Genomic DNA, 274,380 nt, shown 5'->3' with positions numbered 1-274,380 from the left:
CTTAGCAAGATGACCAGCAACCAATTTTCCGGAGCCATTTCAATTGCTTATACCATGAGAATTACAGGTTGTGATCAAGAAAGGGTGAACACCGAAATAACCTTTGCTCATTTGTTCTGTTTTCTGCTGAGTGGCGCTGGCTGCAGCTTTCCAAGCATCGTATCTCATTTACAAGGTGACCCTGCACACAAAACCTTTTAATTAGCCTGAATGCTCAACCTGCTCCTCATACCCGGCTGTCAGGCCTCTGCCTTCTGCCGCCCCGTGTTTCCATGGCAGCGGCCGGCCCATCATGGGGGCTACGGGCAGCAAGAGGAGATGCAGCCTGGGCTGGTGCTGATCCCCGGCTCTGTTCTTCTGCTGTTGTTCGCCCTCCACTAGCAGCTGGAATAAACATTCCCTCATTACTATATCAACAAATCCCTGGGTAGACGGCACGTGTTTAATCACCTCACTCCCTCAGTGCCGCGTGAGGAGGCTGCAGTACAAAGGCAGGTGAGTGGGGTGCGTGAGCTCTGGGAATCCATCTGCTGAGAGCTGCAGGACCCCTCTAGTGTTCAGCTGGTGACAGTCTCTTATCCTGTGTCTTGTTATGCTGCCCATTTTATTCCTTTACCTCAAGACTGTCCAATGACCTTCACAATGCCCGAATACACTTTGCTGTATATTCCAGCACTACCAACTGGGAATGATTTTTAATAAGGCACAATTCTGAAATAATAATAATAATAGCAATAATAGTATTCTAGGATGATTCCAGCAGTGTTTTTGGAGCTAGTTAACATCTATGTTGACCCACAATTCATTTTAGCTCATAAATCTCATGAGCATCAAACATGATGCTGTGCCTTCAGTAGAACACTGATTACTGTAATACATCTTTCTGTCATGTACTGACAACTAGAGAGATACAGATCCAATAAAGAAAGGGGGATTGGAGTCATAGACATCAGCTTCAGGACTGGTGACATTAAGGCGTCTCAAGACAAGGAGAGAAACTGAGGAAAGAAGGCATGCAAATTTGGTACACAAATTTGGACTAAAAAATTCATATCTCTTAACTATTGTGTTATCAGTACAGCCGGAAAGAAGTACTGTGTCGCTATAAAGTATATTTTGATTCCCTCAAAATAACACAGAGTAGGCTGTAATCGATTCCTTAAATTACAAAATTTACTTAATCCTGAAATGAATAACTATTATCTAGTTGCTTAGCAACCCCGACAATGCCAACATCCTTGGCCAGGTTGTATCTAGTTCCTTTTCTAAATTTCTGAAAGTGTCTTTCATTTGTTTAAAGCTCTGTAACAGCTTCTCTTATGTTTTAAATCCAAGACTGTTCCATTGCTTTTCTCTGCACAAGAGATTAGCCTTGCTTCCAGGAATGTGGTTCCATACAATTGAAAGCTGTAATTTATTTGTTATACTTTTATGTCTCTATAGTCTCAAAGAGCCACTTATGGGAAGTACAGTTGAATTCTGTTTTCAAGAATTCATCCATGAATGCTGATTGAAGATTTACACTGTCTTTGTCCTGCATCAGATGTATTAGCAAAAGCCAGACATCAGAAGAGAAATTGCTGACCATAGCCCAATCTAGCTGTGGATATCCCTGCTAATTGCAAGAAGTTGGACTAGATGACCTTTAAAGGTGCCTTCCAGTGCTAAGGATGCTATGATTCCATAACAAATAGCAGTGTGAGCAGCTGACAAACATTGCAGAAAACACCATGAGAAATGACTGCATTTCACAGATTGTTATAGGGAGCTACTTGAGAGGATGACAGGGTACATAGGGATGTGGAGGGGAATAGTGGGGACATGCTGGGGAGAGCAGTCTTGAATAGAAAACAGTGCCTAACTTACAGTTTTCAGTAACATCATGTAAAGCCTAAATTACTTAGGTAACAGTACCAGAAATACCAAATATGGTTTACCAAAATTAGGACTGGTAGGGAAAAATTAGGTGGAGTGAGTTGTTTAAGAGAAGAAAGGGAGAAATTAAGATGGATGGGGGATTTGTAAGCTTGGGAAAACTGAGGGAAATGGGGATAAATCAGGGCAATCAGGTAATAGAAAGCTAGTGGTTTATAAACATCTGATTGAGCTCTTGCATGTACTACAGTCTTTCTTGTCTTCTTATTAAATCATGTTCTTAACTATTCTTATTTTTGGTGCAGTGTCACTTGCTGTCCTATGTGAGGAGAGGTCTATGTGTCAGCAGCTGCGTAGGGTCTCAGGTCATGGGCTCATAGAGCCAACTGGAGAGTCTGTGTGGACATTTTCTGAGCTCACTGCAATCCTCCATGTTTATGTGCGTGAGTAGTGTTTGCATTAGTGAACTTTAATCATGATAAATAGGAGAGAAGGAACAGGACCTTGCTACCTGTGTTTACCTTTATATGAGTGGTGTTGTGTTCATGCAGGTGCCAGCAACTCCCTTAGCAGTCCCCAATTTGGGTCATGCAGTAGCATCATACCTGCAGCTTAAGGTAAAAGAGAGACTGGTGATCAGGGCTGTGCCTCTAGCAAGGCACGCACCTTCCATTTCTGATGGAGTTTGTCTTTCTGATGTAGCTGTTTTGTGGCTTTGTTGGCTACATCTCATGTGAGGGAGTTCCAGGTTTTGGTGGGAAGCTCAGTCCTGCACAAGTAACTCAGATAACTGGCTCTGTGGTGAGGGAAACATGAGAAAGGCTTGGGGCTGCAATCTGCACATATGAAGTTGAGGACAATGTGAACCTGGTGCTGTGAGAAGCTTAATTAACCCATACCTGCTAATTACAATGCTCCCCTCTCAGTTCTTCTTTGTTCCAGATTGGATAGGATCAGACTAATGACTTTAGCAGGAACAGGACTTTCAAAGTTGTGAAGTGTTTTACACTGTTAGATTATGTGACTGTTTAACCTTGGCATTTTCTGATTCAGACACCATAGTATGTACTAATAGAGGGCTGGGGGAGAGAAGTATGCAGCAGTAAGTTATTTGCTTATTCTTTTCTAAATTGCTTAGCTACCATGGAGATAAGCATAGCACAGATACCAAGAGGAACTGATGTTATTCCCTCACATGCCATTCTACAGCACTGTGTACAGTTACGAAGCTTTAAAAATAAAATATTTTAGGAATGATTGAATTTAGGAATTCTAAACCTCAGACCAGTGAACAGGATTGACTTTCAAGAGGGAACAGTTAAAAAAGGCACTTGAGACTAGGGGCTACATCTTTGTATTTGAGCTTTTAAGGTGAAGACTGGAGAACAGGAATCTTGCCTTTGTGTTACTATTGTAATTTATTTTATTCTGTGCTGTTTGATTGTGGTTTTGCTCCATGTTTTATTTTGTTCTGCTTTAGTTGTGCTTAAACAGCTGAGCAGAAAAGGGAGGTAGTAGCAAATTAATAACAATTTTTTATGTATATATATACTGGATTCTTGGTTTTTCCATAGAGAACTTCCAGAAGGTGCATGTCAACACCTGGATTCTCTGGTCTGGTTTCACGTCTGTAAAGAGGATATCTGTATGTGCAGGCTGCTGCTCTTGATTGTTTTGGAGACTAGAGCTACTACTACTGATATATGTGCATGCTTACATAAGTGAAACTTAGGAAGAAACAAAACACTTTCCTCACCCATATGGTGATGTTTTCTCATGGTTGTTGATGGTTTTTAGTACCTGCATTTGATATGGATCTGGTTATGGGAACATATTACAATTACATTAGCTATCCACCAGCTTCTAGGCAAGTGCTCTGAAAATTAAGCTATCATTACTGTATATCTCTCACTCAGTTATTCCATTCAGAGTAGAACAGGTTGAGATGCCAAGGGGTTTCCAACCCAAAATGTCTTGTATCAAGACTGTTTCACCAATTCTTTATGGGATAAGACCTAGCAAACTAAAGGAGGGGGAACATGCATGGACAAAGAGTTGGACTGAGGGAGCAGGGCAAGGGGATTGGTACTCCTATTTTTATTATTCCTGCTGCAAAAAGCCAAAAATGATCTCTGTCCTCTCCCTCTTTCACCTGCATTTATCATGTCCTGTGAAGTGCCTGGTGCAGAGAAAGTCATCTGCTACCAGCAGGGTACTTGGTTGTTTTCAATCCAAATCAGCTGCAGCTTGAGAAACTGCCATATGATTTTATGATAATAACGTTTTAAAAGAGCTTTAAATTCAGATTTCCACAGGCAGGGGAACACCATCACTGCAGTGGCGTCCCTGATGTCAGCCTCAGGGTTCTTATATAAGAGTGGCAATGGCAGCACCTTCTCTACTCACTATGTTCTTCCTCTTGAGTTTCTGTCTACCCACCAGGTTGGACCGTCCTTCACAGATGTTTACAGAACATGAAGTGTTAGCCAATGTGTTCTGGGTTTAGGCAGCATGATGACCTCGGAAGGTCATCTAGCTATTCTAAGACCACATCCCACTTAAGAAATACAGCAAGAAGAGGGGCAGAGGTGGTACATTCATGTTTAACACACAGCTCCAACCCTATAATTCAGAATACAGAAGGAAATTGCTTTTATATTCCCTCTTTCTAATGAAATAACAAAATATTGGCTTCTGTGAATATGAAATTGGTGTTTCTCCAGATTGGAAAACAGCTGAGCAGCTTGCAGTTTGCTACAGTTTTGTTACTTGTGTTCACAGGAAGACAAACCAATGGCAAATTATTTAAAACAATTCATTTTGTTTCCTACTTTTACTGCATTATTTTCAACATCTGAGAAACCAAAGTTGTAAGAGTTTCCAGTTTTGAAGTGGAACTGTTTATTTTAACTCCTGACACAAACGATAGTGTCTGCCCTTTTCCTTTGAGAGTCATTGTGATTATGAAGTGGTAACTTTGTTTTCAAACATCCCACCCAAAGTGCCTGTAGAAAATGGAAATTCCACGCATCAAAAGATCCTGATCAAATTAAAGTGATTTTCATTCTCCTTTACAGTCCCTAAAAGCAGTGGTGGAAGATGTCAAGGATAATGGTGAATATGTTAATGGCACCTGGCAGAGCAGGTTCCTGGGGCGTCAGTATATCTCCATGCAGCTCCTGGAGACCTCCAGCTGTCCTCCAGGGACAGACTGCAATCTTCAGTCAAATGCTTCAAACCTGTAGAAGTGAAGATACTTACGATTCTAAAGATGTGTCTGGCTATTGTCAGGTTTAACGGGGGCTCAGAAAGTTTCTTCTGCAGCTACTGCTCTGATAGCTTCAGCTGCTTATCTTGTTCTTTAATTGTCTTGCCTCTCCTCACTTGTGGTGTCACTCCAGGAGCTGGGTGAGCCCCTCATTTGTTCCTGTACTGCAGAAAACATTCAGTTCGCTCAGAGATTTGTGTGGGTACCGTTGCCTCTTTTCAGGAGAAGGACTTTGCAACATAATGAAATCTGGTTATGTTGTTTTTGGGTTTTCTTGGGTGGAGCTGAAGACTGAAGATGAGACTGTCTTCCTTGTAGCTCTGAGCAGTCTGGTCTGGTAGTTGAGTCTGACCAATCTGTAGCTCCAGATCTAGTCAGATCTTCATTGTAACTTTTAGTACACTTAAGATCTCCCCTGGCAGCACTGTTGATGTCCATGTGGATAAGCAGCAGGGGCTTACAGCCTGAGAGCCTTGGCTGTTTCTCTGCTGTATCTTGGACCTGAGCCCTTGGTGAGCAATGAATCTTTCTAGACAGCAAGCCAAGTGGGCAGATGGGGACTGCTGTCCTCTACAAGCAGAAACCAACCACTACTGTCCCCTGCCACTTCCTCCTCTTGCTGATGCGTGGTTCACGCTTGGCATCACACTCTGATACTTCCCCAGATACAGCTTTCTGCCTCTCCTGCTACCAGGGCACTGTGTCTATTCTGCAACTGTGGGCCGGTAGGTGGAGAAAGAACTGCCATCCATGTGCCAGAAGTCATGTTGGGTGAGTCTATTTAAGTCAGTAAAGATTTTTCTTTTTTTAAAATTATTTTCCTTTTATGTTTTAAACTAGGAAAAAATGAACAGATGCATTTATACTACATTACTGCTTGTGACTAGACTTAATTCTTTAGTCAAATAATGACAAGAGAGTTAGTTTACAGTTTCCAAAAATGCATGCAAACCCTTGAATAGCTGTGTTTTACTGTATCCAGCATCAGTGTTGAGGAGGAGGAGGAAGACTATTTGATGATACAGGGTCTGAGCCTTACCATTACTTCTATCCTACAGTAGGAAGGCTCTGTGTACTTGTCAGATGAAGGGAGTCATCTTACAGGCTAATAAACCTGTAGTGCTAAGGGCACTGCATAACAGGCTTCAAATCTGGTTGCTCTCACAATGGTACATTTCTTTTACAATCAGTTAGGGAAGTTAGGGAATACTTTTTATTGCTTAATTGCTTATAGTTTAGTTGCTGTTGTGGTTTAACACAGCAGGTGGTTGAGCACCACACAGTTGTTCACTCATTCCTACCCTTCCCAGTGGGATGAGGGAGAGAATCAAGAAAAACAAAGTAGAACTTGTGGGTTGAGATAAAGCTATTTACTAAGACAGAGAAAAGGATAATAATTACAGCAAATATATCTATGTATATGAATGTATATAACAAGTGATGCACAAGCAATTGCTCACCACCCTCTGACCAATGCCCAGCTAGCCCCTGAGCAGTGGAAGAGAGCAAGATGAACTCCCACCCCTTCAGAACTCCTTCTGCATGATGTCATATCCCATGCACAACATCCAGTTCTGCTACTGGCCACGCAGTGGCAACGCATAGATGCAGTAGCTAGCACTGTAATTATGACAAAGGGAAGGAACAAAGTGGTTTTTGGAGGAACAAGCATGAGATAAATGGGGTGAGTGTATGGAAGCAGGCTGCTGCTCAGTGCATTTGCCTGGCTGTGCCCTGCGCCTCATGCTGTCTGTTCTGCCTTCTCAGTGAAGTCTGTATATAAACCTCTTCCCAGGTGAGGGGCTGCCTATGGTGGGCACACATATGTCTGTAAGGGAGTCTGCATGCAGCAATGGCAGTGTGACTGTTGGTGGCAGGGGATCATGTGTGTGTGAAACAGCAACCACAGTGAGTGAGGGTATGTGTTACCAAGGCTGTGAGGAATTCAGACATTACAGGAATGTTATGAGTAGCCGTCCTGAAAATCTAGGAATCACTCTCGAGCTTGTAATATTAGAGTAAACCTCATCCAACAATTAGAAAAAAAATGTATTATGATATTGTAGTGATTTCTCCTCTTCCTTCTATTCACTCTGCCTCCACCCAGGATATTATTCTGCCTTTAACTAACTGTGCTTTCTGTCTAGCCGTGAAGGAGCTGGATGAAACTAACCTATACATCTCTGTGTTTAAATCATTTTTTTAAATTGTTTTGTGGGATATGTAGAGCTATTGTCTTCTTGTTTAGCAAAATCCTTGTCTTGAGAATTTATGAGAATTCCAAGGCAGGAAAAAACTCTTCTTTTCTTTTCTTTTCTTTTCTTTTCTTTTCTTTTCTTTTCTTTTCTTTTCTTTTCTTTTCTTTTCTTTTCTTTTCTTTTCTTTTCTTTCCCTTCAATGATGAATGAAACTAGAAAATCTTGCTGATCACAATAGGAACTGATTCTTTTGAAGTATTCCTGGATAAATTCTTTTGTGGGTTTTCTTTCCAGTGGGTCTGTACATATTCAATNAGCGGAAAGAAAAGAAAGAAAGAACAAGAAAAGAAGATAAAAAGAAAAGAAAAGAAACGAAAGATACAAGAAAAGAAAAGAAAAGAATAAAGAAAGAAAAGAAACGAAAAGAAAAGAAAATGAAAGAAAAGAAAGAAGAGAAAGACACAGAAAAGAAAGAAAAGAAGAAGAAAAAGAAAGAAGAGTTTTTTCCTGCCTTGGAATTCTCACTAAATTTCTCACGACAAGGATTTTGCTAAACAAGACCAGACAATAGCTCTAACATATCCCTCCAATCAAAAACAATTTAAAAAAATGACTTTAAAGAACACAGAGATGTAATGAGGTTAGTTTCAGACATCCAGCTGCCTTCACGGTGCTAGACCAGAGAAGCATCAGTTGTTAAAGGCACAAACTATAATATCCTCGGGTGGAGGCAGAGTGAATAGCAGGAAGAGGAAGAAATCTACAGAATATCATAATACAGTTGTTTTTTCTAGTTGTTGGAGTGAGAGTTTAAGCTCTTAATACTATTTTAAAAAACAAGCTCGAAGAGGTGATTCCTAGATGTTCAGGTACGGCTTATCATAACAGTTCTGTAATGTTGTGATATATGCGGCTCACAGCGTGTAACCACACTTTTCGCTCAAGTCGGGAGTGATGCTGTTTTCACAATTCGTCATCACATGATCAGCGCTGCCAACCCAACAGTCACACGCATTGGCTGCATGCAGACTTCCGTTACAGACATATTGTGCCCACGCATGAGGGCAGCCGCCTCACCTGGCCGACACGACGTGCTGGAGATATTATCAGACGCTCAACTGAGAAGGGCAGAAGACGCATGAGGCGCAGGGCATCAGTCCAGGCAAATGCACTGGAAGCAGCAAGCTGCTCCATACAGCTGCACCCCATTTATCTGCATGCTTGTTCTCTCCAAAAACCACTTTGTCCTTCCCTTTGCTCCATAATTACAGTGCTAGCTATGATTCTATGGCGTTGCACTCGATGGCGTGTCCAGTAGCTTAGAACTGATGGTTAGTCCGGGCGAGCGGGTAGAGCGCTGGCACCCTAGGCATGCGGACAGGAAGATTCTTGAAGGGGTGGCAGTTCCTCTCTTGCCTCTGATATGCACTTCGTCAGTTGACGTATAGTGGGTTCATCTGCATCGGATCAGGTGGTGATCAATTGCTTGTGCAGCCACTTGTTATCATAATCATTCAATATAACTAGAGTATTATTTCTGCACATCGGTTAAGATTACTGATATTCCTTTCTTTTCTCTGTCTTGAGTATAATAGTAGGTTTTAACTCGAACCGGCCACAATCGCGTACTTGTGTTTTCTCTTGAATTCTCATCGCGATATGTCTCGGCCACTGGGAAGGTAGGCTAAGGTCGTTGGAACAACGTGTGTCTTTGTGCGGCTCTAGCCGCATCCACCTGCTGTGTTAAAGCACAACAGCAACTAAACTATATAGGCTAATCGTAAGCGGGGGCGTAAAAAGGTGAATTCCCTAGACTTCCCGCTAACTGCTTTTACCGTAGTGGAGAGAAAATGTAGCGCGCTCACCATTGTGAGAGGTAGTGCAAAACCACCCCCGTCATTCTGTGAAGCTGTATGCAGATGGTGCCCCTTCCTATGTCCATACGTGCGGCAGCTCAGTTTTTATTAGCGGCTGCGTAATGATGGTACTGCCAGCTTCATCATAGACACAGATGTTTGAGAAGAGAGAGGGAAGAAGTTGAAGAACATACACAGTGATTGAACGTTGATCCTATCAGCTGGAGCTGTGTTAAGGATGTAGGAAGTAGATAGCTTACGTCTGACACTCCTAGTACGCTTTGCTAGCTCATTAAACCTAGTTAACCTCTGCGAGTCGATGCGCTGCCTAAGGCAAACGACCTTGATTATGCTGTGTCGAGATGATAGCAGAGATAAGTACACAGCTCTATTCAAGACGCGATTTGCACTGACACATTAGGGAAACTGTTAGAGATTGCTAAACTCGCTCTTAGTCATTGGATGCTATGACTAAAGAACTTAAGAGCGACAGCAGATCTAATGTAAGTATATGGAATCTTGCAATCTAATTTCTAGTGTTGGCTTTCTCTCAGCATATATTGGATAACTATATAAATGGAACAATACGTTTTAAAAAGCAAAGAAAAATCTTCTACTGAGTCTTAAAATTAACGACTGCGGACCACAACAGGTACTTCTTGGACACAGTGCGATGGCAAGTTACTCTGTTCTCTCATCTTGTAATCTGGCCCACGTTTGTCGAGGCTAATAGGACACGAGTCCTGTGTAATTAAGAGCAGGTAAAGGAGAATGCTGTAGTTGGGCGAATGTATCTATAGTGTGATGCCAAGACGTGAACGCACGGCATCAGGCAATGAGATGGGAAGTGGAGCGAGACAGCTTAGATGAGTTCTGTGCGTTTCCTGCTTGTAGGAGGACAGCATGATCGCCATCTGCGCGGCACTTGGCTTGCTGTCTAAAAGAAATTGTATTCTAACCATTTTGCTCATTCACAGGGATGATCGAGAGAGGTAAAAGTATACAAGAAGAGAAGAAGCCAAAGGCATCAGACTGTATAAGGAGCCCCTGAGCCTTTGGCTTTGAGCCACAGTGGTACGAGTCAACAGTCAGGCTAGCGAGGGGAGATTCTTATTAAGTGTACTATAAAGTTACAATGAGAGATACTGTGACTAATAATCTGGAGCATAGCATAGACTTGAGGTCAGCAGTCACTACCAGTACCTAAGACTGCTCATGGAGCCACTAGCATAGGAAGTAGACATGAGTCCTCAGTACTTCATGCAGTCTACTGCACTTATACCAACCTGAGTGGAACACACGAGCATGTGCCAGAATCACCAACAACAACTTATGACCAAGTGTCAGTTATGTTGCAGTAAGCTCCTTGACTCGCATGATAGCAAGCAGGACGACGCGTACCCCGAGCAAAGTTCGTGAGCGAACGCTGATGTATCTGCAGCCGAGACGGAACAGACCTTCAGAATCGGTGCTCGAAGACAATACACAGCCATCGCAGGACTAGAAATCAAGAATACAGGCAACACAACATCCACACACGCTCACAGGTGAGAAGGAATAGAAGCATAAGTGCCACGCAGTGAAAAACTAAAAATCGCCGTGCAGCACCGGAATAGTATTCAGTTAACCGCTAAGCCACTTGTAATTATGACGGAAGGGAAGGACAAGCAAGTGGTTTTTTTGGGAGGAAGCAGAGCATTTGAGGATAAATAGGGGTGAGTGTAATTGAATGCAGGCTGGCTGTCTTCAGTGCAGTTTGTCCCTGGCTGTGCCTGCGCCCTCATGCTGTCTGTCTGCTTCTCAGTGACAGTCTGATATTAACACGCCTCTTCTCCCAGGTTCGAGGGATGCCGTATGGTGGCATCACATCTGTCTGAAGGGAGTTCTGCAATGCAGGCAAGTGGTCAGTGGGTGACTGGTATTGGGTGGCAGGGGATTAATGTGTGGGTGAAACCGCAACCAAGTGAGTTGAGGGTTTGTGTTTATACCAATGGCTGTAGGATTCAAACATTTACATGGATTATGTTTATGAAGTAGCCGTCCATCTGCAAGGATCTGCTGAGGAACTTCGATTTTCTCGAGAATTGTACTATTTGAGTAACCTGCATACAAACAATTAGTAAAAAAATGTTGTTATCTGATATTTGTAGTGATTATCTCCCTTGATCTTCTTATTCATCTTGTCCACGCAGATATATTCTGCCTTTAACTAACTGTTGCGCTTTACTGTCGTAGCCGTGAATGGGCTGGATGAACTAACCTATACTATTCTGTGTTTAAACTCATTTTTTTTAAATTGGTTTTGTGGGATATGATAGAGACTATTGTTCTTTCGTTGTTCCTAGCAAATCGTTGTCTGAGAATTATGAGAATTTCCAAGAGCAGGAAAAATCTTCTTTTCTTTTCTTTTTCTTTCTTTTCTTTTCCTTTTCTTTTCTTTTCTTTTCTTTCCTTTTCTTTTCTTTTTTTTTCTTTCTTTTCTTTTCTTTTCCTTTTTCTTTTCTTTTCTTCTTTTCTTCTTTTCTTTTTCCTTTTCTTTTCTTTTCTTTTCTTTTCTTTTCTTTTTTCCTTTCTTCCCTTATCCTTCCCTTTCCTTTCCCTTTCCTTTCCTTCCCTTTCCTTCCTTTCTTTTTTCCTTTCTCTCCTTATAGTTTTCATAAGATATGCTTGGTGATTGTGTTCTGCCACAGACCGGAACTGGGCAAGAGACTCAGTATCTTCATCTTTGCACTTTCAGAGAATATCATATGTAATAAGGTATAGGAAATATATACAATGCCATATATTAACAACTCAGTTTATATTAACAGAGAGTGGAATTATAGAGCTGCAGGCTGAGAAGATACATTCTAAATCCTACATAAATCATGATGATAATTGGCTCTCTCATTCGGTTCACTTTCTTCTGCTTTTCGCTGTATATCTCCTTCTGTTAACTGTGATTGGCAGGTTAGCATGGTTCCACCTTCAGAAATTCTCTAACTGTCCAGAAGTCCTCAGTTGTATGACCATAAATCACTGTTATGTATGTTCAATAATATCTGACAGAAGAATGGTTTTGCGACTTACTAGCTAAACGATACTAACAATGGAGATTGTAGGGAATTAGTCTTTTTCGAATCTAGTGATATGAGATTTATAACGAGGGGAAGGTGATGATCCTTGCAGTGAACATAAATCTAGATGGCCATAGATTTATAAGTGATCTCGGCTGACTTGAGTCGGTCTAGCGTTCATCCTTGCGCTATAGTCTATTAATTTCTTAAGCTGACTAACCACGATGACAGGCACATATGCAAACTTTACTTATGCATTATTTCTGAGACATGTGAAAGTGTGATAAGCTCAAGAATAATTAAATTCGAGGGTTTGAAATTAGAAAAACGTTAATCCTGACTAATCCAAGGGAGGTTACTGAAACACACACTAAAATGCAGCAAACCAATTGCGTCACGAATGAGCCCACAGAAATTTGCATGGAAATAGTGGGGGCGAGTGCTATGTCTGTGATGTGATGTGGAACGAGTTTGCTTCGAGTCGCGCGCATATCCGCCAAGTGCTTGCTGGTGCGGATCTTGAGGAAGCAGGAAACACAGTGCTGTGGAACCAGGGCGGTGAAAGTTCGCTCTGGTGCTGCGGTCGTAAGTCAGGTCAAGAGGTATGAGGGATGGGAGCACTAAAGGTAGCGGGGAGAAGATAATATGTGTGCTGGGTGCGAGGATGTTCGGATGTGCACCATATTATAGTAAAGGGAGGAGTGGGTGTTTGGGCTCAGGATAGCTACGGAGAAGAGGCAACTTGTGTAGACGAATGAATGCTCGTGGAGATAAATGGGCTACATTGAGCTTGACCGGGGGGCCGAAGATAGTGACGCTTTGATGCAATACTTGATAAATTCTATGCCATTTCTATATTTTGCTATTATTACTCCAGTAAATGGAATAACAATTAGTCACAGCTTTAAGAGAATGCAGCAGAGGCCTGTACTTCGATATTTCAATGATTGTTTTGTGTGGGTGCTCTTCAGAACTGCCAGATTCGTGGTAAGCGCTCAGTCTTCTTCTGTTGGCAGGTGATTTATCAAATAACGGAAAAGCTTTTGGCTTTGAGTCTTAAGAAGAGTGACTACTTTCTCCTGCCACGTCCTTTAGTTTCTTCTTTAAATGCCAATGTTGACATATCATATATGATGATGGATAATCACTGATGTGGAGAAGCAGTAGTGTGTTGTGTGACTCTTGCACATGGCTAGAGATGCGCCTTTGTGTGGGGGCGTGTGGTGTTACTCGGGGCTTCTGGTGAATATTATCTGTTTCCGTAATTGCCCGAAGTGAGCTTCTCATGCTATGAAAATCAAAGTCCATTGTGGTCTATCTGCTGCTTTTCAGTTCCTTACGTGGCGGGCGAGAGAAGAAAAGAGGATCGTGGGTGGCCGCGTCTAGGGTGGTTGGTAACCACCAGTGGGCTGGATGTATGGAGGCTAATAATTAGCTTTATGTTCTGTTACGTTTCTCTACACAAGAGCAGACAAGCAGACTACACTGCCCAACATGAGCTCTGGTGTACATTGGTGGCTACTTGTATTTTCCAGTTCCTACATTCTCTGTTTTGAAATTAGAGGCTCATATCTGCACACAGATGGGAGTCATCCATCATAACGCAAGTACAAGGAAGCTAATAACTTGCGTCCTGTGCCGCCTTGCTGTGATCGTGACTATGTAAGGACGTCCGGCACAGATTCGGCCCTTTATTTGCGAAATGACCGACGACCTGTGGTGGCTATGATTCTCGTTTTGGCCATATCGCTGTTATCTTCGGTCATGCAGGCAGGACCTGCTGTGTCGTGTGAGGGGCATAGTTTCTAGGTCTGTAGCGTGGAACATGTCCAGACCGTGACGTCAGTGGTGGGTGTTTGAATTAGTCCGCAGTGTTGGGTGAGGTGCGTGGATGATTTGCAAGGGGGTGCAGGCAGGAAAGATGTCTTTGACGAAAAAAATTAAATAGACGGAAAAAGTCTACCGTGCTGAGGGTGTAATATTTATTATATCTGCTTTTGATGCCGTGCACACATAACATTTTCATTTCTTGGGGTGCGGTATCGAAGACAAAGCTTTGCAGGGGCGGACGCTAAGGCTAGAAGAAGGGTGGCGTGTGGACTGGGGAAGTGGGCTGTTGGGGCTTGATAGATTAAATAAATAGACAACCCATTCAACTCTGCAGGGTAAATTCGTGAGCGTGTAGGCGCGAGAGTATACATTAGCATGGGTGGTTGCCTGGGATGGCGTAGCTGCAAAGGTTGGGTGGGGGGGTTCGGTGGCAGCGAGGAATGACATTCGGCAACTGTGGGTGAATTGGGTGGATGTGCGACGTGAACGAGGCAAGCGTGGGCTCGGGCTGTGGACCACTGCAAGAAGTCTCGACTTGGTGCATGTGGTCTTATCGCCCGGCTCCCTTAGAGACTAAAGGCTGACGGAGAGGTGTGGGGATTTTGGGATTATTCGTTGCCCGCAGACTAATTCAGCTGTATGATAGACTGAGCGATAGATCAGTGTTCCCGTGTGTGCTGTTGGGTGAAGGGCGAGGTGGGCGATGACTGGTTGTAGAGCTGTCCTAAATTGAAGGTAGTGCCACATAGGAAGGAACTCTGGTGTCGATGGCAGTATGGAAATCGGAGAAGGGTTTTTCATTTGGAATAGGGAAGAACACATGATCTTGATAGAGAGAGAAGTCGCACGCCAGTGATACGCAAAGAGGTGACTTGTCGTGCATAGGGAGTGCGAGTAGATGTGATGACGAAACGATGATGGATCGAAGTGGCCAGTACCTAGTCTGGCCGTTTAATGTTCGTTGCGAATATTTGGGTGGGTGCAAGCGCGTGATGGGGGGAAAGACATTTCCCACAGTCGTTAGATAGTGTTGCTAGCTGTTGACTGATGTTACTGTTTTGTATTTGGGCTTTTCCCTTTCCCTTTCCCTTTCCCTTTCCCTTTCCCTTTCCCTTTCCCTTTCCCTTTCCCTTTCCCTTTCTCTTCCCTTACTAAGTTTTCATAAGATTATGCTGGGTGATTGTCTGCAACAGACCAGGAGACTGGGCTAAGAGACTCAGTATCTTCATCTTTGCACTTCAAGAGAATATCATGATTCAAAAGTAAGGAGAAAATATAAATGCCATGAATATTAACAACTTCCAGTTTATAATAACAGAAGTGGAATAGAGGCTGCAGCTGAGAAGATTACATCTAAAATCATACAATAAAAATCATGAAGTATAAAATTGGCTTCTTCTCATTCGGTTCATTTTCTTGCTTTCCTGTATCTCCTTCTGTACTGTGATTGCAGGTTAGCATGGCTTCCACGCTTAAGAAATTCTCTAAGCTGTTCCAAGAAGTCACCTCCAATTGTATGACCAGTAAAACTGCTTATTCTGTTCAATAATATCCTACAGAAGAAGGTTTGCACTTCTAGAAAGCACTAATTCTGTAGGGAATTGATTCTTTTTGAATTACTATTCAGAGGAAATGACCTTGCAGTGACATAACTGACTGGCAAATTTATTGTCTGCGGCTACTGATGGTCTCAGCGTTCCATCCTTGCAGCTTGTCTTATATTTATTTACTTAGCTGATCATACACTAAGCAAACTTACTATGATTTTTACTAAAATTGTGAAGTGTGATAACCACAATAATCAAATTCAGGTTGAAATTAAAACGTAATCCCTATAATCAGAAGGGTAGGTTTATTGAACACCACACAAATGCAGCAAACAATTGACTCAACCAATGAGCCACAGAAATTGCATTGTGCCAGTCTTGTCTTGGATGGATGTGGACAGATTTCTTTCAGTCCCTATCCACAGTGCCTTGCTTGACTTAAACTAGGAAACAACAGTGCTAACCAGCTAAATTTCCTCTGCTCCTTAAATCATGGTAAGTATAGGACTGGAGCACTAAATAGCCAGAAATTATTCGTTTCTGCACACATAATGTAGGCATGATTGTCTCAGAAGCTACAGAAACAACTTTTAGACATAACTGCCTTTGACTCAATGGCTACATTGACTTTGAAACACCAGATTTACCTTTATCATATTGATAAATTCTATGCCATTTCTCTATTTCTATTTATTACCTCCAGTAAATGGAAAACACTTAGTCACAGCTTGTAAGAGAAGCAGCAAGGCCTGTCTTGAATTTCTGATTGTTGTGGTGGGTCTCTTCAGAACTCAAATCTTTAACCTCATCTTTCTTTGCATGATTTTCACAAGTAAGGAAAGCTTTGGCTTTGAGGTCTTCAAGAAAGAGTGAGCTACTTTTCTCCTGCAAGTCCTTAGTTTCTTCTTTAAATGCCAAGTTAAGAAATATCATATAGCACTGATGAGTATGCAAATGATGTTAGAAACATATGTTTTTACTTTTGCACTGCTAACATGCTTTTGTGCTGTGTTACCCTTCTGGTGAATATATCTTTTCCTAATGCCCAAGTTGAGCTTCTCATGCTATAAATCAAGTCCATTGTGTCTTCTGTCAGCTTCATCAGTTGCTACCAAAAAAAAAAAATGTGGCCCCTCAAGTTTGTAACCACCAGTTAGATAGCTATAGGCTAATATTAGATTATTTCTTTACTTTCTCTTCAAGAGACCAACAAAGGTCAGGTACTACAACCTCCCCCAACATGAGCTCTGTCCATTTTTGCTACTTGACTTTTTCCAGTTCCTACATCTCTTTTTTGAAATTAGAGGCCTATATCTGCACACAGATGGAGAGTCATCCATCAGTAACGGCAAGTACAGGAAGCTAATAACTTCCTTCAGCCTGCTTGATGTGATATTAAAATGACTCTGCACATGATTTGCCTTATTTGCAATGAGACCACACTGTTGGCTTATATTCTGTTTGCCATCCGCTGTTATCTCCAGGTCCTCTTCAGCAGGACTGCTGTTCGTGCAGTCATATTCTAGTCTGTACTGACACATTCCAAACCTGACTCAGTGTTTTTTGATTAGTCCAGTGTTGAGGTGCTCGATATTTGTCACAGTCAGCAAAAATCTCCTTTACAAAAAATATAATAAAAAATCTACCGTGCTGAATGTAATCAGTTTATTATATCTGCTTTTATGACGTGCACACAAACATTTTTCAGTTTCTTGGGTTTCTATCAACAAAGCTTGCAGGACGCTAATAAAAATTCGTTACTAATCCTTTGGGCTTGGATATAAATAAACTAGACAACCCCACTTCCATACTCTGTCAGGGTAATTCGTATGTACAATTACATTACAGTTTGCCTGGAGCTAGCTCAAATTTGTGTTCTTCACAGGACTGACTTCCATTGTTGATTTTATTCACGTGAAACACAACGTTCCTGTTCACCTCAAAATCTCACTTTCATTGTCTTACCCCTTTGAGAACTAAACACGGATAGTTATTTTTGGAGATTATTCTTCCAGCAACTATATATCATCCTTATGATAACCTACAAATATTTCCCATTCTGTTTAGCAGGTTGCTGTATGACTGTTGAAAGTGTCACTAAATTGAAGATGCCACATAAACAACTCTGTTCATCATAGTGAATCATGAAAGTTTTCATTTAATAGGGAAGAACTAACCATACTCTTTAAAAAAGTCCACCAGTGATACAAAATACTTGTTCATAGAAATAGATGTGAGTACAAACATATTATCAAATGCCAACCTGTCTCTTTAATTCCTTGCAAATATTTTGTGCAAGCGTATATGGAAGACAGGTGTTCCCCACATCTTAGACATCATTTGCTACTTTACTGATTTCTGTTTTATTTGCTTTATGGTGATTATAATTGCTGCCAACAACCACACCCACTTCAGCGTGCTAACCGTGACTCACATAAGTGCCTAATAAATTACATCAATGGGAAAGCAGATGAGCACATGAAGAGGTGGTGCAAAACTCATTAGTCACACAGTTTCCTTTTCTAGGGACTGAAATGCCTGACATCAAAGCATTGTGAATGGCTTGTGCATCTGTCAAGTCCACCAGATGTCAATCTTACTCTTGCGGGTTTTGTGAAAGCTATTAATCAATATGCATTATTCAGTATTTTAAAACAGGACCTTAATTAAGCAGCCAACTAAAGCAGAAGGAAAAAGGTAACCAGCCATTCAATGTACTGTGAGTTGTTTTCCAAGAGAATGACATAGGTTTTACCACTCAGAGCAATATTCAGATCACAACCCATTTATTTCTTTTTTTCATAACTTCTATCTTGCATAATGCAGTTGAGGAGAAGTATTTTGGAACAACAAAATGAAATAAAGTACTCTTTGTGTGCTGGATATTGATTTTGTTTGGTTTGCATGAAATGAAGGGCATCACTGTGCTAGATCAAAATTAGAAAAGGACACAGCATTGCACAGCTGTCCACATTGCTGGAGATGAGCCAACATTCTCATTATAATCTCTTTGATTTCAGGGCTTCGTACCAAATCTAGAGTAGTTCACCTAGGGCCTAAAAATTGTATAAAGTCTCTATACAGCCTTCCAGCATCTTTTCTTGGTTTATTTTCATAGAAGAGACCCTGGCACATTTACAGAGTATCTCAGCACATCAGAATTATAAGAGCCCCATTTTTCTAATACCAACAGCTGCAAAAATACTTTCTGTATGAAAGAGTCTCACTAAACTTGGGAGCAGAAAGGATTCCATCCACCACAGCCATCCTCATAAACTGATCTCTTGGTCAGATTCTGTGTTTCTTCATATTAAAAACCCTAACAAGCAACCGATTCCATTTTTAGTGCAAAAAGTTGCTGATCAGATGGTGGCTTAAATCATTCTTTGCTTGTTAGTAAAATAAAATAAAAACAAAACCTGAAAACTGTACAGATGCAACCAAGTCAGGAAGAAATATTACGCTCTTTCTTAACAAGGAAAAAGGAATGCAGCAGATCGCTTATGATAACTTGAACAGATTATCAACATGAGGGCTTTGAAGGAACATTAAGGAGAGGGAGAGGGGGAGAGGAAGAGGAGGATTTACATGAAGAGATGTGGAACATTGGAATTTGTCTTTCTTGAAGGCTGCAATGTGGTGCTGATTTCCAGCTCTCTGAACAGAAAGCAGTGAAGGCTTTTGACCCAGGGACAAGATAAAACTATACAACTTCTTCTTCATCAGTATGCATTGAGTCAGAACCATTGCTAATCTGCCCACTTGCTTTTTACTTGTATTACTTAACACCAATATGCCGTCTCTCTCTTCTCACTTGTCTTCACCCAGACCAAATGTAGATGTAAACCAGCAGCAGGCCCCTCACATAGTTGAAAGATTTTTCTGTACCAATTTATCCAGCTGTCTGGCATTACTTCCCAGCTGAATTGGCTTGTTTACAGCTAACATGGCTATGTTAGTATTTCTTGGCAGTACTGCAGACATACCCAGAAGGAAAAAGGCATTTGAGTCTACTTTTAAGCGTGTGTTGTTTTCCAGATTATTGCAGGAAGCTCAAAATAGCTTTCAGGGTCTGCAACATCTAGGCACAACAAGAGAAAGGGAAATAATCAGTGAGTGTTTTTCTTAATTGATTTTTCTTAGTTTTTGATTCTCCACAGTTTTCACTTAACTTTTCTTTTTATTATTATTATTTTGGTTAATGCACTCATAACTTTGTTTCTCTAATTCATGATCAGAATGTGCTTATTAAGTTTTGCGGATCAACGTGCTCCTGTGTAAGCCAGACCTTCCTTGCACTAGTTCTGTGATTATTTTATTGAGAGCAATAGAGCAAATTATCTTCAAAAAAAGTATCCTGTTATCCCTGTTTGTAAGAAATGTGATATAAAAAATTCAATGGCTGAATTCTACACGTTGACTGTATGATTAGGAATATTCTTCCCTGCTTTTGGATCTTGTCCTCTTGAAAGATGTCTTCAGGGCTCCAATCTTTGCCCTCTGCTGCTGTGCCTGGCTTTGGAAGGTGGCTTTATCCAGCTGCTTAGATGTGTTGCATTCTTCAATAGCTTCGCTAGAAGATTTCCTTCTTAAAGAAAAAGCTTGTTTATTTGGTTGATTGACTTTCCCACTCCTGAGGTTGTTCCTTCAGTGACCAGTAACTGAACACCAAGAAACTGGTTCTTCTAGGGGCATTCTTCTAGGAGCTTGTCCTTGTAGACTCTCTCCTCTTGAGAGTTGGGGCTGTTCATCCTGGAGAGGAGAAATTTCCAGTGAGACCTGAGAGCAGCCTTCCAGTACCGGAAGGGGAAGCTATAAGAAAGAAGGGGGCAGTGTCTGTGGTAACAGGACAAGGGGAAATGGTTTCAAACTAAAAGAGGGGAAGTTGATATTAGGTATGAAGCACTGGAACAGGTTGGAGATGGTGGAAGCCCCGTTCCTAGAGACACTCAAAGTCAGGCTGGATGGGGCTCTGAGCAACTTGATATAGCTGTAGGTGTTCCCATTCACTGCAAGGGAGTTGGCTGAGATGACATTTAAGGGTCCCTTCTAGCTCAAATGACTCTATGATTCTACTGCCTGCGCTGTTCATACTTAAAACTGTAACTCTGCATTCCTACAGCTCATTTTCTTTAACTAACTGTATTCACATTGCATCCGCATGTGTTATATAGAAAAAAAAATTATAAAACACTGTAAAAAAACAAGAATTTTATCGCAGCAAGTGGTCTAAACAATACTATGTTGGAGCAAAATGGTTTTTCCATTTTGAAAATGAAGAATGAAAATGTAAGAAAAATGTTCAGGTAAACACCAGTTGAAGATGGTAGATGGTATTTCACTGGTGAGTTTAAAAAATGTTTCCAGATACTTGTAGTGGTCCCAGCAAAGTTACATGAGGGAGAAAAAACTGATTGATTTGTACTCAGTGTACACAAGAACGAGTGTGATACTAAGTTTGAAGTATGATGTGACTTCAGTGATGTCTCTCTTTTTTTCCCACAGTTATTTTCATCTCATAATTTCTAACCACCTTGCATCCAGCATCACACCAGCTTGGTAAATATGTTCTCTCAGTTCAGGTCTCATTTACTGCAAAACTTTCACTGTTTCTACAATACTGAATTAAGGAAATATCATTCCAATATGATATAGGAGATGATAGATAGAAAAAAGAATCATGATACTAGGTAGCCTGCTCTGATATACCTAAGTCCAGAATCCCTGACTCTCCAAAACTCTTTGCCAAACTCTGAGATCTTTGTAGTGTTCTTGGAAGCCAGGAGGTTCATGCTTAGGTTGCTAAAACAAGAATGTAACTACAGCCCACAGAAATCCTGTCTCTACAGAGTCATAGGGTTAACCAAAACACCAACTGTTGTTTCTCATCTGTGTCCTGCCCTGGCTTTTAGCCACTGCTGTTCCTATTTGAATTCAAGTGTCTTCAAGGTTCACTTCACTCTACCGGTAGATGCAGCCCATATTTCAGATTCTAACATTTGAACAGTCATAGTTTATCTGTATCAAAACTGAGAAAAAAGTGATGGTTAATTTCTAGAGAATATTTTTTATTCTCTAGAGGAGGAAGAGTGAAGCTCTGAGAGATTAATAGCTTGTGACACATTAAGTTTATTGTGGTGATACAACCCAAATAAACCAACAGCTCTCTGTTTTGATAAGCTCAAACCAAACTGCTCATGTATGTTTAACAGTGGACCCATCTCAAAATCCTCATTTATTAAACCTTCTTCTTGGGATAATGCCAGCATTTATTCCCATTTGCTGTCAGGAAGAGCTTGGGGATCCTCATGGATAACATGCTGAGTCAGCAGTGCTCCCTGATGGGGAAAGATGAAAGCATACTGAAGATGCATAAGCAAGAGTGTAGCCAGCAGGTGATGAGAGGTGGTTTCCCCTCTACTTTTTAACACTGCTGAAATTGCATGTACCATGTTGTGCCCTGTTTTGTGATTCTGCTAGGAAAAAACCCACTGATATCAGCAGATGATGACCGAGATGGTTAGAGGGTTGCAGCACATCACATGCAAGAAGCAGCTCAGCAAATTACTTCCTCCAGTTTTTAGAAGAGAAGGATAAGGGAAGGATCTTGTTACATTTCCGTTTGCTGAAAGGGAAGGTTTAGAAAAGATGGAGCCAAGATGCTTCTAGAGGTGCAGTGTGACTGGATGAGAGGCAACAACAGAAGCTGCAATGTGAGGAAAAAACAAACAGTGAATCACTGAGATTGCTGAGAGACTTCACTGCATTGTAAACTCCAGGAATATTGAAAGCTCAGTTGGTCAAGGCCCTGAATAACTTTATCTGAGTTGGCCCTGCTTTGAGATGGAGTTACAGACTACTTAGAGACAAATTGTTTTAAGTGGTAGGTAAAACTCATCAGGATGCGTAAAGTAGTGAAATTGCACTGAATGTTCCTGATTTCTGTGTAGGTCGTGCACAAATATTCCCAGTGGATAAATATTGTTGTGGAAAGGTAACTGTGATATGGCACACATTCCCATTTAAAGACTGTGTTTAAGCCCTATGTGTACTTGCAGTTATTTTTGGACATCCGAGGTTTAAATATATGGGCATAGTTGTGTTTAATCTGCTTTCAAATATAGTTTTTAATGTAAGTTATTGCACTAATTCTGGATTGCGATGGCTCAGAAAATTCTTTCAGATTTCATAATGCACAGAAATCTAATCTTCAATTTAGCCTCAAGCTCAGAAACAATAACATGCACATTTTTATTGTAATTGTTCTTCCATAATTTATAATGAATGTAATTGAACTGAGACTTTCATAATAATGTGAACAGATGTCTTGACTTGTAATATGTTGTTCTATATTAGATGCTATTTTTATAATCATTGAAATATGCTTTTATTGTGTATCTCCTTCCCTTGAACTATGAAATGCTTTAGAAGTCCAGGAGCAGTCTGAATCCAGCAGCTCTATTCAAGATAAAACAGCCAAAATAACAAGGGTTAACACTGTCTACTGGGTATTTTCCATCAATGACTTTTGTCTTGACGAAGATCAAGTCATTTAAAATTTTTAGTAAGAATTGAACATTCACCGTTAAATGAAATCAATATTAGGAGCATCAAGAAGGGGAACACTTCAGTCTGTTATGGGTGGTGTTGGCTGAAGAGACTGGAAAGCAAATACTAATTGAACTTTTCCAATGACAGAACCACTGAGGTATTCTGTGTCCAGTAGAAGGAGATCTCTGAATGGGGATTGTCCCAAGAGAAGCACTGCATTTGTGCTCAGTAGTTGCCAGTAGCACTCTCCAGACCAACTCACCCTTCATGATTATGGGACATCACTTCATGCTGTTCCAGTGCATTTGTTTAATTCTTCTGCCTTGAAATACATTAGGAGAGAATGGAATTACTGACACTTAGTGAGCTGCTGCCAGAAGGGAAGTAGTAAAACCATTATTAGGATTTTCACAGGGAAACCCTCGGGATATTGTTTTCAGCGAGATAAGAAGTTCAATTTAATTACTGAAATAATTTGTCTGAAACATGTTATTATCTGTAGAACAGCAGAACCGGGTAAATACTTATCTCTTGCTGTGGCAGCTCAGTGAATCAGAACGGTCAAGCTCCCCTGCTCTCCATTGGTGAGCACAGTGTGTGTCCCCAAAGTTGTCACAGCAAATCAGCATTGAAGAGAATGGAGCAATTGCCCCATGTGGTCAAGCTGCCGGATACACTGATGAGAAAAGAAAGAAAAGGGGCTGGCCCTAAGACAGAACACTGTACTGTATGTGTGGAGTGCCTTCGGGAGAGCTCTGGACAGGCACAGCTCGTGCCTTGAGTGACAGACTCTGCATCACCTCACTTCACTTTGACCTAACATAGTAAGAGCACTTCCAGGTGTGGTGTCTTCAGTACAGGAGAGACACAGACCTGTTGGACTGCATCCAGAAGAGGGCCACAAAAGTGATCCAAGGGATGGAACACCACTCCCAAGAGGATAGGCTGAGAGAGCTGGGGCTGTTCAGCCTGGAGAAAAGAAGGCTGCAAGGTGCCCTGATAGCAGCCTTTCAGTATCTAAAGGGGAGCTGCAGGAAAGAAGGGGACAGACTCTTTAGCAGGGTCTGTGGTAACAGAACAAGGAGAAATGTTTTCGAGCTCAAAGAGGGCAGATTTAGGTTGGACATAAGGAAAAAATCTTTTTCAGTGAAGGTAGTGATGCACTGGAACAGGTTGCCCAGTGCTGTGGTTGATGCCCCATCCCTGGAGACTTTCAAAGTGTAGCTGATTCAGGCCCTGGACAACCTGATCTGGCTGTGGTGTCCCTGTTCACTGTAGGGCAGTTGGACTAGATGGCCTTCAGAGGTCCCTTTCAATGACAAAATACTGAAAACGTGAAAGAAAATTAGGTTGTTTTAGGTATTCTGCCTGTCATCTGATACAGTGTGAGCTGTAAGGTGCTCTCATTAACCACTGTACCCTATCAACTGCTCTTACCAATTTTTGGACTTATACCTTTAGATGTATTCTTAAGGAATGTTGCCTTATGAGCATGAAATGCTCATGTCAGTAAGTCTGGTCATCTAAGCTTTCATTTCTAAACTAATGTACATCAACATTAGCCTCTGGTGTGGACTGTCAGGACTGCAAACAACATTCTGTACTGTGTAGGATCTTTTATAGGATCTTTGGCCCTCCTGGGAAGCCATAAACAGTTCCTGTTTCAAAGAGCCCAGAAAGCAGAGCACTGCGATGTTCAAAAGGTGAAGAAGAAATACTGCCAACTCCAGTAGCCCTCCTGGGGTCACACAGTTTTGGGCTGGAGCTGATACAAGCTTTGTGTGGAAAAATTCAGTCTTTTCACAAAGCCTTTTACTGGCCATTGCTTTATTCATGGTATAAGGACTAACCAAGTTATTTTGTTCTAAGGCATGTATTTGAATCTTTGCGAGACAGAGGTGGGCTCGGGAGAGGGAAAATGAGGAGAACTAATGGATGAGTTAGGAGTCTTTCACAGCTGTACAGTGATTTGCAGTGCATGGTAATACCACAGTGGTTTGCAGTGCATGGTAATACCACAAATATTAAGTGCTTAAGCAGTGGTCTCTTGGTTCCTAAAGTGCACCTGCTGAATCAAATGGTGAATATATTCTAAAGAAATACAAGTGACAACTGTTTATATGCTTTATTTTCCAAATACATAAAAGTAAATCATTTGAAACATACATTTGATTTACTTCTTGTATTACTACATTTTGTTTCTTTGTTGCCTGCTTTTGTGTTGTCATTTACCAGAGCACTCATCTAAGAGTCTGATAGGTAAAAAATGTTTTACTATGTTTATGATGGCAAAGTTGTTCTTTGCATGAAGAACTGGAGAAGGAAGCCTATGTACAGTGTTCCCCTACCTAGGGGCGAGTCATAGTGTATGGATATAGACTCTTCTCAAAGTGCAGACAGAAAAATAATCAATCACAAAGTGCAATAGAGGAGGTTTGAGTGGACACAGGAAAAAAGTCTTCACAGGGAGTCCAAATAAGCCTGGTATGGGATTCTCCAGAGAGGAGGGAGAGTCTTCATCCTTAGATGAACAGCACAATGTGTGGCAGCTGTTCAGAAATTAATGCCTCTTCTTGAATGATACTGGTCTATGACAGCAGAGGCAGGTGTTGGTGGAATGGCAGTAGAGGCTGAACCTTGCCACCAGTATTCCCTGTGTGACAGATGGCAGCAGAGGGGTATAGAGTGATTTAACTTCTTTCCTACACTAGATTTGATTTGCCAAACTATTTTTAGTGCAATTCATCCAAGCAATTGATTGCTTCATTCTCAATATCCCATACCATTTTACAGAGGTCTGTTCAGACTCTTCTGCATCTGCAAAAATGACAGAATTACTTTTTAGGAAGAAAAATGCCTCAGCTTAGTAACACTCGGAGCGAAATAAATGCTTTATAATATAATATTTATTAAAAAGGGAAATATAGTCTGGTATTTCTGTGTCCATCAATGAATGGTGAAAGCCCTAAATGGAGGAAGGATGATTGATGATAGAATCATGCATCATATTCAGAGAAGTTACTGTATGCCTGTTAAAGTTGAACGACCGTGACCATAAGCATAAGTCAGAAATATTTTCTTTGGCAAGAAAGAAATTCTTATTATCTGCTTTATCCATCCCCAGTATTTTTGGAACATGTGGTTAACAGAATCACAGAATCACAGAATGACCCGGGTTGGAAGGGACCTCAAGGATCATGTAGTTCCAACTCCCCTGCCTGGCAGGGCCACCAAACATACACATTTACTAGATCAGGTTGCCCGGGGCCCCGTCCAACCTGGCCTTGAACACCTCCAAGGACGGGGCATCCACAACCTCCCTGGGCAGCCTGTTCCAGGGCCTAACCACTCTCCTAGTGAAGAACTTCCCCCTAACATTGAACCTAAATCTTTCCTCCTTCAACTTGCATCCATTTCCCCTAGTCCTGCTATTGTCAGCCCTTTTGAAGAGTTTACTTCCCTCCTGGGTGTAGGTTCCCTTCAGGTACTGAAAGGCTGCAATGAGGTCACCCCGCAACCTTCTCTTCTCCAGGCTGAACAAGCCCAACTCCCTCAGCCTGTCCTCATAGGGGAGGTGCTCCAGCCCCCTGATCATCTTCGTGGCCCTCCTCTGGACCCTTTCCAAAATCTCTATGTCTTTCTTGTACTGAGGGCTCCACACCTGGACACAGTACTCCAGATGGGGCCGAGTAGAGAGGGACAATCACCTCCCTTTCCCTGCTGACCACCCCTCTCCTGATGGAGCCCAGGATCCCATTAACAGTCCATATATTTTTATCATTTGGAGTGCAGGTGTATTAGATAAAGCTATACTGTGGGGTTTGTTTTGTTTTGTTTTGTTTTGTTCTTCCCCCCCCTGCCCCCCCCCAAATCAGCTTGAATGTTGTTATCTCTTATTTAAAACAGTCCAAAGTTTTTAACCTCCAGCCAACTACCCCAAACTTTAATGGGAGCCGGATGTAAATTTCCCAGCATCCAAACATATGGTCAAGTTACACATTTCTGATGGTGTGCCTCATTACATAAACAGATGGAAAACACTGCACGCTTTTAAGAATTATCAATAAATCTAATTTATACAATATATTGCTAATGTTGGAATACACACTATCTTGACTAGCTGATATCCTGTGGGAATAAAGAAAAACGTGTTTTTACCATGCACGGAGAATTTGCTTCTTATTTATTTCAAATGTTTCAGTCTTCCTGGCTCCCCAAGAGTCCGTGCTTCCTTAACAGAGCTATTGCATTAATCTGTACAACTTCTGCTAGAGCAAAAAAAAGCCACCAACAACAAAAACCCACCACTGAGCGATTCTTTTTCTAACACAGACTGTAACACAAACAAGCAAGGACACCATCAGCCTAGAAATATTTCCTGACAAGAATGTTAAGTAATGCAGTCTTAGGGTATGAATGATGTTCCAATGCGTGTGCACATATTCGAGTGTGATATGAATCTCCACAGGTTTATCTTAGAAATCTGCTTTGGGGAGTTTCACAGAATGGAAATTCAAACGCTCACACGGGTAGAAATTCATATTAAGGCCATAATCTAATTCAGCCATTAGGATATTGCTTTAGCTATAACAGCATTAATATCCTCTGCCACTATTAAATTAACACAAAAAGCAAGCTAAATGAAAACATAATTAACATCAACACAGTTGAGGCCCAACCCCCATTGCTGAATTACCCAGATCAGCTGTACTCCATTGATTATAACCATTAATCACAGCCTGACATGTTTTCATTTGGTTTTCACAGAATGATGTCCTTTTAATCTCATGAATTTTTATTCTGGGTATGTTTCTGCTGGCTCGGTCATAGAGTTCCTAACTTAAACGTTAGAGGAATTTTGTATTCCTCACTTGGGTTCATGGTAAAATTTCTCAATGGTACTCCCTATGGAAAGCTGAACCCAACACAGAAATAATAAAATGGTGATATGTAGTTTCTCTCCTGTTGTGTCATTTTTCTTTTTTTTTTCTATATATATTATGTATCCTTGTCATTTATTGCTTCTGTTGTTCTTTGTCTGCCTTCCAGCTCCTGAAGCATTCAAAAAGGAGTTAAGACTAGTTTTGATATCTTCTAAAAATAAATACTAATACCTGGTTTGGACAGACTTAGGATGCTTTTCACACTTAGTCTGCCAGCACTCATAGTCTTTCTTATTTTTCATGTTTCTGAAAGATCACAAGTGATGCTTGATTTTACTTCTTGCTTTTGCGCTGCTCTTCATCCATGCTGTCTTCTTTCTGGACCTTCTGAAATTTTATCCAGCAAGGATAAATTCTGATTTCCCAGTGTGACGTTCAGGACGCTCACCAAACTGCCTGCAATGATGGCTTATTTAACTGATAGCCTCTTTTGAAAGGAACATAGACTCCAAGAAGGATTTAGGTTGGAAGTTCATCCAAGAGCTAACTTGGATGAAAAAAGCTAGATCAGGTTGGCATAGGCTTTTTCCAGGACAGTTTTATAAACCTCCAAAGACATTCATCTTGCCACCTCTCTGGGCAGTTGTTAAGCCTTCTTTTAGCAAACATTCCTTTCAATATGTCCAATCAAAATGTCTCATACTACTGTAACCAATTGTCCTTTTGCCGCACTCTGAGAAGTTCTCTTCTGCTGATAGCATCCCTCTTGAAACGGAATGGATGTATTGGATTTCTTTGTTGTTCCTACGCTCTGCAAATGCTGCAACCACTTTGAAAAATGACTCTTCAACAGTAATATTCTGAATCAGGTCCTCATGCACTGCCTAGAATCAGGCCAACAGATGCTGATAGTGTCTAAGTATTAGTCATAATTCATGGCATTTAAGTAGACTATATAGTCTGGCAAGTTTCCTGAGGTTGCTGATGACGCTTATTGGACCTAGATAAAGTGTTTAGTTTGAACACAACCAACCCCCTTCCAACTAAGACAAGCACATAGCCTTTATTGAAAATACTGTCCTTTCACACACACACAAAAATGTAATTCCTTGAAAACAACTATCATCTCCCTTCTTTTTACAAATGCAAATGTATTTCTCCATTAGAGGTGGTAAAAGTGTCTCGAGACTCGAGGACAACAGACCATATTTTAAATATCCAGAAATAAATAAGCTGCATCAATATACTGCAACAGATTGTTTTGCTCATTAGAAGGTAAAAATAAAAAGGAAACTTGTCAATCTACCAAAACTGTAGCCTTTCAATAAGGATATAATTGGAACACACTGTCAAAAACATCTTTGAAATTAAATTCACAGCAGCTGGTACTCAATACACTTCATGACAGGTCATCAAAGATAAAAATTTATCTCTCCATATTACTTCTTTCGTCTTTGTCAGATATTTCAATATGTCCAGGCTTTTAAAAGTCATATTAACTCTTTCAGGTTAGAATAAAGCACCAATTGTGTTTTTATCTTCATTGGAGTCTTTTCCTTTGAAGAAAAAAACACATAAGGTCTACTTTAAGAGGAACGCCTCACTCTTGCATTTGCTACTGTGAATCACAAGCCTCTTCTAAACCAGCCCGTATAGCTTTCACTGGTCCATAAATTTGTTGTATCTTTCTGCTAACAAGTGCTTTCTTTAGTAATAGATGATTTGCTTCCTTTGCTATAAATACTATACAGCATTCAGCAATATTTTCTAGCAATCAACAGATTGTGAACACCATTTTATGTGGGTATGTTTCTTATAAAGAAAAACCTCCTGAATATATAGGTCTAGAGACATGAAGAAAGACAGAGGGTAGCATTAACAATTAGGTTGGATAAAGATCTATGCAATTCTGCTCTGCAGCTCCCTGATAAAAAGTAGCACCTTTTTCACAATACCCTCAGTCTAAAAGAGAAACTGTTGTTACTTTTCTGTGTGAAAAAGTCCCTTTGATATTTCCTACCACTCCATAAATTGAAAATAATCATATAAAATGCCTCAGGTGACTAGTCTCCTCATTCGAGATAACACACAATTTCAGATAAAATCATGTCCAAAGGGTGGGTTTCTCTGCACTGTACTGTAGCGGTATTGATCACAAAGGATAGAGTGACCTCTAAAAGTGACTACACATCACCAAACTATCACTAGAGACTGCATAACCTGCAACTAGAGAGAAAGTAAGTTCTGCCATGCGTAGGAGGCCAGCTGTTTTGGGAGGTTTTTATACGACTTCTATCTAACTTCTTCTAAGTTGTTGAATAATTAAGATTTGCCTGCTATGCATTTGATCTGCTTTTCCTTTTTTCTGTAATGTTTTGTATGCTCCTGTTTATTTTGTGCTGTGTTGTCTTTATTTATCCACTTTGGCATTTGAAAAGAAACATAGAGAGGTAGGGCGGAAATACATTGCAAGACTGATTAAGCATGAGAGCTGGCAACTGAGCTGGCTTGGCAGTTAGATGTGCTTGGAGAAGCTGACTGTACAAGACCTCCAGAGGTCTTTTGAAGCCTAACTCTTTGGGTGACCTTTAGAAAATGCAGAAAACATTCTCAAAGAACAAGCTCAGGCCAAGACTTCTGGCCTGTGTGAAAGACTGAGAAGTAATGGGTAGAGTAGCACTGAGAAAAAAAATTGCGACTGCATCCCTATTCTGTAGTCAGGTTTGAGAAATTCAAACCAGCCACAACACACGCCTTCTTCCAGAAAGCCAAGGGAGTGCAAAATGCATGATCTGATGGGTCTTGCTAGTGGGAAAGGCCAGTGAAATGGGTCTTTAAATAGGCTCAGAAGGGAGGGCATAATCTCAAACTTTAAATTTCTTCTGAAAACCGAAGTCCATATTAGTGAAGTGAGGTCTCACTTTTCTGCCTTCTTTTATGATCAGTTCAGCAAAACACAGTGCTTCTGGAAGTCTGAGGTCAGTACAGGAAATGTCATGTTGTAAAATCAGCACTTGGATTTGCTTATCATGACTAATTTCACTAATAAAAGATCCTGAATTAACTTATTTTAATTAGGATTTTAATTAATAAACATTTATATTTCATAATATAGAACACTCAAGGGCTAAGCAAGCCTTTTGTCCTTTTCTTACTGTGTTTTAAGATTAAGACTACTATACTATACAGTTCACTTACTAGTTGGATAACACTGTATGTTAAAGTCTACCAGTGTTGCTGGTAAGATACACTTTTTGGAGAACAAGTATGTTTAAAAATGGTTGGTTTCATTTTGTGAAATACATATGCCAAAGAATAAGACATCCTCTTCATTTTTCCCATAAATCCCTTTTCAGCTCTTTGTGGACTGACTTTGAATTACATGCGTTACTTAAATGCAGAACTGTATCCTTTTTGGCCTAAAAACTCTGACCTGTGAGATAAAGTGACATTGTTTCTGCTTGAGGATGGATTCGGCTAATTGCTAAGTGATGGCTGTGACACAGCTGGTACACGGTTTTGTTCCCAAGGTAACTCTCTCATAAGGAGTGATTCAGAATCAATCATTTGTTTTATTGAGATACAGCAGGTGTTATGTGCTGCACATGGGGAAAATAGACACTTTTACTGTGAGGGTCATCTTCTTATTAAAATATCCTTTCATTCCTCTTTGTGATGTGGAAAGAACATTGCCAGTATTTCAGCAGAAAGAAACATAATGGTTTCAATATGAAGGAGACTTAGGAATTTCTCCTTTGCTTAACATGAGTTCTCTGGCCTTCACATGAACCTAAAAAGCCATAATAAAACTGCAAAGAAATACCATTTTTTCTCTTTCGCCATCCACAAAATCATGTGGCCTGTCCCCACACCCATGAGCATTGGCTTACAATAATAGGCAAAGAGCTACATTATATTTACAATGAGCAGCAGAGACCACCTTATTGTATATGAATGTCAGGCAGTTAGGACAGAGTTCAGCTCCCACTGAAGTTTACTGAACTTCTAATCAGGAGAGCTGCATCTGCACCTATAAAGCTGAAGTTCTTGCTTGAGAAAGCAAACAATTGCATCTGCCTTTTTGTTCTTGAGTGACAACTATAAATAGGAGACAGCATTTGTTCCTTTTACGTGGATGAAGAAAGACTTTCATTTCACATGCAAAGAAGAAATTAAACACAAACTCTAGCTTACTGTTTTATCTAACCACAAGCATCAGAAGCATAAGATCGTACGAGACAGAGATGATCCTATCAGATTCATTTAACGCTATGGGAAATCCCTTCCAGATTTATCGCCATTTGACTGTTCAAAAAGTAATGATAATTTCTAGATGTTCCACTGCAGTCTAATATTTCTTATCATTTCAATTACTTTCTTGACATTACTCTTTTATCTTGAGGGGATGCCTTGGTTTCATAAAGGCTCATGTCAAAGAGTGTGTGGTGGGTAGGCCCCAATTGGCAGCCCAACTCCCTCTGGCACCTCATTACCAACCCTCACAGTGGGAGTGCAGACAAAATAGGAAGGAGAGGTATGAGAAAGCTCATGGGTGGGGATAAAAGGCAGGGAGGTTGCTTACTAATTGACTTAGTGGGCAAAACAGGCTTAACATGGGAAAAATTAGCTTAGCACATGGCTGATTAAAATAAAAATGTGATTACTGGTTTGGTAGTGAAAAATCAAAAGGCAAACATTAAAACAACTCTTTTCCTCTCCCCGACTCAACTCCACTCCTTCACCCCCGACTCCTCTACGTCTGCTCTTCACTGAGCAGTGCAGGGGGTGAGGGTCCTCCCCTCCTTCTTCACCAACCTTGGTATCTAAAGAACTACTTCTCACACTTTTTTTTCCTCACTCCTCTCTCCCACAGACTGCTGTCCAGCATTTCTGCCCTTTTTGACTATATTTCCCCCATGGTGCCCCACTTGTTATGGCTGGGCTCAGCTTTGGGCAGTGATAGGCCCTTGCAGAGGGCACCCCACCAACAACACCTTGCCACCCACCCGCAATACAGAATGTGGCCTATCTTTGCCATGTAGTCAGATCCCATCAGGGCAGGAATCCAACAGCAGAGCAAGATGAGATGTGCTGTTACCCAAAGACTGGTCTGGAGGAGAGAGCGGCAGAGGCTGGGGAAGAGCAGCACTGGTGCAGCTGCACAGACTGTAGAGGATTCTGCCTCCCCTGTGCCTCTCTTACAAAATAGAACTTGTGGTATGCTGGGATTTATTGAACGTGCCTAAAACATATCATGTCAGATGAATAGGATGACCTGCAGCCTGTTTTACAGAGTTTACTGGATCTTTTGGCTCACTAAGAAGCTAATATTAAAAGCTTTGATGTTACTGCCAGAACCTGGAGTCTGCAATTCAGAGATTCGATTCCTTTGATAAGTAGCTCAAGTTAGAGGCTCCATAGTTGTAATTCTACTCATGCATTTCTTATATTTCCTTATTTAGAATAACAGTTTATTAAATCTTCTTTTTTTTTGTTCATCAAAGTGATGGTTCTTTATATAAAGGCAAACAAAAAGGCATCAAAAGACTTCTGAAGATGAAACATCCTTCAAGATTAGGCTTGAAAAACTGTATTTTCAGTGTATTTTACAAAACAACCAAAATACGTGAAGAAAACCTCCTTGATGTAAGATGGGACTTGGTCGTGATTGGAGTTAAAGACTTCTAACTACCAATGATCATTTAAGTCAATAGATTAAAGTCAGTAGATTTAAGACTTGTATTGATATCAATTAGCACAATCTGAAGACTGATAACAGAAAAACTGAAACCCCCAAGAAGGCCTAAGTCACAACAGCTCACCCTGTCAGGGTCATGGACATGTCAGGGAACAACAAGACACAGCCTCCAGCAAGCAGGAGACCCAGTGTCTCAAGGAGAGCAATGAGATGCAATGTACTCCTATGCAGTCTGCTTTTAGGCTTCTGGCCATAACTGCCCACAATGTGTAAGGAGGCTCAATTCACATACATTTGAGGACTAAATCTTGAGCTGTTACTTGTCAAAAAAAAAAAAATAAAAATCAGAGCTTTTAAAATACTGTTTCTCAGCAAAATGAAGCAGCTCACACAGCCTTCACAGCAAAAAAACAGTCAGTTAATGTTAATATTCAGTCAGTGTTAATATTAATAGCTAGCCTATGGTTGAAATGAATTAGCCCTTACATATAAAAGTACATTGATTTTGTAATTAAAATCCTTCTGTAGTTACTTATCTTTCTGTAAGACTCCCGTATTTCTGTTATTCTATTGGCAAAGACATTATCACTTATTGCAAATGTCCTGGGCTTTTGCAAATAGCCTACATTAAAACAAAAGATTAAAGATTTTCATCCATTCCAGATGAATTTGTGTGTTTGATTCTTTTTTTGATCTCAGTCTTGCTCCAGTCACTTAAAGACTGTCTTGTGTTAGAATTAAATCATTATTTCCTAGGCTTTACATTTTTGATGCGCCGAAGAGATCTAAAGATGCATTGTATTTAACCTTTAAATTACAGCGTTAATACAGGAAAATCAAAGAGAGGTGAAATAAAATTAAGTATAGGAAGGTGCTTCTGATATAAGTCAAAAGAAAAAATAAACATCTTTATTTGACAGAAGGAAGAGCCAGCTGGGTTTTACCCTGCTTGCTCTCACAGGGTTTATAAAGTTAAGATTAAGCCTCTGATTCTGAAAAAAACAACAACCTTTTTAATTGAAGTGCATTGGTAATCAAATTAGAACTGCATTCTTCATTCTGATTATCAGCACTATTTCTTCCTTTCAGAGCAATCCCATCAGCAGAGACTGTGTGAAATATAAAGGGCTATGCACATTACAAATGGCTTAAATAACCCTGCAGAAATGTTATTACTTTAATGAATCCTGGTTAAAATAGGACTCCTATTGACTTAGGTTTACAGCAGTGGAAGTTAAATTCTGTAATGGCCACATTTCCCCCCCCCCCCCCAAAATGCACAAAGAAAACGAAGCTTACAAATAATTAACACACAACAACTTTGTGGGTATTTCTATAGATCCTTCTCCCCTTCTTAAAAACACTGAACGCTTTAGTACCACTTACAAGTTCTAGGATGTATTGACTCCTAAACACTTGCTTTTTGTATAGAGAAAAACAATTGTATCTGTACTGAATCACTGTCATAATGTTATAATCCTGTATTACTGATATACAGGACACATTTTCTCCGTATGCCACTCATGACGCATTGATCTCATAACTCTCTTAACAGTTTTAAATCACTTACCTTTATTTTGTGCTGCCTTTTGTGTTTTCAAATATGTATTATTACATGCAGGGCCCCATTATTCATTTCAGCCTATTTCCACATTCATTTCTTTCACTTCATTTGCCATTTGCTATCTTTTTCATTTTAGCTCAGAACCATCTTATTTTTTTTAACTCATTGTTACCAATGATCCTACGTTCAATGGAGTCTTAAAGCTCAACAATACCTTTTAGCATTGCCCAGCTGATGTGATCCAGCCAAGCAAATCAATGGATTGATTTTCTGCAGAAGACTGAGAACTGTAGTGCTTGATATTTTTTTCTTTTGCTTATCATGTATGTAGACCATTGTGTTCTATGATGGTCTAAAATGTAAATGAAAGCAAGCATGTCTTCACCTTACAATGAATTAGCCAGCATTAAAACCAGACTCAGAAGAACCCTATTGGGACAGCACAGTCACACAGATGAACAGTGGACTGGGAAACTGAGTCAGTTGCATTGGCAGATGTGTGGAATGGAGATGCTGCATAGCCAGACTGCAACTGAGAATACAGTCCAATTAATCTAGTATAGGAAATTAACTACAGAGAGTTAAACTCTGGCATCAATTTCTAGTGCAGCAATATAGTCCAGAGGTAAATCAACATCCTCCTTAAACCCCAACACTAGGAAAATTTCAGTATAAGAAAAGCACTTACATTTGGATACTTAAACAGGTGGATACAGACTAAGGAATTAAGAGCTGATATAAATGGTCAGTACAAAAGAAAAGGCCCGACGTGTTTTGAAATTACTGTAATAATGATGTTTTTCCATCTTTTTCAGTCTCCAGATACCAGGACTTTCAGGATACACTGAATACATGGGTCACTCTGAAAGTAATGCTTATTTATTTCCATAGAAACTACAACAGATACAAAGAGCACAGTAACACTGGTAGAGCAAATTATCAGCTACAAAACACTAGCATTAAACATAGTCACCACCATTAGTGATGATTTAGAAATAAACAAGAGCCTGCATGCTGCACTCATAAAAATCTGCACCAGTGGAGGTGACCCATTGTTTCACAGCTGCTGTGATGATGTTGTTACTAGGAAAATGGGGAATTTACATGTTGCTGCACCACTGTGATTCAAGAGGGGCTGGCAAATTTGCGTATGGTGTTCACTCTGTTCCACCATGAGCATTTGTGAGACACTCTTGAAGCAAAATGTGCCATATTCCAATGTTGTCGCCATCGTTTCCAATGCAGCAAAGCTGATATCCCATTCCATACACGATTCTCTGGCCATAACCCACTGATTTGTTCTTTGTTTTGTAGCGTGACAGCTGTGCATGGCAATCTAGAACATGACTCGTCTTATGCATCACTGTTGCCACTGCTGAAATGCACCACCTACCACCTTCCTGTTAAGCAAGCACTGACGGATGTCAACGTGTGCCATTTTTTGTCTCATGCAGGAGTGCTATGATACATCTTTGCTTCATCCACACTCCCAAATCAGACACCATTCTGTCAGACTGCCCCTCTGCTGCCATCTGTCACACGGCAACAAAATGTAACAGAATACTGGCGAGAAGGTTCAACCTTTACTGTCATATCATCAACATCCACCTCTGACATCATGGGCCAACATAATAAAATAGGAGGCAATGGTTTTAAAGCTTCCCTCATAGGCACAATCTTCAGGAAGATTAACAAAAGGTGTCTTTTTTTGCACGTAAGTTTTCTGGATGCGTTAATAAACCTGACAGTTAATTATCACTTGTGTATGTGCTATAAGATGTCCTTACATTTTCATTTTCATTGTGATGGTATAGTTAGTTAGTAAAAGTTACAGTGTTCATTCTCATGTGTTCCTGCTTATTTGACCTGAGTTCTGAGTTTGGCTGTAAGGCTTCTTAATGTTGCAAGAAAAAAGTCATGTCCCCAAGACACAAAGCCAAGTTCCACGTTAAAATCATTGTGCCAAATCCAATTAGCAAAGATTTTTTGATGAATTAACCTCATCATGGCAGGACATACACTGCACCTGCTCTTCTTTAGTGCCAGACTTTGTCCCTCCTGCAGTTAAATCCTATGTTGTTTTGCTGTTTCCTTTCAGCTCACTTTTCCCTCCTCGTGTGTAGAGGTCACTATCTGCAGATGCCTAAGAATTTACTTTCTTATTTATATGTGTGATTGGTCTCTTCAGTCTTTTCTTTCATCATTTTCAGTCCTCTACTTTTGCAGAACTCTGCAACAGATGTTTGATTCTTCCCTTGGACCTTGCTTTACCTCCAAGGAGCCTTGAAAATATTGCTACTCGAGACAGCAGAGACTGATCATGGGAGCCTGAGAGTGGCTGAAACAGAAGATTATTTATCAGTCTACCTTGGGGAAGAGCATTAACAGCTTTCACTTTCTTGCTTAGGGGACCTTGCTAATCACATGGTAGCAAAAATACCCCAGAGTACATATAAAAAGAAGTGATGGGCTTCAGGCAAGCTAGAGGTCTGGACTGCAGATATGGCAGAACTTGGCATGGTTGACCCTAGTCCGCTAATCTCACTGATAGGTTGGGATATTGTTCTGTGTCTTTGGGTACTGAGGGCCTACAATATCCCATACCCTCATCAGTCACTGTTCTCATCCCAGTCCTGGCCTCCAGTATCAAAGGCTGTCTCTTTTGGGGCCATTCCTGAGTAAGCTGCTGTCACAGCGTTCCTGCTCTCCCACCAGCACTAGCAGCCTCCACCTTAAGAACAGAGGCAAGTACAAGAAGTATCCTTTTCCCTCTTACTGATAGAGAAGAAAAAGAAAAAAACTTGGAGTCTGTTCTGGAATCAGATGCCTTATGATGCTGGGCAGCAGACACAGAGGTTTGAAGTGTGTACCATCTGTCATCTCTTCAGCTGACAGCCTGCCTCAAAAACAAAACATTAGTGGTTAGAGAGTTAGGTCTGCATGGCTAGCAGCCATGTCAGATGGACTGCTGTCTTCCAAGTACAAGGAACATGACACAGCAGGGTCCATATGTCTCTTGACCAAGATCAGCTCTGGATAAGCATTCCTCTGCTTTTCTCAGCTCCTTCCTTGCCCCACAACACAGGCTCAGCCCTCAAAACAAGCACTGTCCAAGCTGTGGAAGGTCTGCCCTTACAAAATGTAGACACTAAACTTTCTTTGAGTTAGAAAAGCCCAACTCTGGTGAAGCAGAGAGTGGGAAAGCTTCAAAATTCTCCCTATGCAAACTCAAATTTGCTCTGCCCTCCATGGCAATATCAAAGATAGGACTACACCTGTTCCCAATACTTCAATTCCCACATCTCTAACCACTCATTCTGGCTGTACTAGACCAACCTGAAGGGAGTCCTATGGGCCTCAGACATGCAGAGGAGGTATGTGTATGGGTTTCATGCCTGACTTTTAGGACATCTAGGAAGGGAGAATGAAATAAGACCCCATGGGACTGGGAGGAAAATTCTCTTTCAACAACAACTAGTAACAAAAGAAAATAGTTCTCCATGGTTATGGGCTTCTTTTTGTAGCTTGGCATAGTGTCCAGGTAGTCCACAGTGTGAAGAATGTTCCCCTGCAGGAGGAACTCTGTTGCTGGTGCCCTAGGAAGGGCAGACTGTGGTGAACACAGCAACCTTTGCTGACCCATTCCTGAGTCTATCTGGACAAAAGCATTACAGAAGCACTCACACAGCATGAATATAAGCCTAAAATATATCCCTTGTTCTCCAAGAAGCTACGCCCAAGTTATAAGCATACATTCCCTGCACACTAAGTAATATGTCTGGCAGCAGAGCCCTGAGCAAGATCCATCTGGTATCCCCCAGAATGATGGGGCAGCATGGCCTCCAAAGTGCGCTCAGTGACCACTGCCACTGAGAGGCAGCTGGAAAAGCAGCCTGCAGAAGAAATGAGGAGCATATGCTGGCAAGAGGAGGATGACTATGACAAACAAGGTATCAAGATGATAAGCACCCTGTCCTGATTTGCTGTATTACTGCTCTATGAGACGATCCCATAGAGCAGTCTGGCTGGCACAGTGACTGCCAGAGCTGTTTCTGTCACAGCAAATTAATGGACCCACCCTGGGCCCACATGTTACAGAGTGATAGGTGAACACCTATATGGACACAACTCCTGAGTTCCCCTAGAAGGAAAAGACTTGGGGTGATCTTGATGAGGTCTCCACTCTCCTGAGTTTGTCTCAGAACTGGGAATGAAGCCCTTCTGTATGACATAGCAGGTTGCTATGCAGCTGTATGCCTCTGACTGCTTGTACTGCTGCAGTTGCTATAGGAGACTATCAGATGAAGTAATGAAAGATTTCTCCCCTCACTCACTATGGCACATTGCCTGGCTTGGTGTATACTGCATACCAAGCATTTGATCTTAGTAAAAATCTTTCCCTGCTTTCTTCCTTCTGCGCTGCTGGAAACCATGGAAACCAAGCTGACTCGTTTTTGCTATGGACAAAGAATAAAGGGATGGCCAGCTACACTGAGCTAGCCATGCTCCTTGCAAGGAATACTCTCACAGCACAGCTTGTAGGAAAGAGTTAAGGCTTTATTTGCAATTTGATTGTACTGCTATCTTATTTTAAGTTACAATTCAAGAATATCCTAAGATAAATTACTTGTTTCTGTATACTCACTGCCAGGTCACTCAGATCTGTTGCTCTTCTTTAAGTTTTCAAGGCATGCTTGCTCTTTAAACACATGGGTATCAGTAGGAACTGCATATACACCTCCCATTTGGTCCATTTGTTGTCTAAAGGTTACAGGGCTAGTAATTTTCCAGCCAGGAAACAACTGTCGTGGTGAAATATTTTCAGGGCTGTAGACGTGCACACAAAATTAGTTTATCTGATAGAAATGGTGACCATCCACTGGGAAACAGGGTTACTAGAATAAACTGCCTTTGTGGCCTTACTGGCATTCTAGTGAATCACAGAATCATAGAATGGCCTGGGTTGAAAAGGACCTCAAAGATCATCTAGTTTCAACTCCCCTGCCATGGCTGCCAACCACCAGACCAGGCTGCCCAGAGCCACATCCAGCCTGGCCTTGAATGCCTTCAGAGATGGTGCATCAGTAGCACAACTGTCTCCTTTACATCCACTTGCTGTGGAGAAGATCACTGAGTAATCACAGCACTTTCTAGCATCCACAGACTGCTCTTTTCCATTCCAACAAATTGTGCCAGGAAGAAGAGGCCTAGCTGAAAAAGAGGACTCTTAATAAGAAGCCACTGTATTCCAGCCTAGGCTGCTGATGACCAGGGACTCTGTGTTATCATGCAGTCTAAGTATCTATTGTAGCTCATCACAGAATTGGGGATCCATGCTAGGCTACACCAGAATACAGGCTGCAATCTTTATCCTGTGTATACCTCATTCTAAAGATTCATGATTTATGATGGTTGTCCATCCACGTGCAGTTATATCCTTCCTGCTGCTAAACTAACTCTCCTTAAGTTGCAAAAAGAGCAACAGGTGCTGTTGTAAGAGATATAACATGTGGAATCCAAATTATTCCCTAAACCTCTTTCCCTATGCGAGATCTTCTCAAAGAGAGTAAATGATTATCACACTCTTGGTGCACATAGTCCTCTGTTGTCCTTTGACTATAGTGGGAACTAAGGAGCTGCACTCCCATGAGCTGAAAATTCAGGAAAGGAAGAAATAGAGCTGTTTTTCTAATAAAGTGGTAGAAGCATGTTTGATGTGTACTGGATGAAGTGTATACATGGAAGAAAGGATGCAGTGTCAAGGTCAGCTGGAATAGGGCAAAGAATGCCAGAGTGAACATGGCAGAGTGCATGGCATATTGCCACGTCCATACTGCCTACTGTGATTGTTCTTACATTCAGACCATCCCTAGGCACAGATGATGAGTGTTCAGGCTGGAGAAGTGAATGTAGAGATTAGGCAGAAAGTATGGTTACATCAGTCTGCAGAATCTTCCACAGTCCAAAAAAAAGTTTCAAAACAAGGAGAAAAAATTGCAGAAGAAATAGCCATGAGATTTCCCTGTGGAAAGCTGTCAAGAGACAAGAACTCCTTGGGAAAGGCACATTATTTTGAATCCCAAGTACTGCTGAATAAGAATTAAATGTGCCTCGCAACATTTCCAAGAACTGAGGCCAACTGACATGGGATGGGCTTTATTTGTGCATGTAAGATGTCTTGGCTTTTAAGTGTGAAATCATATCAAGCTTAGGAAATCCCTCAAGCAGAATATAGAAGGTGGGATAATGCACTGGGCATTTTTGGGGCTTTGGCTATCTGGCAGGGGGAGAGCTGCATTTCCTGTCCCAAAGTAGATGGCTGACAGGACACTATCCAGTAATGACATGAAGACACCCAAAACTCCTGACCTGGAGAACATTTGCCCACCAGAGTAATTCACTATTCTACATTTCAGAAGAAACTGGCCACATAATGAATTGTGTGTACATCTAGTGTCTTCTCTCACTATGCATGAGCTCTTCTCGCATGACCCTCCACAGGATATACATTAACAAGTCCTGAGCTATCATGACCTGCAGCTTACTACCTTCTGGGACACCCAGAGCCTCAATTTTCCTACTCTTCATGCTGACTCTTTGGACTACAGAGTGCTATACAGCAAGGCTAGGACTGCATTCTTGCCAGTGAAAGACCTTCAAGCATAAAAACAGCTTACAGGAAGCCACAGATTCAAAGCACACAGTAATGCTGTTTGACAGAGCAAGTTCTCAGCCATTCTGTCACACAGCAACAAAACAAAATGGGAAGGTCCAACCTCTGCTGCTACGGCACCAAGATTCACTACTGACACTGTGGGCCAACATCATAAAATAGGAGGCACTACTTTTGGAGCACCCCTTGTACATAAGCTATCAGGTTAGTTTCCTGCTCACTTTCCTGCAGCTCTGTGATTAGTAACACTGGAATTTCTCTGCCATTTTGTAATATGGTCATTTTACAAACTAAGATGTATATTTTTGTTTTTGCCATCAGTTATAGTTTTGACTATTGTGAATAATTTTGGCTTCTTCTTATTCAGCAACTTCCCTAGATCATTTAGGAATCTATTGAAGAGCATACATCCCATGGTACGTCCCTGTGTTGGACAGATGATTTTTTTTGAGAACTAACCATTTAGTCTTTCTAAAGATAAAAGTCTGCTCATCTACTTGTCGAGTTCCTCAGAGAAAAAGCTCTTTGGTATGTACAGAACTACTTTCTACAAAAACTGTGTTGACTTTTGCTTGTTTAATCATCTTTAATCCTAGATCTATTCATTCCCTCTTTCATTATATTTTCATCTAATTTTATTTTCTTGAAAACCAGACTTTTTGGCTTGCAACACCCAGGAGCAATTCTCAAAATTCAGCATGACATTTACCCCTTTATGTTTCTCTGGCAGCAACACAGATTTAAGCAATAGATTGCACACTGCAGTTAGCAGTTTGGCAATCTGTTTTACAATTTTGTCACAACCCGCTGATCTTGAATTTTCTTTACTATTTTCCATTCTTTTTTGTGTTTGTCTTTCTTCACCTTTTCAAGGGAAAAAGTATTTGGGTTCTCAGTTCCTAAAAGCCCTTTGTTGATGGTGAAAGTGGTGAAACATGAAGAATGATTGCGCTGCCTCAGAGTTCATAAAAACTTATTTGTATGAAGAGCTTTCCAGGAAAAAATTGACTCACCTCTTCCATTTAATTTTGTTTTGAGCCATGTTGTACGTAACCTTTCTACCAGCTATCAAAAGCAACCAAAAGGGTTGTTTCAATAAACTATGAAAGATGTTAGATTATCGGTACCTTTAATGCAGATTGTTTTTTAATGAATAAAAACATGTGAATTTTCTACTCCATCATGCTATTGCAAAGGTCACTTTTGGGCACAGAACGTGCATGCCTGCAGAGTGACTTACTCCTTGGTATTACAGCCACTCTTTGGAAAGTTTGAAATCGATTGTAGTGTCATAAGGGTTCAGTTTGTCTTTCAAGTGAACATAAGATTCTACAAAATACTCTTAAAAAAAACATTGCTATGAAAATTCAGTAGGGTTTGTAGGATAACTGTACAGACTCCTTTTTTTTTTCCTAGTAGAGACTTAAGGTTGGACTTCAAGGGACATGCAGAAGTTGCTCAAATAAGGCCCAACTTGTTATCTAGGGCCTGAGACATGACCTTTTTTTAATTACCTTTCAGAGAATTCTGAGGGATTTTTAATATTTACAGTCTGTGACTAGAGTTTTAGAATGCCTCTGAACTAACAGGTTGAGACAGACAGAAAAAGTGACCTTTAGTTCCAAAAAAAGTGTAGGAATTAAACAGAAAGATTACGTGAAGAGTAGGTGGGAGCAGGGAGAGAAAGAGGGTTGGGAGTAGTGTGTGCAGTAATGACTGACTCAATGAAAAGGATATTATTACAAGGTAGGAGTTAATGGTCCAGAGGCGATTTCAGATAAGAAGACTTGAGAGGTTGAGGAGTCCATGCATGCTTAGAATAGAGAAGGTTAAAGGATTTTGAGCCCTGATAGACAAAGGCAGAAATGAAAGTTCCCAAGTAGGAGTTTTAGGAACATCCTTGCACTTTTAGTGGATTCCTTATAATTCTTTTTGCTTCTGTTTAACACTGCAGGATTTTTTTTTTTAATAGTAAACCTTACTGATATATTTTTTTCCTTTTCTGATTCTGTGCAAATATTCTTCATTCTTCATCTTAATCTGTAGAAAGAAAGCAATCACTTATCTCAGGTGAGGTACAAGTAAATTACTCTTTTCAGTGCACTGGAAATACAAGAATAAAAAGTAATCAGAAAACAGGGTAATGAGAAAAACTTGAGCATCTGCTGTGAGCAGTTACACAGGTGTAACTCCCATCATAAGGGATTCACCTTCACTGTGAGAGGTAAGAAGATGCAAAAGCTCCAGGGCCCAGAGTCACTGGCAAGGTAGATGTGCACCACCCCATCGTGGTGCTGTTTTCCCAGCTGACATGTTTCAGCCTTGCAAAAATGTGAGTGAAGAATAAAAATGTGAGACAAAGTAAACAGCATTACATTTAGGGTAGCTACTTGTATGGGAAATTGGTAATCACAGCCTGAACCTCTGATTAATCAGCTGAGGCAAGTGTCGGGTCAGCTGTGGAAGGACAGGTGGGAGTAATTCAGCTGTGCTCCCAGAAGGGGTGGTGCCTGACTCCACCTCCTCTAGACCTCATTTAAGGGCTGACCACCACTAAGGCAGCATCCCTTGAAGATTGCTTCCTGGTGGAGATTGCCTCAGCATTTCCCAGTGAAGGCATCCATGTTGGTGAGTTTTTCCTTATAAATAGTCTTTTGAATATCTGTTACCATCTTTGTATTATTCCCATCTTTGTATTATTCCACCTTACACTACTCTGTTCTCTTATTTTCAAAGATCACAATAACCTTGCATATTAAAGGAAAATAAGAGATTTCTATTTTTGTTACAGTTGAATATATAGTTGTTCTTTTTCTGCTGGAAATGCTGTGCAGGCTAAGTTAAAATGTTAATGCAAACATTGTAACAAAGTAATAAGTGCTAATATGGACTTAATGATAATGATGTTGTTAATTAATTTTACTCAGCTTCTTAGCTAAGGGCTCAAGGAGAAAAAAGAGTACATCAACTTGAATCTTTTTTTGAATACAATGTGACTAACAGTGTTATCTTGTTTCCAGTAGGGCAAGTCAAGAAGCATCCCAATCATCCCCACTTCCCTCTTGTGGTGTTGTATGGGAGATTGGTAATCACAGCGTGAACCACTGATTAATCAGCTGAGGCAAGTGTGGGGTCAGCTGCGGGAGCACAGGTGAAAGTTATGTAGCTGTGCTCCCGGGAGGGGTGGAGCTCGACTCCACCTCCTCTGAGACCTCATTTAAGGGCTGACCCTCACTGAGGCAGCATCTCTTGGAAATCGCTTGCTAGTGAAGATTGCCTCAGCTCCTAGTGTCATCACTGGTGAGTTCCCCTTTTCCTTATACCTTCTATACTTCTATTACCACCCTTGTAAGTTACCATTCTTGTTAACATCTGTATAGTTACCACCAATACAGGGGTACATGCTATGGATTGGTGTCATGGAAAAGGACCAGATTCTTTCAGGGCGAAGCTAAATTATCAACCTATTTCAGCAACACACAAATGTACTCTAGCTGCCCATGACCATTCAGTTCATCAGACCAGAACAAAGTTCAATCAAACTAAAGGTCCCTGAAACATGCCTAGTCTTCACATTGGCTTCTTAGAGGTAGGTGTTTCACTCTACAGATCCATGCTATTCTCTAATATAGACAGAGCCAAAACATGTTCACTCTGCCTCTTGATATTTAAGTAAGCCTTTTACTCTGCAATAACTTTAGATCAGAAATGGACTCTAACAAGTTACACGTGCAAACCAATCCTACCTATATGTAGTAAAATCTGACGGTTCACATAACCATAAGAGTCCTTATTATCTCAACTATTTTTGACCTCCTAGTCTTAGTGCTCTTTTCTTTACATCTTTGAAGTCTGTTGTTGGAATCATAGCTTTATGAAGATTTTCCCATGGAAATCATCTGGTGCAAGAGTTGTGTGTTCAGTAAGAAAAAGTACATAACAAAAGGAGAAGTGAGAATGGTTAAAAAAAGGCCTTGTAGGGAGAAGAGAAATTGTTTAGTACATAAGAGAAGCTAACGCACAAAAAAAACCCAAATCAAATGATTGCTCCAGTGTAACTTGAGTGCAGTTTAGCCATGAATCTAAAAGCTTTTATGGGAATAAGATCTTGAAGTCTCCTACCTTTGACATATCAATGCTGCACCAAAATGATTCTGCTATATCTTAATTTATATTTGCTGAAGAAGCTCAAAAACAAACAAACAAAAACCTCCAGACCACTGAAAGATAACAAAAAACAGTAGTTTGATTAGGGGCATTGCTGTAGGAGTTAGTAGAACATTGGACTGATTGCTCATCATTTGATTGGTAATTATGGACTTTGGACAATACCTACAGCCAGGCTTTGGAGAACACAGCTGCTGTGATGCTGTGTAATCTGATGAATCACAGCTGCATATGAGCATTAAGTCCTTGCTGACTGAGACTGATTGTAGGATGCTGAATCCACAATTACTTTATAACTTAAAATCTTTACATTGGACAGTGCAAAGGAAAGCCTTTTTTTTTCCTATTCAGCTATTAAATTTTTACATGGGCATTTACATGGAATTTATTGATAGAATTTAAGGACTTGTTCAAAAACATCATTTATTCCTGATCTTGGGAAGACATTTAAGCCATAGTATTTCCTCTGCTATGAATGCAAATAGCATTTACTGAACCGATTATAATAAAATATTTACTGTGTTGGAGTGTAAGTTTTTCAGATGAAGAGCTCAAATCTCTTCATGTCCTCAAAAGAAACGCAGTAGGTAAAATAATCTTAATATCTAGGTTAATAATGTAAGTTTTGACATCTGCATTTCATTCCCATCCATCATCTTCTTTTAATCTGTTGTCTCATTTCTGAATTCAGCAGTTCACCCTCCATTTCTCGTCTCTTCTCATTAGTATTTACTCCCAGACTTCCCAACAGGTTGCTCATGTGGAGAAACTAGAAAGAACAAGGTTTTGTTGTGTCAATCTTTTCCCTTCCAGGTCTCATCTTAATTCTCACATTCTACTACCAACCAGTATTGGAACAAAGGTAGTACCCATATTTTTAAAGAAGCACACATTAACTTAGTGGTAGCTAGATTTAAGACACAAAAATGAAAATAAACCTTCCTTGTTCCTTTGTATGTTAGGCTACTATGACAGGAGACAAGAAGCAAAAAAGAAAAAGAGCACGAGTCTTAGAAGGAACTACAGAGATCACTTATTTCAGGATCTGGAAACTAAAGAACTGAGTAAAGCCTTAACAGTGTAACAATTAAGCAATTTCAATGCTACCCCAATTGCAGGTTGCATGTATGAGAAACTGCAAAGCATTAAAATGAATTATTTCTTTACAATGGAAACATAAATGCAGGGCCTGAAGTACAACAAATCTCTTTTTAAAAGACAAACTATTTTCTATCTTCTGTTAGATGGACAGCAAAGCGCTAACAGAAGAGTGAAACAGATTCAAGTTTCCAATATGAAACAGTCCATTACTGTGCCTAAATAAATAAAGTGGGAAAGAGAAATCATTAAAAATCTATACCAACAGTCAATAGCAAAAATATGATTCAGTGCTGCTTTAAAGTCTTGCAAGACCAAAAGACAGAAAGATGAGAATAGTGTACTTTATATTAAGTGAAGGCTAAACTGTACTGGTCTGGACTGGAGAGATGAGTCATGGTTTACAATGGCCCCTGAAAAAGAAGTGGGACAGCATATTTCTTTTCCAGATTCACCCTCCATAAAAACTTGCCTGAGGCTTTGTGCTCACTCCATCCCAGTTCCACCTCATGCTCATTTGGCTTTGAAGACCATGTAGAAAAATTGTGAAAGGTCAGGCTTAACCAAGTTGTGCATAACCTACCCTAGAAAGTTATTCTGGCCTCCTTCATCCACTCAGGTAGAAAATAAGAGAACAGACTTATAGGAGTTCTGGATGGCTACATGATGCTGAAATAACAAAACTTCATCAACGGTCTTAAAAATAAATATTTATGTTGAATTACCTGACTGAGAGGTAAAAATAATTTAATTCAAAGATTTAGTTTCCAGAGGAATAAGGCACCAAGGCTACAATGCAGAATATACGAGATCTTCACACTGACAGCAGGAGGATGGCAGCATGGTTACAGCATACAGGTTGCATCTTAGTGATCCCACAGGAGGACAGAATGCAGCCACAAAACACTTAAACTGAGGAAACAAAAATAAATGTGGCTACTATCTAATATTTACACAGGGTGAAGCAGGCAAAATTCAGAGATGAAAGATAATGCTTAGGAGTCAATATAGATAGGCTGCCCCAAAAGTAGTGCCTCTTACTTCCTTGCTTCAGTTTTCATTGCCGAGGCAAGCCCTCAGGAATCCCTCACCCAAGAGGCCAGAGAAAGTCTGAAGAAGCATTGGATGTTGCCTATCTAGACTTCAGGAAGGCTTTTGACAGTCTCCTGTGATAACCTCATAGGCAAACCTAGTCTCCAAATACACAAGTGAATTAGCAAAGCAAAATGTCCTTGACTGTGTTCTCCCTTCTTAAAACCCAGCATGCCTTGAACTGACCACATTCATGTCACAGACACATGAGGAAGAGATTTCTGCAGCCATAGGTTTGCTGCTGGAACAAAAACTCATACTGCTTCTCTTCTAGCTCTGTCCCTAGACTTCATGCTAAAGAGTTAGTCAATGGTATAAATGAGGGATTATGGAAAATATAACAACAGTACCAAAATCGTGTGAATACAGACTGAAAATTCAGAGTTTCTAACTAGCTAAGATTCTGCAAGCAGCTATCTAGTGGAAATAATAGTCTTGTTTCTTTTGTTTTTAACTGTGGACATGAGAAGTCTCACAGACATGTTCCTGGGCTTCTTGGGAGGAAGTTTCCAGTAGGAATGGCAACTTCAATGCTTTCTACATGGTGCTGCTGATCTCAGTCGAATAATAAGAATGTAAATCAGGGAAAGAAACCTTAGTACTTGTAACATTTTGAATACAAACTACATATTCATGATTCCACCAGCAGGCACATGAATATGTGATTCTGAGCTCATCTTGCTGACTGTAAGCTCTTCAGACCACTGCTTCAGTGAAGAAATTTCCTATTCAGCTGTTATGGATTAAGAAGTTACAACTCTGCCCAGGAAAATATAGGTAGCAGGCATATTAAGATAAGTTAGAGGGACAAGGAGGTCTTCACTGCAGAAGAACCTGAAGTCCATCTGCTTGAATGTTCATACTACAGTCAATAAATTCTGTTGAAATGCCGCACTGAAGTATGTCAACAGGGACAAAGTAGAGAAATATAGAAACCAAAGTGCTAGCCAGTCAAGACTACTCATGTCCATATCCTAGCTTTCAGCATGTGTTAAAGTAACCCTGTGAGTAAATACTTGGGGGCTTTCTGAAAGTAATGAACATCCAGAATATACAAGTTTTTTAATCACTCTACATGCTGAAGATAGGAGTTTCTAAAATGTTGTATTAGGTGTAAGCGGGCTTCGGGTTGTACTGCGTTAGGACCCTTCCCCTTGAGATAAGGACTAATGACGTGTGCAGTCCTGGTGGGTTTGCTTAATTGGGGTACCTGTGTGGGAAGATTCTTTTGGATTTCAGGGATTCCATTTTTCTGTAATGGTATTGAATTAATGCTGCAGGTGAGAGGGGGAAAAGTGTCAGTTGTATGCATAAAATTGCTAATTTTGGACATGATTTTCTGAGATCAGAGGAAGTAAAACAATCAGTCCTTAAAACTCTTTGAGAACTGCAACTGTGTGAGTCCTTTAAATGTTTTGTGGTACAATTACCAATGAAAAGAAAGAAGACCTATCAAACACTACAAACCTTATGTTGGTGATGCATAATTATTGTAATTGAAGTTAATCAGAAAATGTGATATTGAAATTCTGCACAGCCCAAACTAATTTTATTGTGAAGCACTAATGAAGACATCAGCTCACACACTGGCGATGAAGTGATGACAATTCATGCTAACAAAAGTGCAAAGATCACTAAGAAATAGCATATTAATATGAATGAGAAAAGAATATTTTGATTGCCTATACCATGTCTTCTGATACAAAAATAAAAGGACCCGCTTCACCATCATACATTACTTCTTGCTTTATACTTCTCGCTTTATAATGTCAGTACTAGCAATCTCATTCTAGAAATAAATCCACTTGGTGGGTTCTTGTTCTATATTTCCTCTATATCTAAAAGTAGGATTCTCTCACACTCTGTATGTTACACCTACTCCTCTCCTTCTGGTTAACTAAGGCATTTCTCAATACATAACTGCAGAAGATGTACTCACTAAGTAGTCACTTCAAATTACATATCAACTAAATTAGATGGGGCTTATGATGCAGATTTGGTACAAAATGATTCATGACCTGTTCAGACTCATTTATTGATTTTGCCATCGTCTTCTTCTTTCTCTCTTCTGATGTAACAGCCTACTCTTCTGATGTCTTTAGAAAGAGTCTCTGTGCTCGATTACCTATCTAAGCCAGCTAACCTCTGATTCTCTGATTGGCTTCTTATGTTATTACCTATTTTGCGGAACACGATGTGTGGGGATGAGAAGTGGGTTAACCTCAGCTGATCATCAGGTGTCCATCAAACCAATCTCTCACTCCACCTCCTTGGCAAGACGGAAGGAGAAAATATAACGGAAAAGCTCGTGGGTTCAGATAAGGACAGGGACATCACTTTCAGTGAAGCAATACTTACGTAATGAATTTATTTTGCAAATCTGTGCTTAAAATACGGGTTAAGTTGGTGTTTGCATTTGAGCAAATTCCTCTGTCATTCATAGGGATTTATTCCTTAAAGGAAGAACCAACATATCTGAATGGAAAGTGGTGATTACTTTATGTATGCAATGTAGAATGAAGCAAAAATTTAAAAATTAGTTTCCACTTTTATTTAAATTCACTCATAATCAAATAATCACAAAAAATGATTTGAGTCTGATATCAGTTTTTGACAATGTAGGGAAAGAAGAGTTATGAAAAGGTCTTCTGTATGTCACCTCAAGCTTGTTGTAGAGGTCAGAGTATTGCACAGCTTTTAATTCTCACTGAACAAAAGATGAAAGTACATGAAAATAATGAATGGGATGGAACAATGACTGAATAAACCATCCAATATATCTGTAATTTACAAAGTCACTTTCAGAATTGTGTTCTTCCCATTATAAGGTGAAATTAAAGCGCCAGGTAATATTTAGAAAGAAACTGTTTAACAGCTGGTGATTTGGGGCTGAAATGCACTTGTGCTTTTTGTCTCTTGGTGCACACACATCACTTTTTCCTAGTAATATTGGTCTGAAGTAATACTGGTCTGAAGTGACATTTTCTTAGGTTTCGTTCCATAGAAAAAGGAAGAATAAAGATTTCACACAGTGTACAGTACAAAAAGAAAAAAAAAAGGCCAATATATATCAAATCATGAAGCAGTATCTCAGACTTTTCCCCACCAATACTTAATTTGCTCAGAGCAACAGGTGGGAAAGCTTTGTTCAGAACTACAGTTGCCAAAATTGTAGTAGTCAAATTCCTGCTTACAGTCTGAAAGAGAGAGTAGGGATTGTCTTATGGGAATGAGTGTTGAAGCAGGAAACAACAGAGAATAAGTAGTCTCATTCTCAGTTCCTAAAATACAGAATATTCTGTCCCTGGTGCATACCTAATTTAATGCAAAAATGTTTTAACAATAGTTACACCATCTAAAAAATCTGGAACTCAAACAAAAAACAGTACAAATAATTTATAATTTATAATTGCTATAGCAGGTTGAAGACTAAAAACAGTAACAGTCATTCAAACCATATGGAGGAAGAGAAGACAACATTTAATTGCTACCATTTAGATGTGGCAAAAGGTGGTGAGGTCTTCAAGTAAAAAGGATGTATCAGACTAATCAAATTGCACCAGAAACTAACAGTAGCCACCTGCTAGTCCTCACTTTGATTGCATTTCACAGTTCGCTGCTCAATTAAAATGGAGTCAAAGAACAATACAAGAAAAGGCTTCTATTTATGACTAGACCAATGATCAAAGGATCAAAAGATCAACTGTCTTCTAGTGCTTTCTCCACCAAGCAACTTCATCTATGGTTATGAAGAACCTAGGTGGCTGTGATGTGCTGCTGAGGACTTGAAGAGCTCAATCCTTCATCAAGAAAAAGCATCTAGAGTTTTCTCTAACCACGCTGAGTGTTCCGAACAGCTGGATATAGCATACTGATAGCAACCAGCTCTAAATTGTATTTTGGAAGGTGGAGGCATAGGTTCAATTTCTGAACCAGTTCTTTCATGCTGAGTTGCATGAAATGAATTAATGGATGAATCCCAGTTGTGTTTCATCAATCTTACAGTTCAGCACAGCCAATATGGAAGTGATCCTGCACTTTCCTGCCAACAGACTATATCATGGAGTGAGGAGGCCCTGTGTTTTGAAGATCCGTTGCTTTTATATGAGTGCTTACTAAGGCCATCAGAGATACAAATCTTCCTAGTCGGTCTAGACTTGTTTTACTTACCAGAAATGTGCATTGAGAACACCTACAGTCTAGTGCTCTTCTTGTGAACTCAAGAGGATGAGATTTCACTGCAATGAAATGTACAAGTGTATTGGGCGTTAATTATCTCCAGTGCATTTGTTCCATTTGTTCCAACATGTTCCAGTATTCTGATGATTTAGTCTACTTAAGACTTAAGACTAAATCATTAGAACAGAGCATTCACTGAATATCTGACATCTTTCTGATACACTTAATTTGAGCAGGGGCTTCGTTGTGTAAGCTATTTTAATTAACACTTTAAGCTAAACCTTCACCACCTGCTCTCCTTTAAAATTATAAATGTAAAAGGAACTGTGTTCTCAGTAGTATCATTAAAATTCAAGATATTAAAGATGTAAATGTGTGCTTTTTATTCATTCCAAGAGCACTCGATTGCTGTTTTCCTTTCTAATGTTTTTGTCTCTTGTAGGACTCAAAAGACTGAGCATGCTAAATGGTGCCAAAATGCTTTATTGACTGAGCTCTTGGGACTGCATTTAAAATCATGGATGACTCACATGAGCTCCTGAATCACAGAAAAGAAATACATACCGTAGCAATATTTTTCTAGGCCAATAAAAATTTTCAGGAGAACATCATGGATTTTTTTCTGTATCTCATTCCCCAGCTTTATCTCTTGTGGAGGAAAAGAGTATTCATCAAGAACAGCAACAACAAAACAGAACTCATACCATCTAAAAACTAAAAAAATGAATAACAGAAGTAAAAAAAACCAAAACAACCCAAAACTTCTTGAAGTATTGTATTATTTACAGTTATTAATTTAATTCTCCGAGTGCTTGAAAACTTAGTTACAATTTCTTCTGTTCTGCATCGACCTCACAGTTTTCAGAGCAATACAATCATCCTTTCTATCAGCATGGTCAGCAGGGAGAATATTTTTAGTGAGCTATCTCAGAAATGTCCCAGCAATGTGCCTCCCACAGTACTGAGCAGCCACAAACACGTGTTATCAGATGTATGCCAAACACAAAGCTGAGATAGTAGACTGCCAGGGAAAAGTCCTTCCTTTCAAGCAGCACTAATCAAAAAGATTTTATACAGAAAACAAAACAAAAAAAAAAAAAAACCAAAAAAAAAAACAAAACCAACCTCACGGTAGTTCATTCCCAGTAAATCAGAATACAGGAAAGAAATTATTCTATCATCAGATTAGCTTGCTAATGGCAACATTATGCAGGATTGTGGCTATGTCTCTTGGATAGACAAAAATCAATCTGCAATACTCTATTCCAGGCTTCTATCATCAAAGAGAACTTCTAGAGATTTTCTTTGGAGGTGTTAAAAAACATGGACAGATATCTTGTTTGCATGGATATTTTGAATGAAGTGAATGCTAGTAATTAAATTACTACTATTTTTAGGTGTAAACAAAAAATACTACATTATAAAGTATTCAACAACTGTTAAACAGAGACATTAGGACTTACAGAGTCCTAATAGCTTGTCCAGAATTACTCTGATCTGTTCCCAAACACAAAGGAACAAGAAACCATGATTCTAAAATTAATTCAGAAGCAAATTATTCAATTAATATATTAATCTTATATTTACAGCTCATAATCTCAGCATTTTCTTAATTCTTTTAGTATTTCATATTTACACTGACTTCATTCTGCATTTCTTGTCAGTTAGTATTAAATACTCTTAATACATTAACGTTACTAGTGGATTCATAAAGTTATTTCAGCTTCTTTATTGGCCAGATTACCATTAGCATTGGTAATTCCTGATATAATTACATTCCATTAATCAAACTAAAAATGAGACATATCTAATGCCAGTAATAATTTCGATATGATTTATTACCTCTTCATTCACAGCAAGTGATTTCTAGTCTGCTAATCTTTTTTTTTTTTTTTTCAGTATGCCACACTGTGCAGCACAATATGTAATGTCAATTGAAACTTCCAAATGTCATTTCTAATTAAGAGGTAAAGACACTATTATTTCCAATTTTCTGCCTTGTGACTTGAGGATCTCCCTCACATGAATACAATATCTTGCCCATCACTGTCCTGTCCCCTCAGGTGATGATGGGAGAGAAGACTGAGAGAAGTTCATAAAATAATAACATGGTAGAAAGGACAACTGGATGTCATCTCCTCCACCACCAGAGTATTTGGGCTGGATCAATTCCAATCAAGTTACTCAAGATCTTGTCTAGTTGTGTGGAGATCCTTTTGTAGAGCTCCATTTTGTTATAAAACGCCTTTACAATGCCACAAATGGATGCAAATTCCATAAAATACAAGCTCTAATCTTTCATGCTTTGTCATATGTATCATCCTTATTCCTTCAAGTCAAGATAGGAACTGCACTGTCTACGTAATGGCAACAAGATTTACATGTCTACTCTGCATCTCAGTATAGCCATTTTCTTAGCTACTCTCCACAAATCAAATCCATTCTGATACATTAGAGACTATTTCTAATCAAGCCTTTAGGTCCATATCAAAAAGGACACAATTCTGAGTTAGTGTTACCATATGATTGAAGAGTATCTGAAAACCTGTACATTGTGAGTCACTACTCTAGGAATTTGGATTTAGATGCAGTAAAAATCCTGGATATATAAGCTATCAGGGTTATATACTTAAGATCACTGTATACTGCATGTGGACAATCAATCAGTTTATAAAGTATCTTCAAATCTAGCACTTTGATGAGGTAATAGCATTACGAATACAGAATCTTTCTCCATAAAATAACATATGACACCTGAGATGGTGCAAAGGTCCAACACATTTGTCCATTCTAAATCAAAGTTCTCATCTGAATACGTGCATCCAACAACTGTGAACAGGATTCATAATTCTTTTTTCTTTTCTTTTCTAAAGAGGGACTGCAAACGTTGCCAGAGTTGCTTCAGAACACCTTTTTCATAGCATAAGTTATACCATTTGCTCAGAATGGTTCTGAAACAAAGAAGGAAACACATGTCTGAATGCTTGGGTTTTACTAGCCTGATCCATTTGCCCAGTGGTGAGACTTTTGGATTCTGCTTTCTCCCAAATTTGCTGTTCCTGGGATTGTTGATTGGAGAGCTATCTAACATAAAACTGTTCTACAGATCTACAGAGGGCCATTCTTCCTTCTTGTCCTGTGGGCTCCATGAAATTGGCATTATATTCTGATAATTATATACATATAACTATACATATATTAGAATTAGAATATACCTCCACCCTGCAGTCATGAGACTTCCATGGAATAAACAAACCCTCTGAATTCCTAACAAAACTGCATGCTGCTGGCTTCATGAGAGGAAAATGGACACCAATATCACTATTTAAGGGAAAACTAGACATAGCATGGGTCCCTACTGCTGTTTTGGATAATTTCAGTAGCCTAATTCAGACAGGAGATATTTGAGCAGATGAAGAACCTTAGTTGTAGCATACAGAGAACCTGCAAGTTATCAGGGAGGTTACTAGTGAATTTCACCTAGTTCCAAGTTCAGTTAGCTACTGAGTAGATGCTTTCTCATTTGTAATTTAAAGACTGGCACCTGAGACTGATCTCTTTATTATACCTGGGTCTGACCACCTTTCCTGTATATTGTCATAACTCTAACTACCACTGAAGCTGAAGATAGTTGCCTTTTTCTTATGGACAAATTCAACTCCTGCTATAACCCCTTCTAGTAGTTCTGATGTTCAGTAGACCAAACATGAGATGAAGGCAGAAGTTTTTTTATGGTTTCATTTTACCCATGCTTACTCCTACTGAAAATTATGACTCAGTGGGAGAAGAGGAGGCCAATATGTAGCATTGAATGATTCATTACAAGTATTTCAGAACTCTTCAGTGGTTACCATAAAAAAATTTATAAATGTCTTTTCCTGGAGAGAATCTGATGGCTCAGCTCTTCCAAAGTAGGTTGACACAATGTCCCCCCATCCTCTCTCAAAAAAAGGTGGGTAACAGTAACTTCAAGCAAAGCTTTGTCTTCCACATTTCTACATCTCTGTGAGACAGTCTCAAGAATAACTGGATTTATGGCCATTCCCTAAGTTCTGAAGTGGCAAATAGAATATGTCTTCAAGGGGAACTGGGCAGTTGCTTATTATTCAAAGACCTGAAAAGTTCTTGAGAACTAAGAGAATTTAACACTTATTTTTTATTAGTCTAACTTGCATATACAAGCTTCTGTCTAAAAGTACACAGACAACTTCACATTCAGGGCTCTGTAACCCTTCAGGCAAGCTATCCTAGCAGTATTTTCCCTTATTTTTCTCATGCTACTGCTCTCCACCTTGTGATATTTTCACAAAGGCAGATCAGGTTTACAAGATAAGCTTCAGCTGTCAGAAATAGAAAATAAATCAACTGTAAAGAGTGGTAAAACATCAAAAGTTAAAAATAAAGCAAAATAAAGATTTCCTTTTGGCTTAGGGTGAAAGGATAACCAAGATTTTCAAAACCTGTGAAGGAAACATCCATGCCAGTCTCAATGTTTGTCTTCCATTTGCTATTTCTCCATATCTCTGAGGCACAGGTAAATAAACATGCAGCTCACTATGAAGTGAACCAAACCCTCTCCAACAGCTGCGCTTTCAAGACGGAGAGTGACAAAGGAAAAATCACCTTATGAATTAGTAAACTGATTATGGTAGTTCAATAAATCCGCTGCTAATCTACTGCCTTCAACCACTTGCTTGTGTTTATTCTTATGAATTCTGATGAAAAGCAGTTTTCAGAAAAGTACTCAGGGACAAGGAGCACTCGCAAGAAGAAGTCAGCAACTCTTTTAGTCTGCTCAAGATTGAGGACAGCTGTATGTCTTCAGCATGTTACAGCAAAAAACGGCACACAGATGCTGTTGGATGGAACTAGCACATGCTTCCAAAACTGCAAAGATGGGAAAAAGCCGGAAAGTCCCTGCCTTTCTTGAGAACAAGCCAGAACCTATTTTAATTAAAACTCTTCACACTGCACTGTAGGCCAAGCACTGCAATTGTCTAAGGCTCGCCATATCATAAAAGAGCCACACAAGCATTCAGGTAAACTGGCTTGTTCCTTGAGAACCCAATCAGTTTCAAAAACCCTAATTTGTGATGCACTGTGGTCATCCTCTGTGGCAGTCAGCACTGGTGCAGGTGCTTTTTTCAGCAGAGTAGGAGACTATGGTGTGAACACACTGAAACACGGTTATCACCTACCAAAATGGCTGGACTCAGGCTGAAACAGACCAGGGGGCCATGGAACTCCTGGGCAGAAGAATGCATCTAAACAGGGATCCTGCAGAGTTGGAGAGCTCCTCCAAGAAGGTAACATGGCTGACAGCCCAGCTGAAGTGCCTCTACACCAATGCACACAGCATGGGAGATAAGCTTTTTTTATTAGACAGACTTGGATATGTGACTTTCTGTCTGCAAATACAAAGACTGTTTTACATTCAGAGCTTTGTAAACCTTTACCCAAGCTGTCCAGGCAATACTTTCCCTTATTTTTTCTCATGTTCTTGCTCACGCTGTTATGCTCATGGCATTGCACCTGAAAACCCCAACGTTATTTTGTCTCACAGACAGTGGTAGCTGACTGAGAGAATTGTATGTTTTTCCTACCCCTGGATTGTGGCATTTTCTCACTCCAAAACGTAGACACTTATTCTTCTGTCCCACTAGCCCATATTGGTTGCATATTGAGAGAAGTCTGGCCAAGGTCTTACACCCGTATGAATTCTTATGCTAACTGCCTCATGGCTTCCGCTGGAACAATGAACTTGCAACATAATCAGACCCACTCCTGATGATGGGCACCTAGCCAAAATCTAAGTAGTTCTGGTAGCTCCTTCGCATGGTTTAGCTGTATAAAAGCAGCTAGAAGGGCTGCTGCAGAGGTACCACACCATGCTTCCCTCCCAGTAACTTTCAGTAAAGCTGTACTGTTCCACTTTGTCAGTGAGCAGCATGAAGACAAATGGTTCACAGTAACTGACTCAGGAGCAGGCAATCACTTTCTGGCATAAGCCCCAGTGACTACGTAGATTACTTTCTTAAAAAGAAATGCTTGTTCAAAACATTTGATAAGTTATTTAAATTTAAAGGGGAAAAATAAGCAGCAATGAATACTGACATGCTTTCATTCTCCTGACTATGTAAAAAAGACATTTTATAAAGAAGAGAAATACATTAATGGCTTAAGCTACCATGGGGAAAAGCAAAACAAACAAAACTCATGTATTGTAAATGAAGAGTTTGACTACGAAGGCTTTCAACTATAATTTTTCTGTAATATTTGCACTGAGATGAAATATGTCGATTAGCATATGAATAACTAATACTTTTGGTAAAAGAAAAACAAAGTGGAAATTATATACCTCTTTACCACACACGACGTCTGTGGCTGTGACTTCTAAAGCTGCAAGAAAACAGAAAAGAGACCTTTCTTAATCATCCCTTGATGTTAATGCAAAGGCAACAGGAGAAGCAGCTGAAACAAACCACTGAAGTTACTACACGCTTGTCAAACAAAGAGCAATGTGACAGCATGACTTCAATCACTCAGAGGAAAGAGATGTTTTTGTTCAGTGACTGTTGATATCCTGGTAAAATGCCCATCATAAAAGCAAAATGAAGTTAAACCATATAAACCTCTTCAGTTTGTCTCATCGTATTTATTTATTTATTTATTTTCCATGCATCAATAAACCATTACAATTAATGTTACAGGCATTTTCAGACAGAAAGGTAAATTGTTTCCTTTTCTTATCAACATACAATGGCTATTTTCATAGTTCTGTTACATAGTTCCTTGTTCTGTCATAGGTATAGTGGTCTTCTGTGCTACACCTGAAGGCTCTGGTTTACCAGAAGGAACAGGCTTAAGGAGCACCATTCAAAAGTGGAATGCTGGTCTTCAGCACTGTCACATAGATATAGCATACATGTCACAACAGTGACCTCCTGTGGTAATTTTACTGCTTCGTGTTCTTCAGAATACATAGCTTGTATAGGACTGTGTTTCAAATCTGTGGCAAATGTCCACCAGCGTTCCTGCTAGGCAGAAGCAAATCCCTCTCTATCCATATCCATAGCCAAAAAAAGTATCCTTCATGTCTATTGTTGCCGTATATGCAAAAGCATTATAATTAAGAGAATTGATTATTATCACACTGTGAGCCTCTTGGTGTCAGCACAGGGCTCTACAATCTACGGCTACTTTCAAAACTGCAAAGGCAGCCGGCATCTCTGTGCAGCTGTTTATGTGCAAAGCAAGGTCAGCAGGCCTTGATTCCTCCTGGCCTTGCTTGACAATGGGGCCCGTGTTTTGATTTGCAGGCGCTGCTATCGTTCATTCCAAGACTTCTCCCTCCTGGACTGGAAGTGGGAAAGTCTTTTGGCAGTCGTTGCTGGTGACACCTTATATGAGGGCTCCTGAGATTATTCTTGAGGTAAGAACACTGAGAAACGGGGGAAGAATGGTACGGGGTGGAGGAGACCAAAAGCCCTGCAGAGGATTGTCCTTACACTTGTCCTCACATCCCAGCTTGCCTTACCTATGGTCTTCTTGCAAGGCCCTAGTCCCCTCTTGTGTATCCCTGCTGAGAATTTCTTCTGCCAGACTGCCCCCAGTCCTCCTTGTGCAAGCTTCTGCCAGGCTGGCTTGCTTGTCTTCCCAGCCATTGTGGAACTGTCAGGCTGGCATTGAAGGGGAACCCGTAAGGTGCCACGGGAGATTTGGGGTGCGAGATCGCTGGGGCTCTCAGTGGACCCAGGTGGGCACAGAGGGCGTGCGCTGCAGGAGGGCCCCATGTTGTGTTTGCCAGCGTATCGTGTCACTGCTCCCAAGCTACCTAACAAATCGGAGCCCCGGCTGGTGCTGGTGCAAAGAGGTGGGAATTGATGAGGGGGAGCGATTGCTTCCCCTTGCAGGAAAGGCTTCTCCTTGTTTTTGGCAAGTTGCTCCGCAAAAGAAGGAGCCTGAGAGCTTCTGCGAGTTGTGCACCCAGCTCACTGTCGTGCACTTATGAATGTGCTTCGGAGCAGAGCTGATGGGCCAATACAACTCCAGAGCCTCTGATGCTGGAGCAGGAATTCCAGCCAGGACTCTCTTTCGCACGTGAACACTTCTCTTTTTAGCCTGACAATCATCCAGGAAACTGCTGGCCCTTCCCAGGAAGCCAAGGGCACGTTGTCATCAAGTTGCCCATGGCCATCTTTCCCACAGCAGTTACATTAAACCACGGAATTCCAGCAGCGGCGTACCGTGCAGACAGCATCTCCAGTGCTCCCAAGGACTTTGTTACATAAAGCTGCAAGTTCTGAGCAACTGGGGCCACCCAGAGGACACCTGTGTGTATCAATCAAAAAAATACGTCTAGCATCCCTGGCTGCCTGACACACCGCTGACTGATGCTCAACGTGCTGCCAAACAACACCCCCGAGCGGGGCCGCTCTCCGTCAGATAAAATGGCGGCCTGGGGGCGGCTGTGGGGTGGGATTGGGCCGTTGGTGCCCGCCTCTGCTGGGCGGTGCGTCGTTGGCTTTGGAGCCGCTACGTTGCTAAGGGGACGGGAAGCGGCGGCGGTGTCGCAGAGCGGTGACAGCTGAGAGCCCGGCCCGAGTGTTTCTTCTGCCCTGAGGCTATCAGCGCTTTAAACTGTAGGTGAGTCCCAGGATTTAGCCTGTTAAATTGGGATGGTTTTATCCACGTTACAGGAGTTTTTGAATCAGTTGTTGGCATTTCGCCCTATGAGTTTATCACTTTGAAGCGTGCCCTTAAGTTCAAGCACTTAGAAGTAGTAGAAAGTGAGGTGGGTGGCAGTCCAGAAGATTGAAAAGAATGAAGGTGCTTGACAGAATTAGGTGTAGAATCGTAGAATGGTCTGGGTTGAAAAGGACCTCAAAGATCATGTAGTTTCAACCTCCCTTGTTGTGTGCAGGGTCACCAGCCACCAGACCAGGCTGCCCAGAGCCACATCCAGCCTGGCCTTGAATGCCTCCAGGGATGGGGCATCCACAGCCTCCTTGGGCAACCTGTTCCAGTGCGTCACCACCCTCTGAGTGAAAAACTTCCTCCTAATATCTAACCTAAACCTCCCCTGTCTCAGTTTAAAACCCTTGTCCTATCACTGTCCACCCTCATAAACAGCCGTAGATAGCCATACGTGCAGCAGTTTCTGACAGACTGTCACCCATAATCTGGGGAGAAAACACTCTGACTGCAACATGATGTTAGAAAGTGGCATTCCTTTATTCCTCATGGTACTGGGTGACTTGAGCAGCAAGTATGCTCTTTCAGAGCTCAGGTTCTACATTTAAACAGTTAAAGACGTGTATGCATTACATAGGTATACCTATTCATCCTTTTGTCCAAGGATTCATTAATATATATGCTAATGTCCCTTTGGACATGCTCAGTAGAATCTAAAGTGGTCGAATGCCTACCTACTTCTTCCCCATTTTTCACCGTCAGCATCATCACTGAGGGCTTTGGGTAACTTTGAGCCACTCTTTGCCCCTGATAGGAAGAAAAATAAATTCTTAACAGGCATTTTTTTTTTTCCTAGGCATGTCAGCATGTTTATGATTATGTAATAGCACCTGAGGAGGATATCTGCCTTATGACAGTCTGATTACACTTAGGTAACTCTGTTTGGAGTCTTCTCAGTAAGTCTTCTGTGTGTCTTTCATAGCATAATTCCTTAGGTTGTCTTTTTCTTCCTTGTCTGCCACTCTGTTTTCCCCTCAAGGAATTGTGTGGTTTCTTTTCTGTTTTTGTGTAATTGCTTATTTGTTTTTGTGCACAGGAAGCTGAGAAAGGAATATATCTGGGAATGGCTTCATTTTTATTTTATTTTCTAAAGGTGGGAGGGATGGGGGATCGGGTTGGGTTATTTTACTAACAGAGACCTAAAGATGATTGAGTCAGAATACTTTCTTTACTTTTGTTGATGGGTTAGAAGGAAAGGTAGCAGAGGACTTAATTGCTTTCAGTTGTCATTTGTGCCTCTTGCTGCTCTTGGTTCCCTAGACCTGGTCTGCTGCACAAAGATGAGAAGTCCCCTGTTTTAATGGAAGAATTTGAATTATATTTCAAACGTTACATCAAGGCCTTCTCTTTTTCAATGTGGAACTCCTGAAATTTCCCGGGCTTTGTCCCCTGGAATATAGAATCCTCATCTTCTATCTTTGCAATGAAGTGCAGCATTTCACTTAATTTTAAGCTGGCTAGATTTGTTAGTTTCCTGACAAAGGGATACTAGGCAAATGAATTTTACCATCAACATTTTCCTTTCTGTTACTTCAGAATGATATTACCAAATGCCTGTGCAACAGCCAGAGAAATCAACGAACTCTGAAATCCCACAGTCTCCTACATCCCAGATTCCAGGTCTTGGTGATTGTGCAAATGCTCACAATGAAGGGATGTTTGGGTCCCGTAGGAAGTGGATCAGAGATACTGATTCAGCTTACGTAAGGCTAGCAAAGCAAGGAGGCCGACCTGGTATGTTAGCTTTTGTTTGCTTGTATTTTCTTAGTTTTTACATGAGTATGGGTGGTAGGAAAAGCTTGAGGTCCTGTCAGAAGAGTCCTCTGGGTTTTTGGAATTAAACTACGGAAAAAAACTTTTGATTGAAAATGTGACATAAAGGGATCAGCTTTCCATGGCATCCTTGCAATCTCCTGCACTTAGCTACCTGTTGGCAAAATTTGTACTTTTTAGTAGTAGATGTTTAGTGAATTAAAAAAAAAAAAGAAGTATCTTCCTGGTAAAACAGCAGCCTGAGATGATGATGAGCTTATAGGCAGAAAAAAAAGTCAGAAAAGTGGTGGCTTTTGTCTTTTCTTCTTAAGACTTGTTGAAGCACTATGCTCCTGTTACTCCTGTTACAAAGAAATCAACGCCAGTAGCATATGCTGCACCTGACTGGTACGTGCACCACTCCAGTCCTCCAGCAAACAAAGAGCCACGGTAGGTCTGCAGAGATCCTGAATAACTTCTCACGTTCTCTCTCTGTCTGTGTTTCAAAATAACGTTGTCATAACGTTATGTTATGTGATAGATTTCCATTGCAATTAACAGTTGTTAAATCTGTCTACAGGAAGGATGTTTCCTCTCTACCAGATTATATGATTCACAAAGAGTTTAATGTTGCTGACCATGCCAGTAGTAATTATGAGACAAGAAGAGGGCCTTTTGATTTTGATATGAAAAGTGTTTGGCAACGAGATGCTGAGGACAAGGAAAACACAGAGAAAAAAACGGTATGGTGTAGGTTTTTCTTTTTGCAGATCTTGTTAAGATGCTTCTAACTGAGCCTGTTAGTTCTTACTGAAAAGGAGTCCTAGTCCACCACAGTTTCCATATTTCAGAAGAAATTTTTATGTTGCAGCTAGAGAATGACAGTGAAACCATGCTGAAGTGCTACAGGTGTAACATAAGAACCAGAAATGTGAATTCCACTTGCATTTTAATGTGTGTATATTTAAGCGTGAATGAAAGGCAGGACTTAGTTTCTGACTTCATGTGTTTTGTTTCTCTGCATTTGATTCATGTTGAATGGAATTCTTGCTCAGTGGTCTTGGGAGGAAGAAGGAAGAAGGACAAAGAAGGAACAGAAAACTGATCTGAAAAAGCAATTGTTCAAGTTGAAGAGAGATTCCTGAAAGAGTCCCCACTAGCTGCCTAGAATATTTATCCTATGTAAAATATGTGTAGCACAGTATGCTTAGAGAAGCTTTTCTGTGCTGATCTTGGGGTTTTGTGCTGGAAATCTATCTCCCATCCTCCGTCTTTCACCCTCTCCCCTTGGCCATTTAGATGTTTAAGATTTAAGTTTTTATAAAATGATCTGTAGTTGTGGGCTCTTTGGTTACTATAACCCTTTGGAATATATGGAAAGACTTTTGACGTACGTGAACACCAGTAACTCCTACTTGAATACAAGTGCAGATGTTGAACATGTTACAAAAGTCTTTAACCTTTGCTGAGGTGAGTAATTAGTGCAACTTCAGAATGATGTGTACTCAAACTGTAATTTGCTGATGCCTCTTGGGAAAACTTATTTTCAGCCAGACTCAGAGCACTGAAAACAGGAACTCAAACTGCCATAGAAGCCTTGCAGAGGATCAGAACAGGAAAAATATTAAGTGCTCCCTTAAGAACCTATTATCTTCAGTGCTGTAGGAGTCAAATTTTATAACAGTGTGTGTAGTTCAGGTCCATGTGGGGACTGGTAGAACGTCTGTTTCTCTTGGTGGTGGGGTTTGAGCAAGAAAGGCTCAATTTGATTCTTATTCACGAGCGTCAGTATTCCCATGTTTTGTGTATCACTGAATACACAGTGAACAGATGTTACATATTCAGCTCAGATTCCAGATCCGCAAAGAACATGATTTATATTTTATACTGTTTCAGAAGCAGAAATTGAATTTTGTTTAGAGTACAAAATCCTGAACTTACGCTTTAAGGTTAGGTGCTCAAGATGTGAGATTTTTCAGTACTTGCCTTAGCTTTAGTTCCTCCTTCATACTACTGTCTCTGAAATGATTGTCCTGTTTCACAGGATCTTTTTTGTACCCTGATAAGAAATGAAATCCTATACTTTGAAACACCACTTGATTCTTCCTTTAAACTTACATCTCCTATTTCCTGTTTTTTACCACCGTCTTTACATTATTGTCACTGTACAGTCCCAGAAGACAGAGGACTGTGCATGGGTGGTAAACTAGTTGGAGATGGCATCAGAGTTAGTGTCAAGCAGTTGTAATGCAACACTAGCAAGATTAATGTCTTGTGTCTGAAGTCACAGCTTTCAGGCACTTTGCACTCATTAAGGGACTTTAAGTATTTCTTAAGGGATATGTTTTCTGTGGGTTGAAAGGAGTGACCCCTTTCAGTAGTTGCCCAAGTCATGCAAGTAAGAAACCATGCTTCTGATACAAGTAGGCTGAAAGTCATTGAGGAATTCATGCCTTCAGTACTGTTTTCACCTTCTTAACCATGCTCTTCCCTAAGCATCTGTTTTCACCTCTGTGTCTAGCTTGTTCCATGGCAGATTACCTTATGTGCTGTTCTTGTAAAATGGAGATAAGCCTATGGATCTCTTTTTGGATGCAGTCTTTGAGTACTGCTAGGCATACACAGGCATGTGCTCCTTATCTGTTAGTAAGAGCAAACAGTGCCAATAGGGCTTTCTGTTGCACTTCTGGTCTTTTTACTAGAGCTGTAATTAATACTTCCAGATCTGAAATAATGATCCAGATCAGTCTAATGATGAACAGAAAATGGCAGTAACTTTTCTTGGACAGTAGGATAGTTCTTCATCTCCAGTTTTTCACAGAGTTGGAGATGAAGACTCAATTCCATGTTTAGCACTCATTGTTGTTAGGTTCTGTTTAAGGCAGTTAAGTAAATCTTCCCCCTATACAACTGGGATTTGTACCCAATCCTTTGTGCGCACAATCTGGTTTCACATAAGTCTGAGCCCACAATCTTAGCAAGGGAAAACAGAGGTGCTGAATTCCTCTTCAATGTAAATGGAATGTAAAGCAGAAATGGCTTTTAAATGCAGTTGTAGGCAGATGATGCTTAATCTCCATGTTGAACAATAGACCCCAGTCTTCACCCATCGCTGTGCCTTTGACAAGCGTGCCTGTTCTTCATCTCTTTAAGTTTAAAAGTAATGTCAGTTTGTTTGGCTGAAATCTAGTAGTCCACCCACTAATTCTTTGCCAGATTTTGGAATTTCTCTTCTAGTAAAACTCCGGCTTGAATAAAGTCTGTAGAAAGTTCATCACTCACTGAACGTGTTGGTTTGTATTCACCTTCTGTTTAAAAATAAGTGGAACTGTCTGTCCTAAACTCCACTTGTTCCCAGAAAGGAAAAAAATCCACACTCGCCAAACATTCATGGCTGCTTTTTTAACTTGTTTTTTTATAATGGCTTGTTTGTGGATCAGTTGTACTCAAACAGTAAGTTTTGACCTTTCCTAGCTAAAGCTGCATGCGGTCTTTGAAACATTTGTGGTGTGTTTATATCTGTTTGGGATTTTTTTCCTCAAGTATGTTTTTATATGAGTTGCTTTGCAGTTGATCATTTTAAGGGTTTCCCCCCTACACTCTTTCTTTATGCAATGGAGGAAGCAGTGCAGTCTTTAAAAATGTTGGGGTTTCCCCCCCCCCTTTTTTTTCTCTTTAACCTCTGAATTTCTTAACCAGCTGTTAAGTGGAAAAATCCTAAGGAGTTGTTGGGGAAAGAGCATTAAATGCTTTTATTTGAGAAGGAAGTAAGTTGGCCCTTTGGCAGCTGGTAGTTTTGAATCCTGTTGAAATAAACAGCTTTGTGTGTTGCTAATGCTTTTCCACTCCTTTTTTGGTTCTACAGCACTGACACCTGGAGTTTGTGATGTCACTTTTTTTAGGTACCTTCTTATACTTCTACCTTGTTGAGATTCCCAGTGTAGTAAAATAAAAAGATGAAATGTATAGCTGGTAGACAACACTGAGTTTCTTTGCATGTCATTAAGGAATAAAGAATGGAAATAAAATATATTTTTCAGTTACAGGCTTTCCCCAGTACACCTAACATTAATATGCAATGACTTTCACACCCATTTAATTTAATAAAAGGTAGTAATTAAGCTGGACTGTGGTTTCTTGTCCCACTTGCCTCAGTAAGATTGGCATTTTGTCATACACTGCATACAGAGAACTGAGTCGAGATGACAGGCTGCAGATGCTAAGTTTGGTTTTGAAGTCTAACTTTGGGTGGAAGTGTACTGTGAGGGAAAAGGTGATGGATGAGTATGTTTCTCATTATTGACGTACTTGACAAAAGCTGATCTCATCTAGTATAACCAAATATGGTACTTTTTAGTTTTTTGCTTTTACTCCTCTACTCTTGCTTTTGGAAATAATATTCCTAAGATTGTACCGTTTTAAGATTGTTATGGCCTTTAATATAATTCTTATGACATCTCTTGGTTACTTTTATAATGTCTCCTTTTGTTAAATTAAGATTTCTCTAACGCAGGTAAAGCTCCCAGCAATTAATGCTAAATATCCAAGCAAAACAGCGAATGTTTCTATGAACAAGGAATTCAGTGGGAAAAATAAGATTTCCTTCCCACCAATGTAAGTAGCGTGCTTATGAAATTCATTCATCTCCTAATCCTGAAACCATTTCTGTGTGCAATTAACGTTACTCTGAACTTGCAGAGATTAGGGGCTTTGTGCATGGCCTTTGTGAATCCGTACTGCTACTAAACTTGCTGACATCTAGGACTTAAATGGTTTTACAAGCAACTAAAGTAATAGGAATTTAACTTCTATGGTAAAGCTATTGAAAACATCTTCAAAAAAAGTAGGCATCAAGTTGTGTGGTAAACTATATTCATGTAGTGCTCTTCTACTGCATTCAAGATGATCTGTTCTTTTGTTGTTGATACCAGTGAACAAATGCAAACTATAATGTGCTTCATTAATTCCCTGAGTGTAGGTTACAGGGATGTAGGTAGGACTACCATTTTCTGAAATCATGTCAGCTATGCACTAAGAGAAAGTCAGGCACAGCAAAAATTCTTATAGCTGAGAATTTGCTCTATCAAAGTGTTATTGTGCTCTGTGTATCTGTTGTGGTTTCCAAGGGAATATATCGTAAGCATTACTTTTGGAGCAACCCACTGATATTTACTCTTAGTTACCTATCAATTATGTAAGGCTATTCTGTGCAAAATAAATTTCCTGCCACCTAATGCCTGTTTTAGTTTACGCTTTTATTTTCTTTTAACATGTTTTGATTTACAGGCCAGCTCAGAGAAAAGGTGAACCAGTAAACTTTAGCAAATTAATTAGCAATGGCTATGGGACAGACTGGTTTCAGCAGCATACTAGATGTGGAAAAAAGATTCAAGATGCACCAAAAGATACCGAGCAGACCCAAGGTAAAATTATTGAAAGCCTGCTCTTCTGAAGTGAGTTGGGATTTGAAGGTAACATCCATAGGTAGCGAGAATAATTGCAGTCTCTCCCTTTAAATAAGGTGAAATTTATCAGGCTTGAATTAGAAAGGTACCCTATGGCCAGCTTAGGAAAAGTGCCCTCCTATTTGTAATCAGCAAAGGTGGAGGCTTTCAACTCTTACTGTCTTGAGATTCTGTGTAACGTTTTTGCACACTGACACTTTTCCTACTGAATTTTGCCATTAATTAAATGAAAGGACTTGGGATTTTTGAAACCTGCTAATTCATTCATTTTGTGACAAACGATTTGTTTCTTGTGGAGTGTGCCTTAAATTGAGCATCTGGGATATAAAGCAAACTGAAGAGTCTTGCAGTAATAATGATATTGGTTTGGTTATAATATTGACACACAGAGAACAAAATGACAGATATACAGTACAGACTGATGAAGTGCTATATACTTTGACATATAGATATTTTCAAAATGCTCTTTTTCCCTCCCAACCCCCCAACAAACTGAAAAAACACTGCCATGATTTTCCACTCCTTTTCTTATTTCAGTGTAAAGAGAGGATTCTAAATGCTTTTAACAATGTGGTTTCTTCCAGTCATGTATCTCAACTCAGTTTTGACATTATTCTCTTCATGCCTTCAGGTGTGCACTGAAGGAAGTGCTTTTAATTTCTTCACCCTTGAGTACTTTGTTCTGCTGATTCGAAGTAATCAACAGCATAAACATTTTGAAGTCTATATTTGAGGTGAAGCTTTTGCTGTTGTCTGCTTCATAGCATAAGTCCAAGACACATTGGACAGGAGAGATAAACCATTGCATATGGAAATCCATAACCTATTTGTATTGTTACAGTTTTGCATCCTATTGCAAACTTTGCATGTACCTTGTCTATGTTCTTAAACTAAAGTACAGAAATTTATGTGTATTTTGATGTGGGTGAGAGAGAAAGTGAATGTTAGTTGACCTTTTTATTCTTAAGGCTGAAGTACTTTAATCTGTTTTTATTGCAGATTCAGAGCCATCCCAGTCTGAATCAGCACCTGCAAGCGATGAATCGAAGCCATGATTTCAGGAATGTAAACAGTAATTAGAAAGGCTATTGGGGAAAGCAAGATATTATATAGCTGATGATAAAGTCCACTACTTACATCTTTGCTTGATTACTTTTATCTTATTTATAGTTGGACTCATCCCTGATTGTAGTTCAGCTGATTTATAACACGGATGAACACCATTGTGCTTGATTACAGCAAACTTTAAAGAAAAGCTGCCAGTACATATACCTAGGTTTTTTTTCTTCTTAATATACATAAAGAAAAACTGAAGTTCTCTTCTACACCAGACTTGTTGGCATTTCTCATTATAGACTAATCTTAAAGGAGATGCATCAGCAGGGTAACATTAGCTAAGGTACACATATTTATACATTCAGCCTTTAAATTAAAAAACATATATTCATCCTGAATTTCTGAATGCAACAGAAATATTATATGCTAAATACTTGTGTTTACTCAAAGCAATAAAACAATTTGTACTTTGAAAAAAACAACGTATCTAACTCATTTAAGGATTCTGAAATACACATACCCACATGTTAACACTTGTTCTTTTATCTGTTTGAACTAGGATGTAACTTTAAATTCTATGAAAAATTAAATGCTTTATAATAAAAAACATTAGAAAGGCGAACCAGTTTCAGTAAGATATTTTTGCTTATGCTATAAAAAAATAAAGTTTTTCATAAGTGAAATTGTACTTTTATGTTTTTGAGTGCACTCATTGTACACCTCTGAATCCAAGAGCTGAAGAATTTAAAATGTTTTACTGAAATTACATTTATCTGAACAGTGCATGGAATAGAGCAGTTTGGTTGGAAGGATGCTCCTGAGGGCATTGTCCAAATTGCTCTTGAGCACTAACAGGCATGGGCCATAAACCCTTGGGAAGCCTGTTTGTGTTTGATCACCTTCTCAGTAAAGATGTTTTTCCTCATGTTCAGTTGGATCCCCTCTGGCAAAACTTTGTGCTGTTCTGTGCCTCCTGCCATTGGTGACCAGTGAGGGTGGACTGGCACTTCCTCTTCCACTACCCCTCCTCATGAAGTTGTAGAAACCAGTGAGGTTATATCTCAGCTTTCTTTTCTCCAGGCTAGGTAAACCCAGTGTCCTAGTGCCCTCCTCATGGGATGAGGCTTCCAGCTTTTTCACAAGCATTGCACTGATCTGGATGATTCCACGGACCTTAACATTCTTTTTACATAGTGGAGCCCAGGAGCTACACACAATACTCAATGTGAAGCTGCACCAATATTAAGGAAAGAAAAGGAAAAACATGGAAAGGGCTTAATGCAGTTACTGACTAGCTGGCAAAATTTTCCAAATGTAAGAAAAAAGTTTAAGGTACATGAAGCTGTATCTAAGATTGAGAAATAAAAGAAATATAATTTTAAGTTAGTTTTAACTTAAAAAAAAAAAAAGATAATTGTTCTGTGGGTTATGTTCAGACATGCTGAAACCTTTAATTTTAGTTTTATAGCAGAGTTTTTAATGTACTTTTCTAGTCTGCAGTACCAGGGGATGTCAGAGCTGGAGCTTATTGTGTTGAAACCTTACCAGTGGAAAAACTCTCTTGTTATAGAAGGGCACTAAGGAATAAACCTGTGTGAAGAATCTGTGTATGCATAACAGGCAATTTATTAATACCCTTGGGATTTCAGCTACATCTGTATTTATTTTCTCACAAAAGGCAGTAGTCACCAGTAGTTGCTCAGTGTTCTGGGGAAAATAAGCACCATTTCATTATTTTTTTCTCTCCAGAATTATTGAGTTATATGAATATACTGACTCTGGCAATTCAGTTATGTTCACTTAATACAGCTATTGGTTAATATTCTTTATTTTTTATCGTCTATAAAATTGTATTATATAGTTGGGCTTCTTGTTCCCACCAATGATAAGCTGCAACATTGATAAGAATACAGCTTGAGAGTCTTTGTAGCATAATTAACCTTTGTGAACTATCAGCATTAGTTCTGCTTTTCAGTCTTACTTTGATATTCCAACTCCAGGAGAAACTCATTTTTACAAATACTGCTTTCAGTTAACTCATTAGAAATGCTTCACTGCTTAATAATGTAAAAGAAAGGAGAAATGGGGAGATGATTAAACTCTACTGTTAAACTGTTTAGTGGGGAGGCAGCAAAATCTTTTTTAACTCTCATCAGTTGAGTAAGAAATTCTGTTTCTTCTTTAAAATATATTGAATTCATGTCAATTTCATTTCTGTAGAAAGCTTTCTGTAAGGTGGTTGGTACACATTTACTTGAGGTTGGAGACCATAATGTCATGAGAAAATAAGAGTACAGGTGTTTAAAAGTATTCACAAATTTATAGATCTTCTGCTCGCATGGACTTAAAGGTACTTGATGAATAAAAGCCAGCAAAATCAATTCCATAAAGTAAGAATTCCTGTGAGAGTGTTTATACCTCTGGTACTGCTGACCTGAAGATGAGAATTCCAACCATCTTCTTTTTTGTTATGGTCTCCTTTTCTTGTTGGGTCTATACAAAGTTTCCTAAAGTAATTTTATTGCCTTGCATAGCTTGAAGTATAAGCCTTCTTCAGTAATCTTGAATGAGTTTCCTCTGTATTAGAGTTCTAGTCCAAAACTGTGTGTATTTGGTTGCCTATTAAGATGGTGAGGTGCTGGCGCAGCTGCCCATAGAAGCTGTGGCGCCCCATCCTGGTGGCACTCAAGGCCAGGTTGGATGGGGCCCTGGGCAGCTGAGCTGGTGGGAGGCAGCCCTGCCTGTGTCAGGAATTGGGGCTGGATGGTCTTCAAGGAACCACTCTATGGTTCCATGACTTTATTTTATTTTTTTTTTTTAAAAAAAAAAAGAACTTATTAGAGGCAGAACAGCCCAGATCCTGGCTTAGTAATTCAGCACTATTCAAGTGCTTTACTGTAGTTGTGTTCTTGGTAGTTTGTATATTGATGGTCTTTATTTTAAAAGTGTAAGCCATATCCTAATTTTAAAATGATCTTATCTTGCATGCCGAGAGGACATTCCTCAAATTCTCCTAAGTTTCCTTAGTGTGCCATTAATGTATACTGAGCTTTCCTTAGTCAGGCCAAGGAGGAGCTTGCTCTGCACTGTCAGCCAACTGAGTCTTCACGGATCAGTTTGAATACCATGAGTTAAAATATTAACAACCCGAAGTGCTGTTGGAGACTAAGATTTCTTCTTATAACAGCAGGTGGCAAGCCCTGGAATTTGTGATTGCAAGCTCAGAATAATGGAAAACTGCAGCAACAACAAAATTCATAAGTTCTTCAATAAGCATCAAATAAAAGTAGTGTAACAAATTAGAAAGTTCCAAATGAATTCACAGGCGGAGAAGTTTTCTCAAGTTCACCTTATTTCACTGATTATGTTATTTTGTTTGCTTTACAGTCAACACAGTCATGCAGTTAAGGTTAAGTTTTCAAAGTAATCAGCAGTTGCACTTAATAGCAATGGGAGTTATTAATTTTGGAAGGATTATCATAGAGCTGCTGAAGTAAAAAGCTGGGCACTCACTCACAAAAATCTAGCATTACTTGTTTTAAATGCTGGAACGTTTGCTTAGCTGTATTGTGCTTCATCTCTGAGCTGAATATCTTTAATAAGTGACATAATTTCATTTTTTTCCCATACTGATTGCTTTGTAAGCCCTAAAATAAAACAGAAGTGCAATTATGTTTCATGAATCACATCTAAGTGTACTGAATATGTGAATACTTATAATTCCAGATTGAAATTTGAAAATAGTTTGGCAGTTCAGATACATGAAGAATAACTTTCCTTTTACATGCAGCCACTTAACTGAAGGAACATCTAATGGCTATTCTCATTGTAATGTGACTGAATATGTACATCATTCTTATTTCTTCCATCCTTTCAGACTACTTTAAATATAAACCCATTTACTTTGTGCTGCAATGAAAATAAAGAAAAAACATTGAATTGGTTCATTCATTTCTTAAGCATCTGTGATGTCAATGACTGCAGCATATATGTTTCTTGAGAACTCGTGTCTGCATTGAATGTGCAGATTGCACATTGCAGATTGCAGTTGAAAAAGATGTGGAATTGATCCCGATTTTTTTTCCATGAACAAATAGCCTGTCCGCTATTCTGCTTTTGAGATTCTTTGCGTATTATTTTTCAGATTGTAGTTACATATCATGCAGTAACCTGGCTTTTATTTATTTATTTATTTTTCTCTTTATTTTCTCTAGAGAGTCCAGTCTTGTCACTTTTTGTACTATTAACAGTTTTAATAATGCTACAGTCCAGACTGACTGAACAAACAAATTGTGGTTGGTGACTGTATGAATAATTGGGCTTCGGAGGTTGATTATAAAAAATCTTTGTGGTGAGCAAGAAAATATTCATCTGATAATAATAGGACTGTCAGCCTTCTTTTCTATAGATGCCATTTCTAATCCATGGAGTATCAAGTACTGCATTCACAGCCCTCCAAATCAGGGCTCTAGGGATCCCACAGCCCATCATGGGTGTTAAAGAAAGAGGCAAAGAAGATTTTAAGCATCATGGAATTGTAGAATCACAAGGTTGGAATGGACCTACAGGATCATCTAGTCCAACTGTTTTTCCATTACTGTAGCTACAGCAAACCACTAAACCATATCTCAGAGCTCCTCCTTGCTCTGTTGCCTGTGTCCCTGTTTATGAGGTGACCACCCTTAGCAAGTAACAAACCAATATTATCTCCATTCCTCTGTTTACTGTTAACATAGTTTTTAGAACCTCTTTTAGTTGTCCCCTCACTGTACTGACCAGCTTCAACTCCAACATAGCTTAGTCTAGGCTGCACAGATTTTCTCCTTACAATGGCAGATGACATCTCCATAGTCTTCTGGTGTTGCCTGACCTTGCTTCCAGTGTCATACACTTTCTTTTTCCACCTAAGCTCTAGAAGAAGATCCCTGTTCAGCCAAGCCAGCCTTCTACCCTACCTGTTTGACTTCCAGCATTTTGGAATTGCCTGTTCCTGTGCTCTCAAGAGGTGGTACTTAAAAAGTGACCAGCACTGATGGATCCCAGTGCCTTCAAAAGCAGTTTCCCAGGGGACCTCACTAACTAGTTCCCTGAGCAGCCTGAAATCTGCTCTCCTCATATCCAGAGCTGAAGTTTTGGTGGCAGTTTTAACTATGCATTTTCACCATTGATAAACAAGAGCCTGCATGCTGCTCTTGTAAAAATCTGCACCAGTGGAAGTGACCTGCTGTTGCCACTGCTGAAATGCACCACCCACCGCCTCACTGTGCTCACATCCACTGTTTGTTCTCCATAAACATTCAGTAAGTGTCAGTGAATGTCAGTGGGTGCTACTCTTTCTGCATGGAGGAATTTGATGACACGCCTTTGCTTTATCTTGCTTGTCAGACACCAATCTATCAGACTGTCCCTCTGGTGCCATCTGTCACACAGCAATAAAATGCAATATAATATTGGCAGCCAAGTTCAACCTCTACTGCCATACCACCAACGTCCACCTCTGACATCATGGGGCAACACCATAGAATAGGAGGCATTGCTTTCAGAGCAGTCTCCATTAAGGACAAGGGTGGTTTGATCTAGAGGTCTTGCATAGTTCCTTAATAATTCATCAGTGTTGTCATCCTTGCTGGGCAATCTATAGTAGACTCCCACAGTGACATCTGCTTTATTTGCTTGTCCCTTAATCCTTACCCAGAGGCTCTCAACTGTGTCATCGCCAACTAACAGCTCTGTAACCAGCTCCTCCCTCACATATAGCACCAGTCTTTGCCTTGTCTATCCCTGCTGAAGGCCCAGAATGACACACAAGTCATCCATCATGACACAGGACTCTTCCCACCAGGTTTCACTTATGCCAGTGATGTTGTAGCTCTGGGACTGAGCCAAGGCTTCTAGCTCCTCTTGCTTGTTCCTCATGCTGTGTGCACTGGTGTAGAAACATTTCAAATGTGCTTCATTGTACCCAGCACCTTGTGGAGCAGACTGAAGGATCTCACTACCACACTCAAAGTTTGGCATGTTGTCCCATAGCTCATCACTGGCAAGCCTAGTTTTATCCTTTTCCCTCATCAAATTTGGTTTAAAGCCCAAGTAAGTTCTGTGCAAAAAATTCTTTCCCCCTTCTGAGAAAGGTACCTGCAGGCCTGGTGTTGTGTAGACCATCCTGTGAAGAAAAAAACTCAAATTCTGTTGGTTACACCAGTGTCAAAGCCACACTTGTATCTGGTCCAACGCCAGTCCAAAGGGTCTGCCTGTTCAGTGTTTTTCCCTTCTACCAAACGGGTAGAGGAAAACACTACCCGTGCCCCCAGTGCTTTAGACAGTTGCCCCAAGGCCCCCAAATCCCTTTGAATTGGCCTTGGAGTTCTTGCTACCTCATTTCCTGACATGGAAAACTACTAATAGTGGGAGGGCTGTACTAGGCTAGTGATGTCTGTTTCTAGTGATGTCTCTTACCTGTGCCCCAGGGAGGCAGCAAACATCCCTATGGGTTGGGTATAGTCAGCATATCAAACCTTCTGTTCTCCTCAGAAGGGAGACGCCTATGACAACAACCCTTCTTTTCCTTGTGACAGAGGTAGTTGTGATATAGGGGACAGGCTGACTTGCCCTGAGTGACCCTTCCAGCCTGACCGAACCTTCATCTACACCACTGTTTGTCTGTTCATTAAGTTCCAGAGCTTCATATCTGTGTCTAAGGGCATCTGGGAGGGTGGGGTAGGCAGAGAGGGGATTCACCTGCTGCCCTGAGCAGAAATCTATCTTTGGCTTCTGTCTTCTATCTGCTTCTGTCTCACCCTGTCTCTTGAGTTCCTTTCTTCTACCTTGTAGTAAGAGGCCAGGGGATCCCTTGTTTCTTGTGTTGTGGCTGACATATCAGACTCAGGGATGGGAGAGCATAATTCTACCAGTCCATCTCCTTCTCCAGGTCCCTGATGCCCCTCAGCCTTCCCATTTCTACTTGGAGCTCTGGTAGAGCAGGTTCTGCCTCCAAGGGAATTTTCCAAGCTCACACAGTGACCTTTGGATTAACACTGTTTTTCCATCTTACAGGCAGATCTGCATCTTCAGTGCTCTGCAGCTATTAGTTGGTGGACTGAATGTAATACCCACAGTGATAAAGGCCTTTGCTATGGTCCCACATCATGTCCTTATCTCTAAATTGAAAAGATAGATATTTGATGGGCGGATTATCCAGTGGATAAACAATTGGCTGCAGCCAGAACATTGTGGTCAGTGGTTCTTTATCTGAGTGGAGGCTGGTGATGAGTGGTGTCCCCTTGGGGTCCATCTTGAGTCTGGTGCTCATCTTTATTGATCTTTATTGATGCCACAGCAGGATTGAGTGCACCCTCAGCAAGTTTGCTGATGACATCAAGCTGAGTGGTGCAGCTGACACAACAGAAGGAAGGGATGCTATCCAGAGGGACCTGCACATGCTCAAAAGGTAGGCCCACATGAACCTAATGAGGCTCAACAAGACCAAGTGCAAGGTGTTGCACTTGGGTCCAGGCAATCCCAGATATGAGTACAGACTGGAAGAAGAACTCATTGAGAGCAGCCCTGTGGAGATAAACTTGGGTGTATGAAAAGCGAGACGTGAGCCCAGAGTGTGCACCTGCGGTCTGGAAGGCCAAGTGGGCTGTGCCAAAAGAGGGGCTGCCAACAGGGAGAGGGAGGTGATTGTCCCAACTATGCTCTGCCCTTGTGAGGTTACATCTGGAGCATCGCATACAGGTCTGTGGCCTCCGGAATACGATGTGGAACAGGTCGTGAGTGAGTGCAGAGGAGGGCCATAGGGATGGTCAGAAGGCTGGAGCACCTCTCTTATGAAGAAGGGCTGAGGGAGCTGTGCTGAACCCGCAGCCTCGAGGCAGAGAGCCGAGGAGCAGCTCGGCCACAGCCTCACAGCGCTCAGTCAGCTCCATCACCGCTCAGACGGCGCGCAAGGAGTTAACCGCTCCCGGTGCCGCTCTCCTTCGGGGCGGGGCGGCCCAGCCCGCTGCCGCAGACGGGAGGCAGAGGAGGGAGCTGCGGTTCGGTACGGCTGGAGCTGTGCGAGCGTTCCGCGTGGTGTTCGCTGTCCCCTGGCTCTCAGGTGAGACCGCGTCCCGAGGGGGAGGCACTGGAGGGCGCGGTGCTCCGCTGCGGCCACTCGCATCGCGCCTCCATAAGGATGCGGGGCTGGTACTGAGCGGGGCTGTGAGCGTTACCTCCCGTTCGGTGCGGAGATCTGTATGAACGAGTTTATTGTTCTAAATGAGGGAGGTTAATCATCCTTTATGAATTTTAATACATTTCCTTTATTCGGTGGCTATTAACGTGCAGCCTTCAGTTTGCTCTCACCCGGTTCTTTCTCGGCTCTGTCCAAATGCATCTCTTTGCAGAACGGGGTGCTTTCCGTTTCGTACTAGTACCTCCGTGCGGTCCGTCCCTTTGTAAGGAGGGGGAGAAGGAAGGTTTTGTCACTCGGGGCTACCTGGAAGGGCATCCCCGGATAGAGCTAGCCTTGCATCTAGTCACCGCTGAAAACGATAGCAGATGATTCATTCTATATGTACAATTCTGTCATTGTATTCGTACCACAGCCCCAGTGATACATTTACAGAGAGCGCAGAAGGGAGCATCGTGATCACTTAGGCATTTATTTCGCGTAGGTTAGGGCAATGGATTAGAAAAACGGATGAGGGAGGGACGGGAGCTCTGTTATTTCTGGGACTCTTTGGTCGCCTTCACGCTGCGGGAGGCGCAGATAGAAGTGCTCTTAGGGTTACGAGGAGGAGCTTCGGGAAGAGGAGATGATGAGTTAGAGGTTTCCTGGAACTCGTCTTTCGGGCGTATGACGGTTAGAGAGGAACTGCGGGGACCGGCCGGAGCCATCGCAAAGGAGAAGCGGCAGCGGTCTGAGAGGTCAGAGCCCCCAGAAGTGCCTCTCTCCGGCAGGAAGGCAGGTGCTGCTGGACGGCAGAAGCGGTGGTGAGGCGGGGGTTGTGTTAGGAGGAGGGCAGGGAGGATGCTCAGCCGTGAAAACAACGGGTGCTCATTTTGCCAGAGTTACAAAAGCTGTAGTGTGGCGGAATTGTTTGTTTGGTTTTTGTTTTAGTATTTGTGACTGTGTCATCCGTGTTGGGGGTTTCTAGCAATGTCAGCGATGCTGGCTTTACAGAAGATTGTTCTAATGCATTTATAGCAAATTATTTTAAACTATAATTGTAGGTCCAAGCCTACACATGGCTCCTGGTCTCTCAAATGAGAAGAAAACAGAAGATGGACAGTCTTCAAGGTGAGACAGAAATTTCCTTTCATGTCCAAGTTCACTCTTACCCCCCTTCCCAAATCCTAAAATTCATTACACGGCTGTTAAGATGAAGTGTAGTACAGAAGTATGGACAGTAACATCAAGTATCAACATAGATTGCTTTTCTGGAAAACCATTTTCATTTATAATGGCGATGAATTTTTCAGGCATAGACGATGCTGTGATGGCTTTGAATCCAATGCGCTGTCTAAATGCTGACTTTGGTCTACACCTCTGGCTTCACCTGCAGCCTGACGAGATAGAACACAAATTTCAATCTGTTTGTCTCATCCTTTAACTCATTTTAGTAAAGCCATATGTGTGCATTTAGCCCTCAGATATTCATGTTCTCATGAAACCCCCTATAAATACAGGTGCTTTGAGCGGCATGAGGGAATAAATTGTCTGCTCCACTGAGCCCAAGATTTTTATCAGGCAAACTTTGCCTCTACTGTAAATACAGGGCATTGGCTCCATGTGCAGATAGCAATATGCTTACTTTTATTGCCCATTACCCCAGGGTCCAAGTCTGCAATTAGATTTGGATGGGCAGATAACAAGCACAAATCAGTTACAGTGTTTAAATGCAATGAGACTGTGGGGTGAGGAGCACTGCTGAAGGATAGGAGATGAAGGAGGTGGAATGCAGACACAGCTGAGGAAGGAAGCTGTAGTTGGGCCGGGCAGGAAGACAGCAGTGCTGGCACGTACCAATTGAGTTTCACAGCCTTTTAATAGAGGCCTCGCCTTTTTCCAGTTTATTTCCTGGAGAGAAGGTTTTACTGCTTGTAAAGAAGGGAATATATTTTACATGTCTGAGAACAAACTGTGAAGTGATTTCAGGTCATATCCTCTATATGTCTAACAGCCGTTTCGATAAGGATCAGCCCAGCCAGCTATTTGTTCTGCATTAGCGGCCCATTAGGTGTTGGCAGAGAGTCCTATGAAACCGCTTGGAGAAGGTAGCCTGGGAATTGTGCTTGAGGGAGCTGGCAGTCTCCTGGGCGGTGTGCACTGTGCCGAAGTGCCATAACCTGCTCTTTGTTCCTCCTGGTCTCACTGTACCAAACTGCTTTCCTTAGGCAGGGGATGAGCTGGGTGGAAGGAGAGCTGTGTCAGATTGCTCTTTCAGTTACTGAGAGCATTAGGCAGTGGTGGACAGAGGCAAAGAGGATGGGCTGGGGTGCATTGTATTGGTTGTGGCAGCTGCTGATGAACTGATGGTGACACTAGAGAGAGACTTTCAAGAACAAGTGATAGAGCACTGGGTTTTTAATGACTTTCTTTGCTTTTTGAGGAACACAGACTCAGAATCACAGAATGGCCCAGGATGCGAGGGACCTCGAGGATCATGAATCTCCAATCCCCCTGCCACAGACAGGGCCACCAACCTACCCATTTAATACTAGACCAGGCTGCTCAGGGCTCTATCCAACCTGGCCATGAACACCTCCAGGGACAGGGCATCCACAACCTCTCTGCTGTTATCTACCCTTTCAAAGAGTTGACTCCACTCCTGTTTATAGGCTCCCTTTAGGTACTGAAAGGCTGCAATGAGGTCACCCTGCAGCCTTCTTTTCTTCAGGCTGAACAAGCCCAGCTCCCTCAGCCTGTCTTCACAGGGGAGGTGCTCAGGCCCTCTGGTCATCTTTGTGGCCCTCCTCTGGACCCTCAATTGGACAGTTCAGTGAACTCAGTATGAGCATGAGGGCAATTTTAGGCTTCTTAAGATAACAATAGATCCTGTGTAGAAGTGGTAGATAAAGATGTAGGACCAACAGGAAAGTACTGCCCTTCTGGAGAGGCATTAGAAGACAAACAGGATAATCTAAAACATCTAAATAACATGAACAGTTATGTTAAGGCTTCTGAGTTTTTCCTGGAAAGTTGTTTTTCATTGTTTTTTGTTTTTTTTTTCTTTCATAAACTTCAGAGAAACTCTTTCATTTGTCCCTTCTGACAAACTAGTTCAAATTTGCTGAGCCATGTTGTGACTGCAGTGAGCGTTCATTAAGCTATTAAGTCATTTTCTTTTGTCTGGAAGATACTTCGTTCTTTATTTCATCTCTCAAAAACTGCTTTGAAGTTTTGATTGGCATTTTACTTCAGCTTGCTATGACTGACTCATATTTCCTACCTGTTTCAGCTGAACGTTAAACATGGAATACAGAGAGAAGGAAGATGTTTTATGAGTCATTTAGTTTGCTTAGTTCACCACCAAATTTTCCATGAAGGCAGTCCCACATGCTAAATAGTTGAGTTTTCTCTCAATGCTTTGGCATTTCCTGGTTTTCAAAAAAGTTGTCTTTTTTAGGTGTATCACTTCCTTACAAGAAGCAGCTTAAGAGGAAATGAATTCTTTTTACTTTTTCCTCTCCTTCCCTTTCTTCTTGTATTGTAGTTCTCTTCCATTTTTTCCCCTCTTTCTTTGCTTCTTATTTTTCATTTGCTGCTTTCCTGGCCTTCTCTGCACTCTCTTTAGCGATTTCAGGACATAGGTTATTTTCTCCTGGCTGGGTGACAGAGTAAACAGTGAGGCAAATTGCCAGAAATTCTGTCTGGGCCTGTCTATGAAACTCAACTCTTTCCACCTGACCCAGGTAGCAAGGAGGATCTTTCAAAACACACAGGTCAAATTTGCTTGTCAGCTTGCTGTATATTGTCAGTGTATTAAGGTGGTCTATTGAATATCCCCTGGCCTTGCTCCCATTGCTCTGCTCACCTCAAAGCCCCACCCTAGGTCACAGCTTTGATATTGTTCAAGGTAAAGGTTGCACTGTTGTAAATTTTTGACTGTCTGGGCTTTTCTTCAGCACTTGCATCTTGTGCAATTAATGGAATGCTTAGTATCAGGTGTGATTCATTACATGATGGAAGTTTATAAAATTTAGGATTTCCCTAATGTAATTTGTGTGGAAACAAGATCAGGTAGTGTAGGCATGCTTAAATGTGGCATTTCATAAATTTTACTGCAAAGTTAGGGTCTGTTTGGTGTAAGTTTTTGTATGTATTCTGTATGTTCCACCATGCTGCTGTCCTGACAGAGAAAATTCTATCCATCTGTGCAACCCTCACCTGGAAAAAATGAAAGAAGACATCCTATACCATTTTGCTCTTGGGACCAGTACCCATGATTTTCCTGCACTGTTTGGAGATGTAAAGGTAAGAAACTGCATTTCATTCAGCAAGCTTAAAGCTTTTCTGCAGAAGGTAAAAGTAGAGCTGTCATCTAAATAAAATTAAACAAGGCAGCATATTGCCAGTTGAGGGAGGAATGGAAAGGGGATAAGACTTGCAGGTATGTTTTTTTTACTATCCATATAAGTTATAATAGTTCTTGGCTGTCTTTTTTCAGGAAGCAAAAAGACAAATACTGCAGTCTCTATTCAGTTAGAAGTCCATCTTTGCAGCCTTGAAGTAAAAATCTGTATTTTACTAGTTCAATCAGGTTGAAGGCCTTTGAGTGCTGTATTGAATTTTTTTTGTGTGTGTTTTTCTTAATGGCCTTTTAGAATGATTGAGAGAAGAACCACGTCTGTGAGTAGCTTTGTGTTAAGGTGACAGCGTACTCTTGTTTACCTTTACGTGAATCATCCAATCAATTTTTGTTTTCTTGAATGCCATCTGCACCAGTTTGTGTGTGTAGGAGGAAGTCCTTCACGGATGAAAGCTTTTATTGCCTACATAGCTGAAGAACTTGGTCTTGGGAGCCCTGGTGGTGACTACCCCAACATCTGTGCAGGAACTGACCGTTACGCCATGTACAAAGTGGGACCCGTTCTGTCAGTCAGTGTAAGTGATTTTTAGGAAACATAACGTAAAACTGTCCATCCAGATACTACACATACATCAGATTGAACATGATTCAGTGATGCTGTTCAAAGTAGAAAATATGAAGCATGTTTCTTTTAAACACTTTTGGTGGAGTCTGGTTTTTATGTGTTTTCATCCATATTCAGAATAGTCCTGTTGGCTAATTAAGAGTTTCTGTTTATCCCTTTCTTGTAAAAGGACTGGCCCCTAAAACATTGATTCTTTTCATGCCTTCTTGTCCCTCAGTGTAACCCTGAGGTGTTGTAAAGCCTTATATATGTTTTGAGCAGAATCACTGCTGCCTCATCCCTGCTTTTTATCCTGAATAATGGAGCCATCACTTGATATATGTGGGACACTGGAAAAAATGCATCTATTGCATATACCTACAGTGGCATTTTCAAATGTGCTAACATAGCTTATGATGGGCGTAACGTGAGACTTGTGCCACCAACCTGTGTATGTGCTCTAAAAATTCACACCTTTAATTTATAGATGCAGTTACACATTTGAATTGAGATAATGTAACCAATATCATTCTCCCCCTTTCCCTTGACATCATAATGCAAGCTGCAGTGGACTTGCATTTGAACTTTGTGACTAAATAAACAATGGTTGTGTTTTAAATAAATTTAGCTTAATTAGTCACTAGCATTTCAGGTTAGTAAAAAGAGTTTTTTTTCCCCATGTTTAAGAAGAGACCCATGGTGAAGTAAACTTATTGTAAACTTAAGAAAGGATGCTGATTATACTTTCAAGAGCATACATATTTTATAAGTCAAGATTAATAGAAATACCGAACTTCATTCATAGTCCACAGCTGCAATGGGAGTCCTTCTGTTTACTGTTCAAAAGTATTTCAGTAGGCCTGTGAGTGTTTTCTGATGGTGAGTTAAGTGACAATTGGAAAAAAGTACCAAGAAGGAGATAGTGCCTAACTCCTTCCATGTATATTTTTCATTGTCTATGTGAATGTCGAACATGAATTTCTGCTTTCATTTCAGCACGGTATGGGCATTCCTTCTATTTCAATCATGTTGCACGAGCTGATCAAACTGTTGTATCATGCCAAGTGTTCCAACATAACCATTATTCGCATTGGCACCTCGGGTGGAATAGGTATTTCCCCTCTTGATTTCCTTTTTTCATCAAACCAAAGCATCTCTGTTGGAGAGCAAAGTATTTCTCCCCGAGTGATTGATGTTCAGAACAGATTTCCACAGCAAATTGTCTGAGTACATTTAATCATACAATGGAATCACAGAGTGGCTTGGATTGGAAGGGACCTCAAAGCCCACCCATCCCCAACCCCATTCCAAGGGTAGAGCTGCCTGCCACCAGCTCAGCTGCCCAGGGCTCCATCCAGCCTGGCCTTGAACGCCTCCAGGGATGGGGCACCACAGCTTCTATGGGCAGCTGTGCCAGCACCTCACTGCCCACTGAGTGAAAGCTTTTCCCCTAACATCTCCCCTCTTTTAGTTTAAAACTGTGATATTTCTTTTACTTCTTGGGTCCTAATGTCCTTTCATTTCAAACAATAAATATTTTTACAAGAAAAGGTGGTATTTGGCTCTCTAGATAGATAAAATGCACTTAAGAGATCTGACAGAAGGAGAAGGACTGTATAAAATAGCAAAAATAAGAAAGAATATATGATGAATAAGTCAAAATTTCATTTTTGTTTCCAAATATATTTGCAATTATAAACTGACGTGGTGAGGCATACACAGACACACAAAAATTTCTTTGTGATTTCAGGGGTAAAATGATCACTTTTAAATGAAACAGGATTGGGTGAAGATGTGTGTTTTTTGTCTGTGGAAGCTAAGCATTATCTGTATTTGTTTCTGAAAATGCATCTGTTTCTTTCCACTGCAGGTCTGGAGCCAGGCTCAGTGGTTATAACCCGGCAGTCAGTAGATGCCACCTTCAAACCTCAGTTTGAACAGGTTGTTCTGGGAAAAACTATAATTCGCAGCACAAATCTAGACGAAGAGCTGGCTAAAGAGCTGTTACAGTGCAGTAAAGAAGTCAATCAGTTCAATACTGTCATTGGAAACACTATGTGCACATTGGATTTCTATGAAGGTATGGCTGCAGAAGACTAGCAGAAGTGTGGCTTGACATGCAGACATCAGGTGCTTCTCTGATGTCTCAAATCTGTTAACAAAATCTTCCAAATCTCATGAGAATGGGTTGAAGACAGCAACTAATGCTGCTTTCTCAAGCAGTTACTGGGTGTGAGAAAAAGGATGCAGTCTGCAGGGGGATGCGTGCTCTTCATAGTCTTCAAGGTGGGTCAGAAGCAGGCAGTGTCAGCTTGTGCACGTCTTCAGTCACCAATTGCAGAGCCAAGCTGCACTAAAAAAAGGAGTCAGGAATGTTTTCGATACAGACAGCAGGAGCTGAAAAGAGGCTTGAGGACATGAATTTCAGAATACACCTCCTGAAAAGAAATAGTAAAATACCATGTCATTTAATTATGCTGTATGTAATGTGCTGCCATTTTACCTGTAGGTGTTAATCTCAAACAATCTGAATAAATTGTTATTTCCAAAGAATGGTATTGCACAGTATTGAAAGGGTTGGAGCTCACCTAGTCTAACCGCCCTGACAAAGCAGGTTTCCTATAGGAAAATGTCCAGGTGGGTTTTCAGTATCTCGAACGAAGGAGACTCCACAGTCTCTCTGGGTAGATTGTTCCATGGCTCTGCCACCCTCACAGTAAATAAGTTCTTGATCATGTTCAGATGGAACTATCTGGGTTTGTGCCTGTTGTCCCTTGTTTGGTTGCTGGGCACTGCTAGAAAATGCAGGCTGAACAGTCCCAGCTCTCTCAGCTTTTCCTCATAAAGGAGATGCTCCAGGCCCCTCATCATCTTTGTAGCCCTCCACTGGACTCTCTCTAGAAGTTGCCTAAGAATTAGTATTAGCTATTTAGCAGAAGAGACTCCCAATCTCTAAACTTTTGAAGTTAGTATCAGGAAGGCATTTTCAGGCCTGCTGGTTTTTCCAAACAGTGATTAAATACAGGAAAAAGTGCTGCACTTCCATACAGCTTAAAGCAGATATAGTTTGCTGCCAAATTCTGACACGTGCCCCATGTGGGGAAAACCACTTGATATATTCTTCTGTTTATGAGTTTGAAAGTTTAAGCTGGAGAAGACCAGTAAAGTTATTGTGAGTCTCATGATAAAAAATGCAAGTAATACATAGAAGCTCCAGCAATAACTGAGTCATTTTGTCTTCTTTGTCTTTGGGGATGGGGGAAGATGATAGTAAAATCTAAACACTGTGTATGGGAAACTGCAATAAATGGGTACTTTAGGAATTTAATTTGGTTTATCGTCTTCATTGGTCTTCATTGGTATTTCTGCAAAATGGCTTTGCAGGACAGGGCAGGTTGGATGGTGCAATCTGCTTGTATAGCGAGGAAGAAAAACTGCAGTATTTGAAGGAAGCTTATGATTCCGGTGTCAGAAACATTGAGATGGAATCTTCTGTCTTTGCTGCAATGTGCAATCTCAGTGGTGTCAGAGGTAAACTAACATTAAAACTGCTTTATTCAAGGAGAATTCAGGTGAAAACTATCAATGGGGTACTGACATACCTTCTGCATAATATACATGCATGAAACAGGTCTGGTTGTAGAACTGTTACTACAATTGCTTGATTGGAGTCATATGTATTCAGAATTTATGCAAACATCTCATAGTTCTTGTGTACTTCAGTTCTGGTCAATTGCTATTCCAGCCGTTGGCAAGCACATAAGTCATAAAAGAACCTCATTACCCTGTAGCACTGATTTGTTTTCCTCAGCTAGGCTTTGAAGTTTGCTGGAAGCAACTGATTAATTTAATCAGCCAGATGGTTTTAAAATGTATTGTGCTAAAATCACCGTCTACCCTTTTGTTGATTTGAAAGCAGATTTTGTGCAGACTTATGGCTGTAATTCTTAATCAGTTACAGACCTTTGGCAGCATCATAAATCTTACCTAATCAATAAAGTGAGATATTAATTTTTTTTTTTTTACACAAGCTAACTATTTTTCAGTAAATTACAGGAAAAAAGAATAAGCAATGATAGTGTTCTTACACTTGTTCAAATGTTTATGGCTTTAGACTGAGTACCAGAGCACCATACCTAACTAATATGTCTTTTCATTTCCAGCTGCTGTAGTGTGTGTCACTCTCCTGAATCGGCTTGAAGGGGACCAGATCAGCAGCTCACATGATATACTTGTGGAGTATCAGCAGAGACCGCAGAAATTAGTGGGATATTTCATTAAGAAAAGTCTTGGGAAAGTATGACATGTCTGTCTTTGGTTTTTAGAAGCAGAAGGATTTGCACAGCAGAAGTTGTGGTCACAACCTCTGTGCATTAAAAATTCTTTTGCCTCAGAATAGCTTTCAGCATTCCATGTATATGTGGAAGTTAATCATTTATGTCAGTGTGCTTTGGGAACTGAATGTGCCGAATGCACTTCAGTTAAGATTAGTTATTGTTGCTAGGATTTAAGATTCCCTTTTCTGAGTGGAAAGTGGATCTGTTGTGAAGGACAAGCTTGCTGTGATGTATGAAAAAGCTTTATTTATCCCTGCTGCTGAAGGAAAAGTAGGAAGAAAACAAAGTACTTCTTTTGGAAAGTACTTGAGAACCACCAAATTAAAATTAACTTAAGAATGGTAATACCTTCCTTGTTGTTTGTAAAGAATATATAAAGTTGTATAAATTACAACCTCTGCCTTTGTTGTTTCACTTTGTGAAGAAAACTGAGTGAATGCAGTTTGTTTTTTTCAGACTTTGGCAAATAAACAGTATTATTTTCATATGGTAATATTTCATTGAATTGCAAAGTGTGAGAATGGATTTCCTCAGCATTAAGGATTTGACACTGAGCTGTTGAATGTCTGTACTTCCTACATACTGATCCATCAAGGTCATTTGTAGCCTGTTTAAACTACGTCATTGGTTCAGTACCCAGGGAACACTTTTGCTGCAGACACTTTGCATGGAAGAGCATTAAATCTTTTGCTAATCGTTGCTTCTGCTGCCTGAAGGCAAAGCCAGAGGAGTTCAGGAGATGCAGAGCATCTTCTCAGGACTGCATGATGCAGTTCATTTTCTTCCTCCCACTTTGTTTATTTTTATATTTGTTTTCATCTCCATGTCTGCAGGATGTAGCACTCCCTCTTGTAGTGGTTTCCAGTTCTGCCAAACTGGAGAATACCTACTGAGTACACCTGACACTGAAAATGCCTGCATTTTTCTTTCTGCTGTCATTAACCTGGATTGTTTTAGTGCAGGTTGTTTTTGGTTTTTATTTTTAAAATTGCTTTGCTGCTGTAGTTAAAGGTATGTGATCAACTAAAGAAGAATGTGTTTCTCTCTCTCTCCCTCCTGCAATGAATAGTCCCATTCTAGTAGGAGTCACAGATCAAGAGACTCGGACTCAGAACAGTTGTCCCTGTCAGCATGAGACTGATAGCCAACAGGTACCATAAGGGAAAGCTGAAAAGAACTGAGATGGTAGGTTTAGGTTAGATATTAGGAGGAAGTTTTGGTGATGCACTGAAACAGGTTGCCCGAGGAGGCTGTGGATGCCCCATCCCTGGAGGCATTCAAGACCAGGCTGGATGTGGCTCTGGGCAGCGTGGCGTGGTGGTTGGCAACTCTGCACATAGAAAAGGGGTTGAAACTTCATGATCCTTGTGGTCCTTTTCAACCCAGGCCATTCTGTGATTCTATGATTTAGCTAATGTAGGCTTTATTTTGATGACAGTAGTCTGCAACCCTTTGAGAGCTCAAGAACTCGATCAGAAAGGGAGTGACGCAGCAGTAGGCTTGATCACTGAGAATAGACAGAACCTGGAAGAGTTTGTTGAATTCATTAAAAATGGAAGGGAGGGATATTGCGGATGGGAAACTGTTAACAATGACTCATGTTCTTACTTTTTTAAACATATAAACTGGTAACACAGTGGGAACGGATAATGGAAAAGATGAAGACGGTGTTCTTGTTGCTTTCTTTTAAATCCAGACATCATTGAAATATCTTCAGACTTATTTATTCTCCTGATTTAAAAAAAAACATGCTTTCTCATTTTATGTTCAGGATAAGCAATGAAGGTAAGATTTTCAGAAAAATGTTTTTTTTTTTCCCTCCAATTTGAGGAAATGTGTTGGGTGAGATGGAGCCTCCGCATTTTCTTTGAACTTTTTCTGTCTTACTTAAAAAAAATCTTTGTGTAGCTCTACCCGGTACTCGCCTGCACTTTGCAGGAAGTGAGATCCCTGGGAACTATGCGACAAAGAGCAGCCTTACTCTTTAACCTCCAGTTCCCAGAGCAGTAGGAAGTAAATAAAAAAGACTGCTTTAAGAAGCATCGTGCTGCACTCTAGGCTGAAGCAGCGGTGCCTATGCAGAGTTGGATGCTGTGGGCTTGGAAGAGAGAACTCCTGGCAAACTTCAGCCGTGTCCTTCTCCTTCCCTCCATTCCTCAGGGCATCATACTTCTCGTCCTCTTCAAATAATTTTCTTCTTCCTAATAGGTGATATAAAGGATAGTGTCATTACAAAAAAAAATTAGAAATCTAAGGAGACAAAATATGCTGTATCGTTTGTTTTTTTTTTCCCCCACTGGTCAACGTCCTGCAATACTGAATTCCTAATACAAGAGGGTGCTGTACTAACACATCCTGCTTAACAAAAAATTCTCTCAGCTTCAGAGGAAACTTGCCAGAAAGTCGCCCTGATAAGAACAATTGAATTACCCCTTGTGACTGTATCTGGACAGAAAGATAAGGAAATGAATCAGCTGAGTGCATCCAGCAGTGAAGCTACTTTCCAGTAGATTTTAGAGAGGTCCATAAACAAATGCAACCAAAGTCTCACTTGTGCTGTCTAGTCACCGTATACTTAACAATATGCTACAGAAACAGTTTACTCCAGAGATCAGAAGGGATAACAACAAAGGAGGAAGGCAGATGTGATGAGGATGGAAGCATGAAGCGAGAAAACAGTTTTTCTACCAATGGTTTGTGTCTTGATTTCTGGTGTTCAGGCCTGATCCAATCTTTGTGTGAAAGAAGTGGTTGAGAGCACAGTGTAAGATAGGTTAAAACATCTTGATGTACTTCAGAGACTGATTTTCTGTGGCAGAAGTTCTGAGAAATCCTAAAGGGAAGTGTGGTGGAATGACCTATGGCCAAAAATGCTTACAGTATAAAAGCTTTTATTCCTTTAAAACAAGTAAGATAATCCATATCAGAGGGATTTTTGGAGATTTCCTGGAATATAATTACACACATTTAATAAAATAATAAAACTATATAATAAAAAAATAAAAAAATAATAAAATAATAAAAACATAACATCTTTTTAAAGATTCTTCCTGTGTCCTTTTAAGAGATTTCTGTTGCATTGTGCAGCAGAGCTGGATTTCCCTCTCAAGTCCTCATGGATCTGAGAATGTTCTGAAACAAAATGCATAAAGAACTGCAGCTAACACAGTCGAATTGGAGATGTGTTTCATTACTACTGGCAAGCTGGGGGGAAGAAACCAAAGACAGACATGTGAATGTGCCCATCAGCACTCCCTTCCTGGTGCTGGGAGCAGCTGAGGTTTGGGATCAGATCTCTGAGCAATGAGTGACTGCAGGAAAGCACAGTGGTGATAATATTGCAGCTGTTTTATGTGAGATATTAAGTTTTCCTTTCCCAGAAAGTTATTTGGTCATTAAGTTGGAGTGACTTAAATACATGGTTTCTTTTTCTGAAATAATTACCACGTTGTATTTTACTCCCAATTAAGAATTAAATTACAGCTAAAAAAAGGTCCTCTGCCTGCGGTGTAATGGAGAGAAAACAGGTTAGTGAGAAAAACAGCACTAAACAAGAAACTCTGCCACTGTAATAGCAGGAGTTGTGCTGACAGGGGCAATGGTTCTGCGCAGGCTACAGGAAAATGCTGGAGTGGGAAAAGACAGACAAAGCTGGTTTCACATGACACAGAAACCTGATTCCAGATGCTTCTCATCAGCTTGTAACTGTGAGAAAATTTCCCATGGTTTGCCATCAGTTCGCCCCATTACAAGAACAGAATTCCTATTGCTGCCCAGAAACACAGCCCCACCAGCAGCCTACTTGCCCAGTTTGGACTGTTGTCTTCATTCACTGCATGTCTCTGTTTTAATCAAACCTTTTACTGGACCTTGCCCACAACCAACATCTTTTGTTGTCTCCTAACTTTGCCCATGGGAAGCGTCTCCCAGGAAGATGAACTGTGTTGAATTGATGTCATTCTGCTTTGTCTGCGGTGAAGGGCTGTGCTGTGTCAATATTCACAAGCAGTGCTCCTCACTGGTTCAAAGGGAAGCCTTGTGATCACACAGTGAGCTTTGTGCGACGAGTTGTGGGTGGTGGTAAGAAAACAGGCCAATCTACCTGATTCCCAGCCATGCTCTCACACAATTAGTCTGCATTCCTGTCTACCAAACAGCATGTGTAGCTCCTGGCCTGCAATATATTTAACATATAAAACTAAGTTTCTTTGAATGTGTTTGCCAGCTGAGCTGTAACTAGCATACACTAAAGCTGTAGGCCAGATATGAAGTATCAGTGGTACCATAAAGCAGTCAGGTTTTGAAGCTGAAGCTGAATGCTGGTGGAGAGTTTGCTGCCTTTTCTGCCCCTGTGGTACCAGATATCCCGTGCACTCAAACAAGAGATGTCCAGTTCAGCACTTGTGACAGCCTGCTCAATCTTAGCAGAAATCAAAGAACACACTATTTTGTCCAGCTGATTCTGAGCATGTATATATTTCCTTTTCCATAAAGAATGAGTGGAGCACATAATAAAAGGTATTACCTTCTAATTTGCACTGTAATGTTTAAGACTGCCTGACACTGTGCTGATGAAACACAGACCACACAAGAACATCCAGGTTGGCAGCAAAACAGTTGATGTGTTCTCAAAAACTATTTAGAATTGATCTGCTTTTCCTGCACGTCTACTTAATTTTTAATAGTTATCTCTTCGGTGCAAAGGGTTTATCAGGAAGGGCTTGACCTCCTGTTTCTCATCATTCTAGAACATAGCAAATAATGCAATGAAGCCTGTTTTGGACCACTAAAGGGATTGTTCCTGGATGAATGTTTATGAGGTTATCTTTGGATTTCATCTGCTTTGTTCTAGAAAAAGAAGTGTGCTACTAGAGAACACCTTACAGGCAGGAATGAATTTCTTTAGGAAGGGGTGATGATACTCGAGGGCAAATGAAGTTAATATTGAGGAAGAACTTCCTGACTGTGAGGGTGTCAGAGCAGTGGGTCAGGCTGCTCAGAGTGGGTGTGGAGTCTCCTTCTGTGGTGATATTCAAAGCTTGCCTGGACACTCTCCTGGGCAACACACTACAGGGAACCTGCTTTAGCAGGGATGTGGACTAGGTGGTCTTCAGAGCTCTCTTTCAACCCCTATTGGTCTGTGATTCTCTGATCTCACTGGTGAAAAATGTTTATTATGGGATGTTTTATACAGTAAAATGAGAAGTTGGTAGCTAATTAGTGCCAACTATCAATTGCATACAAACCAGTTGTTTCCTATATTCATGAAGAGCTGTTCAGCATTAAAAATCAGAATGCATTTGTGAGTATGTAATTATATAGAGCATATCAAATTATGTACATCATACGGTCAGATGAGCAGAGATTTTGCGGAATTACTTGTTCAGAATAATTTGGCAGATGGTTTGCATACTGTTGGGAACCATATCAGTTACTTTGATAATAACTGCTTGAATTTCATTATACTGACTTATTAGTTTATCATTTCCTTCAAATCATTCAATATAGATTCTGGCCTCCAGCCTTCCAAAATTGCTGCATGAGCCCATACGTATATTCACAGCATTCAAGTATTGACAAATAAATGTGTAAAAATGCATACTTGGACTGTACACAGAATTTTCACCTCACCTCTCTTTGATTTTCATCTTTGCTCCAGAGGAACAAGTTTACTGCGCATACTCTGAAATAAAGGGATTTTAATGTTGCTTGACTAGAATGAAAACCATCCCTCAGGTGAGGGAAAGTTGTAAAGTGGAGCTTGTTTGTGAAGTACCTTCTTCCTTTTGGGCTTCCACTCAGATGCTCTCTGCCACCGGGGAACATGCCATGAGCAGGGCCCAGAATGGAGAGAGGTGGAGGCACATCAGGAATCCTGGAGATATCTACATTTCTATTGGAAGTTAAGTGATTATTTCAGTAAGCAGTAACTTTTCATCCTCAAAGGAAAGAAAAAGCTCACCTTATTTAATGAAAAAGCATTCAGTTAGTCCTGTTCTGCCTGTTACTGCAGCTGTGATTTCTGCTTTCAGGGAGTACATTTTTACCAGTATATAATATTCTTGACAACTATGTAATCTGCATTTTATTAGTAGTACTACTCCTTGAACCCAAAGAAAATTGAAAAAGAGCAATTTGCACCATTTCAAATGCAAAGATTTTATCAGGTTAATTGGTCAGTTTAAGATGAAGCTGAGTAACTAAGCTTTGCAGACTGCTCTGTAGAATTAGAGCTGGGGAAGGAAAGCTGAGGCACTGATTGTAAAACTTTATCATGCCAAGAAAAGTGGCAAAACTCAGTGGACTTACAGATGATTAGGACAGTGATAGGACAAGGAGGAATGGTTTTATATTGAGACAGGGGAGGTTTAGGTTGGATACTAGGAGGAAATTTTTCACTCAGAGGGTGGTGACGCACTGGAACAGGTTGCCCAAGGAGGTTGTGGATGCCCCATCCCTGGAGGCATTCAAGGCCAGGCTGGATGTGGCTCTGGGCAGCCTGGTTTGGTGGTTGGTGACCCTGCACATAGCAGGGGGGTTGAAACTACGTGATCTTTGTGGTCCTTTTCAACCCAGGCCATTCTATGATTCTATGATGAATGGCTGCTTGCCACAGAAATATCAGACTTCTTAATTTTTTCTGACTGCCTTCTTAGCTTAAATCTAGATTAAGTCAAATTCCTCACTGAAGTCTTTTGTAACTAAAAGGTTTTTAAGTGTTTGTGGTCTCTAAGAAGAAAAACAGCCATGCATGTTAAGATGCCTCTTTCATTCAACTGTATACAATTTGCAGAAAGTGCAATGATTTCATTTATTCAGCAGTAACAAAAGATAAAGAATGCTTGTTTATGCATAGCACTGTCTTAGTGTGTACTTGTGATTCTGGCTCTCCAGAATATACAATTTTTATGTAGGTAATGTTTAGTGAAAAAGGAAAAATAAATGTCAAACCAACACCCACTGTAAGTTAAAATTACATATACATATATATATATATATATATAATGTATACGTTATATACATATGATGATGTGACAAGATCACCACATCACATGTTAGATGTGTCCTTATTAGGCAAATAGCAAACTTACTTTCTCACTTTTTTTTTTTTCAAAAGGCTACAAATATGCATTTGAAATGACATTAACACTACAGATACAGAAAGACACTGAACTCTGAAAAAAAACAGAAGCGTTGTCCATTTTCCCCCTGTTATTTGCATTCATTTTTTATGGCAGAAAAATAAAAACAAGTGCAGAATATATGCGGGAGAGTAAAGGACCCTGAAGGCATTCGTATAAACCCATCCCCTCACTGTTCATTGCACTGAGAAGCAAGAGGAAAGATGAGATTCCTCCATGAAAGCAAAACAAGAGGCAGAAACATAATCTCATTTGTTCTCAACGAGCAGGCAAACCTCTTGCACCTTTCCTCACTGCTGGAATCACTTAGCTACTGAACAATATGTTTGGACCTCTTGGTGAGATGATCCTTGGCTAGAAAGTCGTGAAGAAGCCACTCTCCAAGTAGATGAAGAAAAGAGGATAATGGGGCACGCACTATGCCAGTTCAAGGCACTGTTTTGGAAGAATTGGCTTTGCCGTGTGAGGCAACCGGTGAGTTTTTGGAAATGATAAAATAGAATAATTATTTCAAATCTTATTTTGCTAGGAAGAGTATATTCTGAGTTCTCTGTTGGAAACAGCGTATCTATCAGTCTGTCTTGATTTTCCCTTTTCACTGCACACTGTTAAAGGATCGGCTGACTGCTAGTGGTTCTTGTTTTGCTTTTTGTCTCTTCATTGTTGAAAATGCAAATGTAGAACAGTGTGATTTAATTCTAAAATGGCTGAAGTCAGTATTGCTTCACAGTTAGAAACTAAGATAGGAAATCTCATAAAAGTGTTTGAAAAGCCACAGATTATCTTTTAATTATCATTCAATACTACCAGTGCCTGTAGAAGTAACAAGGATTAAAATCATTTACATTAGAAGTAAACATTAGTGATATGAGTGATCGGTGTAATGCAAGTGAAATTAGTATTAAGATTTTAATTGTTTTATAAGATAGAAAGGAGAGAATTCTGTCAAGTGAAATAACATTTTTGCAGGAAAAAGGTGTCACTACAGTTAATATTTTCTCATTGATTTCCCTTGTCTGTGTCAATGTAGGGATTTGCATTGAGGCATGATGGCTACTTCAGATTCAATTACTTCAATTAAATAAAGATACAGCTTTTCATTTCAGAAATATTTTACTTAATAAAGTTGTAAAATATTATTGATACATGTTTGGGAGGGATACTGTTGGCTATCTTCTTCATTGTTCCCAGTTCTTCATACTTCAGCCTGTGTGTCTTAAATGGCTTAATACCTCCTGCTGTCCTCCATGCTGATCATCTTCTCATCCTGCTCCTCCTCATATATTTTTTGAAGGAAAAAGTCTTAATTCTTTTAAGTTTCAAGCTTCTCTTACTGGTTCGTTTCCTGAATAAAGAACTTAGGGAGATGCAAAATTCCCCATACCAGGAATTATAATGAATGACCCAAATAAAACTTAATTCTGCATGTCCAGAGCCAGGAACTGCCCTGAGAAATTTCTGAAAACCTCCCTATATGCTAATGTGTGAAAGCCGAGCCATGAATGTGCCCTGTTTACACTTATTCAAGAGTATTCGAGGTGGATCACAAAGGACAGATTTTTAGCTTCTAAACTACATATTTTGGAAGCTCAGGAGATACATACTACCAGCAGTTGTATTATTATTGTTATAACTATATTAAGTCTTCAGCCAAGAAGGGCATGGAGCTGTTGGAGTGAGTCCAGATGAAAGCTATGAGGATGATCAGAGGTTGGAACACCTCTCCTGTGAAGAAAGAGTTGGGGTCATTCTGGAGAAGGATCCAGGTAGACCTCCTTACAGCATTTCAGTACCTAAGGGGGCCTAGAAGAAAGCTGGAGTGGGACTCCTTCTAAGGGAGTGTAGTGACAGGACAAGAGACAACAGTTTTAAACTAAAAGAAGGGTTATTCAGGCTAGATGTTAAAAGGAAATTCTTTACTCAGAAGGCGGTGAGGAACATGTTGCTCAGAGAAGCTATAGGTTCCCCATCCCTTGAGGGGCTCAATACCAGTTTGGATGGGGCCCTGGGCAGCCTGAGCTGGTGGGTAGCAGCCCAAGCAGGTGAGTAGTAGCCCTGCCTATAGCAGGGGGCTGGAACTGAATAATTTGTAAGGTCCCTTCCAGCCCATACCATTCTATGGTTCACAATTCCTCATAGCTGCTACTGTTTATAGAAAGATGAGTGAAAGCAAAGAAAGATGACTAAAGCAAAACAAACAAACAAACAAAAAACCACAACCCTCTGCCCTATGTAAAGGATATTATAAATTCCTAGATGCTCAAAAAGTTCTTAATCACACACACAGGAATCAAGGATACTAAGAGCACGGATGGGTCTTAATCAGCCCAATCAGCCTCACCTGGGCCTCCACCCACTCAGCCAGCCAAGTTCTGTCTTTCAGAGTTGCCCAGAAATGTAAAAGCACCTGGCCTGGTGTTCTTTCATTTGATCCTATTTGATTTTGAGTGGGTTTAGCAGGCTTTTTCCACAGGCCTGACTTCACTTCTGTCTTTTGTTCTTACATTATTCTCAGCTGTCTTTGTAACGCACCTCAGGTTAGAAATTGCTTTCTCAGTAAAATTTTGATCAACAAAACTATGTTTTGAAGTAAAAATCCTCAATAATTTTCAGAGAAGCTAAAAGCTTCTTTTAGTATCTCCAGTGGGAGATATTTGTCTTTTCCACTGCATTCTTGTTACCAAAGTTGGACTTCACAATTCCCTAACTCTCTTATTTTCTCTACTTTCACTGCCCTCACAGCAGTGATTTCTTTTTGAAGTTTTGCCAAAGACCAGGTTTTGTCTTTTTTTCTTTTTCAGCTGGAAACTGCGGCACGTGTGGAGGATTCATGGAATCCTTCTGGGGAGGGCTGCATCTTCTCCCTGGAGGTGCAAGCAGGTGCAGTGCACCTGGAGGCAGAAACAGATGCTTTTTGCTCATATGAAATGTGCTTGATTTCTATACATCTCATACTGCACCAGCTTGGGTGTGTTTCCATTGTGGCCCTGGAAATGGGAAGGTGGGAAAACATGAGGTGGCTGTGGTTAGCCTGAGACCTGCTAATTAGCCTCAGAGCACCTCATTGCTGGGGTGATGAAGGCAGTTTTTAAAGAGTGGTAACTGCAGTTGAAAGTAAGGATGCAGTGCCTCAGTTGAGGAGGCTGAGGGAATGTGCCAGTCACGGTTCAGGACAGTAGGCAACCAGGAAGCATCAAGATACAGCGCAATACTGGATTCTCAAGAGGATCAGCCATAGGAAAGCTGTAATTGTGTTGCACTGGGCTTATTTTGTATTGATCAGAGAGCATTACACAAGAACATTATCAGCAGAAGAGCTGAAAATTACATTTGTACTCTAAAAGCGGCACATTTGATAAAGTCATAAGGATTTTGAAATAAACTCTAAACTGTTATTTTGTTGTTATTTTCTTTTGTTGTAAGCAGTTGTAGGTGTTTTTTTTTTAATTTTATTTTATTTAAGAGATATTCAAACTTAAGTAATTTGCTACCAATTTTTTTTTCTGTAACGCTGAGATTGTTTTCATTTCCCTTTTCAGGTCTTGTCCCTCTCTGAAATACTTTGGCCATGCATGCTCTTCCTGATTTTGGCTGCAGTCCGCGTCCAAGAGCCCCCCAAATACAAGGAAAACTGTATGTTTTGTTTCACTCGTGTTCTTTTTTTCTTTGGACTCTCCTTTAAGAAGCATTCAGGAAATATTTAAGATAAACCGGGGGGGATGACTTACATGTAGTGAAGTCAAGGGATAGAAACCTAGGGTGTGATTCAGTCTTACCCAGCTGTAGCCCTGAGCAAGTCATTTTTAGAAAGGATAAAAAATAGAGTTTTAGGTACCATCTGTCAGACTAGTTTTAGATATTTACTCCTAAGTTTGATACAATGGTTGCCTAAGAAGGTTATGTTGAGGAAAACAGAATGATCTTTCAATGATGCTTTTAATTTTAGCTATTTTAGATTGAGAAATTAAGTTAAATAGGAACCCTATAGCTCTCTCTCCTCTTGCAAAATAAAAAGTATTATTTTGGGGCTTAAATTCTTCAGAATATGAAGAAAGTTCATTTTAGTCAGTCTTGAATCTAAATGTAAAAAATGTAACAGCACTAGTTTCTTCATCTCATGCCAGTGTCAAAGAAAATAGGAAATGGTATTTACTGAGGAACTACATATTCTGATCTGGCTTGCAAGTCATTTTGGTCTTACAGGTTAGCAAGGTTTTGGTGAAGCAATGGCATTACTGCCACAAGAGTGAACTCTTCAGAAAGTGCTCTCTCACTTTATCTTGTCATAGTCTGATGTGGGAATTATCTGTTTTCTCTGGTGAATTAGTTGTGCTTAGATGGAACACTTGATACTAATACAACATCATTGCTCACAGGTGACAGAGCAGTTTTCTAGAAGGGTGAGTAACATTGTTGTACAAGTTTTATAACTGCAGCATTGCTGATATTAATTGTGTTGCTGCTTGATTTTAGGTTATTTAGAAGCTCGGGATTTGCCAAGTCGGGGCCTTTATCCTTTTGTGCGGAGTCTTTTCTGTAATGTTGGCTCAAGGTGCAGGAATACCAGTTACTCAAAGCAGAAAAATAACCGCTTACAGTAAGTTGTACAAGTTTATACAGCGCTATAAGTGTCACGGTTTGTCTTTTATTACAGCAAATATTTTGGTCTAGTTGAAAGGAAGAACAAGAATTTTGTAACTACATGAAGTTCCTTTTAGTATTATAATGAATTCAGAAGACATAGAGACTTAATAGAGCCTGTTCCAGTTTTCAGTGCCCTTCACGGACATTTCATACTGTTCTCAGACACTAAAAGCTCTTTTAGGGAAAGTTTGGAGAATTTTTTGCTATTCTTGCACTTCAACGAGAGCATACTTCTACACCTCACTGAAAGACTACTGTTCTGCAAAGGTGAGTGTGGCTTTACGGGAAACTATTGATCATAGCCTGAACCTCTGATTAACCACCTGAGGCAAGCGATGAGTCAGTGGTGGGAGCACAGGTAAAGGTAATTCAGCTGTGCTCCCAGAAGGGGTGGAGCTCGGCTCCACCTCTCCTACATCCCATTTAACGGCTGACCACCCCTAAGGTAGCAGTTCTTTCTAGAGATTGCTCCTCTGTGGAGTTCTTGTAGCAAGTACCCACCTTAACTGAAAGCCTCAGCACTGCTGAGTCTTTTCATAGATACCCTCTGGCTATCCATTTACTCTGTAATTACAACTATACAGTGGCCAACAGGAAATGTACCATACATGAATTTATACTTTGAGATCATATATGGTGGGAAGTGTAAATGGATAAAAACAAAACAAAGGTAGCTCTTAAGTAAGATTTACAAAGAGTCAAAAAGGAGTAGCAGAACCTCTAAATAGAGGCATGTGAAAAGTTTTACTGTAGGAAGGCCTACATATTTTTTTTCTTGATACTGTCATGAAATTACCATTGTCCAGCAATGGTTCTGCACTTGGACCACTAGTGAGTTACATGTTATCATGGGCTTTCCAGGGCCAGCATGTGCCCAGTCTTTTATCAGTCCATACCTGTACTCCAGTACTGTGAATCCTGAGTCTCCACTTCCTGAGGACTTTGAAGAAGGCCTCTTTACTGAGGTCATGTTGATCTGTGCTGATTTCCTGTGTTAGTCATAAATATATTATTATGCTTTGAATGATCATATTTAAAGTCTATGGATCTAAAACGATAGATGTGTGAGTGTAAAATGAAAAACCTTAACCATTTACCCAGAAAAAAGCAAAACTGTAGACATGTTTCAGGTTTAGACAAAGAGAAGGTAACAAGCCTCTATGCTGTGGTCTTGTGACCTCTGTGTTGCTTGCAGTACTAATTTCATATTATTGGGCTACAGTGTTAAAATAGCTCCTAGTCTTTAAAAAAAATATATTTACTAAATGGATATGTTTTGTTTTTTGTTTTTTGTTTTTGTTTTTTTTTTTTTTTGCATCACCACTCCAGTTGCTATTTTAAGCGTGTCAAGCCTAAGAAGCAATGGATTGTATTGACTGCCTTGCTTGATTATTTACTTTGACTGAACCGCCCAAATTATATTTCAGCTCAAAAGAAAATCAGGAAGGAACTTCCTGGAGGCAGTCTTAGACCTACTTAAGAACGAGGGAAATTATTCAGTTGCTTTTTATTTTTATTATTTTTTTTTAATTGAAAAATATAGTGCTTCTATATATGCATGCTTGTATCCTCAGAAGGCTACTCTAAATATCATAATGTTGGAAAAGGATAAAAGCTAACATGAGGTTCATCCTGAGGTCAGTCTATTCCAGCTGATCTATCAGCATAAATTAAATCAGCCTAAATGTTGCTCTGGCTTATGCTGTCTGCCAAAGGCCCTAGGAATTCTGGTTGTCAGCTTGATCAGCCAAATACCACTGAACTCTACAATGTCCCTGTGTTGACTAGAGAGAAGGGATGGTGTAGAAATAGCAGTATCAGATATCTTCCCTTTGAGGATTTATGTCAAGCCATAGCAGGTTCTTTGTAGCCCTTTTAAGGGATACTTTTCATAAACAATGTTGTATTTTATCTATAAATTGGACCATATCGTTTGTATGGATATGTGTCATTTCTTTTCACAGTGTGTACCACATTGACAGTTTAAGATATAGCTGTTCTTTGGAAAAAAATAAAAATAAAAATCTTTTGTCTTTTATTGGAACCTCCATTATGAAAACCATAAAGCACCCAAATAGCTGTCCAGGCTATCAGGCTCCATCAACAGCAGATGAGTCGAGTGGAAGATATGATTAACTTAGTAAGTTTTCAGCAGTATAATTCACTTAATATTCTTCGTAGAGTCTCATATGGTGCTGTGTTGTTTTTTCTTCTTTTTAAATTTGGAAATAGTGGTGATAAGGTGTTGTTGTTGTTGCAGAGCAGTGCTTGCACACAATCAAGGTCTTTTCTGTTCCTTGTGCTACCCTGCCAATTGGAGGCTTGAGGGGCACAAGAAAGTGGGGAGGAACACAGACAGGACAGCTAACCCAAACTGGTCAAACATTTTGTTCCTTACTCATTTCTTCAGTCACTCCAAAAGGTTCTGGCTTGTAGCTATTTGGTGTGATTCCCTAGTTTATCAAACATAGCAGTAGCTCAGATCTCCTTAGCATTCTAAGTATACGTAGGAGCTCCCAAAGCGATATTTTTTCCCTTCTATTTCCCACGTTCTCCACACTCCAACCTATCTTTCTGGAGCACAGAGTAAAACTGAGAGCATGCAAATAATGTAAAAACCATCCATCACAGTGTCCTTCTGTAGCCTTACACTCCCATGTGCATGTAGATATGTATTATATTCCTGATGCTTTTAATTCCATTGCAGATATTGCAGAATGAATTGCCAGGTCAAATTTCAACTCAGACTCCTAGAGCTATGATTGTTAGACTTTTTGATGCCACAAAATAAATTAAGCTTAGGTTTTCCTGTACTTGGAATACTTAAGATGATTTAAAAACTAAGACTTAGGAGTGTTATTTCTAAGAAAGTTGATGTATTTATTCAAATTCACAGAATTAAATAAATGTAGGGGTTGGAAGGGACTTCTGGAGATCATCAATTCCAACCCCCTTGCATACAGTGTTTAAACAGTTGCAGTTGGTAGTATCAACATCAAGAGCCGATAGTATTTGCTAAACTTGCAAAACCTTGAAACTAAATCTAATGTGGCCCAGGGGTAGACTTGATTCTGATATTGGTGTGAAAGACTGAGCTATCATCTTACAGCTCTGTGTGCTGTAACCACATTTTGCTTGTGCCATATCATAGACTTTCTCTGGATGACACATATGAGAAAAGCAGGGAGGTTGCATAGGGAGTGCATGGAATCAAGCATCAAGTCAAAGGGAAAAGTGGGTGGGAGATTTGTAAGAAGTTAATAGCCAACTCTGGGCATCATCTATGCTGAAATAGGCACGTGGTAAGCAAAGTCAAGTGAGTCAAAGTCATGTGGAAAGTTATTTTCTGTTTTCCACATGCTGCTTTGGACACAGCGGTACAAGATGCTGGGATGTTGGTGGGATTATAGCTTAAGACTGGAACAAGTGTAGATGTCATGTCTGCTGTGTCAGGGCCTCAAGAGCTCTGAGAAGCCTGTAGATGGCTTGGAGCCTGGTGCCTGTTTCTGCCTCATTCTTTCAGGTGGTCTCCTTGGGCCTGTGGTGTATCTTTTTCTTTTTATCCTACTGTGTTGGTGTTGTCAATAGAGCAAGTCACCCACTTCAGTCTCTTGTTGGCAGCTTGGACCATGGGAGGTGGCCCCCTGTCAGCAAGGGCACTGCCTGTACTGGTGTTACGTTGGGCCCTTGCTCAGCCTCTCTTGTGTTTCTGCCTTTCTTGTTACTGGTTTTATTGATACCTGGGCCTCTGCGGTTCTGTAATGGTGGTGTATCAAAAGAGCTCCTGCTTGTAGGTTATTAAAGACTCAGAGAGGAAAGGAATTATAAAGACTTTTCATTTCACAGATAATTCAGAGCGATGCTTTTTTGGTTCTTTATATTTTTGTGGTCCATTGCATTTTGGTAAGGCTGTAATGCTGCACAGCATGAGAAAAATCCCATCTTTATGTGTCATGCAGTAAGCTCTTGTCCATTATGCACATTGGTATTGATAGCAATGTCTTGCCTCTAGGCCATCCTGAGATCATGCAGAATGGGAGCCAACACAGCTGAAGCTTTGCTATTTTAGAGGGATTTTTAATGCAGGGGCAATGGTCAGTTAGAGATAAGAGTCTGCTGAGGAGAAAATAACTGAGCTAAATGGCATTGCATGTCACAGCTGAGATCTCAGATGAGCCCTGAAATGTTCTTATTGTCATTCTGAGTAACTGTGTAATCTGGACAAAATTAGTGTTTCTTTGTCATGCTTTTAGGTCATGCCAGTTACTTACAGAGGCTCAATGATACAAAGGCTTTTTACAGTGTTTAAATGTGGGCAAAATTATAATAAATACAGAATGTATTTGTTTTGTTCAAGCAAGTATTTCTGAAAAGTCACAAATAAGAGAAGAGTGAGAATGAAATGACATGTATACCTCCTGATTCCCCAGATCTAACTATTCATTTCCTCTCCTACAAATTTCCAGCTTCCTTCTTTTTGTCACTCCTTTTTCTCTTCGTTGTTCTGAGCAGCTGACGCTGTTAACTCAGGTGTAAAGAAATTTGATACCTTTCTTCTATCCCAGAAAACGTATGTTTGGATTTTAGTTTTTTATTTTTATGGCAAACATCTTCCTGCAATGTTGTCTACTGTGCATTGAATTTAGAAACTAGGCTAATCTCATAGTATAGTTATTAGGAGATAAATAGGTCCCCCTAATACTACATAAAAATAAAATACTTCAGAACTTTGCACAGATATTCAATGTGTAGAACTGCTGTGGCATGTTTTAAAGGATTGAGTCTGATAACTATTACTATGCCTGTTGCTATTTCCCCTTCTAAAGAAGGTTGAGCTCAACTTTCTATGTCAGCTCCGAGAATGATGAGCCAGAGGAATGGCTATAGCAATGAGAACAAGAAGGGCAAAAGAAGCTGGCTATCATTCCTCCCTGGAAATCCCCTGTGAAGTTAATAGCTCAGAAACAGTTTGCCTAGACAACTGTTAGCATCCTGATGAGAGACTTGTGTTTTGGTGGAAAGGTGTTCATGAGTTTTTTCAGGTTACACTGCCTGCCTTCTCTGCTGTTACAGCTAGACCTTAACCCACTAAACTCGCTGCCAGTTTTTGCCAATGTGGAAAATTGAACGAGGGAATTGTGCTGGAACTAGTACTAGCTTTCAAAGGCTATAGTGAGAGTGCAGCTATTAATCACTCTAAACACTGCCATGTGAACCACAGAAATGTGATTTCTTTTAAAAAGAAAATAATGTGAGAAGTTGTTTTGTCTTTAATCCGTGAAAGTTTGAAGTTGGTGAAAGATTTTCATGAAATCTGCTTGGCTGGCAGCTAAGCTGGGATCAAAATAAGCTGCTCTGAAACAATAAAGAACTTGTTGGTAGTTCTAAGCTGAAATTTTCTCATCAACCCTTAATCTAAAGTTGCAGAAGACTCTGAACAAATGGGTGTCTGAACAAATAAGAATCAGAGAGAAAGGTGCTTCCTTCATCTGCTTGCTATTTGGTGGCTGTATTTTAGCAGAGCTTTTGAACTGTAGTGTATTAGGTGGTAGGCGGGGTCACGGGATGTGACAGGACAGGTCCCTCCTCCTTAGTTAATATTCATGATGGGCGGGATTAGCCCCGCCCACTTTCTAGCATGTTCTATACCAAAAGTTATATAAGGGTCTGTTTGTTTTAATAAAATGCCTTTTGCCACGCACTCCCTTGTTGTGTTGGCATCTGGTCCAGCCGCGGATACCCGGGCACGAACAGGACGCACGGCACCGTGTAACAGATCCAGACAGATATCAGATCTAGTTATGTGCATTGTTGTTACTTTATGACTTATAGTATCTAATTTGAATAATTGGGAGGAAAACAGTAATATAGATTCAACAAAGGATCACAGATGAAATAAAAATTATTCTAGTTAAGTAGTTCTGACAGTGCTTAATATTAATTCTTAACTATAACCTGATGGACAATCAAGTTACTTTGAGTTTTTAAAAGGACGCAAAGGCCATGTATATGTGAATGGTCTCAAGTTATCTGTCTCTTAGGGCTTTGGGTCCTTGGTAATTTCCTTCCTCTAGCAGAATGAAGCTCTTGATGCTCTGGCAGTGGGCTATGTACATTGCCTTCACAGTAACTCAGTTTAAAAATAACCCAAATTTTGTTATTTGGTTCCTTGAGTTTCAACACTGGATTTCACTTTCCATGACCAAGTACACAGCTTAAGTCAAGATTAGGATTCTGCCATGACTTCTTCTTTCATGCATTTTCTTTTCCAGTCTAGCTGGTAGTACCCTTAGGATTTCTGTGGCCTAATAGAGAATTGATAATAATTACAGAGGAACCATTTGTCTAACCAGGGTGCGTTCCTTTTGGCATGCTTGTTCATGAGACTTGCTGTAATGAAGTTCGGCTCTGTGATGTTCATGGTGATGTTTGCAGGAATCAAGTAGAAGAAATAAGACAAGATAAACTGAATCAACTGAATTAGTTTGCAAATTAATTGCAAATCTCTATCTCATGTGCCACATCTTTCTTTACCAACATGTAGCAATCATGCTGAAAACTAATAGTCATGTACAAGTCTGACAAGAAAGGAATGTAACTATTCAGATATATATTATAATATTTAAATAGTGCTTATGCAATAGGTAATTATTCTTCTGATGAAAATTAAATGTTTTTGCTACATGAATTCACCCTTACATCATTTGAACTTTCTCTAAGATAATTTAAGCTTCCTGGCAACATGTTAAAGGTAACTGTTCTATTGCTTAGGGTGCCTTGGGGTAGTCTAAGTAATGTCCTGTAGAGGCACGTAAAGAGATTGCTGAGCTTATTTCACAGTGGAAGAATTATTGTTCGACAACTGTTGTGTTACTGAACAGCCACTAGATGGTAGCATTGGAGAGGGTTTAGCTGTAAATTATAACAGGGAAAGCCAGTACTGACAATATTTTTGTAAGATTTTTTTTTTTGACATTTTGGTTAAGTTGTTGCATGTATTTGAAAAAACAAACAAACTTGCATACTATCTTTTGCATAAATGGTATAGGTTTTCTTAGCAGACACTTTCAAAATGTAAGTCGGTTTAAGTAAAAATATTTAGTCAGTGACACAATTCTTGTCACTGTAGAAAGGTACCTTGAGAAGCGCGTCACTTGGAATCAGTGCACAGGTGTTGGTGGTGTTGCTTTTTGTTAACATACTGTAATTGTTATCACAGCTCTTTTGTCTAGTAAATTGAAGGGAAGCACCAACTTTTGTCAGGGCCTCAAAAGAACTCTTATCCCTATTCTGTCTGATGATGTTGTCTTCCCTGTGCTGGACACTGGTGTTGGCTTAGATGCAATTTGAACATGTGAACCTCAGGGTACAGGCTGTGAAAGAATCATCATCACCTGGAATCTTGATACACAAGGGAACAAACCTGAGTGCATTTGGAAATGTTAATGACTTCATTGAATGGTTCCATCTGCTGTCAGATTTGTATTACTTGGGCAGGTGAGCTGCTTCAGCTCAGCAAATTGAGTGCCCTCTTTCCTGAGCTTTTGACCTGGTTATGCATCTTTCACGCTAATGAACTGAACAAAATAAAGAACATGTTAGTGTATAATAGCTCTGAAAACAAAACCAAAGAAAAGTGAGAATGTTGCTAGAAGGCAACATTGTTCTCAACTACTTGCTTCCAGGTAGTAATTCCCTATCCTGTCCTCTTGTTTCTCTATGGAAAAGTACTTCAGCTGTTGAAAGTGGTTCAGAGAGTTTCACAGGACCTGACGTAGCCCTCATGAAAGAGATACAAGAACTTGCAAAAGGATTTATTGAGACCACAGAAAAAACCTTGGCTTTAGAAAAACTGTGGGAAGAAAGCTCAAAGTTCTCAGGTAAGTTGTGATCTTTCTAGTAATGAATGACCCTTAGTTCAAGACTAATTTATTTGCCTAAAAGAGTGAGACTGGAAACACCATGCTCTGACTTCCCCCACTCTGCTCCCACTTGTACTGCTCAGTCTTGCTGTGTAGCAGGCAGCTGAGATTTGGAGCAGAACGATTGAGGTGAAGCAGTTGTTTTCGTACCTGGCTCTGTGGGGGCTAATACACTCATCTAGTAGTTGATGTGATGATTTTGTCTTACTGAAAAGTGAATGATAATGCGTTTGTTTCTGTGATAACTGTAAAAAATCTGGAAAGCATAGAAAATTGGTGGCTCACTTTCTACAGTATTACTTGTTTCACACCTGTTTTCTCCCTTAGAAGTAAACTTCATTTACTACTTGCTATTAGTTATAAAATGGGTCTTCTGAAGTTAATAATGCCTCTTTGTAAAGAGAAAATATCTGATTTTACAGGGCTTCATAACAGCACCGCTTTTCTTACTGTAAGTACTTTTATATGTTATTTCTAAATATTTCTCTTTTATAAAGCATCTTTATTGTAACAGTTAGAAATTTCTATCCTGTCAGGTTTTAGTAAACTACCTTTAAGAAAAAATGTTATATTGCTGAAGGAAAAAGTATCTTGGATGTTTCAGTTGTTTCTTGTGTACCGATTTAAACAACTCTAAGTTGTTAGCAACCAAAATCCACAGCTTTTGAGGGCTAGATATTTATTTGGAGCAATTTAAAACTCTGCCAAACTTTGAGTAGTTCTATAAAATCATATCTGAAAACATATTAGAAACAACTCTTAAAGTGTTCTCATTATTTAAAAACAAAACAACCCCCCAGCACCTCACCACCTTCAGAGTAAAAAGTTGCTTCCTTACATCTAATCCAGATCTCCCCTCTTTTGGTTTAAAGCCATTCCCCATGTTCTGTTACTATTAGACCGTGTAAAAAGTTGGTCCCACTCTTGCTTGTAAGTTCCCTTTGAATACTGGAAGGCTGCAATGAAGTCTCCCTGGAACCTTCTCCAAGCTAAGCCCAACTCCCTCAACCTTTCTTCATAGGAGAGGCATTTCAGCCCTCTGATCCTCATGGCCTTCATCTGGACCCTTTCTAACAGCTCCACATCCTTCATGTGCTGGGGGCCACAGGCTTTGGGCACAGTACTCCAGAAGGGGCCTCATAAGGGTAGAGCAGAGGGGGACAATCTGAAAGAAGCGTATCATTATTATCAGCTTGCATATGCAAGGATCTTTTAGTAGAATGTCTCTCACCTTTTCATTATCCAGAAGAGCTCTACTGAAACATTAAACTAGATAAGGGCTAGATAATGAACAGCTACGATAAATCCTGTGCTTTGCTTGGGCATCTGATAGTTTGTTCCTACAAAAGATGTGTTTTGTGTTCTTTTACCCCAGTTAGTTAATCTTTCAAAAGCTATTTTCACCAACCAGTATCTGACATCTATTCCAGCTCTGTGGGAGGAGCTGTGAGGAGAGGATGACATGTCCCTGGCAGGATGCTGCCCTTTATCCTTTGGCGTAAAGTTCATTGCCAGGATCAAGAGCTCTTTGTGTCTGAGATATAATAGGCAACCCTACTCTTTAGGAGAGTATAATGTGTCTCCTTGCACTTCTGAGCAGAAAGATTACTCACATTTTCTCCCAATTCCATTTACCACCAGAATAGACAAAGTCATGTGCAAGGTAACTCTTAGTTCAAAGTATCACCAAAATGATGTCATGAATTAATGAAGTTAGTGGGTACACTTCATACTTGAAAAAATACTTGAAATAATTTTAAGTTCAACAGGATTGGGGAAGTAGCAGATGCCTTCTGGTTTTCTTTGCTAATGCAAGTGTCATGTGTAAATGTGTTTTCCTCACATGAAGATGGATTTGAATGAAGCAGAAGAAATCATTTCTAAAATAGAAAACCTGTACAAACAGCCATCTTTCTGGAACCTTCTACATTCTCTCCCTCGCCTTGAGTCAAAGAACGTATATACAGAAGATGGATTAGCTGCCATAGCACAATTTCTAGAAATTATTAAAAAGTAAGTACTTCTAAATACTCTTTTAATAATTTACCTGAAGTTCTTGCTCTACTTAATCAGTATTCTTAACATGCAAGGAAGGTGATTTTTTCTGTTGACCACATGCTGCTTTTATAGAGACATTTTGAGTGCTTCTCTGTCCAGCTCAGCAGTAATTCGCTAAGAAAAAAGTAGCTTCATGTTAGAAATGGCTTTAAACTTCGTCATGTGTTTTGGGATTCTTCAAAAGATTATTTACATGTGAATGTGAGGAAAATCAAGATTTGGATTGTTATCAGCTCAATATGTATGGTAGCATTTGGACAATACCAAAAAATGACTCCATTGCATTTCTCAAGACTCTTGTTTCTATTACAAGAAAAGAAGTAAGCAAAAAAGCTAAAGGACTATTCTAGGTATGACAGTTTCTGTCTCAGGTAAAGAACATTCATTCTGCAAGGTAAAAGGGTTCAGAGAGAGAGAGACCTATGGTATCAAAAGAACAGAGTATAAAAAGCAGCTACAGGAACTTTCATTGAACTAAGGAAACCTTAAAGTCAGAAATACGTTTGCCAGAGTAGGTAATCGTAATAGCTGATAAGTCTGTTCACTGAATTCAGTAACAATTTCTTATAAGGCTTTGGGAGGTCAATCAAACCTGTCTGCCTTTGCAAGTCTGGCCACAGACTTCACCAGCCTTACTCTGTGGGCAGCTGAGGCCAACAGATTTCTGTAGAATACAGAATGCCAACTGTTGCTACTTACCCGCTAACATCTCATTATCTTTTTTTGTAGTAAAAAAGGCATGAAGTATATAATACCATAAGATATTTTTTGAAACTGTGGAGTAAAGATGTCTGGGCTCATGGAGTGGTGGTAAACTGAAATCTCATCTTGCTGGCAACTGGCCATGAGTGGTGTACCCCAGGGGTTGGTAATGGGGCCTGCCCTATTTGTTATCTTTATTGATGACCTGGATGAGGGCACTGAGTGCACCCTCAGTAAGACTGCAGATGACGCCAAGTTGGGAAGAAATGTCAATCTGCCTGGGGGTTGGAAGACCCTACAGAGGGATCTGGGCATGCTGGATAGCTGGGCTCAAGTCAATACCCCCCCCCAAAGCAAAAGGCTTTTGAACATGTTCAGAGCTCGAGCGTTCCTAAGACAGAAACTTGACCATAAGCTTGTGGTTATAATTTTAATCTTCTTCAGCAACAATGGTCAAAGATGAGAGTAACCACTAGCTGCTGTGCTGGGTCAAGCCACTAACCTGATAGTATGATCTCAGCAGTGCTTTCTTGTACACTGTGTTCATAGGGAGGTCAGAGTGAGAGGTGGGGAGAAGGGTGTGAGCTGATGTGTGGGCATTTGCTGACAGCTGGGTCAGTTCACAAGGGATTAATGGCAGGAGACTCAGCTTATGTTTTTTATTTTCATTTATTATTTTATGGCTTTTTTACAGTGCTGGTGCCCTTGAATGACAGAATTTTCCTTAAATAATAACATTTGGAAGGAAAACAAAAAAACCCCCAATGCTTGCCTTGCTACTGTCCTCATATTTCTAACTTACATTTCTAGACAGAGGTCCTAGTTCAAGCAGAATTTAGTTAGCAGAGAGGATTTTAAATTTACAGTTTCTCCTGCTTCCTTGTCCTATACCATCCTTCTTATGTTCTCAAAGGAATTTAGCAGACAGTAGCCCACTAGACAAAAAGAGACCACTAACAGCCAACCCGAGAGCTTACCAGAAAAGAAAAAAGAGAAAAATTTATTTCTCCTTGTCCTGTGTTTTCTGTGAGGGGACAGTAAACTGTCTGATTGAGATGTGTTCTGGTCCAGCACTTTTCGCACCTATTCGGGTAACTTAGTGTTGCTGTTTATTCTCACTTCTTAAAGAAGTGTTTCTTCAGCTGTTGATCCAATCTAAAAAAAGCAGATTTCTTTATTTGATTAGTAACAGAGGAATACATCATGGGAAATAACTGGAAAGTTTAACATAAAGTTTAAGTGGTAAATTACAGCTACATTAACATAAACAAAAGTTAACAGCTAAGGGGACTGAAGCTGGTAGTCCTAAAAAAATTCAACAAGTGCATTTTATTTGCTCTGTTTAATTTGCTGTGAGAATAACTGTGCTGTTGTTTGAAATGTGTGTTTTTTATTTTTTATTTTTTTTTTGTTTATTCCTCAGCAGTTTTAGTGGAAATAAAATAAGCACTCTATATCCACCCTGCTGTTCTGCTGCAGGGTAGACTGGGAGAATATCTGTGATGTTTTTGCACTCTTTTGGTTCTCATTTTTTAACTCATATTTCCCTTATTTTTCTGTCCCTTGTTCCTGAGAACATTTATATATCTCTTTGATTTTATTATTGAAAAGTGGGCGAAAATCTAATTGTAATATCACCATGTGATGTTTTGATTTAAAAATGTAATTTAACAGAAATTTATTTTTTCAGCAATAACTATACATTTTACTATTCAGCTGCTTGAGCTTCATCTTTTTCCATTAAGCCCCTTCAGTTTTGTGTGTATGGAGAGCTTGAAATTTCTTTTTTGTTTTATGTTTGCTTTCAGTATCTTAGCATCATTGAAGGATTTAGCTGTGATGCCACTGGGACAGACTTTCCATGAAGTGTTGAAAATTGCTCTGAATTTAACTGCTGCATCAGTACAGGAGAGGAGCTTGGAGGGTAAGGAATTCGTTTCAGATGTTTTTTTCTGTTTTTGAAAGTAGCTCATGAACACTGGGAATCTGTGATAACTGCTGAGATGGATGCTGCTAAGATCCTAACATGAAAAGTCTAAGTATTGAGTTAGCACTAGGGCAACATAGTTCATTTATTTATTTGTTGACCTCGTGCTAATAACTACATTTCATCTGACCATGACAACTTTTATGACCTAATGTGTTGTGCTTATAATGATCATCCAGTGCTGAGTTTTGGAGAAAAGATATGTCACTACAAAGAGCAACCTCTTCCATTTGATAGAAGGATAGCATCCTGCTTTAGAAATGCATGTTAAACACTATGGCTGTTTTACTTTTCATTCTTTGGTTGGTATCATAAATTCTGATCTTAGCTGAGAGGCATACTGATAGCAAAGAAGGCAGAGATTAGTTTGCTACCTGTCTAGCTCTTATTGCAGTGGTATTCTGCAGTGCCATGCTTCTCTGTGGGCTAGACAAGACTGAGAGCTGAGTACAAATTACATCATTGGCCCCACTTACTAGGACTGTTTCAAGGCTAGCTAAAATGAAAGCAATGAAAAATGACTTGCTTTTTTGCATGCCTCTTAGTGTGTGATACAGCCTTCCTGCAAATCCTTGGTGATCTCTGTGTCACTAGGTTCAGAAATGGAAGACCTGTTTCAACTACTGTTCTCCTAGTACCCTCTCTATCAGAAATAGTTCATTTTAAGCCCATAAGCTTTGTGCTTAAAGGCATACCATTGCACAGCTACATGTATCTGAGCATCTAGTTCTGAATGGCAAACTGCTGGATCTGCTGTTAGTTGCTGTGCAAGGTCATCTTGTCATGATACTATCAACAGCTGGTTGATATAATCAAATTAGCTGCCCTTTCCATGGTTCTAATGCAATTGGGACTTTATCCAGTGAAACAGGTGTTAAGTTGCTTGTGTTTGTGCTCTTCCCTCCAGAAGCTGGAAACATCATCCATAGACCTCATGAAGCTTGGTTTATCGAGAAACAGCATGAACATAAGTTCATATATTAACAAGGGTTTATCTTTCTTTCAGGTTTTCAGTATAACCTTTCTCTAGAGGATATTTTGTGGAATCCACATGCTGTCAGAGCAGAACTTGAGTCCAGATTTGGTTTTGATGATCTTCATGTTAAGAAACTTCTAAGTTATACAGCACAATTAAAAGAGGTAAACAACTTGAAAAATGTTGAAAGAAGATAAAGAACTTAGTTGAATGTTACCAGCCAAGCTTTAAATTTGAATCCAATTGCAAGCTTTATTCAGCAGGTATTTGCAACATTATATGTGGTTAGCTAACAGCATGACTAATCACTTGATGCCATCTATGACTAAGGGATTACATTTCCTATGAACAATCAAATGATTGAATCAAAAGACTTTGTTGAATAATGATGTTAAATTTTGAGTTGACCCTCTGAATTGTGTTGTCTTATAGAAGTTGCAGTGATGAATTTATTTCCAAGACAATCAGATAACAATCACTTGTAGTGGCAAATCACTTGTTCTGAAATAAATCTATAGGTTGTAAGAAATGAAACAATGTGTAAAGAACAATTCATTTTTTTTTAATTGAAATTACAGAGCAAGTGATACTGAGAAGGTGTGAAGCAGCTTTGAGACTGCTAAAAATCCTGTCTTAATTCCCTTTGAAATAAATGTTTAGCATCAGCTAGAATTTCTATATACTAACATTCTGATAGATCTAGTTGTATATATTAATGAATCTGTGCTTCTCTGGAGTTACTACTGAGTAGTACAGCGATGTCCTGAACTTATCTATTCCTGCAGAGAATTTTGTGTCTTACTTCACTAAACTTTTAAAATAAATCCTAGACTTGAAGTTGCCTGAATTCATTTGACAGCCAGCACTTTTCACCTTTGTTGAGCAGAGAATGCCCATCTCTTGTGTCTACATCAGGGCTGCTGATGTACATTTTCTTAGCTGTGTGGTCTTGGTACGAATTTACTTGACTGATGATGTGTCTCAGTGATCTGTCAAATTTTGAAGGAAAAATTTCATCTTATAGATGGCTTTTCTGTTTCTCCTGGTTCAACACGGTGTCTTCTGCGATGTTCTGCAGAACACTTAAAACATCTGTTACATTTCTATGGAAGTCCAGTCTTTTGAATAAAGCATGCTGGTAACTGTCAGAAATCAATTTGCTCTTTACCAGGTGTAGTCTGGAGTTGTTTTTGTGAGCAGCTCATTATAAAAACAGCTGATCTGCATGAGTTATTTTATATATATTAAAAATATGAATTATTTTATGTATTATTACTATATGTATGTATATATTATATGTATGGGAGAACAGATGGACTAGATGATCTTGTAGGTCCTCTCTAACCTTGTGCTTCTATGATTCTATATTAATGAATAAATGAAAATAAACAAAGCTCCCTTTGAATAGCCTTTTAATGGCATCATTGATGGCCAGTGTGATCAACTCAACTGAGTATCTGACAGCAGTCTGCTACCCATGGTAGGCTGTGTAATCCCAGGCCACTCACTTATTGACTATTTGTAGATTAAGCCAATACCTTCATATTGTGTGCTTGTGTTAGGGCACTGAAAGCCCTCAAAATATATGAAAAAATGCACTCAAGCTTGAACAACTTCTGTTCCAAGGACTTCAGTTCTGTATCTAATGTCCAAGATGGTTTGACGTCAACGCAGCTGCAAGACTTTCAGTACGTGTACATCATACAGTTGAAAGAGGTTAGGATGGGAAGCACCTCAGAAAGACACTATTAGGAAGATTTAAGATGTACTAAATTATTTTAGAAAGCATTCATAAAATTTATATGATCTAGAAAAATAAGTCTTTCAACACTGAACTTAGAAGTCAGGCTATCAGGAGAAAGGTCATCCCCTTTGGTCACACTGCTGAAATCAGCCAACTTCAATTTAAATGTTGTCTGCTGTATATAATCATTGAGATGGAGCCAACATACTGAATGCTGTATACATCAGTAATTTGTATATTTGTGAAGTTGCTCCTGTATAATTATTCCAGTGCAAAATTATAGTGCAGGTATGCTATGTAATTGTCAAGTTATTTCTCTGACAAAATGGGTGTTGAAGTAGCAACACTGGTGTAGATACAGGATGAAAATTCCTTGTAGATGAGTGTTGTTATTCTGCCTGGTGCACAGTTATCATAATGGGGTTGTGGTTATTTTGCACAGGAGTCTGCATTTGGGGTACCCAAAAACACTAAGCTGAATTAAATGAGCTTTGATGTTCATTTTCATTAGGTAAGTAAATTGATAGCAGAGTTAACACTCAGTAGCTCTCTGACAGACTCATCCTTCTCTTGTGTCCCTGCCAGATTCCTGAAGGAGAGACACTGGAGCAGTTTGTGTGCTCTGCCCTGTCCAGTGTGCCAGGGGATGAAGCAAACAAAGAGAATAATGAAGAAAGCTGTATTTCTACACAGCAAGAAGCCAAACTGTATCTCTTCTATGCTGTCAGCAAGCTCAGAATCTATGCACAGGTAGACTTCAGGAATTTAATCTATTAATTTTGGTATGTAGGCTGTCAACAGTGGCTCTTAAAAGATTTGAGTTAGGTATTAAATATTGTTGCTGTGAACTTTTTTTCATTTTACTAATAACAGAAAGAAATAATTCTTATAAATAACAGTGACAGTGGAAGTATAATCTATTACCATCTGTTAATTTAATCAGATTTTCTCATTAACTCAAATGCAGGATTGAAATTGAATAGGGAGCATAGTGCAACATATGCTGCTGCGGAGTTCTGACAGAAGGAAAACCAATTTACTGTCTCACCTGAGCCTGTATTTGGGCAAAACTGAAAGTGGAATACAGTATTTATTTTTTAATTCTTCTCCACTATCTCAGGCAGCAGAGACTGAAGTGTGTTGAGGTGCAAATAAGAGTAAATCACTAGGACAGCATCTTCAAATTCTGCTCTGGCAAAACAGGGCATGCGGTCTCTATGGTGACAGATGCTCCTTAAGGAAAACACTACTGTTCTTTCATTTCAAAACATGTTACCTGTCTATTAACCTGCCCTCTTGTGATTTTTGCAATGTTGTCTACAGGAAGCATGTAGAAATAGAATTTCTTTAAAAATGTAGCCTTCATTTTCTCCTGTAATAAAAAGCATACTGGTCTATGATGACTTAAAATCATCACTTACTGTGTTTGCCAAGTCTAATGACTATTTTAGTCATCCAGTAATAATTTCGGGCATGGTTTATAGCTGTTTGTGAGGTGATTTTGCTATCATAAGGAAGTACTTTCAGCTCTGGGAATTCCCTTGGTGAGTTGCTTGTATTTTACAGCAAAATTCTGTTATAACCACTAGGCATTTAGGAAGGATAACAGCATAGCGTATGGGGGCAGTCCAAGGGCTTCACTAGGCTTTGATGGACCATATTCTGGGCTACATAATTGGGGCATGCCAGTTTCTTTTCCATTCATTTGTGTAATGGGACACCCAAAAGGATGAGGCTTCCCCCTTTATCAAAGAAACAAACATGTACACAACAAAAAACATGCAAAGTCTGTATGTTGTCTAAGTATGCTTTGATTCTTTAACAATGTGTGTTCTGGTTTGCCTTCAATCTGTTAGGTATTTCAGCAATGGTTCAGCAGCAGCCACTCTCAGGATCTTCTTTCAGAACTTGAAAGAATCATGGCTGATTTAATGTCTCAGCTGCTAGAAAACAAAGAGGCTGGGAAAATTGTCTCAGAAATAAGTACCCTGATCCGGCAGTGGGATAAGAAATCACAAGCTTATTTTTCTGAAGATTATAATGCACCTCATGATCTGTAAGTTATAGTTACCTTTCTACAATTTGTGTTAAAGTTCAGATTAAACTTAATATTTATTTTCACATCACATTTAGTCTATTTCTGAATTCCAACTCTTTCATGATCTTATTTCTCATTCTGTAATTCAAAACCTCATATGCAGTCAGATAATTGCTTTAATGCATACATGTTTTGAAAAAGAAATTTGATCTGTGATTCATATTATTCCTACTTTAAAGGTTTAGTAGAAGACCTGAGTACATTATCAGGACTCAGAGAAAGAAGCAGCATGATGAATTAAGGGCTGAGTGCTTTACCTTGTTTTACAGAGCATCATTCCCACAAATCATTGCTGTGATTTGGTAATGTTTCTCATGCAGGTCTTCCACAGGATCTATCTACTCATGCATAGCAAGACCAGTGCATCAGAACTGTATTGGACTCTTTGTTGTAGGAATTGTACGTGTGTTAGTTTTTTAAAGGAGATCTTGAACAGAAGACTACTGTGGAGACCAGAATTATAGTGTAATACTACATCTTGGAGGATAAATGTGAAAGTTATAAAGAGCTTCTCTACCCCCACAAGTAGATGACCTCACAGCCCTACGATCTGTGGATTTATTTCTGTTTTAATTCACTTACAAAGTGGGCATCGTCCTTTTTCCATTTACAAAAATATCTGAGTAGAAAAATAGAAAAGCAACTTTCCTAAGCATACAAATGAATGTGAAGTTTAAGCACAGAATTTTATAACACAGCTGCCCCTAATGGAGTAGCAGCCAGTGCCTCTTTTTGCCAGCTTTAACTATTTGTAAGCAGTTTTTCTTTTTTTAAAATTTCAGTAACTTGATGGAAAATTAACTTTTTTTTTTTTTTTTTTTTGGTGTGGAAAACTTTTCCATGTTTTGCTGTGAGAAGAAGGAAAGGAGGTGATTGCATGTACATCTTTCCTTGTATTAAAGTTTTCATCCTTTATGGAAATTAGTCTGAAAGAAGTAGACTTGTTCTTTAAAACTAGTTGCATTCCGAAATTGCGATGCTGATCAGTGACTGCTGGAAATCAGAAAGGTTCTTCGGTGTTCTGCTCCTTTCTTAGTGTGCCAAGGCTTCTGTAAAATCTGTAATCTACTGTTGAACAATTTGACTGCAGTTCTCTCTCAATAGTTAGCAGATGTTTTGGAATTTAGTTTGTTTTTATATGAGGAAACTGCTATACTGCTGCTTTATAAGAAGGTACAGATGATAGAGGGTCTGTACAGTAATAAATAACAATTTTCCAGCAATTTATATCTTTTTACTTATGGCACACAACAGTTTTGTACTCCACTCCTTTTGTTTCCAGAATCCTATATCTGAAGAAGATGCAGGCTGTGCTGCAGGCTGTGCCTCAGTGGTCTGTTGTGAAGAGATTACGTCTGGTAGATGGAGCTCTGAGGAATGTGGTAACACAGTACTTAAACTTCACTGACGGTAAAGATGCATGGTGGTTACTCGTTACTTGCAGTGTCCAAAGGCATTTATTGCAGGGATCTGCTTATGTGTTTGCATGTGTGTGGCAGCCTTGCCTCTATTGGGCTGCTGGTTTTGGCAGACCCTGACATGACCTTCTAACATTTCTGGGATTGTCTTTTATTTGAGAAGGGTGAGATTACAGCTTTACTTGGATGCTCATGGAACTAGGCAACCTTTCTGTACTTCAAAAGAATTTGCTAGCTAAATCAGTAGTTACATATGGAAAGTGTCCAATTTTTTTTTACATTATTAAGAACTAGAAACCTGCAAGGAACCAAAAATCACAAAAATCATGAAAGCTTGCTGAAGTCAGTGGAGCTGTTCCAATATAACTGTGAAAGAGGATAAGATCATGCTTTGTTGGTGTAATAGTACTGTTCTTTCTGCTGCCTCTTGAACCTTTTCCAGTAAGAGGGTGCAGGTGCAGGGAGCACTCTTTAAGATGATGCTTGATGATGATCAATCAGCTTGGAACTTTTAACTCTCCATCTGCTGTGTTTTTCAAACCATGTCGTGCATAGTTTACTTTCCTACCCCTGAATCATTCTGTAGGTTACATATTTTTTGTATGTGGTGATGGGGAACTGTCTTACAGAAGCTTTACGTAGCCTGGAGAAACTGGTTCCCTTTTCCCAAAGAAATGAATCTGTGCATCTGGACATCAAAATGCTTTTTGTGGAGCTAAAACAGGTATGCTGTCATTTGTTGTCTGTATATTAGCTCCCATAAGGCTGCACAGGGTTATTTTGGGGGTGTGTTCTACTTGCTAAGTAGAGTATCTAACTTCTCATTTTGCAGCATTTTAGTCCAACTTTACTTCACACTTCTTTTGGTCTTTTAAATTTTATATTGAATTATGAGTAGTTAAAATGGAATGTTAATTAAATCTGTTACTCCAATGCATTTTTAAAATAGCAGTTTATTCACTACATTTTAGATGTTGATGAGCAGCTCTTCCTATGTCTGTGCTGATGTGGTTACAATGTTTGGGAAGGCCCTCAGGCATCCACAGATTTCTGATTCCACTGATAATTTAGCCATATATATGTGCACTGGCAATGACTCGGAGGAGGCTTTCAAGCAAAGCAACCAGCTCCAGTCACTAAGGGAAGCTGTAAGTATTTGAATTCATCTTGTTTAAATTCTGTTTGCAGTGTCTTATTTATATTGGGATTACAAAGTGACATAAATTAATGAGGGCTATAGCTTGCTCCTTAGTGTTTTCTATTAATGAGTGAGTGTAACTGATTACTTAAACTGATTAGAATGTGCCTGGGGAAGAAGTATACGTGGTCCTGTGGGGTAATTGTGATGTTTTATATGAATTACATAGCTGCGTTTTCCAGGGAAAAAAAAAAGATTTGAAACCCTGCACACTATATGTGTTGTATGTTGGCTTTCATGAACACTGTTGCAAAAATCCAAGAATCAAGACCAGTATCTCAGGGGAGTTTGCCTTTTCCTGGTTTCACACTATTGCTCTGTTTACCATGAAAGGTCCTGCTTCTGCAGAAGGTAACTCAGGGACAACAGAACCTGCCAGATTCAATAGTGGATGACTATTTGGGATGGCAAGAAATAGAAGAAGAGCTAGCTGAAAATTATGCTTATTACTGTGAATCTAATCCATTGCTGAGCGCAGAGGATGTCCATTTCAGCTCTTGTGAGGAACAGCTTCTATTCTCACTGTATGTATCTCTCAGATGTACATAAAGATACTGATGCCAGAAAGGAATAAGGTATTACAATGAATAAATGAATAGCTCATAGGATTAAACATCTGTTTATGATAAACAGATCTCTATATCAATAAATAGCTTTAAAATAGAATACGGTATTATTATTCTTGCTTAGCTATGTGAAGCACGAGCATCATGCCATTAATGTGGAGTTATGTTTACTGTGGAAAGATGTCCAAGATCACAAACTTATCTGTCTTCTCACCAATTTGCCTGGATTACTGACATGTATGAAAAACTTAACAGAGGAATTTACTATTAAAGTAATGGTACCATTACTTTACTAAGCATACAAGAATCTGTCAGAAATTTCGTGAACTGAGTTGGCAGTGGAGATTAAATCCACAAATGTTAATAACCTCTTAGACTGTAGGAAATTTTATATTACATTTTGTCCCTATTGCTGTTGGATGCTGGTTGATTGCCCCCTGTGTTTCTAAGTACATTTGAAATTGCCAGCAAGACCAATAGCTTTACAATTTTTTTGTGAGCATCAAAAATACTAATAGAGCTAAGAGGCTCCTGGGAGTGGAAGTTTGTGTTTAAATAACAATGAAGAGCAAGAAACGCTTTGTTATTGCTTGCTATTGTTATCCAGGGTGTTCTGTTTGCTGATTAATGCTAAGGCACACCCAGGACAAGAAACAACATTTCTTGGTATTGTTTTCAATTTCAAAATGTTACTTTTGAATAAGAGAACCTTGTTGATGTCTCATAAAAAGCATTTTACAATTTCTTTCCATTCAAAAACCTCTGTGTAGTGATAAAGTCGTGCTCAGAGTGGCATAATAACTGTGCTGCTTCAGTAAAGAAATGGGAAAAGGAGTGTGGCCTGAACATTGGCCTATTTGCTTCAACTGTTTTCTGAAGTCAATAGCACTGTCCATGTACATAAAATAGTATTAAGTTTAGCTAAATGTTTGCAGTGAAACTGCACGTATTCTCAAGCTAATTTTCATTGTAGAGAAATCATTCGATTAACCACACTATCCTGGTTCTCTGTGTCACTTCAGAATTAATATTACCCTTGAAGAATTTTTTTTTACTTTTGAGGAAAACCCATACTGGAAGTATTTAACAATGTTTGTCCAGTGGATGTGTGAGGTAGCTCAGTACACAGATGAGGAAGCAGGCTCCACAGGAGATCAGTTTGGTAAGTAAACATTTACTTTCACTGCACAAGGGTTTATTCTGGTTGTTCTATGTTTATTGTAGAGGACAGTATTAGAAAGGGAGAAGTTGATAATTTTAACACTTCTAAGACTGTGATTCTGTTTTCAGTAATTTCACCAAATGAGCAAACTGTAAGCAAAAAAAAAAAAACCAAAAAACAAAACACCTTTGTAATGTACTAAGCCTGACTTGGGAAAGCATCTGTAATTTTTAGTGCTGGATGGAAATTTTTTGGATCATCCATTTCTGCTGAGAAAATTCAAACTGGTTGAACCTGGTTGGAGTCTCATTGTTTTGCAGTGGTATTCTGTCAGGAAGACTTATCAAGTCCAGATGGCCACTATGTAAAGATATTCCTGGACTGGTTTCAAATTAGTTGGTGAATTTGTACTTGATTTCCTTCATCCCATCCTGTATTGTTTCATATGCCCTGATCCATCTGCTGTTAACTTTCTTGAGATATATTAGTTTTTTCTTATTTGATCAGAAAGAAAACTTTCTATGAAAAATTCTCTGGTGTCCCCAAAGGAATGGGAGAGATTTTTGCAATTTTAGATTTATTTCTAGCAAAATCTTTGTATTATTCTATTCAATGTTTTCTGGTGCAAATGGGCTAGGTAGGGAGCATGGCACCATACAGCTGGTCCATAGAGATAAAAATATAAAAAATCTCCCTCAACATCACCCTTCATTTCCTTTAAGTATTATCACCATGTTCAAGTTGCTTACATTTATTTCACCACTTACATTTCCATCTTCTGAAGGACTTAGATGGCTTTTTTTTTTTTTTTAACAACAATTATAAAGATTTATGAAAGGTCTTGATCTTGCTGCACGAATGTTTTTTTTTTGAAACATTTTCCTTTTTTTCCCTCTGCTATTTTGTTTATAAAGCTAATCAGAAATGTGTTTAATATCTTCCATCAGTAAGTGGGCTGCTAAGGGATGAAATGGAAAAAAAAATCAAAGAACTGTGAAAGAACTAGTGAAATAAACTGTTCAAACATGAACTGATTGCACACTTTTTTAAATCAATTATAGTCCAGGTATTTTGGATTTCTAGGTATTGATAACTGATTTTCACAGCACTGCTTCCTTTTTTTTTTTTTTTTTTTTTTACTAATTCCAAGGAGAAAAAAATAGTAAAGTTTACTGAGTGCAGCACTAAGTGTGCTTTTTACATAACAAAATTTATTCTTCTCTAGTCTTTCTGCAGTTTGGTTCAAAATATGTCTTCTACATTTCCTCTTTTTTTTTTTTTTTTCTCTTCTTTAATGAATCAAATGATACAGGCATGTCTTCTGTTGAGCTTATATTAATTGCTTGTGTATTTCATTTGTTTGAATAACTGAGTAGAATTAAGACAAAACCCTTTACTAAAAATTGCATATTTCATTCTTTTAACATCTACTTTAATGATTATCCACACTGAGAGAAATGCAAGTCCTACTACATTTGTTAGAAGTTTTTCAGTTTGTTTCAGTGTGAGACGATAGAGTTGTTCACGAAGTTTTCTTGATCTGTCTTTCGGTATTGAAATATTTCTTTTTTTGCAGGTGGAGTAGAAGCATCTCTATGTTCTAGACAAAAGCTTGGTTTGGAGACTATCTTAGGTCATTATTTATTAGTATTTCTGCAAGATTTACCAGATTATTCCTCATTCATTTCATGGGCACGGTAAGGTATTGAACTTGTCAATACAATTTCTTTAGCTGTGGGATCATTACTCCATCTCTTCTTTGGACACTTGTAATTCCTGAACATAGTTGCTGTGCCTTTTTCTTCCAAATAGCATTTGCAGCTATTTAGCTCTCTATTTTAATCCCTTGTTTGGCCTGTAAAATGGAAAAATAAACAAAAAATAACCCCACCATCACTGCAATTAAAGATGAAGAACTGAAAGTTTAAAAATGACTTCAGTATACTTTGGAATGTTGCCTCTACTGTTTAAACAGGCCATGTAGTGCTTTTCATTCAAACAGAACTTGATAGGCATTTTAATTTAAAATGGGCTCTAGAAGCAAGTAACTGATTTGGGTTTTCAAAATCTTAGATGATTTTGATATTTAGGGTACAAACTAAATGTTTGTAAGTAAATGCAAGATCTGAAAAACTGTTTCTAGTACATGCACTGTTCTCTCTCTGCAATTGTACTATAAAAATGGACTCAAAATCACAGAATCACCAAGGCTGGAAAAGACAAGATCATCCAGTCCAACCATCCACCAGTTAGTCTTCTTCTTACTGTTGATGTATTTGTAAAAGAGTTTCTTGTTCCTTTTTACCCCAGCAGCCAGGTTGACTTCAAGCTGGGCTTTTGCCTTTCTGATTTTCTCTCTACACATCTTAACAACTTCTCTGTACTCTTTCTGAGTTGCCTGTCCCTTCTTCCACAGGAGGTAGATTCTCTTTTTCTCCCAGAGCCTCAAGAAGAACTCCCTATTCATCTACGTTGGTCTTCTTCCCTCCTTTCTTTCACTTTCAGAAGTGTTCCTTCTTGATGAGCAACCAGCTGTCTTGGACCCTTTTAATTTCACAAACATTTTAAATGCTGTGTGTCTGGCTTTCTGCTTTTTAAGTACTAAAAGAACTTAGTTTAGAAGAAACTAACCTTTTCCTCAGAACATGTGAGGTACTTAAAACAAAAGGTGTTTGACTCTTTGTGGCTTAATTGCTTGATTATAATTGGTGATAAATGCACTCTTTTGTAATGTAGATACTGATATTCAGGTTTTTATTTGAATGCCTGTAAATTCTCATGTTTTTCTGCTGTGTTTTTGAAAACCAAAATGATCATCAGCTAAGCTATTTCAAGTCTTATAGTAATTACTTTTAGACTGCTATTTAAATGATAATTAATTCTTCTTTGACTTAAGTAAATACAAATATTTTCTAAAATCATTTTTATATACTTATTTAATCAAATCTTACTTGCCTCTTAGGTGACTAATGAGAAAAAACAATTGTGCTTAATATTTCAGGAATTTAACACTTATAAAGGAGTTTTTGGAGACAGAAGATAATGTATGGAATTCAAGTGAAAAAGAAATGGATCGCATTTTACATCTTGCAGAAGTCATAGAAGAAATTGTAATGTTTGATTTCTCAGCTCTTTCAAGCCTCCAAACTCTAATGGAAGCTGCCTTGAGTAAAGTTATTATGTGGATGAAAGGGGAGGAATCCACCATAAATGTCTCACTTGCAGTTTCTGAACTCTATAATGAAATACAAAAAAATTTACAGGCTCATCTGAGATTTTGGATGAAGGAGAAGACAGATTTTTTCTGGCAAATGGTGAAAATTGTGTCCCATGAACTTGACTCTAGGTTTTCTCACATAAGTCAAGTGGAAGTTAAAGAGGTACTGGAGACTTTATCTAGATTTATATTTACAGAAAATGAAAAAAGTCTTAATAGAAGCATGCAAGTGCTTAAAATTATCCTAAATGATTGGCAAGATTTAAATAGACCTACGTTGAACCATCTAAAATACATAAGTGAAAACTTTCTAAGGAACCTCTATGAGATATTATCATTTGCTGACAGTCATGTCAATGAATCTTTCAGTGTTGGTCATGGAGTGAGTAATACCTCATTTTCACTACTCTCAAATGCAACTTTTATACATAAAGTGCAAGAGTTAGGCAAAATTGTTCCCAATTTCTTTAATGACATTCAAAAATTAAACATCAGTAGCGTGGACTCGCTTTTTCAGATACTTTTCTCTTTGTATCAGAATGCTGATCTGCTCTTAAATGCTGAGAGCAATAACACTTTGTTAATGTTTCTTTATAACACCTCAAAAGATATTTCATCCTTTCAAACATGGAATGATTTGCAAGACGTGGACCAGGTTTCTGATTTTCTATCTGAAACTTTTGATCTTCTCTGGAACTTCACCACTAAGTCATTCTGTGAGAAATTACTGATCTTTTACAATTACACAGAATTTCAGGCCCACTCTTTTGTACAGGAAGGCAAAAAAGAGTTGCAAGTTGTCTATAATATTCTAAGCAACCTTAAAACCTTATTTTTAGATGAAGACCTTGAAGAGGCTGCCTTTTGTTATTTGGAACATTTTTTTGACATCTCCCCAGAATGCATAGTAAATAAAGGGTGCATTGGTTTTTATCTATCAAACATCACTTCTGTAAATGATTCAGCAGAGGTTTACAATCTCCTGCTTCCACTGGACATTGTTTTGTATAATGTAACAAAACTGGAAGATAAGGTAAGTGTATATTCTGCTTTGCATTGCACTTTTACGTGGCTTCAAACCTGGACAGAGATTTTTGAAGAAACATCCAAAATCTTAAATTTGAATTCAACCTTTTTTATCTATCTAAGAAATGATCTGAGAAACCTCTCGGATAGCTTTTTAAATACAACTCATATTGAACTGTGTAATAAAACAACTATGGCTATTGTTGAAGCTACATCAGCAATGAATCTGTTGAAAATGATAGTTGAAGGTGGTAATTCAAGTGACTGGAAAGATTTTGAAACGTACCTCTCTATAATTCAAAGTGTTTTTGGAAATGCAATTGATGCTGCAAGCTCACTTAAAGGTAACAGTTCAGATGATGCTATAGAAATGATTGAAGCTGTGATAACTGAATTGCAGCAATCTGTACTAAAGGTTGTTAATAGAGATGTTTTGAATTTGTGGCTTAATACATTCATCTCAGGAGGACCTGAGGGAGAAAGGAGTTCCAGTGAGTTTTCCATTGGGAATTCACTTTCTACTATTCTCAAACTCTCTCAAAAGGAACTTGGATTTGTTTTTGCTGAGTTAAAGGATGCTGCTGCTTTCTTAACATTTGAACCTCTAGATAAATATTTGGTCTGTGCCAGTGTTTTCCAGAATATTACAAAATTAATTTTTGACAGTACTCTGAAAAACATAGACTATTCACAAGTGAATTTTTCATTCCATACTCATTCCTTTCTCAAATCTTACAGTGTAATAAATGGAGTAGAGGATTGTGATGGGTGGATCCATGGCCTTCATCGTCTTAGTGAAAAATACAAGTCACCTTCTTACCTTGAAAGTGCAAAACATATTTTATTTCTACTGAAATCTCTGGGAAACACTGAGACGGATGCTAAGCTAAAAAATGTTGTGGATTTCCTTAATTTGATTTTCAGTTTCTTGATCCCTGAGTGCTCTGTAACTGGTTCTGATGTGATTTGTGCAAATGTTTATTTTAATATTATAGCAAGAACTTTAGAAGTTGTTCTCCCTGAATTTACTGTACAAAATGACACTAATGTGCTTGAATATATTTTTACACTCTTAAATAATTCTGGAGGACTAATACAGATGGCTGTGAATAATTTAATGGGTCACTCACAGTATACATCAAATGATACCCATTTCAATCACTTAATCCATGGATATAACAGCACTTTAAGGACATTCCTTAATCCCTTCCATGGTGTTCTGCTTTCCTCAATAGAACTTTTGTCAGAAATTAAATGTCTTCTCAAAAATAAAACTTTTGAAATGCAAGAAAGCAGCTCCTCTCCTTTGGATATTGAGACTGATGAGAAAAATATTGGTCTGCTGATGGAGATCTTTGAAACTGTGGTTAGTAAACTCAATAAATTCAACTTAAACTTGCCCCATGAATTGCAGGGTAAATACAACATGTTTTTTGAGAGACTGATGGAAAAAGCAGCTCTGAATGGCAAACTAGTAGGAAAGGCACTCAAAATTTTCAAGTCTTCTAACCTTACTAGTTTTCCAGTAAGAGATGATAGAGAGTTTCTAGAGCACGTGATAACCCTGGTGCAAAATCTAAAGAACATGGATATTGAGTTCTTGATAGGTCATTTCAAACAAGCCCAGAGGAGCTTGGACAATTTCTTTAAAAATATCAAACCTCTGCTTATTGAGAACTCTGAGTTAGAAATGTTAATAGAGTGGTGGAATGCATTTGAGAATGGTTCATGTAATTGGAACCTGACTGGCTTATGGCACATCATGCAAGTTTTTCAAGAGGATCTCTCTGATGTTGAAGAGATGTATCATCTTCTCCTTGATGTCATCAGCCTTATGGAAAGTCTAACTCATGGAAACATCACGGAAGCACTAGCTGAAGTGTATACTTTTGTATTGACTCAAGAAGAAAAAATGCCAATGTATACAGATGTAGAAATCTCTAATCAAGTAGAAAGTCTACTAATGTTACTAGAGATGCTGACAGATGTGCCTGATGAACATGCAGAAGCCTTAGTTTGTTTCTCTGCAGAATTCTGCTGGATTCCCACAACAGTAACACCTCAGAGTGATCCCACTTCCAAACCTTGTGACGTTATGCAAAATAATTTTTCTCTGAATCACAATGCAGTCTTACAAATCATCAAGCAACTGAAACTCATTACTCTGAATGATAGTTTCTTATGCACTATGGAAGATGTTCAGACTGATATTACTCACAATCTCACTTGTTTTTTTCATCACATTAAGGAATGGAACTCTATTCTTTTGAAGTTTTCTGAGCTTCATCATATAAACAGTTCACTTCTTAAAGAACTACTGGCTTTTTGGGATGAGCTATACCTCTATGCTGTGCCTCTGCAGGCAAATAATACAAACTCAACTGTGAACTGTTTCTCCACACCAAAGAGAAGAGTGGCTTTACAAATCATAGAAACTCTGAGTAGTATGCCAGCAGCAGAAATGGAGATGTCTGAATATGTTCTTGAACAGCTGAATGATCTTTATGGTGGTTTAAGCTGGAACAGGCACTCAAGAATATCACTTATAGAGACTGTATTTCTTTACGTCAAGAACATGACTAGTGAAATTTCTGGATTCTTGAATACGGAAGCTGTCTATTCTTTTCTTTCTGTACTTCAGCCTTTAATGACTCTGCCTCCCTCTGGAAACCAAGCTTACTCGGTGCTCATGGTACTGTCATCTTTAAATGGGAACAGCAATATATCTGAGAACATTGAGAACATCTGGTTTCCTGTAGTTAAAAGTATAGAAGACTTGTTGAATTTTAATGTGAGACAGTCACTTGCAGTGCTAGACCAAGAGTTTCAGTTATTAAGGTTAGCCACTGGGCAGCCATCTTCAGTGTCTCTTGATGTGTTAATTCAGCAGTTTAATACATCATCTGTAGCGGCTGTGTTAAGAAAGCTTGAAGACATACAAGAGATTATGAACAGCTTTCTGTGTGAATGTAATAATCAAAACTATTCTAAAGTGATGCAACCTGTAGTCCTTCTTATGGCTAATGAAAAATCATCAGATCTGCTGCTGGTTGTTAAAGATATTATTGACTTTCTAGAACTATTCCAAAATAAGTCTAAAGAAGATTACACTGGTATGTTGTTTGTTGATCATCTTAGTAGAGAAATATTGAATACTACTTCCACTGCTAATTCAGTTTTTCAAAACTTTCTTTTTCACATGATTGCTGACATTGCTGTTACAAGAGAGGCTCTGCATGCAAACTATACTGAGCTTCAGATAGTTGACTTCATTGATTCATTTTTTGATAGTGCACAATACGGAAACGTTTCTACTATGTCACAGAACAGAACACTGGAGATCATGCAAGAAATGTTGCAAGTTAATTTTCTGTATTTCACGGAACATATCAGGAATAAAATAGCTTTAGTAAAGGATTTAAGGTAAGCAGTTTCTATGTGCTACTTCAAACATGTACCAAAATCCAGCAGTGACAAAATAACTGTTTATGTAGCTTGCTCAATTTTTTATTAATAGGTAATAGGTAATAGTCTCGTGGGAGTTGGAAGGGACCTTAGAGATCATCGAGTCCAACCCCCGGCATTCGAGCCTCTGTGCTGCAGAGCGGCACTTCTACCACTTGCGCCACAGGGCGATTCGAACACCCGAGCCCAGGTGTTGCAATGCGGCATTCCTACCACTGCACCAACGGGGCACACGGTCACTGTTGTATTTCATTTTTGTGCTTTTGTGTAAAACAGTATTGTTTCATGTTATTTTGTGTACACTAGATGTATTTTGTATCAAATTATGTTATATGATTCAAGTTCATTATATACTTAGTAATCTGTATTGATGCTTAAGGTGGTTTCTTTGGAATTATAGAATCAAATATTTCAAGAAACTGGTTGCTTTGAAAACTTTGCAACTCTGAAAACCGAACCACAGTTTAATTAAAACTTTTTACAACTGACCAACTCTTCATTTTCTTGTGACTAAGCTTCAGGGTTTGAATGAATAAGTGCTCCGAAATCAAACACAAAGTAATTCAGGTTTCTGCACTACCTCTTCAAGCAATTAATTTTGTGCACCTGAAAACAAAAAACAAATTACAGCACGTGTATTCGTTTTCTTCAGTGATGAGAAAATTCAGGAAGTTATTGGTGTGAGGGGGGAAAAACAAAAAAGTTTCTGTTGGTGTTTTGAGTGATCCTTCTTTTGAAAACTGGGACTAAGAGTGAGTAAAAGTAACTTAAATTTGATGATGTCTTATGCACGCAATATGTTATTTAGATGGTGTGAGTATAGTATGTGTACTTATATATACATGCATACATATTCATACATATTCGTATATGGATATTAAGTTTTTCAGCTAATATATGAATATATCTCGTTGATACATGTAGTTTTATATTTCTATACACAATCATCTGTATTAACCATAACATGTACGTATTAAGGTGTCCAGTTTGACAAATGTAATTTCTGAAGGAAACTTCAGCCCTTGATCAGTTATGTAATGTTTCTTGAATATAATCTAAGCTAGCAGCAGAGGATTTCTCCTTTTGGGAAACATTTACTAACAACTTACTTAATAGAAGTACTGCTAGATGAGATTTGTTGCATTTATGTGGTGCTCAGTCAGTCTCTTGAGAACTTTGATTCAGACAGCTCTATGGGGTCTTACTGATGGGACTGATGGTCCTACTCATGTAGCCTGACAGAAAATCAGTGTAATGAAATTCTTGCATGACTAATACGTTGTTTAGACGTTTAAGATTCATTTTAATGTAAATATACTATTAACCCAATCCACTGAAAAATGAAAATCAACGCTAGAAATGTTTTATTTTTCCAAAATGCTGGTTTTCAGAGTTGTAGTGTATTCTGCTCTTTGCTCTCAGTTCTGCAGGTACTGTGAACAATGTGTTCCTGAAAACTAACTTAAAAACAGTTACAATATTACTAAAATACTTTATGATGTTCTATCTTGATGAAACCTGTTTTTTTAAGTCCATGGAAACACTATGTTCTGATTCGGAAACAGTTCAGACAAATATTGAATTAATTGCTAGTTGTATAACTATTAATACTAAAATCCTACCGTGGTTCATTAATGATTGCAGTTGTATGTAGCCACTGGAAATTTGTTATGGTACACTCGTAATGAAAATAACACTTTCTCATTAATCTTTCCACAGAGCATCTAAAATATGCCAAATTCTTCAGAAACATTTACAACCTGCTAGTGTTCTACTATTGCATAAGTTGCAGTTTGCCATTTTGAATATTCTTAAAATCTTCTCAGGTTGGTTACCATGCTTGTGACTGTTTGGATCTCTCTCTGTGCTAGTTGTACTATGAAGACTTTGAGAAAACGTTTATAAAAATGAATTAGTTTAGGTAATGCAGAGCAGTGCAAGCATGCTAATGTAGGGAAATGAAACCAGCAATGGCACAGGAAAAGATTTTGATCCCAAGAAGGGATAGTTTCTGGAGTGAACATAATGATTCAAAATCTTAGTGAAAGCAATAGGTCTTGCAGCTCCTCTTTCTTCTATCATTTTTAGCTGTGTACTCTTTCCCTGCTTCCTGGGCTTGCTCTGACACACCAGGACCTCTTCCTTCCTTCCTTGATCCAACTCACAGAACAAGTGGAAGTCTGTATAGGCATTTGGATTTTGTACTCAGCAATCCAACAGAAAAATATATATTATATTATATTATATTATATTATATTATATTATATTATATTATATTATATTATATTATATTATATTATATTATATTATATTATATTATACATAAATATTGTATACACTATAATATTTCAAGAGGACAACATGTGAGTAAGCATTTAGTGTTCAATATGTTACAGAAGGNATTATATTATATTATATTATATTATATTATATTATATTATATTATATTATATTATATTATATTATATTATATTATATTATATTATATTATATATTGATGGAATTTTTCTGTTAGATTACTGAAGTGAATGAAGTTATGGAGGGTTTTTTTTTTTTTTTTTAATTTTTTTAATGATAAAGAGTTGGCTCAAAGCAGAGTTCATCTAATAGAAATGAAAAATTGAGCAAGTGTATAAAGGAAGTTTTACCTCCTACTTCTGAGTAGGCTATGGGTAGATTATAATGCTGCTGAGGCAGATGATTGGCTAGCTATAGCTAAATAACTTCAACAAATTGTTCTGTATTATTCTGCCTTTGACTTACTTCATGTTGGCATTAAAGTAGAAAACATTGAGAAAGGCCACATATTGACACAAGGGTGTAATTTCTTATTATGTAATGGTGAACAGCAATGGGAACTTAATCCAACAAGCCTTTCTTGCCCTCTAATGGAAATTATAATTGGTCAGTAATATTTCTTAATGCCTTAAACACATCAGACTTTTGTGTTTATTTGCTTTTTGAATAAATCCACCTATCTCTGTCCCCCTTTGTTTGGATAATTTTTTATTTGCTGGGATATATATATATATATTTTTATATATATATATATAAGTATAAATATATTTAACTGATTAAACTTTGGTCTCTTTCTCTTACAGAAGAACCAGTTGTCACTAGCAACCTTTTCTGTGTTGTTACACAGTGTAAAGAAGGCATAATGCATCACTTATTCATCTCTATAATTGAAGGAATCACTCTGGTTCAAGATCATTACCAGGTCTGAACAATTTTCACACCTATAGGTGTTGTTTAAAGAATGAGTTATTCTCATCTGACTAATGTCAGATGATTTTTTTCTCCTGCTTTTGAAATGATCTGTCCCCATGGGGCTATATGAAGCTGATGTTTGTATGGGTGTAGTTCTAAGGCATGTTATAGTAATAAACAGAAGGAATTTGTTATGTTAATGAGCTTTAAAAGCTGTAAATATAACTTGGATTACGGTAACAAGAATAACTGAATTGCCACTCAATACCAAACATACCATCTTAGTTCTTTTAAATTTTGTGATACTGCTAATCTCATGAAAAAGACTACACTTATACTTCAAAACTTTTACAGGAACAGCTGGAAATATCAAGCTAAATACAGAGCTGTTCGATTTAAAAATGGCAATTTTGGTTACCAGATGGAGTCCGTGTTTTTATTTCTTTTAACAGTGTGTGAAATTACCTGCAATCCTGGTTGGGAGGCAGTAGCATCTGGCATTTAGTTGGATTCACCCAGAGCCAGAAACAGGCCTTTGGATATCCCACACAGATGTGTGCACATCTGTGCATGTACGCACAAGTACAAAATACTAGCTTTATGCTTTTAGTACAGAATTTATCTCCTATCTTCGTGAAATAGCTCTTCTAGTTTGTATTCTGTCTACCTGGAGGATTTGCTGACATGAATGAAAATTCATCGTTTTAAGGTGAACAGGCATAAGAGGCAGCACTCAGATCTTAAAGTAGGCTTTTGCTGAACAAATATATTTCTCTAGTATCCATTGTTCTGTGACAAACTTATGCAAAAATAAAAAAGCAAGATCAGAAATGTGAATATTCAGGAGAAAAACTAAGTGAAATCTACACAAAGCATGATGCAAGAAAGCTCTTGTATATCCAGAATTTTTGAGTTTACTGATGGAAAATAAGAAAATGTTTAGCCTAAAATAAAAACAATTTTGTTGAAATGAAATTTCAAGTAAAAATGTTGAAATTTCTGTTATGGGATGAACCCCCCTCGGTCAATTTACAGAAATTTTTGTTGTTTCCAAAACTCAAATCTTTGAGAACTCCATGGTTCTGGAAAATCTTTGCCCAGTTTCAGATGAAGTGAGGAAATTAGTAGTACTTTATCAACGTTGTCATTTGAAAATATGCATTATTAGATTGCCACAACTACCTATGTCAAGCAATAATAATCAACCTCATGAATTTGCTAACAAAATGATTGCTGTGTTTTGCAGAGTATTGAAAGAATGTGGATGACTTCCAACAAGGGAGACTGTGAGAGCATGGCACATATAAACCTGAAACTTTCTAATAATGTAGAGAGCTTCCTGAGAGCCTTTCAGAATACCACTGATGGCAGCTGTGATTGTCAATTAATGTTGGAAAATATCCAGAGACGCTTGCAAAAGTAAAGCCCTTTATGTTTTGGTATCCCAAATGGTTCATGTTAGTAATGTTATTTTGTGCACATGTTCAAAATTTTGCAGTTACAGGATAAGTACTTTTCATCAGTCTCTTTTTTTGTTTGTGTAACTGAAAATTGAGCAAATACAATGCAGAGGTTCTTTAGGTTCCTATTTAGCAAAATTCTGGATACTTCATACTTTTGCTGAGCACTTACAGCTAATCTTCTTGGTTCATGAGTGCTCGTAAACTGTCAGCACTGAGCTCGAAATAATTTCAGATAGTTGCTTAATTACTTGAGGGAAAATAATAAATTTTAAGTAACTTACTAAAACAGTTACTACATATTTCAAATTAATTGTATCTCAAATTAATGTCAGAAGTGGCTCCTCTTATAACTGTTGCTATTGTAGTTTGTCTGATTATTTTGATAATAGGATTGAATGGTCTGTGAATTATTCAGATAACATGGAGGAATGTGGGCATTGGGGTTTTTCTTACAGACTGTAGACCCATATACAGTATTTTAATAGTAAATGATTTCTGAAGTGAGTATACTCTTTATTGCTTAGAATTAGAGTTAATTAATCTTTAACTGGAATGCTTTGCATCTCTAGGTTTTAAAACTTTGTGCTCAGTAAAAACTATGGAAGTGAGACATTACTAGACCTGTGCTTCTCCTGAAGTCATTGTTTGTCTGATGTTTTCAGTGCTCTACATCTTCCCATCATGACATTCTGATTTAGGGAAGAAATATGGTAGTCTAAGCATTACATAAAAGCAGCATGCAGTGGTCAGCGTAGGTGCACGTGTAATGTGTCTGACCTTTTTCTTCAGGACTATTTCATTGTGCATGATACTTCATAAGCATACTGAAGTCAATTATTTAATTCTGATAAAGTGTGAATTTATGGTTATCATTACAGGCTGATTGAAAATTGGGAGATACAGTTGTCAGAAAATCCTGTGGTAGCTTTTCTCAGCAATTTTAATCTTTTAAATGGTGAGTTATGGTTTTCTTCAGCACTTTGAGTCGCTACTTTCTATTTATTTTATTTTGCAAGATGGTGTTGTAGTTTTCAAACTGTTGAGGGATGTTCCTTATGGAGAGCGACATTTAAATTTGATGTAGAAATAACTTATACAGTATGAAGCTTTAATGCCCTTTATGACCCCTTATATAAAAATCTAGAGAAGAGTCTGCAGTCTCTGGGGAACTTAATGAAGCAGGATGGATAGCTCTGTTTTTATTTTCTTCCAGATATGAAAGTCAAAGATTATGTGCAGAATATTACTGAGTTGAGGTTGGGCATTCTTTCTTCTGTCAACATTTCTGAAGAAACTATCAGTATCATCTTGGAAGCTAATATCTCTTTTACAAAGGTAAAAGATTAAAAAGAAATGTTAAATTAACACAATAACCCAGAGCCAATCAAAACAAAAGATGAATTATGTGTGGAATCTTCTGTTTTCATTTGTAAATTCTACATGGAAGTCTGTGAGATTTGGGACTTGAAAACAATGATGGGAAATATTAAAACAATTTATAGTAGCAGCAGTCTTAATTAAATTGAGCTGCTTCATTACTGTCAGCACTGTTTTGCTTTGTGCTGACATTATATTTGAGCTTTGCTATCCTGTTAGTTTTTGTCTTCCCACACTTGAGTCTTGTACAGAGTAGTCTGATTTGTTTTGTATTCTTTGGTTTGCTTCTCATTGTTCTTTTCAGCTGGATTTTGCTTCATCTGTGTTTATCTTTTTTACTTTTCCACTGTATTTTTTCTAAAGAGTGGATAGAATAAATTCTCTGAGTGAAGGCCTGTGTATATTACATTTGCTGCTGTTTCCTGTGGTCCCTGTGTTTACTGTATGATCCCTGTGACCATACAGTAGAAATCATGATAACTGCTGACTAACTGCAGGTTTCTCTCCCAATAATGCCTGTGTGGCAGAAAAGAGTTGGAGGTAGATTTGGCATAAACTGATTAGGTCAATCAAGCAGCCACTGGATGTCACTGATGTTCTACTTGCAGAAATGATTGCAAGTTTTGTTCATGAAAAGTGTGGCTATTAAAAAGGCAGTTCATACACTTGTGACTACTTATAGATGATTTGTTCTTCTACTCCTCTGGCAGTATGGCAGCCTTTATTGTTAACTTGTTATTCTGATACCATAAATGGTAATGAGAGAAGTCATCTGGAAGTGATTCAGTTAAATGGGATTCTGTGCACCTTTGATCTTTTGGAATAATAATGCTAATTGACTGAATTCTCTAATGATTTTTCTCTAATAATCTTTTTTTTTTTCTGGTAAAGTACTATGTAGAGTTAAGATACATGTACACATCTCACATTTGTGTATTTATACAGAATTCTTTTTATATGTATATGCACTTAAATCTTTTTCCTGTTTGGCTGGAGCACTTAAGACCTGTGATAATATACAAATCATTTTTTAAGCTGTTATCTATTTTAAGCATAGTTTATGTTGCCATTTTCAGAAAAAAACTGACACTCACAGGCCCTGTGCAGCTCTATATGATTTGTGACTGTATTGCACTATTGTGCTTTCTTCTAGGATGTTAAGAGTGAGCCTGTAAGTTGCTCATACTTGCTGCACTTAGCTTTCTACCTCAATATTATGCACTGGCCATTCTCAGTAATGCACTGGCCATTCTCATTAATTCTCATTAAAGCATATAATTGACCTGTTCACAAATAAAAATGAATGTTTATAAGGAACACACTTCGTCTGTTTATAGCATTAATACATGAGAACATACCAATCTGATAGAGAGCTGGATGGTTCATTCTTTCAGTTTTGTTGTGAACTGCAAATTGCTACGCTACTTGAGAAATTCTCATTTTATTTACTACATACAAACTTTTAACATGCATACGTTGTGATAGGTTTTTTACAGTGCCTTTGTGGTAGCCTTCACACAAAGATGTGATGAAGAAGTACTTAGCCTCTTGCTCAAGCTACCTGAAAACAGCAACACTTCCCTGGCAGTGGAAGAATTATGTTCTTTACCAGCGCTGGATTTGTATACCACATTTGTACTGATTATACAGAATTTGAACTTACGTCATATAATTTACATGGTAAGATTATTCATTTCCTATGCTTTTCTTTTGAAGGTGGTCTAAAGCATGCTGAGTGATATATAGTTCAATTAACAACTATAGTATTTTGTTGTTTCAAGCGTCCTTTTCTGTGGAATCAAGCACTAGCCATGTGCTGCTTTTTTGTCCTCATTTAGCTCCATAAAGAAAACATAGTTGAACAGGGTTGGTAGATCTTACTGTATTCCATATCTCTCTTCCACAGGAAAATTATCAGTGAGGAGCTGATTATGAATGCAACAGAAAAAACTCAAGAGGTCTGAGACTTAGCTTTATTAATCTTTTGCAGAGTTTGCAGTTCATATGACTAGTCACTTGGTAATTTTTGCTTGTGAAACACTGATCTGATGTTGCTGGAATGAAAAACAAGCACAGGAGCCCTCATTATGTGCAGTACAAACTTATTTCCTAGTATGAAATTATATCACCCTGGAATGCATTTTATTTTCTGTAGTAATCATTCTGGGAGTTCAGGTGGTTTCTTCAGGAAGGATGTAAATATGTTTTTCCAGCTCTCAGGATAGCTCTAAGGGCAAACCACCCACATTTCATGTGATCTCAGTCAGATAACTTTGGTTCATAACATCTCTGTGGTTCTTAACAACATTTAACACAACTGAATGATTATAATTACAGCTTTGTCTGTTGGCATCCACTCTGTGTAATCCAACTGAAAAACACCCTACAGTTATTTACTTGGGTAGAAAAGTCCTAGAAAACTTATGATTGTGATAGGAGACAGTGTTTGTATACTCCTGGAAAATAATGGGAATCATAGAGTGCCAAAACTAAAGCGAAGGGGATGAAGAAGTCTGCAGCAAATATGTGCTGTGTCCAGATTTGTAGATTATCTGGAATTGAATGTGAGTTTTCAGTGAGATGTTTCCACTTGTTAGAGCAAAATTATTGGTTGGAATTGGTGATAGTTATTTCAGATCTTTCAGGTCACTGAAAGTAAGATACTCAGAGCACAGACAGGAAGAAAATTTTGTTTGACAAGCATAGTATTTATTTTATGTGCTGCATTTAAAGCTATTAAAACAAAAAAACAAAAAACAAAATAACAAAGAAGCTTCACAAACAAACAACAACAACGACAACAACAACAAACAACAGAATATAATGCTTCCAAAACTAAAATTCTGCTTTCTGGAGTGAATGCCAACCTAGAGTGGCAAAAAGGAAGAAAAAAGAATGCTCTTTTCTACTGAACTTGAATGAAGCATATTGAATTCCTAGCACAGAATAAAAAATTGTCAGCTCATCCTGAATTATTGTGGAAGTTCTTCTAACTTTTTAATCAAATACAGGTTTAGTACATGGTATTTTTATTTTTTTTTTTAATATATGAATGCAGGTGAAATCTGGAAAGAATATTAGCAGTAGACATTGTTATTGTAGAAGGCGTCTTATTCAAAGACAGGTGGATACAATAAAGACAGAGGAAGCAGATGGGAGTATATAATGGGATTACGTTGTTTTTTATTATCATGCATAAGCAGGTAACTTAATCAGTTTGCATTGCCATAAGAGCAAAATGGCCTATAAAAACAAAGGGGAGATAGCAAACTCTCAGTGCCAAAATGTGCATAGTGAGAACAGTAAAAGGCCAAATGAACTTCTGTCAAGTAAGGAATGGAACGCACATAATTATTTTATGTAATAGGCAGTATATACTAAAAATGGAAAGGGAGGAACAGTGTGAAAGTAAAGTATGTTTTCTAATACGATTCCTAAAGCAACTGAAGTGGCCACTAGATTTAATTATATTTTAAAAATATTGACCTGTTGGACTAGACACCATTAACCTGTTGAAAGACAAGATATCATTTACACTGGATTCTAAGGGGGCAGAATGTTGCAGATACCATTAGTGTGGAAGTTGGGTAGGAAAGCTTGACAGTTATAAGCATATTATCTGGATTTACATTTCTAATTTGTCGTATGACAGTTCTAGAATTTCTAGATAGAATTCTTTAGGTGAACTTGAGAGTACTAGGGAGTTTTGTTGAATGTGCATTGCAGGAACATTTGATGATCAGGTTTAGAAATAAATAATATTGAATGTTTCATCAAAAGTTTAAAATTTCTTCTTGTATGTGAAACATATTGTCATCTATTTTCCTTCTACTCCAAGAATAAGATACCATCTGAGATGGGCAATGTACTAAACACATTACTGGATGTGGTCTCTAGTATCAGCTCTCTTCTCAATAAAGTCCAGCATGTAATGGAAAACCTTCCAGCGTTCCTTCAAGCAATTCAAAACTCTGGTATGTTTGACATCTCTGCATTGCAGCAGGTATGTGTATGATTTTCACTGTGCAAATTTAATTTACATATTGATGTTTGGGATGTAGAAAAAGGAGGATTTATTGTAGAAATTTTATACTAGAAAGTTAGGAACTTCGAGAAAAAGTGTCCTTTGAAGCACTCTGGTAATTTTGATGCTGTATTAGTGAGTTTTTTCATCTCTTTTTATTTAATAAAAATTAAATAAAACAGAAAAAAGTTTCCACCTTTCAAGGAGAGTCCATTTCCATAAGAATGCCTGCTGGCATTACCTTCTCGATTTGTTGCACTGAAAGGTTACGGTTGAATCTGGTGCTAAATGACAAAAATCCCTCAGATATGAACAGTGCAAACTTGTTAATGACTGCCATCTACAATAAGCATTGCCTTAAACGTTGTTGTCCCTTGTGATCTGAATCTTCCTGTGAGCTGCTCTTCTGTATGACTGAAGGATGTTAATAAGAACATTAATCAATTTGTTGTGTTTACCTGAATTAGAGACAGCATATGTCTTTTTCAGGAAAAATCATTTGCCTTCTGAAATAAATGTACTGTATTGGTCTGAAGCAATAATTTGATAAAGCATTAATTTCTTTTCTTCATATACCATTTTGCTCCATAAAAAAATGTGCTGTAATATCTTGCCGTGTTAAACATCGCAATAAAGTACCAGTATTTCCTGGAGTGTTGTGCTACTCATCACTGAGTATAGATTTGCTTTCTACTTTTCTTTCAAATATTGCTAGCTAAATTTGATACTTCAGACAATTATTATTATTATTATTATTATTATTTTTTCCCCAAGTAAGAAATTTCACTATTTTTTCCTATTCTGCTTATGGTCAACACAATAGACAGTTCATGTTTGTGTCAATAAGAATATCTATTTTTGTACATTGTCCTTTACCCTTTGGTTTCATCAACACTTGAATGATCTTTAACCTCCCTCTACATTTTAAGGAAAAAATATATATTTACTTACTTGAATAGCCGATATTCCCACTCTGGACAAATTAGCTCTTCAATTTATTTATTTATTTATTTATTTTTTGCTTGTCATATTCTTTCTAGGTATACAGCTGTCCGGTTAGATCAGAAATCCCAATATTGAGAGGTTTTTTTGCCCATTTGAGCACCTTATTACAGATAGCCTTTTAATCTTTGCTGCCTGCTTCCTTTTTCCATAAGTTGATTGGCATCTAACTTGACTGAGTTTTTTAAAAATATTTTTTATTTTTATTTTATTTTTATGGGAGACTACTTGTTTTAAAAGCCTTGACTGTGAACATACTTCATTTAGCTTAATACAGAACTACCGGATAGTTAACTTATATGAATATCCATCCTATGTAGTTTTCCCACTTTGTCAAAGCAAAATTTTAGAAAACATCCTGTTGATTCACTGGATCTTTAGTTGAAAAGCAGTAAGTAGATTCCAATCTGATGGTAGCAGCTCACTACATAAATAGTCGTTATTTGAATTTCAAGTTATTTTGATTGGAAACAGAATTAATCAGGGAGTTTGTGCTCTTTGACTGAAATGATGCTTATTTACCCTTCTGGTGCCATCACAAAGAAAGATTTAAAATGACTTTATTCAGTTTATGAAGTTTTTTCCTCCTTACCAGCAGACTGATTCCAGAGCTGTAGGTGATGGTGTTATGAAATACAAATGTAACTTGTTTATTATGTACATATGCAAAAAGTCATGTTCTGATGTCAGGTGTTTTAAATAACACTTGCTAGTATTTCTCCAGGAATTAACAAAGCAGCGCCTGGCACTTGAGTAAGTGCATTGATCACAGTAAACAGTTTCTAACAGCATAACCTCTAAACTGTCTGTGATCTATTATTTATGTAAAGAACTGTACTATTTTGAAAAATGACTCTGCTGTTAAAAACAAAACACAAAAAAACCCCAGTGAATCAAATGTTAAAATCACTTTCCAATGCTTTAGTTAGCATAGGAAAACACTACTTTTCTACTTACAACCTTTGCAGTTTCAAAATGCTGATAATCCAGTTATGTTCTTCCTTGCATGCATCTGCAACAGTGATGAGCAGACTTTGTGAAAGCTGTAGTCCAGTTGTCTCGATATTTCCATTTCTTTTGAGTCTACCCAATACAGTATTTTTCAGAATTTATTGTAGCAATATATTACTGACTTTCAGTACCCTGTCAACTAAAACTGCAAAAAACTGCAATAGCTTTTTTTTTTTTTTTTTTTTTCCACTGTGACAAAATTGATCAGGAAAGCATGAAAAAGCACAGCAGGCCCTTGTTTTTGTAGGCAGTTTCAACAGTTTAGTTCTGTTGATTTCCTTGGATGGTGAGAACACCAGAACTAATCCCTGAAGCTACAAAGACAAGTAACTGGTTCGTCTGTATTTGTTCTAGTTCTTGCAAGGTGGACAGTTCAGAAGTTCAGCTGTTGGATCCCTCAAGTCTGTAATTAAGGCAGTATGTAAAGAAGAATCTCCATTTTTCAGCAATGCAAACCTGTTCGTTGATATGCCCAGAGTTACGGGACTCTTAGAGGACAATATGGGAAAATACGGGATTCCTGAAGATTCAAGTGAGAAAGTCTACTGATCACAAGTTGCACATATACTTTTAGAGCTTGAATATTTTTTTACTGATTAAATGGAAAATACCAGTTGACAAGTCAGTTGGCATTGTAAACCTAAATGTGAGGGATGATCTTTAGAAGTTTTGCTACTGAGAAAGAATTGTGATGAGATGCAAGTGATTCCATTTGTTTCCTGTCCTTTCAAATTGATAATCAATAAGAATATTCATGCCTGAGAGACTTACTGTGCTTTAAGGAAAATCTCATTTAGTATGCAAATACATCTTTAAGATATAAAATGGAAAAATCTATTGTTGCATACCTTTCCTCCTTGAACATAGCATTGTGGTGGTACTGCACAGCAGAATATGTGAACTTTCTGGAAAAAAATAAGTTTTTAATAGTTGCGATATCTATTCTTTATCAAGTGCCAAGAATGTCTGTTCTCTCATAATTTCACCTCTGCTATCTTTCTTCAGCATACTTTTGATTCATCCTGATTAATTTAATAGTGCTGAAAACCTTGTTGGTGACTGGATACAACAGAAGAATGCAAAGGATCTGTGAGATAGGACTCTGCTTCTGCTATCTTGGCTGTACCAGCAGGGAGCCTTAGCCATGCTCACATGTGTGTGGGAAAGTCATGGCAAACTCAAATTAACAAGTCTTCTGTGTCTTTTGGCATATTGCTATTTTTGACTGGGTAGTTCAGTCTCTTAATTCTTTGATGGCATTTAGCAATGATTGCCTTTAGTAAGGAATTTTTCCTTAAAGGTAGTAGGAGTCAGAACAAAGAACTGGGTGTTCTAAATGTTTCATTTCTGATTTTTGTTTCTTTTATATCTGACCTGAATCTAAATATTATTGGCTTAATTTTACATTATTTAAAATAATACAAATCTCCCTTAAGGCGTCATTAATGATGTTTAATGGCATATTTGTAAATCTGCTCATAATTTAAATAAATGTGCAGGAGCTGGGCATAAATATTTAAATGTTTCCCATAGTAAACTCTTTGCCTTTACTTGATACTAGTGTGAAAACTGGAATTTCTTTGGGCCTATTCCTTGGCATACATTTTGAAGGACATGATGCCATCCCAATGTATTAATAACTTCATCTGGTATAGAAAAATGTGTTTTAGTTAGGAATAGAAAAATGACTTGTTTAGATTTTTCTAATCAGAAGATTAGATGCCATAGATTTTTTCCTTTATTTTTGTAGGTCTCAATGAAACTGTGCAAATAGCAGCTGTATTTGTGAAGGATTATTATCCTTCTTGAGTAAAGGAAATGGGATCCTGGGCTCCATCAGGAGAGGGGTGGTCAGCAGGGATAGGGAGGTGATCGTCCCTCTCTACTCTGCTCTTGTGAGGCCCATCTGGAGTACTGTGTCCAGGTGTGGAGCCCTTCAAGTACAAAAAAGATATGGAGATTTTTGGAAAGGTCCAGAGGAGGGCACAAAGATGATCAGGGGCTGGAGCACCTCCCCTATGGAGACAGGCTGAGGAGTTGGGTTTGTTCAGCCTTGGAGAGAGAAGGTTGCGAGGTGACCTCATTGCAGCCTTTCAATACCTGAAGGGAACTTACTCCCAGGACGGGGAGTAAACTCTTCGAAAGGGCTGATAATAGCAGGACTAGGGAAATGGTTTAAGTTGAAGGAGGGAAGATTTTCGGTTGGATGTTAGGGGAAAGTTCTTTACTAGAAGGGTGGTTAGGTTCCTGGAACAGGCTGCCCAGTGAGGTTGTGGATGCGCCGTCCTTGGAGGTGTTCAAGGACCAGGTTGGACAGGGCCCTGGGCAACCTGATCTAGTAAATGTGTATGTTTGGTGCCCTGGCTAGGCAGGGGGGTTGGAACTACATGATCTTGAGGTCCCTTCCAACCGTAATTCTGTGATTCTGTGATTCTGTGAAATCTAGTGAACAACTGAGAGGTCTGGGGTGGATGTGGTTCATTAAAGGTGACTCTTCCCTCACATTAATTTTTGTGTGCAGAGGTGTTACATGCATCTCTGTATAATGCACTGACACAGCCTTTTTTGGACAGATGAATTTTGAAAGTGGCTTTTCTCGAGCGCTAATGGTGAGAAGCTTTCCGTATATGTTCGTTTGTACCTGGATGTTAGCTGAGGCTTGCATAAGCGTCCTATTGGTATTTTAGACAGTGGTTAAACAATTTCTATTCTGGGATCTGAAGTGATTGTTTATTCACCTGATAATATCTGGCATGCCATCATGACATGATCGTAAATTAAGACTGAGGACTTAGATTTAACAAAAAATAAATAAAGCTAACCTCACCTGTGTTGACTTTCTGAAACACGAATCTGTCTTTGTATTTGCAGCTCCTTTTTGCTTGAGGCTTTATCAGGAGATTTTACAGTCTTCAAATGGGGCTTTGGTATGGACTTTCCTGAAGCCTTTATTACATGGGAAGATACTGTACAATTCTAATGTCAGTAAGATTGACCTGGTTATAGAGAAGGTGAGTATTAAAAGAAATACTGTTTCTTTTATATATACCTATAGATAGATAGATAGATAGATAGATAGATAGATAGATAGATAGATATTATGATCATGATAGGAGACAGTGTTTGCACACTCCTGGAAAATAATGGGAATAATATAGATATTATCTATAGATATTATAATAATTACAATATATTATAATAATTATAATAATATAGATATTATCTATAGATATATATAGCTCTTGCAACTAAGCTTTTGCTCTGAACGTTTTCTCAATGTGGCACAGCACAGGGAGCTGTGGGAAAGGGATACTCAGGAAGGAAAGCCTCACTGAGCTGCACTAAAAAAAACCACAATAAAAACAACAACTACAACAAAAAAACAGACTACAGTGCATTTTACAAATAATTTTACTGTCTGGTGTGGCAAGTAATCTGGTTTGAGCATAATTGTCTGCAGTGATGTGTTTGTTTGTGGCCAGCTTTGAAGTACATTGGTAAAAGAAGGGACAGTTACTCATTCTAAGTACATCTTAGCATTCTGTGCTAATTTTGCAGTTATCTTGCAAAGATATTATTTTTCTGTAACAACATTATTGCAGGAATTACAAGTTAAATTCATTTAAGATAAAAAAAAAGCTGCTTGTAAACAACACACAAAAAAGCTGTAGTAACCTTAAATGTGATAACCATTTCCTGTGTAAATGGAGTACAGTGTGGTGTTCTGACTTATGCTCTGGAAGATGAAAACCTAAGTCAAATAGCTGTGAATTGGAAGTAAGGTTTCAGTGATTTTATATTTTGCAGTTAAATAACTTAATTTGGGCAACAGTCCACTTCTGTAGAATTGAATATAATTGATTAAAATACTAAATAAAATGTTAAAATATCACTTTGAGCTATTTCTTTGTAATTAGAACAGTTAGAATATATATAAAAAGGTAGCAAGATGATACAGAAATAAAAGAAAAATAGTCTAGCAAATCCATCAAATTTGACTTCCTGTTTTTTGTCAATTATAATTAGGAAAATAGATAATGAGTCAAGTAACTTAGCCTGTCTGGCTTTGCATAAGCGCACTTGTCTGTTATAAGACATCATCATAAAGGCGATGAAGTGTACTCAAAATAAAAATGTTATTTATGCTTAAATCAGAAAGATGCTTAGATGTATTCAGACCAGACAGGGTCATAGATGATATTTAAGACTATAATTTTAATCAAATGCAACAACCAGCCTAAATGTTTCATATTTATTTTGATGGATCTCCATTCTTCAGAAAGAAGGGAACTTAAAGTGAACTTTTATTAAACATCAAACTGCAGCTACCCATTAGAATATAAACTCATAAGAGTCTTCATTTTGTCTCAAATTCTGACTCACTGTGGCCACTAAAGATTGCATAGGAAATTGCTGAAGAATATGACAGTAAAGTGATATTTTCTCCAGATACAGTCACAACTCCCAAAGATATGCCAACATTTTACTGATATACTTTGTCCACTTTTTTTTTTCAGCTCATGTAAACTCTTAGCATCCACAATGTCTGTGGTGAGGTGTTATCTACCTCTTACTTCTTTACTTGTTCTGTAATTTTTCCAGAGAGCTGAAGAACAGCTTCACTTGAATTTTTAGTGTTTTATATTTTCTATAACTTCTATATTTCCACTTCTCTCCTTCATTGTAATTTCTTATTGTTATCACAAAAAGAGAAGTTGCTTAGCAGAGATTTCAGAATCATTGGTCTGTGTAATCTCCTGGTTCTTCCAGTGTGTGATTTTATTTATTTATTTATTTTTAATGAATGGCATCAATTTTTGTTATACTTCGAACCCCTTAATACCAGGGCAGTTTTAAGCAGGAAGTTATGTTACACTGACTCCAGTACTTCAACAGCTTCATCCTTGAAATCTTTTAGAATTATTGGCTGGATGTTCTGAAAACTACTTACTGTTCATTAGTATTTTTCTGTATTGCCTTATGCTTAAGTATGCATCTCTAGGAGAGGAGATGTGAGTGCTAGATGAGGGGTTTTGCAAGACGCAGTTAAAATATTATGGCAAAAATGTGCATACTTTTAATAGGAATTATTGCAAAGCCATGGTCCGAAATTTCAGTTTATAAGTCATTAGAGAAACTCTTTGCTAGGAAATATCGTGATCTCTAACATAATAACAAAGTTTGATTGTAGTGGAAAGATCTAGTTCATAAAAACACTTCTATGACTGATAATACCAATTTAAACAAAAATATGCTGCTATACTATCTAATATCGAGCATGTTTGTGATCTGTTAAAGTAGGCCAGTAAAAATTGATGGTTGCTAGCTGGTGACTAAGGCAGAAATTATAGTTTATGCTTCACTGGTCCACAGAATATTTTGCTATACTCAGGACTTCCTCTGTGAAATATACTTCAGAAATACATTTGGTCAGTTGTTTTCGTGGTCCAGACCATGCTTCTAACTTGTAAATTTAATTGCATTATGGTAATATCGAATAGAGCAAAAGATCTATACAGCTTACAGAATCTTTGAGTATGTGCCAACTGGTGGTTTGTTTTTTTTTTTTTTTCTGCATTCTGAAGCACCCCTATGATACTCTGTACAAAAAAGACATTATGAAATAAAGAGGTTTTTATGACCCTTTCAGATAGGAAACATAAACAAAAGGTTTCCTGTAGTGTGTGTTTTATTTTGTTTATTATTTGGAGACTGCAACAAATACTTATTTAAGAAAAACCAAAAAGGTAGATATACTTACAGTTGACTATCAAATGATATGGAAAAGATTTTCAGAACATCTGAAGCATGCCAGTTTTTCCTGTTTCCTGTGGTTTGCTGTGCTAGGTCTTTTTCACTGGTTTTCATGTCATTTTTCTCCTAGGCTAATTTCACTTTTGGTTTTGTGGAAAACTTGAAGACTTATTCTCAGGCATGGCTAAGGATGGCTGAAGTTTTTAAAAACCGCGGAAATGTCCTCATGATCTCACGGCTGCAGGTTGGTGAAATATGGTGTGGTTTTCTGTGTTCTCATGAACTGATCTAGGCAAATCGCTGTACATGTAAAGCTACCCATCTGTCTGGCTGATAAAAAAGAGACGTTAGCTTCAGTTTTTGAGCGTTCAGTGTGATACTGACAATCTTCAGAGCTCATTACTGGGATTTTTCCTGTTCTACAAACTTTATTTTTGTTATTATTTTTAATGTATATTCAAGTAAAATGTAGTTTTGCTACATTTTACATGTTACGTGAGAGGTTGTTATAAGTATTAAGGAAGTACTAACCATACCCTGGGTTGTATCAGGCTCTATAAGAGAGCTCTCAAAGAGCTGCTTAGATGGAGAAGAGACAAGAGGGCAAGGCATATGAGGAGTAGCTGAGGTCTCCTGGTTTGCTCAGCTCAGAGCAGAGGAGCTGAGGAAAGGCCTCACAGTGGCTGCAGCTTCTCACGTGTAGTGGAGGGCACCACTGAGCTCTGCTCTCTGTGAGAGGGCCAGGGCCAGAGGGAACAGCATGGAGCTGTGCCGGGGGGGAGGGCAACTGTGGGTGGAGGAAAGGGTCTGCACCAGAGTGCAGTGAGCCCCAGGGCAGTGGGCATAGCCCCAAAGTGCTGGAGTTCAAGGAGTGTTTGGACAACACTCTCAGACATAGGGTTTGGGTTTTGGGTGGTCCTATGTGATGCTAGGAGTTGAATTCAGTGATCCTTGTGGGTCCCTCCCATCTCAGAATATTCTGTGCTTATTCCATAAGCAGACTACAGTAAAGGCTTCTGTATATATTGTCTGCACTGTTATTAAGTTCAGGTAAATAATGTTACTAGTAAACAGGCATGAGACTTGCAGATCCCAGGAAGCTCTTGTAGTGCTAATATATTTTTTCCCCTTAGAACTTGGCAAATGAGATAAAGAATTGAAAACAATATAAAAGGAATTCCCAGCTGCCAGTTTTAGATGATGTTTATTTCACTACTGCCAGTGCTAATAGTTCAGTGCCCCAGAAGTCTAGCAAAAAAAGAAAATAAGTTTCTGTCCCAGTAGTTTTGTAAAACCATTAGAGTGGACCAGGTTAAAATATTAGGAGTAAAATAGGAGAGTGAAATATAGCAATGGGGAGTATGTGTGCTGTAGTTTATTTTAAATGGGTAGTGTTAAGCTTTGAAGGGAGGAAGACTGAAAACACGGAGAAGCTGAGTGACTTCTCCACTGTTACACAGGAAAACTCTGAGAGGAGTATTTTGTATTTCTTTAGTAAATACAAACATGACATTATCTCCAACTTTTTATTTTAGGAAGCACTGCAAAACAATTTTGTAAAGCACTTTGTGGAAAGTAACCTGGATATTGACCTGGAAAAGCTCTTTCAAAAAATGCAACTATATGGTATGTCTAAGAAAGTACATGCATTGATTACCCTTATTAGATTTTTAATTTAATATTAAAACTGCATTTAGTTGGATTTCAGTATTCTACCTGCTTAGATGAAATTAAAATAGTAGGCTTGAAATTCTATTGTTAGTCTCATATATTTCTAAACGTCTTAGTTTCTGTGTCAGATTTGTCCATTGGATAAGATTGATGACTGAAAAAATCTGGTAATGAATTAGAAGTGGCAAACTGTCATGGGGCACTTACAAACTTAGGAGCTACATTTATAAGGAGGGAGTGAATATGTAATCTCAGTAGCTACAGTACAATTATTTAGCAGTAAATTTTTTCAGTAATTTTGAAAAAAATCCATATGCTTTCAATGGAGATAAATTGGGTTGGGTATGATATGTGTATAATCAATACAAGGAAATGCCATCTATATCTCCTCTTAGTAGAGAGAGAATTCCATGTACACGACACTGAGCCCCAGTAAAGCATTAGATATGGTTAATATCATGGAGCAGCAAGGCCAGGCTCAGGTTGCCAGAGTAATCAGGGTCAGACCCAGCCCTGGGATGGCAAAGCAGGACCGTAGAGATGGTGTCCAAGAAAAGATAACACCCTATAAGAGGAGACTGGTACTCAGATCAGTAATTCCAAGGTTAGGCCAGCATGGGGCTACCCAGCAATGTTCTCTGGGTCCCTGTCATCCATAGCTGCATCCTTTCAGCCCTGATGCTGAGCTCCTGGCAGCTAGACTTCTAGGCTACTTAGTTTTAAACAATTTGATAATTTGAAAAAAATAACTGATGTGTTCCACCATCATTAAGTCAGTGCATTCTAATGGAAATTGTCACTGGCAGCATCAGAAGGAACAGTCCATACCAAGGAAGAGTCTAATGTAATTTAAGAACAGCTTATAATCATGAGGACTGAAGAGAGAAGTGACAGAGAATGCAGTAACAGACATCATGCACCAAGGGGGCTTGATGCTTCTCAGGAAAGGGTAGTAGTAAGAAAAACAGATCTGTGTAGTCTGTCAACGAACATTAGGGTAATTAGGGTAATTACAAGCTAGGCATTAATCTATTTCAGTCATTTGTGGAGGGAAGGCTGTGAAAAAATCTTAGATGCTTTCCTGAAGGGGCTGTGTGACCTGTATTGTAGGGGGGACGGGAAAAGGGGGGAGGAAATGGTTTACAGATTAGTAAGTCTTCCCTACTGTTTACAGTTAAATAATTAAGTCTGTATCTTAAAAAATAAAACTAAATAACTGAGTACTTGAAGTGCAACTTTTATTTGATTTTGGTACCTGCCTCTAGGCAGGAGATGGATAAAATCCACCAACACTGGGAGCTGGTATATACTGAAATGTGTCCTCAGTTTAGTTGTACTATTGCACTGAGATGGTGCTATTTGTGGTTGGCATGAGCTGAAGTTCTTAGCTTTTCTTTTGCATACATAGGATTTGAGATTTAATTGAAGTTGATGGCCTTAATTTGAAAGCCAATACTAGCTGCATGCACTAAAAACATAGCAAATACTGTCCATAACTCAATCCAGAAAGTAAGAGATTTGGGCACAGTATCCTCTTTAGGCTGAGGAGCTCAAAATTCTGTCTGCCATCTCTCAGGAGTATTTGCTTAACCACTGCATTGTTGCCTAGTCTGGTTCAGGAACAGTTTGCCCATCATGGTGAAAGCGGACCACAGTAAAATTAAAATACAGGAACAGAAATACTGAACTGGAAAGTTAGAAGCAGGGAAGACAAAGTCTCTTAAACTACATGCATGACCTCCTGGAAATATAACTGTCAGTGTATTAATTAAGCAGCAGATGTATTTGGTTTGTACAAACTTAACACAGGGAACTGTATGACAGATTGTGGGCAAACTATCTCGTTAAGATATGAAATCATAAGGTATATCTTCACTGTTGCAGACACTTCATCACAGAAGTCTGTGCAAAGATTTCTCAAGCTGTAGCTTTTTAACAGTCAGAGACATCTGGCTGTAATAAATGTTTAATTGTCTTGGACTGAAAATACAGGAAATCATTGAAGTAGGACAGCTTATGAAACCAGAATATATTTTAATGTAATAAATTGATAAATTTATCATAAAAAGTGAAAAATCAATATATGTGATAGATCATTCAGGTTTTATGCCTATGTTAAGCTGATCTTGATCCAGAGTGTCAGAGCGCTCTTCTGCATTTACACTTTGACATTTCTTTTAACAGATATGTTTACAATGAGATGCCTTCTATTTATGCTCAAGTCCAAGGTGCTTGTGTTTGTATGCTTTTACTTCACTATGATGCTATAAATACAAGTAATGGGGTTAGAAACATTGCATTTACCCTGCAACATCTGTTGGAAAGTTTCATGTGACGCTGAGTGAATTGATGCAGATTTTTTTTTTCCTTCTTCTAAATGATTATGCTAGGAGACCACTTGCAAAGTTACAAATCTCTAAAGCTGTTTTAGAGAGAATTGTGTTAGTTTTCCTTATCTGGAAATACTGAAATGCAGACAGACAAGTTTATGTTTTTCTTCTTAAACTCATCTTCACTTTGTGAACTAGGCTTGTGTGGGCATTGCAAGTCTATCTCTCTATGCTTGCTTTCCAATCCAGCAATTTGCAATCATCTCATGGGTGTAACCAATTTTGTATAAGCCCTATCCTGCTAGAGCTTATGAGCTCTTTGCTGGGAGCAATCCTTAGAAACCTCTCAAGAGGCACAACGAAGCAACTGTGCAGCAAACTTTTCTTTTTATGTTCTTGCTCCCTGACTATTCCTATTGTCTTTCAGCCTTCCTCAGTAATTTCTCCTAGAAGTACAGTGTATTTCATGTCTAAGGAATTTCTTTTGGCTACGTATGACCTGTAATGTAACAGCGAAGATTAAAACAAACAAAACAACGGGCAACTTTCCTGCCTGGCTTTTTCCTCTACTGCTCTCATTGTCATTAAACAGTTGCCATGTATGTATAGAAAGCTGGAAGCAAACAAATAAACTCTAAAGTCATCACTGAATCCTGTGCTGATTCAAAAATTACTGCTATCTTCCAATTTTTCTTGCTGCCTTTCACTTAAATTGTGCTTCTGCCTTATGGCTTTATAGAAAAGAGTTATATTTTCTCCCTATTACTTAACTGTGCATTGAATGAAATAAGTGGGAGATGAGGGATGAATTCTATGTAACAAAGCATGAAGGTATGAGTATAAACAGCTTTGCTGAGTTTTTTATCCATTGTTACTAGATTTATAATTGAGAAAGATAAAAGATAAACTTAACTCTATATTTTTATTCTCAAGCTTTCCTGTGAATTGTATTTGTTCACATACAAGTTTACTACTTTGCCCTTGTGAGGCTGCATCTGGAGCACTGTGTTGAGGCCTGAGGCCTCTAGCACAATAAGGATGCAGAGGTTTTGGAGTTAGCCTAGAGGGGAGCTAAGAAGATGATCAGAGGGCTGGAGCACCTCCTATGATAACAGGCTGAGGAAGGTGGGCTTGTACAGCCTGGGGAAGAGAAGGCTGTGGGGTGACCTCATTGTGGCCTTCAAGAACTTCAAAGGAGCTTATAATCAGGAGGGAGACTGAATTTTTACACAGTCTGATAGTGATAGGAAAAGGGGGAATGGTTTTAAACTATAAAAGGGGAGACGTATATTAGATATTAGGAGGAAATTCTTTATTTAGAGTGGCGAGGCACTAGCACAGGCTGCCCAGAAAAGCTGAGGCACTTTAAGGCCAGGTTGGATTGGGTCCTAGACAGCTCAATCTGGTGTATGGCAGTCTTGCCCATGGCAGGGGAACGTTTTAAAAGTTAAACTGTTTTACTTACCTTTTTTACTTTAATTTTATTGTGGACTGTTTTCACCACGATGGGCAAACTGTTCCTGATCTAGACTAGCCAACAATGCAGTGGTTATGCAAATAATCCAGAGAGATGGCAGATAGAATTTTGAGCTCCTCAACCTCAAGAGGATACTGTGCTAAAATCTCTTTCAGGACTGAGTTATGGATACTACTTGCTATGTTTTTAGTGCATGCAGCTAGTACTAGCTTTTAAATCAAGGCCATTAGGCCATTCTGTGATGTACAGACGCTGTTTCTGTGCTAGAGTACAGAAGTTCCTGCAGACTGTGAAATGTGATTTGAGAAACATTGATCTATGCGATACTCCAAGGAAGTAGTAAAGTCATTATTTTTCTATGCTAAAATATTCAATAGTGTAATCACTGAGATTTTTTTCAAAACAGTTAAATATTTTATTTTAAATTAAGACCTTAAAAGGATCAGCTGTTTATATATGTATACAGTTATATATTTATGCACACTTATAAAAATAAATGATAGCTTAAACCTATTGGCATTAATATCTGTAATACTCTGTTCTAATGCCACAAAACAAGTAAAAACATATATTTCCTTTTTTGCGCTCCTGAAGGGTAGTAATAAGACGTTTGATGCTGTTTCCTCTCAACCTATGAATTTACTTTATCACTGCTTGCTTGTCTTCTGAGTTATAGACTTCTGATTCTTGTGATTCTCCTATGTTGATCTTTTTCCTTCTCACTGGTAATCGTGTCTTTTCTTCAGACTGCTACACACATCTTTCCACTTGCCTTCCCATTGTATTATTTCCTGTGCTGCTGCTGAGTAACACCTACAATCCAGGATTTTTTGTCACCACTGTTACCAAATGAGGTCATCTTTTATCTTTTTCAAAGCCTGTCTATTCAAGCGAGTCTCTAAAAATTTAAGAAGAAAACTTGTTGGGTGCTTTATAATTTATTTTTGATTACCTGAGAAATTCAGTTGTTTCCATTAAATACAGATAAATTTAGATTTATTTCTAGCCCATGCTATTCATTTGCTTATTCTCTAAAACATAAAGGTATAGCACTGTTCTCTAAAAGTAGATGGAGGTCTGAACTCCTTCAAAGGCTCAGCTCTCTTGCAGGTAAACATGATCATAGTGAAAATGGAGAAGTTTTAGTTTTATCCAGCCGTTTTTTTGCTGTTTTTTTTTTTTTTTTTTAAGATGGAGTGTGTGAATCAAAATGCTTGTATCCTACAGAACAGCTTGCTTGAAATATTTCCAGTGTCAAGAAGATAAGAACTAGCCTATACATTTCTAGATTAAAGAGATGGTTCTCTCAAGTACAGTAACTCTCTTGTACTTGTGGAATTGTTTATGGAAGGATAAGGAAATGTTTTAAGTCCTATGTCTTAGAGGACCTTATCTGTTTTTTGTGGAACTCGTTATATATTTATTATTCTGAACTTTAAGGGAAATGTAGTCGAGGGCTCGTAAAAACTGATGTAACCTGAACTATCACAATTTCTCAGTAATATTAAGCTTTTAAAAATCTTCCCTTTTTAATGTAAAAGTTAATTACTCATATGGGGTATGAAAGTTAGAACCTACATTTTGTTCTGTTTAATTCATCAAAGCTAAGACAGCCTAATTTGTTTCCTCTTTTAGAAATGATGATGGGCAAGACACTTAACAGCTCAGCAAGTAGACAAATTGACCTGTTGTCACAGCTCATAGTAAATATTTCTTCTTGTGTATTACTGGATCGTTTCCAGCCCTTTGAGTCTGTTGATAAATTGGAGGAGAAAGCTCATGAACTCATGCATCAAAATAATTTTTTGGCTAGTAAGTATCACATTTAAAATGCATGTTGACAAAAAACATTAGAGTTTAGTTGCTGTCTGTTACAGATCTAGTTCTTGAACCAGCACCTCAGAGAAACAGACATCTTAGCCAACACAGAATGAAACTGTCATGTTGTAGGTCCATTTTGCTTCCACTTAAATAAGGGAGGATCATATAGAAAAGAAACCTGACATAAGCCTCATGTTTTTTTGGCATCATGGCCTCATACATGCTTTAAGAGAACATGGAAGATGGCTTTTTTTGAGGGACCTAATGTGCCCATTGCACAACTATTCTCAGTTATAGACTTATATTACTTTCTGTTGTAAGATGAGAAACTGATGTTGAATTTACCTTGCTTTCCTTTTAGCCTTTGAAGTTGTAATATGCTTATCAGATGTCTTAAAAAATTAAATGATTTCTTAAGTTGGAAAATGAGTTTGAAAAAAAAATATATATTTCCAGTGGAGTAAAATATAATTTTTATTTCTGAAAGTCAAGGGATCATTGAGATATCGTTCCTTTCCTAAAGAAAGTCAACTTTTCGCACTTATCAGGAAAAACTAAAATATCTGTCATCCAAAAGAAAAAAAAGAAAAATGCCAAGTACTTGACTTAACCTTTCCAACTACAGATAAAACTTTTCTTCATGTGCTGGAAAAGAGAAACATGCAAGTTCTTCTGTGCTAAAGCAGAAGTGAAGTAACTGACTCAGATATTAAAAAATCATAGTGGATTGGTACTGTTTTCCTTGTCTCCCAGGATGGTTAACCTTTGGACAAAGTTTGTAACTGCTTTCTTTTATGGAATGGAATAGGAATTAGTCTTCATGAATGGGTTCTGTATGGAAATAAAGAAAATAGACTACAGTTCAAAAAAGCAAATCACAGTAATTTTCTTATGTAAAACAGTTATTTTAAACCCATTTAGTGTGAATGAATATAGATGTGAAAAAAGTTGGACTGTATGAAACCCACCATTCTTGAGTGGGTGTCAGGAGATGTTAAAAGACCAGGAATTAGCTCTGTTGGCTATGTAAATAATATGCCATTTAGGCTTGAGTATGAAGTGCTTTTTCTTCTTGTCAGGTATCATTTTCAGTGCACCCAAGAACAAGACGCCAGATTCCAGCAATCTCCTTACACAGCACATTTCATATACAATTAGAACCAGCATTCTGTATAGCATGAGAACAGATTTGATTAAAAACCCAGCGTGGAAATCTCATCCCCAGAAGCTGCCATCTGATGGGTTTAAATACAATCATATCTTTATTCCTCTTCAAGACATGATTGAAAGGGCAATAATTTCAGCACAGACTGGGTTAGATATCTCAGAGCCAGCAATTCAGGTCCAAGCCATGCCTTATCCTTGTCATACCAGTGATCTGTAAGTAAACTTTGGACTTGTTGATTCAATTATATGATTAGGCTAACACTAGAGAATTTAGTGAGCTAGTAGATCTTTGTAATGATTAAATATATAAACTAATGCAGAACTGAACCAGTATGTTCAATATGAGTATTGCACATGTTGAGATGGGACTCCAAAACATGACGCTAAATGATACCCTCCAAGGTATTTGCATCTATACTTTATAATAGTCTGCTGGACAGAAACTGTGCCAACATGTTGCGTGATCCGCTTATACCCTAAAGGGAGCTCACATTCCATTATCAGTTGGCCTGTTTGCAAACTTAGAATTGGCTCACAATATCACTGTGATGAAATATGGTGCAAAATTTGTACAAGCAAAAGAGAAATTGGAGGATTGTTCTTTGTAAAATCATCAAAACATCCTGAGTATTAGAAATTATAGTTGGTGATGAGACATTTTTCAATGGAGTAAAATTTGGCTGTCTCATGTTGATGCTTAATGCATGTATTTGAGTTCTGTCCTAGCAAAAGATTACATTAGTTCTGTTGTTGTCATAAGCAAATATAGATTTATACAAATACATGCATTTAGCTTGTTGCATGAAATATAACTGAGTTTAACTGAATAAGAATATTTCTAATTGCTTGTGTCAGATCTTATTTTATGCATAATGTGAGAATTGTTGTAGTAATACACAATACTACAAAATCTTTTATCTCTTTCATAGATTTTTGAACAATATAGGGTTTTTTTTCCCACTTATGATGATGTTAACATGGATGGTTTCTGTTGCTAGTATGGTTCGCAAGCTGGTTTATGAAAAAGAAATTCATCTTGAAGAGGTAAGGGAGAACTAAGCTTCTGAAAATAAAATGTGAAGTATGCTGAGATACAAAGCATTAAACATTTAGGTATATTTGTGTACACATAAATCTTGCTGTTCTAGTTTTTCCTTGTTTTTATTCTGGGTAGAAACTTCAGATTCTAGCTGCTGAGTTTGAGTGTCAGTACACTTAGTTTGCAAATGTTTTCCATAGCAAAAGATCCATAACATTTGAAGGTGGAAACTTGAAGTCTCGTGATTAGAATGGTTGATATTTTGTCTTCTTTTTCATGTTTAGACATATTTGGCCTAATATGATAAATCTGCCTGTATTAAATTAAAAACTTGCTACGCACTATGTAATTGTTAGAAATGTGAAGGAGGATGAAAAAGTGAGAGAACTATTTGTGTAGATCAAGAACTAGTCTCAGCAGGTGATAAGCATATTGACAGACCGAGGGTTTTATAGTAAATTTTATGTAGAGATTTATTTATTTATTTATTTTTAAGAACTGTACTGATCTTTATTCTTTTCAATTGTCTTCTTTCAATTTGGGAAATTATTTAATTTCTCTAATCTTTGATTTGTAAGATGGATTTTGGAATGTGCTGTTCTAACTTCAGATCTCTCTGCTGTATTATCTTGCAGTATATGAAGACAATGGGAGTACATCCAGCCATTCACTTCTTTGCTTGGTTCCTGGAGAATGTAATTGTGCTCACAATAAGCAGCTGTGCACTGGTTGTCATTTTAAAAGCGAGTGGTATCTTTGCTTATAGCAATGGTTTCCTCGTCTTCCTTTTTCTCCTGGATTTTGGAGTGACAGTTATTATGTTAAGCTATTTTTTGGGAGTTTTTTTTCGCAGTGCCAATACCGCAGCTCTGTGTGCCAGCCTCGTGTATATGATCAGTTTTTTACCCTACATAGTTTTGTTGGTCTTACAGAACCAGTTGAGTTTTACCAAGCAGATTATAATGGTAAATATTTTTTTTCGTTCTCTGTTTTTGTTTTCCCTTGTTCAGCCACATACCTTAATTCCAAAACTTTAGATTATAATTTTCTTATTTTATCCCATGTTTTTCTTTTGCTTTTGTGTTTCACTGGAAATAAGTTACTCTTTTCTTGATAGCCAATTGAGCAAATATTTTGATTGGAGAAAGGAATAAAAAATAAGCTTTCAGGGAAATTTTACAAGTGTGAAGAAGTGCAGAGAAAGATTCCTCATGTGCATAATATCTCTAAATACTTTTTCTTCAAAATATTTGTTCCATTATTATTGCTTAGTTCTACAATGGATTTATATGAGCAGAGTCTGTTATGTTGAAAAATATGTCCAATTAGTCTAATTTTTTGCCTAGAAAAACTTGAACAAATTATTGTCACGGCTGTGTTTCCTCTTGCAGTGTCTCCTTTTTATGCCAAATTTGATAAATGCACCAAATTTTTTAGACACATTTTTTTCTGAAGGAGATTTAGAATTAAGGTGGTCTGTTTTCTTTTTGGTAAAAAATGCATTGGGTTGCAACTGCTGTAACTCCAGAAGCAGAAGCAATTAGGTGACTAATTAATGCAATTACCTACTGTGAGCTAAAACATTTCATCTTAAGTATTGAGGCATTTCACATTTGTTCTGAGCACTTTTAGTATAAACCATTTGCACAGACTTCGGTTGCTTAATGCCAATCAACAGTAGATGTACTACACATCTTTATCTTCAATAGATCATAGCAGGGATTTCAATGTTAATAGAAAAAAATATATTCTGTATGTAAATGTTGCTAGTCATCCCTTAAAAGATTAATATAGATATCCAGCCCTCTAGCTGCTGAATCACGATCATCCCAATCTCATTGTTTTTGCATGAAAGTGATTTTTTTTTTTTTTTTTTTTTTTTTTTTTACTTATTTTTTTAATTGAGAACAGCTGAGGATTAGATCAGGAATTTATCTAATGGCTTTCTTGTTAATACTGTTGAAAATATGTTTCCTTGCCATTGCTTCATATCTATGTCCCTTCTTGTTTTTTTGGTATGCTATAAGCTGTTTTATGCCTATGTACTGTCTTAATGTACCATATCCCAAGTTGGACGTCAAATATCATCAACATAAAATGGAAACTGTATTTCACACTTTATGGCTTTGTTCCTTTAAAAGATGTACACACAAAATCACATTAAGATGATGGAATACTTTACCATATGTTAGAAATGGAAAATGTTTTTCTGCTTGGTACTTTTTTGTTTCAATTGGTCAGATAAAATATATCAATTCTTTGCATAAATGTAAGTGCAAATGGAAGATTGCAGTATTCAAGCATAAAAAGGCACAAAGAATTTCTTGTTATTTTGTCATTTTCTCTCCCACAGGGGGAGAAAAGTAGATATCAGATAAGTTGCAGTTTAAAATCACTGTTATTGACAAATAACTCAGATATGCTGCAATTGCTGACAGTCATGCAGCAACATGTGAAAAATGGGATGGAATTTAAAGAGAGGAAAGAGGCCATCAAGTGGGATGGTAGAAACTTGGACATATAAAAGGCAGGGACTCAGTTAATGGGAATTAACATGCAATCCATGCCACTGATGATTTTATTTTTATTTTTTTTTGTAATTAGCAACCTATGCTGTAGTTATTTATTCAGATAACTGGCAGGATGAGTGCCTTTCGTGTTAAATATTAAAGAAACCTTATTTAATTACTGTGTTTTAAAATAGTGGATAGAATGAACTTTAATCTCACTTTCAAACTATAGAACTTTATCTTTGAGTAACGCTTACTAATTTTTTTAATGCTTTTAATCTTCCCATCAGTCTTCACAAGATTGTCAGTGTTTTTACACTGATGATCAATCTTACTTTCATTTTATTTTGCATCACTGAACTTGGTAATTTTCCATTTTTAACTTTTCTCATACTGCATATATAATTTATGTTTCTTCTTGGAAGTTATTTCCCTTGGAAGAATGCGATCTCAGCAGGTAATACCCTTTGCACATGTTCCTGCTACCTCTGATCTTACAGAAATGCATAGAACCACTGCTCTTACTGCAGAAATTCTATTGGTTTACATGCTGTTATAGCGTTACATGTTATATATTTTCAGTATGTGGTGGATTTATAGTGGTCTAAAACTTGCAATAAAATTAAGTACTTCTTTCCATTATTGATAACTAGGTCAGCAGATCTCTTTAAGCTGGTGCAAATACCACTGGTATATGGGGGAGTAGAGATAAAATGTATAAGGAAATAATGACCACTAATCTATTTGAAACAGAGCAGTAGTAAATGAATTATTTGGTGCTCATATCATATTCTCCTCTGGTGTTGTAGTGTCTTCTCTCTACAACGGCCTTTGGGCAAGGAGTGTTTTTCATTACATTCTTTGAAGGCCAAGAAATAGGTAAGCTCTGTAGTTAAAAAACAAAACAAAAACAAAAAAACAAACAGAAAAACACCAAAGTTACTATTCTTTAAAAAAAAAAAAAAAAAAAGGAGTTGGAAATGTTTACTTTTTTATTGTATTCTTTAATCACAAGTAAACAGGGTATCTCATGGTGGAAGAGAAAAGCCTTGTTATCACCTTGAAAATCAAATTAAGCTTGTGCCACTTCCTATCAGTAAATTAAAGTGGGCTTAGAACTGCTCTTAGAACTGCAATACAAATGATTGAGAATCCTCACAGATGTCAGTAACATCTCTAACACTTTGTTCTCTAGTGAGGATTTCTACAGAGATTTCTTTGAGGTAGACGTGTATGGTTTCACATGTACGCTTGTGTATAACATGGTAGAGGTTGATGAAAACAGTATGGTACAGGGTAAAATTGATGTTATTCACTCTCAAAGTAATGCTAACATAAATGTTTAATCTGTATGTAAATGTACAAAATATTGTACATTTGTATATTTGTATTAAAATATTTTGTACTTTTCTCATTTGTAACCTTATTTGTAGTCAACTCATGTATCAGCCAGCCTGTCTCTATGAGCTTGGAGACAGGCAGTGAAATTTTCCCTGAAAGCTACTGTGCAAGTGCAAAAATGCGTTTAAGTGAACCCTTCTATCTCTATGCTATGTGCTGCCCCTGTTGATGCGGAAGTTGGAGAAGTATTGGGACCTTGAGAACTATCTACAATGGTTTTATGTATTTAAGTATAGAAAATAATGTAATCTATATTTTACTACTAGTAAGGTGGATTGATACTAATAACAATATATATTTCAAACCACTAAGTATAGGAAAAATGTCATAATTATACAAAGGTTAATGAGTGAAAGTTTCTTGCAAAAAAATACTGCAGTTTTTCACTGGGCACTTCATCAAAATGATTTGTCTTTGCTGAAGAAAGGGCAAAATGTACTTGTAAAAAACAGCTCTTCTTTAGAATGGTAGAAAAAGACTGTAGAACCAGTGTCGTGAACCCTTCACTGCAAAGGGTTCCCTTTTTTTTTTTTTTTAAAGAAGAAAAATACAATGCTACCATTTGTTTACTTCTATTTTACTTTTCCTTTTACAAATATGATAGCTTTCTGTGGTGCTGATTTTTTCCACCTTCTTTATTCTTTTCATGTCTTTTCAATTAAATACTTTTATGAAGCAATTATTTAGCATGCTTGTAGTTTTGGTTTAATTCTAAATACACTCAGTGCGTACAAATACTTGCTTCTTAGTTAAATTTACAGTTTTCAGCTTTAACATTGTAGACATCTTTGTGTAACCAATTACTTGTAATAGCACCAATATATGCTAAAACCTGATTTATTGAAGAAGTCAGCACCTCATTTTGTCAGTCATAATTCTTTTTCTTTTGGTAAATTAAGGACCATCTAAATCTCCATAAATTGCCTTTCTACAGCAACTTTTCTGTATTTTCTCAGTAAAAGTGTCACCTGCTGTTCGAAACAGAGGCTTGAGTGGCATAGCAATTCATTTCTATTCGTTGTGATTACTGTTATTACATACTTTTTATTCTGTCAGTGCTTAAATACCCAGAAGTGAATGTTTTTGATTTTTGTGGTCTTTAATTCTGTATTTAGCTCTGACCTTCTAAAAATTATTGCTCTTACTACTACTACCAGGAATTCAGTGGAATAACATGTACCAGCCAATGGTGCAAGGAGGATACATGACCTTTGGATGTACCTGCTGGATGATGTTCTTTGACTCCATTTTTTATTCTGTAGGTGGCTGGTATTTCAGCAATATTATCCTAGGTAAGAATTCTTATCATATTATATATTTTTGTAGCATCTATAGGTGCAATTACTGAATTGAATTGATTGAGATGGCTTTCTTCATTGTACAAAACTAAAACAAAACCATGTATTTTGTCTGAGTAAGGCTTTATGTGTCAAAACAGCCTGGTTGCATTTAGGAACTGGTTAGAAGGACTTTCTTCTCAATAAATATTGAATAGTACTGAAAAAAATGACTCGCTTTTGTAGCCAAATGTGAAATCAGCCTTGTTTATAAGTATGACAAATATAGCAGAATAGAAATAATAAGGTTGGAAAAGACCTCTAAGATCTTTTTTTCCAACTGTCCAGCTACTACTAATATTGCCTACTAAATTGTGTCCCTAACTACTGCATCTACTCATTCCTTAAAACACCTCCAGGGATGGTGACTCCGACACTTCCCTGGGATACCTGTTCCAATGTCTCACCACCCTTTCTTAGAAAAAATTCTTCCGAATACACAACTTGATGATTCATAGAATGGTTTGAGTTGAAAGGGACCTTAATGACCACCTAGTTTAAACCTCCCTGCCGGATACATAGTTGCCACCTGCTGTACCAGATTGCTCAGGGTCCTATCCAAACTGGTCTTGAACACAGTGGAGCATCCACAGCTTTTCTTCTACAGTCTGAACAACCCCAATTCTCTTAGCCTTTCTTCTTCGGAGAGGTGTTCCAGCACTGTAATGCCTTGCTGGATGTTTTAAATTTCCTTCCTCCGATATGCATGTGTCAGATTTTCTCCTAGATACTTGTTTGGTGAAAAGGAAAAATCTTCATTGATAGATAGGTGTGTGTGGAATGTATGCCCCAATTTTACAAATTTTAGCTTAAATCAATACCCGCTCTTCAGTATAAGTGAAAAGCAACTCCATAGAGTGTATTGTGTGATTTTTAAGATAAACTTGGAAGTATCAGGCAATGTCAAAGTTTAATTTGTGTGGAAGGCCATGCCTTTGCCTGCTCTGTGTGAGTAAATAAATGTCTCTTATCTTGTCTAATTTGTTTAAATTGTGCACATAGTGATGGAAAAATGATTGGTGCATTGGTGCAAGGGACTATCATTAAAATAATAAAACTGTATACAATAGCGGGCAGTTTGGTGTTTTTTCCATTCTTCATAATTTGTAAGAATAACTGGTTGTGTCTACATATTGAAAATCTCTTAATTCTCACACACTTTAGACCTTGTTTGGAGATGGGGTAATGCACAGTATTTCTGAGATGTCATAATTTTATGGCAGGATTGGATATTATTGCCAAGTGACTTTTTTCCATTTTCTTAAAATTTGTTAAATTCAGCTAAGAGTTACATAAATGCTATTACAAGCTCTTTTTAAGAAATGATAGGATATTAGTAATCCACATAGAAAAGTATATAAATAAACAACAACAGCAACAACAAAATCTATGAACTTTGCAACTCTTTTTTTTTTTTTTTTTTTTTTTTTAATGCTATTTCGTGTAGGAAAAGATGGACTTAGGAACTGTTGGTACTTTCCCTTTACTGTTTCCTATTGGAAGAATCTGTGTGGTTTAGAAAGGATGAGAAAACATTATCTGAATTCTAATGTGTTTTTCTTCAATGAAAACTTCAAACAGAAAGGTTTGTAGTCATGACAGAATTTTAGTACTCTTTTGAATTGTTTATTAATTTTGATCAGTGTGCATTTGTATTGCTTGGTCCCATACCTTACACTTTTAGAACTTACACCTTTCTCTTTTCCATTACTTATTGTGTACTATGATGAATATATACCATTAATTGTGCTATCACTTATGATCCTTGAATGGTTTAATTAAAACTACTATATACAAATGCACTCTTCAAGAATATGTAAAATAAGTATCTCTAAGATTCGTCTTGTCTCTGAAATGCCTTTTTGCTTTGTTAGGACAGCCTGCGGTTCTTTATACCTTTTCTGAATCCATCTGAATCTGTTACTGAATCCAAAGAGTCTTGTGCTTTATTAATAATTTTTTTCCTGTAGTGCATTTTTCTTCCACTTCTGCTCCCTCTTCCTCCTTATTTTTGCTTTTTTTTTTCCCCTTTCTTATTTTCCTCTTCTATTATCACTGCTTTTTCTGTCTCTGTTTCTTAGCTTTCTGTTTAAGAAGATACTATTGTAATTGCATCTTTATTTGCCTTCAGATATTTTCTCTGCTCTTCTATTTTGTATTTGGTTACTTAAAATTTAGATGTCTTTGACTTTCTCACATTTCATTTACTATGAGTGAAGGAGTGAGTCACCTTCCCTCTTTTGTATTCCCTATTTGTTCTTAGAACAACATGATGAATTGTCATTTTTTTTTTTCAGAAGTTGCAGTAGCTTGGAAATGATCCAGTTGTCTGTAGTATATATGAAGAAGCTGAGTTACTCAACAGTTTTATGTATTGATGTCTCTTAGTGCAAATTTCAGAAATTCTTGAGATGCTTTCAAATATTTGTGGATGAACCATCTCTGAGTTTTGCCAGAATATCTACAATTTGGAACAATTCCATTTTATTGAGATGGTACTAAAATGAAGACTTTCAGTTTTCTGTTGCATTTTCACACCCACTGTATAAAGAGGAGAAACTCTACTACTTTTGAAGTTACTAGTGTAGAGTTGGTCTTTGTTTCAAGCTACTCAAGTTACTGCATACAGTTTGTCAGTCTGCTAGTCTCACTTCTCTTCCTCGTTCTAATACATGACACATATGTGTAACATAAACTGCCTGTATGCTAATGCTGCTGTGCATGCAAAGAAGTGTGTTCCATTTCACGAGAATTGAGCTTTATTGTACTGATAAAATGTGATAAGTGCATTCATGGATAACTAGATTTCAAAAGCAAAATGATTTGCTCCTGGACAAGCTTCCCATCGTTGATTCCTGCGTTTGTTCCACAGAGCACAGGTAAGAGCCAGTTCAGTGGCAGTGAAAAGTGCCAGAATGTGGGTCTGATGGTAAGAGATGAGCTTACAGAGACCTGAGTATTGGGTATGCACCTGGAATTGCTTCTCTCAGTATAAGTCCTAGGGTGATCATTACAGTGTTTGCAAATTATAGGGAACTATTCCTCTGAAGCTTGCCCAAGATGCATTTTCTGAGGCTGAATCTGCACGTAACTTACTTGTTGAGTTCCAGCATGTGCTTGCAAATTTAAGATGCAGTGGAAAGAGCAATTATGTATATACTTGATAGATGTAGTCTCCTGACCAAGAAGATAGGGAAGTTGAGTGGAATAGAAAAAACCTTGATAATGTCACAGTAGTACCTTGCAGAAGGTAGCCTCATGTTTCTTGGCAAAAGTTCTGTGTGGAGTTATGAATGATTGTGGAAGGAGAAAAAAGCTCTTCATTCATAGTCTAATCAAATCAATCCTTGAAATCATAAACTCAGTTTATAGATATGAATATACACACAGATATATACATATGTCATGCATAAATCTTTATTCTCATAATTCTCCTCCAGAACAAGTTCAGTTTCTTTAGATTAATGTTACACTTTTTGTTTAAAAAGAAAAATATTACTGTCAGACTCCTTAGTTGCAGTTAGTCAGTAAAACATAACATGCTAATAATATGTGTTTGAGGCTTGTGACTGACTGCTTATGTTTGGAAAGTAGAGATACTTGTGCCAAACATTTCTTGTGTATGAAGCCAACTTGGGTCATGTAGTCAACACAATTTGCTGAACCTGGTTATGTTGTGGTTAGAACAGTGCTGAATATCTACTTGAATTATATTTAAATTGGATCAAATCATTTCTCAGAAACACTGACTTATAGAGGTAGGAAGGAACCTCTGAAAATCAAGTCCAACCTCCTTGCTAAAGCAGGTTCCCTACAGTAAGTTATGCAGGAAAGTGTCCAGGGGGTTCTTGAATATCTCTGGAGAAGGAGACATCACAACCCCTCTGGGTAGATTGTCACTCTGACAGTAAAGATGTTTTTCCTCCATTTTCATTTTAAACTTCCTGTCTTTCAGTTTCTGCTCATTGGCCTTTGTTCTGTCACTGGGTATCACTGAAATGAACTTAGCACCATCATCTGTTAAGATACCCTCTCAGTCTTTTTCCAGGACTCAGGTCTCTCAGCCTTTTGTCACAATGGAGATGCTCCAGGCCCCTCATCAGCCTTGTGTCCCTCCACTGGACTCTCTCCATAAGTTCTTTCTTGAGCTGGGGAGCACAGAACTGGATACAGTTCTCCTCAAAGGGATCTGCTTTGCTTTACTGAGTGAAACCTGATTACCTGAAACCTGATTGACATAGGAAAAAGTTCACACAGAAATTTCACGTATTTATTAACATAATGTAATAACATAAAATAATGATATATATATTTGTTTCTATCACAAATAAAAGACAATACAGCTTTATTATGACCATATGGAGAAGATGTGGACACACACAGACTGGTGTATTTCTGTTAGGCTGCCTTTTAAAACTGCAAATTGGCCAAACTGTTAGCAAATATTAACTGGTTCAGGATCTCTCATTTCAATTGGGCTTATGTGAGTTCAGAGCATCTGAACATCTGTTCAAATTTATAGTAAATGGCAACAGTGTTTTTTGTTAACTTGTTATTCCCTTTGTATATGTGTTGATATTTGGAGATCCTCTTGGTCTTCTACTCTTCCCTTTACAGACTTAGAATCTCCAGGCTGGAAAGGCACTTGCACAGAAGGAGCCACAATTGGTGTTGTATTGCTGTCTCTCACCAAAGAACACATGGATAACCACAAGGCTGCTGTTAAAGACCTTAGCCTCACTTTCCATAAAGGTCAAATAACAGCGCTCTTGGGACCTAATGGAGCTGGCAAAACAACAGTTATGTAAGTCTGCCAGTTAATAGTGCTATGTTCCCTTCTGGTTCATATTATGCTTTCTGAATTCATAGCATTTGTGATCTCTTCCTTGCATTTGTTTCTGTTTAGGCTATTTTAAAAACAAATATTATCCTTTACTTTTTAAACTCCCCATAACATGTGAAATGTAAAGGCAATATGTCTATGACAAAAGCAGTGTAATGAATTATGTCTTCTGTGTCACTGATACTCTGATGAAATTGTTCAGTAGCAGCTGGGCATACTTGGTTCTGAAGATGAGTGCCTCTCATTGAAGTGTTCTTTTCTAGCATCTGTGTGTACTCTAGTCACACAGAAGAGTCTTAAGGGTTTTTATGTCTTACTCCTGGTTGTTGCAAGAGGCTTCCTGAGCAGAGACTGAAATAAAATGAAAAACATCTGAATTATGAAGTATGTGCATTTCTAACTTTTTGTTAATTCTGATCAACTTAAATAAAACCAGTGACATAGGACAGGGAACCCATTAGCAATTTCTCCTCATCAAGAATATACATGTAGAAAAAAAAATAATGGACTATTAAATTTGGCTTGGAAAAGTGACTCTGGAAGTGCAGGAATGAAGGGCTGCTGAGATCCTGAAGGGGGGGTGGAGGGTTGAAAAAAAAGAGCCAAAAACATTAGCATTGTTCCTCTAATTGTTAAATTGTATTGATGACCTCCTCCGACAACTTCATGTCCTTCTTGTACTGGGGCTCCAGAATTGGATGGAGTACTTCAGGTAAGATCTCATCAGAGCAGGGTAGATGTGCAGAATCACCTCCCTTGACCTTCTGGTTACATGTCTCTTGATGCAACTCAGTATACGGCTGACCTTCTGGGCTGCAGGTGCACATTGCTGGTTCAAGTTGAATCTCTCATCAGTCAACACCCCCCAGTTCTTTTGTTCAGAGCTGCTCTCAAGCTGTTCTCCAGCCAACCTGTGTCTGTGCTTGCAATTGACCTGACCCACATGTAGGACCTTGTACTTGGCCTTGTTGAACTTCATGAGGTTGACATGGACCTACCTCTCAAGCCTGTCCAGGTCCATCTGGGATGTCATCCCTTCCTTCTAGTGTGTCAAGTGCACCGCTCAGCTTGGTGTCAACTGCAAACTTGTTGATGGTGCACTCATTTCCATTGTCCACACTGCCTACAAAAATGTTAAATAACACTGGTCCTAGCACCAATCCCTAAGGAATGCCACTTCTGTCTGGTCTTCACTTGGACACTGAGTCACTGACCACAACTCTGAGTGCGACCATCCAGCCAATTACTTATCCAGCAAGTGGCCCATCCATCAAATACATTTTTTTCACCAATTTGCTGACCAGGATATCATGTGGGGCAGTGTCAAATGCATTGCACAAGTCTAGACAGATGGCATCAGTTGCTCTTCTTTTATCCACTGCTGCTGTAACTCCATCATAAAAGGCCACCAAGTTTGTCAGGCATGACTTAACCTTGGTGAAGCCATGTTGGTTACCACCAGTCATCTCATCTTTATTTTCCATGTGCCTTAGTAGGGCCTTCAGGAGGATCTGCTCCATGATCTTGCCAGGCACAGAGGTGAAACTGACTGGCCTGTAGTTCCCTGGATCTTCTTTTTTTCCCCTTCTTGAAAATGAGAGTTGTTTCCCCTTTTCCAGTCAGTGGGAACTTCACCAGACTGCCATGACCTTTCAGATATGATGGGTGGCTTGGCAGCTTCATCTGCCAGTTCCCTCAGAACCCATGGACGGATATCATTGAGTCCCATTGATTTGTATCCAAGTGTGAGACATGCTTATATGCTGATTTTCTTTTGTTTTCTTGCATCAGATCACTGTTGACTGGTCTGTATCCACCCAGCTCTGGTACCATTCTTATCAATGGAAAGGACATACAAACTGATCTGGCTGCCATCAGGTCAGAGCTGGGTGTTTGCCCACAGTATGATGTTCTGTTCAACATACTAACAGTACGAGAACATCTGCTCCTTTATGGATCAGTGAAGGCACCTGGCTGGACAAATGAACAGTTGAATCAGCAAGTTAGTAGGTAAGAGTTCTTTCATTGGTTGAAATCTGTCAAGTAGATCACTTATCTATTGCAAATCACTTAAGCAAAAGTGCTAAGGCAAAATTGGATAAAGAAGCAACTGGAAACCGCAAGATTGATTTCCATGAGTTTTTATCACAATTTGCATTCTCAAATTGTACCTTGAAAATTGATTTTCTAGTTTCTAGCCTTCACTTGCATATATTTGGTGTGAAACTGTCAATGTTTAAAAATCTGGTACACTGAACTATCAAATGATCATGTTTTGATTGGAGTGGAGATAGTTAGCCTGGTAGCAGCTGTAGCATTTCCTGCCTCACACTGTCTGCCTTACATTCTTGCTGTTACTGGATAGGCAGATGGAAGCTAAACTAATATGTTTTTACCCTGAGATTCCAGTTAAGTTAACTGACTTTATTATTATTTATTTCTCTTACATTTCTCTGAAATTTAGGAACAAAATATATGCTTTTCTAATAGTATTCTGGTGTAAATATTGATTACCTTTTGATGCATGCTAGCCTGTGGGGAGGGCTGGGCATTTTCACATGTCAATGAGAATGCCAAGTTGATGGGATTTTGCTTTAGAGTACAATTAGGCATATCCAGATTGATTTAAGACAAGGTGGTTTTCCTTTTTCATATCTGTTATAAAATCCTGTTACTTTAAAATTTTGATCTGAAAAGCCTCTGGCATGAGGCGCTGCAGTCTCTCTTGAAACAAAAGAAATGACTCCAAAACACAAGGGAAAACCAAACATAGTGCTTAGTTAAAATTTACACAAATTAATATCCTATATTTTATTGTACTTAGTCTGCTGATCTGTAACTTCAGCAGCAGTCTGTCATAGTAATGGCACATAAGCATGCTCAAGACTCTGCAGGCCTTGCCACTAAGAAAAAAAATATTAAGACAATAAATACCACCAAAAAAAAAAATATATATATATAAAGATGGGGGAAAAAAAGAAAAAGCTTTTCGTTGAAGAAATAAAAAGAAGGCAGCTTTTAAAGAGATTAACATTTATCAGTTTCCTGGATATATATCTGCAAAGCAACTATTACAAAATATATTAATCGGCATATTCACTCAAATGATTCCGGAGATTACTTTAGGACCGCTGAGTCTTTTATATCTTGTTTGCTAGACTGAAAGTAACTGAAAGCTTTTTGGTCAGTGACCAGATATACAGTGTGATGTAAGTAAGTAAGTGGTCTTTCAGCTTTGTCCTCATTGGGCACATGCCCACACCCTGCTCCACTGCGAGACAGTTGAAAGGCCAGGGCTGGGAAGTGTGTGTGTGTGTGTCTAAGGCACCTCCCAGTCCTTCTCACAGGAGCCTCCAAGCAGCTTGAAGTAGGTTACTCAAAGTAGTGATCTTCTACCTGGGCATTGTTAATCCGCTTACTTCACAAAAACATGTCTTAAAAAATAATACTACTAATAAAAAGAAGTAGTGTTACCCTATCATTTACTTCAAATGTTCAAATGACTACAGGCATTTTTAAAGTTGATTACAGAGCTGCAAAAACTGAAGCACTGCTTGAGCTGTGAAACTAACAATCTTTACACATGGTTTAATGGACCTACAATCTAGAGTTTGCTTAAATCAATAAACAAACTACTATTTATTCTGTTAAACTTAATTTCAAAAATTATTCTTATCTGGCCCAGTACTGTTACAGAATAGTTTGGTGGTGGCAGGTATTATTGTTTGTAGGTAGAAAATAAAGCTGTTTTCTATTAACATTTGTCACCAAACTCTAAATTCAGTTAGATGTAGAGTTTTGTTATCTTTCCTTTACAGTCTTTTTTGATTGTTCTGCAGTGAGTGAACATGAGATGACTTGAAAGCTTTTCCAAACTTGGTCAGGCATCTGTATTCCTTTTTCAGTGCTCTGGAAGATGTGGATTTATCCCAGCACCAGTACAAACCTGTTGGAGCCCTTTCTGGGGGAATGAAAAGGAGACTATCAATTGCCATTTCCTTTATTGGAAACTCAAAGACTGTTGTTCTAGATGAGCCCACCAGTGGAGTAGATCCATGTTCCCGCCGTAGCATTTGGGATGTTCTGCTGAAGTACAAAGCTGGTACAAAGTCTAGATGCATTATCTGCTCCTTATTTTCTGTTCAGCAGTTCTGTTTCAATAAATTTAAATAGGAAATTTGGAGTATTGGTATTGCTAATTGGTAACTAAATACATTAATTTCAGAACTAACATTTAATCAATTCAGAAAACTTTAAAGCAGCCAAGTAAGACAATAAGAATTACCTCTTATCTCACAGAAAGATGCCTAACCTAATAGGTTCATTTTAGTTTCTAGACCTTTCCTACCATTTCTTTTGTCATTTCTTTTTTGTTTTGTTTTGTTTGCTTCTCAAAGTTTTCTTTTTCCTGGCTTTTATTTTTATTTCCCATTTTGGACATATCTGTATGTGGGTGCATATGTTTTCCTAATGATGACAGGTTCATCACTCAATCTGAAACATTAATTTTTTGAGTCAAACTTTTCAGCAAGTGTATGGTGTAATAAACCACAGTGAACAGTCCATTGAAACAGACACTGCTGTTATGTGGTTTTAAGGAATTCTTCAACCTCTTATGGAGTAGCTTGAGCTTATAGTAGGCAGTATTAAGACATTATGTATATTAAAAGGCAAAGACTGTTTAGACCAGAGTCTAGAGTACCCACCGAGTGTAAATCTTGAATAGAGATTTTGTTTGTGTCTTGGGTTTTGTTTCTAAGGGACCTGAAACGTATTCTCTCTAGGTTAAAGTATCTTCCCAAAGGACAGATTTATTTCTGTGGGAGCAAGGATTTGTAGATGTACTAATCTTTCTGATGCAGGTTGCACACTGATCTTTACTACTCACCATCTTGATGAGGCAGAGGTGCTCAGCGATCGCATTGCCATTCTGCAACAGGGCCAACTGAGGTGCTACGGTTCTCCTTCTTATCTGAGAGAAACATATGGCCAGGGACACAGTCTAACGCTCATAAAAAAGGTATACCGAAAATGTATTGTGCAAAACTTAACAGTGCCTGCCAAGTAATAGTTGGTTATATTCCAAGGATATTCTACACATATTCTTCCCCACCAGAAAGTAATATGTGACAGAAAGAGAGCAAAACAGGTTTTAATCAACTTACTTCTTATTTATTAGTAGCATTTTACTTAGAGCAATAGAGGGACATCTCTGAATATGATGAATATAAGGATTTTCATATATGAATTCTACCATCAAGTTTTTTGCTTCCGCTAACACTTTTTTTTTTTTTTGTGTGTGTGTGTGTGTGTGTGTTTGTGTGTGTTTATCTATGATTGTTTTTCTTATAGCCCTCTGTGTTTGAAATCCAGGATCCTAAGCATGTTGTACAGGTCACATCATTGGTACAGACTCACATCCCAGAAGCTTTCTTGAAAGAGAACAGTGGGACTGAACTAACCTACGTGGTTCCAGAAAGGGCAGATAAGACCTCTTTTAAAGGTCTTTTCCAGGCTTTAGATCAAAGCCTTCATCATTTACATGTGGCTGGCTATGGCATTTCTGACACCACGCTGGAAGAGGTATATCTAGTTTTTTTTTGTAATGGTGCTTTCTTTTTAGAGAATCTTGTATTTGCTTCTATTTGTCCTTGATTGTATCTGTCATATTTCACAACAGTTTTTTTTTCTTTTTTTTTTTTTCTGAGAAGCTTGTTTAAAAAAAAAACAACAAAACACACAAAAAAGCAGACAAAAAAAAAAAAGAAAAGAAAAAAGACAAAATCTATACTTTGTATTTTTGCTGTTACTATTAAAATAAAAGGCCACTCCACTACAGTGACTATTGCTGAGAATCTGATGTGAATCCCAAAGAACTGTGTAACTCATAGAAAGTTTTATTTTCTGCATTTAACAAAGAAAAATTTGTGTCTGATTTGTTCAAAACTGCTACTGTTGTCCTAAATGTCCTTTGTTGTCCTGAATGAACTTTGAACTTGTGAGGTTGAATGTTTGGCTCAGATAGCTCTGGGGAGAGGGAAAAAATACAGAAAATACTTTTTGAATTACAAAGATCTAAATTTTAGGACTTTGCATACCTATTCTGGAAATCTCTTAAGAAATACTGTGTGTGTACCAGGGAGGGGGGTGGGGTGGGGAGAGAGAGAGAGATTAACACTTATGTTTATTTATATGCATATATATATAAAAATATGCACACACTAAAAAGAGCAGAGAAGGAGACTCTGTTCTACTTCATCACTTTAGAATTTATCTGTGTAAATAGTTGTACCAGTGAGAAGTTCTGTTCCTTGGATTGTTTTTACCCTGACTATAACTTTTAAACATCAAGATTATAGATCATTTTGAAAATAACACCTTTTTTCTACTTCAAGTGATGATAGGAGACTAATGTCAGTATTTTATGATACAAAGACTACACTACTTTTACTTGATAGTGCAATTCACTCAGCATCACTTTGTGAAACTGATTTCTCCTATGACTAGCTATAATGTTAAAAACAGACAATGTTGGACAGTATTTCGAACAGACAGTTGAAATATATAGTAATTAAAAATCCCACTCCAATAACAATGTATGAAATACAGATGCCTATGAAGTGTTATCTATTAATATACAGCAATAATCTCTGTATAGAAATGTGTCTTGTCTCCCTCTGTTTCATGGAAATATATGTTTTGTAGTATTGTGGTCATCTACAACACAAAGTCCCCCAGATAAAATAATTTTCCCAGTTTTATGAAGATGAGGCTTCTGAAGGCCTGTCAGATGCTAATTATGAGTTGTAATCTTACTCTGTGTGATAGTCATATGGGAATTAATGGGGTTAGATGTTTGAAAGTGTAAACAGTTCTGAGTCTGATGTTAGTAGTTTAGAATCACTGCTCATACATGATTTATGGGGAAAAATATAAAGAGAACCTTATAAATGTAAGTATAACCTCAAATGTCAGTTGTTCAGGATAGATTCACCACCAAGTGGAGCTGCTGTACCCTGAAGTGATCCATTGGGATATGTCTTTAGGACTGTATTCATATACAATAGACTTCTTAGCAGGCTTTATAAGTGTAAACATTCTGTTTTCAAACTGTAGTTCAGAAAATAGTATGACAGTGCATGTATGGGTGATTTTGAAGTGAGGCTCTATACAACTGAGTTGTTTATAATGAGAAATAAAGAGCCTCACAGAATCACAGAATTACCCGGGTTGGAAGGGACCTCAAGGATCATGTAGTTCCAACCCCCCTGCCTACCAAGCCTCCTTGATGATTCTCTCACATATGTGGCAAAAAATTTGCTGTGGCAATGGAAGAGGAGAAAAAAAGAAATATAATAGAGGTTTATAAAGCAAAGGCTGTCCCTTCTCTGTATAATTCTATGAAAAAAGTAAAAAACTATTGGAAAACCCTGTAATTTGCTTTCAAATTAGATAGGGTGATTAACACGCTGTAAGTAAGAATAGTATTTACTGCCAAAGTTTATAGATTTTAAGGCAATGTGTATTGACAAACTTTTTTGGTACATCTCTATGGGACATCTTACGATTTTGCAGAATTTATTAAGTATATGTGAAGTTATCACTGGAAGAATTGGAGACTTCTTTAGTTGTGCTTCATCTGCTATTCAGTTATGAGCTTGCTTTTGCTTGTTTTCCGCAGGGAAGGTTAAAATAAAAAGCTTTAAAGATGGTATCTGATATTGATGTATCATTCTTCAGCTTGAAGACTTAATGCATTAATTTAGGATGATTTCTGCCATCTCCATATCTCATCATTAGTTTTTACAACCTCCATATTCCATTTTCTTATCAAAAGCTTTTTGCATTGGCAACTAAATGGATCGCACATAATAGTGCTATTTAGTCTATTCAAACAATTCAATCTGAAAACAAAGCACTTTGACTTTAAAGGAACAATCTTTATTATATCCTTTCTTTTCGTTCTCTCATTCTCTCACCATTATCCTTTAATGTGAGGGATACTTCCTCTTGCTAAAATCTTAGACTTCAAGGGAAACCTGTTTGCCATTCGTTCTTCAAAAGAATTTTGAATCTCTAACAAAATAAATTCCTGACATGTTCAAATCTCACTAATATTCTATTTGCTTTAATTTTATTTAAAATATTTTCCAACTCTGTTTTTGTGTACTTCATAAAGTTTATAATTGAAAGATAGGAGAGAAAAGAGGATAGAAGGGTGGCTACTGGAACTATGTATATATACTGAACGCTCTCTGGAGGATGATTAACTTGCCATCAATTCTGAATTTTCAAAACTAATTCCTTTCTTGGTTGGCACTGAGAAGAGTACTGAACCATTAAAACTTTGCAAAATAAGATGTGTCAAAATATCTGTTATTGGAATTTCTTTAAATTCACTTCATTGAAATAACTTTTCCACTTTTCCATAACTTTTTCATTGAAAAAACTTTTCCATGAAAGGCCTTGACCTATTTTGGCCTTGAAGCAGTGTATAGTCTCTAATGGGATTCAGTTCTGTTTAGTGTTCTCTAATGTCTAATAAGAGCACAGTTACATTAATCTATTTCACTGCGGTAATGCCACCTGTTCACATCTTTTTCCTAGTGGGCAACGCATCTTCTACACCTGCTCACAACCTTGTGGTTTCAAAGAAGCTGCCTGACTGGTAGCTGCTACTTGCCATTAGTGCTATCCTCCTCAACGGCCAGCATTATCGCTATCCCCAGGAATAGCAGAGACGGTCCTACAGAGTCAGGCATGCAGCCAGTTCTCAGGGCCAAGTGCTGGAAGTGAGCCATGCGACTCCCCTCTTATTTTAAACCCTTTCCTGTAAAGCACAGGTTTTCTGTTGTTCTCAGCTGTCAAATGTCTACCTTCCTATGTGTATATATGTTTCACAGTCAGGAGTGTTCCTTTTGGGCAAATGTCTGAGATAGGTGGCCAGCCATTGACTCAGGTCAGTGTTCATCTGTAGTGAATGCTTCTGGGATTGCTTGTGCCTCATTCCAATTAGGGAAATAAAGTAGCTCCAGAAGGCTGTTATTTTATTTTATTTTTTTTCCAGGGACTTTCTTGTGTCTTCTGTATTACTTTTCCTTTTACCCTCACAAGTTTGGCTACTCTTTTTGCAAGTGTTTCTTGTAAACAAACTGCAAACAGCAATTAACATTTACCCACTCAAAAATAGCTAAGATACGCTCAGGATTTGTAGAGTAAGAGGGAAAAAAAAAATAAATTGCTAAATTGCCAGAGAATAGTGTATGTATTAGCAAAATGTTTTTGTTTTTTGTTTTATGTTTGTTTTTTTTTTTTGTTTTTGTTTTTGTTTTGTTTTTTTTTAAGTGTATGGTAAAATCTTTAAGCATGGTTACAGACCAGCTTTTTCTTCTTTAACCCCAGCAGAAATTTTGATGCTGAACTGAGTATGTCCAAGTGACAACCTGTAGATTATTTACTATCCTAGCCAGAGGGCAGCAGTTTTTTGTGGTTTTAGCCTGTACAGTTTGCTTTCATTTGCTTGACGGATTTGGTGTGCAGATGAGCTGCCTGCAAGCAGGCCCAGAGCAGCAAATTAGAATGTGGCTTTGGGCAGTCAGGATATCCCTCCAGGGTCTAACAGAGCAGTGTCAGGAGGTATTCAGTTTCTTCTATCCCTGCAATTACTAATGGCTGGAAGCGTTCCCTGGAACTTGACAGGTAACAAATGCAATCAATATTGACAATTAAACGGCACTTATATTGACTAAGCAAAATTTAGTTTATATAGCAGTCAGGGTACAGCAAATCAAGAAATATATTTCCACAGCAATAAAATGCTTCATATTGTTTGTAGGGTTTTTATTATTTAATTATTTATTTTTGTTTATAGCACAAATTCCTTAGAAACAAGGGATTATTATTATTATTTTGTTTTGGCTGGTACTGAGTTCTGCAGAAAGAAGTAAACAGTTTCTTAATGATTTTGGAAAATTTTAGTGTAGTTATAATTGGTATCTTGCAGTTCAACTCAAACAGAGAAGAGAAGGCTTTCATCAAGAGAAAGTAAATCTTGATTGTAATTTTGCTGCTCAATTAGAGATGCTAACAGTAGCTGTATTTTCTGTTATTTATTTATTTTATCTGAATTTCCCAGGTCACTGTTTAAATTGCAGTTCAGATTAAGATATTTTTAATTTTATTTTTCATTTAAGTTTACAAGAAGTGGGCTGAGTATTAAATAACTAAGTCACTATGAAAGCTGCTCTAGGCTTCATCAGGGCTGAGAAACTGAGAAATGAAATGCGTCTCTGTAAAATTCAAAGTACTTTATGTGTATTGAACTATGAAACAAGATTAAGCATGCTGTAGGGAGTGTAACACAAATCTATTTGGCAAAGTGTACTTAATAGGTAATATATCTCATTGTAAAATTGGTGTAATCTGTTTATTTTAATATTATCATTTGCTTCTTTATGATGTGTGTGTATTTCCCCCTTAAGAAGATCTAACCCTTATTATCTTAGTCCAGTCAAGACTTCTCGATTGTTAGATTTATTTTAATAAGATAATTTTGGTGTTTCACACAGTGCTTTTTAGATAACAGGAACTTCATTAGATCGGAAGGTGAGCATTATGTTCCATTCTGGAGCATGCATGCTAGTTGTTTTGTTAACAAAGCATACGTTAAAACTGATTAAAATTAATGTCCTTTTTCATATTCAGTGTCAAAGAACCTTTATCAGTTGCTGAATGAGAATAGCAATGGTACAACTAGAACTCTGGAAGCGGATCCAGTTCTTTCCCTAAATTTCCAGCTTGAGAATTAGAAAAGACTTGAAGCTGCCCATACACCCTTGATAAAAACTAAAGTAAATGAGTTCCTACACGTGACACATCTTAGGATCATAAAATGTCAAACAAGCATAGTCATTCTGTTGGAAACTCTTATCAGATGGTGACTAGGACAACAACACTTTTTATAGGTGGAATATATTGGAATTTATTTCTTGCCCTTTATTCTTGGGGAAACCTCTTCCAGAGAGTTTGAATAATTTTATAGTCATACTCCAGCAGAGTGGCCACTGCAGCCACTACTACTGTCTGACGATGGAAAGCTACATACAGTTTTAAAACAAGTAGTCTATAGAAAAATGAATCTAAATTATTATTATTTCTACTCTCTGAAAGGTATTTCTGAAGCTACTGCAGGACTCAGAGAAGATGCCATTTGTTCCACAAGGAGCACGTCTGAACAACTCAAAAGATGGTGAACCAGCCTGTAAGTAGAAAATTAGATACTTTCTAAGGCAAGTAGATTCAGTGATATCACAAATCGAAAGATAAGTATGCACAAATCTTCTAGAGTTGAGGGGTGCATAAGCAAATGGAGAACACTCTCTATAACAGTCTGGTAGTAAGTTTTTATACACCTATTATGATTCACCTCAATATCACTTGGAAATTTTCTTCCCATCCTTCTAAAATATGTTCACATGCTCACACATGCTTACTGCATCAGCATTCACATAATTCTTGCTACCACCCTCTGACAACTAATTACCCCCTTTAACTCACGATGGATAAATATTTCTGAGATATACAGTGGGTATATTGTGTGGGATCTATAAGAAGGCATACTCATTTCCATCTGTGTTCAAATAATAATAATAACAACATTTGTTTTCTCCTATATTAGAAGGTGCTCTTCCTCTCCTTTGACATGTTGTTTTGTCCCTTGCTTATTTTTTTTTTTTTTCAAAGTAACTTTTGCATTTTTTACTTGCCTGTTTGTAAGCACAGGAAGAGCTCCTTGTTAACGTTTGTGAAAGCCTTAGGAAATTTGTTCTCCTTAAAAACTCTTGTTAGAAGTCACTAATGTGATGCCTTGCAAAATGCAAGCCTCTAGTTTGCTAATGGCGTCTGGATGAGCATCTTCGAGATATGGTTTAGTGGTTTGCTGTAGCTACGGTAATGGGAGGATGGTTCAACTAGATGATCTTGTAGGTCCTTTCCAATCCTGTGATTCTATGATTCTATTGTTTTAATGTTGCTTGCCCGCCGAGCTGACTACTATTTTCTGATTGCTCCTGGTAGTCTTGTCTATATAATTATCATGTTTCTTTCTATTTGAAGATTTGTGTCTAGATTATAGAATTCTTGGGTTAGGAGTACAACACTTTATTCTGTATGCAGTAGTTTGCTTCTGTTTTTGTAGAACACAGGCACAGCATCTCCTGGTCTGTGAATGTGGACATTCATTATTCCAGTAATGGAAACAATAATTTTGATCTAGGCTATTATTATTTGTTATAATAAATTCAGTTGGATCTGCCAGTAATGAATAATCAGTGCCAAGAACTGTGACCTAAACTGAATCTTTTTCTCACGAAGTGTAATCTTGACTGGATAACATTTGGAAAAGGTCTTTTTACTTACTGGGCTATTTCAGTTCCTGTTGAAATAGGGAAAATATAACTATGCCGTAAAAACAAAGAAAAAAACAACAACAAAAAACCCTCCACTAACAAAAGAAAATGTCCTTAGTGAGTGGTGAGAACAAGATTTCAGTTTAAGAGATAGTTTTCAGTAGCTGTTTTTAAAGAAAATAACAATCAGTTGTGCATTTATTCAAGACTCAGCTAGGATATTCAAAACTGTTTCAAATCAAAACAGTCTGTCTTCTTCACATTGTGTTTTCATTAAAAATAAGATTTTACCATTCCTAAACTAATGAAAATGCAGTATACTGTGCTTAAGAACCTGATTTCTTTTACAATCCACGTTTCAAAAGACTGTTTAGCATTTGTCACATTGATAAAGAATCTAAGAATCATTGGCCCTATGTTTTTCATTCTGACAAATTATAGTAAGAAACTGTGATAATAATGCCATTTCTTTAGGGATAAGAGTTCTATAAAATTGTCATTCAATGCAGATGACTGTCATTCATCATTAAGGACAGTTGTGAAGTGTAGGCATAAGGGATTTGGGAAATGGTCATGAAGGTATCCATCACTGTCAAAGTTAACCAGAATACTCTGTGGGCAATAGCTTGACCTGTATAATTTTGAAAGCAAATTCAAAGGCAGTCAAACTTTCTTTTGTCAAAGTAGTTAAATGAATTTTCAAAACCCCCTTGAGCAAAACAGCTTAGTTATTGGGAAGATCACAAGTTGCTGCTATTTGATTTATGAAAGAATTTGCATTAGAGAGCTCCACGTACAAAGTATAATACTGGAGTGTCAGTATCCTTTGGTAGCACTGAGGCCTTGAGGGCTCAGGTTTGTGCAGAAACCAAAGTGTTATCTTTTATCTCCCAGAAAAGTTGGTATATTGGAGCTGTGTGCATGTCCCATCTTAAATAAGTAGAGAAAATGAATGAAACCAATTCATGACTTTGGCTGATGACAATGCTATGAAGAGGCAAGAAACATCTGCTTGGTAAAACAGGACAGTATGTCACTGAAGCTAGCTAGAGCTTTGATACTTTCTGATCCTGTTTTACAGTAATATACTATGCTACATCTGACAGCTGGGAGGGTGCTGTGTTTTTAATTTGTGACTAAAACAATGCTGATGACACAACAGTGTTTTGACTGTTGCTGAACAGTGATTGCTGTGCCAAGGCTTCCTCTTTTTTGCATTCTGGCCCTCTGTGTATTGCATGTAGGCTGAGAGATGTATAGGCTACAGAATGGATTCACTAAATTGTTAAAGGACTAATAATGGAATGTTTAGATATTCAAATATCTTGCTGAAGAACCAAGTGAATTAATTAATCTTGTTGGATTTTATGTTTTAGACATATTTAGGAGATACCAACTGGGTACAAAACTTTTCAAAAAGTAAAGCACAGTTGGAGCTATAAGATCAGAGTTTAAATGAATGTAAACTGTTAGAAATTCAAAATAAATTGATAATTTTTATACATGTCGATACAAAACATTGGAAATTCATTGTCATAAAACACCATAGAGACTGACTGACAAAATAGCTCATAGAAGTGTGATTAAAGCTTATTCATCTTTATACTGCTTAGTTAAGTTAGCCTGAAAGTATTGGAAGGGAAGCAAGTTGATGCACCACTAGTTTTACTAGTTGTTTAAACCCAAAGCATATGTTTCAGTCTTCTGGTAACAGTACAGATAATACTTTACTACAACTTCAGCACTAGAAAATAGGAAAGAAGTGCCAGAGGTATTAGACTGTTTATTGTTAATTGTTTTCTTGGAGGAAATATTGTGATTCTCGCATATGTTGAAAATTTCTCCTCTTTCATTTCTTTACCTTCTGATTTCTCAGCCCTGAGTCTCGCCTATTTTTTCTTTTTGTCACACCTTTAAGAATGTCTGAAGCATATAATATTAGCAGTCATGAAAGTATTTCTGATTTCATGGGTCAGATCATCAGACTTGTTTAAAGTTAATCTCCATTTTTGGTTTTTTTTTTCAGCAGGGACATAAATGTAGCTCCTTTTATCCTTCTGAAAATAAATGGTTCATATTTTATCCTTACTTCACATGTGTTTCATTCTTCATCTGCTACTTCTGTCATCCAAAAATATTCACTCTCAGTTGCTTTTCTTGTGGCTGATACTTGTCCTTTTCCAAGATCTTGGACTTTCTGTTAGAAGGGTTCATTCATTAAATGGCATGGAAAGATGGCATTTTTTTCAGTAGAGAGAGGAATTCCCACAGTGGCAAGGAGCTGATATGCTTCTTTTTCTTCATTTTCTTTTCATCTCCATATTTGTCTCTATTACTGGTAAATAAAAGAATTCAGCATGGAAGTGCTGGAAGTATAGATTAATACAGATGAGGACTTGAGGGCACAGGTGGATGGCAAGCTGGACATGAGCCAGCAACATGTCCTTGTAGCCCAGAAAGCCAAATGTATCCTGGACTGCATCAAAAGAAGTGTGGCCAGCAGGGTGACGGAGGTGATCCTGCCCCTCTGGTCTGTGCTTGTGAGGCCTCACCTGGAGTACTCTGTCCAGATGTGGAGTCCTCAGTACAGGAGAGACACAGACCTGTTGGAGTGCATCTGGAAGAGAGCCACAAGAGACCCACAGACATAATCAAAGGGATGGAACACCTATGAGAACAGGCTGAGAGAGCTGGGCTGTTCAGCCTGGAGGAGGCTGCAGTGTGCCCTGATAGTGGCCATTCAGCATCTAAAAAAGGGGCTGTAAGAAAGGAGACAGACTCTTTAGCAGGGTCTGTTGTGATAAACAATGGGGAATGTTTTCAAACTTAAAGAAAGAAGATTTAGATTGGATAAGTTTTATTTCTATTTATTTATTTGTTTATAACAATAAGAGTGATGAGGCACTGGAACAGATTGCCCAGAGATGGTGGAAGCTTTGTCCTTGGAGGTACTTGCATTCGAAGTGAAGCTGGACAGGGCCCTGAGTAACCTGATCCTGCTGTAGGTATTCCAATTTTAGTGCGTGGGGATAGGACTAGGGGTAATGGGATGAAAGTACAGCATAGGAACTTCTGCATGAATGTGCGGAAGAACTTCTTTACAGTGAGGGTGATGGAGCACTGGAACAGGCTGCCCAGGGAGGTGGTGGAGTCTCTGGAGATATTTAAGACCCGCCTGGACGCCTACCTGTGTGACATGGTGTAGGGAGCCTGCTCTGGCAGGGGGGTTGGACTTGATGATCTCTAGAGGTCCCTTCCAACCCCTACAATTCTGTGATTCTGTGATAGGGAAGGATAAGTTTTATCCTCCCTTAATTGCTTTATAAAATCAGATTTCCTAAGGCATTTTAGTTCTTCAGTTTAACACTTAGGATTTAATGACAGAATCACTGGATTGACTTCATTTATTTTGCTTGTATGTTTGATGCTGGGAAAATTGGTTTCCATTTCTGATGTTCTGATAAAGTTTTGAGCTGAGGTATTATTTGGCTTTCTTTACATGGATTTCTGTTTCACACTTTAACAACTACAGGCGTAACTGCCTACTTCTCATTTTCAGGTCAGGGCATTACTAGTAATCACACATCTGTTCTCTAGATGGTAGTAACATTCTGCAGGAGGACAAAATTTTCATTGCTTAAAGCTAACAAAAGTCCATTTTAGGAGCTACAAGGAAAGTATGCAGAGCACATTCAATCTGAAAGGCAGCATAACAAACAACCAGCACTTAGGGCTGCATTTCTTTTTGATAACTATTCAGTCAATAACTTTATATAGGTCACAAGGTGACAACTTCGTAAGATTTGTTTATCACACTGATGCCAGTTAAGTCCTCATCTGACATATATGCGTGCAGTTTTATGACATATAGATCCTATGTTGGACTTCTGTATAGGTGGTAATTTTAATCTCATTCTATATGTCTCTCTGTTTTGCAGCTTGTACAGGTTACTGTATTCATTGGAGGTGCATTAGGAAAAAAATGGAACATTCAGTTCTGTTAATCAAGATCTTTCTAGCTGTTTAGTACCACTATGAGATAGCAGAATGCTTGAGGAAGTAAGCAATTCGTCAGATAAATTTTACAATTGTTTGCTGTAGCTGTAGGTCTGAATAAAACATGCCTCCTGTAAAAATCAGTCATCTTTCAGTTTTGAACTGTTTTCATGCAGAAATTCTGACATGATTTTATTGTTATTAGAACAATTCCAGTAAAGATAGCATCTAAAAATATCCTTAATTATTCTTAATTATTTCTCCATTTGTTTTCTCTGAGCAGTTCAAGGAGGCTTGTTCCAGAGTGGCTTTAAATCTTGCATTTAAGCTTTTATGCTGTGGTAGAGAGCACTCAGCTTGTATTTCTTGTCTGCTCTTCACCAAACACAGCAGAAGTACTGTGGACTGTAGCTCCACTATCTAGCATTTGGATCAATCTTGAAGTGTTGTAACTTTAGTGTAGATGTGTTTGTCAGATTCTAGTAGTTAGAGTATTGATTTACACTTCTAAAAGTATGAGGAAATGATCTCAAATGGAGTGCTGCTTATTGTAATAGGAGAGTGTCTTCTAGCGCAGATGTTCTATATGGTGAGTGTCTACCTGTGCATGTAGAAATGTATTCTTACTTTCTGCCAAGTCTGCTTTGTATCAGGTCAATTGGAGTCTCTTCTGGACAATTCTGACAGACTGTATTTCTCTGCTTTTGTACTTGTAAAGAACACAGACAGTGAATTAAGGCATTGCAAATAGGCTTCTGTTTTGTAACCACTTTCCTCTGCCTGTTTTCCTCCCTCCTTTTTCTCTCATTCCCTTCTCCACATGGCAATTAATTGCAGGTGCATCACTGCAGGGAAGATAGTAGTACAAAAAACCTCAAATATCTAGTTGGAAAATTATCTCCTAGAAATCGAAATTAGTGTACTTGTTGCAAGGTAATCATACGGAAATTTGGAATTGGAGAATTAGGGCTACCCCAATAACAGTGATTTTCTTTTTCAGGGCATAATACAATTATGTCCATCTGGCTGAGTTTTTCATATATCTTTTGTTTCCAAAGAATATGCTCTTTCATGATGAATGTTTTCTGGCGACAATACAGTTCACCACAGAAGACTTGAAGATCTGAACTAAAGTATATGGAAGAGAGGGAAATAAAGACAAAGATAATGAATGATGGAAACACTGTACTTAGCAATATGCCCTTCTCCTTTAAGACCAGGCTACTTTAGATGGCCAATCGTCCTTGGTTTTCAGTACAAGAAACCCTTTTTATTCTCTTTGGGATGTGTAGGGTAAAGGGTGGTAAGGGAGCACTGCTGTTTCTTATTTCTCTATACTCAAGCAGCAGTCATGTTGTTCTCATTGTTAAAGAGAGGACAATCAATTGTGTTGTACTTGAAATCTAATCCTCTTAGTTTATACCTATGCTGGTACTTTAATAAATGGAGGAGGTGCTTTTACCACTCACTGTTACATTCCAAAATGCATATATACTCAGATGAGTTTCTTTTATGGGTACACGCTTATCCATTTTGCTACTAGTAAAATTAGCAAATGGTGATTTGATGTCAACAGCAGGTAGGGGTTTTTTTTGCTTTTTTTTTTTTTTTTTTTTTTTTTTTTTTTTTTTTTTTTTCCCGTTAGCTGTTATGATGGCTATAATTGTGGTCCCTTGGAAACTCAATGTGAAATCAATTTCTGTTGCAGACATGTTATGGACTAATAAGAAAAAAGCAGATACTCACCACCTTTGATAGCTTGCAGTCTACTTTTATGTCTGAATCCAATGAATAGATAAAGCAGACATACAGGTTTGGGAAGGCAAGAGCATAAACCAGATGCATAAATTAAAACTGAAGAACTCCGTTCACTGAGCCCACTCTGTCATGTTACTTTCCTTGTCTCTAGTGAATATTAGTAATATATTTTGCACTGCTGTTTAATTGTGCGTCTTTCCTGAGTCTGTACAACATGCTTTCTATTTGCAACAAATGTGACTGAAAGTCCTAGATACAAGTAGTGATGTCCAGGATCAAATGCTCTTGCTTGGCTGCATCTCTGTTGCTGATTCATTAAGAAATTCAGCAAGAAATAGAAATAGAAATAGAAATATATATATATATATATATATATATATTGATGAAGCAGAGCTTAGGCTTATAGTACTCCAAGTCCTGCTTGTTTTAAACTTTTAATTTTTCACAAAAGCATTTAACTATATATCTTTCCTTTTAGGTAATTGTACTGCATCTGGCTGGGATGGAGTTTACTTAACCCGCAGCAGTCCCATATACTGCTCTGTACATGTAGCTGGAAGGTTGTTGATGTCACACCAATATTTTGCTGAGCCATGGTGGCACAGCATCAGGACCCTCTCAGTCCTCAAACCCCTCAAAACCAGTAGGCTGAGAGTAGGCAAGAGATATATTTTCTCTCCACCCTCTTCCTTTGAGGACAGGGAGTGAGAGAACCATTGCAGTGTTCAGCTGTCTGTTGGGGTGAAACTGCTGATGCATCTCCTCAAATGCCTCCTCTCTGAAATGCAAAGATAAGGGGCTTGAGAGGTTAATTTAAAAGTCTGTAGTTTGTGTTTTTCTGCAGACATTATTACGGGTTGTAAGTTTGATTTCTTTGTATGTGTGGAGGGTAGGAGTGTTCATTAAGTTCTTCTGCTTATGCTGGTGCTTTCTTGGTTTTCCACTAGAAATCAGTTTTGTACTTCATGCTGTCCTCTCTGTGCCCTGCACATGCTGACACATTAAATGAGACATCTTGGGTTATAAGAATGTCATAGATAAAAAGACGAGATCCTCTCATCAGTTAACTTTGTGACTTGAGGAAATGTACTTGGGAGATCTGAGGTATGAAGGAGATTCTCAAAATTGTGTAGTGTCAGAAAACAGAGTTCTGACTTAAGAATATGTCATTTTTAATAATGAGCTTCTATATGCAGAGAGATGAATTTTCAACATTTTTGTTTTCAGCTTTTAGGACTGATGTTCTGTTTCTGCTGTATTAATTATGTGAATTATAAAGCTCAAAAAACCTTTTCCAAAATACAAAAGACTGTCTGTGTGGATTGGGAAGTACAGCTTAATTGTGAACAGTGTATTTGCTTATTGTATATAACTGCAATTGTAAGTCAGGCAAGATGGCTTCTAGTAGCTAGATCAAATTTTTAAGTTTGTGATCTAAATCATCATAGAATTATCAAATCATAGAAAAAAAAATTGAATTCTCAGCCCTGAGGTTTCCCAGAATTCTTCACAATATCTCAGTTCTCTTTGCTACTCCAGCAGTTCTACCTCAGAAGCTCCACTGCAGCTCTGGGCTGAGCGTGGCTGATGCAATGAAACAAATGACAACATTTTCATAAATATTTTGTGTAAAAATTGACACTATAACAGACATCAACTAGTCTTTATCTATTATTCTATATCTATATATTATAATTGATTACAAATGGTAATCAGAAAGTATGTTCCCATTAACTGTGTGTTTCATTTGTGTTTCCTGACATATGTACTGAATATAGGTAGCACACTACGAGTTTTATGACACAAACATTAGTTTTGTAGGCTCTAGCTAAGATAAAAGTAAATTAAAATATGACTAATAGATATGAAGTGTTAAAATATGATTAATAGATACAGAGGGTTAAATGTTAAGTGCACACATAAGTGCTTTGAGTTTTTCTAGTTCTTAGTAATTTAATACCTTAGAAATCTTAAAAGATTTTTGAGTCAATTATGGAAAGCCAAATACAGGCTACTTTATACCTTTTTACAATGTGTTTGCAGTCAGACAAAATGGCATGATGCATGGAGAACGCAGAGAGATTGGTGCATAATGCTATTACATAAATCAGTTTCACTTCTGATAGACGGTAGTACTGAACACAATATGTCTTGAGAATGATATGGTAGTAATATAAGTGGATTTGAGGCAAATGGTGAAGGTGATTAGGGCTATGGAAAATTTTTATAAGAGAAGACTGAGAGCTTGAGATTGTATATGCAGAAAGCAGATTGGGAGCTCCTATAATCCATCTCCTGTAAAAAGATTTAAGATTGTATCCAGCACCATCAAACAAAATAAATTCAAAACAGACAAACAAGGTAGTGATTTTTGTTGTTGTTTTGTGTACTTTTATTTATTTATTTTAACATGGAACATAATGGCATGAAAAACTTCAAGGTCACAGGAACTGAAATATAAGATGATTTGACACATCCTGGGGAGATATCTGTAATGAATATGGACTTTCTTAGAAACGTCAATAATTTTAAAAAGTTTTTTTTTAAAAAATGCCTGGGGCAAATAAATACTTTTAATATAATGATTTATTGCATCTTCTTGTGATACATCTTGGCTGTCCAGCTTTAGAAATATTGAAAAAGTGTCAGGATATTGGACCGAACGAACCACTGTTATTATTTAAAACGACAGTTTCTCTTCCTATTGCAATCTGAATGAATTTGTTAGCTTTACTCTCTGTTTCATTTGTCAAGAAACAAAATGCAGCTCTGATTTCCTTTCCTGCCTTTAGAAAGTAATTGTGATAGCCCTCTTTCGAAGATTCAAAGGGAGCAAACATTTTGAAGGATCTTTCACTCCCATTTCATGCTTATAATCTATGAGCAAATCTGGGACTATGGCAGATTTTTCATTGTATTCTGCTGCTTTGTACTTTTCTTGCATTTCAGTACTTTGATAGCTTTGATAAATGAGAGATAGTATATATTACAATTGCAGAAATACTCAGCTGGAAACACAGGATTTCATTTATTTTAAAAACACCCATCCCTTGCAAATTATTCTGCTTTCAAGTGCCTCTGTGTGTTAACTGTGGAAAATCTTACCACAATATGATGTAATTCAAAAAGCTTAATACTTCCCTAAAATTTTGCTTTAAAAGATCTTCTTTTACCAAGATTGTTTTCTCCTAGTTGCCAAATTTATAGAAAGCCAGGTTCCAAATTTCAAATGCATTTGACTGAGACATTTGAACATAGGACTGCTGTCTGAATTTTGTAGCTACTTCCCCCCCCCCCCCAACAAAAGACTAAAATCCGAAGTCCCTTTTGTATGAGTTGTCAATGTAGTAAGACATGTCTGTGATTAGAACTGCTAATAGGCAGAATTTCTGTTCTATGAGAACATATAAGATTAAAAAATGCCACTCAGTATCATAATTAAAAGGATAAATACTGTTTTACTTTCCAGAAATAAAACTAAATTTTTACTAAGAAGTAATTGGAATCTGATTGAATCAGAAGCTATTAGGGTATGAAGAGACATTTGGTGATTATCTTGTCTGAATTCCTACTGAAAGCAGATCAACTCAGAATTGGTTACTCAGGGCTTTGTTTAGTTTGCTCTATTGATTATCATAGCTGTTAATTTTTTTCGCTATGTATCGAGTAGGTATTTCCTATGTCCTTGCTTCTGACTGTTGCTTCTTTTGCTTTTTCCGTGGGCAGAAACTCTTTTACTCAGTACCACTGCTACCTCTGGGTGCTGTCTCTGAACTCAATCTGTCCACCAGCCATACAGGAAGGTGGCTCTCATCCAAATGTCAAGCCCCCTACAGCCACCTCCAAACATGTGGGTCTCTACTTGGTATGGACGTGTGCATCGTTGTTAGTCAGTGTCTTCCTCACCACTGGTCTTCAGGGACACTGTAACCAACTGCCCCTTTGCTGCACACAGTACCACTAATCCAGTTCAAAGTGTGGTACAGAGAGCCCGGCTTTCTTGTCTTTCTCACCTTACTTGTTCTAAGGATGTTCCACAATGGAACAATTCATAGGCTGCATTCAGTCAAGGAAAAAAGGCATCCACTACTCATTCTTCATTTACTAAACTAATCTTGTCTTCATAGTTCTTATGTGGGCCAGAGATGTTTCCCATCCATGCTGCCTATCCCAGGCGACTTATTTTTTCTATCTTAGGTATGCTTTTCTGGGGTTTTCATCTGTAACTATCCCAGGGACTGAGGTTGATCAGAATGTATTCACCTTGATCCTCTTTTCTGGCTCATTTTGAAGGTAGATGTGATGTTTATCTTTTTTCAGAAATCTTTGGAAGCCCACAAGATATTCCATGTCAATGTGAAATCCTCCCGGTAACTTCTTAGGTAGGACCAAACCATAGAAGCTGAGATCTCCCATAACATGTCTACTTGACATGTTAATTAAATTCTTCCGTGGCAAAGCACGTATAATTTTTAATATAAGAAATCACAAGTTTACAATAGCACAGAATTGGAACTGTATCATTCAATTCATTCAATGGCCACTCTGTTAGAAATTCAGCATCTTTTTTTTTTTTTTTTTTTTTGCCTTTCCCCCTTGTTTGTCCTACAGTACTCTCTTCTGGGATTAAATTTTGAGTAAACTAGGAGAAACTGTGCAAAGCAAAGGGCAGATAATTTAGGGTTACTTGAAAGCTCTCTTAAAAGTAGTTGTTAAAATGTAACATGGAAGTACTGTCCCATTATATAGAATGCAGTAAGAGACAAATCACAGGGGATTGTAAAATATGGTATGTCTTTGAGCACTATGGTAAACAGACTGCACAGTTTTGTAACAGTGCAATTTTCTGTGTTAATAAATCTGCTTGAGACTGCTATGCTCCAGGGAGGAAAAAAGGCTCAAGGTATGTTCAGTCTGGCAAGACTGGAGGAGCTGCTAGTAGCCTGCACATACCTAAAAGACATTAGAACTTAAAATAGAGGCCAAGTGATTGGTATGTCTCACAAGTACGCACTTGAGCACAACAGTAGACACAAAGAGCAACAAAATTAAATTCTTAGAGAGTATATCAGGAAAATTTGATTGGTGAAATGCCAGTAAGCTGTGACAACACTCCCATAAGAATGTGACAGACAGTCTATTGACTGGGATTGTGAATATCACTTTAGCTAACATATGAATAAACGTATCAGTCCTTTATAAGCAGAGAAAGTAAGGGAATGCTTTTATGAGAATCTACCTTTCCAGCATCTATGTGCTGTAACACACTCCAAAGACTTCTGTTGAAATCCCTGAGGAAAAGTTATCACTGATTTCAATCATTGCAGACTGTGACCTAATAGAATAGTTAACTAATTTTACTGAGGTGGGGGGAGATTTGTCTTGCTTCACCCAGTTGGGCGCTATAGATTTGTGTAGTCTTTCTTTCCTATCAAAAAGCTATTGTGTTTTATATTTGAAAATACAATCATGTAATTTGATTTTCTTCAGGTTTTATTTTTTATTTATTAATTTCTGTGTTGCAGATATTTCGCTTATGGAGACCTCACGTATGTGTGGAACTAATCTCATTCTTGCACAAATTGTTGCCCTTCTGCTGAAGAGGTTTCACCACATTAGGCGAGACTGGAGAGGAAGTCTGTCAAATGTACTTCTGCCAGTCCTTTTTGTTGCACTGGCAATGGCCTTGTTTAGTGTGAAGCCTCTGGCTATCGATTATCCTTCTCTCAAGCTGACACCAGGACTTTACAAGAATGCAGAATCCTTCTTTAGGTAAAGAATTCATTGATCATCATCAATATCCAGGCTTCTGGGACCTTTATCCTTGAGTTCCCATATTTTTGTAGGCACTGTACATTGCTGGAGGAAAGACAAAGATTTTGGAGCAGTTTGCGTTCAATACAGATCATGACCACATACATGTAAATGTTTAAGTGCATTTTAAAAAACCTTTGCATGCTTCAGCATATTTAATTGATTAGATCAGTATTTTTCTGAATAAGGTCTCAGCTTAGGCAGTACCATGCAGTACTAAGGAACTTTGTGCCCTTCTAGCTGAACCTCTACTTTTTGTACTTTTAGCTTTGAAACCACCTGGAGTATTATTTATCTTCAGTAAATCAAATAGATAGTTTTATCTATTGACAAATATCCAGATATATTTATGAAGATAATAATATGATGTTTGAATTTTTAAATGAAACACAAAACACTTAAGACACGTCTGTAATGAGAAGAATGGCTGTGAGGAGAATTTTAGATTTGTTTAGGGGTAATTGCCTTGAATTTTTTTTGCAAGTTCAGATGTAGTTTGTTTTTTTTTTTCTTGTTTTGTATGTTTCCCATGCATATATTAGTTCTTTAATTTTGTTGAAAACGTGTAGAACTGTGAGTCTGAAAGTTAATAGAATTAGACAATTGAACATGTTTGTGTTTCTTTCCTCCATCCACTCCTTTTCCCTTTGGCCTGTTTTGAACAGCACTGAAGATGATAATCTAGGAAACCTTTCTCAGATTCTACTGAGATATTTCTTTGACGGGGACTTCACATGCATGCATTCAATGCAAGGGTAACTGAATAACATATCTACTTTAAAATATTCTATACTGATTTAACACTTGCTGCTAACTTGAAATGGAGATGCTGATAGTAGTAAGGAAATCAATAAATCTAGCATAATTATATTTTCTGTGAAATTTTAACAGTAAAAATTAATTAGCCTTAAGTTGGATCTAGGAAAAAAAAATTCTGATTTCATAGACATAAACAAAAGAGAAAGTAGAAGCATAGATAAAAACAAAAGTTGTAAAGAAGAAGAGAATTAATATATATATATATATAATATATATATATAAAGGGAATTAATATATAATATATATATATATATATATATATATATATATATATATATATATTTGGTAATGTGAACTGTCTTAATCTTCTCTCAGCAGCCATAGAATAGCATAGCTCAGAACAGACCTTAAAGATCGTCTACTTCCAACTCCCTGCCATAGGGAGGGCTGCCACGCACCAGTTCAGGCTGCCGGGGTTTATATCTAATCTGGCCTTGAATACCTCCGGGGATGGGGCACACACAGCTTCTCTTGGCAGCTTGTGCTAATGCCTTGCTACACTCTGAGTAAAGAATTTCCTAACATCTAACCTAAATCTCTGCTCTTTCAGTTTAAAGCAATTGCCCCTTTATCTGTTGCTCAGACTCTGTAAACAGTTGGTCTTAGCTGTTAGCTTCCCTCAGTACCAGAGGGTTGGAGAGGTCTCTCTGGAGCTTTCTCTTCTCCAAGATCTCAGCTTGGATGTCCATCTCTCTCAGTCTTTCTTCATTGTGCTGCAGCCCTCTGAATGTGAGGCTAAAGTAAAATCTGCTTTGACTAAGGAGGTAGTATCCAGATAGAATATGTGTAAATAAGTTTAATTGTTAAAGGTCTAATTCAAATCGCTTAGATGTCAGTGACAGATTTGTCATTAATTTCAGTAGGATTTTGATTGAGTCTAATGTCTTGTATGAATGAGGGTTAGACAATAATTATGAGGGTGTTTGTTAGAGTTCCAGATATCCAAAGTTAGTAATGCAGACTATGGCAACTATTCTTTACTTACCTTACTGATGCAAACACAAAGCATGCACATCCTTTGTTGCTTTACTTAGATAAATATATTTTGTGAATCCACTTTGACTCAAATAAACAAAAAACTTGATATATCTTCAGATTTAGCTGCTACTGTGATAAAATACTACGAAGGGTCTCAAGATTCCAGATGTACTTGTTACTTTGTGGATTTCTTCTACAATATATTTCTTTCTCCTGATGGTTGTTTATATAATTATATTTATTCCCATTAGAAAAAGTAATTCATGTTGGCAGATGGAATCACAGACACTCCTGAATTCATGTGGGTGCATGTCTGCAAAGGAGGTATGTATATCTCTGTGTATGTATTTATGTAAAAGCTTCTTATGTGTTATATGCAGTACCTGAACTATTCTTTTTGAAGGGACGGGGGTATAGCTGAGGAGGTAAATGCTTAGAACAGTGACCTTTTTTTTCTGATCATATATTGCTTTATCTCAACTAACATTTGGGTTATGTATTCTGAGGTATTCAGAGAAAAAGCCTGCACAGTTTTGTTACATATCTAAGTGTGCTTTTTGTGTATAGTAGAAGTGGCTTTAGGTTGACCTGAAATAGCAGGAATCAAAGATAGGAGAACTCATCAGATGTAACTTGGCTTCAAGCATGACATAGGACTTTTCTTACAAAACAGTCATGCAAAATAAAGTTAAAACATTACACTTGATTACCAGAAAAACGACTTACTCTAAAATGGAAAGGGCAGGTGTTTCTAGCTGTTAGAAGCTACCAGAGAATCTGTGTTTGACTAAATTTTAATGTTAGAGTTTAGTTTTGTTTTGAACTATGTATGTGAAAATAAAATAGCTTTTCAGGGAAGAATTTTGAAAAAGTTAATTATTTTCTTACCTTTCTGACTAGTGACTTTTCCATTTGAATTGTTCTTACATTGAGTAATAAAGTTGGGTGTGAAATTGTATGAACTAAGTCATTTGCCTTGGTGGGACCATTTCATCAATTATTTGTATGCTTATGATGGAGATAAATTTATTGGAGTGAGAGTTGTATCCGAGATTCATTTAATTTTGGGAAAACTGGAAGGGGGAACTAATTTTTGACTTTATTGTTCAAGGAGCACCTTTTCCTCTAATACTGTAAAATGATACATAGACTAAAACAAGCTTAAATAAAAAGTTAATGGGGACTCAATGGCAGGGATAGACCCAGTAACTGTTGAACTTCAAAAGCAATTTGTCAGTGGAGGCAGAAATTTTATCTGTGAGCTGTGGAAAGCTGCATTATCTGAGACTGATTTATAACCTGTAGGGTCAAGTGTCAAATAAGCATGGCAAATTTTCAGATTTTATGCATTATGTACCTTATGAAGTTTCCCAGGTATCACATCATAATAACTGTCTTCTTGAGAGAATATCCAACTGAATTGCTAGAAAACTCCTTTCTTTTCTTCCCCTACTACTCTTTCACAGTGCATGAATCTGAATTCATCCTATATTCTGCCTTTTGTGTTTATTTTCCAGCACAAAAGTGAATAGAAGTCTTTTTGCCTTTTTCATTGCTGTAATTCTGTTGAAATTTATATTTAAGTTTCAATGTTTTCAAAACAAAACTGACTGACAGGGTTACAAGAGAAATCAAAGGTGGTACTCATTATGTAGATGACATTTACAATTATTTGAGATACCTTATAAAAGTGAAACCATACATAATTTACTGAAAAGTTATCAAAGCTAAGAAAAAGTTAAATTCAGTTGACAAGCAATGTTGCAAAAACTGCATACAAATTTGGAAAAAAAAAGAAGGCTAAATTTAGTAACACTGTTTTTTTAAATTATTTTTAAAGGCCCTTTCACTTATTTTCTGTATACTGTTTTCCAGATGTGTCCAAGTTTCAATACCTCTGTTCCCTATATGAAAAATAAAAGAGGACATATTTTATATGATCTCTCAGGGTTGATCATGGAAGAATATTTAGTGAGATCTTCCAACAAAGCAAGGTAACCTAATTGTAAAACGACTAAGCAGCTCATTCCTTGTGAATTAAAAAAAAACACAATAATATTCCTTCCTGATCCAAAGCACGGGTCTATGTAAAGGGGCAGTCTGTTGTTTTTTGTTAAGGTCAGTATCCTTATATAAACGTAACCTGGAACCCCCTTTATGGAAGTTTCACAGAGCTTCCCCCAGAAGTTGTCAATTGTTCTTTCCACACAGTAATTACAGTTGAAAAATAACACATTAATTTAGATATTACCACTTCATCATTGCAAATAAATAAATAGTTAAAAATAAAATTAAAAATAAATAACTAAAAGGACTGCTAAGGAGGATGGAGTTTTTGGTGGGTAACCTGCTATCACCTTATTGTGTGTTACCAGATATGGTGGGTGGTCTTTTGGTAGGAAGAAAGCTTCTGAATATCGAGAACAAAAATGGAATAACATCAAATCTAAGCCTCTGGTTAAGGTAAGGATTGCACATGTGCACACATGTATACATTTCTTACTTCTTGAGGGTCCAGACTTCATTGCCCTTGGCAAATAATAAATCACTGTATAAAATCTTTGCATTTATAAACTGGAGGAAAAGCTGTCTATTATGATCTGATTTTCTGTCTGTAATTCTTGAAAATTTTCCGTGTTCTGAAAAGCAGGTTTAAATGAGTCAAATGATAAGCCTTCTGTTGTTTATCCTGTGAACCTATTTTAGAGTCTAACTGAGCTCATCTTTAAAACTATTTTTTTTTATTTTTTTTTTTAGGTAGAAAGTGCAAATATCATCTTATATTCATTTGTACTTTACAAAGTCAATGTCTGTCTGTACCCTTCTTTATTTTTAGCTCAAAGGTTGCTTTACAAGGCATTTCTTGTGATAAAACTCTGACTTACACAGGAGGAAAGTGGTAGATGTCACTGTGTGGCAATCAACATCACTTTGTGGACAATTTTACATTTGAAAGCATTTCTTTGGAGCTGTTTGCTGTTTTCATCTTGGGAATGTTTTGCAAAGTTCTTTTGAGGACCAATGTAAGGACTCAAATGTAAGAGCAGTGAGGAGAAGAGCAGTTTTGGAGGAGTATGTGAAGAATCTCAGTAACCTTGTTTTATGCAAGCAGAAGATTTCTTATTAGAGGAAGCTGTGAAACTTGACCTTCTGGTTTCAAATTGGAGTATGAGTGAAAGATCTTTCTGTCTTGAAAATATTTTGTGTTGTATTGGCAGCAGATGTAATTTTCTCTTACAAATGAAGGAGAAAAACAGAAGTGTAATTAAACTCTATCTCAAGTTCCTTTTTGGTGCAAAGTGCAGTTAAAACAGTATGTAAATATTTTCCAACCCTTACCAACATAATTTCACTTTTAGTATTGCAAATTGGTGTCTGACTGCAATGTCATTTTTCTTTGTACTTCTGTTTGAAAATATCAACTGCCTTGTACATATTTCCATTTAGGTCATTTGTAATCTCCTTTACCTCCAGATTTCTTATAGCTTTGAACTTCACTTCCATAAATCCGTAATTAGTAAATTGAAGTCCTATAGGACTGCAGTAAGATGTGTTCTTCCAACTCCTGTTTTCATCCTCTGTGTCTTTATACCTTTACAACTATTGTTTTGATATGCAAGCATTGTGTATTTTGTCAGGGTCCTTTATTTATTTATTTAATGTGTTATTCATATATCTCCACCTGGCATTGACAAAAGGATAAATTATAATTCTATGTTTGTGAGTAAGCTTCATATTTCAGAGCCAAAGAAAATATTGGAGTGGATTCATAAAGGGCACTGTGTTATCTAAAATACCTCCTGGAAGTGGTTTTCAACTGATGCAGTGTCAAATTATTGCATTAACCTTTCAATAATTAATGACCAGACTTTTACTTTGACCTTTCAGGCTTGTTCATGAGACAGTGAATGTAGCATTTACACAGTTTCATATGAAGTAAAATGAGAAATTTGCATTTGAAGAGACTTACTGTTCGATTCACTTCATTTTAGAAAATGTTGGAATCTGTGTTATTCCCTGATCCATTAGTCAGCTTATTTTTCCAGTTCAAATTAAAAATATTTATTCAATTTCTGAAATAGTCTATACCAACAGTGAATGTGTATGTGTTCAGATACAGTGTGGAAAAACAACATGGTGACCTGCAAGCAATCCAGGAGACTCCTGGAGTCCATTGATGACAACTTTCTGGTTCTGGTATTTGTACAGATAAATCAGAAGTAAAGCATTGCTTGTTCTGTTGCTCAGCAATGCAGAAGAAATCATAAAAGAGATTAAAATGAGAGGCAGCCTGGGCTGCACTAACCATGCCCTGGTTGAGTTCATGATCTTGAGGAATGTGATCCTGGCAGAAAGTAGAATCAGGACCCTGAATTTGAGGAAGATGAACACTTAGGATTCTTAAGTAATCTCTGGGATCCCCAGAGAAATGGACCTTAGGGGCAAAGGAACTGAAGAGAGCTGTCTGCAATTTAATGATGCCTTTCTGAGGGCAAAAGAGCTCTCCATTCCCAGAAAAAGAAATCAGGCAGATGAGATGGGAAAATAGCATGACTGGGCAAAGATGTGTTGGTGTCTGCTAAGGGGAGAAAAAGGAAAAATATAAGCAGTGGAAGTAGGGATGGGTGGCCTGAGAAGAATACGCTGTCTGAATTTGCAGGGATGGAGTCAGGAAAGCCAAGGTGCAGATGGAATTGAACTTGGTGAGGGATATAAAAAACAACTGGAAGGGTTTCTTTATAAACATTGCTCAGAACTGTTAGGCAAAGGTTAGTGGACCCCCTTAGACATGGAGAAGGCTGAGGTACTTAGTGAGTTCTTCAGTCTTCATCACCAGTGAGAGCTTCTAATGCCTCTCATGTCCCTGCACTTCTAAGTGGGAGCTGGGGGAGTAAAATCAATGTAAGAGTGGAGCAAGTTTGAGACCACCTCATCAGTCTGAATGTGTACAAGTCTGTGGGACTGGATGACATGCATCCTAGAGTTCTGAAGGAAATGGTTGATATGATTGACAAGCAGCTCTCCATCATATTTGAAAAAATCATGGCTGTCAGGTGAAGTCTCCAGTGTCTAGAAAAAGGGAAACATCACTCTCACATACAATAGAAGGGAGAAAGGAAGATCCAGGCAACTACAGGTTGATGAGCCTCACATCTGTGCCTAGGAAGATCATGGAGTAGATACTTCTGGAAGAGATGTTAAGGCACATGTGAGGTGAGGCAGTGATCCAAGACAGCCAAAACTGCTTCACCAAGGGCAGATCTTTCCTCACCAATGTGATGACCTTCTATGATGGAGTGACTACATAGGTGGACAAAGGAAGTGTGACTGATGTTGTCTACATGGACTTACGCAAGGCCTTTAACTCTGTGATTTTTGAGGCTGGAACTAGATGATATTTAAGGTCCCCTCAAATCTGAGAAAGAAAAGAATCTGTCTAATATATGCCAGGCTTGACTGGTTAAAGCCATTGACTATGGACATTCACTGATGAAGATGATGTTATATGGCAAAAGCATTACTCTGCTTCAAATGTTATTTCCCATTCCCCCACCCCCCCTCAGTGACTTTTCCAGATTTCTTGACCACATATTTGTTTCTTTTGGTAATTGTGAGCAAAAATACTCTAGGATGCTTATATAGTTGCTGTTATTTGTAACAATTCTAAATAGGAAAAATAAATTTTAAGTAGTCTGGTCAGGCAATCTGTGGTCTTTAGTGACATTCTGAAGTGTTCTGTATGAAAGGCTGGAATTTGAGGCTTTATTATACAGCAATAATATAAATGTCTAGAGGAAGATACATCTCTCCTGTTTAATGCTCATTCTCTGTCAGTCCTCATTCTTTTCCCTTTATAAAGCGTAGGTTAATCCAAACATTGTTCTAACATAATTCTAGAATATTAATTGTGGATAAAAATGATGTGGAGTAATGGGAAAGATATTTTTACAAGACTTAGTTTTAATTTAGAGATGGGCAATGTTTTTCCTTGAGAACAAATTTTTTATCAGTCATAGATTGATGATGAAATGATAAGAAATCAAATTTAATAATCTTAATCTATGTATTTTTCTAATACTAATCTCTTTCCTGCCATTTGTAAATAATCACCTGTGAAGCATGCAGGAAATATGAAATATATTTCAGTTGAAAATAATATATTTTCTTTTTTATATTTTAGCTTTGTAATCAATATAGAAAAAAAATCAAAATAATTTTGACAAAAGGAGCTTAAATATATATTATGATGAAGAGAGCAACCTCAGTTGCTCTTTCTTTCACTTATGGCAGTACTATAAGTAATAAAAGAACCATCTTTAATTTGGTTATTTTCTGGTTGTTTGATTCAGCTGTCTAAAATACTTTAAATGCAGAATTCCAATTACTGTGTGGAATATTGAAATGTATGGTTATACACAATGCTGTATTGTGGATTTATTTTACTTTATTTATTTATTTATTTTCATTTGAATATTGGTCACATTATTATATTTCTGAGGCATTCTGTGAATAGTTGAGACTTTCCCTGCTTCAATTAAATGAGAATGTGTCATCAGGGTTTTGCTTTATTGTTTTCTTAATTGCCTTTTATTCAATATGATGAACAAAATTGGATTGGATTTTCATTGTGCGTTTATAACTTTCTATTCTGCACAAATCCTTTTAAACAAGATACAATGAGAAATTGGTCTGTGGAAAAGACTGGCTACCTTTGAACATTTGTTTCTTTGTGTGGTGCCTATCTGTACAGGAGATCCAGCGGTGGAAGAATTTGCACTTTTTTCAGGATATGGGTTTTATTTCAGTTTATCTCCTTAAGGAGCTCTCTTGCTGATTAAAGAATGGGAAGCCTAGTCTGTGTAGTAATTTGTGGGCATTGACCTGAAGGAAAGCAAAGGGGTTGCATACATGTTTATAAAAGAGGATTTTTTTTATTTTTTTTTTCCTTAAAGGTGGAAACTTAGGATGCTGATGAGATTTGAGGTAACTGTGAAGACCACATCATGAACAGAGTAGAAAATGTGAAAGCTACTATAAGCAGGAGTAGTTATACTTGTCCACAGTTGCACATTTGTCTTATAATACTGAATGGAGATGATGGCAAAGAAGATTTACGGATGAGAGACACAAAATAATTGATGGTGAAACTCAGATTAGAGTTTGACAGCATGGTATGGGGTAGGGAGAGAAGTAAAAGGGAGGATTAGAGTGTTTCAGACCTTGACTCTCAACAGAATACAGTGGGGAGATCCAATCAAGTAGATACTGAGGAAAGTAAATTCAGAAAGAAATATTAGGAGAGGGAAACAGAAATGAAGAGTAGATAGCCCACACTAGGAAGCATGGAGAAGAACATGACAGAAAAGCCAAGGTCTGGATCTTAGTGTCCAAGTAAGAATTGTTGCTGAATTCTAAAAGGAAAAAGCAGACTATTATCTGCAACTAAATTGGGAAAAAAAGAAAAAAAAAAAAAAAAAGTAGAAAAAAAAATATGTGGAAGAAGACTAGGTGAAAACACCATCTGATTGATGAAAAAGTATTATTCGTGGAAGTTTCCAAGGCAAAACTGTAATTTCAGAATGGGTTCAGGAAAAATGAAATCTTGGAAGATCAAGTTAGGACAAGAGAGACCATTGTTTAAAAAAAACCATGTACTTTGACATAAAGCTCATAGTCTAGAGACAAAGTGAGAATTGCCCAGTGCCAACCCAAGATGATCAAAATGCTTATTAGCAAATAGTTGATAGCAAACAAGAAAAGGATAAGAATTTTGTCAACTGCATAAGCGAAAAAGGGAGATGAAAGCTTGCTATGCAGTGAGGAGTGGACAGTAATTGAAGATGATTTTAAATGTGTTCTTGTTTTCTCTGACCTAGTTTCTGGTATAATATAGGGTTAAAGGCATTTTGATTAACAATTAAGGAGGAATAGAAATGAAATTGATTTCCAAAGGAAAAGGAAAACTGAAAGCACTGTATACTCAGTTTTGTGACATAATTAGTCCATCAGCATTGATTCTTTCTCATGGAATCCTAGGAAAGTATGCATTTTGAGTATATTTATCAAGTTGGAGCAGTTCTGTCTGATTTAAAGATAAAGTGTATGTTACATGAGAAATGTTTCCCTGTGGTCCTCAGACTTGCTTTGACTGCTTTAAAGCTGACTGTATTTACTTTTCCTCCTCACTCAGGAAACCGAGTATAATTGCTCGTTAAAGGTGCCATGTTAACTTTGTCCTTCTGGCATAGTTTTCATGCTTAATGTGTAAGCAGTGCATCCTTGTTTCTTTCTTTCCCAACTTTATTGGTCATGGTCTGTTTTTGGACTTTTTATGCCCTATGTCAATTGCAGGTATTACTTTGATAAGTCTTTTTGGAATGTCAATAATTAACGTGCTACACTTATAACACTATTTTTCCTCATCTTTTGTGTTTCTGCTTAAATTAGAAAATACTGCTTTTGCATTGCATTCCTGTGTTATTTGTTCAACCAAATGTTTGTAAAGCAAAAAAAAAAAAAGTGTTTCATTCAACCAGAGAATCTCAGTTAGGTTTGTAACTCCAACAATCGAAAACAACCTGCTGCACTTTTTTTAAAGGCTATTACAAATAAAACCATTCTGTTCTGCCTAGGCCATCTTCTTCTGTAAACAAGAAGTGACTTAAAGGGAGAATTCATCTTCATTATCTTTATGTAATTCTTTAAATTAGGGGAGTTTTCAGATCAGTTTTCAGACTCCATTTTTGATTCAAAATTTCCATTCTCTCTTTCAGGTGTGGTATAACCAGAAAGGTTTCCATTCACTGCCATCCTACCTAAATGAACTAAATAACTTCATTCTGTGGCTGAATTTGCCCCCGACTGTGGATTGGAGACAGTATGGTAATATTCCTTTAATTGTCTATTAATATCTGTTGTGGCTGTATGATTTTTGTTGTCAGTATTCCACATCATAACATCATGTAGCGCACTGGTAGTTAAAGAGTTAACACTGCAGTTCCATGGATTGTCAATTATTCCAGTACCTGGTTCTCAGAAATGAAAGAGCGAACTACAGATCCCAGAAGACTTCACTGTTCTGTTCCTGTTTTCCATTCAGAGGGAAAGACAAAATTGTTTGGAGGTCATGACACTATCCCCTTCTTTTTCTACTCATCTCTGGGGAGTGTGTTCCTTAGCTGTCTCGCATTCAGCATTAGAATAAGGCCTTCAGTTTTGGACACTCTCTCATTTTATTTATTAGCTTCAGTTCCAACTATGTTGTATTATATTGTGTTATCTCACATTCAAATTTCATATCTAGTAAATTAGTATCCTCTGTTAGCTCATTGCCACTGTTATTTTTTTTTAGGCCCATCTATCTACCTTTTACCTTTTTCTCCCTTCCCCGTCTCATGGGGCTTGGATCTGTTGGTCTTGCTACTCCATTAGTCATGGAATGAGGCTGAACTATTGACAGCATCTTTTGAAAAAATAATTTTTAAATAAAATAATTTTCAGTATGAAGGTTTGTTATGATATCAAGTCAGAGTGACAGGCTATATAGGATAATTTGGAAATGAAATAGCATGTTTATCTGTGTGAAGAATGTTATGTGCAAGAAGGTAACATTTGAATTATACTGTCTCATCCATACATGTTTTTTATGAAGGATATTCCTATGGACTAAGTGTAAATTGGCTTGCTGTGATAGGGATGCTTTTTCTCTGAGAAGATGGGGCTTGCTTAAACAGGATATTTAATGTACAAGAATATGAATTTATTACTTATTTATTACTTTACTCCTTAAGTAAATACTTAGAGTAAACCCAGTATATCCACTAAATTCACATAATTCTTGTATTCTTGAATTGCACAGAGCTAGTTAAAAAACAGATTTTACAGATTTTACAGTTTGAGACTTGTTTGGCAGTGACTTCAGACAGAGAATCAGCTGTAAGCATAGTGAATTCTTAGTATGTTGAAATCTGAGTTTGGTAGTTAGGGCTAAATACTGTTCATTCTGGTTCCTTTCATTCTTGAGGTTCTGCTAAACAGGAATTAATTTGAAAAATAGCTTATAAGCACTTTTTAAGTGTAAAATGTGAAATAATGCTCAGAGCTTCCATTACATTCTTTTCATCAGTATATTTTACAGTGAAAAAATTCCTAAAGCATCTTTCTTCTCCTTCTTACTGACTTTTCCTGGAGAATAATTTTTTATATATGGCATTCACATTGATGTCTGTATTTCCTTTTTCATATGAAAACAAAAGAATTTTAATATTTTACTTTCAATTTGAAGTCTTTCAAGTTGGGTTTCTGTTCTTTTTAAGCACAGTAGAAAAGACAGAGAGGTTGTACCTCAACCAGATTTTTGTCTTGCTTTGATCTTATGTGCCTTCATGTTTATAATAAAGAAGAGGAAAATTAATGAAAAAGAAAGGGAATTTTGGATGATATAAAATAGAAATTCATTAAGAAATGTTTTCAAAAGGACAGGTGGACAAAAAAAAATTAGCTTTAAAGATGGCTGGAGTTTTATTTTTTTCTGAACGGATTATGAGGTAAAAAAAAAAAAGGCTAATACATTTCTGAAAAAAGTTTAGATTTAAGTGAAATCAAGTATTTTAATGAGAACTTTTAATAAAAGATAATTTTTAATCAAGTTATCCTGCACTTTATAAATAGTGTTGATACTGACTTGTTTTCTGTAGCAGTACACATCCCATTCGGTAGCTTAAACATTTAAGTACCCTTTTGTATCTGTGGTGATTTAGGAATTTACCATCTGGATTACAATTGAAGTATATCATAGTTATCCTAAGGATTGTGATAGTGCTGCATTGGGCTTTGTTGCATGACACAAAAATGTGATAATATAGTTCCTGAAGCATTGGACTGCCAGCAGATTGTATGAAGATCAAGAACATTTCCTATACCTTTCTCATTGAAATGGTTATATTTAATTATATGTAAATTGGTTATCAAAGGCTATATATCATATTTTTAGACTGAGATCTACACAGATTTTTTTCCTCTCTTGAAAAATCTTTTATATACAAGGTTTATTCCTACAATATTGTTAAAAACTTCTCTGAAGAAGCTTGTTAGGATGCTGCAGATGTGTAGCTTTATAATACTGACTTGCATTGGTGACATATTTTTCATAGAGTATTTTCTTCTTGTCAACAGAACCAGTGCTTACTTATAAGTGACATAAAAATTATTTGATCCTTGAAAAGAGAGTTTGAGGACACAGTCTTTCTTTCATTCAATGAAAAACATTTTGCTTTGCTGCAAGAATTACTTCAATAGGGTTGAATATTACAGTGCATGCAGGGAGCAGAAACTGTTATGATACTGAAACAACCCTGAAAGAGGTCAACAGCTTATTTTAAAAGCTCTTTTAAGTACTGAAAACCACTCCACTTAGCATTTATTTCCTGAGTATGAACTTAATCTAAGATTTTCCAAGTCTCCTGGGGGGAGGGAAGTCATCACAGATAGTTTGAGCAGTTCTGCCTGCTTTAATTACAGGGAACTTGCAGCCTAGTAATTTACATAAGAGAGCAGAACTGATCCCAGTCTGTGATAGATGTTAGTGATAAGAAGATTTCCTTCAGGCATGAAGAACACAGGCTTGGGAGAGTCAGGGATTTTGTATGAGAATTTGCAGGAAGAAACTGTATCCAAATGTTGTGATTTATTGTAACTAATGGATTAGATGTCTGTTTTGGAGTAGCAATTTTGAAATCATTCTTGTAAGAAAATGTCTCGTGTTCTGTACCACGTGGATAGCTATATCTAACTTTGGAACCATAGAATCCCTAGAGTGGAAGGGACCTTTAAAAGTCATCTAGTCCACCTCCCTTGTGATGAACAGGGAGAGTCATCCACAGCTTAATCAGGTTGCCCAGGGCTTGATCCAATCTCACCTTGAAAGTCTCCAGGGATGAGGCATCTACCACATCTCTGACCAGACCAACCTGTTCCAGTTCCTCACCACCCTCACTGTAAAAGACTTTTTTATTGTATCTAATCTAAATCTTCAATTTTAAGCTTGAAGCCATTTCCCCTTGTTCTATCACAATAGACTCTGCTGAAGAATCTGTCCTTTCCTTTCCAATAGGTCCATCTTACATATCAGGTCATCTCAAATCCTTCTCTTCTCCAGGGTGAACAATCCCAGCTCTCTCAGCATGTCCCCATAGGAGAGGTGTATTCCATCCCTTGGATGGTCCTTCTCTGGTTGTGCAGAGCAGGTCTGTGTCTGTCCTGTACTGAGGAATCCCCATCTGGATGCAGTAGTCCAGGTGAAGCCTCACTAGCACAGAGCAGAGGGTCTTCACGTATTGGTGTGGAACTTTTTATGCTCCAGTTTTTGGCTGTTTCCCTTTGTCCTGTCCCTGTGGAGGTTGGCTATGTCTCTTTGATTCTCACACTTAAGATACTTACAACCATTAAGGTCACATCACTTCTGAGTCTTTTCTCCAGGCTGAACAGACCCAGCTTGTCCACCTTTTCCTTGCAGGGGAGATGCTCCAGACCCTTTATCTTCTTTATCATCTTTGTGGCCCTCCATCTGGACTCTCTCCAGGAGATCCTTGTCTTTCATGTACAAGGGAGCCCAGAACTGGATACAACACTCCAGGTGTTGGCCTGACCAGGGCAGAGTAGAGGGGGAGGATCACCTCCTTTGACCTGCTGGCCATGCTCATTTTAATGGACCCCAGGATCCCACTGTTGTTCTTGGACACCAGGGCACACTGCTATCTCATGGTCAACCTGTCATCCACCAGTTTCTATGTTGTTACATCTCTTTTGGAAATGCTGCATTGCTATAATGAGATAATACAATTGGGATCAAATAACAAATGCAATGATGAAGTAAGAGGAATAAAAGTTTAAAAGGCAACATACTTGACTTAAACTTGGAATAGATATTCTGATCAAATAGAGATATTATTTTTCCCATTTAATGATATATTGTTACCTCAAAATAAGTTAAGCATGCTGGACTATGCAGGGAAGGAATGTTATCTACATCTAAGGGTAAGACTATATTAAGAAAAGATGAGTGGTATTCATCAGTAATGATGTCTGTAAAGTGCAATGGTTCTTAAATTGAAAAAAAAAGTTCTTACATAATTATTGAAAGAAGAGAAATCTGTCAGTATAGAATGGTCTTCTATGATACAGCTGCCCTGTTTCAGGACTTCAATAGAAGTCATTGTCGTTTTAAAAATACCTTTCATGCTAGGGCTCATTGTAAGGTTCATGTAGCATTTTCATTTATTATAGATTTAGTTCTTCAAAAGAGTTGAAAGGATCAGGAGACCTAATTTCATCTGAATTTCAGTGGAAAGTAACAGTACATTTTGGTTCTATTCTCAAATTGTATTTTTAACCCTCTTTTCAAACCTGTGAAATGTCATTTAACTTTATTATGCCTGCCTGGTTAGTGGACCAACCATAAAATTTAAATAAGTATTGAAGTGTTGCCGCTGAAATTCTCCATAAAGCAAAAAATTGTTTTTTTCAGTATGTAGTAATGTTTCAGTTTATACAAATATAAGTTTTATCATAGGTTTTAAATGTCCACAAAAGTGAACTTGTAAAAAACATATACGACTTTAGTTTTTTAAATTTGTACTATTCTATTTTTGTAATTTTTGTAATTTTTTTTATACTCTGAACTAAAATTACTATAATAAGGAAACATAGGATTAATTATATACTGATTTATGTGCTCAAGGCTCAGTATGCTGCACAAAATAAAGAGACATTTTGAAGGGAGTGTCAAGTGACATACTCAGATACACACAGAATATAATTACTCCTAAGGATAGCTCTGATTAGCCCACAGAGATGATACACAACCTTGAAGACCTTTAAGACTTCCTAAATCTCTTCAGTTTGCACTGAAAAAGTACTTTCTGGTGCATATTTCTGTCCATTTCATTCTTCTCTACCATGTAGGGGGGGGAGGTTGTGGGGTCGCGAGACGGGGTGGGGGCTCGGGGTGGATCACGGAGTATCGATGGCGGAGCAGGTGTGAGCGGCGGACGAGGATATTCGGCGGCAGAGAGCACGGTGCGGGGGGGGCGGCCTCCCCCTGTCCCTCCCCCCCACCCCTCCCACCAAAAAAAAAAAAAAAAACAACCAAAAACCCAAAACAACATCTAACTAAAGCAAATGTTGTTGAGTCTCCTTCTCTGGAGATATTTAAGAACTGTCTGGACACCTGCCTGTACAACCTGCTGTAGGGAACCTGCTTTAGCAGAGGTATTGGACTCTCTAGAATTCCCTTCCAACACTTATAGTTATGTGATTCTTACTGTAAAAACACAGATTTTGTAATGTGTGGTTACCTGGAAAGTTGCACCAAGGCAAGATGGAATGGACTACCAGTACCTCATCTTCTTATACCTACTGGAACAAAACATTTCAAGTCTCTAAGATTATGCCAGATTGCATACTGACTTTCTTTGCTGACAGGTGGTCAGATTTGAAATAGAAGTTCTAGAGTTTTGGTTTTCAGACTGTCAATAGACACTGATATGAAGAAAAGTGTTGAGTTGTTCAACTCCTGAATTAAAATTGATCAGGATTTTTCCTATAACAGCTATTCAAGCACCTGTAGTGGTTGTGTTTTCCTTATGCCTGTAATCTGTCCTATCCAAAACAGGAAAATGTTCTAGAGAATGTCTTACTACATATAAAATTCAGAAAGAATTTATCAGCTGAAGGATGCCTTTCAACATATTAGAGTCTGAAAAGAATTTAATTGTGAACAATGTAAGAAAGGAATATAAATTTTTATCTTTAAAAGGAAGTCTAGTAGGGGGACATTGTGAGGAAATTGAGGTTACAATTAATTCCTTATTGGCTCTTCTACTGTGGAAAGTGTATGTAGCATGAAGTTCCTAGTGACATTTCACATGTAAATTTAAGGCCCCCAGCTGTAAAGCTCCAACTGCAGGTTGTTGTAGATGTTAAATATCTGTATAGGTTTTAGAGTAGGGATGGGAGCACTGATATTTGATACCCATCATCAAGCTGTTTTCAGTGAGGGAGTTCTCAAGCAAAACATTGTATAAATTATCAACAACTGTCATGTTCAGTTTCTCCTGCTGCTAGATAACTAGTGAAAAAGCATTTTATTTTGTACTGGTTTCATTATTGTGGGTATTTATTTTTTTTAAAAAAAAATCAAAATAATATTTTAAAATTTTCTATTTATTTTAGTTTTTAACCAATGAGATGTCATTTTCCAATCTTTTGGTTGTGGGATGGAAGTAGGAATTACGATAATAAGATAATGACTAGGAGTAAGTCAGTGCTTCCTTTTGCTGTGAATGGATGGTTTCTGAAAATCTCCCCTGCCCATCTCTATGCTTTCTAAATAGAATGTACTATATAGAAAAGACTACTAAAGTATTATACACTTGCCTATTTTTTTCTAACTAATGTGGATTGAAGAACTGATAAAAATGATTAGTTTTTTCTCAATTGTGTAAGGTTAAGTCTTTCACTGAGGAATACAAGAGATAACTGAGTCTTTTACCTTAAAATGAAAGAATAAATAAATTGAAAAACAACCACAAAAATAGTTTGTGGTTATCTGTGTTGTATGTGTAGTTTGTGGTGCACTGGGACTGATATCTTTATTTCTTTTTGAAATTATAAACATTAAAATACTAGTTTCTAAGCACACTCTCATGTTTCTTACTTTGAGGGGACTTCTACTCCACCTTACTGTGGATGAAGAAATAGTGTCTCATTTCTCAAGAAATTCATTTTTATATTAGAGGAGGTTTAAAAAAACCTTAACATTATGGTCTTTACTTACTCTTTGAATGTAGCATTAAAACCCTGACATAGCTTAAGAATGTCCATGGTCTCATTTTTTATTGCTTCAAATTGCTTATGCAGGGTTTTAGAAAAGTTGGAACTAGTAGTTATCACAGTGTTTAGCTTGTGCTCATGAAGAAACCTAAACTGTCACTGTAAAAATAATGTGCACAAAGCTGTGCCAAGAATGTAGACAAAGGATGTTTTAGGACAATTGAAAAATTCCTGGTTGCAGTTTAGTCAGGAGTGTTTAATGGCAAGCTATCAGTGTGAGAGAAATCATTTTATATTTAGAATTTATGTAGATATACAGACAAAACTAGAGCTGAATCATTTCATTGTTGATTCTGACTGTCGTGTGTTTCCTCAGTGAATACTCTGCTGATAAAATTTTTACTCAAAGGCTTAGAAATAAAATCCTTGAAAGAAAATGCAATCATCATGTAAAGGCCGCATACATTTCTTCAGTGGGATTTTTGTCATTTGGAACTTCTTGGTGTTATTTTTTGTTTTTGTTTTTGTTTTTGTTTTTGTTTTTGTTTTTGTTTTTGTTTTGTTTTAATTTTTTTTTATTTTTTATTTTTTAAATTAAATATCTTGAAGATGATGTTTAGTTTTCAACTTAATGAGCGCCACTACAACAGCTTTACATAATAAGCATTCATGTTAAGACAAGAAAGCATCAATAAGCACATTCTACCTCATGCTAATAGCTATGTTGGCATGGAGAGATATGTAAAGGAAGAGTTTAGGTGGCTGGGAAGAGAAATTTAGAAAGAGATGGATTATAAAGGTATACTAAACTGTTTGTTTAATAAAGAGATACATACTACATGTGATACCAAATGGCTTAAATGAGAAGTGCAGTATTATTTTACTCTCGAATAATACCTAATGATTTTCTCTCCCATGGACTCCAGATAACCTTTTTCCTCTAAGAATTACCAACTTGCAAATTCATTATCTACTTTTAAATGGAGGAGGAGATATTGTTGTACTAAGAAATGTAGCAAGTGGAGGAAAGCTTTATGCTCCAGACTAACAGAAAATTTTGAAATAATGAGTAAAAAAAAACCTGGTATTATATTTACGTTATAATTTCAAAGGGATTTGGATTCTAACAGAACTGACTGCTTGTAATAACAGCATACTTTGGTTAATTGTAATCAGCAGCTCTGGTACATGTCATCTCAGTTGTGTATAAATTTTCAAAAATGCAATCAATTTTTTCATCCTTATGTTTTGGATGGAAATTGAGTGTAGAAAATGGTTGGTACTATTAAAAAGAATAATAACTTTTTTTGACTCTTCCATATAAGAGTATGTAGTTTGCTTTTTGGTCAGTATTGCATGAGACAAGCCTGCAAGGAACAATATGTTTGTTTGTTTGTTCCCACCATTTTCTAACTCTTAGCAACTGTCTCTTTTTTAGTCTTTATTCTGTGGTAGAGAGTTTAGCAGTATTCTTTGCATGGGACCCACGACAACTGCTGCAGTCTTCTGCGTAACAGCAGTGTAGTTGTCTGAAAGTTTTGATAGCTTCATCCTGGTATCTGTGTGTTTAGTAAAGAAAACAGACTGTGATGATCTCGGGAGAGAGATTACTTCCTGTCACATTACATATTTATGAGCAAAAGCTTTCCTTTGTGAAATATTTGATGTCATTTTGGGGTGTAATGTTTTCCTTGTGGAGGAGTTCAATTAAATACCTTTGCTACCATCTCAGATGCCATTTTGTCAGACTGTCCCTCTGCTGCCTTCTGTCTTGTGTCAGCAAATGGTAATAGAATATTGGCAGGAAGGTTCAGCCTTTACTGTAATACTGCCAGCATCTGCCTCTGATATTGTGGGCCAACATAATAAAATAGGAGGCATTACTTTTGTAGTAACTGGGTCAACATCTGTCAGATCTGAAAATAAGCTTAGACAAATTTAATTCTGTGAATATAGTAAAATCTGGTTTAATTCTAGTTTTGACAGTTAATCAGTAGTAATCCTTACATATATGCACCAAAGACATTCTTTTGATATGCATACTTCAAGCACTGAGAAAGCCTAGAAAAACTTTCTGGGAATGAAACTCTTTTCCATTATGTGAATTTTCCTTTAAACAGAATTTCACCTAGTACTTGGATCCAGTGGAAAAAAGAGTTTTCTGCGTCTCTGTCAGGTTTATATCACAACAAATAGCAGCTATTAGTTAAGAAATCAGTAGAATAAAAAAAGGAAAATTTTAAACTGTCCCTCCAGGCAAAAGACATGAAAGACATCTGCAATTAGCACCTGTATTTATTAGTGGTGAAACAAAACATTATTAGCTAGATTTTGTAAACTGCCTTTGGGCTTACTGCACAGATTTAACCTGTATTTGAAGAATCTTCATCTTGTAGTAGCATCTGTGAATTAATCATCACCCTATGTGATTTAAACACCTCAGTAGCTTAGTGATCTTTTAACTGTGTTGTCTTGAAAATGAGGAATGAAAAGTTAAAGGGGCAAAAAATAAAAACATATATGTACTCAATCAGATTGTACCTATTACTGGAATTAAGACAACTTTTATATTTGTGCAATTAGATGCTAACAAAATATGACAACATGTATTCAAATAAGTGGCAGTAGATTTAGATTTAGCATAGATTTCATCTGAGACAACTGCTCATTTACTTCCTTGCCAAAGATATTTGGAAGATTATAGTTATGTTAGGTTGGATTTCTTTTTTTTTTATAATTGAGAAATGCCAAATTTATTTTAAAGATACCTTCATCCAATATTTTTAAAGAATTTTTATTTGTATTTATAGTACAACAGTCTCTTTTGTCGTACAGATACTACAGCAATACATGACATTGCTCAACCTACTTCTGCAGCACAGAGTAAAGAAAAGCAACTAGTTATTATGTTTATTTATTAGATCCAGACTCTGGAAATTACTCAACAGGATACAGTATTTGTTTTGGCAGCTTGGTGATTGAGCTTTTTCTCTTGTTTATTAAGTATTTAGCCTTTTCATTAATCTCTTATAATGAGATTTTATAGAGAAAAGGGTCTCTTACAGGTACAAATGGGGATCTCTTGCTAATGATGGGAATGAGATGGATGAGGCCAGTGTTCAAGACATTGATTCAGCTCAAAACTAGTAAAAATTTCCCTCAGTCTTTCCCCACGTTGCCCAATATGGCACAGACAAGAGATGTACAGTCAAATAGAAACTTTTTTAGTTTGTGAACCTGAAATACAACTGAAAAGAGAGCTGTTTGATATTATTTAAGAATGTAACAACTTATTGTCAAGAACCTGGTCAGTTCCTAGTACTAGTTCAGTTGTTTTTTTGTTGTTTTTTTTTTTTTCTTGTGTAAAAATGTTTCAGACATTCTACTCTTTTTCTTTAGAAATGATATTTTGCTCAGACTAGTAGTTAAACTGGAGTATAGAAAAAAGTAAATTTCACAATATGTTAAGACAATTAATTTTAATGTTCTTATATTGAAAATTATCATTTTCGTAGCAAATGGAAGAAAAGAGAAGCAAAAAGATTGTGGTATAATTTCACAGCTGTCCTAAATATTCAGGTGGTATTTTATCAGAAAACAGGACAAGAATTAGTGTGGGAGAGCAACTAAGTTTTATGTCAGTCGTAATTACGTTGATGTCTTTTCTGGATTACGTACAGCAAGTCTTCAGCTTCATTTATGAGCTCAAATTTGTGTTTTAACCTGTTTAGAATCACAGGGAGATGAAAATTCCCACTATCATTGAATAAAGCATAAGAAAAGGATACTTGCAAAATATAATATCCTTGTGTTCTTGTAATTTGTAAATGAAGGAGAGGTAATGTAGAACTGAATCCTGGTTCTGGACAGTAAGATTGTAAATTGTAGGTCCAGAATCTGTTCAGTTCACCATGATAGCCAAAGAGAGAGATAGCAGAAAATATAGCAAGCAGAATTATGTATGCACTGCTTTGAAGCCACCTTCTTTCCAAGGACAGTGAAGATTTTGCAAGGTGAGAGTTTAAAGGGAAAATCAATCTCCTTTGCCTGTCAGAGTGAGATTGCTGCAGTTCACTTTCTTTCAGTTCTTTGTCCTGCTCCTCATTTCATCCTGCTTTGCTTCTTTCTTTTTCTTTCAATGCAGGTTTTCATAAGTTTTGTTTCTACTTTGCATGCTTCACCTGAATTGTTTCAGGACTGCTTGTATTGTAAATCAAAAGGGAAATTAACTATTGTGAATTTCCAAATGTTGTATACTCTAGAACTTAAAGTCTTCATGAAACATTTACTTCTTCATAATTATTCTTCTTTCAGGGATCACACTCTACAGCCAACCATATGGAGGAACCTTGCTGGATGAGGACAAAATGTGAGCAAGCTCTTAAAAAAATTGTTTATATCAAATTAGGTTGCATTGTTTTTTAGAGAAAAATATCGTATTTACCGTAGCTACAGTTTACACAGTGTTTTTAGTGTATTCTGACATTCTCAGACAGGTTAAGTAAACTGTTGTTCCTAATTTCAATGCTCTGTAATGGTTGAAATATTTGCAAAAGCTTCACTTTAATATTAAAACATCTATACACAGGCTGTGGTCTGTGACTTATGTATAGTTTTGGAACTGAACACATTATCTCGAGCATGTTCTCTAATGAGATGTTGACAGTGTGGAAACATGGTCTTTGCAAACAGGATTATGGTCCTAATGTGTAGTATCGTTTTGGTAGAGCTGGGTTTGAAAATGATAGATTTTATTTATTTATTTATTTGCACACATCACACCACCGTGCTTTGTATCCTAGAATGGAGAATGTTCGTCAGTGTGGGGTAGCACTCTGTGTCATGCTGGGTTTCTCCATCCTCACCGCATCTATTGGCAGTGCTGTAGTGAAAGAAAGAGTAACTGGAGCAAAACGGTTGCAACATATCACTGGCATGGGTTACAAAACATACTGGCTTGCTAATTTCTGCTGTGATATGGTATGTATCCTGTAAGACAAACTGTGTTTTGCTGTAAATTTTTTAGTTTGATATAAATGACCAAAATTATTTCCATAAGATATGTATAAAAAGGATAAGATAGGGATATGATTTAGCAGAGGGTTGTTAGAGTTAGGTTACTATGGTTAGGCTGCAGTTGGACTTGATCTTCGAGGTCTTTTCCAACCTGGGTAATTCTATGATTCTGTGTATGTGAACAATATTTGAATTGTGTAGAGCAACAACTTTTTGCTATTATGTTTAATATTGTGATACTGGTGCTACGTCAGTACTCAGATAAAATTCAGTAAGGCAGAGATTGCGTTCTTCATTTTCCAAAGTGGAATTGTAAGGTGGTAGGTAAAGTGTATGCTAACTTTAGGCACTTGTACTATTTCACAAATAAATGGATAGAAGCTAATCAAACCAGACAGAGAGTATCTTCCACACAGTGGTTCATGGCAGGAGTTATTCTTCTTTCAGTGTTTTGAGTTGCTACTGGTGAAAACCTTCAGAATACGGGAGAAGCCTGGAAATGATAGCCAGCCGCATTAAAAGCTTAATTATTATGTATGTTGGCAGATAATGAGAGGTATTCCCTCCTGATATCTCTGTTCCTAGCAGGATAGACAGTAGAAAGTCTTATATATGAATTCGCTTTCACAGAGTGACTCAGATTAGAAATAGATAATTCTTTGTACTGTAAATTTATTTTTCTCAAGGTATCTTCTGCCTTTCTTATCTTCTTTTTTTTTTTTCTTTCTCTCTCTCTCTCTCTCTCTCTCTGTTTTGTTTTTTGTTTTTGTTTTTGTTTTTGTTTTTCATTAGAGTGCTGTTTGCATGAGGATTATTAACAAATAGTAAAATCTCAAAATATTCTCTTTTAAAATACCTTGTTTACCCCTCTAACCTATTGTAAAGAAATGCCACAAATACCTGATTTCTGCATCAGATTTATGCCAACAAAGTTAAATAAAGTAGGTGTTTTTGCTTACATTTCTTTTCAGATCAATAAGCAAAGGTGGTGAAATAGAGCTAATGAACTTGTAGTTCTTAGTCACTGTATTCACCAACTATATAAAGAAGTCCTCTGGCTTCCCTCTAAGCATAGATTCCACAAATGTTCTTCAAATATCTTTTTTGAAAGCAACTCTTTTAAAAAACAAAAGACAAAATGCCTCCATTTGTATGTATATATGTGTGTGTTTATATGTATATATATGTCCACGACTGAAAGGCTGTTTCATTGTTCACTGTAATAAAGCCTTGCTATAGTACCAGCTGAGCATTTGGAAGGGATCTGGTATTAAGACATCTACCTATGTGAGAACTATTTTTTTTAGATAACTCAGGTGATTCATGTTTATTGTTAATTTAGTATCTGTTTTTAGAAGGAAAGTATGAATGAGAAGATGTTTTGACTTAGGAGAGTTTTTTTCAGAGGCAACAATTAGCAATTTAAATCATCTGGATTATTCAAAAGTAATGCAGATTTGTGCCCCTAGAGGAAGGACAGAAATTTTCTATATTTTGTTTAACCCACTAGAATATCAGGGAAGGAAGGTCTGGGATTTAGCATAGGCAGTGCAAACATGAATTGCCCTTCTCAGGAACAAAGATTTTTTAGAATACACTTCATTATCATTCAAACTTCAAAATCTGAAACATTAGAGATTCACCTATCCGTGCTTGAAATCAGGATTTTCTCATTTGAGCAAGCCTGAAGTAAGAGCACATTTATCCAAAAGTTATTTACATGGTCAGTCAATCTTTGTATTCCCTTTTCTGCCATGCCAGGTAAGAAGGCTTGGTTGAAAACTTGTTTTCATTCAGTTTCTCCTTGTGCAGTGAAGTCAGCTCCATGTTATTTTCTGCCAACCTTTTCCTTTCAAAATGTTCTCACAAATTCAGCATTGTACTGCATGATCAATCATGATCTGGGAAAGAACAGACACTACTTTAAATGCAAATTGTGCTGCAGATCATCTAGGGACACTGAGCACCTGAATATATGAACTGTCAAATCTGAGCTCTCTACACACATTTTAAGCATTTCAGGCTCTGTCCTGTATTATTGGTAGCATTATCTTTACTTGACCTGCAGAGGTGTTTGATTTATGAAACTACTGCCATAAGAATTAGACCGTTCCTAGGATATTTATGCACGAGAATAGTATTCATTACAGTGTTCAACAAATAAGAAAAGTTTAAGTGCTTGAAAAATTTTATGACAGATTACAATGTTTTGTTAAGATTAAGTTTGTTTCACTAGGGGGGCAAAATACAGGAAAGATTTTTTTAAATATAATTGAATGTTAAAAGTGTTTTTCTCAAAAAAGCAAATATATTTATCTCTTGAAATATTTTAGTCTCTGATGCATTGTAACTTCTGTGCCATGTTTCTTAAGTGGCGTCAGAATAACTGACTCCCAAATCTGTGGAGTAGTATTGCATGATATTTATATGTGCCACTGGTGATACCATAAAATACACAGAGAACAAGATGAAAACATTGCTCAATTATCCTTCCCTTAAAAAATGTTTGTCTTCCCACCAAGAAAGAAATGATGCCATCTGGTTTAAGCGCGAACTGGTTGGCGCTGTGCTTCCGTATGGCTGTCTCTTTTTACACTAAGGATACTGTGCAAGATCAAGTGTCTAGCTAGAATAATCATTTGTTGCGTTTAATGCAGTTTCATCTCAGAATCTAACCTATGTAGGTTTCTCCAAAAGTAATGCCTCCTCTTTATTTCCATGGAAACTACAACAGATTGACAGAGCACAACACACCTTGATAGAGCAAATTATCAGCTACAAAACGTTGTCTTTCAACATAACCACCACGATTAGCTATGGATTTTTGACAGCAATGAACAGGTGCCTGCATTCCATTCTTCTGAAAATCTGCACCACTGAAGGTGACTCAATGTCACTGCTGCTGAAACACACCACTCTTTGCCTCACTGTGCTCACACACTGTGATTGGTCTCCATAAACAATCAGCAAGTGATTATGAATGCCAGTAGGGGCAATTTTATTTCTTTATTTCCTGCATAGCAGATGTGTTCAAGAGGCAGAGAATCTCCAAGACATGGTTTAGTGGTTTGCTGTAGCTACAGTAATGGGAGGACAGTTGGACTAGATGATCTTGTAGGTTCTTTCCAACCTTGTGATTCTATGATTCTATGATTCCATGAATTCACTTCCACACCTTTGCTTCATCTGCACTTCCATGTCAGATGTCATTTTGTCAGACTGCCCCTCTGCTGCTGTCTGTCATAGCAAGAAAATGCAATGGGATATTGGTGGGAAGGTTTAATCTCTGCTGCCATACCACCAATATCTGCCTCTGACATTGCAGGCCAAAGTTTTTTTTTTAAATGAAACAAAATAGGAGGCATTAGTTTTGGAGCACCACTGGCATATTAGGATAAGGCTAACTGTTATAAAGCATGGGTGTGGAGTCAGTCATTTGGAACTCAGCTTCAATGAACAGAACAGACAGATGCCGAGAATGGAGCTGGGTGCAAATTTTGGTATCTTGCCATTTCTTGATCTGAGCAGAACTCATCTCTCTTGTCTGTTTGAATATGAACATCCTGTAGCACTTACATTTCCCCACTATTCAGTAGTTTTCAACATTGTCTCAAGTGACTAAATATAAACTGCTTCCCCTGTTGCCTAGTGCATCTAACTCTTGTATATATTACACCTTATTCCTATTAAAAAGCTGTACTTGGCTTCATCAACACATACAGTCCTTCATTAATACTTGTTTCAAAATTGTGTTCTTACCAGTCTCCTGTGACTGATACATAAGTCAATGAAACTATTCTTTCTGGATCCAAGACACTGTATCAACATCACAATTGGATGTTTTGGAGCAATAGTCCCATATGAACTCATTATCTGGAAGGGTTAGCTTGTTAAAAGGATGTATTGGAAAGGTCAGTAGAATCAGAATTAGGGGAATATTCTGTGGATGGGTTTTATTTTGTCAGGGTAAGTCTAATGCAGACACATGTAAGAGAGACTGCTTCACAGTCAGCATTGGAGTATGAAATAGCAGAGCTCATCTGCTTGATACTTCCTGATTCAGAGTATAATTATATTTCAAATATGAAAAAGTTAATTTATAGAGCTCTTCTATGCTAATTAAGGAAGACCAGTAAGAAATGCTCACCTACTAATTACCTTTTTTTTTTTTTCTTGTATTTCTAGCTGTTTTATATGCTTCCTGTCACCCTGTGTGTTTGTGTTATTACTGCCTTCCAGCTATCAGCCTTCACTTTCCGAAATAATTTGGCAGCCACTGTTATCCTGCTGGTTCTCTTTGGGTATGTGATTGGAAGTGCTACTATAGAATTACTTTTTATAGAAAACAAAGAAAAATCTTTACACTTGCTTTGTACCTGCTGCTGAATGCATGGTGTTCTCTCTTTCAAAATGATTATGATTCTGCAAAAGATAGTAAGAAAACAGACTGAAATGCAAGTTTGAATGTTTGACATGAAAGGGCAAAGAGGTGAAACTTTCTTGCCCACTCAGGAAATAATAAAAGAAAGAACTGTAAAAGTCAATCATTTATCATTAGAAATTGATTGTATACTATCTTACAGGAAGTAGGGAATAATAGCCAGGTCAGAATTTCAGTGCTTAGCGCTGCAGAGGATCATCATGAAGAAGAGTAATGTGTGCATTTTGTTGCAACTCTACCTGTATTGTTTATTTCTGTAGTTTTACACATCTCTGGCAACTTATATTTCCAGTGAGATCGCTGTCCAACATGGAGTAATGAACTGGCTGACGATTTGTCTCCAAACAGTATAGTGGGATAGGAAAGTCTTTCAATGTGCTTAAGTTTAATATGTAAGGAAAAAAAAAAAAAAATAGTTATAAGAAGCTAAAATAATTGGTTAAATTAAGTGTTGATTTCTTTGTAGAAATACAAATCAAACTGTAAGCTTAAACTAATGGTTTGTCTGTGCTCTTACCTTGCCTCTTCTTATGTTCTGTCTGAGGTGATGTGGAAGTCTGAAAATAGACAGTTATGGGATAAGCATTCTGAAGAAGACTTTTCTTCAGTTCTCAAACAAATATATGTTGCTGTTTGTGTATAACTTACAAAACATGTTTAGATAGTGAAATGTAATCCCTTATGAGAGAATACAGGGAAATAAAGTAGAAAGCACTTTCTGTAAGATCAGGGTATCTTGTTATAGGTCATACTTTATAAATGTCCCACATTAAAAAATTTTTGCTACAGCAAATGTGCCAACCCATAGCACCATTGTGCTATGATGGCACATCACTGTTTTCTCCCCTCTTTTCTTCTCTCTCTCTTTTGTTTTTTCCCTCCCTCTGTGTTCCCTCTCCTTCCATGAAAGCCTCTAAGGAAAGCTTCTTGCTCGACATTCATGATATCTGTTTCCAATATTTTGTATCCTGTGTGAAATATTTGTTGAAAGTTGCATGGTTTTGCAGTCATTTGGAAAGCAAGATGATGAACTCTGGAATATTGAAAGTAAAATATATATAGCTGAAATGTGCAATAATTGTTTATGTCTGCCCATTGCAGGGCAGTTGATATGGGTACTTCTATAGAATCATAAAGTAATTAGTTAAGAAAATATATATCAATATTTTTCTTATCTCAGTTTATCAAAAGAGTTACTTACTTTTTTGTGACAAATCTGTTTTCTAAAAAACTTTCAGATATGCAACTTTACCATGGATGTATCTTGTATCCAGATTCTTCTCAAGTTCAGATGTAGCTTTTATTTCTTACATCTCCTTAAACTTTGTGTTTGGCCTTTGTACCATGCTGGTGACTCTGCTACCTCGTTTATTAACTATAATTTCCAAAGTCCAGGTGAGAATGAAACCTTAGCTTTATGTTACTGTAAGTGAGAAGTATGCACACATCTCTACATGTACACGCCTATGTACATACGCGGGTCCTTCTGAAAGTAATGCCTCTTCTTTATTTCCATGGAAACCAAACAGATTGACAGAGCACAACAACACTATTTGATAGAGCAAATTATCAGCTACAAAACATTGTCTTTCAACACAGCCACCACGATTAGCTATGGATTTTTGACAGCAATGAACAGGTGCCTGCATTCCATTCTTCTGAAAATCTGCACCACTGAAGGTGACTCAATGTCACTGCTGCTGAAACACACCACTCTGCCTCACTGTGCTCACACACTGTGATTGGTCTCCATAAACAATCAGCAAGTGACTATGAAATGGGATGTTGTTGGGAAGGTTCAGTTTCTTCTGCCGTACAGCCAACATCTGCCTCTGACACTGCAGGCCAACTTTAAGAAAAAAAAGTAGGATGGCATTACTTTTGGAGCAGCCGTAATATGTAGATATGTATGTACGTATATCTACATTTGCACAGACAAGATCATTTCCAGCAGAAAATTTAGCCATTTTAACCCTTCATGATTTTTATCTCCATGTATGATCTTTTGCTTATTACTGTCTTGAGTTTTAACTTATTTATATCTTGAAAAATAAATAAATAAATAAATTAATTAATTAATAAAAAGAAAAAAAAAGTTCTAGTTTGCACTTTAATAATTAATTAAGTTATAATTTGTCATAATAGGAGCTATTCAAATCCATTTGAATAGATTATATACATTGTAAAATGTCTTTGAATAGTAGTGACATAAGAAATAATCTGGTTATTTCTAGGATCTGTAATGCACTGTTTGGGTAGTAATATGCATTCTCACTCTACATATAAAATTAGTTTTTGTTATTCACAATCTGATGAAGAAAAAAACAGAATGCGTATTGGACTATCTGTGTATGTATTAGATCCTAAACTTGCTGTTTGAATCCAAATATGGATTGTGCATCACTCAAGTTTGCAAGGACACTGACTTGGTGTTAAGTGAATGATTTAGAATTAATAACATTCAAATATTACTATTTCAAGAAAATGATCACAGTCATGTGCCTGTTCTGTCACTGTATATATCAACCTACACTAGAATTCCACAGTTGTAGATACTCAAAATTTTAGACACTCTAAAACACAGTAATAGATGATTGCTGTTTCAAAAGAGTTCACAGTATGTTCTGCTGAAATCAGTTTGCCTTGAGTGAGATTTGAATGCTGTATCCATCTAAGTGAGTGTCCTTGATATTTGGATAAACAAAACTCAATTTTTTTTCCTTTTTTTTCCTTTTTCTTGCTGAATTTTAAGAGTTTTCAGAACATCTACAAGATCCTCAAATGGGCATTTATCATATTCCCACAGTTCTGCTTAGGCCAAGGTTTAATAGAACTTTCTTACAACCAGATCAAATTTGACCTAACCAGCAACTTTGGAATAGATTCGTATGTAAGCCCTTTTGAAATGAATTTTCTGGGCTGGATTTTTGTGGAAATGGCCCTACAGGGAACAGTTCTTCTTCTTTTACGGCTGTTTTTCCATTGGGATCTCCTCCAGAAACCAAGGTGTGTGTATTACCCTTTGTTCTGCTATAGTGGATTGTTAACTATCTTTTAGAAGAAAAATGTAGCATCCCATTCATTTAGGGGGTTTGTTTTATTTGTTTCTAAGTTATTTGAACTTAATTTTTGAAGAATTTATGCTCTCATGCTCCCTTTCTGAACTAAAGATTTCCTTTTCTGATTTAAGTACTGTTTCAATGTAGATCTTATATGCAGTCTAAAGTCCCAGTTGCTGTTTCTTATGAGTAATGGAGTACTGATACGTTTTAGGAATGAGAAAAAATTAAACATGTACATGATGTATAAAAAACACAAGTACTTGCTGTCTCCCTTGGATTCTACTGAGATTGAATCAACAAACTTTGAAGGACTGCAATCAGGGAGATAAAGTATAGCAATGTCCAATTTGTTGTCACCTTATATTTTAGGAGTCAGCATTCAGTTAACAGCTTGGTAAACCCATCAGAAGACATTGATGTAGAAATGGAGAGACAGCGACTTTTTGGGGGAAGAACTCATAATGATGTCCTTCTTCTCTACAATCTGAGGAAGAGTTACGGAGGTTTCAGTAAGAAGAACACAGCTGTGGAAAACATAAGCTTGGGAATAACAAAGGGAGAGGTAAAGAGGACTTTTTTCTCTTTCAGAATAAAACTCTTGACTCTGAACAGTTGTTTGGACCTGCATATCTGCAATCAAATTATGGTAGATAGTAGTAGAGAAGTTTTAATTGTAACGGTTTTTTTAAAAATAAGTAACTTGAGAGCAGTAGAATGTTTTGTGGTTTTCCAGAAGAAACAGTTTACATGGTTGGGTTCAGCAGTTCAGTGACCAAACAGAAAGTAAAGAATATCTAACTCAACTGCAAACTGTGAATAGGATTCCAAATTTGTCCCAAAGCAAGGTTGTATTTCTCATGTTGAAATCATCCCGCTATTTATCAGTGAAACAGTTAATGAAACAAGTATTTTAAAAAATATGGAGTGCTATTTTTAGTCTAACTGCAAATACTGCCCTAACTTAAGAATGTTTTCTTTGCAGCTGTGCTCTGAAATAGTTGTTTGGAGTCAGTATCTGGGATGTTCACTGTTCATTAACTTGTACAAAGTGAAACAGCTGAGAAATATCGACTCTATAGACTAGCTCTCAAATTGGATGTGAAAACCTAGAAGTTCAATCCTAGAACTTTATAATAAAATGGATAACTAATGCATTAAATTATAGAGCAGGGGTTTAAGTGGAAGGCTAGAATACTAAATAAGTCACTTGTAGGAATGTAAGAAGTAATCAAAGCATTTTATTTTATTTGAAATTTGTTTTCTGTTGGAACAGCAATTGCACAAACTAAACAATCATATAAACTATTTTACAAATAAGATGGGAAATACAAAAAAATAATAAAATAAAAACCTGTTGAAATAACACAGTGTGGTAGATCAATAGATCAATTCTTTTTTTTTTTTTTTTTTTTTTTTAAATCTCTGTTAGTGTTTTGGACTCCTGGGAACAAATGGAGCTGGGAAAAGCACAACATTTAAGATGCTGACTGGAGATATCGTTCCATCTGCAGGGCGTGCTGTTATCCGAACTCCTACAGGGTAAATAACGCAGGGTTGGGTCAGAATAGTGTTACTGGATAATGCCAGTGATCAAAGACTCAGCAGTCTGCCATCATTTTCACTTGTAGTACAGAGTCCTATTTTTGTTTCCTTTTAAATGTATATTGCATCATCACTGTCAAGCCTTGTCAGGAAGGGCGGGGATTATGACAGCAGGCATCTGGTAGCAAAAGAGCAGTAAGTCTTAGTTTTAAAAAAATTCTTCAAATTTGTTACGTCCAGATAAATGGACATATCCCTCGATTCTGCACTTCAAGGTTTCCAGCCTTAGAATAGCGATCAGTGCTCCAAATGGATACTTCTAAAATAGTTCCTGACACTTCTGTCATTTAGTGTCGTTAATTATTTAATCTATACACAGTGTAATTAGGATAGAAGGTAGTCTTGGTTGCATTGAAGCCAGCTTTGAAGGAAGAATAAGTAATTAATGGCTGTTTTGGCTTAGGTATAACCAACATTTACAGTTTTTTACTAAGCACTTTGCTGGGGAGATAAAATTATTTTAATGTCAAGCCAAAGTAAAAAGTTCTTATGTTGCATGTCTACTTGTGAGTTTATATTTTGGGCTTGTTAATGATTTTAAAATTTCCTTTTAAAATTATACCTATTTCAAAATCTGCCTTTTGAAGAAGTAGAAGTGAGGGGTTTAATTCAGAAAAAATTAAACTGAAGTATTTTGAATTTGCATGTCTGTATTTTAGAATTTAAATAGATTAAAATTCTTCTGAGTTAAACTTTTGTATGCTCCTGCTGTTTAATAATAGATTTGAATAGACCATAATACCTGATAATTCATGCTACATAATGACATAATGCATGGTTATGTTGTTATATTATCTTATGTATTACTTTAATTTCCCTCACTGTATTTTGTAAACCTAACATATAAGCATGAGTAAGTAAAGTAAAAATGTCATTTTTTAGGATGTAGATAATGAAATATGACACATTTAGAAGACTAGAGAGGAAGTCATTAGTAGATGGTCACATTTAAGTGTCTATAATATCTTTGACAATATGATATTGTATTATGATGTCAGTTCAGGTTAGGTGACTCTGTTTCTTCTACAGCTGAAGACAAAAGCCAACAAGTGAATATAACACCCATATTTCTATATTTATTCTAATATTGTAAAGGTGTAAACCTCAAGTGGGAGCTGCAGTTGCACAGTAGCTAAACTTGGCAAAGCAAATTGTTTGAGGCTAGAAGAGATCTGAGTAATTCCAGACTTTGTTGTGTGTGTTGTATTATGTTTTGGCAAACCAGCATTGTTTTGCTGTTCTACTGTAAATCAAACGAGTGCAAACTTTTTGTCTCTTAATAGATTATAGCCACAGGCAGCCTGGAGAATCCTTTCTCAGTGCTTGGACTAATGCTAAAATTATTCATTCAAAGCAAAATATATATATGTATTTTCCTGAATAGGATTGAATAATCAAAAAAGAGAGTAAGATTGTGATCTGTGAACCAACTCAATTATCTGTAGCCTGTTGAGAAGATACAAAGATGCTTATAATAATGTTGCTATAATGTTACTCATAATAAGATTTTGCTATCTTAGTTGAATTTCAGACACAGTTATTTAGTTTTCTGAGGAGCAATCAGGTTTATCCTACATAAAAGAACAAGAACTGGTACAAATAACAAGTTTCCAAACAGTGGGAAAAACACTGTGTTATTTATGTCTTTGTTAGTTGCAGCTTAAGAGAACAGCTATTAAAATTAGTGCCTCTGAGTCCCAGATCTTTAGCTATAGCACTCAAGTCTTGGGAGTCAAAGCCAAGAAACTTCAGTATGTTAGACATATGAATCTCTTTTAATTTGCTGTGTTATACTAAATATTCTCGAAGGAATATATCCACTCCATGTGAGGAAAACAACTGCAGCTTTCAGATATTTGCTCTCAAAATATTCGTTTGTGTCTGATAACTGTGTATGTCTTAACAAATGCAAAACTGCTCATAATTGTAGAACATAGCTCTGTCTGATTTGTGTATTGGGTGCCCAAGGGGGAAATAAATGATTGGAGGGGGATACAATGCTAAGAACTATTTATTACACCCCAATATTGTGTTCAAAGGCCTGGTATTTCTCAGAGAGACAGAGGAAAGTTTGCCAAAGAAAGCCACCACTTGCTGGTCTAGTCTTCTTTATGTCATTAAGCAGCGTCCATAGAGACTTTACCTCTGTTAGTGATTCCTGATTAGTATTTAAGGCAGCAACATAGACAAAGATCCTATCTCCATTGTATGCGACTGGAAAGAACACAACTCTTATAAGCCTGTCTTATCCTGAAAGACTGGATAAGATTTTTTAAATTCAGAAAGTTACTGAGATCTACATTAAAGGGCATGAGAGTACAAATGCATTTGTTCTGAGTCCTTCGTGATCAAATAAAGAAATTAGTATGAAAAATTATTAAATATTTGAAAACATAAGTGATATCACTCCATGCACAACATTCTTAATTTGTAACTGTTCCTGTTTCATTGAATAACAGTGATTGAAAGCTCTCGGTTAAAAGAAAAAAAGTATATTTTCCTGATAATTAGTGTAGTAGTTTCGCAGAGTATGGAACAGAGTTAGAAACATCTCTTTCAGGCAGCTGCACTGAAATCAAACTCGAATTTTACAAGGAAACTTTTGCACCTTTGGACAACTTTACAAGAAATGGAAGACCCGATTTTCAAAAGTATATGTTGAACTGCAAAGTAGAATTTTTGGAACTTCAGTCTAGATCATTTTGGAGGTAAATAAGGTTGCCTAGAAAGAGCTGTGTTTCTCATGCAATGAAAATCAAGTGGTGTTGAGGGGAATCCTTTTAGACTTTAAAAGTAGAAAAATGCATTAATGATCTGAAGCTGATTTCTTAAAGGGGCAAAAAAGCAGATTCACAATACCTTCATTGCATAAAAAAGATTTGTTGGCCTCCATGTTATTTATTTTCCGAACGTTTAATACAAGAAAGAAAAATAAAGGAGCATATCACTAAGAATTGGAAATAGTTCCACTTTTTTTTTTTTTTTTTTTTTTTTTTAACAAAAGCCTGGTTGAGATGCATAAAAGCTAAGGCTTGCACAACAGATTTCAGTATTATTAAGATTCATAAAACTGGTGCAGAAATTTGTATTAAATGCTAAATGTGCCTTTCTTGGCATTCTCTTTGATGAGGACACTCTTTTGGGGAAAGGAAGGCTTCTGATCTGTTTTTAAACTCTCCTTTTGATACATTACAAATCAGTTAGATATTTTTAAACAGTGCATGTGCCTAAACTTTGATGTATATTAGCATTTACATGAGGAATGCTCGTTTGTAGCTTGCAAGCTGAGCAGTCTACCAAGAAACTCTTTTTTAGATTTTCATATTCAGCTGAAAAGTCTTTTAGGCAACTTCTAACATTTGCAGTCCCCTTCTGCTTGTAACTGTGAAATAAATGTACTCCAGTAAGAGAAATAATAGGAATTTATCACTAAGTACAGTCACTCTTGTGAAGGTAATAGCAAAATGCTATTCATAGGGGATTTTGCCTTTTTATTATTTTATGTATCTCATTAACATTGCCATTATTAGTGACATATCCGTCCAGATGAAACATAAAAAATAATTAACATATAAAGAAAGTGTTTCCATGTTAGGTATATTCCCAACCCCAATATTAAAATGTGGCAAAGGAGGTGAAATACTGACATTGAAGTACTAACAGTCTCTTTGGCAAAGGTCAGAAATATTAAAAGCAAAAAAGAAAAGTGACTAGAATTTTTTTTTTTTTTAATTTTTTTATGTTTAGCTCTACTTCTGTGACTAGATAGCCACCATTGGATGAGCCAGCTAAATTTAAGCTAGTGTGGATGTTCATAAATATTTCCATAGTAATTTATTTATTTATTTATTTAAGTATATAATTGGCATTGGACAGTTTTATTCCTTTTTGCATGTTATAGCCTTAGTCTTCTTTAAGGACTCTGTATCATAAAGCCTTCTTCAACCAAGTACAGCTAAAGATGGCTAGATGGCTTGGCAGAGAAAATGTCAAAATTCTTTGAAGTGTCTTGTCAGGATCACTGTAAGATAATGCAAGTTGTGTTTTGTTTGCCATTTTTTTTAATTTTTTTTTTCCCCTCAAGCTCTTTTGCAGTCTTTTTCATTGTAATTTGCTAGGTTAGGCAAATTACTGAGACTGCGCAGTCTCAGTTGTGGGAGCATAGTCAAAGTAGTTACAGTGTGCCCAATCTTGTTCGTAAGAGGCCTGAAGCATTTGGCTGTCTTCCATATGTAATTAATTTATCTCCTATGAATTTCCATTTCCTTCTGCATGGATATTCTCCATGACAGCAAGTCCCCATCCTACTTGAATTAAAAGTCAGTCATGTCAGCTGTTGTATTACAAAGTCGTAGCATCTAAGAAGTGTTCTCCAAAGATGGAAAAGTGAGATATATCTATAGAGATACAATTTGGACTTTTTGATAGTTATGATATTCAACTTGATAAATAATTAAAAATGTAATTCAAATAGCTTTACTTGAAAGGCAGAATAAATTTACATCAATACAATGGCTGAGATAGCTGTTGTTACGGTGTATATCTGTATAATTAGTTAAATTATACCTAACCTTCAGTTACAGTAATTATATTTTAACCTTGATTTTTTATAATGTTAATTGAGCATTAGTATGCATGGAATTGAATGTGCAGTTATGAGTACAATAGAATGTCTAACTACTTTTACAATTTGTAAGTTTATATTTCATTTTGTTTATATAATGGAACTTATCTCTCTGCAGAAGACATTGTAAGTAGAATATATATAATTGCCTTTATTTTAACTGCATTCAGACACTGCAGAATGAGCAAACAAAAATAAATGAAAATGTACATGATAGCCAAAAGTGAAACATTTTTTTCATAAACAGCCAAACAGCTGATATTGGTGGTATTAAGTTGTCTTGAAATTGAGGTCATGCATATGAATGTCGACCCACATCTACCTAAGCAATAATGTTGGTAACCACTGTGACAAATAAGAAGCAAATCCAGTCTCTGCAGTAATTAGCCTAGCCTTCTGGAAGATACAAATCCACTTCATATTGAAGAAAGGAACAGGTTTTGTCCAACATTTCTTATACATTTTGGTGTTTTTTTTCTCTATTCAGTGCAAACAAAGGGTCCAGACACCCTAGGGTACCTTTCAGGGCTGGAATCAGATTTCAGCTGTGTTGAAACACACACACACACAAAAATGGATGGAAGTAAATGTCTTAAAACAATCTGCAAAGGTATAAATTTAAATGAAAGTTTTATCCAGTCAGAGTTTAATTTATTATCCCCAATAATATTAATATCCCCAACCTTGCAAGGCTGACAAATGTCTTTCATCAGTAAAACAAAACTATGTAAGGTTAGCATTCCAAACTTGTGGAAACCTCCTTGAGTCTTGTATTGTTTTGTGTTTTGGTTTTTTTTGTTTGTTTGTTTGTTTGTTGTTTTGTTGTTTTTTTTTCTGGAAGGATTCACAACAGTTTTTCACAATTTTCACTGTAAAGATGGAAATCAAAGTGTTTAGAAAAGATTGAAACACAGTATTTTAGAGACTTCAAGAGCTACTCTCAGCTTTTTTTCTTAAGAGTAATGTATGTTCTATTGACCTTTTCAGAAAGTATAATGAAAGCGTAGTTTTGCAAATGTAAATCTTTATTTAATGCGTGAAGTATTCCGGACAGATTTTGTTGGTTTCATCTGTTGCAACTGTTTCTATTCACAAGAGTAAGTAAGTAGTAAATGGAGGTATAGACTAAGCTTGATAATATATTCTAAAAACAAATCTTCAAGAAGGAAGGAACTGATGTTCTGTGCCTGAACCTAATCAAGATATGTGATCGAAGTAACTAAAAAGATCTCAAGATAACCTATACTAAATGTTTTTATAATGATGCAGGAAGTCTTGTATTAGTCTGACTTCCAACCTGTAGTTTTTAGGTATTACATTAGGATTCACTGTGTCTATTGTACTATGGACAGAAAAGCAGAAGGAAGTTGGAATCTGTAGTAGTATTTTCTGTATCTTTAAAATCAGCTTTTCTTCTCCTGTCTCTCATGTTGTTTACATGAATGGTCTAAAGAGAAATGTTATCATGCTGACAACAAAAGGGCAGAAGACAATTGCTTGTTTTTATTCTGAGCTGAGAAAAAGATCCATCACTTTGCTGCAAAATAATCCATGGTTCAGAAAATGTAAGAACACATATTTCCAATTCGATTCTGATAATGTCACACATTAGGATGCCTGCTAAAGGAGAATATAATTAATATAGTGAGAAGCATCATTCTTTAAAATGTCATTTACAGCATATCATTTAGTGAAAATGTTTTCTGGTGTTATGCTGTAACTACTTGAAATGCTCATTTCATTTTGGGTTGGAGGGGACCTTTAAGATTACCTAGTTCCAACCCCCCTGCTGTAGGGAGGGACACCTCCTCCAGACTAGGTTGCCCAAAGCCCCATCCAGCCTGACCTTCAATGCTTCCAGGGAAGGGGCATCCACAACATCTCTAGGCAACCTGTTCCAGTGGCTCACCACCGTCACAGTAAAGAATTTAATTGAGTCTAAATCTACTCTCTTCCAGTTTATAGCCATTTTCCCTCATCCTGTCAATTCCCACCCTTATAAAAAGTCCCTCCCCAGCTTTCCTATAGGCTCCCTCCAGGTACTGGAAGGGTGCTATTAGGTCCCTCTGAAGCCTTCTGCAGGCTGAAAAGCCCCAAGTGTCTCCATCATTCCATGTAGGGGTGGTGCTCCAGCCCCTCTGATCATCTTTGCTGGGGTCCAAAGGAGTTCAGTGTCCTTGTGCTGTGGGCCCCTGAACTGTATGTTGTGTGCCAGGTGGGGGTCTTGTGAAAGCAGAGTGCAGAGACAGAATTTCCTCCCTTGACCTCCTTGTTTATCTCCAGCCTTTTTTTTTTTTTTTCTTTTTTTCGTTATTTTTTTTTTCTCTGCTCTTCACTTACTTTTTTTTTACATTTGCTTGGTGAATGGCTGAGCCAGAAAGGACAGGTTGAGCTGCAACTACTGAAGAGCAGTTTGCATAATATAGCTAGAAACTCTATATCTGGCTTTTTTTTTTTTCTTTTTTTTTTATCTTTCTTCTTTTTTTTTTTTTTTTTCCCCCCCCCTTCTGTTCATATTGCTTTATGCAATATATAGTCAGGCACCTAGAGATGGAAAAACATTAGATCCATGAGTTCATTAGTGGATATGTTAGAATTTCTTTACTAATGGCAGTGTTCTAAGTGTACAAGGTCAGCACTAATGGATGCAGTTGAAAGATATGGATGAAGCAAAGTAAGAGTATTAGATGATGTATTCTCATTGTATTTATGAAAACTAAAGGTTGCTGAGTGGGATCTTGTTCATTAGAGGCTGTATGCACCTCATTGGAAGCACAGCATTAAACTCGTATCTGTGTAATTAGCACTGGGGACACTGAAGTGCTTATATTTCCTGATGCAAACTGAGTAACTATTGTCTAATCAAGTTCTAGCTAAAGGACATCAGGCATCTGTTATTTTTTGCAACCGTGCACACTAATTTTTTGTTCTTCATGGTATGGATCCATTCTGGACTATATGTATCTATCCAGACAGAAACTTCATGCTGAGTAAATGTCCCTGAATTTACCCCTGAGTGTGATTTGTTCTCTTGTGACTGAACTTGGCATATTACCAGAATTAGGTCTTCTCCAAGGAGAGTACCTGCACCAAAAAAGAAGCATTGTTACTGTGTCTGAATCTTTTTGTATAGCAAAATTCATACAGTTCACTCTATTCAGTAGAATCTTGATAGCATTTTACTATTTCACAATGTTAAAATTCATTAAATGAAGAATCCACAGCATCTGTCAGGTTTTGCAGAAGGATCAACATTGTTGAATATATATCTTACAATAAAAATGACCTTAAAAACTCATTTGTTTTAATTATTTGATTTAGGTACTAAAATTTTATGTCTTTGCTATTAAGAGCAAAAACCCATTCTAATTAGTAACCAGCAAGGTTTATCACAATCATGATAAGTTGTCTTTTGACAGGATTAAAATATATTGATGCTGTGATTTATCAGGTAAAATGCAGTGTCTAAGTTTTCCCCTTTTTTTCCCCCAGACTCCTGAGTGTTGTTAAGAATCAGGAGATAAATATTTATATATGCACTAATGCTGGTATTTGTAGATCCTCCATTTAAAACATTTATTTTGTGTCTAAGTAATTAATAATATATTTAGTTCTCTTAATCAGAAACATCAAAAAACAACAACAGCAACAACAACAACAAAAGAACACTAGGGGGGGAAACCATTCTGTAATTCAGAACCTTTAAAAACTTTTTTCTTTCAAAACTTTTTTTCTTGTAAAATAGAATAGCTTAATTTTGACAGGTCTTTTCTGTAAATGTAAATCAGCATCACTGAATGTTGGATTAGATGATGGAATAAATAGGACAGATTTAGTGTCATTATGGCTAATGAGGTACCCTTGCAATCAAGCTTGCTTCTTAGCAATGAATGCAATTTCAAGTAATGCTGTACAGCTACAAAGAGATGGACAAAGTCCCTGAAATCAGAATCACTTTATTTTTTTTTTTTTCTAGTATTGTCTTTAAGCCTATTAGGCTTTAATAGTTTTTGGGTAGATTTTTCTTTCTCGTTGCTTAGAGAACGATGCATGCATGTGTATCTATGTGCACAGACACTGAGCGCATGCTCTCTCTCTCAAGACTAATGTCTCTCTAATACTGAATGTAATGCTTGTGTATCTCCTTAGAGAAAGGCCTACTGTGTGTATAGGAGAGGTAAACCTAATAAGAATTTGTTCTTATAGATTTGTCCTCCTTCTATGTTGGTCTGTTTATTTTGACCCACATCCCTTTAGAGCAGTGAAGCATGAATACGAGCTCAAAAGTTTGAGAAAGGGACAAAAACCATGCCATGATTGTGAGTGGTGCTGTGTTAAGTGATTCTAATGAGTCTGAATAGTTTCACTTACCTACACAATAAAAAGTAACTGTGCTTGCTTTGAAGACTGTATCCCAAGGGTGAAAGTCAGGACTGTCTTTTTTACATAATGTTTTGCTTTTTTTCTTTAAGCAGCTCCGAAGTGGATATTCTGTCTGCTAGCTCTGAAGGCATCCTTATCGGCTACTGTCCACAGCAAGATGCACTGGATGAACTCTTAACGGGTTGGGAGCATCTTAATTATTACTGCACACTGCGTGGAATTCCAAAACAACATATTTGTAAGGTAATTACAGAACAGATTTGTGTGTGGAGCTAGAGCTAAGTTGGGCAATGGAGTTTTTGAAATGATGGTACTCTTTTACATGAGAGATCATCCAGTATTTCATCTTAAAAGTTTTAGTCACAAGGCTTTTATTATTACTAATTTGTCTAAACAAAATATAGTTTCTTTTTTTCTTTCTCTTACGCCAATTCAAAATACAGTAACATCATTAAAGATAGATAGTAAAATAACACTAATGTAAAAGCAATCTCTGGTACACAAACTCTAAAGGAAACAAAATGAAATATATAAATGATTCAATAACTTCATTGTCACTCATAGAGACCTGGGAGGGAACACCACATGTCTGAAGTCATGCACCTATACTTCAGATAGGATTAAACTCTCAAGTTTGTTGAGTTTCTCTGAATAGAACTGTTCTGTTTTTAGCTGACAGAGTTGATTTTCTTCATAGTGTCTGGTATGATGCTGTGTTTTGAATTTAGGAGAAAAACTGTGTTGGCAGCACACCAATGGCTGTTGCTGAGAAATGCCCTACAGAGCCAAGGCCATTCCAGTTTGTCATCTCTGCACGCTGCCTTGCCAGTGAGGAGCTAGGGGTTCACAAGGAGCTGAGAGGAGACAGAACCAGGACAGCTGACCTAAAATGGCCAAAGAAATATTCCATACCATATGACATCATATGAAAAAATGGTACATCTGAGGGGAGTTAGCTGTGGAAGCAGCTGCTGCTTTTGGAGTCTGGCTAGGCATCATTTGGCAAGTGGTGAACAATTGCTTTGTGCATCACTTGTTTTGTGTATGTGTGTCTAAATGTGTGTATATATATGTAAAACTAAAATTATTGTTATTTCTCCCTTCTTTTCCTGTCTTAGTACATAATTTTTCTCTTAGCCTACGAAATCTACTCCTCTGATTGTCTCCCCCATCCCACTGGGAGTGGGGAGAATGAGTGAAAGGCTCTGTGGTGGTTAGCTTCTTGCTGGGTTAAACCACAACAAAAACCTAAAAACCTGTGTGCTGAGGCCAAACGACAGCAGTCAGCATTAAGCTAGTAGAAGTTTTCACCTTAACAAGATACTGGCTGCATGCAAACTGCCTGCTGGAAGCAGTCTCTAAAACTTTCCAGCTGCAATACCAAGTATGGAGTTGTCCCAAGAGAAGAAGCCATCTCTGTGATGGAAGTTTTTGATTCGACCTACGCTTAAACAGTTCAGTCTTGTGCATCTCCCTTTACAAGTGCAAAATGGAGCGTGATAGATCAGTACCATTCCTGCTGTGTAGTCTGATCCTGTGTAAATGCTAGGTCTGTGTGATAGTCTATAATGTCTGCCCAGAGAAGCTGTGGATGCCTCATCTCTGGAGGTATTTAAGGCCAGGTTGGATGGAGCCCTGTACAGCCTTATCTGATGAATGGCAACCCTCCCCACGGCAGGGGGTTAGACCTAGATGGGCTTTGAGATCATTTGCAACCTAGGCTGTTCTATGTTTGTTCTTGAAACTTCCATAAGGCTGCCTATCTTCTTCCTTTCCCTTTTCTCTGAAGCAAAATGGCATCACTTTTTTCTATGTGCATGTTGTTTTCCTGGTTATTGCCTTAGGGTCCACCAAGTGGTTTGCAGTCCATTCCTTGTCTGTTGAGTCTGACACCTTCACTTCACCACTTTTTTCCCCAACAGCTAGGTACCATTTAACAAAAAAGTCTCTCTCCTGCAATGGGACACTGATTAGTCAGAAATAACTACTATCTTGGCATAATGATAGCATCAAGGAAGATTTAACTACACTGCAGTGCTCTTTAAAATGCTGCAAATACAGTTTTCAAGCTTTTATTCTTATCATCTTCAGAAGAAAGAACAATATATTCTTGTAATGGTCCAAATGGTCTTAAATGTCCGAACTATACACCATGCACTATAAATGAAGCAGTTTTTAAGACGAGAAGAAGCACTTGACTAATAGAAGTTCCTAGTTTTAAATACAGTTCAGGACACTCACTAAACTTGCAGAATTGGGTTCATATGCAATGTGTTGCTCTCAGCAAACACACCCTCAGAGTACAGAGTAAACATTCTGTGCCTTTGTGAACAGACCAAAGCCCATGAAGCTAGGCAGGTAATACCCCTCTGAGAGAAGAATGGGGTAGGAGTCTATAATGTAGGCTTTCGCAACAGCTGTTTGGGAGACAGCTATGCTGACTGGATGAGGAACAGGATAAGGATGTAATATGGAGTCTTGAGAATGGATACGTATCTGTGCTGTGCTAAAGGATCTGCATTTCATAACTTACCTGTCCTATGCAGCACATAACTTAGCTCAGGTGTCTGGGAAATATTCCAGATTGCAGTGAGCAAGAAGATGCCACCAAATTTCTATGCTGTGTCTGCAGAGTGCCTCTCTGCATGCGTATATGCAAATAAACACTGTTGTGATTGCTGTCTCCTGCCTATATTTGGTGAGGAGCGACAGAGTAACTCAGCTTCCTATACTTTCTCTGCAGATCATATGAAATTTTGCTCTCTGGAAAATCTGTTATTCATTACATTGCAGATGTAGATGTATCATTGTTGTACCTATGAGTTTCCACTTTGTATTCAGATCCAGGTGTTCTCTGGAAATTAGTAAACAGCTACTGCAATGGCTGCTCTGAAAACCATGTGTGGAATAGTGCTTATTTCTGTACTGCCCCTCCTTCAAGTGAGTTAAAATCAATTCTGTGTTATTTAGAGATGAGTTACATTATCGTGGTGCTCTGAGGAGAGATGACTATTAATCTGCAGTCTATTCTGAGCCTTAGATGATCTAGGTGCAGCCTTTTGTGGCTTAGTTTCACATTTGTGAGATAGAGACCATTCTTCCTTTTAGCTGCCCTAGTTTTTAGTCTGTGTAAAGGGGAGAGCAGACTTTGTTGCCATATGCTTGTGATTAAGGCATCAAAGGCCTCCCACAAATAATATTTAGCTACTCTGGTTTACCTTCAACAACTGAAGTGCAGCGACCTCAGAGGAAAACAAATGTTTTGTCAGCAACCCCCTCCTGTGGTGTGGAGCTGCTGTGAAGTGTTGAACAGCTGCTGTGCTTCAACCTAGAAATGAACAGTGCCTGGAGAAAGTGTACATTTTAGTTGCCTGTAAAAATTAATAAATAATAATAAAATAAATTTTAAAAAAGCTTGAGAATAGCAGCTGTATGGAAATCTAAGCCATTATTTTCTCATTTACTCCTGCCCATGATAAGGTCTTCCCTGTCTGCTTCTCACTTTTTCTTAGTGTTGGTGCCAGTGAGCACAAACACACACACACACCAATATTGTAGAGAGCATGTGGGATGTGGTAAGCAACCTACATTTGGTTGTTGTTTTTTTTTAGTAATTTGACAAGCAGGCAGGTGAGCTACAGGATGGCTTGCTTCTGAAGAAATTCACTGAAGCACCAACTTCAAGGTTCAGATTTATCAGCAGCAGGAGTTAAGTGCCTGACATAAAGTTGAGTGCATTTAATGTTCCAAAACAATAATTAACTGAATGGGAAAGGAAGAGAAAAATGGGTCATTTACTTTCAATGTTAAGCTTCATGTAATGTGAAGTTTTACTTTACCTTTTTTTTTTCAAGACTAGAGATTTGGGAATAGAGCTTTTGAGTTGTTTAGACATAATCTAGTTTAGCATAGTATTTTAATAATCATTTTTATTTCCCTAACAGATCAAGTTTCATATCTCAGTTTGTTCCAAAAGACAGCAAAAGATCTGTTCAAAAACATAAAATACTAATACAGCATTACCTAGGACCTGTTATCTGTAGGAAAACATTTGTGTTCCAGATCTCAAAATAGGCTCCACAAGGCCTTCAGAGACAGCATCTTGCTTTGCAAATCTGATTTCTCTTTAAATTCTCTCTCCAGAAGTATTTTTGTGCTGTCTCTGGACTCTGGTTGACTTGCTTATGTACTGTATTCTAGAGCTGCTGGAGACAGGAACTTGTAAAAGCAATTACTTTTTGCATGTGCAGAGCTTTCAGTCTTGCCTTTTCTTTAGACCCCAAGCAGAGTTACACTGCAGAATTCTGACCATAAGCATGCACTTCACTTTACTAAAAGAAGAAATCGAACAATTCTGAGTTTACTCTGTTCTTTGTTGATCTGATGATTGATTGTAAATATTGCATTACCTTGTTGTCTTTTTTAGAATAAATGAAGTCTTTAGGATATGGATAAAATATTCAGTGATTTAAATTAGATTTTGATGATTCAAGGACTTTTTCCATTGAGTATTTCATAGTTTGGGGAAATATTAAATTGATGTGGGAAAAAGGGAATTTTTTCTTAAGATACTAGATTTGTCTAGAAAAAAAAAAAAAAAGGGATGTTGGAAAATAGGGCTAATTGTTATTATTATTACCTCGGTGAGGTGAAGGGAAAGAAAGGTGCAAAACATACTTATGGTTTATGGTTCTTTATGGTTCAAAGGCAGACATAGAGCATTTATTTGCATATAACTGCATTTTTAATTTGACCCCAGTGTTACCAGCTTGCTAAATAAACTGGCGTATCTCCTCACTCTTCACTGCTGAAAGTAATTGAAACCAAAAATAGGACATCATGATGAATATGACAAGGAGAGAGAGAAGGTGACAGTGCATATATCTCACATTCACTAAAGGAAGTAAACTATTAGAATTGTAAATGTGTTGCATAATTGTGTTTTTGAATATTTGTCACATGTCCAATTCTGAATTTCATTTAAAATACCTTCAGAGGGACTTTCATTTTTACTTTATGGTATACTGTGTTGCAAACCACAAGAAACCACTGTCTGCACAGATAAATGAAGTTATAACAGAGATGTGCAGGCTCTTCCACAGTATATCTTATACATCCAATTTAATTCATATCATATCTGCATTATTATTTAGTTCATATTGATGTAGCCAAGGCTGTTACTACTGGAATGTCTTATGACATACTTTCAAGAAAAGAGAAAAAATTTGGGCTTATCTCTTGAAAGAAGAATGAACTCTGTATTCACATATTTGCTGATGTGTACCCTGCAGTGCTGCTTTGAAATGTAAGAGTTGAGAAGGACTGCATGAATAGGAGACTTTTTAGGTGCCGATGAGAAGCCACTAGGAGTAAGAAAGCTGAATAATTCTTCTGTCCTGATGTTGATGATGTGATTGAGCTCTAAATCTGCTTGAATATGGTGTGTTTTGTGCAAAAAAATATGCATCTAGATATCAAGTCAGATTGTGGTGTACACTGTAATGAACTGCAATGTACTACTTATCTTGAAATCTACGTGTTCAAGGCAATAGCACATTCAGTACTATGAAATGATTGCTACTCTTCTGTTTGCCTTTAGTAAAACTAGTAAAACTAGTGTAGCAAAATTTCCATAGCAGAGGATTTACCAGACTTTCTGTCAGTCTTGAAAAAAAAAAAAAAAAAAGGTTATGGCTTAGTCATGACTATAGGGCACTGAATTCTCATGTATATACCAAGCAGCTGGGAGAGCTGAAGATGTAAAATTACAATGCAAATCTTGAAAAGTTGGTTCTTTTTAATTTTTCTTTCTACAATGAACATTATGTTTGTGCCTTCAGTAAAAATAAAAAGAACAAGTAGGAGAGATGGACTTTAAATTATTGTTACACCAGCTTGCTAAAAGCTTCTGATATGTTATTCAGTCTTCTTAGATGCTACCAGACTACAATATGACTTAACTTTAATGTTTTCTCTTCTCTTTGTGGCAGTATTGCTTGGTTTTCTAAAATCTTCCCTGTGCATTTTTTCTTTTAGAGAATGACACTTAGCAACTTAGAGCTGTAGTGATACATCAAAGCCATCTTAGAAACAGTGGTCTGGCCAGAGCTAGATGCTTGTTTTGCGGTGTTGCATCTCCTCTTACTGTTTAGTTGTCGAATGTGATATATGTTCGTTTTGGTGTAAACAAGAGATCACATATTTTTTCACTTTCTGACATTACCTAAAAATTTTACAAGATTTTCTGTGCAATCCTCTGCATATTTTTGGTGGATTTGTGGTAGGATAATAACGTGCATGCATGCATACACAGTGCTAGTAAAATCAGTTCAGTTCTAAGGAAAACAAAACAGAACATTAAGTAATGTAACAATATTAAAAAAATAAATAAATCAACCAAGCAAAAATGAAAACAAACAAACAAACAATAAACCCATCCAAACTGCTCCTAGAATTAAGCTTTGCTCTCAGTCACAGAATTACAGAATGACTTGGGTTGGAAGAGACCTCAAGGATCATAAATTTCCAGCCCCCCTGCCTGGCAGGGCCATCAAACTTCCACAATTACTAGATCAGGTTGCCCAGGGCCCCATCCAACCTGGCCTATCTAAAACCAAGGAATATTTGAGTTTGCAGCACTCACAGTGGTATGCAGCAATAGTGTCCAAAGGAAAGAAAAACAACCTGTGAATTACCTCTGAAATATCAGAAGATGTGAACTTTTCAGTATAAAATAGCCTGTGGATGATTTAATGGTTGTTGATTAAGGTTTTTTGCTTAAACTTTCTTGACTTACTGTACTTAGAAAAATGTTTTTGAAATGTATCTTTTGTCTGAGAACATGAATTACTATCAGATTATAAAATAAGACACAGAGTTGACAAGCTACTTTGCAATACCAGTGCATGCTAGAGTATGCAGCATCATTTCTGCCTACAAAGAACTCTCTCTTGGAGATGTATTTCATTTTGTATACATAATACTGAAAATCTTGCTTAAAAGATAATGAGGAGCTTGATTATTTTTTCCAGAGAAATTTGCATTGGTGGTTTATTTGAGATGGTAATGGGTATTAATTCACAGCACTGTTTACTGAAACAATTTTTTTTTCTTTTGAATTTTCTAAATTAACACTGTCCATCTGATTTATCTAAACTTTCAAATAATTGATTTCTTTGTTGAAGGTAGTGTAGAGGGAGCAAAAAATAATGCACCATATTGCAGCAGATGCACGCATGGTGCTCTGTTTTTTCAAACTGACCACCTGAACAACTAGTTTTTCTACAAGAATGCCCTAGTTGTGCTACATGTAGCATAAAGCAGACAGATTGTTTTGCAAATTTAATTGCTCCTTGAAGACAGAGCTGCCAAGCAGCATGACAATGAATATATGCTGTTTTGGGGAGTGGTGAGTAGGAAAGTCACTGCTGTGACTGTCAACAGTTTACAGGCTGGTTCAGACTGGTTCCGTGACTAGTGGGGCAGAGGGATTTTGCAGAATCCACGCCTCCAGAGAAGGGAAACAGGGGACCCTAAAATAATTTAAAAAAAACAGCAACGATCTGAGGAGAGACAAACTAATTTACTAAATATGGTATCAGAATGCAAGATAATTAGAATCTAAGCTAATAAATCAGATATAATGAGATAGTATCTGAAAGCTGTAGGCCTTACATTAATACTGAAGTAGAGTGTGCAGTTGGGATGGTCAGCAGTGAGGAGAGATGAAGGCGAAAAGCAGTGAAGAGAAAAGCCGAAGGAAAGTGAAAGAGCATCAGACAACCCACCACTGCCTTATATGTGTTACCCCTGTGCAGGAATGATATCAGCACAGCAAACAGTCTTCTGGGGAATGTAGTTACTTATCTTTGGTGTATAGAACTGAGGCATTAACACTTTAATTTACATTACACTACATGATGTGATGATGTTGAATACCGATGATCGTAAAACCATGACATTCCATCCCTTATTCTACATCATCACATCATGCTTAATATATACAAGCAAACACCTCCCTTTACATAGTCTAGCAGTTATAGCTGATATAAGTGGAGCAAGGCTCTTCTTACACTTAAAATTCTCCTACACCAACATTTGAGGGAGCCTTGTAGATTAGAACAGGCAAGTAAAGAAGAAGGAACATGAACATTGTCCTCTACTGTGTTCACATGCATGCTTACAGTAGATCACAAATGCTTATTTAAGCAGTTAAAAACAAGAGCTAGGTCTAACGTAGAGCAATCCGATATAGAATTCTAAATTAATTCTAAATTAACTTTTATCATTTAGAAACTCTGTCTTTGACCCAAGATTTCCTATTCTGCTATTTACTTTTTTTTTTTTTTTTTTTTTTTTTTTGTGTGTGTGTGTGTGTGTGTGGCTGATGCAGAATTTTATTTCCTGAATTTTCAGTCACAAAGATGTTTGGTTGAGTGAATACTGGAGAACTATGTGAAATGAAGAACAGTTAAGTCATTGAGCTGTCAAAAGAAAATAAATGCAACAGACTGTTTCAAGGAATGACGTAGTCAAATTTTCTATGTAGGAAAATATATTCCCTCTGTGGGAATGAAGAGAGACCCAGAACACATTTCTATGTGCCTCTAGGATTCAAAATCAGTAGTACTCAGCAAATGGGGAAAAATAAGGAAAGAACTTATATGTTTCTTTGTAATAAGAGTGAACTGTGTGCCTATTCAATCTAAACATGCTACTGTCATCTGAAATCTGGGATGAAAAGCTATCTCACTTGAATGTGATGTTAGAGAGCCAGTATTCCTTCACTCCTCACAAAATGCAGTAGGCGAATAGATCAATCAAGCAAGTGCTCTCAAAGTTCATTTTCTTCATTTAAATACTTACGATGTACATATGCAACACATTGGTATATTCATCCTTTTGACATGCTCGTTCTTTTCCAAGAACTCATTCATATATGCTAACCTCTGGGCATGCACAGTTGCATCTAAGGTGGATGTATGACCAGCTGCTCCCTCCCCTTTTTTCCCTCCTTCTGCTTCATCACAGTGACTTTTGACCCACCTTTGGCCCTTTGGCTGTTTTTCTTGAGTCTGGAAAATTCCCGTTCCTTATAATGATGATCAGGTTGGGGTTTTTTTTGTTTGTTTGGTTTGGTTTGGTTTTTTTGCTTACTATGATTATCTGTTTTTTTATCTTGGTATCTTGTTTTGAGATGCACTCAAAACAATTTGTGTGCATCTCAAGAAAAAGTCCTTGCACTTGATGGATGCAAAGATAAAAGTAGTCTACTGTGACTTCAGTGCTTCTGTGAAGCAGGATCATTGAGAAAAACAAGGCTGTTCACATACCAAACAAAGCTAAACAGTAAAGGTTTAGAAATAGCACCCACTGATTACTTTTGGTCCTTAAACTAATGTGTTGATCCCTATTGGTAAGCCAACCTATGTCAATACCTAATTTGGCTTGCCCTTGCTGACCTTCAAATTTCTAAATGGCAGGTGGCAGAGGACCTTGTTAACCGGTTGCAACTCAATGCCCATGCTGACAAACTGGTGAGAACATACAGTGCTGGCACAAAAAGAAAGCTCTCTGCTGCTCTGGCTCTAGTTGGTAAACCGCAAATACTTTTACTGGTGAGTAAAGGCAATAATACTGTGGGTACTTTGGAAACATGGTAAGTAGACTGCACTGAATTTCCTTGTCTTGCATGTTGCCCTCATAAAAATCAGGTCGTTTGCTGGTCATTCAAGGAGCACAATTATAGACATATGTGCAACTGTTCTGTTTGCTTTGCTGTATGAATGTTAGTTTTATTTGCCTGTACTCACAGATCATGAACTGAAATCGTTTTTCAATTTTTCCTTCTTTTTCTTTTCCTTGGGGTAGTGGGTTGGGCAGGGAAAAGGGACCTTAAACAAGCACAAATGCAATTGTAGCATCCAATGATCCAAACCGATATGTAATTTATTTTAAGTTTTGTTTATGAAGAAAAGAATATATTCATGATTTGTGTATTCTCTAATTTTTATACAACATGAGAAAAGTATATATGAACTGGTGATTCATATCCATTACGACATCATGCTTCATAGATCTCGCCAGTTTTAATGTCTTTACTGGATTCGCTAATCAAAGTGATACTACTGAATTATATTAAATTGAATTATATTTTGTCTTGGTGCTTGCATCCTATGATTTATTTAGGTATGAAACTGGCCTTTCCAGTCTAAACAATGCTGTTTGTATTAAAGATCAGGGAATTAAAAAGCTGTGGGAATTGCATCATCATTTCTCTGTATTCTTTTTCTCATTATTACTTTATATACTAGAGCTGGTCCACAGGAGGCCACAGAGATTATTAGAGAGCTGTAACACCTCTCCTTTGAAGACAGGCTGAGGAAGCTGGGCTTGTCCAGCCTGGAGAAGAGAAGGCTCTGTGGGAACCTTGTTTTGGCCTTCCAGTACTTAAAGGGAGCTTATAAACAAGAGGGAGACTGACTTTTTACATGGTTTGATAGTGATAGGACAGGGGGAAATGGCTTTAAATTAAAAGAAGGGAGGTTTAGATTAGCTGTTAGGAGGAAATTGTTTTTCTCAGAGGGTGGTGAGGCATTGGCTCAGGCTGCCCAGAGAGACTGTGGATGCCCCATCAATGGAGGTGTCCAAGGCAACAGTATTGTTTTTCTTTCTTTTTACCTTTGCTTTGTTACTTCTCAACAGATAAAAGACAACTGAATTTCTTTTCACCTCCGTCATTGTTAGCTAAGTACTAAAATCAGCATTAGATGGGATGATTTGGCTTTGGTTCTTGACAACTTTCTTGACAACTTTGTTGTAGGTTTCAGCTCAGAGTCCATGATGCAAATTCATTAGTTAAGAACACACCATCTAAATAGGTGCTGACACCCACTATGAAATTATATTATAATATATATATTTACAGGAGAGACTTGCAAAAAGAAAGATTATATTATATATAGTAAATGCAGCTGGGAATTTTTCCTTCTCCCTAGTTTTGTAGTGAAAGATAATGACTTTTGAAATCAAGGTATCATTCTTTTGTAAGTCTCTCCTGTAAATAAATAAATATATATATATATACAGAGAACTTCATAAAGAAGTAAATGAATGTAAGTCTGCTTGAGCAAAAAATTAATCAGGGTGTATTTTAGTAATTTCCTGAAGATGCAGGGTTTTGTTTTTTGTTTTTTGTTTTTTTTTTCCAGAGAGACAACTCTGTTATTTTATTGTAAATCTATTCATTATTCATGCTGAGCTGGAGTTGTTTTTTTACCATGTTTCTGTATTATTACTTTCATTTTTCCTGTAGGATGAGCCAAGTTCTGGGATGGATCCTTGCTCTAAACGCTACCTGTGGAAAACCATCTTGAAAGAAGTTCAGGATGGCTGTGCAGCTGTGCTGACATCCCACAGGTGATACCCTTATTTCAGCTGTAATTACATTCCTTTTTTCTTTCCTCACTTGTTATCATCTGAGGGAAAAATAGAATATTCTGAAGGCATGCTCTCTTAAGTATGAAACTTAAGAGTTTTTTTTTGTTTTTTTTTTTAATGGCAATTACTTCCTGCTTGTGAAATTTAAACTTTAAATTGTGGCTCAAGGAGGCTACAGGCAGAATGGTGCATCAAATGCTCCCTTTTCCAAGCTCTTTCCTTTCAGTGCTGCGCTGTCTCTTTTTGCTTGGAACACAAGATTTATCCTTTTGCAGTTGCCTACTTCTCAAATTCTTTAGAAGCACAGATGGGAATGTAAAGCCCTCTTCTGATCTTACTGATGATTTTATTTTGTGTGACTGTATAGAATTTGTATGCCACAACACAATAGAGACAGATACATCAGCTCTTTACTGTATGCATTGACGGAAATGGAAGGATTGATCCTACCTTCTTGGAAGAGTGTATCTATATCTTATCAAATCTTTGAAATGGATATGGTGTATCAGTTCAATGGACGAAGCATCAGAACTGTTTCATAACATCTGCAATAGAATGGATTATTATGTGTTCCCTTGTGAAATACAGTATAGTAGATATAAATATATATGAAATGTCTTTGACTGAGGGGAGAGGTCATGAAAACATGCTCAGAAAGGACAGACCTAATTAATCGAAACAACAATGCAGTAATTTGGCCACATGAAATTCGAAGAGTAGATGAATTGGTAACAATATGAAGCAAAACTTCAATATTTTCTAGATGTTAAAATTTTCAGATGTTTTCAAAATTTATATTTATTGTCCCTGTACATGTGTGGTACATCATTCTGTTTGCGGAAAATTCATTTTCAAAATCATGCACTTGAATTTGATCACCAAGTATTTAGCAGTTCACTAATTTAGTGAACAGAACTCATCCAATGTGAATTTAGATGAGTCGTCTTCAGGAAACTGTGCTTTGACTTTTGAGTCCGGGTGAAGAACCCTTTGTTTTCAAAAGCCAGCTAAATATAAGAGCTCTGTGGTCTCGTGGCTAACATGCTGTGGGCAGGAAAAATAAATAATTAAACCCATCAAATAAATTGCTACTAATTGATCATTTAGCTCCACAAATGAATGTCTTCTGGCTGAAACAGTTATAAGTAAAGTGAAAATATACACATCTCATTTCTAATTAATAAGACATTGTTGTATCAAGTTGCAGAAATTATACTATTTGCTGAAGGCCATTGGAGATTTATTTGAGATTTTCTCAAAGGCTACTTGCATAATTAAAATATTTTTTTTAATATTAAATGAATCTTTGTGCATACTGACAAATAAATGCAAGGAAGAATAGAAGTTGTTTCTTGGGTAAAGATTAATTTTTGAGGTCTATTTACTTGTTTATTTTTTTATTTTTTGGCAGGAGATTAATGAGTTTGTATTAATTGTCTATATGGGACTAATTTTGTGTTATTTTGCCAGAGTTAGGAAGTGTTATACTGAAGGGGTCATTAGGAGGTATGCTAAAATAACTCAGATGTCTTTCTGATTTATCCGAAGAGGTGTTAGCCATCTCACCATATCTCCTAAATGCAGCAGCTTGTACTTTGTCAGTTCTCACCCTTCTCCTATCCCATTTTAAGGAAATTATTCTAAGAAGGATACTTGATCTCCATGCTTTTCTGGTGAAAGCACTATAATTTGGACTGCTCACACCAGAAGACTCTTGTTTAGTTTTCTCAGAGGAGATGGAGAGTGAGCAGAGTGAACTGCACTAACATCAAACAACTTCAGCTTCTCTTTGAGAAGACAATTCTTTGATGAATACGTCCTGACTGATGTCCTGTCTAAAGCAATGCTTTGGAAGAAGTGCTCACATAATTATGTGTAATATGTAGAAGGGTAACCCATCTGCCCTAAGCTTTACAAGTCAAAGTTATTCTTTGTCAGCTGAAGCAGTCACATCTAACAGAATCTGGCTTTTATTATTCAGCTGCATTTCCATGTCCTAAATTCTATTTTGGATTGTAGTGTACTGCAATTTCTTCTTGCAGTCAGGCTAAGAGTAACTTTTCTTTTTGAGGATATGTGTTATACAGGAGGCAAGCTGAGCAAGTTTACTTTGTTCCCCTTCTTCTATCCATTAGCTCAGAATGACCATAAACATATATTACAGGGAATGACAGAGTTCATGGTCCCACATCAGTGACATATTTGCGACTGCCTATCAGGTATTTATTTGCCTGTAGTACCAAAACCTTTGTATTGCAGACAGGATTATAAATTTGGTTTTGAGGATTTCTTCTGGCTGTAATGAGATTATTCTTCTGGCATGAGGGCTACAATTTAAACTGTTCCCTTTAAAGCCAAAGGTTTTGTGTTTCTGCTTTTGTAGCTGTCCAGATTCCTTCCATTTTAACTTAAGTTAGATATATATAAGGTGTTCTCTGTTTTCACTTGTCCTCTTTTAATCTTTTTTCCTTTTTCCAATGTATTTGTAGTATGGAAGAATGTGAAGCCCTGTGCACACGACTTGCTATTATGGTGAATGGAAGCTTCAAGTGTCTTGGTTCTCCCCAGCACATTAAAAACAGGTACTATATATAACCAACGGGTTTTCTGTAGCTACATTCAGTCTAAGAACAGGCTAGATATTTTAATAGTGCCAAGGCACGAACACTTAAGACTATTGAGCACATCTTTCTTATCCTGTCATCAATGAAGTTAAAAAAGACCCAATTGGGATATCTTAGCTAGCTAAATTGACAGAGGGCATTTCTACAGTGCTTTGTAATCTGTACTGGTACTTGAAAAAGACAGATCTGTATCTAAAAGAATCTCTTCTCCACTCAAACTGAGAAATGCATTATGAGATTTCAACATTCTATGATGTTATTGGATATCCTTTGAAATTATCAATACCTTCCTGGTGATAATTTCCTGTAAGAAGAAAAAGTACTTGGCAGGTCAGCAGCCAGTAAGGCAATGCATTTTGAACTACTGTTGTTTTCTAGTGAAATCACTGGTAATTTTAGGTATTTTTTTTCTATGTCTTTTTGCTTCCTTTTCATGGTGCAGATGAGCCTCTCTTCTGCTTCAGCTCTTATAAGTTAATTTAACATCTGTTAATGATGTTGTTTATTTAGAAATGGGTTTCAGTTCACCATAAAGAAAACAAAACCAGAAACTGAGGAGAGAACTGCTGCAATTTATAGATAGAGCATTTACATTTAGTAATAAGCAGAACTTTTATGGCATCCAGACAGCCAGCTGTGTAAAATGACATCACTTGTTTACAGGCTGCAAAGACACTGGTTTGTACCAGTTCAGCATTTAGCATTCTTAAGTGCAAATAAGCAGACTATACAAAAATTACTCTGCTGTGAATATAAGGCACCCTGTATCTCAGACAACGTTTTGTACCTTCAGAAGGACACTTCTAGCTTTTGGTCCTTCACTTTGTATAGAACTTTAGGTTTTTATTTTGATAGAAATATAGGCACTTACTTTCCAGCTGCAGTGGCTTAGCAGACACGAAATAGATACACTAATAAGCTATTTTCTTGCTAGGTTGTTTTTTGTTTTTCTTTTAACAGCAACGTAGGCTTTCAGATTTGTGAACTGGTTGGTGAAAAAGTTTGGGGTCTGCTTGACCTTGAAGAGGGCCATTCCACAAGCACTAGGTTCACTTTTATCTTCTCAGTGACTGTTATACCTCTCCTAATTTTTCATTTGGCATCATCTTTTTGTCCATCTTTTCAGGAAGTAAGACATCGGTCTCTTTTCCAGGCAACTACTTATAGAACAAGAAGTAGTGGCCTTAAGTTGTGCTAGGAGAGATTCAGGTAGGATATTAGGAAAAAAATTGCTCTCAGAAAGGGTTGTAATGCATTGGAACAGGCTGCCCAGGGAGGTAATGATTTCAGTGTTCCTGGAGGCGTTCAAGAAACGTGTAGTTGCGATGCTGAGGGACATGGTTAGTGGGCATGGTGGTGATGGGTTGACAGACTAGATGATCTTAGATGTCTTTTCTAATCTTAATGATTATATGATTCTAAACATGCTCCAAACATTCCAAACAGAAGTAGAACAGTTGTTTCTCAATTTGCTACACTCTTTGTAGATGTACATCTTTCAAGTCATAGTACAAAAATCAGTGTAGAAGAATAACTATATGATATGCAGAAGGTATCTTCAGATTCATTCAGAGGGCACCAGGACACTCGCAGATCAATAACTCAGGATCCAAAGCTGTATCTGCTCTTCTTTTAAGCTTAACAAAACCAGATCAAGATCAGCATGTTTGGTAGTTACTATAATTTTATAACATTATATAACATAATTATACATAATAATTATTCAGAATAATTATTCTTGAAATCATTATATATACAATGATTTTATGTCTGTAAAATGTATGCATATGTATAAACCCAAAACATTATATGCTAGGAATGTTTCATGCTATCATCAGGTCTGTGTTCCTTGTATCGCTATGACAGTTCTTTCATGCATGTCAGCGGCATTCTTGTGAGTTAACATGTGCACTAGACATCATTATTGCTGAATAATTACTTTCTACAGAACTCTGTAGCTGAAGCTGCAATAAGATTTTTGCTTAAGAAAGACTTAAAATCCCTTTATCTCCTACTTCACTGATTGTTTTAGTCTCCAAATTTTCCATACCTATTCAGAAATCCATTGAAGTTTTCTATAACTTCATAACCTTTACTATATAAAAGTACTCACTAGCAGTACCAAAGAATTTAATTAAAATCAAGCAGTTGTCTGAATTCTCTCCAACTGCATCATTCATTTTCTTGGCTTCTGAGAGCAAAAACAACTGTAGAGAGCACCGTCATAAGAGCTCATATATAAGCAGCTGTTAAAGATGTCTTTCTTTTTCTTTTATCTTTTTTGTTGGTTTTTTTTTTTAAAAAAAAAAAAACAAAAAAAAACTTTTCATGAGTTCTGGGAGAAACCGAACAGTGTCCCTGTTCTATTATTCTGCTGCTTTATCTTCCAAACTTCCCTCCAGTTAGAGGTCCTGACTGTGGTTTTCTTTACCTGACAATTCAGTTCTCCAACATAGACCCTGGGTTATCAGACATCCAATTAATAAGATAATCTTTAGGGGTTTAAAAGAACAATACTTCTGTTTAATTCACATTCCAAACTTATTTTTAGACAATTTCCAGATATACTATCACGTACCTTGTAGCGTTATGTGGGCTTGTACATCTGCATGAGATAGGGAAGAAAAGTAGGAATATTTACTTACTACTCTAAACCATTTAAATAATTAAGCTGTAATTATAGTAATCTCATCATTTTCTCACTTGCCATTTAATCTCTGAACATTTTGAAAACCCTCTAGTTCTGAATTTTGAAAGATTTTTTTCTTCCTGTTAAGGAATGCATTCCTTGGCTGGCAGGTGTTTTCCAAAGAAAAGATTTAGAAATCATGAGCTATAACTTAAGAAGGAATAAAGTTTTGTTCCACAGGTCATTGCTGATTAATTTCATTTTTCAGTGTTTTCCTGCATTAGCATTATTGTATTTGTACTTACTGCCTTTTCATATTGCTTTACAGTTCTACCAAGGAATGTTTGTGACAAAATGATGAAAAACATAAGGAAATCTAATTTTTCAGCATCTGATTTAATCTGAATTACTCATACATTAAAAATTATTACTTGATGGTGCTTTTGTGTGCCATGTGTGTGGATTAATTATACTGTCAATATACTTATATTACACCTACGTATATTCAAATATGTATATGTTTAATATACATATTACATACTTATATACAGACTGGATACTGGTACTTATATACAGTCTGTTAGACTGGATGATCTTGTAGGTCTTTTCCAATCTTGGTGATTCGGTGATTCTATCAAACTGGAATTACACCAAAATAAATTAACGGTGTCTATAGTTTTAGATTATTATGTGTGTGTTAGATTTTAAAACTCATTATTTCTTTCTTAAAAATAAACAGCTCTTGATATCTATTGTCTATTCTCAATTTGTGTCCATACATTAAATTATTCAAATATTTAAAAAATAAATTAAAATTGTCCTCATTTTGCATGTATTGAATGAAAGAAATGTAAACATCAGGTGAAAATTTAAACCAAAGAGAATTTCATATAGACTTTATTTATCATTGAACGTGTCCCTCATTGTAAGAAATTACAGTAGAAGCACATCTTGATATTTTATATGATTATATTAAAAATTCTTAGGATTTGTTTTCCTCTTTTAAATCTAGCCATTTTCCCTAGGATTACATTTTTCTTCTCTTGGGGATTCTGCCTGTCCTGATGGAAACTCTCAAAATTGTTTTGTTTGCTTTTCCTTTAGTACCAATTTAGCCCATTATGATCTACTTTCTGATGGATGTTTGATGAAGACTTAATGGGTCTTCCTTGGGGCCCTGTTAAATTTCCTTCTTTGCTGTGGTGGGAAGATTCAAGGATTCAGCTTTCTCTTTCAGCCCTTGGCAGATTGCAAAAGACTGTCTTGGACTGAATACAGGTTTGTCAGAAGGCAGTGCAAAATTCTGCTATGAAGAGCATGGATGGGCTCCAGGAAGATGCTAATGTGAAACATAAAAGCTTAATAGGGATATAAAAAGTGACACATGCTGCTTCTAATGTGTGAGACTTGATTTATTTTTTCAGCTCTTGTGCAAGCTTGTTACAAAAAGCTCATCCAAAATTGTCTCCTCACTACAATTGTATGTATTTGAGTTTCTTCTTCCAACTGTTGAGCCCTGTCTATATTTATCCATGTTCAAACAGATTTAAAGTACCCTCAAATAGTTCTTGGAAGTACATGTGTAACACTTCAAAAGAGATTTTTGTTGCACATAGCATATTTTTGAATAATGCCAAAAGAGGTGTTAGATAGGAAGGATAAACTGAAGGGTAATTTCCAAAAAGGTAGCATCTTAGTTCTAGACATAGCTTGTATGAGACGGATGTGTTAGCAGTTGTGTCTGTTAAAACGTGATTTCTGTTGACTTCTGCCAACTGAATCAGTTATTCTAAATTGTGAATGGATTACATCTAAACGCTCTCCACAGTATTCTCCATTATGCTTAATGTTATTCTAAAAACTCACAAAAGCATTTCCATGTTAGCTGCAGCTGGCCAGTCCTCTGGGAACAACATTTTGAATGCCATTCTTCATTCTAGGGCCATCTGGACAGACTTCTCTTAGCTGAATAACCCACACCAGCTTTTCAAGCACTGGACACATATCAAGTAATTGCTCAAATTGTATCAGCAAGCCATCTGATTAAATTACCCAGCAATTAATGTTTGTTATAGCAGAGTTAGAATGGAAAATGTGTTGCCAAGCTATTTACAACATTTTTTTTTTTTAGAAGGTTGATTAAGAATATTTTATTGCTTTCCTCAAGATAACTCTCACATTGGACTTCTTAAATAATCTCTCTTAAAGAGAGAATTAAAGATCACACTAATATTTCAGACTTCATTGGAAACAGTGTTATGATACTAACGTAAATATTAGCATTGACTTTCTTACTTGCTGTAAAATATAAATGTGATGACACACATATAATATAGCCTTTATTCATGTTGTTAGAAAGCATAAATTCCTTTTGTCCATGAAAAACATATTAAGGTAGTGGGTGTATACCTGTGTATTCATCTAATATTAGTCTCCCTTTCCAGAGGAAGGCTTGAAGAAAAAAAGTTATAGAACATTAAAAGACATGGACTGTTAGTTCAGTAATGGACAATATTTTCATGCTCATATTTAAATTTGTGCTACATTAATTCAGCCCTACAGTGCTGTATGTGCATCACAGTATAATGTCTTCGTCATTTTATACCATGTTTTCTGCAGGACACTGCAATAAAGCTGCATACATCTTCACTTAATGAACAGCTGAAAATGAATATTTCATATTCTCCTCCTGGCCTAGTATGTGATCTGTACCACTTTTATTAGGCATTTTTCAAATTTGTTTTAAATATTTGTCTGAGCAGTGCTTCATAAGTATCAACATTTATGCTTTTGACAGTATGTAATGGAAACAGGCTTTCAAATAATTATTTCCATTTTATAGAGATGTAACTGAAGCATTATAAACATTTTAAAGTTAAAAGGTTTTGGTCAGCCAATCTGAGCAGTTTGAGGCTAAATATATTAACATTACATGATATTCGATTCATTTGAAGTACAACATGGAACACCTGCTATCTTCAGCTTTAGAGGAAGGTAAATTAAATTCCTTCTGCTGATAGACTCTGGGTCTCAAGGTGGGCACACGGAATCACAGAATGGCTTAGCCCCAAACTTGTGCTGTGTGCAGGGCTGCCTCCCACCAGCTCACCTGCCCAGGGCCCCATCCAACCTGGCCTTCAGTGCCTCCATGGATGGGGCACCACAGCTTCTCTGGGCATCTGTGTTTGTGTTTGACAGTAAGAAATGATAATATTTCTACCTCCTACTTTTTTTGATTGAAGAGTCCCAGTGGACAACAATTCTGATTCTTTGTAGGCTGTACAATCAGCCTTGCATAAATGTACAGTGCTGCTGCTCCTATTTCTCAGGGAATGCAGAATGCAATAAATGTAGCAGGTCTCTAATACTTGCCTGTATGTGCAAACATCATATACATACATTTGAGCATGGAAAGATTTTTTCTGCATATTAACATCCAGTGAACAAGAGTTTGTGAGGCTCTTATGATGTATTTGGAGATTAATGCCTAAGCATTTAAATGTCTAAATTAAGAGAGCAGGGTAACACTGTACTCTGTATTGTTCATAATTTGAGACTTTCACAGTTATGGCAATAATATTGTTGAATACAGAAATTAACTTTTGGCAGCTTGAGAGATACACCTGAAGAGTGTATGAACAAAAATGCATGTACAATGCTATTGAACCAGTGTTACTTGTTGTTTTAATAGCTTTTTCTAATGTCTCTATTGTTACCTTGGAAAAATCATGATCAATTAAAAGAAGATGAAACTATCTATAAATAGCACATGGCAGACAGATTTTATAAGTTAACTGTTATTGTATCTAATTAAGTTTTTTGTTTGTTCAGCAGCACTGAGATTGCTCTGAATAACTGCAGAAAGAATTTGCATTTCATATTGATGGGATTTTTTTGCATTTTAAATTAACTTCTAAAAAATTTAAAACAGCTGTTTTACTTACCTCACATTTAGATAACCTTTTTTTCCTTCCTAGATATTGTATTTATCTGCCATTTGACAGATAAAATAATCGTGTTTATTTTGTGATTGAAAGTTACCATGAATTGTTATTTATTTTTTGTAATTCATTTTATTTCAATTTAGTACTTTTTTCCCCCCAATATTTTTTGAGGTTGTTTTTGTTTGTAATAGTTTTTAAGTTTTATTCTTTTTATAAGTTGTACTTTTTTTCTAGAGTTGCAAGGGGAATGACCTGAATCTGTATCCCGTGCTTGAATAATCATACTGGAATAACTAAGTTAGCTTGTTTCAATGAGACTTTACAAAAAGTAGAACCTTCTCTGTCTGCAAATGAATGCAAACTGAAGCCTTGTGGTGCACAGCTCAGTAACAAATTATTCCCCCACTTTGATTTATGGCATATATTCTGGAAGATGCAGTTCCTTTCAGATGTTAAGTGGCGATGTTCTTTTTATTATTTTTTTGTTATTCAGTAATGCCATATTGAAGTAATCTTTTGATCAATCAGACTAGTGCATGCATAAAGTATGCACAGTATATTTCCACCGGTAAACTTTTTGGGAGCTGTTATTTTTTTGATGTATATTCTTATAAACATACACAAATATAGAAACACATACATACATATTTGTTCTAAAATTTATGATGCTTTGCTTATGCATTGAGAATTAGGAAATAAGGCCATGCTCATGTTTTGCTGAGGTTTCTTTCAGCAGTTTTGGTGTAGGGATTTGGAAAGCGTGTGTTCAGGGAACTAATCGTTCTTGACTCTGCTGTAAATTTAAACAGTGGTTTCTACATTAGATAAGGTTTGTTTGTGGTCAAGCAGCTCTAAACAATTTTCAAAGAAAATTATTATACAGCAAATAGAAGTCCGCTGATAATGAACTTTGCTACCTTCCATAGAAAACAGGATGTCATGGGCTAGTTTTGGAAAACACTGGGTTAGTACCTCTAAGATCCCAATGTGGCCACTTAATGGTAGGCTCATCCAAGCAACCACAAAACACTGCGTTCCAGCAAGTTCTCTTGTCCCAGAAGCAGACACTGTGAAGTTAGCATTTCTTGATTTGCTTCCAGACGTATCTCCTCTATTTGTTATTTGTAAGAATTTTCAACCCTTGGGCAACTGAATCCCCTTCCACTTCCATGGCAAGACTTGAAGGAGCCCTAAGCAGTCAGGGGTCTTGCTTTTCAGTACAGTTCTGTGGCTGCATCTTGTGTGGAGACAATTGAACTGGTGTTATGTTGCTTTATCCTTCTAGTACTGGCAGTATGGCTGTAGAAGTACATCAAAAGTGCAAACCCCTTCTCAGAACAGGGAAACCATTTGGGCAATTAGCCCAGGTAGACCTCTGCTTTGTTTCTTACTATCAGCTACAAGGTCAGACTTTAGACCTACCTAACACAGTATTCACAGTCACTAATATAGCCAGGAGAGAAAAGTCCAGGTACAAGATAAACACATCAAGATACTTTTCCATGTAAGTCAACCAGCCTTCAGCAATTTGCTGCTTAGAGAATTCCTAAGCCAAAAAGTGTTTTTAGTGGATTTTTCCCCCTGTGAATTTCTCTAACCTCTTATTCAACTCATGTAAAATTCTGGCATCCAGCATATCCTGTGTCAACAAGTCCCACCATTTTCCTGAATTTGAATTGCCTTCCCTCTAATTCAATTTGATACCCCTTAGTCTTGCATAACAAACAGTGACATAGGAGAGTGGTGAAGCATTCCTTAATTGTATAGTCTAGGCCAGTCATGATATGGGGTTTTATAAAACACCCTTGTTCTACCCAAATCATCTGAAAAGTTTGAGCCCATTTTACAAATCCTGATATGGAAATTCTTGCCATATTGTGCTCCTTTTTCCCCCTGTTTTTTGAGTGGCTCAGAGAGCTTCACGGCCTGTACATTTATAGGTGTGGAGCAGTTGGATGCATTTTTTGTAGTTTTCACTAAGTTCATACTTCACTGGATGTTGCTGTTGATATAACAGTTTAAAATCAGGTCGGCAGTTTAGATGTTTGTTTCAGTCTCATGGTGGCATTTTAGTAGTTAAAACACTCAACGCCACTAGAACCAAAGACAACTTTAAAGAATTAGTTTGAATGAAAGAGAAACAGGAAAAATATTTTAGTTAGAATACGTGTTTGTGTCTCTGTGTGCATATACACAGATAAAAACGCAGGGGATGTTAAAGTACTATGACAGAAATAAGCAATGGAAAATATCTTCGTTAATTAGCATTGAAGAAATGGTGATTCTTTTGCAACAGATGGCTGCTGAACAGGTGTTCTGGCTCAACTTAAGCCATTTTCATGGTAATGTTTCCCCACATAGGTTTTGAACTATTAGGTGTTAAAGGTTCAATCCTAGCAGAGCTATTCAAACCAGACTGTGCTTTACTCTATGATTCCAGTTTGGGTTTCTGAATTAATTATATTGTCTGATTCAGAGAGGAAAACAGAGTGGAAAAAAATGGTCAACTCAATATTCATTGCCTCAGTTTACTACTGGAAGCATCTTGCTGATGCTTATATCAACTTACTCTGTGTAGGGAGTTGCTGAGCTGAAATGAATTACAAAATTAAGATACAGAAAACCATAATTGGACTTGCTACAAGAAAAGAGAAATCTTTTAAAGTTTTATGTTTGTACTGTGCTGGTGTTTATGCCATTCACAATCAAGAACTGAGACAGTTGCACAGGTTTATTAGTCTATGCTAATCAGAATTTTGATTTATTTTTTTTGGAAAATTCATTGCATGAAACATTTTCATTTTATGAGACCATTGAACAGCTCCACAAGCCAGTATTTTTCAAACTGTGATTCAGCAGCGGATGGCTAGAAATGCCAGAAAATTGTTCAGAATCAATGATCTCTTGTAAAGCGTTGCCTCAAGTTGTCTGTCATCTGAATTGAACATTCTTGTTAACTATATCCTTCTTTGTAATATCTTTTTTATTGTCACTTGTATTTTGCAGGGGTGATGCTATGCATTTAAAAGATTTAATTACAGATGAATTTTTAATTTTTCTTTTTAGTAAATCATTATGAGGCAAACCAGCCAGCCACTGTTTTGGATTTCACCTTGTTGTGGATCTCTTTTGTGTAACAGCACCATTCATCTGTCAGGTCACACTGGGCAGCAAACAGCTGATACCCACAGTTTTGCCTGGAGATAATTTAACTCACAGATCATCTCTCAAGAAGGAACAAATAGATCTGCATCATGTTTGGATCTTCTTGCTACATTTCAAGTGGTTTCATGGTTCTATTTGACTAAAAACAAATCAAAAGACCCAACTAACCAAAAATGAAAAAGAAAAAAAAAAAAAAAAAAAGAAAAAAGAAAAAGAAAGTAAAAGATTAAAACAACCAAAAGTTTCTGTAGTTGAGAAAAGCAGATTCATTGAGATTTTATCATGTGAAAATGTGCTTCAGTCCTTCCAGACCCATTTGACTCAGCCACAACTGTGAATAAGACAGGTATAGCCAGCAAGGAACATTGTTGTGAGTAACAGGGAGGAAAGTAACTAGAAACAGAAGAACTGCAGTAAAGAATTTGGGGTTGAATAATTGTACCGGTGGTGAGTAAAGAAAAGGAAATAATGTTGGCATGAATGATGTGGGAGTGCTGGAGGGGGAATACAGAGGAACTGATAGGTTCCTGGGAGGATGTGGACATGTAACCTCAGCTTCTTGTCTTCCTCCCAGCTCTGCCTTTCCATTACTCATGGGAACAGATGCAGTTTGGAGCCATGGAAATGAAATCTCTTGAATCTGTGCTGCATAACTTCTGCCACTTACGCAACATACACGAGGCTTTTGTTGCCCTTTCAGTGTTGATAGGTTTATTGGAATTTCCCCAGTTACATATATTAGCAGCGAGTAAATCTAATAAAAAAATAATGTGTTGGCTAGATTGCCTGTACTTAACTTTTATCACATGTATATTGAGAGAGAAATTCATTTCCTAAATTATTCTATGAGACATATTGTGTGGCCATAGATCTTAAGAATATTCATTGTCTTTGCCATCAACCTAAGTAACTGTTTACTCTGCATGTGCAAAAACATATTGTGCACACATTTCTTGAAATACTAACTTAGCTGCTTTGTTAAAAGGTTTGAAGTGTCACATCGTGAGGAAAGTTAAAATAAGAATTTTTGTTCTGTTTATGATAGGTGATTTTCATAGGTTTTGGGTTTTTTTTTTTGTAGTGTCATAATTAATCACAGTATCACAATCTTGTGCGGGTTGGAAGGGACCTTAGAGATCATCAAGTCCAATCCCCCGGATTCGAGCCCCTGTGTAGCAGAGCGGCACTTCTACCACTTGCACCACAGGGGGATTCGAACCCGGGCCCCGGTGTTGCAAAGCGGCATTCCTACCACTGCACGACCGGGGCACACAATGTATACTTCATTTAATGTACACTACATTGTGTAATGAAACGTAGTATTGTAATTAAAACCTAGGGATAACAAAGTTTGGGTTTATTGTTTGTTTATATTTGTTATCATTAATTTAGCAACTTTCTCATTGAAATCATTATCTACTAGTAAATAGTAAAGCGGTAATATCCCAGTGATAATGCAGTAGGCATACACATTGTTTTATTTGCCATAATCATTACAGGAAAATTAATTGAAACAAGTGTTCTTGCTGCCATCATAGTGTACACAAATGAGTCTGTATTTCTGCATATCATTTGCAGGTTTGGAGATGGCTATTCTGTCAAAGTTTGGCTTAGCAAAGAAATAAGCTATCAAAAAATGATTCTGGACTGTCTAAAGCTGCATTTTCCTGGATCACAATTTAAGGTACAGTTAAAATTCCTCATTATAGTAATTATTGTAAGGCAAGATGAAGAGTGGGCTGATATGAACAATGTTTATATGGCTTTAGATACATTGATTTTTCTGAAGAAAGTATTCATGAGCATCTCTTTCATTTTCTTATTAAGCATTTCTTATAAATCTGACTTTCGATATTGATTAAGTCAATTCCAAAGTAATTTAAGCGGCATAAATATATATAGGGCCTTTCTCTGAGTAATAATTTCATTTTGATTTTATTGTTGACCAAGTCGAACTTGTATTTGCTTTTATTGATTTCTGATAAGATTCACAGATGTGTGTATTCATATACATATATACATGAATGTAAAGCGTATGTGAATTTTTAAATATATATGTATTTTTTTCCAGGAAGCTTATCAGTAAATGCACAGCATTAAGAGAGAGAGACTTCTGTCAGGCTGAAATTTAGTTTTGTTGTTTTTTTTCTTTAAAGTTGTAGAGCATCCTACTGCAGAGATTGTTAATCAGACAAAATACACTGTTGTTTAAAAGCTCATGTTTTTTGTGTTAACCAGAGAGCCAACTTTGAGATCAATCTGGTTGTAGCAGGCATCACTTCATCATCATGTGTACTCACCTTTATCTATTTTTGTTGGTTTTGCTTCTTTTAAGGGACAACATCTTAACTTGCTTGAATACCATGTACCACGAAGTGAGGGATGTTTAGCTGAGCTCTTCAGAATCCTAGAGAACTACAAAGCTTTTCTCCAAATCAAACACTATTCCATAAGCCAAACTACACTGGAGCAGGTATTTTATTCTTTTTTTCAGCAGTTCCAGACCATCTCAGGTTAATCACATTAACCTTATTGCTCTCACACTGTGGATAAGCATAAAACAGCATGAGTAGGCGCATATACGGCTGGACTGGATAATCTTGTAGATCTTTTCCAGTCTTGCTGATTCCATGATTCTATGATACTTGCTATGTAAGCAAGCTTAATCACTGTTTAAATAACTCTGATTTGTGCAGGGTCAGAGGGTGGGACTGTGAACTGCCACTGCCACCGTCTAATAGTTGAGATCCTATTAATGCCCTTCAAGAGACTGAACAAGCCTGAAAATCACAGTAAATCATAGGCTTACAGGCCATTTTCCTTTGAGGGTTTTCTTCTGTGGTATTACAGTACACAGTAGAGAGCACAGTATAAATGCACCAGCAGACTGAAGAGATAGTGCTATTAGTGACTGTGAAATCCTATTTGGGCAGAAGGAACAAGAGAACAATAGCAAGTATGACATTTCTGAGTGGCTGTGATGTGTTTGAGCATCCTTGTATGTAACTTCTTGTTATGTATTCTGCAACTGAAGGAGCTGCATTTGGTCAAAATATTAACTTTGTATGATAAATGGTGTGAAGTTATTCCTTTTACCCTAGTGCAAATCATTAATGAAATATTCTGATTTGTACTAATCTTTTTAATGGCTTTTGAATTATCTGTTCGCAAAACGGATGAATATAAGATGATTTGAGCCTGATGATCAGGAATAGTTCACACAAGCTTACTTCTCTGCATTATTCATGGTGATTCATCACCTCAGTCACCTCCTATTGCTTTCTCCCCAAGACAAACTGAGTGTCACTTTTAAACAAGAACATAGTTCTCTTGAATAATAAACACCCTTATTATTCACTCCAAGTTTGTTTGCATATGAATACGATCATTTGAATCAAGAAAAAACATCTCTTCTGCTCCATTCCTTGCTGTCAAATAGTTGTGTGATTAAAAAGCAAACAAGCCTTTCTGTAGTAAATTCTGTTCAGGGAAAACAACAACAACAAGAACAAAAAGCAATTATAAAGTAGGCATGGGAGTTGTTGAGTAGTCACTGGGCAGTGCTCAGAAGTAAACCTTTGCCTTGAAGTATCCAGACCATCATCTAATGGCGTTTGATAGAAATAACAGGGTCAAGTTCTGTCATGCTTGCTGGAAGAAATGTTGCTCAAATAGGCTTACTCAGTTATCTTTATTCTAAAAAAGAGACAGAGGAGACTCTTTAGCTTTCTTTATTCAAATAAAGGGAGAGTCCATGGGAACAGTCTCCTCAGGGTCTCTCAAAGTATCAGAGGTAACAGCCCCCCTTTTATCCCTATATCCCAATCACATTGTCCCTCCTCCTTTCCTCACTGGCTGAAGTACTTGGAGGTTACAGACTTCCCAGTCTGCCTAATACATGTTTCCCCCTGTATGTGATCCCCCTTCATGTCATGCATCGCGTGTGTAATTAACTCCAAATTTATGATGGAATTAATAAAAGTTCACAGGGTGTAGAAGTTAATTAGGCTATTCAGCCTGTGTAGTAAGTCCAACATCCATAAGTTCAAGTTGTCAATCAAACTTTATGTATGAATCTTATTTGGTGAGACATGAAGTGGAGAGGAAGCTGTAAGCCTCTGCACAACTTGTCTACAAGGACACCTTGCTTGCAAGGCTCTTTTATCTCATGCTAATTCAAGTGCAAAGAAAAACAATTATTTCCCAGTAACTCACTTTACCATTGTTTTTTACAGTTCATCAACCTCTCTGTTAGCTGGAGAGGTGAAGAGGGTTTCTTTATAGAGTTTGCAAAACATATCTCTATAGGGATCCTCACAGCAGAAACTGTTAATTTTTGTGTTGGAGAAGCAACTGAAAAAAATCACCAGCCAAGTCCCTGAATTTTCTGTTACTGTTATTTTGAAAATCCTACTTCTTTCTTGTCTTACAGGTATTCATTAATTTTGCTACACAGCAGCAAGGAATCTCACTTTCTTCACAAGAATCTCCCACTGTTCGCCAAGGCCACCTGGCAGTTTAGGATCAGAACTGGATACAGTTTCAACAGCATGTGTGTGTGTTTGTGTGTGTGTATATATATATATATATATATATATATATATAAACACATTTTACATGCAATGAAAATTTTCATCTGTTAACAGTTTGTGAGAAGCATGTAGTAGGAGCAGAGGTGAGTTGGCAAGTGTAGATCAAAAGGAATGTTATCAGTTCTCAATAATACAATAGAGTAGTGACCTGCAAACAAGAACTCTGCGAGAAACGTATGTTTCGAAACAAACTGCAATTTTATAATAAAAAGGGCCAAATTAATGTAGCTTTGCAGAGCATAAAAAGACTTGTCTGAAATGTCACTGTGTATAATGCATTTTCTTTTGGTAGTAGATCTATATTCATTTGACTACAGTAATTTTCTCTTGCATGCACACTTAGTAAATAATTTTTACGTGACAAGTAAAGAAAAACTTATCGAATGGAAGAAATTGCTAACCTATCAACTGACATTTGTATTTAATAGCACAAATTGAGAGCCTTTTGACTCCTGCATTAACTCAGATCTGTGTTGTGACAAGTTAAATTAGCCTTTTTATTGTATAACGGATGCACTGTATTCCATGTGGATTTATGCTGAATAGGGTATTAGTGTACTAGTCTGCCTCCTAGTTATGTAAAGTAAATTTAATAAGGTTTCATAAATCATACTTGACAATGAGTTTTCCCTTATGCCTACAGGTTGTTGCTGGAGAATTCTCAAGTATCTCTTTAATAACCTATTTCATTTTCCCCAGCGTTTTCTTTCTTCCTCCCTCCCCTAAAAAATCTGTTTTAGGATTATGTTAAAGAAATAAGCATTCAGACATTGATCAATAAACTTTTCAATAAATGTGTATTATGGTCTTATGTACTTCATGTAAGGTCATTCCAGGGCCTTCAACTTTCACATGTGTAAACAAAGTAGACATTTAATAACTAAATACTTGTGTATTGCACTGAAAGAAAGGAAAAAAAACAACAACAAAAAAAACAATGAAAAAAATCTTGAGAAAAATGACTGGCTTTTCCAAGACAGTTCCTTTGGTGATCCTGTAGAAGTAGCTGATAAGATGTTTGTTGGACTGTATTGCCAAATATTTTAAACTGTAGAACCTGTGACTTAGAACTGTATTCCTGCAATATAGCTCTGGGGTGGGCAGGGTATTAATCATTGAAAGGGCTTCTAATGTGGAATCTACAGTATAGTGTCAGAGCTCTGCCATGTTCCTCAAGATCCAAAGCACAGAAGAACCATCAAAACTCAGCACTCACCAATACAATGGGATGGTCATGTTTAAGATGAAATCCGTTATCTTTAATTTCTGCATGAGGTATTGTGAAGATTCCATCAAAACAATAATGGTTAGTATTAACACAGCAGAATGTGAAAAAATCAGAGGGTGAAAGAAAACAGATACTGAAAATTTGGGCAGAACTGGGTATGTTATCATAAAATTGTACTGCTTAATTTCAGGATCTTGGGGTGGCAGAAACAGCATACAAGGCACAGCCAGGCATCTTTTAGTCATAGTTTGAATTCACTTAACAGGTGAATGTTTCTGAAACTTTTGCTGGGATGGAAAAACAGAAAGGACAGCATGGCAAGAATTTATTGTTTGTTTGTTTTTTGATGTTTTTTTTCTGTTCATATGTTTAGATCTGTAAATTGGTTACATTGTTTCTTTTCTTTCCTTCTTTCTTTCACTCACTTTCCTTCCATCCTTCTTCCTTTTCATCCTTCCTCCCCCTTCCTCTCTCTTCCCATTCCTTTTCTTCTCTGATATCTCTATCTTTCAACCATCTCAAGTCCTTAAAAAATAAACAAACGTAAGGAAATCTAATAGATTGCTTTAGGAAAAGAGATAGCGTTAGTTCCCTGGGTGTAAGGAAGCCTAGCCAAAAGGTTTGAAATTATGAGAAGAGAGCCTATTCCTGCCTAGGAAGTGGGACAAGGAGTTGAAGTAATAAAACAGTCCTGCCTAGGTCAAGGGAAGCATAAAAGAATACAGGACTTACCGTGGTGAAACTCAGAAATGATGGCCTACCTGAATGTGTAGATAGAGGAACTTTTTCAGGGTTTGGCGGTGTAACACTAATTAAATGTCATTTTTTTCTGATTAAAACATGAAAGATTATATTGCTGTAATAGATGAGTACGGTAAATAAGGTTTACTCCAGACTGATGGTTGAGTAAATCCAGTTAACAGTGCTTTTCTTTTTTTAAATTGCTTCATATGCATCTCAAGAGACCCAATTTAATTCAGGCAAGTAGCAAACAATGTTTGTCTTCCAATCCTTTATAGTTGAAGAAGGTCAAAATCTAATTGAGTTCCAGCGTACTGGGTTCTGTCTCAGAGGACATTTTCCCTTTCCTTGACTTGCTGCATTCCTGAAATATGTAAGTTTCAAGACCACTTTTTGAAGATTTTTTTTTTTTAATTAAAAAGAAAAAGTACTAAACTTGTGGACAGAAAAGGCCATTTATATGTTAATGATGAAAGAGTCCTTGAATTCACAGATCATGCAGAAATACCTCTTCTAATACCCCTAAATTCTGAATCAAAGACAGCTAAGGATTTTAAACAATAACTACTCTTGTGAGATTTTAAATAGAGTGGGCTCATATTATTTCAGCTGGAAATTTCTCTGTGAAAAAACGCCCTTCACCCCGAGTGCTAAACTGGTATTAAGCTCAAATTTAGAAAATCAACTGAATATCTCAAATGCTTAACAGTGAAACTGAGGAGATCATTTTCATATTTTTGAGAGACTAATCCACTATGTAAGTTATCAGAAGATCTTCTACCAACCACAGAGTAGATTGTTTGAGGCCCTGGCTTAATTTATGTAAAATTATAAAATGAGCTTAGTAAAAATATACTGTAAGTCTAAAGCTTAAATCAAAGAACCACAAGTTCAATAAAGGTGGAGGAGTAATCGGAGTAGTAGACAAGATGGCAAAACTCATCAACTGAAGTTTTTTATCCTGCTTTGTGTTTAATTTCTGTAGATTTTTGCAATGAAAAGAAGGAGTTTAGCTCCTGGTTTGGTTCAGTCATGACAAAAATTGTAAATTTCACTCAGATTAGTGGAAGATGTGACTTCCAGCAGAGCGTTTTAAGCTTGTTTGTCCTTGTGAAATCTGGGATCTGAAATCTCCGTAATTAGGGAGCTGAGTCTGACTCTTGTTGAAAATGCTCGACTTACACATTAGTCTAAACTTAATTTAGGTAAGAATATTACTTCCCTGGTCTTTTCCTAGTAAAAACAGACAGTTTCTTTGATTCAGTTTAATGTGATTTAATCCATTTGTATCAACACATTCAAATTTTCTTTCTAAAGAATAGGCAGATCAAAGCTAGCAATGTGAATACCTTTCTGCAAGTGATTAAGTGAGCCTGCGAAGTCAGGCAGTTTTCCTGAGGCAGTAACAAAAGAGAAGATGCTTTCTGAGTTGCATGTTAGGTACTTGCCAGTAGAACTAATACTGCAAGTGCAATGAAATAGGGCAGCAGGTGCCAAGCAGAAATTGCAGCTATCTTGTTCTTGCAGAGGAAGCAATAGTCTGCTGCTTTCACCAGGCAAGGTTCTGCTGAATGTTTTAGCAGATGAGTTCTTCATGCTGAATAATGATACAGAGTACTGAAGTAGTCAAAGCATTTTTCTCCTTAATTAAGTTTTAGTAACATAGTGAATGCTGTTTCTGCAGTGCCCTTGTGCCAATTGCTATGTGGAAATATGTGTTGGGACAAATTTTGCCTCCTGCAATGGCTTTGAGAAAGACATAATCAAAGACTTTTGCACTGTAAAAGCATATGCGCATCCTTAGCTTAGGTAGATCAAATCAGCAGTGTCCATATCTTCTTTCCCACAAAATGAAAGTTGTGAAACCTAAAAAAAAATAAACTATGTAAGCAAATTGTTACATTTACTAGTCAGATTTCCATGTTCAACCTATTTATTCCAGTTATAGGATAATATACATGGATAATTTTGCTTCTTGTTAGGCTGCTGGTGGCGTGAACTATTTAAAGGAATACCTTGGAACTCAGCTCACTTACCCAGCAGGAACCAAACAGGATCCTCTAACATGCTGCAGTGTAAGGTAATATCAAACAGGAGTCCTTCCACCCTTGTAATGAGGCAGTTATGATTTAATATTAAGTGTATTGCACATAAATTAAGGAAAATAATAGAAACATCTTTTAACTTCTGTTGCAATAAAAAAATGCAAACTTGACTCCGTGTAGCATTTTGACATTTATTCCTGATCTACACACATTATTAGGTTCAAAAATTAAACCCCTGCAAAACCTTAGCAGTTCTCTAAGAACTGAATCTTTTGGAACTTGATTCAACTTCTAAAAAAAAGTGGAGTTTGTTTTTTTCCCTTTTAATTTGTTTCAGAGCTGGTTTGTAAAACTTGAAAAATTTTGAGAGAGAGAGCTTGAGTGAAGAAACGTGTGGGATTTGTTGTAGGTAGAGTGGGATATTCACATAATGATTAGCTAAGGAGATATAGGTAATGGTAAGTGTCCAAAAAGACGTGTTGTTTTCTTAATAGAAGTCTCTTAATATGTATCAGTTTTATTAGTAATATGTGATTCAACAATAGGTTGAATCTAGATAGAAGAAAGTTCTCTGTCTCTGAAAGGTAAGGGTTAAGTTCATGCACAACATTTTGAATTTGTTTCCCCCAGTTTAGTAGTCTCTCTTTTACTAATTGTTTATTTTAGATTAACAGGCAGGAAAAGTTAATACATAAAATATATCTTCAGTATCTTTTTATGTTTTGAAAACTGTGTAATTAGAAATAGATTTTCTAGATATACATCAATTAGGTAACAGAGGAATTGAAGCATCCACCTATATAAAATACTATAAAGCATCCAACATTCTATTTTTGTTTTTATTGCCCATTTTTTAATATTTCAATAAAAAATATGAAAAAGCAAAATAATTATTGTTAATTATATACACTATCCTATATTTTATGTGTCCCAAGACAATTCTTCCCTCACTGCAGTTCAGGCAAGCCAAAAGCTTGGATACCCGTGCATATAAAGTTTTAAAATGGTGCTCACTGAAATGTTTTACAATACATATGAGTTACTGCATATATATTACTTAGATTTCTACCTTAAATCTAAGTATGAATAAATATGTCCATAATTACATAAGTTAAATTAGGAAAAGAATAGATTTAGCTTTTTGCTATCTGGATGCCTTTGAGTCTACAGTTTGGATAAATCAGAAGTATTTGTTAGTCGTGGTATCAACTTCCCCCTTTTTATATTTCCAAAATTCAAGAATCATGGCAATTATTCTTCATTTATAATGTGATATCTCTTGTGAATTTGTAGTTGGGCTTGTCCCACTGCCAGGTTCAGTAAGGATCAAAATAGCACAAGAACTTTGTGCTTGTTGAAGGATAGGAGCAGAGGAGTGCTGCCCGGTGAATATATAACCAGTGGTCACTTTAAATTCTGAGGAATGCAAAACAACTTACAGCAAGTGAGTACTACCCAAAAAGTTTAACTAGAAGTGTACAACCTTTTGAGACTTTCTAGCACCTAGAATAAAAGTGCTCTAAAATAGAATTTCCATTCTTTTTGCTTTTAGAGGAGATAGACTAGGCCAAAAAAAAACTTGATCTCTTTTTCCCATTGTGAATTGTTTGCTGGAAACAGAGACGCTACTTTACAGCTGAATGTGAACTGTCACAGTTAAATAAACAAAAATCTTCATGGTGTGGTTTCATATGCAACATAATCATGTACAAACAATTCTTTAGGCATCTCTTTTTACTTTCTTTAAGTCAGTTCTCTTGCCGTGCTGAAGAAGCCAGAATTATCTGAATCAAAAGGCAAATGTAACTGGGGGCTTTTTCTGTAAGTGTGTTTGTATTTTGAGCAAACTATTGTAGATATGATTGGATGATGAAGACTGGGATGCAATTATCTGATGTGATGTGATCTGAAGACATGACAGTACATGATTTCAAGACTTCTCAGTATAAATAGCCAATGTTGTTTGCCAGTACAAAAAGGTAAACACAAAATGACTAAATTACTTGTCTGAGGCTGCAGAAGAAGATAGTGCTAAAATCATTATGAGACCACCATCCCTCCCCCCCTTTTTTTTTTTTTTTTTTTTTTTTTTTACATATATGGAGTCTTATGATTGAGTTTAGAGACAGTGAATCTATTGATCTTGTCTCATACAACAGGATTCACTGTATTTAAAACTAAATAAAGACTGTCTAGCTCAGGGGATTTGAAAATGAGATCGTTTTATTCATGGGTCAGTTCTCCAAACCCATCCCAAGCGTGCAGCCAGACAAAAAAGCAGAGAGTGGGAGGGAAAATGAGGAATGAGGTTAATGAAAAAGGAAATAGAGTGAAAGAAAAAAGATTTTCTGGAAAATAATTTGCTTTGCTATCAGACTGAAGTGGAGGAAACTTGGAGATAGGTTGCCCATAGCATTCTATTTCTCAGAGCCACAAGAATAAGAGAGAGGCCATGCAAAAGATGTTGGGGACTGATAGAACTCTCAGAACAAGAAAATCCTTAATTCTAATGGAAAACAAACCTGACATATTATTCTCCTTGTTAATGTCCATGAAGGCCAGAGTTGTTTACCATCTGGTGGTTGCTCATTATACATGAACTTGGCTGGAATCGTGTCAGTAACGCACAGTTCTTCTCGTTGATGGAGCCTTTGTTCATTTTTTTAACAACTCATGCCCCAAAATAAGTATAGGATGAAAAGCAGACACATCAGAGTGGCAGAATTTTAGGTTCTCATATAGGCATATAGTGATAGAGAAGCAGATCCTATCATTCAGTAGGAACTGGGCTAGTTCAGCCTTTCATAGAGCTGGGCCCTATGTGATCCGACATGAAAACAATTTCTTGTGTTGCTTTTTGTTGTTGGTTGTGTTCACAGTGTTTCTCATTACACATCTCTCTGAAGATTGAGTATCATATTCAGTTTTCTCAAGAATTTGCTTCAGTCAGGATCTGGAAAAATTTTAACAAATACGCTTACCTTACCCCATTCTACAAGACTGGCAGTCTATTCAGGGCTTCAAGCAGGCATAACGAAAAATAATAATAATAAAAAATACACTATGTTTTCTTGTTCATAAATAATTATATCATTTTTAACCTGTTTGTCTCCTTCACGTCCTGTTCCTTGTATTCTTCTTGTGTGGTTCTGAATTGGATATATCCACACATATACAGTCTATTTACATTTAGGCTAAATTAATATGTAAAGAAATGTATTTGTTACATAGTATTTTATCTCACAATCTTATATTCATCTTGTAATGAAGTTGCAGCTGCACGTTGGAAGGCACAGAGTTGACTTTTGGCCCTAGAAAAATGAAGGAATGTGATCCAGTTTGGGAAAGAACTGACTGTGCAGCTATTATTGAAAGCTAACTAACTAGAGGCTACAGTTTCATTGTACAAAAAGGTGTAATGGAAAGGAATAAAGAGCAAAAGACTGGTGACATTCAACTTTTCCAAACACTAACAAGTCCTCAATTATTCAATTGCAATTACAGTTCACTGAATTAGCTACTTGAAAACATAAAGTGTCAGTTCTCTGGGGCAGATTCTCAATGAGGGTGTTAGAAAAGAAAGGTGAGAAAGAGCAAAGAGTGATGAGAGTACCACAGCTTTGAACTTGCTCAGTAAATTGATTCAGCTTGTTTTTTTCTCTATCATCTGTGCACTTTCTCCTTGCTTTGACTTCTGAGTCTCACACCTTCAGGAGAAAGCAGCAGGAGCACTTGGCATCTGCTACATGTCTGTACTTGGGATGGAGTCTGGCTGCAGACATCTAACTATACTCTGTGCCTGAAGGGTGTCTTTCTCCAAAAAGCAGCAAAAGCCCTCTTTTTAACTGCTTCAAGACATAAATTATGGGATTAATTAGAAAGCTTCTTGCTGTGGGCTTGCCACTTTCCAAATACACCCCTGAACATATATATTGATGTACCAGAAAAAAATGCCACAGGGGTTTCAGGAAAGGTGAGATTTTTGTCTGCACCAGGGTTGTATTTGCCAGAAATACTACTTCTTTTAATTCACCAGTGCTGAAACAACCTCAATATCTGAGAGAAATCTTTTTCCCTTGATAGCTGCTTTGCCTTTTGCTCACTAATGTTGGTTGCCAGATCACTAATACAAAAAACTTCCCCTCCAGTGTCTCTGTAGGGTTTAGTGAAGAACTGGGATATTTTCTGGGGTCATTGCTCTGTTTTCCTTCTCCTTAATCATTAGAACATTTTCTCTAAATACGTTTGCTACTCTTGTAGAGCTCAGAGGCACTGACAATCTCTTTGATCTGTTCTGCTCAGTATCAGATGTCCCACTTGCTCTCAGTTTCTTCCAACAGTGTATGCATCAGTGGGTGGTGGGTGCAAAACCCTTTGCTAGAGACAATGAAAGACAGTACTAGCACTTCTGTGTGATTTCAAAAACTGTGCTTGGATGTCTCTTTATTAGAAAACATTTCCTAATATCTGTTGACACAAGTACAGATTCCATTTATAAACATTAGCTAATATTTGCAGAAAGCACATTATGAGCATGCAGTTTATTTGAGTCAATATATATAAAAACTTGAATGCTGAGAGTTAGAGATGATCTTCTTTTGTCACTCTCACTTACAGCTCCTAAATGCTAGGGTTGGATCACTGAACAAGTGGACTATGTTTTTCAGTAATTGCAGAAAGCTATATGAAGCTTTTCATAGACTTATGCAGAGGTTTGGTTTGGAAAGGACCTTAGAGATCATCTGGTTCCAACCACCCTGCCATGGGCAAGAACATCTTCCGCTAGACCCCTTTGGTTGGTGCCCCCAGTCCAACCTGGCCTTGAATGCCCAAAGGGATAGGGCATCCACAGCTTCTCTGTGCAGCCTGTGCCAGGGCCTCACCACACTCATAGGGTAGAATTTCTTCTGAATATCCAATATAAATCTACTCTTTTACATTAAGCTGTAGTCCCTTGTCCTATTTCTTCATGACTGATAAAGAGTCCCTGTATATACTGAAAGGTTGCTGCTATATGATCTCCTGAGTAGAATGCAGTACTCTAGGTGAGGTCTCTCAAGAGTGTATCAGAATGTTATTTGATTCACAAAACAGGGAAAAAAGTCTGACTACTTCCCTTTCCTGGTATGAATTTGAAGGGGTCAAAAACGTGTAACATGCAGAATGTCCTTATTGATAAAATCAAGAGCCCAAACATTATGTGGACAAGTTTTAGTACTTTTGCAGTGGGTCTGAACAGAATTGGGAAATCTACTTTAGAATTAATTTCTTCTGATCGAAGTTTGCATTTCTGAGGCCAGAATAGTTGGGACTGCAATTACCAATCTCGCTGATGTCTGAGATAAATCCTTTGCTTCTAAACTGAATGGGAAATGTAGAGATGTGTGAGATTCTGGCAACCCGAGTTTATATGTTTTCTACCTCTGTTGCCAAGCAGCATATAAAACAGTTCTGACACTGATTGAGATCACGCTGACATAAAGGCAAATATGTTTGCATGTAGCCTTTTGGCTTTAATAGAACCCAGAGGGGACATCACGGTCTAAGTCTTAATTATATTCTAATGGCAGAAACCCTCTCAAAAGGGCATTATCTGCCTTGAAGAGCCACTAAAATAAGTGTAAGATAGGTAGAGAAATATCTGAAAACAATGGCAGTGTGTACTGGCAAGGATGGAGAAACTGCAGTTGTTTCAAACAAAGGACCTAGTATTTAATATAGTTTTTTGATGATAAATCAATGGAGTAAAAGCCATTAATCTGTTCAGTTTGTTATGGTGTTATATCTGTTTGGTTTGATATTCCCCTTTCACTACTTAGTCTTTTTCTTTTCTTGTATGGTTTGTTTTGTTGGGTTTTTTTTCCCCAATGTGGGAAAGGAGAAGACTGGGAGTGAAAGAAGTTGAAGAAAACAGGAAATATTTCTGGCTGTGATTTTTTTTCCCAATGAAATAGGTGATATTTTAAATCAATGTGAAGTATCTACATTTTTTTTTTTCTTTATACAAATGAAAATTATTCTGAAAATGAATCCCTTAAGTGAAAATACTATGCCTTATTACCCTACAAATTTGACAGAATAAACACACTCATTTTGGTATTAGATATATTTGTGACCATTGCAGTTTGTTTACGTATGTGTGTATATTTTATTTGTTTTTACCTTGTAGAAGCAGATAAAATATTCACAACATTTAATTAAAATGTCATTTTCCACAAATACAATTTATTCAATTTTCATACCAAGCACAGTTAAACAAAATATATGAAATAATATGCAGAATGTAAAAGGAAATGTATTTCTAGCCAGAAATGAATAAGAGAATCTTTAATTCACTTTTATCTTGCTTTGATCTGAAACCAAACTATGAGCAGCAAGAGACACTGGACACAGGGGGAGGAAATAAGGATGACTCATTTTCTTGGTTCCTATTGAATTTATTTTGTAAAGAAAGGAATGTTTGTCAAGGCAGTGTTATGTGGACTCTTTAAAATGTTTTGATTTGCTTTCTCGGAAGGTTCATCTGTGTATCAAAAGGCTCTATCACTGCCAGTGGTTTGATGTTGGACATGAAGCTAAAACTTTCCACGATATTCATCACTGGTTTATAGTTATTCCTTCTACACAGCTATGGGCTCAAAACTGCCTCTGAGTACTTAAGCTTAGATTATGGTGAAACAAATAGAATTTAAATCAAAGTACAACTGTGGAATACTTTACCTTCTAATATGTCATTACTGAACACAGCATATAATAATTAGGAATGGGATCTTGAAGTAGTATCTAGATATCAAAACCACCATTGCCTATGGCAAAGTTGTATACGAATTTGTAGATGTATACACAAGAAAGAGCAAATATTTTATGTGATATCTTTTCAATCCAAGATGTTACTATGTGTATTAAAATAGTGTTTTTTAAATGTCTTTGAAAACTACCAGAAGCAAAGAGTCTACTCTTTCTTGTGGCTAAATTATATGGCAGTGGAAACCTCTGTTGATACAGCAGAAGCAGATTTGATCCCTTTACATTTTATTTGATGGGGTTGTTTCCAGCTTGCCACTGGTAGCAGTCAGAATGGAAAAACTACAACTCCTACTCTTCTAGGTTGTACCAGTATTTTGATGCCAAAAGAATCTGTTTTCGGTAGTAGATACTGCAGATGTTTATACTGAGTACTCCTGCTCATCAGGCAGCTAATTAACACAGTTTCGTCTTGTTAGCTTGACATTTCAGAGTTTAACTTGTTCCACTGAGATGCCTAGGAGCAACACTGTTTCAGGTAGATTGGAGTTACAGTCAGACAGTGTGTCATGCTGTGTTCGTGTTTTGGATCTTCGCTTGGCAATTTTATTTATTTATTATTTATTTATTTTAATAAAGATGAGCCTTTAATGGTTAATTCCTAACACTTAAATAGTGTTAGGAACAATGAGGATTTTCTGCTTGCTATCCTGTGCAAGTATACTCGCTCTGCTTTTCTCAGGTAGTCCAGGTGTTCGTTATTCAGGTTGTCCACCATGTATAGCAGGATGTAAATGTCAGTGATGACGGCTGGTGGAAGTTCTATTTTCCTTTAAGGTTAGAAACTTGTGGTGTTTTTTGAAGCTTATAGTCACTAGTTTTATGTCTTTGTAATGTGATGAGTCAAGTAATTATGTGCAACATGCAGTCACATTCTTTTGGTCCTAGGAAAGTTTAACTGAGGATGGTGACTTGGGTTTGTGACACCAACATCTAGTTAAAATGTGTTCTTAGATGTAGCTATGGTACTACCTCCCTCTCCCAAGCCCAAACATAACTTTCCAAATGGTAAGACATACTACTTGCAGTTTGGATTGCTAAGTTCAATGCTAGGTGAAGGTTTACATTTCAAATTATTGCTATAACAAGGTCTATGTCCTTTCCTATCAAGTCACTTCAGTTGGATGTGAAGGAATAGGAAATAAGAGAAAATACTCTGATTCGAGTAGGTAAAAATTGTGCTTGATATCTCAGAACACTAGAGGGAGCAAGAAGGTAAAGTTCTTGAAAGAGAAAGCTGCTTCCTTGGAGGCTGAATCTGTGTCCGCTGTACCAGGTAGTAATTAAATCAAACGCTGTTACACCATTAAAAATGATAAAACAACAACGAGTTATGTCTTACATGAGATTTTGTGGTTGTTTTTGTTTGAACTACCACCCCTATTGCTTTATTATTGTTTTGGTGTTACAGGGTAACTTTATTTTCATGTCTCTGAATGTGTGTTCATCTAGGCTAATGCTAGTGGACTGACTGTGAGGGAAACAGAAGTCCTCGTTTCTCCTCATCAGATGCCCCTTTAGGCAAATGTTAACCTGCCAAGAGCATCCAACGAGAATTTGCAAATGAACTACTTGTTACTCGTGAAGAATTATTTTCTGACCTCAATCTTTCTGCACTAGGAAAAAAAAAAAAAGAAATGGTACACACTTAGAGGCTATTACAGATAAGAAATTATTACCTCTACTACTCCCCTTGCACACTCATTAATATTAACTATTGATAAATAATAAATTCACGTGAACGTAATATTGCACTGTTGTTATTCACAGAACTGACCCTGTGCCTATAAACAGATGCTTTATTGAAGTGGATTAGCTCACTTTCATGTTCTTCCATGTAAATAACAATCTGCTGGTAGCCTTGGAAAGTCAAAGACACTGGGGAAACATTCTCATCTCAATGTGTTAGATGTTATTGGCAAATTCCTGCTGGGATTTGTGAACAAGACTGCTGGTGCAAGGAATTGTAAATAAAGCTCTACCAGTGCTGAAAAAAACTATTTTTCATGTGGCATCACAGCCATCATGACAGTGAATAAATTTAACTCCTTCTCTCTTTCCTGTTCTCCTGTATGATTTTAGAAGTCTTAAAGGCAAGTTTGGAGATGCAGTTGATGCTTGGCGTAGGAGGTTTGCCAATAGAAATACAGTTTGAGGGGACTGTGAGGTTACACCTACTCCTAAAACCTACAGGGGTTCTCAGAACCATCACAGAATTGTAGGGCTTGGAAGGGATCACTGGAGACCATCTAGTCCAGCCCCTTGGACTAGATACGGAACTTCCTTTGTTCCACCTCAGGACTTCCACAGTGACTGTTTGCTCTGCCCCTGCAGTGCTTCAGCAAAGTAGAGCAAATGTTCTAGGAGAGTAACCTTCAGAAAAACTATATTTAGAAATGTACGTATACATACATAAAATACATGTATATATGTGCATGTATATAAAGTACATGTACATAAAATATATGTATTTTTTTCTATAAGATAGGATTTATTTTTCTAGCAGCTTATGAGCAATAGAAGTCATAGGACAATAAACTTTGTATGAAATAGATCTCTATTTGTAAATTATCTAGGGTACTAATGAAGGATTCCCTATTTGACTGCATTTACAGACTCTAATTCTTACTTTAAAGCCAGAGAATAAATTTTCTTTATTAATTTTCATTATAATTCTAATTAAATATTTTTTTCATAATTGATTTTTTATTGTTATTATTATTTTCTGTTTCTTATGGAGGAGAAAAGAACCATTTAATTAATTTAATTTTAATTAAAAAGAAAATCATTTTAGGAACTTAAAGTAACTACTAAATGAAATAATTCTGCATGTCTGTAGCATTGCAGATTGCAAAGGTCTGCAAATAACAGCTGAGAAGGAAGACAAATTTCTATTTATACAAATAATTGTGAAAGTTGGCAGTCTTGGGCACTCAATTTATTGCTTCCTTACACCACCCACAACAAAAACTGTTAAAAGTCCCTTGTTTCTTCAAGAATTTAGTATACAGGGGAGTAGACAGTGATTTTTCCTATCCTACTCACACTGAAAGAACAAATGCCAATGTCAGTATCTACTGTGTTGTGTTTCAGCTCTTGTCACCAAAGTCATATGAGGGTGAGGATCTCAAAGGAATAAATTGAAAATGCAGACATTTTTATTTTGTTTCCATCCTTCATAAAAATGTATTTTGTTGTTGTTTAGTTCATTTCTTTTCTTTTTTTTTTCTTTTTTCTTTTTTTTTTTTAAGATTAAGGACAGTGTGCAATTTACTTATGTGTTTTGTGGAGGGAGTGTCACCATCAGCAGTTTTTTGATGGCTTAAGTCTGCTTAGAATCACAGTATCGTTTGGGTTGGAAGGTTGTCTGACCCAACTGCCCTGCAATGTACAGGGACATCCCCAACTCAATTAGGCTGCTCAGAACCAGACTAGCCTGGCCTTGCATGTCTCCAGGGATGGGGCATCCACCACCTCTCTGGGCAGTCTGTGCCAGTACCTCACCACATTTATTATAAAAAGCTTCTTCCTCATATCCAATCTAAATCTCCCCTCTTCTAGTTTGAAACCTTTTCCTCATATCCTATTACCACAAAACCTGCTAAAGAGTCTGTCACCTTCTTTCTTACCACCTTTCTTTAGATATTGAAAGGCAGCTATCAGGACACCTGGAGCCTTCTCTTCTCTGAAACTCTCTAAGCCTGTCCTCACTGGAGAAATGTTCCGTCCCTTGGGTCAATTTCATGGCCTTTCTCTGGATATACTCCAACAGGTCTGTGTCTCTCCTGTACTGAGGACTCCACATCTGGATGCAGTACTCCTGGTGAGGTCTGACCAGCATAGAGAAGAGAGGCAGGATCACTTCCCTCACCCTGCTGACTGCACTTCTTTTGATGCAGTCCAGGATACAGATGGCTTTCTGGGCTGCAAGGGCACATTGCTGGCTCATGTCCAGCTTCCCTTCATCAGGAACCCAAGATTCTTATCAGTAGGACCATGCTTTACAATTTGACTCCAGTTTGCATTAATAGTGGCAGTTGTTGCAAAACACTTTACTTGACTTTGTTGAACCCCATGAGGTTCTCCTGGGCCCATTGCTCAAGTTTGTCTCGGTGTCTCTGGGTAGTACCTCTGTTAACTATGTTAGAAACAGTGTTTTACAAAAGTTGAAATGTCCAGCAATTCTATTATCGTGCCAATGAGATAGGACAAAATTAATATATAAGGTGGCATAAGCCCTGAAGAGAAAATGGACCAGGGCCAGTCTGAAAGTAAAGCCTAAGTAACGCCTCCTATTTTATTATGTTGGTCCATGACTTCAGAGACAGATGTTGGTGGTATAGTAGTAGAGGTTGAACCCTCTCATTGCATTACATTTCGCAGCTGTGTGACAGGTGGCAGTAAAGGGGCAGTCTGACAAAATGCATCTGACACATGAAGCAAAGGTGTGTCATTTAATTCCTCTGTGTGGGGAAAATAAATGGCAACCACTGACATTCATCAATACTTGCTGTATTTTTGTGGAGACGAAACAGTAGGTGTGAGTGCAGTGAGTGGTGCATTTCAGCAGTGGTGATGGTGACACTGTTGGTGCAGATTTTTATGCATGTGGCATGCGGGCTCTTGCTCATCACTAGTGAAAATGTATAGCTAACAGT

At 37.4% G+C, this 274,380-nt stretch overlaps 3 protein-coding genes across 12 annotated transcripts; all 3 read left to right on the top strand.

Annotated features, from left to right (window-relative positions):
- Window positions 1-61,058: 61,058 nt before the first annotated feature.
- On the top strand, window positions 61,059-70,194 carry C2H7orf57 (chromosome 2 C7orf57 homolog). Of its 4 annotated transcripts, none has more exons than XM_015854384.2 (8): window positions 61,059-61,181; window positions 62,086-62,161; window positions 62,826-63,023; window positions 63,374-63,491; window positions 63,622-63,784; window positions 67,555-67,655; window positions 68,328-68,464; window positions 69,506-70,194. In XM_015854384.2, the coding sequence occupies exons 3-8, from the start codon at window positions 62,840-62,842 to the stop codon at window positions 69,559-69,561; spliced, it is 759 nt and encodes a 252-aa protein (XP_015709870.1). In that variant the 5' UTR covers window positions 61,059-61,181; window positions 62,086-62,161; window positions 62,826-62,839; the 3' UTR covers window positions 69,562-70,194. The 4 variants fall into 4 exon arrangements, with proteins under 4 accessions (XP_015709870.1, XP_015709869.1, XP_015709871.1 ...); XM_015854383.2 differs by having other exon boundaries at window positions 62,086-62,185; XM_015854385.2 differs by having other exon boundaries at window positions 61,063-61,177.
- Window positions 70,195-77,530: 7,336 nt separating this feature from the next.
- On the top strand, window positions 77,531-87,511 carry UPP1 (uridine phosphorylase 1). 7 transcript variants are annotated; one of them, XM_032442461.1, is made up of 8 exons: window positions 77,531-77,660; window positions 78,779-78,845; window positions 81,952-82,022; window positions 82,494-82,652; window positions 83,678-83,792; window positions 84,552-84,761; window positions 86,066-86,212; window positions 86,845-87,511. In XM_032442461.1, the coding sequence occupies exons 2-8, from the start codon at window positions 78,812-78,814 to the stop codon at window positions 86,982-86,984; spliced, it is 876 nt and encodes a 291-aa protein (XP_032298352.1). In that variant the 5' UTR covers window positions 77,531-77,660; window positions 78,779-78,811; the 3' UTR covers window positions 86,985-87,511. The 7 variants fall into 7 exon arrangements, with proteins under 7 accessions (XP_032298352.1, XP_015709862.1, XP_015709861.1 ...); XM_015854376.2 differs by having other exon boundaries at window positions 77,535-77,660; window positions 81,905-82,022; XM_015854375.1 differs by lacking the exon at window positions 77,531-77,660 and adding an exon at window positions 78,231-78,513 and having other exon boundaries at window positions 81,905-82,022.
- Window positions 87,512-94,259: 6,748 nt separating this feature from the next.
- ABCA13 (ATP binding cassette subfamily A member 13) lies at window positions 94,260-259,062 on the top strand. Its single transcript, XM_032442584.1, has 60 exons — window positions 94,260-94,634; window positions 97,700-97,793; window positions 98,634-98,757; window positions 106,533-106,684; window positions 107,149-107,177; window positions 108,576-108,739; window positions 111,295-111,410; window positions 112,480-112,613; window positions 114,779-114,955; window positions 116,050-116,249; window positions 117,574-117,781; window positions 118,296-118,433; window positions 118,681-118,857; window positions 119,241-119,431; window positions 120,496-120,635; window positions 122,212-122,332; window positions 123,637-127,991; window positions 131,445-131,563; window positions 132,800-132,972; window positions 133,895-133,971; window positions 134,230-134,351; window positions 135,879-136,073; window positions 138,232-138,396; window positions 140,785-140,962; window positions 143,302-143,441; window positions 146,315-146,428; window positions 147,720-147,810; window positions 153,298-153,474; window positions 154,563-154,863; window positions 155,580-155,694; window positions 156,325-156,654; window positions 159,009-159,078; window positions 160,758-160,892; window positions 162,385-162,522; window positions 165,555-165,741; window positions 167,572-167,790; window positions 169,686-169,882; window positions 170,643-170,800; window positions 171,133-171,363; window positions 176,950-177,040; window positions 189,467-189,713; window positions 190,421-190,510; window positions 191,804-191,876; window positions 193,428-193,546; window positions 193,928-194,015; window positions 200,327-200,435; window positions 211,698-211,752; window positions 212,186-212,363; window positions 216,585-216,700; window positions 218,079-218,235; window positions 219,593-219,846; window positions 220,272-220,464; window positions 221,332-221,441; window positions 230,604-230,754; window positions 239,994-240,128; window positions 241,826-241,929; window positions 244,440-244,532; window positions 255,891-255,996; window positions 256,648-256,785; window positions 258,745-259,062. Exons 1-60 carry the CDS (start codon window positions 94,566-94,568, stop codon window positions 258,832-258,834), a joined length of 12,918 nt encoding a protein of 4,305 aa, XP_032298475.1. The 5' UTR covers window positions 94,260-94,565; the 3' UTR covers window positions 258,835-259,062.
- Window positions 259,063-274,380: the final 15,318 nt, after the last annotated feature.

Source organism: Coturnix japonica, chromosome 2 (genome assembly GCF_001577835.2).
Source record: "Coturnix japonica isolate 7356 chromosome 2, Coturnix japonica 2.1, whole genome shotgun sequence".
Classification (NCBI taxonomy): Eukaryota; Metazoa; Chordata; class Aves; order Galliformes; family Phasianidae; genus Coturnix; species Coturnix japonica.
Note: the sequence above shows the minus strand (reverse complement) of the source record. Positions and strands in the feature narration are given on the sequence as shown.

Excerpts from the sequence above, each read along its gene's own strand:
- C2H7orf57 (XM_015854384.2), top strand. The coding sequence starts at position 62,840 with ATGCCTGTGCAACAGCCAGAGAAATCAACGAACTCTGAAATCCCACAG. Across the intron at positions 67,656-68,327 it reads AAGATTTCCTTCCCACCAAT|GCCAGCTCAGAGAAAAGGTG; the intron begins GTAAGTAGCGTG and ends TTTGATTTACAG. Across the intron at positions 68,465-69,505 it reads AGATACCGAGCAGACCCAAG|ATTCAGAGCCATCCCAGTCT; the intron begins GTAAAATTATTG and ends TTTTTATTGCAG.
- UPP1 (XM_015854375.1), top strand. The coding sequence starts at position 78,246 with ATGAGGGAGGGACGGGAGCTCTGTTATTTCTGGGACTCTTTGGTCGCC. Across the intron at positions 82,653-83,677 it reads GACCCGTTCTGTCAGTCAGT|CACGGTATGGGCATTCCTTC; the intron begins GTAAGTGATTTT and ends CTTTCATTTCAG. Across the intron at positions 83,793-84,551 it reads TGGCACCTCGGGTGGAATAG|GTCTGGAGCCAGGCTCAGTG; the intron begins GTATTTCCCCTC and ends TTTCCACTGCAG.
- ABCA13 (XM_032442584.1), top strand. The coding sequence starts at position 94,566 with ATGGGGCACGCACTATGCCAGTTCAAGGCACTGTTTTGGAAGAATTGG. Across the intron at positions 94,635-97,699 it reads TTTGCCGTGTGAGGCAACCG|GTCTTGTCCCTCTCTGAAAT; the intron begins GTGAGTTTTTGG and ends TTCCCTTTTCAG. Across the intron at positions 216,701-218,078 it reads ATCCTGCTGGTTCTCTTTGG|ATATGCAACTTTACCATGGA; the intron begins GTATGTGATTGG and ends AAAAACTTTCAG.